This window comes from Ahaetulla prasina, chromosome 2 (genome assembly GCF_028640845.1).
Source record: "Ahaetulla prasina isolate Xishuangbanna chromosome 2, ASM2864084v1, whole genome shotgun sequence".
Taxonomy (NCBI): Eukaryota; Metazoa; Chordata; class Lepidosauria; order Squamata; family Colubridae; genus Ahaetulla; species Ahaetulla prasina.
Window position 1 is genome coordinate 170,448,375 of NC_080540.1, and position 288,358 is coordinate 170,736,732.

Genomic DNA, 288,358 nt, shown 5'->3' on the forward strand with positions numbered 1-288,358 from the left:
CTGCTATTGTATCTTTCTTTCGTGGAGAACAAATGTGGGAAGTAGACATCCACACATACATCCACAGTAAACCCATACCTGTTGTTTATATATGTTGAGCATCCTTCAATGACTGAGAATTGAATGTTATCTGAAAAAGTCCCAAAGATTCTTAATAGTCTTTTTGTGTGGCACTTTATATAAAACTGGAAGGTATTGTGCAGAAAAACTTGTTATGGCCTGTCAGCTGCTGGCCCCTCTGGCAGTCGAATCAGATGAGGTGGCAGCGTGGGAGTCAGGGCCAGCATCAAGGCAACCTGAGGGGGAAGAGGAAGCTGTCAGAGATATAGAGACAGAGGTGGAGCCTGGGCCATCCATCAGCCCTCAAATGGAGAGTCAATAGCTCACAGCTCTGGAGTTGGCTGATGAGGAAGAGGAGGAACAGCTGGGTCCAGTGCCTGATGTGCGGATGTGCAGAAGGCAGAGAAGAGGAGGGCAGCGGGAATCTATTGGCTGGTCCTTGGGACTGAAGAGCCACTGCCGCTAACAAAGCCCCACCCTAGCTCTGGGGATAAAAGGCAGGGGGCAGAGATGATTAGGTGTGGCAGACAACTATTCATCTCTCTGGCAGTCAGCCACTGATAGCCTGCTCTTCCAAATCCTCTCTTATCAAAATTCTTCTTGGAATCTGCAGCACCTTCTGAGCATATGTGTGTGTGTCTCTGTTGCTGGAAGAAAGCGAGCAGACCTTCCAGGACTTCAATTGCAAGTGTTGGGGGAGAGAGAGAGAGAGAGACTCCTGCTGTGTTGGAGCCATTTCAGGGGGAAAGGGCGCGAGCGTCACTTTCCATAGGATTTAGAGACTTTGTGAGCCTGCTGTGAGAGAACGGCTGCTGGCGCTCCTAATAAAGGGAACATTTCGTTAAATACAAAGGGCTTGTTGTGCTTGGGAGCCCGGTCAGAACAAAACTCTTGAGGTCCACCACTTCATAAGCACACCACAAGGACCCAGTTTGCTAAAATCTACATCACGGGTGTCAAACTCGCGGCGTCACGTTGCTGTCACGGTATTATATCATGATGTTCTTTCCCTTTGCAGAGCTGGGATGGGCATAGGCTGTACATGATGCAACCGGGCCATCAGTTTAACACTCCTGATCTACATGAACTTTCCCCCAGCCTAGCAGTCTTACAACATGCAGGAACAACCCCTGTTCCCAAATTGCATAGTTGGAATCCAGTTCATTTGGAATTGCATGGTTAGTGAAACCACCATTTCATCAGTGACATCCTTGATATTTAATTTCCCTTGCACTGGCATGGTCTTTATCTTTGCTGTGACCCTTCACAACTCTGTAATTTATCAAGAGGAATATTGCATAAATTTTGTGATTGCTTTCTGCTTAGTTTATACTTCAGTGCATGATAATTCAGTACCGGTCGCCAGTGAGTTCAGTGAGGCTTACCTGGTAGCAGGAATAAGATGGCAACTTCAAGATTTTTCACTCAGTTTTCCAAGAACAGATTTAGAGTTCCTAGCTTTCCTTATTTAAGCTGAAGGTTCAAGTGCTAGAATAAGCAGTTTCTCACTCAACAAATATGAGAATCTCTGGAATTTGTTCAATCACATTATATACCATATTTTTCAGAGTATAAGATGCACCTACCTTTTTTGGTGAGGAAAACAAGAAAAAGAAATCTGCCTCTGCCTCCCAGCAATTTTGCCTCATTGCAGCAAACAGCAAATAGCCTGCTTTACTTTCGTTTTCATTTTCAGTATAGCTTGATTAGCACAAGAAAAAAAAATCAGCTCCCAGCAATTTACCTCCTTGCAGCAAGTAGCAGAAGCCCACGCAGCAATAGGCAATGGCAATCCCTGCAGCCTGAAACAGCTGAGAGTTGGGAGGCCGATCCAAGGCACAATCAACTTGTGCTAATTAGGCTGTGCTGAAGCTGAAATGGGCTGTTTCTTCTGCTGCTTGCTGCAAGGAGGTAAATTGCTGGGAGGCAGAGGTCAAAGGTTTGGGGCCAGTGGGTATGCGGGGCTACATTCAGTGTATAAGACGCACCTAATTTACACCCCCTAAATTTTACTCCAAGAAATACAGTATGTTTGTTTTCTCAGGTGATGGGGAATTAACATTATTGATTCATTATTAATTTAGTTATTATTAATGTGTGTGTGTGTGTGAGAGAGAGAGAGAGAGAGAGAGAGAATATTACAGCAGCATGCATCTTGTCTCTGTATGCAAGTAGATCTCCAAAATGCTTACTGTCCTTGCTGGAAACATGAGTGAGAGATGCCTCATGCTTGTTTCATGGATTTCCCAGGATCAAGTGAGGTGCAAGAGTTGATTCAGCAGGCTCGTCTTGTGTTCTCATTCACTTATTTGCTTCTGGTGGATGGATACTGCTTCCTGCTTTGATAGTCTTAAAGCAGGGATGTCAAACTCAATTTCATTGAGGGCTGCATCAGGGTTGTGTTTGCCCTAAGGGGGCAGGGGTGGGCGTGGCTGGGGTGGGGTGGGCATGGCCAGCTCAATGTCACTTGTGTCGGGGGTGCCTTTGGTGGCCCAAGTGCTCTGCCAGTGAAAATAGGCTCCCGAACTCCCTCCTGAGCTCTGTTTTTGCTGGCAGAGGGTTGCAGGAGGCCGTCAAAGCCAAAAACGGAGATCGGGAGCCCATTTTCACTGGCAGAGGCGCCATGGGCTGGTCCTTCGCTGTTCGCAGGGTGGCCCTGTGGGCCAGATCTAAGCACTTCATGGGCCGGATCTGGCCCCTGGGCCTTAAGTTTGACACCCCTGATCTAAAGAGAGGCAGGTTTTATTTTATAATTGGTTTTTTTTTGAAAATTTTTATTTATTTTTAAACATAAGATAAAAAAACCTCATCAAATCAATTCCATTGCAACGTGCATATCTTCCTGTGCATTCACAAAATAATCATCTCTTCCATACATATATCTTATACTAATTTTTCCTAACATATTTTCCACTTAACTAATTATAGAATAAATCCCATATTTTATAATATTGTTTATCTTCTTGTTCTCTAATTTCAAATGTTAATTTACTCATCTCTGCACATTCCAACATTTTTCTAATTATTTCATCTTGCAAAGGTAACTTTTCATTTTTCCAATTTTTTGCAAATACAATCCTAGCTGCTGTAGTAATATTCACAATCAAATATTTTATATCTCTAGTATATATCTCCGGTATAATTCCCAGCAGAAAGCTTTCTGGCTTAAAATCAATATGCTTTTTAATCTTTTTTTTCCAGCCACATGTGTATTTTAGTCCAATATCTTTTAGCTTCAATGCATGTCCACCACATGTGGTAATATGATCCAGGTATCTGATGACATTTCCAACGTTTTTTAGATTTGTCCTTAGACATTCTAGCAATTCTTGTCGGGGGTAAATGCCACCTGTAAAACATCTTATACAAATTCTCTTTAAATGTTGTCGACATCGTCATTTTATAATTATACATCCACAATTTCTGCCAGTCATCTAGATCTATCCCATGACCAAAATTCCTCCCCCAATGACAAGCAATCATTGTCTCTTTAACCTGTTCTTCCTCTAACTTCACCTCTAGTAAGTATCCGTACAGTTTCTTTATCAGGTTGTCATCTGAAGCTGTTAAAATCTCATCAAAACTCTTTAGGTTATTATAAAAGCCTTCTGTTTTAACATCATTATCATATCTGGATTGTATTTGCAAGTATGCAAACCAATTCATTGTTATACCCTCTGCCTCTAATTCTAATCTGGATTTTAACTCACCCTTTTCATTCAACAATTCATTATATCTAACAATATGTTCCTTTTAAAATGTTATTGAGTAAGAGAATGCCTTAATGGGTGAAACCCACATTGGAATTTTTAAGAAGTGACTTTTCTTAATCTTTTCCCAATTTAATAACAACGTTTCTCTGACTATATGTCTTCTAAAATAGCCCTGTGATTTAGCTTGTGCATACCATAAAAAGGCATGCCATCCCAACAACAAATCATGGCCTTCCAGAATTAATATTCTATTATTTTTTAGGGTTATCCATTCTTTAATCCACATCATATTCGCTGCTTGAGAATATAGTCCCCTCTGGTGGCTCAGACTCCTAAAACAGTCTGTTATTAACACAGCTGCTTGCAATTACTGCAGGTTCAAGTCCCACCAGGCCCAAGGTTGACTCAGCCTTCCATCTTTTATAAGGTAGGTAAAATGAGGACCCAGATTGATGGGGGCAATAAATTGACTTTGTATATAATATACAAATGGATGAAGACTATTGCTTAACATAGTGTAAGCCGCCCTGAGTCTTCGGAGAAGGACGGGATATAAATGCAAATAAAATAAATAAATAAAAAAAATTGGGTAGCCCAAAACCACCTCTAACTCTCTTATCTTGTAATAATTTTATTTTTATCCTTGCTTTTTTTCTTTGCCAAATATACTTCAGCATCGCTTTATTCAGCTCCTCAAAGTACCCTCTGGTCAATTTAATAGATATAGTCTGAAACAAATACAGAATTCTAGGTAATATATTCATCTTAATTGTTGATATTCTTCCCAACAAAGACAATTGTAGATGTTCCCACTTAGTCAAATCTGCCACAATCTGCTGTTTGATTTTACCATAGTTATTTTCTTTTAAAGTGCTACACCTTGGAGTAAGATATATCCCCAAATATTTAACTTTATTTGCAATTTGCATCCCAGAATATTCTACCAACTCATTTTTTTGCTTCATCAACATATTTTTTGTCAAATTTTTTGTTTTGTCTCTATTAATTTTTAAGCCTGCCACTTTCCCATATTCATCAATTCTTTCTAACAAACAAATTATAGATTCCAAAGGATCCTCAAAAATAAAAACCAAATCATCAGCAAAAGCTTGAAGTTTGTATTCTTCCTTCTGAATTTTCATGCCTTTTATTCCGCTTTCCTCTCTAATATTTCTATTCAATACTTCCAAGGTCAACACAAACAGCAGCGGTGACAGTGGACAGCCTTGTCTTGTACCTTTTCCAATTTGAATCGCATCCATCAATTCACCATTTATCATTATCTTAGGTAAAGGTAAAGGTTCCCCTCGCACATACGTGCTAGTCGTTCCCGACTCTAGGGGTGGTGCTTATCTCTGTTTCAAAGCCGAAGAGCCAGCGCTGTCTGAAGACGTCTCCGTGGTCATGTGGCTGGCATGACTCAATGCCAAAGGCACACGGAACGCTGTTACCTTCCCACCAAGGTGGTCCCTATTTTTTCTACTTGCATTTTTACGTGCTTTTGAAACTGCTAGGTTGGCAGAAGCTGGGACAAGTAACGGGAGCTCACCCCATTACACGGCAGCACTAGGGATTCGAACTGCTGAGCTGCCGACCTTTCAATCGACAAGCTCAACGTCTTAGCCCCTGAGCCACCACGTCCCCTTATCATTATCTTAGCTGATTGTTTATAGTATATAGTTTCTATTGCGTTAATAAATCTTTCACCGAAGCCCATTTGCTTCAATTGTAGAAAGATAAAATGCCAATTAACATTGTCAAATGCTTTTTGTGCGTCTAAAAAGATCAACGCCATCTGTTTTTCGGGTTATTTTATAATTGTTGAAAACATTTCTCCAGTGTAGGCATGCTGGAGGTTCCGTCCAGAATCAGCATAATTTAATCAGAAAAAAGCACTTCCTTCTCTGTGGGTTTCCTGTGGTGTTAATAATGTAGCTGTAGTGAATTATCTATGTTAATAGTGGGGTTTTTTTGTGAAAGAAAGATTTCTTTTGTCTGCCCTGAACATTCTGTCACTTAGTTTCACTTGATTGCTCTTTGTTCTCAGTTTTTTAAGAATCAAGTGAGAAGCCAGTTGGGGAAAAGCATTTGTTTTTCCTGTTCCTTCAACTCCATTCAATTGATAATTGGGTGTGCATCTGTAATGTATCACTTTAATCAACTTTTTTGCCCAAAGGAAAATGTAGATCTAAATACCTTTAACCTTGTGATCTGGGTTCTCTCTCCCCCATCACCCACGAAAAGTGTTCTATAGTTTTAACATTTTTTGGCAGATTGATGAAACTTGTTTTCTATAACAGGGCTCTCCAATCTTGGCCATTTTAAGACTTGTGGACTTCAACTCCCAGAATTCCTCAGCCAGCAAAGCTGGCTGAGGAATTCTGGGAGTTGAAGTCCACAAGTCTTAAAGTGGCCAAGGTTGGAGAGTCCTGCCCTATCGCACAGGTTTACGTGTGTTTTCTGTGTGGGTCCCACTGCATCCAATGGCTTTCTTATTCGAAAGTATCAATGGGAGGGAACATAGTTATCATCATGATAAAAATATCTGACAAAGGACATCTTGGGTTCTTTGCCTTCAACACAAACTACAAGTAATCCCCGATTTATGACCACAATTGAGCCCAACATTTCGGTCATTAAGTGAGACATTTGTTAAGTGACCTTTGCCCCATTTTATGCCCTTTCTTGCAACAGTTGTTAAGTGAATCACTGCAGTTGCTATGTTATAGTAACCTGGGTGTTAAGTGGTCATTGACTTGGTTTGTCCGAAGATCGCAAAAGGATCACATGACCCTGGGACACAACAACCATCAAAAATATGAGTCAGTTGGCTAAGCATCTGAATTTTGATCACATGATCACGGGGATGCTACAAAGATCGAAACTGTGAAAAACGGTCATAAGTCACTTTCTTTCATGGCCGTTGTAACTTTGAACAGTCACTAAATGAACTGTTGTAAGTTGAGGACAATTTGTATCCAGACTCTGGAAGAGATAAGGGAATTCCGGTTTTATTGCCCCTTCCCACCATGCTCACACTTAAGAATCGTTCTGTAATTTTATTTGATTGATTTGCAGGATATTGGTGAGAATGTAAGTACATGCCAGGAATCTTCAAAAGTGATTTGATATATACCACACATACATTGTTTTGAACATGGAGAAACCAATTTTATATATAAATATAACTGATGTTTTATTTGTGCTTTATATATGTGTGCGGGTGTGTGTGTGTCACATTAAAATAGCTTTTAGTCTGCAAGAGTGGAATGTAATCACATAAAATATATAAATGGATTTCTATTTTTTGTAGTTGCTGTAAAAATGTATCTCGAAAGCTTGCTTGGGAGATTAAATTCCCTTCTCACATGGAATTTATTTCTCCCTGACATATACGCCCTCTTTGAACATAGAAATTCTATGCTCTGCATTGATGCAAGTGGTCTCAAGTTAATTGAGAAGTGAGCAATATCTTGCCATCCTAGATGTGGACTGCAATTCCTATCATTCTCATTTTTGCCTATGCTGGATAAGGATGTGGGGAAATGGGGCTCGTCAACATCTGAAGCCATACCTTGCTCCCCATTCATTAACTGGTCCCCTTCTTTTCTGACAGCTAGGACTGTCATGGGTCTCAGGAAACCACTGTGTCAGAGAATCAATTGATATTAGACTTCACAGTCTGAAAGCAACGAGATATGATCAGACAGACCAGCTTTACTGAAAGTCAGTTGCTGGATGTGACTGGGACAGACTTTCTTGTAAGAATTACAGGCAAAGGGGTTTCTCTCTTTGTTTATGAAGGTAAGAAGAGACCAAGCATTGCACAACTAAAGAAAGTAGATCTGGCCTTGGACCACTGGTGTTATAAATGGTAGCATAATGCTGCCATCTATCTGTGGCCAAAGTTGCTTGGTTTCCGTTTATGGATACCCTGGTATATGTGTGTGTGTGTGTGTGTGTGTGTGTGTGTGTGTGTGTGTGTGTGTGTGTGTGTGTGTGTGTGTGTGTGTGTGTTTGCTGGAATAAACAAAGCACCTCACTATTGAAAAGACAGCTCACGTCCATGGGCTATATATTGCACCTGATCAAAAATGGATATTCGGAGTGATTTTCCCTCTCTCTCGAGTTCTTAACATATGAAAGAGGAACAATATTTTGCTCTGAAGGGTCTTCAGAGATTCTCTACGTATGGCAATAGGAAAGGAGGGGGGGCTTTCAAGTGTGAAAAGTTGCCACAATATTGTGACTCAATCTCTTCCTCGGTTTTGTGTGATGAATAAAAGGGCAGAATTTGCAGCATGACATCGCAAACAATGTTTCATCCAATTGGCATCATTGTGGTCAGCAATGGACATCCAGCATTGAAGCTGTGGTCCCATTCATTAAAGTGTTTTTCTGGGTACAGGCCAAAACTTCTGTCCTTGAACTGTGTTTAAGGTATAGCCAAAATCAGAAGCATGCTAGCTGTTTAGAAACCAGAGTTTTCTGCCAAGTAGGATCTTAGAAGAATCTGAGGTCAATGCACAGCAAAGTGTTCCAAAAAAAAAAGTGAGATGAACACAGCACGTTTTGAGGTCAGCAGAACAGGAAAACAGTTGAACAACAATAACAACAAAACCCCTGTATCAGTTGCACCTCTTTTTTACACAGATTGAAAGCGCCATTTCAATGACTTCGAAAACCTTGGTTGAAAACTTTTAAAATATGGTCTTCCTGAGTCTGTCTTTGCAGCTGAGTTCTGCTCTCAAGAAGTCCCTTACTTTCATCAACCCCCTTGCTTTGATGTGCTTCCATGCACTGTCTTTGGCCACATGGAAACCTCAGCCTCTACTTTCTAACATCAGAATCCTCTGGAGCTGGGAGATGATGCAACTCCATAGAGACGGGGATCCCAACTTTTAGGGCAGTGATGACTAACCTTTTTGCCATCACATGTAAAAAATGGGGGTTGCATGGGGGGGGGGTCGGGTGTGCGCGTGCCCACACCCATAATTCTATGTGTCCCACCCCCGTACATGCATAAACGACACCACCACACCCGCTCCTCCCACTTTTGGCACGCGATGGCACAGTGGGCCCAGGAGGCCCATTTTTCGCTCTCCCCAGACTCCAGAGCCTTTCTAGGAGCCTGAGGAGAGTGAAAAAGGCCTTCCCCACCACCACCCCAGGCCCTCTGGACACAGAAAACAGCCTGTTTCCCTACTTCCAGTGGAGCCAGAAGGTCCAAAATTCAGCTGGCCGGTGCATGCATGTGTGCCGGAGGTGAGCTTGCATGCCCACCAATATGGCTCTGCATGCCACCTGTGGCATGCATGCCATAGGTTTGCCATCATGGCTATAGGGCTTCTCAAACCTGGTGAAGTATGTATCTGGATCTGCAATCCTCCAGATCAATACCAGAGTTAAAGAAGTTAATCTGCTTACTGCTGGAGGATTGGATTCCAATTGGTGTGGCCATCCTGGATCATCAATGAAGTTGGGAGTATTATTTTTTTCCCCATCATTAACTTTAACTCCATGTATCTTTTAGGACCTTAGTCTCATATTTAACATTCCATAAGGTAAAGGTAAAGGTTCCCCTCGCACATATGTGCTAGTCATTTCTGACTCTAGGGGGCAGTGCTCATCTCCGTTTCAAAGCCAAAGAGCCAGCGCTATCTGCAGATGTCTTCGTGGTCATGTGGCTGGCATGACTAAACGCCAAAGGCGCACAGAACATTGTTACCTTCCCACCAAAGGTGGCTCCTATTTGTCTACTTGCATTTTTTACGTGCTTTCGAACTGCTAGGTTGGCAGAAGCTGGGACAAGTAACGGGAGCTCACCCCATTGAGCGGCATTTGGGATTTGAACCGCTACACTGCCAACTTTTCGATTGACAAGCTCAGCATTTTAGACACTGAGCCATTGCATCCCTTAACATTCCATAGTATAACTGTTTAAGCCAATGAGATGAAGCTCCAAGTAAACTATTGTGTGTCACAACTCCCCAACCTTGACTGGGAAGACTCTTCCCAATGCTCCTTCTGTCCCACCAATATTTACCCACATACCCAGATACATCCCCACTCACCCAGCCCTCTTCTACTCGAACTACAACTACCTTGTATTAGCTCAGGGGAGATTAAATTGTTGTGTAATCAGCAAGGGTTGTTTTTTAATAGGGCACATAAAGGATTATATATGATGTCTTCAGAAGCTGTTGCATCATGAAACTATTCCTCAGTCAAAGGACTCATGAAAAGAAAGATAGAGAATATTTTCCCCACCCAAACAAGACTCCACATGTTTCCATTCCTGTCTTGTTTTCTCTGAAGTGTCCAGATCTGAGGTGGGTTTCAGCAGGTTCTGACCAGTTCTGGAGAACCGGTAGCGGAAATTTTGAGTAGTTCAGAGGACCGTAGTAAAAATTCTGATTGGCCCCGCCCTCATCTATTCTCTGCCTCCCAAGTCCCAGCTTATCGGGAAGAAATGGGGATTTTGCAGTAACCTTTCCCTGGATTTGGGGGGGGAATGGAGATTTTGCAGTATCCTTCCTCTGGTGTGGGGTGGGAATGGAGATTTTACAATATCCTTCCCCTGCCATGCCCACCAAGCCACGCCCACCAAGCCATGCCACGCCCACTAAGCCACACCCACAGAACCGGTAGTAACAAAAATTGAAACCCAGCTGCAGATGTCTAAGGAAAGCTCTCTTGCACTGGACAGGTAAAAGCCAATCTTGAATCTGTCCCAGAGTCAGCCTTGATCTGCTGAATCAAAGCACAGCCTTAGTAAATAATCAGCTGCATCCAAAATAGTTCATGCAAAGCACATCTATATGATTGAATAAGCCACAGGGCAGTGGGCATTTACTGTGCCTGCTAGCAAGCTCTACTTTGCAAAGCCATAATTAGTTTTGTACAACCCTCTTTGTTCCATTTAAAGTATCTAATATGGCTCTTCTGGAATTTCTCTGAAAAGAGAGCAGCAAAGTAATGATTTTTATTTTACGATTATTGTGCATGTGGAGTGTGCAACATGCCCAGTAATACTTTGGCATCTATTGCTTTCCTAAAGTGGATTTGGCAATTATGCTAATCTTGCGCGGGTAAACTGTGCCTTCATTCCTAATTAGCGAAGAAAGGCTGCCATTTAGATTTTCATTCCAGATGACGGATGATTCTGAAAAGAAAAATATTCCAATGGTGTCCGCAAGATGGCAGTGCAGGATCGTTGAAAGAGATGTTGCTTGCTTTCACTGTAATTCGGTTTCCCCTTTTTAGTGCTAATAGTGACTGAGAGTCTAGAGAACTCAGCTCTCTCACTGGTTCAGAATTGCTGTACAGAGAAGGCTTTTAATTTTTACAATTACCTGCTCAGGTATTTCTTTCAAAGGCCTACCTTGCATTAATTCTCTGCTCTTTTAGTAGGTCTCCTGGAAAAATAGCCCAGTATTTTGGAGTGCTTTATATTTATGTTATCACTCCCCAGCATACATATATCCTGAAATGTGATATGTCTGCTACATAGTACCTTGTGGAAACATTGAAAACCTTCAATGTTAGATCATGAAAGCAGAACGTTTTCCAAATCCGAATTAAGTGGAGGCCATCATTAAGTTGAATCATAGGCCATACAAGTGTATGCTTATTTTGCTTAACCTTCATCCAGCAGGATAAACAAATAAAATAGTAGAAGAGGAAATAAGTGGCTAATGCACTCTGAGAATGATCTTGAAGAAGAAGGAAGAAGAGCTGCAGCCAAGGAGACAGTCAGAAAAGAGAAACCGAAGTCCAAAGCAGGATTTTAATTTGAGAAAACATTCTCAGCTGGTGATTCAGGAGTTATATGGCTCCAGTACATTTGGAAGATACTACTGTGCTTGGGGAAAATTAATGCAGAACTGTTGTGTCTTGCCCGCCCTCAGAGCAGCCGGGGCCTTCTCATCTGCTCCCGAACACGGAGGAATGTATGCCTCCCGGCCCCAGTCCTGGCTCCATGCCCAGACAAACTGCAGAAGAAGGAGCACCTCCCGGCCCCAGCCCTGACTCCATGCCCAGGCAAACGGAGCAGCTAGACCCCTCCCCCTCCTCCACAGCATGTGAGCCTGAGGAGGGTTTATTACCAACAGCTGATTGGAGTGACCCTCGCATCAGAAGATTGGATAGGCGGAGGCAACAGAAGGAAGGGAGGGGCAGGCCTTAATGAGTGCTGAGTCATGGAGCCACACCCCATGGCCTATATAAAGGATCTGCTTTCTGGCAGTCTCTGAGTCAGGCAAAAGTCGAACTTATCTTGCTGAAGTCACTTACTGGTCTCCTGCCTGCTCTGAGGACTTTGCTAGGACTTTGGGCAGAGCTGCAGAGGCAAGCCTGATTCGGATTTCCCTGACCCGGCCGTCAGCGGAGGAGTGGGACACGACAAGAACATTGAACTTCAGGAACAAACCTATGTTGAGTTATGCATATCTAAAGAATTCCATTCAGTCAAGTGTGGTTTATTTACACTTGAGTACAGAAAAGAAAATCAAATAGGTCAAGGGTCCCCAGCACCCAGTCTGTGACTGGGTGCTGGTCCGCAGCCCATTTTGAACTGGGCTGCAGAAGTGGTGGGCGATAGCATGCATGCGTTCACGAAGCTGTATTTGTGAAAGTGACGCATGCGTGTGAAACCAGCCTTTCTCCCCCCACCCCTCGTGCCCACCACTGCATCTGTTGGTCCATTGAACCGGAAAGGTTGGAGACCACTGAAATAAGTGATGAAACAACAACCTTCTGACATATTGCATTCTCTTTTGCTGCTGTTCCAGATCTACTGCTACCATTTGCAGTGTCTGATGCCAGTACCAAAGACTTGGAATATTGAGATGCTCTTCGTTACTTAATAGGGGTAATTTTCAACTCCATGCAATAACACACAGAGAATCATCCCATTCAACGCTTTGATTTTTGTACGTTACTGTGTGTGATCCATGCAAAATAAGCACTTAAAAAAATCTGTCACAGATTTTGATGCAGATTTACTTGGAAGGAAATCCTAATGACACCATTGGGATAGGCCCATTTCTCTTTAAAATCAATGGAATTAAACCTCCTTTACAATCACTGACCGCAGCCAGAAATAACTAGGATGTCGCCGCAATCAAATTCATTGGAGAATTTATGTAAAATGCTGCCGTTTGCTGATAACTGAAATCTGAATTTAGTTAGCAGTGTCCTGGCTTTAAATCCTTATTCCATTAAGATACGTGTATATGTGTGAGTAGAAGTGGTTGAATCCATAGGACGAAAGGTTAAATGTCTCAAACTTCACTTCTCCAAGGTTGACCAGGCCTTCAGACTTGGGTCCATCTCCTGCTCTGAATTATAGGCAGACTTCAATTGATGACTGAAATGGAGCCTTTCCATTTTGGTTGCAAGGTTGTTAAGTGAGGCAACTATGCAATCACCTTGCTTAATGATCCCCAGCTTAAACTCCCCAGTTTAAGCAGAGCACGAGGTGCCTCAGGGTGGAGAAGGCCTTGGGAGGCCTAAGCAGAGGCCCATGTGTCGCTTTCCATTCCTAAGGATCTCTGTAGGCCACAGGTGACAAACTCAATCCCATTGTTGGCTGCATCAGTTTGTTTGCCCTTGGGTGGGGGGTGGGGGGCTTGACCTGGTCATTGTGGCTGACTGGTTGGCTGTGACCGTGCCCAGGGCAGCAGGGGTGGGTCCCTCGCCATCTCCAGGACGGCCCCACGGGCCAACTCCACAACCTCCACAATCCGGCCCGTGGGCTGCATGTTTGAAAAATCTGTTCTAGGTGTTTGGCTTGCTTTCCAACTCTACCAGATCCCAAACAGTCATCTCCTGGCACATTGCAACTGTCATAAATATGAACCAGTTTGCCAAGCATCTGAATTTTGATTGTATGACCATGGAGATGCTGCAATGTGAAAAACAGTCACAAGTCACATTTTTCAGTGCCATTGTAACACTGAATAGTCACTAAACAAATAGTTCTAAGTCAAGATTTGTAATTCAGGCTATAAAAACTATAAATAAATACAGTACGCCCCAAATATGCTATAAATTGATCAGGAAGCCATATGTTCATTTTTTTAATTGTTCGTATATAATGCTATTTTCCCCCCCGTTGTTTCTATCATATTGTACTTCTATCAAACTGTTGTTCTGGGAAGTCTTTGGTTTAACTTTATGTGGTGCAATTCTTAATACAACCACAAAAGCAGACCAAAGGAGGGAAATGAAAGGGCAGAAGTCATTCCTCAAACTGCTTCATAGACTTGTTTCAGCCCTTTTCTGATATGCAAACTGTTCTACACTGAGTTTTCCACTTAGGCCTCTGTTAATATAACAGCAAGGGACATGGTGGCTCAGGGGCTAGGACGTTGAGCTTGTCGATCGAAAGGTCGGCAGCTCAGCGGTTCGAATCCCTAGTGCTGCTGTGTAATGGGGTGAGCTCCTGTTACTTGTCCCAGCTTCTGCCAACCTAGCAGTTTCGAAAGCACGTAAAAATGCAAATAGAAAAAATAGGGACTACCTTTGGTGGGAAGGTAACAGCGTTTCGTGCGCCTTTGGTGTTGAGTTATGCCAGCCACATGACCATGGAGACGTCTTTGAACAGAACTGGCTCTTCGGCTTTGAAACGGAGATGAGCACCGCCCCCTAGAGTCGGCAACGACTAGCACGTATGTACGAGGGGAACCTTTACCTTTACTTTAATATAACAGCAGCTTTCCGGGTGTGAGACTTTGAGAGTATATCAGAGAGACATTTCCTATCACCTACTACTTGGAGCTGCCATGGATTTAATTAAGATGTGGAGGATGAAATACAAAACATGGAATGGACAGTCCTGGTTATTATAAACCTTGGGCTAATCAGCTAGACACACTCACCTCACATATCCCAAATTTTCCAGCTTCTATGAGATCAAAGAGATGTTTCAAAAGAGGTCAAAGCCATTTAAGAAGCCAATGACATAATGAGACTGGAAGAGCTGTCTTCCTTTTGGAACCAATGTAAAAGGAAGGAGCGAATGAAAACATTAGCAGATCACACAAGTGTGCATTTCAGTTTGGAATTATAGAATTAGGAATTTGAATAAGTGCAAATTAAGAAGCCCGCATCTTCCATTCATGAAATCATAAACATGGAGCTATTGGGGCCAGGGAGTTTAACCTTCTGATTTTTGCAGGAAATTGAATTACACTATACCAAGGAGATGGCTGTCAAGCTTCCATTTGGATGCATCTAATGAAAGGAAACCCACCACTTTTCTGGGTCATCAGTTCCATTGACAAACTGTTGTTTCCATAAGGTTTTTCCCCCCAAATATTCCATCAAAATAGCCTTCCATTTTTCTGCATGAAAACAGATTCCACATATATGTATGCGTATGTGCATGTGTCTGTGTGCGTATGTGTTTGTGTGTGTATATATACAGTATTTTTCGGGGTATAAGATGCACCAGAGTATAAAACACACCTTAGTTTTTGGGGAGGAAAATAAGAAAAAAGCTGATTGGCGGGTGGATTGGTCTCCTGGAATACCCCCAATCAGCTGTTCCTAGAGGTGAATTTTAGCAACAGGTTCCTTGGTTGTGAGCTCTGTGCCTTGCTTTTTTTCCTGCCTCTGAAAGCCTCCGAAACAGAGCTTCAGAAAAAATGCCTCTGAAGCTCTGTTTGGGGCTTTTTTTCTGAAGCTCCATTTCAGAGGCTTTTTTTCAGCCTCTGAAACCTCCGTTTGAGAAGCTGGGCAGGGCTACATTCGGAGTATAAGACGCATCCAGATTTTCACCCTCTTTTTTGGGGGAAAAAGGTGTGTTTTATACTCTGAAAAATACATATACACACACTGTATTTTTTAGAGTATTAGACGCATATATATATAGATGGCCAGGTGACCGGTTGGGCATTGCCAGTAATAATAAATAATGAAAATAATAAGCAAAGTACACAAAACAATAAGAGGTACCAAAAACCAACTTTCACACTTTACACATACACATACACAGCACAACACAACACAACACAACTGACTCGCACACAATCTAAAAGCGGTTGCACTTAACCCAAAATGGCCCCTGCAACAAGTAGGAACCTCACAGAGGCACAAAAAGCTCAAAAACCAACTTTCACACTTTTTCCACAGAAAATGCCACATAAAGCTTTGTGAGTTTTTGTGTATTTATGTAATTAGAGTGAAACACTACAGAAACACACCAAATCTCAGAAAGTTGCACAAATATTTTATTATTTTATTTTATTTATATTTTTAGAAAAAAGCTGCTAAATTTAAAACTTCCTTAAATTTAAATTGCTATGTCTAAAAAAAAAATAAAACTCCTTAAAAAAAACCCCAATTAACTATTTTTTAAACCCCCCCCCAACAAAAAACCCAGTTACTTACCAAATTGAAGGAACAAGGCAGGCAGGCAGGCAGATTCAGTTGCTCACTGATGAGATTGATTGCAGGCAGGCAGATTCAGTTGCTAGCTGATGCAATTGATTGCAGGGATTGCAGCAGGCGAAGCAAGGCAGGAAAAGCAAGCGAGCCGGAAAGAAGCAGCAAGCGGCCAAGCAGGCAAGTGGGGACAGGGCAATTGGGTGGGCATGGGCGGGGTGGGGGGGGGGGCAGGAATTTTTGTACCGGTTCTCTGAACCACCCGCTGCCATTGCTACCGGATTGGTCGATCCGGTCTGAACTGGTAGCCTTTCACCCCTGTATGTATATATGTGTATGTATATAGTTTAGTTCTAGTTTAGTTTAGTATAGTAGTTTAGTTTAGTTTAGTATTTCCGTCAAGAACTATATATACCGTATATACTCGAATATAAGCCGATCCGAGTATAAGCCGAGGTCCCCAATTTTACCCCAAAAAACTGGGGTAAACTGGGGACTCGAGTATAAGCCGAGGGTGGGAAATGAGGCAGCTACCGGTCGGGGAAACCCTCCCTCCCTCAGCCGAGAAGGCTGGCGGCTCCCCCGCCCCGCCCTCTCACTGCACCGGCAGGGCTTCCCCGCGCTAATGCAAAAGCCCGCCAAGTTTGCACCATCCGGTATAATGTGAAAAAAAGAAGAAAAAAAAAACCTCGAGTATAAGCCGTATATACTCGAGTATAAGCCGAGGGGACATTTTTCAGCACAAAAAAACGTGCTGAAAAACTCGGCTTATACTCGAGTATATACGGTATATAGTTCTTGATGGAAATAAGTCTACTTGGTGTTCTAAGCATGAATGTCTGTGGGGGAAGGAAATGCAAGGGATACTGTCAATATCATGATGCAAACTTCTGTACTTGAAGCAGATATTGGGTCACAGATATGTAAGAGTGGGATTTGCATCATGATGTCCCCGTGCATCATTGTGGTTTTCCGTGAGAGATGCTGGATCTCAGGTTCCTTTTCTGTTCCTTCTTTCTGCCAGCTTTGTTCTGCTCCAGGTGTGGGTGATGGGGGGGCAACACACATTTGAAGCTATCTTCCAGAAGAAACTGCCTCTGGAGTACTCTTGAATAATATAACATTCGCAGAATCTATCGCATCTGTTAAGAGCGACTGAGAAAAGTATAAACATTATACCAGGTAGCATGAATCAAATCCCTGGGCTTTTAAGTCCAGGTAGTATCAACTTACGACTACAATTGGAGCCCAAAATTTCTGTTGCTAAGTGAGAAATTTGTTAAGTGAGTTTTGCTCCGTTTTACGACTTTTCTTGCCACCTTTAAATGAATCATTGCAGTTGTTAAATTAGTAACATGGTTGTTACTAATCTGGCTTCCCCATTGGCTTTCCTTGTCAGAAGGACACAAAAGGTGATCACATCCCCCTTGACCCTGCAATCATCATAAATATGAGTCAGTTGTCACGTGACCATGGGGATTAGTGGTGGGTTTCAAAAAGTTTTACTACCGGTTCTGTGGGTGTGGCTTGGTGGGTGTGGCATGGCTTGGTGGGTGTGGCAAGGGAAGGATACCGTAAAATCCCCAGTCCCTCCCCAATCAGCTGGGACTTGGGAGGCAGAGAATAGATGGAGGTGGGGCCAGTCGGAATTTTTACTACCGGTTCTCTGAAGTACTCAAAATTTCCACTACCGGTTCTCCAGAACTGGTCAGAACCTGCTGAAACCCACCTCTGACAGGGATGCTGTAACAGTCATAAATGTGGAAAATTGTCATAGGTCACTTTTTTTCAATGCCATTGTAACTTCAAACAGTCACTAAGTGAACTGTTGTAAGTCAAGGACTACCTGTATTAGCTTTGAGAGATCCTGGAGAACTGGGATTATTAAATGATTGTAGGAAAGAAAATGTTGTCCTTCCTTTCCAAAAAAAGAAAAAGTAGAATCCAAGGAACCGTAAACCAGTCACCCTGTCATGGATATCTGGGAAGATTCTAGTAAGCTACAGGAAAGTTTCACACAATGTACCCCCATGACATTTTAATTATTAAGCTAGTTGAATGTAGGCCAAGTAGCACGACAGTTAAGTTGATTCATAGCTGGCTTGAAAATCAATGGTTTTTCAACAGACTGGAGAGAGACACTTGAGCGGGTTGCAGTTAGGTTTAGTCTGCTCTTCAGTGTTCCTATCAATGACTTGAATGAGGAGGTGGAGGAAATGGTAATCACATCTGTAGATGACACACAGTTTGATGAAGTGGCAAACACCCTAGAACAGAGGTGTCAAACTCAATTTCATTGAGGGCTGCATCAGGATTGTGTTTGACCTTGGGGGGCTGGGATGGGCGTGGACTGGTGGGCATGGCCAGCTTGACATCACTCATGTCAGGGGCACCTGTGGTGGCCCAAGCGTTCTGCCCTCGAAAACGGAGTCCCGAGCTCCATTTTCAGTTGTGATAGCCTCCTGCAACCCTCTGCCAGCGAAAACAGAACTCGGGAGGGCTGCGGGGGGCCCTCGTGAGCTCCATTTTCACTGGCAGAGGCACTGTGGGCTGGTCCTTCGCTGTTTCCACAGCGACCCTGCAGGCCAAATCTAAACACCTTCTGGGCCAGATCTGGCCACCGGGCCTTGAGTTTGACACCTTTACCCTAGAACATGGGAATAAAATTCTAAATGATTTTGATAAGTTATACTTGTTGAAGTAACAACATAAAATTTAATAAAAACAAATGCAAAGCTTTTTATTTGGGGAAAAAATATCAAAAATGCGTGTTAGTAAAGGATGAAAGATGTCAATCTTTTTAGGGTACATATAAAAAAAGATTTTGGTTTTTAGATTGGAAACAGAATATTAGTCAGTGATGCAATGTGACCGCAAAAGCATCAATGCAGTTTTGGGCAGCATCAATCCCACAATATAATTTCTAGACCATGGAACGAATCATTTCACTTTATTCTGCACTGATCTGAGCCCACTCCAAATATTCTTTCCAGTTCTAAACATAATTCTTTAAAGAGAATTCAGGGAAAGGATTCAGAGAAGGGCAGCAAGAATGTTCAGGATACTAGAATATTAGCATTATGAAGAAATATTGAAGGAGTTGTGTATGCTTGTCCTTGGAGAGGCAACTAAAGGGGGCATGTATGTTTGTGTGTGTGCTAAGATTATTTCCAGAATAAATTAGCCTTCTTAATATTTTTTTTATCAGAAGAGCCCTGAGACCTATTTGTTCTCTCTCATTCCAGAATGCGAAACATGAAATGAGGGATTTAAGTTACAAAAAGGCAGATTCCATCTGAATGTTTTTTTTAAAAATCCATTACATAAGAGCAATTGGATAAAGTCCAATTACCAAGAGAGGTGGCGAACTGCTGTTCATTGGATGTGTTCAAATGACAGCAAGAGAGTCATCTGTCCAGGATGTTCTGACTTGGATTGCTGTATCAAAGAGTGGGTTGCACAAGGTGGCCTCAGTTGCCTCTTCCAATCTTAGGAATTTTGGAGATGGAGTTACAAAACTGGGACAAATGGGGGGGGGGATTTATTCATTCCCCTAAATCCATGATGGCGAACCTATGACATGCGTGCCCGAGGTAGTATGCAGAGCCATCTTTCCGGGCACGTGAGCTGTTGCCCAACTCACCTGCAGCTGCGCATGCACACACACTCCAGGTGGTGTTCGGGTCTCTGGTGCGCATGCATGCAATTCAGGGAACCCAACTGGTCTTTGGAGCTCTCCTGCACATGCACATGCGTTGCACTGCATTGCACACACAAAAACCACATGCATGCGCAGATGGTGCAATTGCATGTGTAATTTTATGTACACTGAGAGCATATGCACCAAGACAAATTCCTTGTGTGTCCGATCACACTTGGCCAATAAAAAATTCTATTCTATTCTATTCTATTCTATTCTAGTGCACGAAGGGAGCCCCACGAAACATGCGTGCATGCGCAGATGGTGTGATTGTGTGTGCAGTGCAAGAGGGAGCTGTGCGAAAGTCGCACACATGTGCAGATGGTGTGGTTGTGCGCATAGTGCATGGGGGTGCGCAAAAGCCACGAACATGCGCGGATGTGCAGTTGCATGTGCAATGCACAGGGAGCAGCCACGCATTAGCATGGATGGCAAGCACACGTGCAAAGCGCACAAAGCACACGAAGCACATACTTGTTTGGCACTCGGTGAGTAAGAGGTTTGCCACCACTGCCCTAAATGAATGTACGATTAGGTGCAATGGAACTCGGTTGTGAAGGATCCATCATAAGTTTCTGTAATCAGACATTGGGTTTTACGATCTGCATTTTGTTTGCTTTCATCTTTGGTTTATTTAAAGGGTTAGTCTTCTCCAACTATTTCTGCCTACCTATGTGATGAGAGAAGTTGGGCATGGTCTGGGCCCTTTCAATTAAACAGCATCATCTTAAAGAGATTCAGGAGGATACTGTCTCTAATAGCACCAGATCCCTGGGATTTGGATGCCCCAACCCTTCTGGTGTTTTAAAGGACAGTGATGGCTAGGTTCTTATTGGAATCTGAAAATAACATTTAACACAGCACAGTCCTTAAGCAAAATGGTTCATTTGAGATCTGCATATGTGGGTCTGATTGGGGTAGATTGTAGGGGTGACACGGAAATATAATTTTATCATATTTTCTCTCTTAAATTATTGTATTTCATTTTAGACTGTATTTTATTCCAATTTCTTTTTAAATTGTATTTTATCCAATTCCATTTTAAATTTCTTTTATCAAATTTTAGTAATAATTTGTTTCTGGAATGCTGCACTTTGATATGGCCCAAGGGCTAATCAATCAATAAATGTAATGTAATGTTATATAGATGCAATATATTTATTTTTTTTCTTTTTGTTTTAAATGGGCATGAGCTGTCCAGAATTGTAAATGATTGAATGAATTAATGAAGAAAACAAACTACTTAAAGCAAGAGGTGGGAGGAGAAATTTTTATGAAATCAGGTCAGATTTTGTAGACAGTTTAAATGTGATGAAGGTTATGGACATAAAACATTAAATAGAGGGTCCTATTTCTACTGCTAGCCTCACTGTTGAAGAGAATAAGGACAGAAAGATAATATGTGGAGGATGAAGTCCCACTCCATTTTTAATCTTCCTCACAACATCCTGTCCCTTTCTAAAACCCAATACTTGTTCAAGCCTCTTTTATCAGAGGAAAAGAAACCAGCAATTTGCTTTCTTTAGCCTAAGTATTCGGTTGCAGGATGCTGGAGGAAAGAGAGTGCACTAAGAGACAAAATGGGGAGGATTCGAAAGATCATTTTGGAGGTAATGAAAGCAAATCACAGAGAGAAGAAAAGACATGCATTTAAATGTTGTCAATGTACACTTGCTTGATTATTGTCGCAAGCTATACAAAAGCCATTTTGCTGGTACATTCTGACCTTGACTAAAATATTCCCATCATCACTGATATTATATTAAACTTTGAAAATGTACAGGGAGAAATTCTTACTATAAAACCAACATTAAACTCCGTAAATATCAGTTCATACTAAGATTGCCACAATGCAGTTGAAGTTATAGATTATATATATATATATATATATATATATATATATATATATATATATATATATATATATATATATATATATATAGACGTAGACGTAGACGTAGACGTAGACGTAGACGTAGACGACACCATCATAATCTGGCCACATGGGAAAGAAAAAACTGACAACTTCCTCACACACCTCAATAGCCTACACCCCAAAATACAGTTCACCATGGAAACAGAAGTTAACAACCAACTTCCCTTCCTAGATGTCTTAGTCTACAGGAAACCCAATGGCTCCCTAGGACACACCATCTACCAGAAGAAAACACACACAAACCGCTATCTGCACGCACTCTCACACCACCACCCAGCACAGATCAACTCTGTAGCCAAGACACTCATCTCTAGAACAAAATGTTTAGCTGACAAACAACACCTAAAAACTGAACTACACACTCTCCCAAACGTACTAACATTCAATGGATTCCAGAGAAATAAGATTACCAAACTAATCCAAAAAGAATCCCCCACTAAAATCCAAGACAGAGAACAAGAAAACGGCACATTTTGTTGCCTCCTCTTTGGAGAAAAAAAATGGTTTAGTTATATATATAAAGAAGGATATATCAGCAAAATTAATTGAGGTGGATAAGCAAGGAAGATACATTGCTATTGAACTTTTGTTGGAGGGAAAGAAGACATTATTAATAGGAGTTTATGCTCCGAATCAACAACAAGAAAATTTTTTCAAGTTTTTACATAAAAGAATAGTATTTTGGGATTATAAATCATATATATTAATGGGTGATTGGAATGGTGTGTTGGATACTCAAAAAGACAAAAAAAGTTTAAGGAAGATATCAAGCCGGGCGAAATTACCAAAGGCTTTTTTTGAAATGATGGAGGACTTGGAATTAAGAGATATTTGGAGAGAACATAATACAGAAGAGAGGGATTTTACCTTCTTTTCTGACAGGCATCAATCATTTTCGAGGATTGATTTTATTTTGATTTCTAATGATTTGTACTCTAGAGTGAAGAAGACGAAGATTTGTTCAAGAACTCTATCTGATCATAGTCCGGTTTGGATTGAATTTGATCGGGAAAAGGAGGCTAGGAGATCATGGAGGTTGAATGAGAATTTGTTTAAATATGAACAAAATGTAAAAAGCAAATGAAAGAATTTTTTATTATATATTACAGCTTCAAATGTTAAATTATACAAAAATAATTATGAGGTATTGTGGCAGAAGTTATGGAAAGAAATGGAGAGTTGGAAGAAGTTACAACTATCCCTGTTGGGAAGAATAGCGGCTATAAAAATGAATGTTTTGCCCAGGTTTCTATTTTTGTTTCAAATGATACCGGTGCTTAAGAATGACACCAAATTACAGGAATGGCAAAAGGGGGTTAATAACTTTGTATGGATGGGCAAAAAGCCAAGAATAAAATTAAAAATAATGCAGGATATAAGGGAAAGGGGGGGTCTTAAAATGCCTAATTTAAAATTGTATTATGAAGCAGTTGTTTTATCATTAATTACTGATTGGATTAATTTGACTGAGGAAAGAGTTTTGAATATAGAAGGTTATGGTTTGTTATATGGGTGGCATGCTTATTTATTATATGATAAGAAAGTAGATAAAATATTTAAAAATAATATAATTAGAAATGCATTATTGAGGGTCTGGAGGAAATATCAATATAAATTAGATGGAAAGATTCCAATATGGGCAATCCCGAGACACATGATAGAAAATATAAATATATATCAAAAGATGGAGGTAGTTACCTATAAAGAACTTCTTTGTATGGAAAAGGGGGAATTACAATTAAAATCCAGAGAAAAGATGGGGGAAGAAGGGAAAAATTATACATGGTTCCAATATGGACAATTACAAGCTAGATGGAAACTAGATCAAAAAATAGGTGTTAAGCAAACTGAGGATAATTTGTTAAAACAAATGAGAGATCAAGGCCAACATCATATTAAGAGGTTGTATAGTGTATTAGTAGAAATAGACTCAGAGACTGAACTGGTTAAGGATTGTATGATTAAGTGGGCACAAAATTTTCAGCAACCGATAATGTTGGAAACTTGGGAAAGAATTTGGGTGAGGAATGTTAAATTTACACAAGCGCAAAATATGAGAGAAAATTTTTATAAGATGTTTTATAGATGGCATTTAGACCCCAAAAAGTTGTCATGTATGTATTCTAATGTACAGGCTAAATGTTGGAGATGCGATTGTGAAGATGCCACTTATTACCATATATGGTGGACTTGTAAAAAAGTTAAAGCATTTTGGATTAAAGTATGGTGGATTATGCAGAATATTTTGAAAAAGAAGATCAAGTTTACTCCGCAGTTTTTTTTACTAGGAATAATTATGGACTGTACAGTTATAGAGACTAAATTGATTTTGAACTTAATAACAGCCGCAAGACTTTTGATTGCTCAATATTGGAAGAAAGAAGAATTACCCACAATTGAAGAATGGACACTTAAAGTATCAAATCTGGCAGAAATGGCAAAAACCTCTGCTTATTTGAAAGACTATACACAAGAAAAATATATTTTAGAATGGAAAATGTGGATTGATTATATTCAGAATAAGTATCAGATAAAAAAATATCGAATAGGATATGAGTAAATTTAGGAAATATTTTGTATTAGATATATTTCTGAAGGAGAGGGGAATTGAGAGTGTGATTAAGTGTGGAGAGACTAGAGATTATAATTTAGGAATTATTTTAGATTATGATTGTTAGTTTTGATACCCTGCATTTTGTTCTGGGAAGTCGGGGTGGGGGGCAGGGGGTATGGGGGAGGGGATGGGGGGGGTTGAGGCTAGAGATGGAGTGATGGAGAATGTACAGGGATTAATGAAGATGTATAAATATAATTAATGTAGGGTCGGGTCTGCCCAGTTACCATTTTAGAACGGTGGGGAGGAGAAAAGAGAGTAGGAGGTAGGAAAGAGGAGAAGAGGAAGGAAGAGGGGTAGAAGAGGGAGAAGGAGTGTAGGGTGGAGGGAGGAGAGGATGTAGATAAGAGAAGGAGAGGAAGGTTTGGAAAGAAGGCAGAAGAAGGTAGAAGAGGGAAGAGTGTTAAAAAGGGGGGTGGTGACTGGGCAAACCCGACTAGTTGTATATAATTGTACATTGGATGAATTATTTGTTATGATTGTAAAAATAAAACTTTTTTATAAAAAAAAAAAAGAAGAAAACGGCACAGCCCTCCTCCCATATATAAAAGGCACCACAGACAGAATCAGCAAGATCCTCCACAAACATAACATCAAGACAGCATTCTGCACAAACCGAAAAATATCCACCATCCTAAGAAACCCCAAAGACAAAATTGAGTTAGAAAATCAAGGAGTATATGAAATCCCATGCACCGCCTGCCCCATCACATACATTGGACAAACCAACAGAAGAATAAGTGCACGCATTGAAGAACACAAGAACTCAGTCAAAAAAGAGGAACCAACTTCTTCCCTGGTCCAACACCTTAAAGCCACAGGACACGATATTGACTTTAAAAAGACCAGAACTATCGCCAAAACTGAACACTTTAACAACAGAATAATCAGAGAAGCCATTGAGATAGAAAAACACCCACACAGCATGAACAAACGAGATGATACCTCCCGCCTACCAGCCATTTGGAAACCCGCCCTTATTGACAAACGAGTCCCTAACACGAGGAATGACACCAGACCCACACTCACGAGGTCCACACAGGATGTCACCATCACACCTCCACCCAGAAGGCAGACCCAAACCCACACTGATCATGAAGCACGACCAAGGACCAGAAGCCAGACCGCAGCTGCAACATTAGCTATTTCAAACCCCTCCAATCCATACATACAGCAGACAGACACCCACTATGAAAATGTAGCACGACCACAAACACGAAGCCAAACAACAGCAATAAAGCTCACCAGCTCAAATCCCCCTGCAACTCAGACTAATCTGAGCACAACCAAGCCCCCACCCAAACAGGACACACCCCCATCCAATAAGAGCACAGCCAAGTTCCCACCCAATCAGTTCAAACCCCCACTAGCAGTTAAAAAGGAAGAAACAGCTGCAATCACACATTGCTCCCAGAAGTACGAAGCTGAAGCCTGAAGATGATGAATGAGACTTCGTCGAAACGTCGCCAAGACACTTCCAATTTTATGTGGGAGAAAACCTGAATAACCAAAGACCTACATACAAACACCCGCAAAAACCTCAGAAAACATATATGTTATATATATATATAACTAAGTTATATATATTTAGTTATAGATATAGTTATATATAGATATAGCAGATATAGTTATAGATGAAGTAGAGCTTCTACAGTATATATAGGCTGCAAAAATATTTCAGATTACTAGATGGCAGCAAGGAGTTAGAATTTTTATTATCTCTTCACTGCCATCTAAAGAACAAGTGCTTTTTTGCAGCTCTAATATACAAGTTTTATTATCTCAATTCTGGACATTCCTTTCCACAATTCATTGGTGGGTGACATTTTTGACCCTGAGAATTGTACTTGTTTCAAGAGCACATGCTTCACAGATACTCTTTTTACAGAAAACTCTTTCCCCCTCAACACCAAATATTTATTCCTAAGATCTATAAACCAATTCTCTCCAGACGTACTTGGGAGTGTATATAATTATAATGGAAAAACAACTCATAAATTAAATAAAAACCAGAAGGATATTATCATCAACAATATGACAGGCCACCAAGATATCTAGCAGGACAAGAAGGATGGTCTTCCCACCATCCCATACTGCACCTACAAGTCATTAGTGAGAGAAACCAATGCAACTTCTGTGCCATCCCATAACCTGCCTTGAATCCTGACTGCCGAATCTCCAAATAATTTGTTTGGTTCAGAGCCTTCTAATCGTTGCCCATCACTCTCGCCACAATCTTTCCTCCAAAGGGAGGTTGGATATACTGTTGGATCTATGGAAGGCCACTTGAGGACAGGGTAGGCCAGCACCTGTTCAAGACAGCTGGAACCTCCTTAACTATCAATAAGTGAGTTAAAACTACCTACTGCATCCAACTACTAGTTCCCTCCTTCTTTCTGTAATTAGCCAGGAGAGTCAGGAATCAAGTCAGTGAAAGGTAGAGCTCATATCGCTTCCTTGAGCTCTATATATCATTCATACACAGAATCAGTGGTGGGTTTCAAAATTTTTTACTACCAGTTCCGTGGGTGTGGCTTGGTGGGCGTGGCGTGGCATGGCTTGGTGGGCGTGGCTTGGTGGGCATGGCAGGGGAAGGATACTGTAAAATCTCCATTCCCTCCCCACTCCAGGGGAAGGTTATTGCAAAATCCCCATTTCTTCCCAATCAGCTGGGACTTGGGAGGCAGAGAATAGATGGGGGCGGGGCCAGTCAGAATTTTTACTACCGGTTCTCCGAACTACTCAACATTTCTGCTACCGGTTCTCCAGAACTGGTCAGAACCTGTTGAAACCCACCTCTGCACAGAATCATGATAATAAGGGAAAGGCAATAGTATTTATGAAACTGGGTCTCTTGGAAGGTTTGGTATATTAACCAGGAAACCTCTAGATCTGGCAGGAGGCTTGTAGACTTGAAGAGGGACTTCAGGTTGAACATCCCCCTCCAAGGGAGAATCTCTCTACTTCTTGAAGGGAGAAATCTATCTAAGTAATTCCTATAAAGGAGCTCAGTTTTATTCATGATGATCCATATTTTAGGTCCACATCATCACAGTCTGGACCTGTGTGGCATTTGCTAAGATCATTTGCAGTCAATAAATTCTCAAGTCAATACTCTCTCTAAAGGTTGTCTAGTTTAGGGTCCAACTGCCACTCGGGACTAGGCCATGGAAGTGGCAGTTGAGCGCACACGTGCATATGAATCCCCACTTGCGTGAGCAATGAGCAAGCACATAAGCGTGCGTTCCATTTGCTGAGAGGCAGGCGTGTATGCCCGTTGCTCATGGAAATGGAGCTGCGTGCACTTGCCCATCGCTCGCACAGAACCATCCCCTCTCCCCTCCCACACCAGGCAGCAAAGCTGGAAAGGTTGGGGAACTCTGGTCTAGTTACAATTCAGTTGAGAAAGTAATAGAAAATAGGTGTATTCTAAGTTGTCATTTATAGCTAGTTTTAATATCTTTTTAGTATCATTTTAATATCTCTTGAACATTTCAGTGTGACACTTGGGCCACTTCTTAGAGCCACTAGGAGTCAAGCAGTATATACATTTAATAAGCTATTAAGGTTTGCTCTGTAGTCAACCAAATGTTTAGACAGGATTTGGCAGTTTTGTCCACCTATTGAGTCCTTCCAAAGGACCTGGGATATCACAAGATGTAAACTGTACTAAGTAAAGCTGCCTTTTACAATTGACCAATGGTGATTTTGTCAATGCCGATGATGTTCAAGTGGTGCCACTTGGCTAGATCTAATCAACTGAAGAGCCATTTATGTCACGGTGACATTCTTCCGCAATTGCAGAATTGACAGATTGTAAGGATGAGAAGATGGAATTGAAGCAAAGATGAATCATTTACTGCAGGGGTGTCAAACTGGTGGCCCCGCGGGCCAGATGCGTCACGTGAAGGCCACGCCCATTCCAGCTCCGTGAATGGGGAAACGTTTTGAAACGTCACGTGACGGCAACATGATGCGACAAGTTTGACACCCGTGATATACTTTGTAGTTATTTCATGCTTGAATCTGATATAATTTAATTATTTTATAGTTTTTCAGTTGCTTTGAGAGGTCTGGGTGAAAAAGAGCTAAGAAATGATTTCAAGAAAATGTCAGCTCCGCCCTGATTCTACTCTTTCTCTCACTGCTCATCTCTTCCCCTAGCCCTCCCATTTCCTAGCTTCTCCATGTTAGAGAATGTGTTTGGTTTTGTGTTTAGCCTATTTCTTTTCTTTTTCTGGGAAAATGGAGAATCCTTTAAAAATATCTGTCTGCATTGAAATTGTGGTTATTCCTAAGTAAGATTATCAGTGTTGCCATCTAAAAAAGACAAGCATAGTTACGTGTAATAAGCAGTTTTGACCACTTTACCAGGAAGAATTGTACTTGGTGTGGTTGTGTTGTCATTCAGAGAAGGAGTCCTCAGTTTCCTTTTTTTGTGAAACTATAAAAGATGTAGGAGCCCCAGTTCTCAGAAGCAAACCGCAATCTGAAAAAATGGGAGGCTTCCAGCCAGTGGTGAAATTCAAATTTTTTACTACCGGTTCTGTGGGCGTGACTTGGTAGGCATGGTGTGGCTTGGTGGGTGTGGCTTAGTGGGCATGGCAGGGGAAGGATACTGCAAAATCTCCATTCCCAAACCACTCCAGGGGAAGGATACTGCAAAATCCCCATTCCCTCCCCACTCCTGAGGGAAAGATATTGCAAAATATCCATTCCCACCCCACTCTGGGGCCAGCCAGAGGTGGCATTAGCCGGTTCTCCAAACTACTCAAAATTTCCGCTACTGGTTCTCTAGAACCTGTCAGAACCTGTTGGATTTCACCCCTGCTTCTAGTTTTGTAAAAAGATTGCCAATATTTTGAGCCACCAGACTAGAGGAAGAGATTCATTACCTGTGAAATCATGCATGGAAGCCACTAGATGTCACTGTTGGTCTTGAAGTGGAAACATGATCTCTTCCCAACTTCCTCTCATTTTTTTATTTTTTTGAAAGTTTCCTCATTCATAATGCTGGGTTAGTAGTCTTGTTGCTTACTTGATACAGAATTGTGAGCAGAAGAGTTTTGGACTGCCTGACGATAGAATATCATGTAAGTTCCTCCAGAACTACCATGCAATCAGCAAAACTTCACAGTCTGTAAAGTTTGCAAGTGCTTTAGGTGATGTTTGCCATTACTGAGTAGTAGTAGTATTTTTTTGGTATATGTGTGCTTTCAAGTTAGTCTTGACTCCTGATAATTACCTGGACAAGTTCCTGCAACTACCCTTTCCTGACAAGATTTTGGAAGTGTTTTGCCCATGCCTTCTTTCGAGGTCTGAGAGAGAGGGACTGGCTCAAAGATACTCAGATGGCTTCATGCATAAGGCAGCACTACAACTCACAGTCTCCTGGTTTCTAGACTGGTGCTTTAACCACTATACCAAACCAGCTTTCACTAAAATACTACTATGGTTTTTTTTATTTTTTTTAGTTTATTTTTCTCTGTACATGAGGACTGAAGTGAAATCATGAACTCTTTTTGAAACACTGCATACATTTTCAACCATGTATGACATGACCTGAGTTTAACTCATAGAATCGTCTATTACAATGTCCTTCCTGTCGAAGACTACTTCAGCTTCAATCGCAACAATACACGAGCACACAATAGATTCAAGCTTAATGTTAACCGCTCCAATCTTGATTGCAGAAAATATGACTTCAGTAACAGAGTTGTTAATGCTTGGAATACACTACCTGACTCTGTGGTCTCTTCCCAAAATCCCAAAAGCTTCAACCAAAACTATCTACCATTGACCTCACCCGATTTCTAAGAGGTCTGTAAGGGGCGTGCATAAGAGCACCAATGTGCCTACCGTTCCTGTCCTATTGTTTTCCTTCATTATATCCAATTAATATAGTTATTACATACTCATACTCATATATAACATAACATAACATAACATAACATAACATAACATCAGAGTTGGAAGGGACCTTGGAGGCCTTCTAGTCCAACCCCCTGCCCAGGCAGGAAACCCTATACCATCTCAGTCAGATGGTTATCCAACATTTTCTTAAAAATTTCCAGTGTTGAAGCATTCACAACTTCTGAAGGCAAGTTGTTCCACTTATTAATTGTTCTAACTGTCAGGAAATTTCTCCTTAGTTCATATATGCTTATGTATTGTATAATTGTTTCATGCTTATGCTTATGTATACTGTGTGACAAAAATAAAATAAATAAATAAATAAATAACCAGGGGAGAAATCCAGCAGGTTATGACAGGTTCTGGCGAACTGGTAATGGAAATTTTTAGCAGTTTGGAGAACAGGCAAATACCACCTCTGGCTGGCCCCAGAGTGGGGTGGGGATGGAGATTTTGCAGTATCCTTCCCCCAGGAGTGGGATGGGAATGGAGATTTTGCAGTATCCTTCCCCCAGGAGTGGGGTGGGAATGGAGATGTTGCAGTATCCTTCCCCTGCCACACCCACCAAGCCACACCCACCAAGCCACACCATGCCCACCAAGCCATGCCCACAGAACCAGTAGTAAAAAAAAAATTGGATTTCACCACTGTTTTCAACCCGTAAGTTTCACCTATTCATCTTCTCAAGAACTTCCTCAGAAAAGTCCCTTCTCTTAACAAAAAAAAAAAAAACTAAGCATGAGGGGGAAAATTGCATTTTACAATTATATAATAACTACCATTCTCAGAAAGATGTTTTGTTGGCAAATGACCCCATACCTATGTCTATTTCATTTTGTATATTTCTTGACAACAGAAAGCTTCATTTCTGATACAATCTGCAATCTTTTCTACTCTTACCTTAAAATGCCCTCTGGAATAAAAATCCTTATCATATTTCAAAATTATCATGAAATGTTGAGGTCAGTTCAAGTCTTTGGAGCCTTTTTTGTTGTTGTTGTTTAATTCAGACAGAGGAAGAGCAAATGTGCAGTGGTGGTTCTATGTAATTGATGCAAAATTAATTGAAGCACATTGAAGTATTATCTCCTAGGTTTTGAACTTCATTGTACTCCAAAGCAATTCACAACAGCAAAGCAAGCATAAAGCAAAAGACAAAGGGCTAATGAGCTGATACAGCAAATTAGTTAAAATTGATCAGTAAAGACTAGTTTCTTTCATTGAATTAACCACAGAGTGATAGAATAGTAGCGTCAGCGTTCCGACCAAAGCTCTAATAAAATCAGGAGCCTCAAGCCATTGTGCAAGCAAAATTCAGTTGTTTATTAGGAGCGCCATCTCAGCATGACCTAAGTGAAGCCAGCTCTGACTTCACCCAGTTCATGCCTCTGATCCTGTTGCCCCCTCCCCCAAGGTGTGTCACCAGTCACATTCCCCAACGAAGCAATTTCGTGGGTTGTAGAAGTCACTCCCTCCAGCCTTTGCAGATCTCCGTGGAGATGGCCTTGACTTCGGCTGGGTAGGATGTTTTTTGTTTTGACTGAGATGTGAATTCCTCAGTGCAGTTGCGAGGCGTGATTTCCCATCCCCCTGCCTATGGCAAACTTGGGAACAGGTCAGGAGAGTTTCGCGAGTTGACACCTAGGGAATGCCCACCTTAGCACAGCATTGATCTGAAGATATGGCTTTTCATGTGAATTCAACCATAGCTGAATGGCAGTTGCACAAGTCTGATAATGTAACCTTTTAGTCATGCCCTTTATTTGTTTGGATTTGTACTTTTTTCACAAACTCAAGAATCAGGGTTGAATACAGCATCTCAAAAATAACAGGTAATAATAGGTAACATTGTCCCTAGGGTAGAATATGAAAATATAAGAGTCTGAAACAATAATAAAGTCAAGTTGGAGCCTGGATGGAAGAACTATCTGGAATATCTCAATTTTAGTTGGTGTAGTGCATTTCCTTCACTCATTTCCTATTCATTCTGTTAAGTGGAATTCTGGAGTCTTGACAGCAATATCATTGAGCTTAACATTTACCCAACTAGGCCCTTCTGGGAAAACGGGTATAAATAAACTCCTGGCCAGTTGGCACCCTGGTAGCTCACTGCATCTGGCTTGTCTGTATTTCAGTCAATTTATGTTTATTGCTTTTCTTAATATGCACACATGCATACACAAACACATACACTATGGCAAGGTGTAGAAAAAGGAAAACGAAATAATCTTAAACCACTTGCAATATCTGTTCTGATGTTGCATCCTCTTCTTGGACTTGGTTATAAGAATTGCTATGCCAATGCCCACATTTTGCAGTCATGGTGGCCCCACATTTAATAAATAGTCTGAAAAGCCATTAAGAAACAACTTTAGCTAGCTCTATTTCTATTCTTGGGTCCCCGTGTTGAAAAAGGTTGACTCTCAACATTCAGAAACTGGCTGATTCTATTTTCAGTTCACAGACATTGCATTGAAGCTGAGCTGTCCAAGGTGTAAAGTCCAAAAGTGTTATAGAAAATCATATAGGAAATCACACACTGTTTAGTTGAAAATAAAACTTTGACATGTTAAAAATAATATGCAAAAAAGAAAAGAAAAGAAAATCATATAGGAAATCTTACTAATATACACAGGCAAATAGGAAGAAATCGAAACATGGGAAGCAAATTCAGTGTGAGTAACTCTTGCTCAATGCTTGTAGCCTAGTGATATGATTTTCTAAATTGGTTTATTATTAAAACACCCTATCAATGTGGAAAGAAGTCATTTCTCCTCCTTCATAGGCACATACATAGGATTTATGTCACGGGGTAAACAATTTTATCTAAGGATATATATTATATAAGGTTTTATGTATCATTCTAATGGGCCAGATATACTGAATCATACTATGCATATCTACCTGGAAGTATGTTCAACTGCATATCTCAATCCAAATCTACATGGCTGAAAACTTTTGCCTAGTTTATTTTTATTTTGAAAAGGTATTTCTGATAGTGTTCCAGAAGGCGAACGTTAATGTTCACTCAGGCATTGGGTTAGGGTAAATAAAAGCCCTTGTCTGATGTATTGGACACATTTGACAGATGTTTTGGTGTCAGTTGTCTGGATTTTAATCTTTAAAATAATGAATCTTTAATTCATTAATTTTAGTATATTTTTCTGTACTTCATTGTGTTTTATCTTCTTTTCCTCCTGTTGTGAGCTGTCCAGTGTTAAGTGGTGCTGAAACTGAATTAAATCAAATAAAGCATAGACAGGACTGACAAACAAGTATCTTAGTTTGACAATTATTATTATTATTATTGGCTAATCTCACTGTCAGGAATTGGAATTCCCCAACAAAGAAACATTCTCAGAAAGTGCAAATTACCCAACTCTATATCAAATAATTCTGAATTAAAATTTGTCGGTAGATTTTTACCCCCGGCTTTGTGCAGTTTTTGCCACTTGGAAAAGGAACTGCAGGAACAAGCAGGACAACAGCTATAAGATACTGCTATTTAAATCACATCTCTACATGCTCCCCAATATATGACCATTGGTGCCTAGATAGTATGGCTGAGAAAATCATGTTCTCAAATACAAAGACAGGATACTTTTCCATTGTTAAGTGAGGAGATTCCTGGCCCGTACTTGGATTTTTTCCATTTGAGCAGAACACCAATTTTCCCTCGTGGCTGACCGGCTCAGAGCCATTGGAGGTATGCAGAGAATCCTGTATTCCAGCAAAGAACAAAATAAAGATTGTTGAGAGAATTCAGTTTATGAGTATTGAAGAGATTGAAGAGGGCCTCTGGTGGCTCAGCAGACTAAGTCTGTCTGTTATTAACACAGCTGCTTGCAATTACTGCAAGTTCAAGTCCCACCAGACCCAAGGTTGACTCAGCCTTCAATCCTATATAAGGTAGGTAAAATGAGGACCCAGATTGTTGGGGGCAATAAAAGTTGACTTTGTATACAATATACAAATGGATGAAGACTATTGCTTAACACTGTGAGCCGCCCTGAGTCTTCGGAGAAGGGCAGGATATAAATTCAATTTTTTTAAAAAAAGATACCAATATCTCTTAGATTCTGTTTCTCTGAGAAAAAGCTGCCCTTGAATCACATTAGGCCAATATAGAGGGAAATTAATGGGCTTGGCTTCCTAAACTATAACTGCCTTCTCACTTTTAAGTACTGCAAGGCAAGGCAAATGTAAGGAGTTCTGAAATAAAATGAGCCAGAGAATTGACATGACAGAACATGCGGGCTATTTGACTTGCATATAGCTTTTGTCAATATGATATATAGGATCTTCTTTCTAATAGTTCTTAATGATGTTTTTCTTGATCAGAACTGAATGGCAAGGCTTTAAAGATTTATTTATAGAGAAGAGAAGAGAAGAAGAGAGGTTTTTTTGTTAAAATATAGATGTTATTATTTCTGGTACGTGTTATATTTGTAAAGTAGTTTTGAGAGGAGACAAAGACAAAATGGTAAGAAATTAATTTGTGAGATTCTACTGGAAGGAATTGAAGGAATTTTTTTTAATATGTTGCTATTTCTGATAGATCTTAATGCAGTTTTTTAAAAACTTCCTTTGAAGAATTTTAAAGATTTGTTTATCTATAAGAGATAAAATAATGGGAGAAATGTTTTGTTGTATTTTTAGATAAAATGATGTGTTACTATGTTAAAAGGAAAGGAAAGGAATATGAAGATGATTTATTTGATTAAGGTTAAACATGTCTGTTGTTATTTGTGGTAACCTTTAATTGGTGTTTGCTCTTTAAGATTGAAAGACTAGGCTTTATAATTTAAGAGAAGAGAAGAGATAGGGAAAGAAGAGATCTTTGAAATGTTAGAGAAGGTGATAAATTATTGAAATGGTTTTTACTTGTCTTGATGAAGGGGGAAGCCACCTTTTTTCTCTTTTTTCTCACATATTTCTCCTTACCTTTCCTCCCTTTTGTCCTACACTTTTCAGTTTTCCTCTGTTCATATTTTTCCCCCCGGCCCTTTCAAATAACATGTTTACCTTCAGAAACATTTTGAACGATCTATATATTAGGTATTTACAATCCTATGTGTACTATCTTGTATGTACAGCATTAACTCAGATAAAGGAAATTGGGCCAACCATGCCTGGAACTCTTTGAATTATTATTATTATTTTTTATTTCAAATTGCTCTCTGCCTTTGTGCTCAGATTCAGAGTAACCTGGATGGAGTGCTAGGTTGAAATCTCAATCTCTATGGCTTCCAGGAATCAGTCCAAAGCCGATACCAAATGATCTCAGCTTTTCTATCTAGTATCATATGCAGAATAGAGATTACAGTGACCTGATTTCAATTGTAAAAGTGAAAGTAAAATCAGTAGGATCAAGTCAGAATGCAATTAGGCAGCGATCCATTCATATCCAGAAAAAAAAAATAGGTGGGCAAATAATAATATAATCACAGTGTTGTTGATTTCTGCCATGACATCCCCAAGTGTGGAGTGCTTTAATATAATGTGTCATTTGGAATTCATAGAATGGAGCTAATGACTGAACAGCAAATTCCATTGTGTGTTATGGGTTTAACTCTGTAAAACTCCTAGTTTTAGTTTATAAGTAAGTTTAGAATTGGGCTTATTCTTGAGTTTAGAATTGGTCTATCTGCCCAATGAATGTAGTAGGAGTTACCTCCATGTGAATATTTCCAGGATAGTGAACATGCAGCAATGTGATGGGTTCGTATTTAAATCCAATTATGCCCAGTGGAATTTGACTCTACATTATTTGCTATTAAGCAGGCCATTCCTCTATACACAAAAATTACCATAATTTGAGAAGAGTGTTGCGAACTGAAGGATTTTGCAAATGTAACTAGGAAAGGTAACCCATTAAATTCTGTAAGATTTACTGCCTGGTAAGTATCTTGAGCTACTGTATGCACTGCACATCCATGGAGCTTATGCACAAGAGTACTGATTAATTTTGAATACAGGGCTTACTGGAGCAAGAAATCTTAGTATAACCTACTCCAGAAGATATTCCAGGGGATGAACCAGGAACATCTCTAGAACAGGAGAACAGGGCAGGACAAAGAGGAATTTTCAATGGTGGTGGTGGTGGTGGTAAAGCTTGGCAAGCTGGCACTGGGGCGACATTGACACCCAGATGGGAACAGTGATTCTGGCACCGCACTGCCAAGAACATCTAAGCCATTATCTACCATCCTTTGGTTTAAAAGAAACATGAATCAATCTGCAGAGAGGCTGAGGGAGGGAGGGAGGTCTGCGGAGGGGGAAATGGAAAACTCTTGTCTAGCGCTGTAGAAATGAATGATCGGGAAGCTCACTGGGATTTGGTGCAGGAGTTTTCAGGAGAGACTGGATGAGATTTCCTGCTGCGTTTCATTGATGATGAGGAGGAGGAAGAGGAGAGTGGCAGGGAGGAAGGGAGGCCTGCAGCCGGCGGTACCTTACTCCGAGGTAGGGTAAGGAACTAAAGGCTGGCACCCTTGACTCGAGCAACCGCAGTCCGAGCTTGCCAGTCTCGTTCGCTCGCTCCTTCTGTTCTTTTCGTTTTGAGTCGGGCTTCTCCTCCCGCCCTCTCCCCACTCCGAGGCGGGCTCGGCCAGTGGCCGGTGGCATTGTGACGTCACAGAGGACGGGTCTTTTATAAGGACGGGCGCGAGAAGCTCCCGCTTCCTCGGGTCTCAGCGGTCTGGGCGGAGTGGCGTGTCCGCTGGGAAGCGGAAGCCTTCCTGATGGGCAGATGAGCCGGGAGGGGGGTTGCGTCGCGGGCTTCGCCGGAGGGCGAGGGGCATGAGGCAGGGGGCGACATGACCGTGCCGCTGCTGAAGATCGGCGCCGTGCTCAGCACCATGGCCATGGTCACCAACTGGATGTCCCAGACGCTGCCTTCTCTCGTGGGGCTGAATGGCACCATCTCTCAGGCCGGCACCTCCGAGAGAAGCGTGAGTTCTCCTTCTCTTCCCACCCACCCACTCACTCACCCACCCACCCACCCATCCCGGAGAAAACTGCCCCGCGGCTGTCCCTTCGAGGCGATGGACCTCGCTTAGCGGCTCTGGAGGGGCTTGATCGCCTGACTTTTTTGGCGGGAAGGGGACCCTGCCCTTTCCTGCCCTTCGTTTCTGGTAACAGTAACAGAGTTGGAAGGGACCTTGGAGGTCATCTAGCCCAACCCCCTGCCGACGCAGGAGACCTATGCTAGGGATTCGAACCGCCGACCTTTCTGATCGACAATCGACATGAAGTGTCTTAGCCCCTGAGCCACCTTGGTTTCTAACTCTCAGCTGCGCCGAAGGAGCGCTGCGAGCGAGCGATCCAGAAGTTGCCTCCTTTCCCAACCTCGTCCCGGAAGGGGGTTTCCCGGGTTTGCTCTCTTTGCCGTTCCGACGAGACGGCTTTATCCACCTGAGTCTGGCACTTGTTTTCTTAAGTTGCGTCGCGATGAGTCTTGTTTGGGGCTGGCTGGGGGAACGAGAGAGGCGGCTCGGTTCCGATCTAGCGTCAAAGCTTCTTTATTTCCCTTTTTTTCCCCCTGCTTAGCCCTTTCTGCTTTCTGCATAGATGTGTGCGGGTGTAAAAAAAAAAAATGTTGGAAAGACAACTTCATTTTCAGAAGGTTTTCGGTTGGAGAGCGCTGGTAGGTAACGAGGTTAAATCAAGCCCCCTTTTTATATGTCCTCCCGTAGGAATTAGGCGGCCTCGCGGCCAGACTTCACACCAACTGGGAGGGAAATAATAAGATAGTTTGCCTGCCCACGGCGGCGGAATCGAGATTTGGGAGTTTTTAAGTTGAACTTGGGGATTGCAGAGCGGGGTAACAGCTTTAGTCTTCGACGTTTGGAATGGGGATTTGTGACACATTGGGAACTAAGGCGTGCTTCCTCAACTTGGAAATCTCCTGGACTAAGTCGCTTGAAAAGATCCAAAATACTTCTGAATGGATGTGTGTGAATTGAATGTGGGGCCCCTGCTGTCTTTCTCTCTTCATTCACAACAGAACTGCAGCTGCTGTGTGAACCATCTCCTCTGCCCAGATGTCTCCCACCCAATTGGAGCTCTTATTCTCGACTTCTTTGAGGGTTGTTTGGATTCTTTCGCTCCTTCCAGCTCTTTAAAGGCTGAAGCGGGGTTGGGGAGGGAGGACTAAATGTCTTCCTTTTGGCTACTGCCCTCTTTTTACCAAAGTTTCCTCGGAAACTTCGTTAAACGATCCCTTCTACTATTCTGCTATGCAACCCTTCTGGAATGGAAAAAAAGGGATTGTCCTCCCACCCACCCCCCAACCATTCTCCTGACTGTGACTAGTCCTAGCTGCAGTGGATCACTTCCCTGGGCTCCTTCTAGGCTCTTCCAGGGAAGCACCTTGCCTTGCTCAAATATTGGTTTCTTTGGGGTCTCCACACCATTCTCCTCTTCTCAAAACCTCCCTGCCAGTCCTTTCCCAAACGCTGCGATTTATTTTTTCAGGCCCATTGAGGGGTTCATTTGGATTGATTGCTTTATTTCTTTTCAGCTGGGAGGCAGAATTAACCATTCTCTCCTTCCCATTGGTATTTTTTTTCTCCCTTTCATGCTTGTCTGAGTAGATTTTTCCACCGGTGGAAAACTTTCTCCAATTCTTAAAGGAGAAATGCTCATCGCTGTAAGTCTGGGTGTATAATGGGGAAGAAAGGTTCTGACATGTAGACTGGTTGTTGTCAGCTCTGCAGAGCATACTGGAATAGGTGAATGAGTGTGTTTGTGCTGGAGATGTTTTGATTTTTCAATGTTGCTGTATACAAGTGCAACAAAATCTATTCCTCCACGGTGTAGAATTCATTTGGTGTTTTAAACAACATCTACAGCCTTTAAACAGTGTCTCTGGGTATGTTTGTAGAATAGGAATAAGCTTCAAATAGTCGTAGCAAGTCAATAAATGTTTAGAGTAGGAAACGCCCATAAAGGTTTTTGATAAACAGATTGGATCTGATGCTCTCCCAATTTTGCTTCTGTCTCCATATACCAGTACCTGTCTGTTTGTACCTAAACCCACATGCATATGAAGCAGTTAGAAAACCCCCAGCCAATAAACTCTTGAAAAGGAATCCCCACATCCTTGGTGAGGTTGTAGCCGAGCTTCTGATTTTGAAATTGCTGGATGGACTGATGGATTGTGATGCATAGGTACCATTAATGGGTATTTCCTCAGCATTAAACAGAAAGGAAACCATAGGATTGGAATATTGTTCTCCACATAGGAATTGGAGAGGATCTTTGGAGATTGAATGGAGATGAAGTCTAATGCCAGATTATAGGCATCTCACTGTGAAGCTTAAGGGCACATTGATTTATATATCCATGTGTTGGAATTACTCTAGTGACTGTAATTTGATAGTACGGCAAGTGATGCAAATTTGTACAGGATAATATGGCTTGCTAGCTCTTTACTCTCTGTCAATTCCACAAGTAAAAAGTGTGTACATTTTCCATGTCCAGTTAATTATAGGGACATGGGAGAAACAAGCTAAGGAAGATGATGGATGTCAAATGTTCATTTCTAAGACTCTGATGTCTAGGATTTGATAGGACCAATGCTTGTTAGGGCTGGGAGAAGGAGTTTCCTGATCACAAATAGCAAATACTATAAGCAAAGAGAGGTGGGACTGGTAGATATGCAAAGCTATCAATGTCTCGGAATGGGTAAATCCTAAGATGGAAATTGTCTTTCCATTTGCCTGGAGAGAAAGTGGAGGGTAGCAGTGGTGACTGAAAAGACGCTTAGAACAAATGAATGAATGGGTCTCTGCCCAGAAGCTTCTAGATCATCCTGGAGCCCTGCTGGATGCCACCTATCCATTCCAAGGAATCCAGCTTCCTGGATGTCAGCTGCAGTAAATCTATCCACTTGAATGCTCATCTCTTATTGCTTTCTTCAGTGTGTTTATCTGATGTAGAGCAAGCTAAGTGTGTCTATTTCACAGTGGGGAAGGCTGAGGTCCCAGTGGAAAGGAAACTGAACATCACAGCTTTCACTTTGAAGTGCTAATTCCTTTCGATTTGGCACAATGATTTGGCACAATGTTGGTCTGTCCTTATCTCAGTCAAGTGCTTTTAGGGCATTTTCTCATGTGAGATTTACATTTTCCCTTGAATTTCCTACTTCATGTAATCTGGTTGTGAAGCCAAAATATTCTAGAAAGTGTATGCTTAATTAGAAGGGAAAAAAAAGGTTTCTCTCTCCATGTTAGATGTTCTGAGAGTTGTCACTCACACACGCACATATTTAAAAAGCCAAGAATGTGTGTTTAATGTTACATATGGTAATATTCATCGTGTCCTTGAGTGGCCTCTTAATAGCACTCTCGGTGGACAAAATTAGAACTGGATGAAGGGTATGCCATGTAAGAAATCACCATAGCTCTACCTTCTCTGTTGGATTTTTTTTTTTTAATCCTGTAGAGGATTTCCAAATAGCTCACTGCAAAAACCAGAAGAATCCCATGATGCTGTCCGGTTTTCACACGATACTGTGGCTTATATCTCCACTTGCAATAAATCCTTATACCCTCATATAGTTAGGAAGAGCTCTGATTTAGACCATTTCCCAACTCTCAAGAGTGGCGGCATTCAGATGTATATATATATTTTCTTCCTTGCAGTTTAGGAGTTTCATGCAATCTGTTAAGCACCAAATTCTACAACTTCCTTGTTTTCTTGAATTGGTGAAGATTTGGTGGGGGGGGGGAGTTGGAATCACGGTACAAAGCAAAAATGATGCCAGCTATTCTGGATAATTTTAAAATTAGACTATACATTTCACCTACGGTTCTTGATTTTGTGCCCATTGCTGGATATACAGTATGCTTTTATTAATTGGCAGACGTGTACTCTTCTCCCACTGGGGCTGTGGGGATGCAGATGTTTTGACATTTATCTGATGCAAGCCATCCTACTGTTGAATTGGTGATGCACTTGTGTCCACCCCCAGGCATTGGGAGATATGGTGAAATACCATTTGAAAAGCCTTAGTAGCTGAAATTTCAATTGTCCTGCCAAGTTGCATTTCTGAGATTTGCCTCCTGCTGTTGGGGGAAAGCACATGCCATTTTAAGCCCATCTTCTTTCAGAAGGTGCCAGCCAGTTATACTGGTATTGCTGGAATTGCCAGACATCTCGGCATGAATTGTCACTATTTCTTTTGGTTCTGTATGCTTTCTGTGTATTTTTTTTTTAAATAGTTCCTTTAAATGAAACTTTCTTTTCATGAACTGGAGCTGCTTTATGTATTGGCTGTATTCACACAACATGCTTACCCTAGCATTGACTGAATTAACCCACTTTCTCACTTGACACAGTACACTGAACCATAAATAATAAAGCGGTCTAGATTTGTGTAATTCACTCTGGCAAAGAAGCAGAAGCAGCAGCTAATCAAGCCTCATGATGGATGGATGGATCTGCTAAGACTTTACCCGACCTAGTTAAGCACATTGTTGTGAATACAGCCTTAAGTTTTATAATTTCCACACACACACACACACCAAATGGTTTTGCTTTTGAACAGCCCTGTCAATTGATTGAGTTTTCTTGGGAGTCAACAAGTGGAGAGCTCATATCTTAGTTCAAAAGATGCCTACTGTATTTTGAACATATGTAGCTGACTTCATAAGAAAAACTATAGCAAAAACCCCAGTGATTAGTTATAATCCAGTATCTTTTTGAGCGTTTGATTTGTTAGATTTATGCCCCTCCTTTCCTTCCAGAGCTTTGGTGGAAGTTTCCTCTTCTTTTAACCTACAGAAATCACCCAATCAGTTCCTGTGGCTAAGGGCGGATTTGAAACAAGATTTTCTTGCCCCTTCATCCTCTAATGGAGAATATAGGTCAAGGCAGTGGTGGGATTCCAGTAATTTAACAACTGGTTCTCTGCCCTAATGATTTCTTCCAACAACCAGTTTGCCAAACTGCTCAGAAAGTTAGCAACCGGTTCTCCCAAACTGGTGCGAACTGGCTGAATCCCACCACTGGGTCAAGGTGACACATATGACAGAATAGCTCAGTGCACCGAGGATGTTACCTAGTCTGGTAATGAAACGTCCACAGGAAAAGAACCCATGCTAGGAATATAACAAGAACCCAAGAGTACCTTAATCCTTACATACTGAGCTGTCTTTCCAGAAAGACTTCCTACAGTAAATCCTTTTGTTTTGTTCAATATTAGCATATTGCATAAAGGCATGATTTCTAGCAAATCTAATGTTGGCAGTAGTTATAAATTCCTTTCTGACTCTGAATAGAGGTTTAGAAAAATAAAGCTAAAATGAATTAATAGCCTAGACAATATGTTTTCAGGCAAAAGAGTAAAGGGTTTTTTCCCCCCTAATCTCAAGGGCAATATTTAGCTGAATGGCAAAAGCGTGGTATTTCTTAATATCACAGTTAGCTGTCAATGGTGATATCCCCCTTGAATAGGTTTTCATTTCTTTGGAAGATGACTATGGAGAATAGTCACGATGTTTTCGTTCAAAGGGAGCCCTGTTTTTATTTCAAGGAAATTTAATCCTAAGTGAATTGAGTACTGAGACCACAGATTTAAAAGTGGTTTTTTTTTTAAATAGTAGTTTCACTTTGAGTTTTAGGAGATTAATATGAAAGCCATTGTTTTAGAAGCTCTGGCCAGTTCTTGAGGTCACATGTGAGAAACCTTAGTGAGCTTTTGATATTTGAAAGGAGAAAGAAAATTATCTGGATGGTCATCTTCTGAAGCTTTTTCCATAAATTTCACAGCAGCGAGCAATATACAACATTGGGTGGCACTTTGTGCTGATATAAATTGTATTTTGACAACAGATGGAACTCTGAATCTTATAAACAAGACATAAGTCCAGGGGTAAAAAAAAAAAAGCTAAAAGTCTCACACTTGGTGCAAAACCCTTCATTATTTGTTGCATGACCTTTGATGCAGACCTTACCGTAATAGTTTCCATGCTTTATGGTGCGATATGAGCGTGTTGCACAGACAAAATTATACAATCAAATGGTCTTTGATGTAAGTCCCCAAAGGGAAGTCTTCTGCTGCAGCCATAAGTAATTTATGGAGTCAGTCTTTTATGTATCATCAGATGTGCCAGACGTTTATCTCACTTGCTAGAAGTCTAAGCAAAATCTCTCTGGGATCAGGTTGTACTGACTAAATGGACTCTCTCCAACTACCCCAAGCTCCCTCCCATGGCTTTATGAATTCTACTCCAGAAAGTTTTGATTTTAAATTCACGCCTGATGCAGAAAAATAGCTAAATCTCTTAATCCAAGAGAAGACATGCATCTAATAGCAACGTGCCTCACAGGAGGAATATTATTTTCTCCATCTCAATGACAGCAATATTTTATTCTATGAAATATTCTATGAAAAATAAACCCATTGTTGGGGTGGGAGAGCATAGAGGCAACATGTTGCTTTAGTCCTGATAATCAGAAGCATTCTGTCAGGGGATTCTTGGGGGCAATAAGTTGACTTTGTATATAATATACAAATGGATGAAGACTATTGCTTAACACAGTGTAAGCCGCCCTGAGTCTTCGGAGAAGGGCGGGATATAAATGCTAATAATAATAATAATAATAATAATAATCACAGTGAGGCCTCCGGTGTTGGACTCCTTTACGGAGAATAATGGGCCAGATGTTGAAGGTCTATTTTTCTCTAGCCCAAATGATGGTCAACAGTGGGAGCGAAAAGCTGCCCGAAGCCTTCCATTCCCATCCTTTAAATCACAGTGTCTCCTAAATTGCCTGCATTCAATGTTCATTCATCTAATTTAAGAACTTTGAATTGTGAGTAGAGCCCATAGAAGGCAAACCATTCACACATATCTCCCCCCAAACAGCCTGAAATTCACCTTCAGAATGATAACTTTGACTTTGAGAGTGGATGGGGTTTTCTCAAAAGTTTCTGCTCCTGATTTAGGCCCAGCAGCCCTTGAAAAATGCAGGAAACCAAATTCTGGACCTTTGTTGCTCCATTCTCGCCCGTTGCTGACTTTAAGAGTTCCAAAATATTTCTACACCTTCATTATATATTTTTTCTGCCTTTAGAACAAGCCCTCCTTATCTTCCCATAGGAACAGTTCAGCTAAGTCTTTCTCAGGGAAAGCTGTCACACTCCTTCTCTTCCCGTTTTTAGTAATTATTTGGAAACACCCCCTTTTTTTTGTTTAAAAAAGGAAATTATAAAAGATTTTGGTTTTATCCTTTAATAAAATGTAAGTGATGGGCAACTATATTAATTGAACTAATAATCACATTTGCTGTATGATTTTTAAAACTATCTTTTGTTGTTTAAGCATATTTCCTTGAATACCAATAACATTAATAAGATTTGTTATATTGCACAAAGCCCATGTAATGCAGTCTGTGTACCTACTCACAAGAAAATACAGTAGATCTTTTGTTCCAGTTAATACACATATAGGATTGCATTGTTGAAGACTTCTAAAGTTAAAACCAGAGAAATTAAAAGCAATTGAAAAGCAATTGTAAATACATAACATTTTGTGTTGTTAAAGCTTTTTGAAAAAAACCACATAGAAGTTAGGATCAAATATCAAATCAGCTAGGAAGGCACTTTAGAGAATTGGGCAGGCAATTACAGGTTGTCCTTGAGTTACAACCAACTGTTTGGTGACCACTCAGTGTTACAGTGGCACTGAAAAAAAGTGACTTATAACTAACTGGTCCTTCAACTAAAAACTGTCCTAGCATCCCCAGGGTCATCAAAATTCAGGCACTCAGCAACTGGCATGTGTTGGTGGCAGCATCCTGGGATCAGGTGATCTCCAGTTGCGACCTTTCCAGCCAGCTTCCAACAAGCAATGGGGGAAGCTGGACTCATTTAACAACCCACATGATTCACTTAACAACTGTGGCAAAAAAAGGTCATAAAAGTGGTGGTGGTGGAGGGGGACTCACTTAAAACCACATTGCTTGCTGTTCTTGATGGAAAGCTATCAGCACAAGGAAGCAATCTGATTTCATTAGCAAGCTCTTTTCTGTCCATCACGGAAATTCTGATCCCAATTGTGGCCATAAGCCAAGGACTACTCGTACAAAGAAAGATTGATCCCAAACCCATAGCAAATGTGGGCAGATATTCTGGGATAGAGATATGGGATAGAGGAAAGGGCATTCTCTGAAGTAACTTGGACAGAAGCCATATAAAGAAATAAAAATAACAGGCAGCCAGAGAGTTGCCATGAGCACAGATATTTCTCAAATTCTTCTAGAAACCACGTTGGTTGATGATTTCTGCAAACTTCAGCTTGTGGATTGGACTTGGAGCTAGTCCTATGTAGAATACCTTACAGGAGTTCTAATGGAACCCAGCACTTTCTGACTTATGCCTGATTTGGTTAACTTCTGTGGGAGATCAAGTACTACGTAGTAGTAAGAAATAGTAGTTTAGTCAAGGCTACACAGTGAACTGAATCCCACTCTGCATCAGAGTCATGATTCTTCCATTCTGTATCCAGGATCCCTGGTAGCCTTTGTTGCATTACGGTCTTCCTGGAAAGAAGATAGGGCATCTGGATTAGAATGCAACTTTATCCTATGTTCGACTCTAGTTCCTATCAACGCAAAGTGCAACAGTGAATAGACAAGGAGAATAGGAGCTAGCAACATCAGGAATCCATCTGATTTCATTGCCTGCCTATCTATCTATCTATCTATCTATCTGTCTGTCTGTCTGTCTGTCTGTCTGTCTGTCTGTCTGTCTGTCTGTCTGTCTGTCTGTCTGTCTGTCATCCATCTATCCATCTATCTGTCTATCTATCATTATCTATTTGTAACCTTGGATTTTCATTAGTTGCTTCTTGCAGTCTAAAGAATTTCAGATGTGTTAGAAACAGGGATTCTGAATTGTTAATCTTGAAATTCTGTCTTTTGTATGTTACCGCAAATGATTTTCTAGCAACTCTTATGATTAATAATGATAGATGGGGCTTCCTGGCACTGTGCATCCCTATCACTGTCTTTTCTTGCAGTGAGTTGTATGTTTTCCCAGCACACAATTTGATTAGATGGCGCCCAAAGGCTTCATTGAGTGTTCCTTGGCTCAATCTTCCACAAGCTGTACACTTCAAGATGTGGTAGATTACAAATCTCATCAACCATTATTCTACTTACTTGATATGACTTGAGTAATTTTTCTTATCCCAATGCAGCCTTCTGAGAACCAGGAATGAAATGGATTTAATCAGCGGTCTTGTATTGGGTATTTTTAGCATCAGGTTCTATATAAACAGTCCAGTGTGCTATTCCTGCACATCAAACCAGATGCCATGGGTCAGGTGAACCAACTCTGCATATCAAAATTGTCACACATGCTGAAAAGAAATCTGCGCTTTAGATTTAGGTACCCTCTTACTCCAGTAGGCATTCAGAGTCAAATCTGCCTCCTTCGGGTAGCTTCAAATTCAAATGGAGCTGGAAATGCTTTGAAAGTGAATGAATTTGAATTCAGATGAGTCGATATGAATGGTGGGAGGCTGCATTAATTTGACAGTGTAATCATTTTAGGAAATTCAACTTTCATGGACTTTTTCCTTTTTAAAAAAAAAAGAAAAAGAAAAATCACATTTGCATTAATTTTGCATTGCATGTTTATGGGTAGATAAATTGGAAATGTTCACATGGCCAAGTAACAAAAACAGAACAAGACAAAAAATGTCACTGTGTTGTATTTAGGTGTGCAGAAATGCTCTGGGGGGTAGAGCTGGATGAATTTATTCTGTTCTAGCAAAATTCCAGGCTGGAAAGGAACCTCATGATTAAAACCAAGTATGAGAAGGCCGTGGGCATTTGGCCTTCCTGTTCGTCTTCCATCTGCCTTCCTTCCGCTTATGCTTCCTAAGAAGCTGCAGAAAGGGCTTGAGGAACTTAAGATGGTGCCTCTTACGTGCCTCTTCACTTACAGATGTTGCTGGCTCTGCCACATTAGCAAAACAAAAATGCATACACACAGACAAAGGATGAAGGATTCAAATGGTCAGTCCTGTTCCAGTGAGTCTTGGCATTGAATAAGGTACTGGATAAGCTTATTCTTTAATTGTTCATGAGCTGCACAGAACTGAGGCACGCATACATTGAGTGATCCCAAGACTGAACAGCCCTGTTCTTCTCAGCCTATCTCTTCACACCACAAATAGCCTCTTTGAAAGCTTTCTCCGTTATTGGCTGATTCGGCATACATCTTATCTGTTCTGTTTATGAATGCAGAACCGTGAACAGGCGAGTGTGAAATTAAATGCAGAATGTATTAAACGGATTCATGCTAGGTGGATGAGTTTGCTTCATTGCTTTTAGACAACTAATGTGAACTGAATTTAAGTTGTACCCAAATTAATGCCAAATTAAACCTCTCAGGAGGGGGTGGGCAACGTTTCAGTCTGCTGAGGCTGTGAGAATTAGGTAGGAAGAAGGCAGACCTAAATGAAGGGGAAAGCGAGGCTGCGCTCTTTACCTAGCCCCATCCAATGCTAAATTGGAATTCTTTCCTCCTTCAGCTTTCTTTTGAACTAGCCGCAGTTTAAACAGGCGTGAAATGCTGGGAATGACATCGTGCTCCGGCTGCTTTTGTTTTAGGGTGTGCTCAGTATGAAAATGAATCCAGTTTTGGCTAGGAAAACTCAAAAGAGATGAAATGGGAGAACGTTAATAGAAAAGAAATGGCGCTGAAAGTTTCTCAACCAACCATTCTGATTGTCTTTCCTTCCCACCCCCCCTGCAAATGTCATTTTCCACCAAAAGAGTTCCAAAGTCAAAAGCTCTTTGTATCTTGGGCTGGGGTATTTTAAGGACGAGGCCTGGGAGTTCAGCCAGGGAGCTGGGATTTTGTCTTAGATCCTGTTGAAAAAATGGCGAGTGAGGGGACAGTTATGGTGTCTTATTTTATTATTATTTATTATTTAAATTTCTATACCGCCCTTCTCCCGAAGGACTCAGGGCGGTCTTGTGATGTGTGTACCGTTTTCATCTTCTTACTATTATTGTATACCTGTTGCAAGTACAGTCTTGTGTGTTTAGTGGAGGAGAAGGTAAAATGATTGGAGAGCCTTTCTTTTCGGAGACTCATAGAAGGTGAAGGGCCCTCAGGTGTTGCACAGAGACTTCTTGAAGGGAAGCAAGATGAGTCTCGAAGGCACAGGGACTGGTTCCATAACAGAGGAGACAAGGAAGGGGTCCAAAGAATAGGAGGCCACTGTAATCCACATCAGTTCTGAGATGGCATGTCAAAAGCAAATGGAAATTCTGGAAGCACAAGTACAATCCACAGGAGAAGAAAAAGAGAGAAAACATTGAGAGGCTGGTATACACAAAAAGTGAACTCTGACAAGCTGAAGAGTTGTATAAGAATTCAGCAGGAGTTGATGACTACAGGTAGTCCTCGACGTATGACCACAATTGAGCCCCAATTTTTGTTGCTAAGTGATTGCTAAGTGAATTTAGCCCCATTTTTGCGCCACACTTGTTCAGTGAATCGCCGCAGTGGTTAAGTTGGCAACTTGGTTGTTAAGTGAAACTTCCCCATTTGACTTTGCTTGACAGAAGGTCACAAAAGGGAATCCCGTGAACCCAGGACACTGCAACCGTCGTAAAGATGAGTCAGTTGCCAAGCGTCTGAATTTTGATCCTGTGACCATGGGGGTGGCTGCAATGGTCATAAGTGTGAAAAATGGTTGTAAGTCACTTTTTCCACTGCCGTTGTAAGTTTGAATGGTCACTAAATGAAATGTTGTAAGTTGAATAGTGCCTGTACAGAAGAATAGAAACTTGTCGCATGAACTGGTTGAGATGGAGTTAGGAAGGCTAAGGTTCAGAATGAGACAAGGCTAGCTAGGAATGCAAAGTATAATATGAAGGGTATGTCTACAATAAGCGGCAAGGAGACTGGTGGGAAGGTGGGAGAATAATAAAGGGGAATAGGGAGAATTTCATAATCCTCTCAATGCGCTTGAAAGTGAGAAACAGGATGCAGCATGAAAAAAATATAGTAAGAGCCCACTTTGCTACAGTAAATATATTTAGCTTTCTAAACCAGATGAATTACATTTCAAGGTAGGAAAAGAGCTGGCATGCTGTCAAAGACCTAATTGGCAAAGCCACACAGAGTCCAGACTCAAACAGAGCTTCAGACTTTAAACTGAACAGAATTAACAACGTTGCTTTCCTGCAAAGGCCCACACACCTTTGCTCCTCTTTTAAGTCTTATGGGAGGGGCCAATCATGTCCAAGCCCTACTCCCGACTCGTCCCTTTTGTTTTAACTGTTCTTGCCCTCTGGCAGCTCTGCACATGTGCACAATTGGAACAGGCTCCCCCTGTTCCTCTGCCTCGCTGAAGTCTGACTCTGGAGGCTCCAGCACGTACTTGCCAGATGGCCCTTTCTCTGCCTCCAATGCAGAGCCCTCGTCTGAGCCTTCCCCAGATTCCAGGACTGGCCCATGGTCCTGCCCAGCCTCCTCACTGTCCAACTCTGCTGCCAGCTCCGCAGGCCACAGGCGGACCACAACATTTTCTGAATCTGGGTATGAACATTCATTTGCATAACGACAGGTTTGGGATATCCTGTTTGGGGGCAATGGGTAAGAAAAAAATTACACTAGAAAAACAGTAGTGGACTCTGAACTGCATGAGCAAGCATGCATTACAGCAGGTAAAAACCCAATATAGTTTTAGAAATTAGGAAACATGTTGCTGTGTGATACAAACTGTAATGTAAATACATTGTACTCCATTAAATTAAGCATGAGTTGAATTGCACTTGGAATATTCTGTCAATTCTGGGGAACATACCTGCAAATAGACATGGAAAAATTAGGCAGATTTAGCTAAGATGCTGAGCTTGTCGATTGAAAGGTCGGCAGTTCAGTGGTTCGAATCCCTAGTGCCACGTAATGGGGTGAGCTCCCATTACATATTCCAGCTTCTGCCAACCTAGCAGTTTGAAAGCTCGTAAAAAATGCAAGTAGAAAAAATAGGGACCACCTTTGGTGGGAAGGTAACAGCATTCTGTGTGCCTTTGGTGTTTAGTCATGCCGGCCACATGACCATGGAGACATCTTCGGACAGCGCTGGCTTTTTGGCTTTGAAACAGAATTGAGCACCACCCCCTAGAGTCAGGAATAACTAGCACATATGTGTGAGGGGAACCTTTACCTTTACCAGAACAATAAGGAGTCTGAAAGCCAAGCCCTATAAGGAATGGTTAAAGGATCAGGGTATGTTTAGCTTGCAAAACAAAGAGGAAATACTTTACAAATACAGGTAGTCCTTAACTTTTGACCATAATTGCCAGAATTACCATCATAAGTCATGCTGGTCATTAAGCAGGTCAATACATGACTCCCCAATTTCACAACCTTTTTTTGAAGGCAGTTGTTAAGTGAATTTGCTTAACACAGCTGTAACCCTTTATCTACAATGGGCATTTTTTTGCCATAAACTGCAAGTGTGTGTCCAATCACACATGGCCAATATAGAATTATTCTATAAATAAAGACCAATTTCCAGGAAAAAAAATTATAAATTGTGATCACTTGATCACAGGAGACTGCAAATGGCCATAAACGTGAAAGTTACTGGTTACTGAGCACGCAAAATGCAATCATATGACTCTTGTTGGAAGAAGCCTTTGGAATTTTGAATTAGGGTCATAAGAGCCCAGGGGCCCAAAGCCCATAACTTTGAATGAACCTAAGCAACTCGTTGTAAACAATGGTGAAATGTAAAATATGTTACTACCAGTTCTATGGGCACGGCTTGGTGGTGGTGGGGTAATGTGACTAGGTGGGCATGGCCAACTTTTCTTTTTTTACTTTTAAAAGCATTTTTTCTACAACCTCTTCAACTGAAGAGGTTATAAAAATGCTTTTAAAGGGCTCTGACATTCCCAGCTTAGTTGCCTGATTGTCAGAGGCTTTTGTTTTCTTTTAAAAGCATTTTTTTTGCCTTTAAAAGAAAAAAAAACCTTGACGATCAGGCAATTAAGCTGGGATCATCACAGCCTTTTAAAAGCATTTTTTACAACCTCTTTGGCCGAAGAGGTTGTAAAAAAATGCTTTTAAAAGGCTCTGACAATCCCAGTTGAGCCGTGGGATCGTCAGAGGGTGTTTTTTTTAACTTTTAAAAGCATTTTTTTGGCCAAAGAAAAATGATTTTAAAAGTAAAAAAAAGCCCTCTGATGATCGCGTGGCTCAGCTGGGCATGGGGGGGCCCAGGGATTTTTGTTACCGGTTCTCCGAACCACCCACCGCCATCGCTACTGGATCGGGTGATCCGGTCCGAACCAGGAGCATTTCACCCCTGGTTAGAAGTCAAGGACTATCTGTATCTGAAATCTTGGCAGATGTAAGGGAGTGGAGCTGTTTCTTTTTGAAATTGAGAGCAGGATAAGGACCAATGTGTTAGGGTTTTTTTTAAAAAAAAGATTTAGATGGATATTAAGAAGACATTTTTACTAACAGTAGCAATTGTTAGGCAGTGGAATAAAGTACTAAGATCAGCAGTGGATTCCCTCTCACTGGAGATTTTTAGATGAAATCTGGAAAGCTAACTCTGAATATGGTATAGTGGATTGATTGGAGGGTTGGAATCGATGACTCAGAAGAACCCTTCCAGCTAATACACTTTGTGTGTTCCTTTCATGCTTTCAAAATCTTCAGAAGGTTATTCCAAGCTTATATGTGTGCATCCCCACATTTTGAAATGCTTAAATCCTTTTCGAGCAAGTTTCTGTCATTGTGATTTTTCGTTTCTTGTTCTGATTTTATTTGTATTAAATGAAATGTTAACTTCTTTTTTTCTGTTTGGGGGAATCATTGTGCATTGTAGGTTTAAAATAACTTAAACAAAGTTTTCCAAAAGGAATTGGTTAATATAGGTAATATTTTAAATATGTTTGTCCCAACCAGTACCTGAATGATTGCATTTCTCCTGAAAAAGACCGGCAGCTAGACATGGAACTATATTGGCTTCCTCTTTTCAGAAGCTTGAGTATTTTTCAGCTTTTGCCATATGAAAGGGGGGCTGTTTTATGAATGTTTCTCTTTTGGAAGAGTATCTAGTTCTTCAGTTTGCAAATAAAAACAACCCATTATTGATCTCTGGCAGTGACAAAATTTCCTTTCCTTTTCATTTATAGTTCTTCATCTTAGCTTCCATCCATCCGTCTCTCCCTACTGACTTCCTCCTCTTTAGCAGCTTGTTCTCTTTTCCTGCCAAATATTTTATTGGAGCATCTGCTTGCACTCAGCCCTAAATGCCCCAGCAGCAAAAATTTCATTCTGCTTTAAGAATTTACACTGCTGACCTCATGCCAGCTCTGTGATAGCAGCTACACATTAAGGCTATAAAAAGTCTTTTTGCTGTCAAGTCATTTAATGAATCTATTTGTCCCCTCCCTGGAACATTGAGCTGTATGCTGCACAAGGCATCCTGTATTTTTTTTTTTAAAAAAAAGCCAATAGTATAGCCTTTGTAATGTTAGATTGAATGTTTTAATAAGACTGGAAAGGATGATTAATGGATCACTCTTGAAGCAGCACCTTGGACAGCAACAGCAAAGACTTAATTTTCTAGGGGTTGGTTATCATGTGGATTTGATCTAAATCAGTTGATGTTGATCTTTCTGGCACATATACCTTTTTTTTTTGTAAGAACTTGCTTCTTTGAGTGGAAAGATTGCATCATCATTGCATGCAACAGAAACCCATGCTTACTCTCTTCAAAGTACTGGGTGAAGTTCAGTGTGCCATTCAGTATTTCTTTTTTTTGCTTTCTCTTAAACTTTATGAGCATAGTTATTTTCACAGGCTAGAAACTGAGGTGAGTGATTTGCTTAAAGACCTTTCTGCAGGTGTGAATGACAGATGACCTGTTGCTTTAAGTTATTAAAGAGACTCAGCTAATATCATACAATGCAGGGGTGTCAAACTTGATTTCATTGAGGGCCACATCAAGGTTGTGTTTGACCTCAGGGGCTGTGGTGGGCATGTTCCAGGGTGAGCATGGACAGCTTGTTGTCACTCATGTTGGGGGTGCCTGTGGTGGCTCGAGTGCTTTGCAAGTGAAAAAGAGCTCCTGAGCTCCGTTTTCGGCTGCAACGGCCTTCTGCAACCCTCTGCCAGTGAAAATGGAACAGCCCTCCTGAGCTCCATTTTTGCTGGCAGAGGCACCACAGGCTGGTCCTTTGCTGTTTCCATAGGCCAGATCTAAGCACCCCATGGGTCCATTAACTCAAACTACATTTCTAAACTTCTTGCTTTGTAAATCATATTGTTTCCGAAGCCACCCGAACATTGATTCAGAAAACATTCAGTGGAAATCTATTAATATCCCTGCATTGACTTATGAGAACCTTCAGTTGAAATCTATTAATATAACTATATTCACTTTGCAAATGTAAAAATTCAAGCATGTACTACATTGATCTGAAAGCTGTTTGTTTCTGCTACCTTGCCATCAGATGATACCTGCTCTTTGTAGAGAAGAAAGTCTTGGCTTGCCTGGCCCCGGTTGTGCTGAGTGAAAAGAATGAGGCAACGAAAACTGGATATTTGTTAAACCTTGGTTTAATAAGCCACAAGCCGGCCACAGACCAAACAGAGTCTGTCAAAAGTAAAGTTGGCGCTGAGAGTTTCTGCCTCTCAGTGCCTGTTATTAAGGCTTAGCCACGCCTCTCCAATCATCTGAATCCTTGACAAGTTCACCCAGCTGTTTAGCAGCATGGATCACACAAGCCACTCCTACTCCGCACCTCCTCATCATCGTCTGGCCATCATCTTCATCCCCCCATCCCAACCTGTTGTGCTACCATCACCACTTGTGTTGTTAAAGTCCAGTATCCCCCATCACCCATGACTCCCCGTCTGGTATGTCTTGTGCTAACAAAAACTTGGTAGCCTTCCAAACCCCTAGAAAACTATTCCCCAAGCAGGTATGTTGGGCACAATATTTCCAGCACAAACTTTCTCTTGGCTTGCCTGGCTCTGGTTGTGCTGAGTGAAAAGAATGAGGCAACGAAAGCTGGATATTCGTTAATCCTTGGTTTAATAAACCACAAGCTGGCCAGAGGCCAAACAGAGTCTGTCAAAAGTAAAGTTAGCGCTAAAGTGGATTGATTATATTCAAAATAAGTATCAGATTAAAAAATACCAATTAGCTTTTGAGTGAAGTTAGGATTTGTTTTGTATTAGTAAGTTTAAGAAAGAAGGGAATTGATAGTGGGAAGGTGTGAAGGGACTGAGGATTATGTCATATGTTATATTTTGATTATGTTTGTTAGATATAATACCCTGTATTTTGTTCTGGGAAGTCTGGGGGGGGGAAGGGAAAGGGGGGGAAGGAGGAAGATTATAAATTGATTGATTGCCAATGTACATGAATAATTGAAGAATTATTTAAGTTGGAATGGTGCAAAATCGGGCCTGCTCAGCAACCACTCCAGAAGGGAAAGGGTAGGGAGAGAGGAGAAGAGAGAAGGAAGAAAGTAGGTAGGTAGTAGGGGGAGAAGAAGGAGGGGAAGTGAGAGGGTCAGAAAGGGTGGAAGTGAGAAATGGGAAGGAGGAGAGGAAGTAGGAAAGTGAGGCGGAGGAAGGTGGAGAAAGTAAAAGAAGGTAGAGAAGGGTAGAAAGGTTTAAGGAAGGGAGTGGCGACTGGGCAGGCCCGAACGAGTACAATTTATGGGGAGGAATAAATGTTGGATAATTGAATGTATTGTACACTGGTTAAATTGTTGGAAATATTATGGAAAATAATTTTTTTTTTTTAAAAAAGTAAAGTTAGCGCTGAGAACTTCTGCCTCTCAGTGCCTGTTATTAAGGCTTAGCCATGCCTCTCCAAGCACCCCATGGGTCACATGTGGCCCGCAGGCCTTGAGTTTGACACCCCTGATAGAACGTCTTCAATATCACAGTTATTTTATTTAGACCACGTTCATATCTTTTCCTAATTCACACCTTAGTTACCCCATGGGACCAATAAAGTCTTTCATACTATAGGGAGTCTGGCTATCTGAGGGACCACATTTCTCCCTGTGCTTTTGCTAGTCTGATTAAGATATGATGGTGGGCATACCTCAGATCCTATCTTTATAGCAGTATCATCTGATAGGACCAAGGCTGTAGGCCTACTGTTGTCACAGTGTTTCCCTGTCGGAATAGTAGTCACTGGAGGTTTGAATTGCCTGATTTTGCTGCTGTTTAAATGGGCCTTGAAGACCTGGGTCTTTTCTTGGATGTTGGGTTAGGAAATACATGTCTTAGTGGGAATTTTGTTAATGCTGGATGTATTCGTCTAGGAGTTATTGCCATATTTTTGTTGCCCTGGATCTCATTTTAAAGTGTTTGCTACCCAGAGTTAGGTGACATATATGTTTGATTTATAAATAAATAATTACACTGTGAATAATACAGACTTGCCATTTCCTCTAGCAAATATTGTTTGAAGCAGTAACTTTTGGTCTTATCCTCCACAAGACCTAATATTTATTCTTCTGTTTATTTATAGGTCATAAATAAAATTATATGGCCTGGAGCCTGTCAGATCCTCTCCCATGCTAGTAGTACAGGCATTCCTTTACTACTTATTTTCTTCTTATCTTTACTATTTACTTTATATGCTTTTACTATGGGGGAACAATCACCCTGGAGTCAAGGATTAGTTTCTGAAACAAAATTGGCTTCCGAGATCTGCACAGGATGTTACAGTGACATGATATCATTTTAGGGAGTAAAACTAACATTTTTATCCCATAATTTTGGATTTTGAAGGTTTAGATAATTTTATTTTAAAAGGGCAATTTGTTAGGAAATTTTGACAGGTTTTTTGGGGGGCATTGTCTCTATGGTCACAGAACCGGGATTGGTGCCCCATGAAATCTGTAGTGCTACCCATACTTACCTTAAATTAAATATATTATATGTTGCATGAATTGCTAAAAATAAACAGTCTTGTAATCATTTAATTCCATTTTCACAGGGAAACCAATTTCATTGAGATTTTATACATGTTAGTGACAACCTCTCTGAAATATGTTGAGAACTCTGAAACATGTAGCTATTATTCTGCACAATGTATAGCAATTTCCATATTTCTCAAAGTTAGACGTCCTGAGCTATGAATATTCAAACACATTGACACATTTCTGTTCTACAAAGTCATCTTATCTTTTAGTTGACATTCTTTAAAATGTAACTATAACGCCCACCACCTCCATTCCTTCCTTCCATAAATCTCACAGATCTAGCAAACTGGTACTCATTTGCAAAAAGGAAAAAAAAATCTTGCCATGCTCTGTCAGATAGGCAAATTAAATTTTTATAGAAAATTACCATGTGATATATCATCTTCTTTTTCCATCAATAACTTTACTAAGACATTAAACCTGTCTTGAGTTATTGTATTTTATAGTTTTTTTAAAAAAAATCCTGTTCAGACTATTGCTACTATCACAGTTGTTACTGAAGTAATAAAGTTTTTTATATCCTTTATTGTATTCCAATGTCCTGTAAATCAGAGAATGGGAACATTTGGGGAAAGTGGGCCTAACTAGAACCTTAAAAACATACCATGGGTATTAACAGAAATGCCTGTGGACTAAACAGATTTCAGCCCCAGCACATCAAAATTAAAGGTGATTAGAAAATAAAATGGCATTAAGTAAACAAGTAACTTAGTTAATAACAAGTCAGGGAAGCACATAAAGAGAACAGGGCAGAGTGTTTGTTTAGTGAAAGAAGCTTCTAGAATTACTAGATAGACTAAGCAAATGTGATTGGCCCTCTACTCTAATTGCTAGGGAACACTTTATACTAAATTCTAAGTTGAATTCTTAGCTTGCAGACTTGGTCTGATCCCTGGCTACGGCCATTCCAAAACTTGGTGCTGTCACCAGAATGGCAGCTTGGGGGATGGGCTTCTACATTCACCAAAAGTCTGCCAAAAAAAAAAAGTCCCCCCCTCTCTTGAGAGAGAGAGAGAGAGAGAGAGTCACAAAATTCACTTTAAACAAAAGCAAACAAATAAGGTTGTGTCTGTCCTCTTTTAATTCTCCCTGCTCAGTGTATTCCCCAGTACCCAGCTTGTTTATGAAATTATTAAAAATGCAGCAAGCCCCATACAGAAAAGTTTAAAAGTTTTTCTTGGGTGACATACAACTTTTGAAAGCCTGTGCCTAAATATTTAAATGGGACTCCCACCAAAATATACATACTGTACATGTATACTGTACATGCTGTACATGCTGTACATGCATACTGTTCATACTATACATGCATTCTGTACATGCACATGCATACATCAAATTAAACAATTAAACTCTCAAGAGTGTAGACAGAAGAGACAAGTTAATTACAAGCCCATTGCATCAGGAATGAAAAATTAATATTAAAAGCCTGAAACAAGGAAAACATCTTGGCCTGGTGCAAAAACAAAAATTAGATGACCAGAGACCCTCTCTGGGGAAGATAGTTAAGATCACCACCCAGGGGCCTATCTCCAGCTCTCTGAGCAAGTTATCCAATGACAGAGATTGTAATCCCAAATCAGGAAGCTGATCTTTATCCTTTGTTCTGGACAGGTGAACTTACATTTAAACCAAGTAGTAGCTATTGTACTTCCAATTATGTTTTCTTCGAAATGAAGTAAATTGAAATAGTAGAAGGAAATGCCCTCCCACGGACTCCAGGTGGTTTTGTCTCCAAATGACTGTGAAGTGCAAATTTTGTGGCATTATAAAATCTGATATTTATATAAAAATGTCAGTTAACCAGCACATTTTTCTATGTTGCATCACAAAATGTGCGCATTGTTTAAGAGCATGATATATGTATGGTATCTTCAAACCATTTTTTTAACATATATAGAATCCATCCCTCGCTTGTCTAATATATTGTATAATCTATTAACAGGAAGCATTATTTCCTTAAAAGTTTTTTAAAAAAAATATCCATTAACTCAAACTACATTTCTAAACTTCTTGCTTTGTAAATCATATTGTTTCCAAAGCCACCTGAACATTGATTCAGAGAACATTCAGTTGAAAACTATTAATATAATTTTATTCACTTCCGAGAACATTCAGTGGAAATCTATTAATATCCCTGCATTCACTTCCGAGAACCTTCAGTTGAAATCTATGAATATAACTATATTCACTTTGCAAATGTAAAAATTCAAGCATGTACTACATTGATCTGAAAGCTGCTTCTGCTACCTTGCCATCAGATAATACCTGTCCTTTGTAGAGAAGAAGGTCTCGGCTTGCCTGGCTCCGATTGTGCTGAGTGAAAAGAATGAGGCAAACGAAAACTGGATATTCGTTAAACCTTGGTTTAATAAGCCACAAGCTGGCCACAGGTCAAACAGAGTCTGTCAAAAGTAAAGTTAGCTAATAACTAAGCCTTAGTTATTAAGGCTTAGCTACACCTCTCCAATCATCTGAATCCTTGGCGAGTTCGCTCAGCTGTTTAGCGGCATGGATCACATGAGCCGCTCCTATGCCATGCCTCCTTATCATCGGTCAACATCTGGCCATCATCTCCACCCCCCATCCCAGCCCGTTGTGCTACCATCACCACTTGTGTTGTTAAAGTCCAGTATCCCCCATCACCCGTGACTCCCCTCGTCTGGTATGTCTTGTGCCCTATTCCTAACTCTCTATTCCTTGTCGGTTCATATTTTCTTGTGTTGAGCAGCGGACGCGGTGGATGCGGCTCGACAGAAGTAATGAGTTGGAAATCCAGTTTAAAAAAGAAAAAAGATATTCTGGTTTGCATGCTCCTTTAAAACTATTACATTAGGTTGAATGGTGAGCCTAATAAGAAATAGTAACTAATACTGTTCTCATTTTCTAAAAATTTTAATGTTACAAAAAGCATCTTATTCTATTCATCAGGGTAGGGTGATTTACAGAAAGTTTTCTAAAGTACTGAAATATAAAATTTGAGAACAAAAACAATAATATAAAAATTTACAATAGCAGCAATGGTGTAGTTATAAAATCTGAAAGGACAGCACCTATTTTCTTAGAAAGACACCAGAACATCCAAGTTTTCAAAGATTCTGTAGTCCCTACAAAAGGATCAATCATACAGGGAACTGTCCATGGTGCTTTTCTTGGTTTGTTTGTTTTTTTTCCATTTTTTGTTGCCTTTTGAATGAGTGTTGACTCCTGGTGCCTGCCTCTGCACAGCGGCATTGGGGATTCATCAGAAACATGTGTCTAATCCACCATAGTTCTGTTATATAACAAATGTGGCAAACCCTTTGTACTGCTTATTCCTTTCCCTTATAGTATTAAACTATTTTTTTTAATTTTTTAGGATTAAACTAAACCGGCCACATAGTTTATGGATTGTAATTTTAGTATAGTTAGACTATGCATAATTGACAGACTGGATTTTATCATAGATTTTACTTGCTATTTATTATTTTATACTAGAATTTTTAATTGTATATTTACTGTTTTTATTTGTTCTGGTCTCTGGTCTATGACTGTAATAAACTGAATTGAATTGAACTGGTGCCTGCCTGGACTAGTTCCTGCATTTTTATCGGTAAGCTTCTTCAGAGATGGCTTGCCATCCAGCTGGTTTTGGGCCCAAGGCAGGACTAGAATTCATGGTCTCCCAGTTTCTAGCCTGGTGCCCGCTACTCCCCCAACAGGATTTGCAAGGCTATAATCTTAATATAGTGGCTTAGATTTTTCCCATTGAAATTTATTTGCAGGAGTAGAGCTTACAATGGGAACTGCATTTCTCTCCATTAATTTCCTCCTGAAAAAAAAGGCACATTTCCAGCTAGCTATCATCTGCATAATTCACTAGGTTGTTTTCTGGGATTTTTCTTCAAACTTTAAATGGCTCTGCTTTTCATAAAGACTTATGTAGTGATTTCTATTATTGTGCATCTTCAGCAATGGGGAAAGGGAAACAGGAGAGTATAAACACAGATCAACCTAAAGCAGAGGTCTTCAAACTTGGCAGCTTTAAGACTTGTGGACTTTCAACAGCATAGCATAGCTGGCTGGAGAATTCTGGGGGTTGAAGTCCACAAGTCTTAAAACTGCCATGTTTGAAGACCTCTGACCTAAAGAGTAGCCAGTATTCATCCCCCATCCCTCATCCATAACTCCCAGGAACATAAATGTAAATACTTCACCCAACATCAGAAAGAGAATAAATAAGTAGTAAATTGCCACTAGAACGTGAATTGTGGCACAGAGAATAGGAGAGAGTAATCATTACTCCATGTGGATCAACCAATCTTGGCTGTGGACAAAGATTACTCAGGAATAAACTTTCAATGCTAGTTCTGACCATGTCGTGCCTTTCTGCATCTGTATGAGCCTGCAGAAGCATGCCATCTGACCTAGAGATAGCGAGGCATCCTGGTCTCTTCGGCTGCAGTACTCTTTCTTTATGGTTTGCCTTTCCAATAGACTCTCTCTGGATTTATTCAACTGGAAAAGGACACCAACTAGCCAAACCACAAACACTTTTCCTTTTAAATGTTGCATGTAGCAGGTAAATAAGTGTTTCCATAGTGACTTTGTAGTAAAAGAGGGTCATCCCCCCGTTTCAACAACATAAAAAGTTGAGACCACTTGAGTGCAGAAGTGTCCAGTGTCTCTGATTGAATCCATACCCAAACAATTTCAATTAAAGATGTGATAGCTACTCTGTTGGAAATCCCTGCTCCAGAATAGCATTCTATCCTTCAGTGCATGGAGACTTCAACTAAAGCACCCTTAATTAGACACAGTTAATTGGGTTGTTTCCCCTTCACAGACACCCCAGTGATTATAGCAGGCAAATGATTATGCTCTTATGTACTTAACACTGATGTATTTAACTCCCTTTGCTACATTTGGTCACATGTAGTGATGACTACTCATAGCTCGGTATAATTTCAGGCTCTGAGAAAACAGGCAAACTGACAAAACTGTCTTGTTTGTGAGTGAGAAAGAGACCACGATGACGATGATGATGATGATGATAATTAACTGGATTACAAAATATTTTGAGACCTTATCCTATGGGAACACTGGAGCTTTCATTGCCAAGACTGAACACAATTCAAAATATTGAGGTAGGAAGTAGGTTAGGAAGTATTCTTGTATAAGAAAAGACATTTGTAATTTTATGGTGGCTCTGAAACAGATCATCCATTTTCCTTGATTCTGGCTCACACAAATTGGGAAGCATCTTTTGTTTGTGACTCTAGCTGAGACCAGCAGAGTCTTGAATGCCTGGGAAAGGAACAGAAGAGACTTAGTTGTGATAGGAGATTTGGACCAAGTATAAGAATTAAAGCTACCATCACTAGGGTAGGAGGAGCTTAGGTGTAAAAGCCAACCTCTGAAGAATTGTGAAATGGAAGGAACAAGGAAATATTTGGGAATATAAATTCTCCAGATACAGTATATTGCCCATTCTTTACTTTGAGCTGGTGGCCTTTGCTGCATTACATGTCAGTGAACTTACAAAGTTAACAAGGTTTGGTATGAGATCCTATATTGTTTGCACTATAAGATGCACTGGATCACAAGACGCACATTAGCTTTAGAAGAGGAAAACAAGAAAAAAAAACCTGCCTCTGCCTCCCAGCATCCATCCATTCATCTGGCTAGTATCAGCTTCAGCATATTGTTGCAGCCCCAGCATGTGGCTTGTCAGGGCTCTGTTCTGTTGCTCCCACCCCCAGTCAACTCAGCTGAGCTGCTGCTGCTGCCAGGGAATGCTGGAGCTTTCGCTGCTGAGCAGCTGATCAGCAGTTGGATCAACCTCCCAGTACTGCTGATCAGCTGTTTTAGGCAACGGAGATCATCGCCACCACCTATTGCTGCAGCTCGCTGCCGATGCCAGCATTCGCCATTCGCTACCATTCGTCACCATCAATCGCCACCACCAGCGATTGGTTGGCCACCGGTGATCAGCAGCAGCGACGGCAGTGATTCATGCCCCATAGAACAGTTGATCAGTGGTATTCTGGGAGGCCAATCCAACCGCTGATCAGCTACTTGGCAATGAAGGCTCCAACATTCCTTGGCGGCAGCGAATGGTGGCAGTGGTGACAGTGCACAACAGAACACTGCACAACAGAACAACTAGACACAAGAACAGTTTTTTCCTGAAGGCCATCACTCTGCTAAACAAATAATTCCCTCAACACTATCAAACTACTTACTAAATCTGCAGTACTATTAATCTTCTCATCGTTCCCATCACCAATCTCTTTCCACTTATGACTGTATGACTGTAACTTTGTTGCTGGCAATCCTTATGATTTATATTGATATATTGACCATCAATTGTGTTGTAAATGTTGTACCTTGATGAATGTATCTTTTCTTTTATGTACACTGAGAGTATATGCACCAAGACAAATTCCTTGTGTGTCCAATCACACTTGGTCAATAAAATTCTATTCTATTCTATTCTATCACACCAACCCCCCTCCTCCCTGCCGCAATATTCACTCTATAAAACACACAGACATTTACACCCACTTTTTTTGGGAGGGGAAGTGTTTCTTATAGTGTGAAAAATATGGTATGTTTCTTCTGTCTGCCTGTTGATACACTGGATTGCGCTGGATGGTATGACTTGATATGGATAACTTGACTGAGGCATTTATCAAAGCAAATCTATGAAATATTTTTATTTACAGTTTGGAAAAGATCTGCTTTGCTTTAGCTCCTTCTCTGCCCCTTCAGTGGTCTTCTGAATCTGTGCAGTCTCAAACATTATGTGCCTTTAAACTCTGTGAGGAAAAAATTGTCATATCTGATGTTTCACTTTGAATGCCAAGGCATAGTATCACTTCTGATATGCAAAGCAATATGCCAAGGTAGATCGCAACCTCCTTTGTACAGGCTTATTAACCTCACTGTAGTAACCTCACTGGGGAAGAATTATATGCAACTCAGTTGTTTGGTGTTGAACACAAAATCAATATTGGTTTTATGAATCCATTATTCACAAAGTATTGGATTCATATTTTGAAATGCAGCTTTTTATGATTGCATATGATCTGATATGGATTTGTTAATACTTTATATTGTTACATTTCCCCACTTATTGGCATATATTCAGATATTGCTTTGGGCATGATTTACAGTAGCAGGGTACTTTACAAATAAATCAACGTCAATAAATATACCTCTATTTGTCTTTGCAACGTGTACCCTTCCTTCCGTGATAAAACCCTTTGGATCATTTTTGGATACATTCTTATGAGCTAAACGGCAACATGACCAAGCGTATGGACCTTGGATGTCTGATTGTTTTTCAGCACAGTGTGAATTGCCATCTCTAAATTACATCTCCCAGTTTCCACTACACCACATTAACTGAGCCATCCATTAAGCCAGAACACTGCTGATGCTGCCTCTTAGAGCTGCATTAGCAATGTGCTCTCCTGTTGTGATTAATGATTTTACAGTGACTAATGATTACCCAATTATTGTAAAGTGTCGCTCGCTTTCCCCTGGGCTGTGCTAATTAGCCTGGTAGACCAAGGATCTTGCATGGAGCTTTTTTTTTTTTTTTAATTCTCTTAGTGGTTCTCCATCTCACCTTCTGGTAAGCACCACATGGATAACATGAATTTCCCATCCTGGTCTGCTAAGTAGATGAAAATGCATCTTGGAACTAGTTCAGAACATAGCTTAAATTTGATGTTAGCAAATAATATGAGGCTCTGGTTCCCACTCTCTTTAGCAGCGGAGCAAAGTCCACCATGGCTCTAGAGCCCTGAATTCTGACCTTAAGTAATTGCTGCTTTACTCCTGAAGATACAGTTTTATCTTTCTTTCTGTACTTGAATACAGGAATACATGCAGATCATCCAGTAGTGAACCTGTTAAAGAAAAAGAAAAACCAGTGATTCACTGTTCTTTAATCAGCTATCCTTTGGCCTAACCTGTCATTATTTGCACATGTGGATCAGAATGGTTGAACTGGTGCTTTGTTTATTGGAGATACAGAAAGAACTCATTTCATGCCCGGAAGGCTTCCTCACAAAGCACAGCTTTACATGGGCATGTTCCAGAGGTGGGTTTCAGCAGGTTCTGACCAGTTCTGGAGAACCGGTAGCAAAAATTTTGAGTAGTTCAGAGAACTGGTAATAAAAATTCTGACTGGCTCCATCCCCATCTATTCTCTGCCTCCCGAGTCCCAGTTGATCAGGAGGAAATGGGGATTTTGCAGTATCCTTCCCCTGCCGTGCCCACCAAGCCACTTCCACCAAGCCATACCACGCCCACCAAGCCACACCCACAGAACCAGTAGTAAAAAAATTTAAAACCCACCACTGGCATATTCCTCACCTCATACATGCAGAAAATGATCATGGAAGTCAGCAGCCAGTGATGGGGTCATGCCCTAATAGGATCACAGAGGTCTCCTAGATAGAATTAAAGGATAGCAAAGAAACTGCAAAACCAAGCTCATACCACCACAAGTTGGAAAACTACCAGCTCTGAAGCTGAGCAAGACATTGCAACTGCCTCAATGCTGGGATAGGAACAAGCTGATGCCACCGTTTGTTCAAGCCCACTTAGTGCAACTGTTGAAGTGTGCAGAAATGTCCATGTACACCAATCCCCAGAGCAGAACTAATCCCTCTGCAGCAGTGGTGGAATTCAATTTTTTTTACTACCGGTTCTGTGGGTGTGGCTTGGTGGGCGTGGCATGGCTTAGTGGGTGTGGCTTGGTGGACATGGCAGGGAAAGGATACTGCAAAATCCCCATTCCCACTCCACTCTAAGGGGAGGATACTGCAAATCCTCCATTCCCTCCCCACTCCTGGGGGAAGGATATTGCAAAATCTCCATTCCCACCTCACTCTGGGGCCAACCAGAGGTGGTATTTGCCAGTTCTCTGAACTACTCAAAATTTCCGCTACTGGTTTTCCAGAACCTGTCAGAACCTGCTGAATAGCACCCCTGCTCTGCCGCCTTTCCCTGATCTCTGAATATTTGGCAGCACTTGTAGAACGCAGCTGAGTGGGATCAGATATTCTACTGAGCTTTTCCTGATATCACTGAAGTGAGATGTTCAGGAAGATCAAGGAAATGTATAGTACAGCTTTTCTTTACTTGGCAATTTCCAGGTGTGTTGGGCCATAGCCCCCATCACCCCAACATATATAGAGGACACCTAGGTGTGGAATACTTGAAGAAAGAGAAGAATTTTTGTTTGCTGTTAGGACTCTTAAAATCTCAGGGTAAAACTTTAGAGAAGAAAAAGCTCTCTTCTACAAGAAGAGATGTGTTAGCAAATGTATTCTTTCTACCATTCTCACATGAAAAAACACATGAAGAAAATAATGGAATAAGGCTTGGATATTTACCTCTTTCTGGGAAATGAGTCATGAGGCATATAATGATGGTGGCACCATGCTTCTTGTGATAATTAAACTTTTCCTCCAGCTCTGCAGTGAATGTGAAATATTTAGCTCTGCATTATTATGTGTCCTGCAGCTTGCATGAGCTGAGCTACAGGGTTTATAGTCAATTCTCAAAGATCCTTAGTGGTTCACCTAATAGAAGAAGGTTTAACTCAATTGTGGTGTATGAGAAACTCAGACCTACATTATAGTTTCTATATAGGGATTGTTCTACACAGCTCTACGGTAGTTTGCTTTAAATTCCTAATACCTAGCATACAAAAACACTAACTTAGTCAGTAGAGTTCTTCTCTGTGTGCTCTTGATGGCATTGCATTCTTATGGTTATTATATAAGTTTGTAGAACACAAAATAAATTATTACAGTCTGTACAGTCTTGCTCAAAGCTTACACCTTACAATGGAAAAATAAATAGTCTGGTCCATTCTTCCTTAATTCCTCAACTCCCACCCCCATGTGTTAAAGTTATCTTAACACTTATTTCAAGGTAAACATTCTTCAGTATTTGCCTTAAAGATGATCAGCTGTACTACTCTTACCAAACATTCTATTTTTTAATTGTTCAGTTCAGGAAGATTATGTAATATGTTAAGCTGTATGCTCTTATAGATTATAAGTAGGTACCACTAGCAAGTGTACCCTTAGTTCTCCGTAGTAAGAGAAAAAGAGAGATTCTGTATTGTGATTGATGACTAGTCCATAAGACACACCACATAAGTAAAACTAATATTCATTCATTAATTAGAAAATTATATTCATCATACTGCTCTGCATTACATGTTATGTGACATTTGATCTTACTTAAAGAAATGTAGTCACTTGAGTCCAAAAATAAAGATTTTACATAAAGTTGATCACAATGATAGGAAATCATGTTAAATGTGATTTAACACATTTATTATTTATTTATTATTTAACGCATTTATTATTGAGTCTGTCATCTGCATCTCTATAACTGTCTGGTTTGGTTCTTCAACCCAACAACACAGAAACAGACTTCAGAGGATAATTAGAACTGCAGGGGGAAAAAAAACATTGCTACCAACCTGCCTTCCATTGAGGACCTGTATACTGCACGAGTCAAAAAGAGGGCCGTGAAAATATTTACGGATCCCTCGCATCCTGGACATAAACTGTTTCAACTCCTACACTCAAAATGACGCTATAGAGCACTACACACTAGAACAACTAGACACTAGAACAGTTTTTCTCCGAAGGCCATCACTCTGCTAAACAAATAATTCCCTCAACACTGTCAAACTATTTACTAAGTCTGCACTACTATTAATCTTCTCATCATTCCCACCACCCATCTCCTCCCACTTATGACTATGACTGTAACCTTGTTGGTATCCTTATGATTTATATTGATGGTTTCCTAGTATGATCTGATTGCCTATTTGTACCCTATGACTATCATTAAGTGTTGTACCTTATGATTCTTGATGAACCTATCTTTTCTTTTATGTACACTGAGAGCATATGCACCAAGACAAATTCCTTGTGTGCCCAATCACACTTGGCCAATAAAATTCTATTCTATTCTATTCTATTCTATTCTATTCTATTCTATTCTATTCTATTCTATGAAAGTATCAGCAAACAATGATCAGTATACTGTATTTTTCAAACTATAAGAGGCTCCGGACTATAAGAAGCACCTAGCTTTTGGGGAGGAAAACAAAAAAATAAAAATCTTCCTCTGCCTCCCAGCAATTTTCCTCCTTGCAGCAAACAGCTTGGTCAGCTTCAGCACAGCCTGATTTAGCACAAGCAGCTGATTAGCAGTTGGATCAGCCTCTCAGAATACCACCTATCTGTTGTCCATGTCCCATCACTGCCATCGCCATCCATCACCACCCTGCCTATTGTCACTTCCATGCACCCAATTTTTGGCTCTCTGTGTCCTGTTTTCGGCCTCCATGAGCCCCATTTTCAGCCTGTTGCGGGTGGTGAGGATTGCCGCCACCACCTATCTCCATCTCCTGCAATGGGCCGAAATGTGGAGGTGGCGATAGGCAGTGGTGATCCCTGAAGCCTGGAACAGTTGATAAGTGGTATTCTGAGAGGCAGATCCAACCGCCAATCAGCTGCTCATGCCAAACCAGGCTGTGCTGAAACTGACTAGGTTGTTTGCTGTTTGTTGCAAGGAGGCAAATTGCTGGGAGGCAGAAACCAAATGGTGGGGGCTGGCAGGTGGGCGGGGCTTTGACAGGATTTGCTCTGAAAGACGCACAGACATTTTCACCCACTTTGGGGGTGGGGGAGTGGAAGTGCGTCCTATACACTGAAAAATACGGTAATTTTAAAAAATGGCAGTTTCATTGGTTCCTTCTCTGGATGGGCATAGTCTGGATTTTAATGGAATACATTTGTATTTCCCCTCTTAAAGCACAAGGCAAGTGTGTTGAATCATGCAAAAATTAAGGCCCTCCTTAGTTTGGGGACAATAATTTGGTTTAGATAACTGGCAGGGCTAAAAGGATTGCATGAACTATTTACAAACATGTCTAAATACTTAGGCATATAATTTAGACATATAATAATAAAAATAGACATTTAGCTTTCACTGCTCTACAATAATTCCCCAACCTGTAGCTCTTCAGTTGTCCTCCCTGACTGCTACTTTTTAAAATTTTCTTCTTATGATAGGAATGAGTCCAAATCTGAAGACACCTGATTGATAAAGTAAAGAAGTATTTGGTAGGAAATAGTCTCCACATGGGAATTGGTTGCTGAGAGTACATTTTCTTCATACTTAAATCGACAACTATTAGAAAGAATAGACTGGGTTATTCCTTGGGCTGGAGTTTTGCTGTTAAAATGTTCCCAAGGAGGATCCAAATTTCTCTTTCATAGCCTGCTTTTCAGTCATACTCAGTGTATTCTAAATACTTTTTTCAAAGGATTTGCACAGACATACACATGAATCTGTAAAAAAAATCATCCTAAAAGCTATTTCAGTATTTTAGCTTTCCCCCATACACTAACTGACCATTGACTAACAATTGACCCATAAACTAAGTAATCATTGGTGTCAAGAGGCCAAAAATGGGGGAGAGAGAAGAAAATAAGAAAATTATGTAAGTAAAAAAGAGTGACTGTGTTGGGAGTGAAATGAAAGTTTTACCTTAAGGTCACGAAAAGCTTCAAATAGGATTTGAACAGGATATTGATATAGAGAAGGAAATGTGGATTATAGACTTATTCCTCCTCTCTTTGGGCAATATGAACGAAGGGTGCCATAAACAATGGCTGAATTGAATTAGTGCATCCTTTGTGACATGGACTATCACATTAGTATAGTGTCACTATTGTAATGGTGTGGATGGGAAAATGTCTAGGGAAGGTATGTATCTGATAATAGTGGTTCAGAGAAAAGAAAGAAAGAACAGAAAACAAAGACATTATTTTATTTTTTTATATAGATGTAACAGCACTATGGAGTTTTTCCAGGCCACTGAGTTTTCCTAAGCCAAAATTTGGTGGCAACCCCACCCCTTAAGATAACAGAAAACTTATACAAATTGCTAACTGTATAAAATTAAGTTTGTTAAAATCTACTTTGATTCCCATTCCATTCCATTGACTGCCCAGCTCATTGTCACAAGTCTGTGTGACCAACAGCTGATAAAAACACATTAAAAGCAACACAAAACAAACCACTATATAAAATCTGTAACTGATAACTTCCATCATTTGACTTGGAGATGTGGGATATGAAGAGAGTGTGATTTTATCTGTGCGTCAAGGAGAAACCAATCCAAGTTACCTTGGGATTCAGTTTGAAATGGTTTGTGTCCTCAAAATGCACAGAATGGCAGAAAGGGATGAAAGTAGCAGGGATAGTAGATCCTTTAGAGAACTTTAACCAAACTTTTTAAGAACTGCTTCTATTGCTTTGAAAACTGCTTTTCTGTTGTACCATGGTTGGCATGATACTACCCTGCCCAGATTGATGCAAGAGAGTTTTATGGTTACTGTTGTTTTGACAAAGGGTCTCATTCTTTGGGCACAGGCCTGTTATTTTATGTAGTATGCAAAGACTAGTGATGGAGAAAGAAAAATGTCCTTGCATCAATCAGTTTATCTAAGACGGAATAACAGATTTGTGTGAATCAGCTCAAATTCAAATGATCAGATTTGATTACCAAAATCTATTCATAAAATTGGGCTGATTTATTTCAGTACTTTAACCTGAAACACTGAATGAGACCAATTTGATTTTCTGAACTGATTTGAAACTAGGGCTTTTGTGCCCTTCTGCAGTTAAGTTAATTTGCCTGTCCAATTCCTAAAATCAATTCAATTTAGAATGCATTTTTCCAAAATGAATTTCTAAATTAAAGCACTACTGATTTGAACAGTAATGCTGTTTAACTCCAAAATAATCAGAGTGGGACAAATGTACATTTGTTCCATTTCTTATATGGCCTTTATCCCATTGTTACTCTAACAGAGTTCCAGATGTGTTGGATTACATGTAATTGCTAACCAGGATAGCCTTTGGGGAAATATTAATCATAAGAATTTTAGTCCAACATATCTCAACTGCATGAGTTTGAAAAAGATTGCTGTATATCCATGGACAGAATGAAGCAGAAGAAAAGTGTTTTTGTAATGTGATTTATTTTTTTCAAGTGGGGCAATTACTATTGAGATACATTAGGCCCTCATCAGGAAGGTTGTTCGGCTTGTTTGCTATCCAACAAAATGGAATTTCAGTTGCTAATTTTCTTCTTTGAGGAAGCTGACAACAGCAATCTAAAACTCAGCAAAACAGTGGGTTATGGAATCTCAGCCCAGGTTCCAGAGCCTGTAATCCATTATCTGGATGAATATCACTGTTACTTTTTATTTTGTGTCCTTGCCCCTAAGACAGGAGTTGGTGGCTCTGAGTAATAAATTGGTGATAGATGGAACTCACAGTTTAAGGGGGAAAATGACAGGATCATTTTTTTGTTGTTGTAACCACTCATTGAAACTGCCTCTCTTCCTTTTCCCCACTCAACAGTTCGATATTTCAAAGGAACCCAAAGGATGCTTCCCCTGTTGCGTGGAGACAAGAAAGTGTACAATCCAAAAAGCAGGTCTTTCAATCTTTCCTAAAGCTACAAGATAAAGCAGCTCTTATAGATGTAGCTTGGGAATTGTATACACATTGTGTATACTAGAAATCTCAGAGAGATTTCTCAGAGAGATTCAGCAGACTGGGAGCCTGCCAATTCAGACAGTCTGTTTGTCCATAAACAGTTACAGCTTAATGGGAGTTTCACTATTAAAACAAACATTGCCTGATACATTTGCTAGAAATGAATACAATAAAAGTAGTTGTGCATCAGATTATTATTATTATTTGAATAATTTTTATTTTATTTTATACACAAACAAACATTTAATACATCAGTCATTTTTTCCATGTTGCATCTCGGTGTTTTCTCCTTGACTTCACCTTTTTGTTGTTTCTTCTATCTTCATTTACATTTAATCTGTTACAATTTTTTCCACAAGTACAATATTCTAATTATACCATTTTCTTACATAACTGTTAGATGCTTATCTGTATCTTTTTTCTAGCCGATGGTAAAATTGATCCCATATCTTAAAATATTCTGAATCCTCTCTTTCTTTAATCATCAAAGTTAATCTATTCATTTCTGCACAGTCTAAAATTTTTTTAATAACTTGCATCAAATTATTTAGCATCTTAGCATCTAAAGCAACAAAACTGACCTAAGCATAGTACATAAAATCATCTACTACAATGTCCTACCAGCCAATGAATACTTCAGCTTCAACCAAAACAATAGAAGAGCATACAATAGATACAAACTCATGGTAAACAGATCCAAACTAGACTGCAGAAAATATGACTTCAGTAACAGAGTTGTCAACGCCTGGAATGCACTACCCGACTCTGTGCTTTCTTCTCCAAATCCCCAAAACTTTTATCTTAGACTGTCTACTGTAGACATCACCCCATTCCTAAGAGGTCTGTATAAGTGCACCAGTGTACCTACCGTTCCTGTCCTAATGTTTTCTTTTATTCGTATCCTTTACATGTATTTATAATTATGTTATACACTTGTATCTGTTATAAAATATATGCTTGATGAAATAAATAAATAAAATAAAAAACTGATCACTGTTTCTTTTTTCCCAAAGCCTAACTAAAGAGATTTTCCCCAGTGTTTTAAATATTCAAATGAAACTAACTTCAAGAACCTCCCTGTCTATTAGCCTCTCATCCTGAGGTTCCATTTGGTAAGCATAGTTTGAATGGAGGCAGATGGTCCATAAGATCAGTCTCTCACAGCTAGTGCTTTCCAAATATATTAAAATGAAACTGTAAATGTTCCCAGCAAGCATCATTCAAAACCGGACTAGCTGAGAAGTCAGGAAAATTTGCTACAACTAGAAGGCATCAAAAGTGGTCCAGGAACCTATCACCGAGGAAACAAAAATTACTAATGAAATGAATGTTCTCTGAAAGTGTCAGTTTGATAGCAAGAGGTATGTCTGTGAAGTAGGTGTGGAGGCAGTTTGGAAAGGGAAAATGTTGCTCAGTGGCCTAAATAAAATTTGAGGTGAAACAACAATTACATAATGTAGGCTGAAGTTTGAAGATCCTCCCCTTTCCTAGCTATTCCTGTAGTTGTTTGGAGAGTGAAGTACAGTAGCTTTTCATTTCAATCAGAGAGTTAAACTCTGGTGCATAAAGGCTCTTATTTCTTTGTTCAGCAACACAGTCTATTTTTGTGTTAAGGCTTCATTCTTGTCTGCAATAAAGTTTCTAATTTTGGTGAGTCATGTCTGAGAATCTTCTGAGTGAGAGATTAAGAATCAGGAGAGATGTGATTCACTGGTGAGTGGTGTGAAGCCTGACTACCAAAGAGAATATTTCATTCATTCATTCATTCATTCATTCATTCATTCATTCATTCATTCATTCATATATATTCACCGACAAAATATCTGTTTCTTTCATGTTTTTAGACTGCCTATCTCCCTCAAGATGCAAAGGTAATGGATGAGATTGTTCCCTACCACCCAATTTACACAAGATATTTTGTTGTTGTTGTTGTTGTTGTATGGGGCATGAGTAGATGCTCCCAAAGAAAACCGGGGCCTAAATTACCCATTATTTTTATTTTCTAAAAATTGGGGAGCCTAAGTGGGATTTCGTGACATCCTTGGAAATGAACATCAACCTTTGCAGCATTTGAGATTTCCATTTTTATTTTTATTTTTTACAGAATGTATCATTCGTCATAAGATCAGCTTGGGTTCTGCAATACCTCTGCCAAAATACAATTAATTTAAAAGGTATGCTGGTCATATAATTAGAATGATTCTTCTTTGCATTGGCTGAGTCTCCACTAGAAATCTAGTGAAGTCCCAATCCTAATGGCTATGTTCTGTTAAAAAAACATTGGTGGTGATATAATGAGGATTTTGGCATTCAATAATCTTTGTATTGCTCTCTCTCTGCTGGAATTAAGGAACTTCCACAGTGTGCGAGCAACATTCATAATAACAAAGTAGAATGACATGTTTATGGTTGTTTTGTTTCTTTTTGAGAGGAGGGATAATTTTTATTGGTTTCTTTACATGAAAGACATAAACATGAATGGATGTAAAACAAAGTTAAGAAAAAAGATGTATGAAAAAGTACAGACAAGAAAAAAAAATTAAAAAGCAGGTTCTGATCTTTTTTCAATAGTTAAACACTTACTTTCTCTTCTTTCTCTTCTCTGCCCATACTCAACACTGGTTAATTAACAAAAGCAAAAATACCTGGTTTATTTTTGAAACGTTTTTAGCGAAAAGTCCACAAAGTACCATATTGTGTTTTAGAGTACTTTTATTAAACAGGACAATTAAAAAGATAAAAAGTAAAAGATATATGCAAACTCAAAAAAACAATTAGAAAGTGCAGAAAAGGAAAAAAAATAGAACAGTGAAAATGGAAGGAAAAAATAAAAATAAAATAAAGAAAAAGGAAATATAAATATAAATATGAATGATTCCCCCCAGTGGTGGGATTCAATTTTTTTTACTACCAGTTCTGTGGGCGTGGCTTGGGCATAGTGTGGCTTGGTGGGCATGGCTTGATGGGCGTGGCAGGGGAAGGATACTGTAAAATCTCCATTCCCACCCCACTCCAGGAGAAGGATACTGTAAAATCTCCATTCCTACCCCACTCCAGGGGAAGGTTACTGCAAAATCCCCATTTCCTCCCGATCAGCTCAGACTTGGAAGGCAGAGAATAGATGGGGGTGGGGCCAGTCAGAGGTGATATTTACTGGTTCTTCGAACTATTCAAAATTTGTGCTACCAGTTCTCTAGAACTGGTCAGAACCTGCTGAATACCACCTCTGATTCCCCCCTTCATCACAGGTATAAGTATCATTCTGCAGAAGATGCTACTTATTTAGATTCTAATTTAAAATCTAAAAATTACTGGGCACCCAGGAGAAACTATCTCATTTTTTGCATGAAATGAAGACTGCAATCATACATGAAAGTAATTATTATTTACCTTGATCAAACAAATCTAATTTGTATTATTTTCCTCGTAGACAGTCTTTTGATAGATGCATCTTCAGAAAAAAATTAACTTAGTATTGAACTAGTTATATTGAATGGCTGTTTTGGTTGCATGGCCCTGGTAATTTTCTGATTATCTGGCATTTTAAACTTATGGCTGATATTGGGACTGCCACTTAAAAAAATACAAGCTAATTGGTCGCCTTTTTCATATTACTTTCTCTCAACAAGGACTCTCTTAATTTAGAATTGAGGATTAAGTGGTTTTAATTTGCAATAGCACCACTCCTGAGGGAGTGCCACCCAGTTGGCTGTATAAATGTTTCAAATAAATAAATAAATAAATAAATAAATAAATAAATAAATAAATAAATAAATAAATAAATATCACCAGATCTAAAGAATTTCCAAACATGAAGAAATGGGAAAAAAATAGGGAAAGCCTACAAAAAGATCTGTTTAAGTCTGAATTTGCTTAAGGCCCACTGAATATGGAATGGGACAATTCACCATGGACAACTTGCCAGGACAACTCGCCGCAGCCAGCTCACCACGATCAACTCACCTTGGGACAATTTAACAATTCAATTTAATTATTTAAAATAAATTAAAAATTATTTTAATGGTTATCGTTCACATGAAACGACACTATTTCTTCGATATTAGTGTAACTCTTGTCCTGTGGTGAGCTGTCCTGCAGCAAGATGCCAGAGCCAGATGGCCATGGCAAGTAATCTCACGGTGAGTTGATTTTGGCAAATTGGCTGCGGCAAATTGTCATAGACTTCATCGAATAAGTAGTAGTGAGTATTGTCTTCTACAATATTTTATTGCAGATCTCCTTATAAAATCTAAAACTCAATATCCATGACTTTTGAGTTTATGGACGTACTGGCACTATGGCATTGCAAGGAGACTTGGGGGTAAACTAGGGCATATATTTAAACCTTAGAATGTCAAGACACCTCTGAACAGTTTATTTATTTTATTTATTTATTATTTATTTATTTATTTATTTATTTAAATTTTTATACCGCCCTTCTCCCGAAGGACTCAGGGCGGTTCACAGCCTGATAAAAAATACAAAATAATACAATATAAATACGATTAAAATATAATTAAAAAACTTATTAAATTGGCCATGATTAAAATTTAGAATAAAACCCATTAAAAACCCATAAGTTTAAAAACTAACCCAGTCCAGCGCAGATGAATAGGTGAGTTTTAAGCTCGCGACGAAAGGTTCGGAGGTCCGGAAGTTGACGGAGTCCTGGGGGGAGTTCGTTCCAGAGGGCGGGAGCCCCCACAGAGAAGGCCCTTCCCCTGGGCGTCGCCAGACGACACTGTCGCGCCGACGGCACCCTGAGGAGTCCCTCTCTGTGAGAGCGCACGGGTCGGTGAGAGGTATTCGGTAGCAGCAGGCGGTCCGTAGATAGCCCGGCCCTATGCCATGGAGCGCTTTGAAGACGTTCACCAACACCTTGAAGCGCACCCGGAAGGCCACAGGTAGCCAGTGCAGCCTGCGCAGGATAGGTGTCACGTGGGAGCCACGAGGGGCTCCCTCTATCACCCGCGCAGCTGCATTCTGGACTAACTGAAGCCTCCGGATGCCCCTCAAGGGGAGCCCCATGTAGAGAGCATTGCAGTAATCCAGACGAGACGTCACAAGGGCATGAGTGACTGTGCATAAGGCATCCCGGTCTAGAAAGGGGCGCAGCTGGCCCACCAGGCGAACCTGGTGGAAAGCTCTCCTGGAGGCGGCCGTCAGGTGGTCTTCAAAGACAGCCCGTTCATCCAGGAGAACGCCCAAGTTGCGCACCCTCTCCATCGGGGCCAATGACTCGCTCCCAACAGTCAGCCGTGGACTCAGCTGACTGTGCGGGATGCCGGCATCCACAACCACTCCGTCTTGGAGGATTGAGCTTGAGCCTGTTTCTCCCCATCCAGACCCGTCGGCTTCCAGACACGGGACAGCACTTGATAGCTTCATTGGGGTGGCCCGGTGTGGAAAAGTACAGCTGGGTGTCATCAGCGTACAGCTGGTACCTCACACGAAGCCACTGATGATCTCACCCAGCGGCTTCATGTAGATGTTGAACAGAAGGCGAGAGAATCGCCCTGCGGCACCCACAAGTGAGGCGCCGAGCCGACCTCTGCCCCCGCCAACACCGTCTGCGTCCGGTCGGAGAGATAGGAGGAGAACCACCGATAAACGGTGCCTCTCACTCCCAATCCCTCCAGCCGGCGCAGCAGGATACCATGGTCGATTTATTTATAATTACATTTCTATACAGTTCTATGAAATACAGTAGTCCCCAATGTATGACTGGTTGCTTAGCAAAGCTATGACTGATTTGAAAAAGGAAACTTACAATCTGCATTTGAAGTTTATTTATTTATTTATTTTTATTTATTTATTTTGTCACAACAATATATATAAGTGTCATACAAAAAATTTATATAGTATATAAACATATATATGAGTAAATATTAGGAGGTATAAGCATATTTATATATAAGTTCCAATGTTCAGGTCATTTGAAGTTCCAATGTTCATAATGATCATCTGACTGAACTTTACAATTTCATATGTTCAAATGCAGACAATTGTTCATTCTATAAAGCATTAGATTTGCCTATCCTTGCCTTCCAGAAAGCCATTAAAACCTGGCTTTTCCCTCAGGATGGAAGATGTGTCCAGCATTTTTGTGTGTGTGTTATACCTGAGAAGTTAACGTCATGGCACTGGTAATGTGCTTGAGTTTTATTCTTGCATTTTATTATTTTATTATTTGTGTATTAGCTGCCATGTGTAGCAAACAAAATATAGGTGTTCATACATTTTTTCAAATAAATAAATAGGTTGGTTAAATAAATGGGTTGGTGAGTCTAGCTAGTATTGATGCATAATATAGACAAGACAGAAATATGTATGGTCAGTTGAAAAGATCTGCTTCTCTTGAACAATTCTGGCATTGTTGTGGTTTCAGCTGTAAAATTAAATATCCAGGATTTGGAGGTAGTCAGGGTGGCATTTGCATAGCTAATATTGGTATGCCACTACGCAGTGGTGGGATTCAGCCAGTTCGCACCACTTCGGGAGAACCGGTTGTTAACTTTCTGAGTAGTCTGGCAAACTGGTTGTTGGAAGAAATCATTAGGGCAGAGAACCGGTTGTTAAATTACTTGAATCCCACCACTGCCACTACGCCTTCTTCTGAAAATCTTAGGTTTGGCCATAATGACATCTGTTTTGGATGCATCTTATTTGGACAATCGATTGTGTACCTGTCTTTTAAAAAAATACCAAAACCCTTTGGATTAGAGTACTGCTGTCAGTCAATGGAGGTAGAGCTTGTTCTAGAACAGGAATCTCCAAGCTTGCCAGCTTTAAGACTTGTGGACTTCAACTCCACTGAATTCCTCAGTTGGCTGAGAAACTCTGAGAGTTGAAGTCCACAAGTCTTAAAGTTGCCAAGTTTGAAGGCTCCTATTTCTAGAGAGAGTGGGACTGCTGCATCACATGTGTTCATTGGAGATCAATCTGTCACCCAAAATGGTTCAGAAAGCTAGATTTTATGTGGCTAGGACTAAGCTCTCTGAAAGACCATATTCTCTCATAGGATCCCACTCTGAATTTTAATTTAGAAGAGGAGGTTTTTCTCTCTCCATGTCTCTTCATCTCTAGAAGCACAGAGAGAGCCTCCTCAATAGTTGCTCCCAAGCTCTGGCACACCCTGTCAAGAGAAGCAAAGACACCGATATAGATTTTAAGCCTTTAAACAGACTTGGAAATTGCTGAAATATATTTTAGCAGGTGGTCGCTGTTTATTTCTTGTTTGCATTGAAGGGAGTTTATAACCAATGTGCTTTTATTTGATTATGCTCCAATTTATTGGTTTGCATTTTATTTTATGGTGATGAGAAAAGTGGAAAGATGGGACAGTAACTTAAGAATGAGTAAATAATGTTCTGCTGCTCTCCTGTGACCATTCTCTGGTAACTAGTATTCATTGTCTTAGTGCTTCTGACTTGGGAGGTTTATGAGCCATAAACTATTCTGCTCCTTTTAAAATATATTCTATACAAGTAGCCATCACTGCATCACATGCCAGCTAATAAATTAATGGCTAGTGAACTTCAGGCTCCTAGACTGAAAATTGCCTCTAAGATGATCTTGTATATTTAATGCTTCAATTGATATTTGAACTAGACTCTGATCATATGCATATGTACCATATGCAGTATAGTACATATGCATACGCTAATAGTGGTGGGGAGCAAAATGCTAACTTTTTCCAAAATTTGATTTCATAATATGATTAGCTTTGTGTGTCAAAGAATTATATTTGCAAGCCTCTGGTAAATAATAATAGTAGCAATTATATCAGGACCAAACGTCTTCTTTTATGCCTTGCCCTTTAGGGCTTCCTTTCTCAATTTTCAGTTGACTTCACTTGGAAGTATTTGGCATCTCTGTCTGGGGAAGAGGGAAATTGGGCATTAAGCTGAAAGAATTGGACTGATTTTCTCCCTCACTGTTAAACAAGGAAATGTTATAGAGGAAAAGTGCCCTATTTTAAGGGAACATGGATTAAATAAACCCTGAAAGAGACAAGAAGAGAAAAGAAGAGAGCGGGGAATTGTCAAGCTTGTGATAGTGCTGCATCTATAAATGCACCGTGGAGGAAAATTTCTGTCCCAGATTGAACCACTATGATGTTGTGGAATGCTTATGAACATTACAAGTGTTGAGAGCTGTGGTGTGTGTGTGTGTGTGTGTGTGTGTGTGTACAAGTGGAATGGAATGGAATAGAACGGAATGGAACGGAATATTGTAATGGAGTGGAGTGGAGTGGAGTGGAATGGAATGGAATGGAATATATATTGGAATGGAATGGAATGGAATATAATATAATATCGGAATGGAATATTATATTGGAATAGAATATAATATTGGAGTGGAATGGAATGGAATATAATATTGCAATGGAAAATAATATTGGAGTGGAATGGAGTGGAGTAGAGTGGAGTGGAATGGAATGGAATGGAATATAATATTGCAATGGAATATAATATTGGAATGGAATGGAATGGAGTGGAATGGAATGGAATGGAATATTGGAATGGAATATAATATTGGAGTGGAATGGAATATAATATTGCAATGGAATATATTATTGGAGTGGAATGGAATGGAATGGAATATAATATTGGAATGGAATGGAGTGGAGTGGAATAGAACAGAACAGAACAGAACAGAACAGAACAGAACAGAATAGAACATCTGTGGTTCAGTGATGCCTTCAACCAAGCTTAAGAAAAACAGAAGTAGCCACATTCCACCTCAGCAATAGGTATGCAAATTACCAGTCTTCAGTGAAGTTCCAGAACCATATTTTACAATGTAATAACTCTCCAAAGTACCTGGAGACATCACTAACCTTCCAGCAATAACTGGGAAAAATAGCTGTAAAATCGAAAAGCCACAACAAGCAAAAAAAAAGCCACAACAAAAGCCACAACAGACTGGCTGGAACATCCTGGGGTGCTGATGCTAACACCCTGCGAACAACAGTCTTGGCTTTAGTTTATCTCACAGCTGAATATTGTGCCAATGTGTGGCTTAAGAGCATCCACACCCAAATGGTTGATGTTCAACTTTGCCAGACAATATGTATCACCTCTGTTATGTTGTATCCCACTCCTGTACACTAGTTACCAGTTCTTAGGAATATCATACTGCCCAGCGATATCATACTCCCCACAGACAACAAGCTCTCATTTGGCAATGGTCAAGGATGCTGAACAACAAGTCCCTCTTTAAAAGAATTCACCAAGACAATGTGCAGCCCATCACAACATTGCAATCCCATAGGCCAGCTTGGAAAAAAGCTATTCACTTAACATCTACCCAGTTTAAACCTGAGAATGCCTGGAGAGAGGAATGGTTGAAGGTACTTTCTTCTGGACCATTAGTGAGTCCTCTACTAAACCACCTGATTTTGACCTGTTTCATTTTGCTGGTCAAAATCGAACAGAATTAAGGGTGATACTGAAAGACGTGCCACTGCCCTGTCTCAGTGGGAAGGAAAGATTCCCCTTGTCGCGATTGTGGTACTGATATGCAAACTATTAAACAAATTGTGCAAGATTGCCCATGATGTGCATTCTATGGTTCCTAGAAGATCTACAAGAAGCAACGCCAGCAACGTCTGGATAGCTGAATTGGATATCCAATTATGAGGCTACTGCCATATCCCCATAGAAGTTTTACTTATAATTACGTGGACTGTTTATATATGTTTACTTCTCTTCTTTCATGTTCCCATCATGCACTAAGTAATAAATATTAATGTAGCTCCACAAGGGAAGCAAAACATGGTGATTAGACTAGGAGCAGGATGGATAGAAGTGGCAGTGTATAGTAAACCAAGGATAGAAAAATGGAGTAAAACTTACTTCTGTCAGGTTAGGGAGATGGAGAACTAACTAGGCAATATAGGATAGGAACTTAAGGAGAGGATGTGTGCTAAACAAATGCTCCTGCAGACCCCAAATCAATGTATGTATTTGTTTATTTATTGTAATGACACCCTACGTAAATCATTTTGACTCTTGGCTGTTTACACTGATAGAAAATAATTTAAAACATCCGCGAAGGATATTAAAAAAAATAACAACGATGATAAATATGGCATAAGTGGCACAGAAATTCCTGAGCCAGGGATATTGGATTCAGCCACTACTGACTGGCTATGTTTAATTGGGCCAGCCGACTACAGTTTATAGGAGCCTTAGGCCAAAATCTCTAAATTTGTGTAGGAATCCCACTGCCATTTAAGCCAACAGTGTCACCTCTGGCCACAGCTCACTGGAGATATTAATAGTGACCTTCATAATATGGTAGCTTTGTAACCCTTAGGACAAGACTTGACCTGTCATGCTGGACATGCAAAATATGTGCTCTGCCTTTGAGCCCTCCCTGCTTAAGATGCAGGCCCAGAAGAACTGGCAGTGAGTGAAGCGAGGAGGTCACAGTGTCTCCCAAGAGCCTTAAGCTGCAAATGACAAACGGGAGATCAGGCTATGCAAAATGACTGGGGATTCATTTAGTCTTTACGAAGAGAGAAGAATCCGACCTTTTGGCCTCAGCTCTTCGTTTCCTCCATTCCAACTTTTTAGATGTTAATTTTCTAAATTTTTGTGCCATCCAGAGTCACCTTACAGGGGAGATGGGTGACATAAAAATTTAACAAACCAACAAATTAATAAATCTGCTTTAGTACATTTCACCTACTGTGTACACTTGTTACCAAAACCAAGATTTTCCATGAAGAACTCTAGGCTTCCTGAGGAATGCTCAAGGATATTGACATATTCTCCACTGAATATCATGCTTTTGTTTCTTAAATTGGTACTAGGATGGTCTAGTTTTTGTTTTTTATTTATCTTTCTTATAATTAGCAGTTGCCAAGCATCTGAATTTTCATCACCTGACCATGGGGACGCTGCAATGGTCCTAAGTGTCGGTCATGGGTCACTTTGTTTAGTGCCCTTGTAGTTTCGAACGGTCACTAAATGAACTGTTGTAAGTCAAGGACTACTTGTACATGGTTAACTGGATTGTATTTGTATTGTCATTATTTTCCGGTTGTTTTCCTTCTGTTTTCTCAAGTACATGGCCTTTTTTCCCAGTAGAATAGAACGTTCAAGTTTTGTTTTACTTTTGCATTATTTATAAAAATCAATGCAATTAAAAGAGTGTGTGTGTGCACGAGAGAGAGAAAAGTGGCTAGTAGCAATATACTGTTATTAAGGGACACAGCATGGCATGAATTTGCAAGAAAATGTAGATGTTCCTGAAGCAGTGAGGAGGTAGGTGTTGCCTCTCTTGGTGATGCAACATCTTTTGTAGTACTTAGCAGCTGCACAGGGGTCTCCATTTTGTTCTGCATCTCACTCCTGAGGCACTAAGGGAGCCAGAGTGTGTTTTTTTTTATTATTATTTGATTTTGTCACAAGAGTATACATAAACATTGTCATAGTAAAAAAAGAAAAATATATGATGAAATATATATATATACATACATATATACATACATACATACATACATACATACATACATACATATATATATATATATATATTTGTTTTCTGAGGTTTTCACGGGTGTTTGTATGTAGGTCTTTGGTTGTTCGGGTTTTCTCCCGTGTAAAATTGGAAGTGTCTTGGCGACGTTTCAACAGCTATGCAGCTATGCAGCTCACCAAACAACAGCTATGCAGCTCACCAGCTCAAATCCCCCTGCAACACAGACAAAACTGAGCACAACCAAGCCCCCACCCAAACAGGACACACCCCCAGCCAATCAGAGCACAAAAAAACCCCATCCAATCAGAGCACAGCCAAGCTCCCACCCAATCAGTTCAAACCCCCACTAGCAGTTAAAAGGAAGAAACAGCTGCGATCACACATTGCTCCCAGAAGCACGAAGCTGAAGCCTGAAGATGACGAATGAGACTTCGTCGAAACGTCGCCAAGACACTTCCAATTTTACGTGGGAGAAAACCCGAATAACCAAAGACCTATATATATATATATATTTATATATATATGTTTTCTGAGGTTTTCACGGGTGTTTGTATGTAGGTCTTTGGTTGTTCGGGTTTTGTTCCGTGTAAAATTGGAAGTGTCTTGGCGACGTTCGATGAAGTCTCATTCGTCATCTTCAGGCTTCAGCTTCGTGCTTCTGGGAGCCTCATTCGTCATCTTGCAATCACACATTGCTCCCAGAAGCACGAAGCTGAAGCCTTCGTCGAAACGTCGCCAAGACACTTCCAATTTTACACAGGAGAAAACCTGAATAACCAAAGACCTACATATATATATATATATATATATATATAAGTAAAGGATATGCATAGCTATATTAATTAGAAATAATAAAGAGAACTATAGGACAGGAAGTGTAGGCACTTTTGTGCTCTTATGCACGCCCCTTATAGTCCTCTTAGGAATGGGGTGAGGTCAATAGTAGACAGTTTTTGGTTGAAGATTTTGGGATTTTTTGTAGAGACTATGGAGTTTTCCCTGAGTTTGTCGCATACAGCCTTCTTCACATGCTTAGGGCTCTAAAAGCAACCAATAACAGCAATGACTTAGCTGTCTTTGTTTTGGCTTTAGTATAGTTTTTATTAATATCTGTGTATTTTAAGGCTTTAATATCTAATTATTTATACATAGTTTATTGACTAGCCCATAGGCCATATCAAAGTGCAGAGTTCCAAACGCAAATGATGGCCAAAATCCGATAAAAACAATTTGAAATGAGATTGGAATAAAACACAATTTAAAATGAAGTTGGAATAAAATAGAAATTAAAATGAAATTAGAATAAAATATAATAATTTAATATATAGGTAAATAACATTTTCACTATTTTCCCCTTGTTTCATAACTTGTAGGCCACCCAGAGTCACCTTGTAGGGGAGACAGGCAGCATAACAATTTAATGAGAAAATAAAATAATAAAATAAAAAACAAGCAAGTGCAAGGAAGCACAAGGCATTGGTGGTTCATTTCCCTAGCAATCAGCATGTGTGTATTGTGAATGTTTTCATGCCACTTCAATAATTTTGACATTAAGCAGGTTACATGCAGCAATGTACAAATATTTATTGATACAGGAATCATAAAAAAATTCAAACAATATAAAGTCAGCATCTTGGAAGAGGACATCAGACTAGCCTCTTCTGTAATGACTTTTTGGAAATTGTGGAAGACTGGACTTGTTGGGAGAGCTTTAGAGCTGTGGCTTTCTTCTTTTTTTCTCCCTCCCTCCCTCCCTCCCTCTCTCTCCTCCCCCCTTTTTATGTTCCGAAGAACTGCTTTCAGGTTTAATCAGACTGTGGCTGTTTCAACATTTTTTATATTCTATGTAAGCCACCAAGTGTAATTTGATTGAGGTGGTATAGAAGACAGATAGACAAACAGACCGACCTAAAAGTACTTTACTCATCCAAGTAAAATCACTGCTGTATGACTGCACTGGCTTGCAGTTGCTTTCCAGGTTCGGTTCAAGATGCTAGTTTAACACTCAACATGGCACAGGGTCAGACTACTTGTGGGACCACCTCTTCTTGAGGGCATCTGCCCATCTTACTAGGTTAGACAGGATGGGTGCACTCCAAGTCCCCTCCCTTAAATGTTGCCATCTGATGGAACCTTGAAGGCATGACTTCTCTGTGGCTAACCTGGTCCTTTGGAACAGTTTCCCACCAGATATCAGAAGGTCCTCTGCCTGTTTAGCCATCTGCACAGCCATGATGACTTGCCTCTTCCCCCAAACATTGGGCTATGATGTAGGGTTGAGCTAAGAAAATTTTTGCTTTGGTGCCTGAAGGTGGGTAGGGTATGTTTTTAAAATATGTTTTATGGTTTCTGAGCTGCCTGGTGTCATTATATGAGACAGGGGGGCACATATCCAATAAATAATTAAGCAATGGTAAACATGATGTAGAAGGGAAGGATTATTCTAGGACAGGGGTGTCAAACTCAAGGCCCATGGACCATATTTGGCCCATGGGTTGCTTAGATCTGGCCCACGGGGCCACTCTGGAAACAGTGAAGGAATGACCTGCATTGCTTCTGCCAGTGAAAATGGAGCTCAGGAGGATCATATACAGCCCTCGTGAACTCAGTTTTCACTGGCAGAGGGTTGCATATGGCTGTTGCAGCCAGAAACTGAGCTCGGGAGCCCATTTTCTCTGGCAGAGTGCTTGGGCCACAACAGGCACCCATGACACGAGTGACATTGAGCTAGCCACGCCCACCCTGGACACACCCACCTCAGCCCTCCAAGGTCAAACACAACCCTGTTGTGGCCCTCAATGAAATTGAGTGTGACACTCCTGGTCTAGGATCTCCTAGTTATAACCCTGATGCACTAAATTTCAAATTCCTGTCTGCAAAACAAAAATATATTTTGTTGAACACTATCTGCACTAGATTCCTTACTATGCTCTTTATAAAGGTAGTCTTCAACTTATGAGCGCAATGGAGCCTGAAATTTATATTGCTAAGGGGGAGATTTGCCCCATTTTACGACTTTTCTTGCCACATTTGTTAAGTGAATCACTGCAGCTGTGAAATTGCTAAGATGGTTGTTAAGTGAATCTGGTTTCCCCATTGACTTTGTTTGTCAGAAAGTCACACAAGGTGATCCGATGACCCCAGGATTCTGAAACCGTCATAAATGTGAGTCAGTTGTCAACATTCGAATGTAAATCACATGACAATGGGGATGCTGCAACGGTCATAAATGTGAAAAAGGGTCATAAGTCACATTTTTCAGTGCCGTTGTAACTTCAAACGGTCACTAAGTGAACTGTTCGAGGACTACCTGTATACGTAATAGAAAGAGAATTTATGATAGCCCAATTCAGATTTTAAAAGGCAACAGATGTTCAGCTCCTATTGCTTGTAAATGAAGCCTATAGTTTGTGATGAAACCTCTCCTCCTATGGAAGGCTTAAAGTGAACTTTCCAGTGGTTGGGAATCAGATGATGAAAAATGAGAAGGTATAAATGTGTGTGCTATGCATTACTTCTGCAAATAAAACCGATAGTCTTGGTGCAGAATTTCTTTACGGGTTGTCCTCACTAGACTCCTGCCTGTTTTCTGCCATTCATCCTGCTGACTGCCACATTGTTTCTGGGGAGATAATTCGGATGGGCAATAAAGCATGGTGGTATTGTATAGCAAACTGGTTAATCTCCTTTGTGGGACCACTCAGTTTATGGGACAAAATAGAATTGGTGTCATACATTATTAGATAATAGAAAGGACAGTGTGGCGCCGTCTATGATTTAAGAGTAACAGGCATTGAACTCTCCACATGAAACCTTTCCTGACATGCATAATTGATGGCTGTACATCAAATTAATTTTCCCTGTCAGGGCAAGAAGTGAAAAATGCCAGTCAGGTCATCTAATTTGTATTGCTTAAGCAATCATTACAATGAGATATGGCTATCTCAGGTCAATGGTACAGATTAATGTCGTTAGGGTTTATGAGTTGCCATTGCAAAGATTTAGCCAAGCTGTCTTGGATGCATCTGTACACAGGCAAGGAGGTGTACATCTATAGCAACAAAATAAGTTCTCATATGGGTTTTCGTTGACTGGGGCTATCGTGACCCCACCAAGAAGAGAAATACGAGACACAATTAACTTGCCAGGGATGCTTTGGCTGTGAGATGAAGAAATTGTTGCAACGGGAATTCTTGGGTTTAGGTTTGGATGGTTCCAAAAGAAGAACATGCTATATTCACAATAGATTTTGTTTATTTGTTTGTTTGTTTTCTATTTGTTTGTTTGTTTAATTAGTTAGGTTTATAGGTTACCCCTCATCTCAGGGTAAATCTGGGCAGCTTACAATAATAAAAGATATAAACTATATAGGCATAAAAGACATAAATAAGTTAATACAAAAAGACAAACACTGCAGCCCAGTTAAAAGATGGGGAAGGCAGGAACAGGAGGGGGGGGAGGTGGCATCTGTTATTAACCTGTCAATCACCTTCACTGTGATGCTCCTCCATTGGAGCCCAAGCTAAGTGGCAGAGCCAGGTCTTTATGCTCTTATGGAAGGTCAGGAAGGTTGTAGCCGACATCATTCTGAGGGGCAAGATGTACTGGAGGGCACGTGCAACAGCAGAGAAGGCCCTTCTCCTGAACCCTGCCAGCTGGGCATAATGGGGCTAATGGGGCTCGCAACATGCTGCCTCTGCTAGCACAGGTGGGGGGGTGGTCCAATCCCAGCGGGATGATATGGTGATTTATTGATACACCTTTTCAAAACCTGGAGCAGTCCAAATTATTTTGGAGAGTTTTCCAAAACTGATTACATACAAGTAGTCATTGACTTATGATTGGACACTCAACAACCGTTCAAGTTTCCATTGTATCCCCCTCCCCCCAAAAAAGAAAGATATTTACAACCTGGATTTGAAGCTCTGATGACCCATAGTTTGGGTGCTCAGCAGTTGGCCCGCATTAATGGCCATTTGCAGCATCCATGGTTATATGACTGCAATTTATGTCATTTTGTAACATTTTGCTGAAAACTGACATTTATTTCCAATTTGCAGCAGAAAAAAAAGGCCCATAGCAAACAATGGGTTCACTGAACAACCACCGCAGAAAAGTGTCGAGCAGGAGATTTGGGCAGTTGAAATGAGTATAAAGATTTATTGCAAGCTTTAGCTCTCTACAAGAATCTGAGCTACTAAAAATCAAAGCAAATTGGTGGTAGGTAACAGCCAAAGGAATTCAAGGTGGCTGGATGTAGATCTCTTGTAGGTGCGCGGGGATTCACAGTGCATTGGACCCTCCCTCAAGCTCAGCCTAGTCATCTCCTACAAAAAGATTGTAAAATCAGTCACAGTTATAGTACGGGATGATCTGCTTAATGACTACTATGATGTACACCCATAATTGTGGGTGCAGTTGCATCGTAAGCCAAGGACTAGCTGAATCTGACTACTATGAACTTGGTTTAATACTTTACAGGAAATCATGCAGATGGAGGGGGGAGGCACCAGTGCAGGAATTCAAATTAAAATATTCTTGACAGATGGCTGTCTAGCTGATGCTTTAACAAATCCAGGGAAGGGGAGATAATCACTTGTTGCGTACATATGTGTGGTCTATTTTCCATTACATTATTTCAATTGGCAGTGGAATAGCTTCTTTTTCTGTTCATAGGCTTGTGAGTGTGTTGAATTCCTGGCTCACAGGAATTGTAGGTCCTTCACAGAAAGGCAATTTTGCATATGCAAATTAGCAACAAAACATTGGAATCTGCTTGTCTGTGGCTAATGTTCTTCCTAGAATCAGTTCAGCTGCCCTCTTAAACTAGGATGTCTGCTACAAATCCCATCTGGCCAAGAGAGCTACTTTGAATATAACAACCAAGCAGAGCTTTACTGCCTGATGTTATTGGCTGACAAGTTGTTACAGCTGCATGTAACCCTCCCAGCACCTTATGTCAGCAATGTTATGACTAAAGGTCTATATAATAAGTTATCTAGGGCTTTATTTGTTTGACCCTCAGGGTCTCTTCAGGCAGAGAAGTTAATAAGGGTTCCACTAACACTGCAATGGCCAAATCTCCTAGTATAATAAAAATCAAAGCTTGCTAGTCAATGAAATAATGTCATCAGGGCTGGATTTTAAGGGAAATCCTGGGCTTATGAAGTGAACAAGAGAACCTTCATATGAAGAAGAATTGGTTTTCAACACTGCAAATAAGTAAATGTACACTACCAGATAAGAACAGTATGCTTGGAATAAAACAAAAATAGTTACACCATGGGAATAACACAGTCCATTTACTGCTGGATTTTAGATTCCAGTTCTTGTGCCATTTAAAGGTCCTGACTTTTATAAATGGATGTGAAGGATCTTGGGTGGAAAACCTTGGGCTGTCACAAGATTTGAATTTGAGAATTGCTGTGCTCTGCTCTGCCTTGATTGTTCAAGGATAAAGGAATGAAATCCCTATTCATGAGATTATGTAGCAATTCAAACTAAGCGCATCATATTATTTGCAAAAATTAGAACCTTTTAGATCACTATGCAGGGAGTCTTCGCATTTTATTCCATCGCTACCCATCATCAGCAAACAGTAAACAGCCAGATGTTGGTGGGCAGATTAACACATCCATGCCTGTTTATAAAACTACATATTTCTGGATAAATGTGCTTTTGTACAGCTCGTAAGTGCTTCTTTCAAAAACATATTAGTATGCTGGAGATAAAAAATCCTCTCAGTTACAGCCTCATCATAGTGACAGCATTTCTAAACATGGTGTAATGACAGGTCTTTCTTCCATGGGCTGATTACATAGGCTGTGTCCAACACAGAAACTAATGGAATACATCATCCCTCCTCTGCCAGACAGCTGCCATACACACCTGTCTACAGTACTTTATCACCTGTGTTGACCAGGTGAGTACCAAAATAGAAAACTGCTATGGTATAACAAAGCTTGGGAAACACAAAGCTCCAATTACTTGCTATACAGGTAATCCTTGACTTATTACAGTTCATTTAGTGACCATTCAAAGTTACAACAGCACTGAAAAAAGTGATTTTATGTCCATTTTTCACACTTGACTGTTTGCGGCATCCCCAGAGTCACTTGGATCAAAATTCAGATGTTTGGCAATTGACTCATATTTATGACCAGTTGCAATGTCCCAAGGTCATGTGATCAACTTCTGTGACCTTCTGGCAAGCAAAGTCAATGGGGAAGCCACACTTACTTACAATCTGCAGTGATTCACTTAAGAACTGTGGAAGGAAAGCTCATGAAATGGGGCAGAACTGACTTAAAAGATGTCTCATTTAGCAACAGAAATTTTAGGCTCAGTGATGGTCTTAAGTCGAGGACTACCCGTACATCAAAGTAGTTCCCTTGGGAATTTTTCCAGTCTACTTTAGAGCTGGCAGCTATAAAGCCTAAGTAAATGAAGTGTACACAATGTCATCTAATTATACAACTGGCACAATCCGCCTTGTCAGCCTGTTCTTTCATCTGGCATGCCAGGCGAAGGGTTAATCCTCTAATGGCTCCAGGAAGGTACATAAATTAGCTACTAATCTGAACCTAGTGCAAACTATATAAAATAATCAGTGACCCAATCACTTTCTGGATGTGTGGTGGTGACATGCTGTGTGGCACTCGTAAGTGTGGGTCTTGCGTCATTCTTCATGTTAGGGACTCGTTTGAACACTTTGAAACTGAACACTTTAACAACAGAATAATCAGAGAAGCCATCGAGATAGAAAAATGCCCACACAGCATGAATAAACGAGATGATACCTCCCGCCTACCAGCCATTTGGAAACCCGCCCTTATCGACAAACGAGTCCCTAACATGAAGAATGATGCAAGATCCACACTCACGAGTACCACACAGCATGTTACCACCACACATCCACGCGGAAAGCAAACTCAAACCCACACCGATGATGAAGCACGACCACGGATCAGAAGCCAGACTGCAGCTGCATCATTAGCCATTTCAAACCCCTCCAATCCATACATGCAGCAGACTGACACCGACCATGAAGATGTAGCACGACCACGAACGCGAAGCCAAACAACAGCAATGCAGCTCACCAACTCAAATCCCCCTGCATCTCAGACCAACCTGAGCACAACCAAGCCCCCCCAAACAGAACACACCCCCATCCAATCAGAGCACAGCCAACCCCACCATCCAATCAGAGCACAGCCAAACCCCCACCCAATCAGAACACACCTCCACTCAATCAGAACACAGCCAAGCTCCCAACCAATCAGTTCAAACCCCCACTAGCAGTTAAAAGGAAGAAACAGTTGCGATCACACATTTCTCCTAGAAGCACGAAGCTGTAAACACCTAGCCTGAAGATAACGAATGGGATTTCATCAAAACGTCGCCAAGACACTTCCAATTTTACATGGGAGAAAACCCAAATAACCAAAGACCTACATACATACATACATACATACATACATACATACATACATATTTTCTGAGGTTTTCGTGGGTGTTTGTATGTAGGTCTTTGGTTATTCAGGTTTTCTCCCGCGTAAAATTGGAAGTGTCTTGGCGACGTTTCGACGAAGTCTCATTTGTCATCTTCAGGCTTCAGCTTCGTGCTTCTGGGAGCAATACACACACACACACACACACACACACACACACACACACACATTTGGAGAGAGGGAGGGAGAGAGAGGAGTTTGTTCTTAATTTGTTTTCCCACCCCCACACCACTTTTATTCAGGATGCTTGCTGATGGATTAGAAGACTTAATTATATAATGTGTACTGACACCCTGGCCCTTTCTTAATGTGCAGTTGAAATGGTTTGGCACACTCCACATCCATTCAGAAGCTCAAATGATCAAGTATGAAGGTGGGTGTGGATGGAAGGCTTTTCATGGCCAGGTGGTGTCCAGGAAAGCAGGTATACAGGTTACCTTCTCCCAAAATAGCTGATCTTATTATCTGTGATCTTTAATATCTCTTCAATCTTCAGGGTTAGAGTGTTGAGGGGAATCTTTAATTGGGGTGATCTAAATATGTTGTCTATTTCAGCAAGAGCTAAGAATCCATATCAAATATAGCCATGCCACAATTTCATAATGAAGGAAATGAAATCTGAATGAGAGGAGTTTTTTAGGAGCACTTTCCTCCTGTTTATTCCCCCCCACCCGTGCTGTTATTATCCATTGGTGTGATTCTTGAGGTAGAAGCAATCATACTACCTTGTTTCCTCAAAAATAAGACCCAACCAGAAAATAAGTCCTAGCATGATTTTTCAGGATGCTCATAATGTAAGCTCTACCCCCAAAATAAGCCCCAGTTAAGTTATCAGCCAGATGGATGAATTTAGTACTGTATTTTCCCCAAAATAAGTCCTAACCTGAAAATAAACCCTAATACGTCTTTTGGAGCAAAAATTAATAGAAGACCCGGTCTTATTTTTGGGGAAACACGTTAATAGTTGCTTTCTTGGAAAGGTAAGGTAAATAATCCATCATAAAGCATTCAAGAGGCTTAGGGCCAGGGTACTTATGGGACCGCCTGCTGTTACCGAATGCCTCCCACCGACCTGTACGCTCGCACAGAGAGGGACTCCTTAGGGTGCCGTCCGCCAAGCAATGTCGGCTGGCGGCCCCCAGGGGGAGGGCCTTCTCTGTAGGGGCTCCCACCCTTTGGAACGAACTTCCCCCTGGACTTCAGCAACTGCCGGACCTTCGGACTTTCCGCCGAGAACTGAAGACCTATTTGTTTGTTCGCGCAGGACTGGCATAGGATTTTAATAGGATTTTAATTAGTCTCAATGTTTTAACATTTTAAAATTTGGGTTTTATTTTAAATGTTTTAATTCGGCCATTTGTAAAATAAGTCTTTTAAATTATGGTTTTATGTGTATCCTGTTGTTGTTTTTATCATGGCTGTAAACCGCCCTGAGTCCTTTGGGAGAAGGGCGGTATAAAAATTTAATAAATAATAATAAATAATAATAATAATAATATTAGAATGATGGCAAAACACAACACCACAGATCCTATTTATTTATACCTTTTTTTCAGGACCCAGGGTAGCATGTTCACTGTCAGAACTAGCGGTCAAAACAATTAGAATAGGATTGCAAAGCAATCTGAATTGCTTCCCTTTAGCTTCAAAATTTAGAAATTGGTTTTGGGGTTCTCTTGCCAGTATAATATTGAGGTTTTATTCAAATCAAGCACTAATGTAAATGTTCTTCTCAATAATCTGCTCGCATATCTCACTGATCCCTTTTATATTACAAAAAAAGCTCAGAAGGACAGAAAAAACTCAGTATACATAAGAAATTAAAGCCAAGATATGAGACAAAAGAAAAGGAAATCTGGCTGAATCTACTCTTCACCAACTTCATTTATTATCTTTTTACAATGTTCTGCCCTTGCAAAACATCCATTTTTCCATCACATTCATCCATCTCTTTTATCTGTTGCATTTTGTTCTTTAAGCTATTGACCTCTCACTTTTCCAGGATCTCGACTCCTATCAACATTATTGCCCTTGAATTCCCCTTTCTCTCAGGCCATTTACTTTCCCCCCATGTATTTATGTAACAGCAAAACGTTAACAACACATATCAACCCATTTCTTTCATATTGACTACTTATTTTTGTTTTTAATCCATCCATTCCATGCCTGTCCACTTTTGATACTATCTTTCCATTTTTTTCACATATGGTTTTCAAATTTAAACCATTCCTACTTTATTCAACTTAATGTTTCTCCTGAGGTATCCATTTTTTATTTAACAAAGGATGCAGAAGCATCCTCTTACCCACAATCAGTTTTACTTCTTTTGATAAGATCTATTTCTCACAAGAGACCACACTCCACAATTTGCATGCCCTAAAACATTTCCCATCTATTTTCACATCTTTAGTAAACGTCCTACCAAGGCACTCAAATTCATTTATTTGCTTGAGGTTTTCAGCATTTATGTATAGCTTAAAACAACAAAACCCAAAAACATAGATCCAATCAGTATCCAATATACAGTACATATTCTTTAAAAACAATGAATGAATGAAAATGATGAAAAGAAAATAGAAAAAAGTATAAAGAAAGATTGTCCAATATTCTTCACAGTTATTATTACAATTATATACTCTTCTTTCTATAATCTATCCTCTCTAATCATAAAAAACATAAATCACAAGTTCATTTTTCTTTAATTTTATGTAAAAAGTCCATAAGGGATTTCCAATCATCAATGATATTTTTTTTAATTTAATCTAAGAAGTCAATTTCTTCATCTCAGCAACTTCTGTCAATTTCATCAGCCATTCCTCCATGATGGGCAGTGTTGAATCTTTCCATCTTTGTGGAAAGATTATATTACTATTAATTTTTATCATGCTATCAGGGTCCAGCAAAGGCTTCTTAAGGAGGGCACTCACCACCTTCTTCAGTGCAGTAAGCTTGGGAAAAAAACGAGTAAATTTTATTCTTGAGTGTATACCTTTATGAGCACTTGAACCAGGCCACTTGGCATTTCCTTGGAATCATTGACCCATGAGGAAGGACAAGAATCTAACATCCTTGCCTGCTTTCTCATTAATATTGAATCATTAGGGGTTCATTCAACTGATTCACATCAATGTTGACCTCTACTGAGTATGACTTCACATTCACAAGTCAACCTTCACTTCTATATTTGCGCAGATCATGCCATAACTCAAGCCTATTCATTTTATCATAAACTTGCAATCAACAAACATGGAATACATTTTCTTTTTCAGGAGTTCATTCATTTCCCAATGACTTGCTTCAGAGAAGAAGGCTAATTTGTACACTCCTGCCTAGCATAAAGTTGCCCTGCATTTCCCAAGTGTTGTTCACTATTCCCTCCTATACGTTTCCAATTCGAAATCCACCAAATATCTTCCCAGAGAACACTTAACAAACCACTTCCCAATAGTGTCTGTGCTCTTCCAATCAACAGGCATGCAATCCTTATACACATATTAAGGCACACAGCTGGTCCATAAGCAAACCATATCTTTATTTTAATATTTTCCTGTTTTCCATTTTTCAGATGATCAACAATTGCAACTGTAATTGCAATTCATATTCATATACCATATTTACATCCTTAGTGTTTTTCTTACTAATATTTGTAGCATTTGTCTCACTTCTACTTAGTGAGTATCCTTCTTAGTATCCTTCCTGTATCTTTTAAAATGTTCCCCTTGCTATTTCTGTTCATTCTGCTGAAGGCTGCTTGCTTAGCCCTTTCTATTCACTTCCAAAGTATTTCTTTAATCAGAAGGACTCTGCAGTTTCTCTTCTCTGTGTGTTCCCTGCCTCTATTAATCTTTCCTGTTCTGAGCCTTTTCTCTCTACATTTTTGCAATTACCGTATATACTCGAGTATAAGCCGATCCGAATATAAGCCGAGGTACCTAATTTTACCACAAAAACTGGGAAAAACTATTGACTCGAGTATAAGCCGAGGGTGGGAAATGAGGCAGCTACTGGTCAATGTAAAAAATAAAGATAGAGCCAAGTAAAATAACATGAATATTTATTTGAACGAAAAACAATAAAAGTGCAAAAGGGGGTCCCCAAAAAGAATATGGTATCAAAAATACAGTATCTTTAAAAGTAACAGCAACCAAGCTAACGAGAGCTAAAATCCCTCAAAACTGGAGTTCTCCTCCTCATCATCTGTTTGTCCAAACAGAGCTTCAGCTACTTCAGCTTCTGTGATGTTATCCGCATATCGTTGTCGTCATCACTGAGTTCACAGTCGTCATCATCACTGCTGTCACTCTCATACAATGCGCTGTCTTCACTGCCATCCATAGCATTACTAATGCCACATTTCTTGAAGGCACGTTGCACCATGTCCTCTGGAATATCTTCCCATGCATCACGAACCCACTGTGCTATTAGTTCTATGTCTGGCTTTCTCAGATTTCCAACTTTTGTCAGACGAGCTTGACCAGATGTCATCCATTCATGCCACATCCTTCGCACATGGTCCTTGAAAGGTTTATTTAAACTGACATCTAGGGGCTGCAATACAGATGTAAGCCCACCTGGAATAACGGCCAAAGTGACTTGAGATGACTTTGCCAATTTTTTTATGTCATCAGATGTGTGGGCTCTGAACATATCCCAAACTAACAGTGATCTTCTAGTCCAGTCCCCACTCCTCAAGCAAGAGATCCTATACTGTTTCAGACAAAGGATTGTCCAGTCTGTTCTTTAAAAACCCTCCAGGAATGAAGTGTCCAATAAGGTTCAAATTGCAAGTACCGGTAGTCCTCAATTTAAGACTGCAATTGAGCCCAAAACATTGTTTTGTTATTTTTCCCTAACCGTGTATGTATCCCCCTGCCCCCCATTTTACGTCAGGCTGCCATCAAAGCGAAGCACGGCTGAATATTATTATTATTATTATTATTATTATTATTATTATTATTATTATTATTATTATTATTATTATTATTATTATCATTATCATCATCATCATCATCATCATTATTATTATTATTATTATTATTATTATCATTATCATTATTATCATTATCATCATCATCATTATTATTATTATTATTATCATTATCATTATTATCATTATCATCATTATTATTATTATTATTATTATCATTATCATTATTATCATTATCATCATCATTATTATTATTATTATTATCATTATTATTATTATTATATGATGATGATGATTTTTTTGCATTGGACAGAGCGAGCTTCAGTTTACCAAACTTTGTATCTTTTAATGAAACGTGTTAGTCTGGAAGGGACTGTTTGAACTCACAAAACACTTGCAACTTTTAGTTCCGTGCTGAGGATTTTGGAAAGCAGCCCAGCAATATTTATTTATTGCTCGGACTGCTCTTATTTTCACTCCCCTTTTCTTTTCTTTTCCTTCCTCCTCCTCCTTCTCTGCCTCTCTTTCGTCCCCCACCTCCCGGGATCCTTGCGGGTCAAGGTTCTGCCCTGCCTTACACCAGCCGCCCACCCATGCCAAGGTCTCCTGGCTCTTTCGCCTCTGTAAGCAGCGGCTTCTCGGCAGCGTCGCCCCCTCCCTCCATGGATCGGCTCCTTCCCCAGCACTGAAGGCATCCTTAGGAATACACCTCCACCTCCAGGAAAATAAAAGAGGCAGAGAAGGTAAATCGCCCGCCTGCTCGAAAGGAAGGGAGAGGACTCCAATGGAAGAAGGGAGAGGAGAATTACCAATAACAAACACAAAGCGCTGGGTTAGAGGTGCCTTGTCATGTACAAGGAGATCAGAGAGGGCAACCACATGAAACAATAATCAGACTCAAAACGGGCTGCTTATTTGCCATTTGCTCTGGGTAGAACGGGTTTTTTTTTAAAAAATTGGTTTGGAGAAGGAAAGCTAATTTGCTGATCTGCGAGGGTCGGTTTCTTTTGCCTCCTTCTTCTTCCTCCTCCTTCTTCCCACCCTAGCTTGCAATGCCCCATCTCTCCTCCTCCTCCTCCTCCTGCCCCCCTCTCGGGGGGAGAAATTGTTTGTTCTTGCCGTATTTCTCCGCTTTCCAAGAGGCTTTTCTTTTTCACCTCTTTCTCCCCACCTCCCCAATTTCCATAGGGGGGGAAAAAAACCCTGGGGAAAACTTGGCAAAAAATAAAATAAAATAAAAAGTACTCAGTGCAAATGTTTTTTTTATACTGTAGTTGGAGTTTTCCACGCTTTCTTTCACATTCAAGGCAGCATTCTCCCCCATCCTCGCTGCTTTTCCAAAACATGCTTTGAAACCTTTGCATTTTATTGGGATGTATTCAGGACAACGCCTCCGCCTCCGAGGGCGAGAGGAGGACAGTAAGAGGAGGCGAGTGACAAACAAATAAAGAGAGTCCTTCTCGCCCCTTGGTGTTTGACACACTCGCCGTCCTCCGAAAAGCCGAAATTGAGTGCGGCGGCAGTGGGGTGGGTGGGTGGGTGGGGAGGCCGCCGTGAAGTGCCGGCTGGGGAGCCGGGATTGAAGTGCCGGCATGCTTTGCCAGCTCGGCCGGCTCGTTTTGGGCGGCGGCTGGCCTCCGGCGTTTTCTTCCGCCGCTTTTGATGGCGGCGGTGGTCGGCGGAGGCGGAGGGGCGTTCGACATTTTCGCCCCTCTCACTCGTCCTCCTCTTGCCCGCGGTGGGCGGAGGCGTTGTCACCGCCTCCTCTCCGAAAAGCCGAAATTGAGTGCGGCGGCAGTGGGGTGGGTGGGGAGGCCGCCGTGAAGTGCCGGCTGGGGAGCCGGGATTGGCTCCCGGGCTCCCCAGCCGGCACTTCACGCGGCCTCCCCACCCCACTGCCGCCGCACTCAATTTCGGCTGGAGAGGAGGCGAGGGTGACAACGCCAAGCGAAGAACTCTGTTGTTTGTCACTCTCGCCCAGCGGGCGTTGTCACCGCCTCCTCTCCAGCGAAATTGAGTGCGGCGGCAGGAGGCCGCCGTGAGTGCCGGCTGGGGAGCCGGGATTGGCTCGGGCTCCCCAGCCGGCACTTCACGGCGGCCTCCCCCCACCCCCCCACCCCCACTGCCGCTTCACACTCAATTCCGGAGAGGAGGGCGAGGGTGACAAACGCCCCCTCCGCCCCCTCCGAGGGCGAGAGGAGGACGAGTAAGAGGAGGGCGAGAGTGACAAACAAATAAAGAGAGTTCTTCTCGCCCCTTGGCGTTTGACACACTCGCCGTCCTCTCCGAAAAGCCGAAATTGAGTGCGAAGCGGCAGTGGGGGTGGGTGGGTGGGTGGGGGGAGGCCGCCGTGAAGTGCCGGCTGGGGGAGCCCGGGATTGAAGTGCCGGCATGCTTTGCCAGCCCGGCCGGCTCGTTTTGGGGCGGCGGCTGGCCTCCGGCGTTTTCTTCCGCCGCTTTTTGATGGCGGCGGCGGCGGTGGTCGGCGGAGGGGGCGGAGGGGGCGTTCGACATTTTCGCCCCCTCTCACTCGTCCTCCTCTTGCCCACGGTGGGCGGAGGCGTTGTCACCGCCTCCTCTCCAGCCGAAATTGAGTGCGGCGGCAGTGGGGTGGGTGGGGAGGCCGCCGTGAAGTGCCGGCTGGGGAGCCGGGATTGGCTCCCGGGCTCCCCAGCCGGCACTTCACGCGGCCTCCCCACCCCACTGCCGCCGCACTCAATTTCGGCTGGAGAGGAGGGCGAGGGTGACAACGCCAAGCGAGAAGAACTCTATTTGTTTGTCACTCGCCTCCTCTTGCCTGCGGTGGGCGGAGGCGTTGTCACCTCGCCCTCCTCTCCGAAAAGCCGAAATTGAGTGCGAGGGGGCGGGGGGGGGGGAGGCCGCCGTGAAGTGCCGGCTGGGGGAGCCCGGGATTGGCTCCCGGGCTCCCCCAGCCGGCACTTCACGGCGGCCTCCCCCCACCCACCCACCCCCACTGCCGCTTCGCACTCAATTTCGGCTTTTCGGAGAGGAGGGCGAGGGTGACAAACGCCCCCTCCGCCCCCACCGCGGGCAAGAGGAGGACGAGTGAGAGGGGGGCGAAAATGTCGAACGGCCCCTCCGGCCCCGCCCCTCCGCCGACCACCGCCGCCGCCGCCATCAAAAGCGGCGGAAGAAAACGCCGGAGGCCAGCCGCCGCCCAAAACGAGCCGGCCGAGCTGGCAAAGCATGCCGGCAGCATTTGCTCGCCCTGCCGCCCAGCTGTTCCCGAGGGCAAAAAACCCTCTCCCTGGGTCGGCTCTGCAAGGGTAGACTCGAGTATAAGCCGAGGGGGCGTTTTTCAGCACAAAAAACGTGCCGAAAAACTCGGCTTATACTCGAGTATATACGGTACCTTTTTATCATTACACACCTCTTACAGTATCTTTCATTATAATTTTTACAGCATTCTCTAAGTTTTTCTTCTCATCCATGTCAACCTTCTAATAAGCTTCCTTCTTGCTAGTTTCCATTAGTAAAATTGCACACATTTCTGTTGCATCCAGTAATAAAGTTATTTTCCCTTCTTCCAGTCATCTGTTACATTATATTTCCTTATGTACACTTTTAAGCATCCTGTTTAGTTATTTCTAATCTTTCTCCTTATAGGACCTGTACTTCACTTTTTTCTGTCATTCTCTTCGTTTCTTTCATTTTTTTCCATGTTCTCGACCAGATAATAATCTGTCTTACATTCAGAATTTCTTATCATCTTCTATCCTTTACTATGTTTCTCAGTCTTTCATCATGAACAAATCAATGTATCATGTTTAATTCATGAACTGTCTATGCAAGAATAGACACGTTTAAACCATATATTCAAAGTAAGACTTCTTTCTAAGGAGATACTCGTACAATAAATAATAACCATTCAGATTCATTCAGATTCAGATAGGAGCTCTGAATAGTCCAATCACATTTTCTGTATGCTGACATTTTGTTCCTTCCCATTTATTCACGTTACCTAACAAAATGCTTTTTTGCAGATTGCATTTATTTGGAATGTTGAACAAATTTTCCCATTTCTTTCATCATCTCCATTTTCCGCCGTGTGGCATACAACCATCATCAATCTATGAATTCCCATAAATGTATTGTATTTTTTTTTATTGCTGAATTACTAGCAGTTAACAGGAAGAGGAATAGCCAGTTAAAACATCAGCAGTGCATAATACAGTTTAAATGAAATGCAAATACAGGAATAAGGCATAGCATTGACATAGCATTCATATTTGCCTTCATCTTCTGAGATGTTCGGTATTGGTATGAATTCCCCCCATAAGTTGCATTGGGGAATCCTGGTGTACTACTTCCCCCACCTCCAGTATATCTGTATTTTCAGAGAGGCAGGAAATGATTTTTTTCCCCCCAAGAGCACTTCAGATAGCTCTGAGAGTATTCTAGTTTGAATTGGTGGTTTAAAAATATATACAGTATCTGTAGAGGGTTGAGTGATTTTTTGGCTTTCTCTTTTTTCAAATATTTGGACTAAACTATATGTGATCAATTGAAGTGTTTTAACTAGCCCCTGCTGCTAACTCCTCTGTCTTGGGCAGTTAACTTAATCCTAGTTAAAGGTAATTACATTATGTATGGAATATGCAGCATGTACTTTGATGATCCACCTATAGCATATTGTACAGCTTGATCTGAACTGCTTGTCCAATTTGATTGCCCATTTATCTGGTCTGGAGTGGTATTTTTGTATCAACCATTTTTCATCTTTAAACAAACTATTTCTCCCTCTCATCACCAAACAACTAGACCAGGCTAGTTTTTAAATGGAAATGAGAAAGAAAGAAGAACTGCAATATAATTGTGACAGATTTATAATGTCTTGTAGATTTCTCTTTAATGTAAGTGCCAAATAAAATTAGGGCATATACCAGTTATTGTATCTTGCAGCACTTAGCTTATGTCCAAAAGCTATCATGACTCTAATGTATTTGGATGGGAGAGCCGATTTTAAGATGACCTGTGTTTGATCCTTGATATCAAATGCTGATCTTGTGACAGAATGATCTGGGATCCAACAAAATTATTATGAACAGCTTGGTTGCAGGGTGATTGTGTTGGCAGTTGAATGAATGCTTGCTTTTTGAGGTTTGATTAAACTCTGATCTACGTGAGCTTTGGTTTTCAGTCTCCCTGAGCTACTTATTTTGAAATCTTGTTTGCTTTGGAGAATGAAGTGATAACAACCTCACTGATTACAAAATGCAAATGGCAAGATTTTTCTTTTGTTTATGTTTTGAAATGTAAATATAACCCCAAATAATACATTATTATTTTCAGGAGAGAAATTTTTCTACTGGGCCACTCTCCTCCATTACACTGTAATATATGTTTTACAGGTACTTCTTGCTTAATGACTATTTGTTCGGTGATAGTTCTAAATGGTGCAGAACAAAAGGAATTACAACCAGAAGTTATGGCCATTTCTAAGCCTCCATGGTGACATAATCAAAATTTGAGCACTTGCCAGCACACCTGCCCTTACTACTGTGTGGGTCCTGCAACTCCCTCACCTGCCTATTTCCCCCTGACCTAGGTTGCCCTGCACAATGACACTGAAGCCTTTTTATATAGGGCTTCCAGAGGCTTCTGAAGTTCTGGGAAAGAAGGCCTGGCATGACCAGGAGCTGCCTCAGATAGGCTATGTACGTGGGCTTCTCAACAGCAGGAGAAAAACACCTGAAGCTAAGCAGTGTGTGGCAAAAACTCGAGAGCAATGGGCAGCAGGCGCAGTTGCGGCATTCTCAAGGCTTGCACACTTTGGGAAATGTGGGGAGGCAGCATTTCTGAGTGGTAGCAACGGTAGCAGTGGTCCCCCAGGTTGAGGCTTGGGGTAATAGTAGCTGGCTCAGACTGTCCCAGGCCTCTACTTCAGACCCAGCCTTAGCACTGCCACTGACTGCTGCTGTGCCGTCTCACCTAGATTGGAGGTGACAGATAGGCAGGTGTGGGGAGTTTGGCTGCATCCCTTAGCAACAGCGGTTGCATTAAGGCTGACCTGGAGGCCTGGGACAATGGCAGCTGGCATCTATTTCAAGTCCAAGCCTGGTGCTGCTGCTGCACTGCAGGGCCAGGCACTGGTGGTTGTGGCTTTGCATCATGTTGCACCACCACCTCACTCGTGCATGGTCTGCACCAGACCTCCCATCCCCTGAGGCATCCGTGTGCTCCACTTAACGACTCGCACGATCACTTAATGACCACAAGTTGGAAGCCAGTATCACAGTCATTGAGCAAAGCGGTCATCTTGCTTAATGACTGTTGTAACTTTTTTAAAATTTGAATTTATATCCCGCCCTTCTCTGAAGACTCAGGCGGCTTACAATGTGTTAAGCAATAGTCTTCATCCATTTGTATATTATATACAAAGTCAACTTAATTGCCCCCAACAATCTGGGTCCTCATTTTACCTACCTTATAAAGGATGGAAGGCTGAGTCAACCTTGGGCCTGGTGGGACTTGAACGTGCAGTAATTGCAAGCAGCTGTGTTAATAATAGACAGACTTAGTCCGCTGAGCCACTAGAGGCCCCTAACTACAACCAAAAATCCAATCTCAATTGTGGTTGTAAGTTAAGGACTACCTACAGTATACCTTTTCACAGCTGACACTTTCTGGCCAACTGGATATTTTAAGATTTATTGCTGTGGCTGCATCTAGATAATATTATCTGGTAGAGTGTCTAATAAATCCTTCTCTCTCTTCCTTCTCTCTCCCCCTCCTTTGTTTGAACATTAAATTAAGTTAAATGCACTCTTTGCAAAAATAGCATCTTGTCTCAGACTTGTTACAAAGGATCAGGCCATTTATCTCTGCCTAGCTCTGTGCATAGCATATGATTCTATTCTTGATCTGCATAATTAATAATCATGAGTTACCCATTGAAATATTAAGTATCTTAGTGCAGCAGCAGCCCCATATGGTGTGAATATATCAATGGGGCCAAGTCAGGAAAAGAAAAACCAGTCCAATATAGATCACATCTTTGATTTCCAGGCTGATAGAAAGCATCCAAAGAACTAGGCAATCCAGGGAGATCTGGGTGTCATAACTGTCAGCTTCTTGATTACAAAACCTGTTATGGAAAAACAGCAAGCATTACCTGGCTGCAACAGAAGTAGAATCTATTAATCACATTTTCACACAATGGAGTAAAGATGTAGCATGCTCAAGGCTGCTGGTTCCAAGGTGAGTGCATATCAATGACCTTGATTCCAATTAGTCATGCTTTGCTCCATAAAACTGGCTGGGGATTATTGGAAACTAGATGGGCGCATTGAATTTGTTTGGGGAATGATATGTTTTTGACATGTCAGGATATTTATCAGAGAACCCTGGGAAGTAATAGTCTCCCAGTTTTTGTCACATTTAAGGAGTTGTGATCACAGAGTAAACACTTCAGTAATATTAAACCAGATGTCTTAGAAATCCTTTTTCTTTATTTCTCTGTTGCAAAAAGCCAATGTGACCATAACAGAGAACATCTTAGTGGATTTTATCACTCCAATGTTTATAATAATATTCTCAGCTCTACTCCATCCTGAAATAATCCATAGTAGAGTTCCAATTCCATGTATTAGGATAGAGGTCAGCAGCCATTTGTGTTCTCAGTTACCAGATTTCACAATGGCTGGGATGCGCTGTCCTCCCCCCCACAAATCTCACAACTTCACTAACTCTCTTGACATTCTGACAGTCTCATTCCCAAGTTGTGAGAGATCTTGTATGAGAAAGCTGAGCTCTCCAAAGTCATGTAAGAATGTATTTATGTTGTTTTTTAATTAGATTTCTATTCCTTTTTTCATGCAGGAGATCAAAGTGGCATACATACCACCCCCTCCTATTTTTTGTACAGTATTTGGATCTGATCCTCTAGCACCTGCATGGGTCCATGTTGCTAAACCCTATCCCAAACAGAAAAACCATAGCAAAGTCAACAAGTGCAGCTTATCGATGCATGCAATCCACCAGCATCTTTTTTGACTCCAAAATTAAGCAGGGTAAAAAAATACTTTTAAAAACCTTCCGGCAGGGTGTCAAACTGGCGGCTCATGGGTCAGAATCATCATGAGCAGGTCATGCCCACCCCAGCTCCACAAAGGCAAAAAAATATCACAATATATCACGTGACGTGATCGAGTTTGACACCCATGCTTTAAAGGAACAACGGGATCTTGAAAGATCTGCCTCATTAATTATAGCATTAATGTCATTCTGTAAACATCTGAAATACTCTCCCAAAGGTGCTCTTGCTCCACCAAATTCTGGAAATGAAACAATTCTACCCTAACTACAATCATGCCCTTTCTAGAAATGATGTTTTTTCTAAAGTCATATGGGCATGGCTTATTCTGGCTTTCTATCTCCATTCCCTCTTTTCAGCAAATAAGAGCAGAGAACCGGTTAAGGCATGAGACTAGAAACCAGGAGTGTAGGAGTTCCACTCCCATCTTAATTACAAAGCCAGCAGGGTGACCTTGGGCTAGCCACTCTCTCTCAATCCAAGGAAGCAAGCAATAGCAAACTACTTCTGAAATCTTGCCAAGAAAACTGCAGGGACTTGTCCAGGTAGGCATGAGGCGGCAATTCAAAGGCATAAAAAACAAAACAAAAATCAGAAAGTTGTGCAGGCAAGATAAGTGCAGGCTACCTGGAAGGAAAAATAGAGGCATAGGCATCCTACCATGATTTGGTCTTAAAGGGAAATGAATTTTGGATGCTTCCTATATTTTCATAGCCCTGCCAGGTGGGAGAAGGCCATTAACTGCCTCCCTGCTGTTTTCTATACAGTGAAGAAGAATGGTGTGAGCTCGAACAGATCAATCTGAATTATTGTAAAAAAATTCATAATAATGAGGGTTTCATTACATAGTTTGAGAGGGGCTTCATTATTTAGCTTATCCATGGCATCGTCTTTATAGCATAACCAGCTAGTGAACAGGAAAGGGATTTGGAGTAATGAGGGACAGTGATAGGACTGTGTGCCTTTGTTCAGTGTGTGTACTCTTTCCTTAATTGATGTCCGTTTAAGCAACAGAGTGCATAGCCTCTGAAGCCTCTGGTCATCTGTCTCTACTTGATGTGGCTATCTGTCCATTCTGTTTTGATGTGGCCAGTTATTGAAAAAGGGCTAACATTTGGGGGGGGGGAGAGAGAGAGAGTAGTAGTAGCAGCAGGAAAAAGTCCGTGGACAACTGGGGAATAATGAGAAAAGTACATGAGAAGGTATGCAGAGATTTTAGCAAAAGGAGCTGTAGGTTAAGGAGAAAAATAGCCAGCTGTGAAGAAGTATAGATTTTTTTTTAAAAAAATCCTGCATCTATTTTGAAGAGATTAGATTTTGGAAATGTATATATCAGTAGCATGCTGACAGCCAAACAATGACAAGTGGGTAGTACAATAATCCTCTGCGTAATTGAAAATCTCTCTCTCTCTCCCTCCCTCCCTCTCTCTCTCCCCCTCTTCGTCTCTTCCATAGTGGCCAATCTTCATTCAGAGTCCCTACCCCCACCCCATCCTTTTCTTAATAAATTCTTTCTAGCAATTAAGGAAAGCAATTAAAATGTGGATTTTTTTCCATTACACCCTTCTTCTGAGCTTCGAACCATAGGAATGGAAATTGCTGCAAGGCAGTTTTTGCATATTGTAAACTACAGTGCCAAGAAGAAGTGGGTTTGCTACTCACACATACCCCTTTGCCCCAAACAACTGGTTTCTTAACTTCCTACTGCTTTCAGCAACATTTGACAGGAATTTTAGTTAAAAATATCTGGAGTCTTGCCAGTGTGACATGCCCGCACAGGTTCTCAATGCTCCTTTTAGATTGCAAACCTTTGCGGCATGAGCAGGCAGGAATTGTGTGGGAGTAAGAAAAGGATCTTCTTAGGTCTCCTCCCCTCCCCTCCCCGTACTTCCATCTATGATTAAGGTTTCTGCCCCAACACTGGCCATCATCTTTTCTCCAGCAGGTTGCACAGATATGGCTTAAGCGGGCTCAGGTATGATAAAATCAGGGAGTTCTCTGGTCCTGTCCTGATTCTGGCTGTACAGTTGTGAAACTCTGGTTCATTCTCCTCATTCAAGTTATTCTTTGGTGGTTGTTTTTTTTTTAAGATCCCTCAAGAGTATAAAATGCAACACAACAACTTTGGGATTGGAGCGTTTCGACACATAGTAGTATAGCTCTGAGGAATGCTCTCCTGCCCCCTAACCATCCACTTGGCAGATCATATTATGGGGTGACTAACACTTGTTTATTTATTCCCTTACCAATAGTTTTAGCTCATCTTCTTACGGATGGAATGCTTTTCTTGCCCAACAGCGTGCTGTTTCGGACTGCTGTGCGTTTAATTCCCTTGTATAGATTTCCTTGTGTATACTTGGGCATTTCTAAGCCTAAATTTTGAAGCAAAGTTTTCCCAAGGCACCTTATGTTTTTATGCACCCTAAAAAGAGTGGAGCGTATAAAATTGTTCTCAATTACTTTTACAAAAGCATTGATAAAAAAAAAGTGCCTCGAGGGAAATTGAAGCTCCACATTGCTTTTGTTTTTGGAAACTGATAGTTACACTTGAAAATTGCTGGGCTGGAGGGAGAATAGGAGGGAGGGATTCACCAGCCCCTGGATTTTTCCCTTTATTTGGGTTTGACTTATCAGTGAAATGCAGACTTGCTTATTTTCCTTTGAGTCCCCCCACCCCCATGGTGTAACTTCATGTCAATTATGTTTGTAGGGCCTATCTAAGGCATTTTGCTGCCTGAGGCAAAAAATGGCATCCCTTTGCCATTTCGATGACAGAAATCATTGGGAGTGGTAGCTGAAGCTCACTTTGGGTCTGGTGTGTTAAGGCAGTGTTCTCCATTGCCTCTCTGGGCAAAAATCAGGCTAGTTTAGGGGGTCCAGAACAGGCTGTGTGGCATGTCTTCCAAGTCCTGGAAATAATAATAAGGTAATTAATGAAACCCTACAGCCTCATAGCATCTACCGCCTGAGGCAATTGTTTCACTTGACCTAATAGTACAGCTGGCCCTATTGGGTTTCCTGCAAGTTGAGGTATGTAATCTGTCTGTCTGTGTATTCTTTCTCATCTGGCAAGGCTTCTCTTTCTTTCTGCCTTTCCTCAGCCTTATCCACTTTGCTTACTCTCCCACCCCCCCACTCTCTGCTTTAATTAGCTTCCTTGCCCCCGGCCTGCTTCAGTAGCCATTAGTTTCCCTAATATTTTATATGAACAAGCAGGTTCTAATGAATTTGTCTCAGATTTTCTTTTCAGAACATTTTGAGGAGAATCTGAATGACAAGTAGATGCTTTCTTACTCCGGAAACTAGGACAAACTTGTTGAAGAGCCTTAATACCCTCAACATTCCAAATCCTACTTTGGATTTGAATCTGTTTTTATTTTGGTATCTATATCAGTAAAGAATGCTGCATGTTGGTTTTGGCAGAAAATTGGTTGGAATTCTTCATGGAAATCTTAACATATATAATCTTCAACATCTAGCCACAATTTTGACTGAAACTTCCATTGCTAAGCAGTGCAGTTGTTAAGTGAGTCAAACCAACTTTATGACCTTTTTTAATGTGGTTATTAAGTGAATCACATGATTGTTAAGCAAATTAGCTTTCCTGATTGACTTCACTTTTTGGAAGCTTCCCAAGAAGGCTTTAAGTCATGGTCACGTGACCTCAGGGACACTACAATCACCATAATACATGCCAATTGCCATATGCCCAAATTTTTATCATGTGGCTGCAGGGATACTACAGTGGTCCTAAGTGTAAGGACTGGTTGTAAGTCACTTTTTCAGCCATTGTAACTGAACGGTCATAAAATGAATAACCGTAAGTCTTGGGCTACCTGTTCCAGAACAATTTTTTATGTTTGAATGGATAATGAGGGAATAAGTGACTTATGTGACTTGCATGTGCTTCCTCTTGTCCTTTGTCCACTGCAAGATATTAAGAAGTTATTGCTAACAGCTCAGTTTAATAACAGTAGTAATTGCTGCTGTAGTTTGGTTTTTCATGTGCCCATAATTAGGAGCAATACAAATTGATAAAATCTATCGTCAAAATTAATACATCTCATATAAACCAACTGATAAGCGTAACTGAAATATAAAGTCTCAATAACCTGAACAGGCAATAAGATTTAGAACACTCATTAAAAGCTGCTCTAAAATAGCAATATCTTTCTTCATAAAGAATTAATACTGAAACCAGTTTCACAAAGGGCCATAACAAAGAAACATTTTTATCATCTGTTTATATTTTGATAGAGCAGACTGCAAGCATAATTCTGATGGAAGCTGATTGCAGAGAACAAGTGTTGGATGGGTAAAAGCTCTCGACTCTGATGTGGCTATTTTAGTACACAAGATGTCAGTCAGTCCTGGTTAGATAGACAAGTCAAGCATGCAGTCTTACGAACTACTAGCAGATAGTTAGACGTGACCGTGCAATAGGTTGACACATACAACTTAAACTGGCATCTTTCATGAAGGTAAGGATTGATTTTAGAGAGGGATAGGGATAATTGGACTCTTGAAAGTGCAGAACAGTATGAACTGTGCTATTCTAAACAAAGATTGATGGTGGAAAGAAGTAGCATTTAATCTGACCAATGATCTACTATAATATTCCAAACATAACACTATTGGAATATGAACCATCTGGTTTGCCATTGCTGTGAGGAAAAAATCAGTGGATCTTATGAACAGTTGGTAAATAAAAATTACAGACTATGGTGATTTAATCAATGAAAGGCTTTGAAGAAAGCCCCTTCAAGTTTGAACTTCAGGTTTCCAGGGGCCACAGAGGTGGCCCATAATTTACAGTCCTGAAAACAGAAAGAGGAATGGAAAGAGGAATGGATGGACAATCAGGATAGACCATTATTATTTCTCTCTTGCCCAAATTGAGTTTGAGAAAGGAGACATCCTTTCCAAAATCTCACTAAGGTATTCTAGGAAAGCATTCTCATTACTATGTTCTGAATGTCATTCCACCCTTAAAGTGTAAAATTCAAAAAGACCCTTTATCTTTCAAGGTCTGAAAAAGTCAGGCAGGAAGAAGTAAGCCTTTTAGCCTGTTGGCACATTTGGAATTTTGGAAGGCAGTTGTTCGGTCTCTCACAACCTGGCTACCATAGAAGGGACTTATCTATAGGCAAACTTTGTGAGGATGATCAATTACAACACACCCATTTATCAGAATGCAAATAGTTGAGGTTAGTCTTCTCACTTTCCCGTTTTTCCTGGGTCATTTCTCCAGATTCTTTATGCTTTGGGAGGATGGGGATTGGCAAACTGTAAAAAGTAAGACAACTTGGACAGTTACCTTTTGCCTATCTGCTGCCTAGGCAAAAGGCAATAAAGCACTTTTTAACTCTAAGATCTATTCTGGAAACTCCTCAGACAGATGCTCTTTAACTCACTATACGAAAAGAAAGAGATATTGCTTAATCAGACTTGCGAGATTGTTACTGTAGCCCAAGAGTGTCAAACTCATATCGTCATGGCAGCATCAGGTGACACATCAGGACTTTTCCCCTCTTTGCTAAACGGGGTATGGATGTGGCCAGCTCATGATAAATCTGGCCCACAGGCAGCTAGTTTGACAACCCTGCTGTAGCCAATCTCACTAAAAGTAGTTGGAGATATCCCATGAAGTTGATTTCATGGTCTGGTCTGGATGGACTAACACAAACCTCTGAGCAAATCACTGAGCTGCACCTACTCACCATGTTCACGTTTTAGGAGTGCCTAAGGAACCATTTTGCTGTCTGAAGACTTTATTATAAGATGGTAGAAACTGGCACCTCATTCTGCAGCGTGACAGCCTCCCTTTTTCCATTAAGAAATCCTTTTTAAAAAAGTTATGGAATCTGGGAGGTCTGCGGGCAAACTACTAAGACTACTTAGTATTAAGGAAAAATGTATTAAAATCTCCAAGTATTAAGAGAGAGAAAGTTCTTGCTAAGGTAGATCTTTTAGAGAAATTATTGATTTATGTTTCCTTTGGATGTGGTCTGTAGCAAGCCCTGATCCTCACTGTGACACAGTGTGACATCACAGTGCCTTCTGTGTGGAGCTGAACTTGAGTTGCACGTGGAATCTTAGCTTTATTTTTTAAAACAGATGCTTCATCCACCAAGGTTAGACATTGTATATCCTTTACATGCAGGGAAACTGGAAATCAGCATGGTCTTTCTTTTCTTTTTTTTCAGGGCAATTTTTTTTTATTTTTCCATAATAATTCCCACAATTTGACCAGTGTACAATACAATCACTTATCCAACAATCGATCCTATACTCAAATTATACTCAATCAGGGCTGCTCGACCGCCACTCCCTCCCTTAATCCTTTCTACCCTTCTCACCCTTCTTCGACTTTCCCCACCATCCTTCTCCTCGCTTTCCTACTTCCCCTCCTCTTTCCCACTTCTCACTACCATCCTTTCTAACCCTCTATCTTCTCCTCCTTCTTCTCCTCCTATCCTTTCTTCTCCTCCTTCTTTCCTACCTACCTACCTGCCTACCTACTTTCTTCCTTCTTTACTCCTCTTTACTTACCCTTTCCCTTTGGGAGTGGTTACCGAGCAGTCCCGACTTTACACCATTCCAACTTGTTTAATTATACCATTATTCCTGTACAATGGCAATCAATCAATTTATAATCTTCCCTCCCCCATTTCCTCCTCCTCCCCGAGACTTCCCAGAACAGAATACAGGGTATTGTAACTAGCAAACATAATCTAAAATATAACATAAAACATATTCCATTTCACACCATCACACCATCACACTATCAATTCCCTTCTTTCTTAAACTCTAATACATAGCAATTCCTAACTTCACTCAAAAACTAATTGATATTTTTTAATCTGATACTTATTTTGAATATAATCAATCCACTTTCTCCATTCCAAAATATATTTTGTCTTTCAAGTAGGCAGAAATTTTTGCCATTTCTGCTAAATTTGATACTTTACTAATCCATTCTCCAATTGTAGGTAAGTCTTCTTTCTTCCAATATTGTGCAATCAATAGTCTTGCAGCAGTTATTAAATTCAAACTCAGTTTTGTCTCTATAACAGTACAATCTGGAATTATTCCTAATAAAAAAACCTGTGGAACAAACTTGATCTTCTTTTTCAAAATGTTCTGCATAATCCACCATATTTTAATCCAAAAGGCTTTAACTTTTTTGCAAGTCCACCATATATGATAATAGGTAGCATCCTCACAATCACATCTCCAATATTTTGCTTTCACATTTGGATACATACATGAAAGTTTTTTAGGATCTAAATGCCATCTATAAAACATTTTATAAAAAATTTCTCTTAAATTTTGTGCTTGCGTAAATTTAACATTCCTCACTCAAATTTTTCCCATATTTCTAACATTATAGGTTGTTGAAAATTTTGTGCCCATTTTACCATACAATCTTTAACCAACTCCCTTTCTGAATCAATTTCAACCAATACATTATATAATCTCTTTATATGCTGTTGACCTTGATCTTTTATTTGTTTTACCAAATTATCATCACTTTGCCTTATACCAATTTTCTGATCTATTTTCCATCTAGATTGCAATTATCCATACTGGAACCATGTATAATTTCTCTCTTCATCCCTCAATTTCTTCCTAGATTTTAACTGTAATTCCCCTTTTTCCATAGTCAAAAGCTCTTTGTAAGTGATAACCTCCATTTTTTGTAATATATTTATATTCTCTATCATATGTCTGGGGTTGGTCCATATTGGTATCTTTCCATCTAACTTATATTGATATTTTTTCCAAACCCTCAACAGAGCAGCATGGTCTTTCTTGATGCCATTTGTGTCTTAGAACAGATTCAGAAAAATCCTGATGCTTCCATCAGGATGACAAGGTATGTGGATAAAGAGCTGTCACTGCCATCCAAACAGCTGGCAATCTATTAAAAAACCATTTCTTCTCCCCCATGGAATCTTATTGACATTTGATGTTGTTCCAGCAGAACATATGGGGATGGAAATAAGGCTAAATCCAGCCCTTGCCTGCTTCTCTCCTGGCTTCTCTTGCCAATCTCAAGCCAGCCTTTTTTCTCATTCTGATTTAGCTAGCAGTTGACGGGGCATGGGGTTTTAAAGGCTTTTCTTTCTTTGGTCTAACAAGTTATTCCTTGCACACCAAGCTGAGTGAAATAATACAAGCATGTGTTACAAAAGAAATTCAGAAAGGAGCAACTCGAAGCAGCCATATCTGTGCTGTGGCTTGCCTAGAATCCAAGATTCCAATAATATGGGGATAAATGGGAGCAGTACTAAGTTGGTAGCCATGATTTTCAAGCTGATTAAATGTGGGCAATTAAACACTTGAGACCTCAACTGAATTACAACCCTTAGCATCTCTCACCATTGCCCATGTTGACAGCAGTTTCTGGGAGCTGTAGTGTAATAGTACTGGGAAGACCACAGATTTCCCCAGTTTTAATAGACTCTTCTACTTCTGGCAAGAAGTTTAACTCTCAGGAGTTTCTGAGAGTTTCTGATTTCTGTTTTAAAGAATTGTCTTTGAATGATAGCTTTTATTTATTCTGGAATGAACTGATCTAGCATTTCTCAAAGGTCTGAAAAAGCACCTTTTATATTGGAATTCTGACTTTGGAGGCTGCTTAAATTGAATTGATCCAATTGATCAATTAACCAGCATCTTTTTTATTGCTTGACAGCATTAGTATTTGTCTGCAGCTGTACACCATAAGCAAACGTATGTTTTCTACCACATACATATTGTAATTCTGGAGGTGGTTCAAATCAAGGATGAACCATTGATAAGAACTGCAGAGTAGCTGTTTACTTCTACTGTGCCTCCAATTTGTTCCCTGAAATTATCCCCCAAATATTTGTTCTTCAACCAAGCCAAGCTTATTCTAATCTTGGGGATTTAGCTACAAGGAAATGTGTTGAGGGGGCATTGTGCAGGAAAATGTTGATGGGTCAGAGAAAAAAAACCATATTTTCCATACCTGGGCTGCTAGATGGCAGTAAAAAAATAGTAATATGCTGCTATTAGGCTTTCATGACCAGCATCAATGAATTCTCCCTCATCTAGGTAAGCCTTCTATCAGAAATCAGTTGTCTTTGATTTTTTTTCAAAATGGCCAATTGGAGGTTTACCAGCTTTCTTGGACTCACATGACATGGACCAATCAGAGATCAGCTTGCCAGATTCAAATTTAAGCCCAGTCAATCCAGTTCCGTTGTCTAGTAACTGCCAAGAGGTATATCACAAAGCAGCTCACCCTGCCTCTGAAGCTGCCAGCCATAGCTGCTAGTTGAAACATCAGCTGCAAAACTCTTCCCTGCTTCAAATTAGTGGTCTTTAATTCTTTGTTTCCTTCCTTCTAGGCCAGAATTTTGCAGCCAAGAAATGGTAATTCAAAATACAATTAAATGTGTAGAAGCTCAGATTTCATTAAAACTATCGAAGTCACCTGGTTTGATTTAGCAATCTCAAATCAGGTTCTTTCTTCAATTTTTGAATCTGCTTCAGTGGATTCAATCCAATTCAATCAAAATTAAGCAAATTCAAGCAGGTCTTTTATTTCTATCCAATGTTACATGTGTTCTGCCCTGCCAGTTTCCCACCTATTTGTGTTGGGGAGAAATTGCATTCCCTTTTCCTTATAACATTGAGTTCTGCTTTTTGCAGTTTACCACTGAAGCTTTTCAGAGTAAAACCTGCACTGCTTATTATTATTCATGTAAAATATAAAAAAGATGCTTGGAGTTGGGAACCAAGCTTTCTTTGTCTAATGATGGATTGCCCTTGGGCTTTGTGTAGTTTATGTACCAGGATGAAATTGCTACCTTCTACAAAAGCATTGAAATCAAGAGGAAGCACAATGGAAGTTGATAGGCCTCATACCTTTTGAAGGCATCTGGTTATGCACACAGAGGAATTTGCTGTGGAAGGAACTGTCTTTGCATCCTTCAGAGCCATCAGAAACATTCAACTGCTTTCTGCTTTAGAGGCAAAGATAATAGACATGGCTCTTTATTCCTTGTGACTTTTGCAGACACAGGATTCTACATGTATAGACATCTAATTTAGAAATTGCATTTCTTGGGCTGGTGGTTCTGCAAGAGAGAAAGAAAATATTTTAACTTCTCAGCACCAGCCAAAAACACCGGCAAGTTCAATAATAGCTTTCCATGCACTTAGCTGCCTTTACAATACTAATTTATGTGCATACTTCAGGTATTCTCAAATTTTGCAATAGCACGATGCCTTAAAATGATAAATGACTTTATGTGACCCCTTTATGAATAAACATGACTAATGATATAATACATGAATAACTAAACCATGAATATTGTGACTGACAAATGGCTTTGATGGATAACCAGAAGTATGGGTTTAGCCATCTCTCAAAACTCTCTCTGGAATTTGCTTCCCAGTTCATCTGATTAAGTCCACGCTAACTAAGCAAGAAGAAGTCATGTCATTGTTCTAGCATTGTATATACTAAAACTTCGAAAAATCACTAGGGTCTTTACTTCCTCCTTTGTTTGGGAAAGCCCTTCAAGCTTGTCCAGACAAAACTGGAGTAAGTTTTGCATGGTCTAACTGCCCCCAAATTTGCAATCCCACCTTTTGACCTACACTTTGAAAAACTAATTATCCAAATTTATTCTTTACTGGAAATAATCATGTATTTTGGAAGTTTTATCTCTTCTGGACTTCATTTGGTTGCACAAAATTTGGGCCCTAGCTATAATGGAACAATATAGTGAGAGAGGCTATACCACAGATCACTCTTAAAGATCTGAATAAGTTTACAGTAGGGGTACAAGCACAAATAGAGCAGGTGAGGCAAATATTTGGTCTCTCTAACATGCTAGATTTAAAGACACAAACACACACACACACACACACACACACACACAGAGAGAGAGAGAGAGAGAGAGAGAGAGAGAGAGAGAGAGAGAGAAATCCAAGTAGGGAATTATTTTTTAAAAAAATACTGTGGTTTGAAGCAATATAGTATTTTGGCTTCATTCTGCTGTGTTTCAAGAGAAATGCTTAATGTATGAACTGGTTCCATTGTGTGTCCAGGCGATAGTACACAAGTCTTTAGCAACAATGGTTTAGCAGTCCATTAACTGCATGGTTTGAATAGAGGATAGACTCCATAGTAATAACACCGAGCTAGATAGCTGTTCCTCTCCATTCACCTCCATTCAACCTGTAGAAAATCCTGTTTGCTACAAGTTTTCACAATATTCACCATTCTTTCTCTGTAGCTCTAGAATAGAATAGAATAGAATAGAATTTTTTATTGGCCAAGTGTGATTGGACACACAAGGAATTTGTCTTGGTGCATATGCTCTCAGTGTACATAAAAGAAAAGATACGTTCATCAAGGTACAACATTTACAACACAATTGATGGTCAATATATCAATATAAATCATAAGGATTGCCAGCAACAAAGTTACAGTCATACAGTCATAAATGGAAAGAAATTGGTAATGGGAACGATGAGAAGATTAATAGTAGTGCAGATTTAGTAAATGGTTTGACAGTGTTGAGAGAATTATTTGTTTAGCAGAGTGATGGCCTTCGGGAAAAAACTGTTCTTGTGTCTAGTTGTGCTGGTGTGCAGTGCTCTATAGCGTTGTTTTGAGGGTAGGAGTTGAAACAGTTTATGTCCAGGATGTGAGGGTTCTGTAAATATTTTCACGGCCCTCTTCTTGATTCGTGCAGTATACAGGTCCTCAATGGAAGGCAGGTTGGTAGCAATTATTTTTTCTGCAGTTCTAATTATCCTCTGAAGTGGGGCTGTGGGGCAGTGGTGAAATCCAATTTTTTTTACTACTGGTTCTGTGGGCATAGCTTGGTGGGCATGGCTTGGTGGGCATGGAAGGGGAAGGATACTGCAAAATCTCCATCTCTGTCCCCAGCCTTTAGAGACTCCTAGAGAGGCTCTGGAGGCTGGGGGCATCAAAAAAATGTCACTTCCTGTCCAACCAGAAGTTGGGAAATGGGCTGTTTTGGGTCTCTGGGGGCCTCCGAGGGCCTGGAGAAGACAGTTTTTTGCCCTCCCCAGATGCATAGAGAGGATCTGGAGCCAGGTGAGAAAGAAAAATAGGCCTTCCCCACCCACCACAGGCCCTCCAGAAGCAGGAAACAGCTTGTTTCCCTACTTCTGGTGGGCCCGGAAGGCCTGAATATCAGCTGGCTGGCATGCGCAGCGAAGCTGAGCTGGCATACCCACTGATATGGCTACGTATGCCACCTGTGGCATGCGTGCCAATACTTTGCCATCACGGGGCTATACAGTAATGTCATCAGGAGTCAAGTTTAATATGCAGAAATTTTACCTGGTATATAGAGGATACCTGGGATAGAATCAAGATCACGTGAAGTGTTAATACCACTTTATAATGCCTTGGTAAGGCCACATTTGGAATATTGCATTCAGTTTTGGTCGCCACGATGTAAAAAGGATGTTGAGACTCTAGAAAGAGTGCAGAGAAGAGCAACAAAGAGAATTAGGGGACTGGAGGCTAAAACATATGAAGAATGGTTGCAGGAACTCAGTATGCCTAGTTTAATGAAAAGAAGGACTAGGGGAGACATGATAGCAGTGTTCCAATATCTCAGGGGCTGCCACAAAGAAGAGGGAGTCAAACTATTCTCCAAAGCACCTGAGGGAAGAACAAGAAGCAATGGGTGGAAACTAATCAAGGAGAGAAGCAACCTAGAACTAAGGAGAAATTTCCTGACAGTTAGAACAATTAATCAGTGGAACAACTTGCCTGCAGAAGTTGTAAATGCTCCAACACTGGAAATTTTTAAGAAAATGTTGGATAGCCATTTGTCTGAAATGGTGTAGGGTTTCCTGCCTCGGCAGGGGGTTGGACTAGAAGACCTCCAAGGTCCCTTCCAACTCTGATATTATTATTATTATTATTATTATTATTATTATTATTATTATTATTAGTAGTAGTAGTAGTAGTAGTAGTAGTAGTAGTATATATCAAGTATTCAAAATTTTCCCTTAAGACACAGTTAGTTCTACTGGTATTCTGATGCTTATTTTAAAGGTTTTAATATTCAATACATAGATATGTGCTTGCTTTCCATTCATAGAAAACCTATAAGGTAGGCCCTGGATCATTTAACAAGCATCATAACTGCAGATTTAAACCTGTTTTTCCTTGTATCAATTTGAAACTCAAAACATTTTATCATCTTAACTATCTAGGGTACCAAGCAGAAAAAAGTCATATTGTTCACTTTGCAAATCGTAGTGTCTTTGAGGTGGCAAGCTCAGAATTGGTGGAGAGGGGAGGGAGAGAGATTTATAATTTATACCAAAACAATATTTCCTGTCTCTGCAAATGTGTCCAGGAGAACAGGGTGAGCATATTGCCATTTTTTTGACAAACAGCCCTTCTGCGGAGAGTCTGTGCTCTGGTAGCACAATCCACAGGTGAAATAGCATAGCTATAGGAATATATGTTCCCCCATCCACCAACATTTTTTTTATATGCCAAACTCTGCTGGCAAAACAATTTTTGCAATTGCATCAAAACTCAACATGCCAAAGAATAGCAAAGACTCTGTCTTTATAGGAATGGAGTTTCAAGTAATTAGGAAGCAATATTGAGAATGTGCAGGATTGTGTGTTAGATAATACAATTGTTCCTGCATTGCCTGGCTATGGTTCATCCTAATTGCAGATTCAACCTCTGCCAGAGATGACTACTTTTACAAAGGAGCTTGTCTAACTATTTGAGCACACAGCTACCAAACAAATGGCAAAAAGAGGAGTTGACATACTAAAGACTAAATGCAGTATGAGAATGCATGCAGTATATTAATTATGGTGGGGGAGCCATGGGTTCAAATATTAAATTGCTCATAAATCTCTAAGATGGCTTGGGCTAAACTGCTTCCAGCTCAAAGCTTCATCAGCCATAAATTGTTTGATTATGTGCCATGAAGTTGATGTTGACTTCTTGTGACTACTTAGATTTTATTCCCCCACGATGATCTGTCCCTAATGTGGTCCTTCAGGTCTTCCAGCAATGTAATCCATCTTTTTTGCTACTGGTCATTATCATCTTCCCTTTTGTTCCACTTTTTCCAGCATTAGAGTCTTCACTGGGGAACTAGGTCTTCACGTAATGTATCCAAAATAGGATAATTTGAACTTAGTCAATTGTTCCTTGAGTGAGAAATCTGGGTTGATTTGTTTAATGATCTATTTGTTTGTTTCCCTGACCGTCTATTCTTAGAAGTCTTCTCCAATACAGATATTTAAAAGCATCAATACTTTTCCTACTCAGCTTCTTCAAAGTCCAGTTTTTGCTTACATAGAGTTTCACAGATAATACTATGACTTGAACTGTTCTGATATTTGTAAATACAGACACAGCACAGCATTTAAATTTCTTTTCCAAGGCCCCAATGGTTGCTGTACCAAGCGCTAGTCTGCAGTGTACTTCTTAACTGCTTGTTCATTTAATGCTGATAGTTGATCATAAAAAGTAGATTCTATCCAGCATTTCAGGATCTTCGCTGTCAATTCTAAAGCTGGTTGTTCTCCCTGTTATTAGTTTGGTCTTCTTTATATTTAACTATAATTTCATTTTATCACTGTGTCACAAGAACAGTACAGGTTATTGATGTTTCTTCCTCCAATTTTAAAGCCACATTCATTTTCTTCTAGTGCAGTTTCTTTTAATATACAGTACATTCAATATATAGATTGAAGGGGAAAGTATACAGCCTTGTCACACTTCTTTACCAATCTGGAGCCAGGCTACTTCAACATGTTCTGTCCACACAGTGGCTCCCTGACCTGCATATAAATTTCCATTAAGACAATGAGGTGTTTCAGGATTCCACAGCATGATGTGATCAACAGAATCAAAAGCTTTTCTGTAATCAAAGCACATTCTGACTTATTTTTAGTACTCTTTGGCTTTCACAATTATCCAGCATCAGCAATAATGTCTCAGCGTTTTCTAAAGCCAGATTGAACATCTGGCATCCTGTTTTTCATGTAGAGCTCTAATCTACCCTGTTTCCTCGAAAATAAGACATCCCTTGATAATATGCCCAATCGGGCTTTTGAGCGCATGTACTAAAATAAGCCTCTCCCCAAAAATAAGCCCTCCCCAAAAATATTTAAACACAGAGCTGGAAATCAGATAAGATGGCAAAAGGAATGCCATCTTGCTCCATGCGCCCCAAAATAATAAGACCTCCCGAAAAATAAGGCCAAGCGCTTATTTCAGGGTTCAAAAAAATATAAGACAGGGTCTTATTTTCGGGGAAACATGGTATGTTGGATGATCCGAAGCATTATTTTGTTAGCATTGAAATTCAGGCTACTCTAGAGCCCTGCTATCATGCTGAGGGGATTTCTGATTAATACAGTATTTTTTTTTTAAAGTATGAGGAGAAAACATATTCAACAGAAAGATCAGAAGAAGGATTAATACATTGAAAATTACATTAAAACAGAATTATTATCTAACCATCAATTAAATTATTATATCAAATTATTTCAAATCACATGTAGACTAAGATAACATTTTTGAAACAGTTTGGATGAAAAAAAGTATCCAAAATAAACACATCTTATATTTAAACTAGCATATATTACAATAATGTAATAGATATTTTGAAACGATTTATGACTTTGAACAATCAAGGTGACTTTGAGATATTTATTAAAGACAAATATTCAAAATATAGCTTAAAGCACAAATATATAACAAGAAATAAATTAAGTAAAAGAATACTAATTAAAAAATTGTGGGCCCAATAATTTCACCATATAAGTTATTGAAGTTAAATGATAAAAGTACCACTTTAAATTTCGAATATAGAAAATTATTAAATGAATTTGATATAATAATAGTGGTTCCTAAACTCCAATTTTTTTTGGAAAAGTCTATATATTAGGAATATTAGAGAGCAACTATGGTCTAATCCTTAAAGCAACAGGATAAAAAGCAAGAAACCATGAGTTCAGGTCCCACTTTAGCCATGCAAACTGGCTGGGTGACTTTGGACCAGTCACTCTTTCTCCTCAGCCCAATTCACCTCACCTGTTATGAGGAAAATAGGAGGACGGAGATAGTTGGCTATATTAGCCATCTTGAGTTATTTGTAAGAATAACAAAGGCAGGCTATAAATTAAAAAATCTTTTGAAATGTGAATTATTTTTGCTATGGTTTCTACTAGCTAACAAATTCAATATTAGGGCTATTATAATATAATTGAAAAGAGAGTTATTAAAATTAGATAAAAAGTGGCATTCAAACACATTTTGAGGAAGAATGAGGAACCTGAGTAAAGAATGCAATGAATCGTTTCAAGGGAATTTTTGCAATTCCCCAGATAAATTATAAATTAAAAACAGTACAGCTGGTTAAATTAAACATATAAAATATAATTGAATCCCATTTAGATTTATACTATAAAATACTGCACACTGTCAGAAGCAGGACTTGGGGAAAATTACTGATGAGTTAAAACCAAAAAAGGAAATTATTTTCACGCATGGAGGGCTGGATTAAAAAATATCAATGTTCTCCTCATATTCCACAAATATCTCTGGTATACAGGAGAATTGTTCTGCTGGATTCTTCTCTTTCTTCCTCTTGCAACCACATTCCTCAGTGATGCCTCCTTAAGAAATTGAAAAGAATGCTGGGAGCCTAGAGAGAAGACGGCTAAAAAGAACGATGAAGCTTCACAATATAGGGAGAGATAATAAAAAGGTCATGTCATTACTCACCACAGGAGTCCAGAATGGCCTACAGTATGTGGGACTAAAATTAGCCATAGCAGTTCCATAGTTACAAAGGGAATTTAGCAAATGTCTGGAATTTTGTTATAGTGGTATGGTTTAGGAAAGGGGGAGATAGTTACATCAGGTTCTGTTGTTGTAGATGAGGGGTTGGATGGAAAAAATGGGATGCCATATTTCAGAGACAATAAACCCAGACCATCCTGTACCCATTCAGGATGTCAGGGGGCTTCAATGTTCAAAAACATTATTCCACTTTATGCTTTCCAAATTGGTCATCTGCTTTACAATCAAGAGCAAGGGGAGCACTGTTGTTACAAAGAACAGACTTCCTGAGCAAAAAGCTGGGGACAATGATTCTGCAAATCTGAAGTTCAGATCTGAAATGTATCAAGCTCAGAACATAGTCAATGAGGTAGAGATGGACCATTTACAGTTTGACATGATTAGCACCCAAAGCACATTATACACCTTCAGCCTGCATATGAAATTGCAGTTTATTCTTATGGGGAAAACTCATTTCCATTTTCACAAAAACCAGAATGAAGACAGCTAGTAACAAAATGACTATCAAGGAGGAGATTTAATTTATTAATCCTCTTTTGGGGCATTTGCAGATTTTTTTGAGGAGGACCATTTTCTGGCAGCATCTCTGAATGCTTTCATTTACTGTATTATTATCAACACTCTAGGTCAGGGGTCTCCAAACTTGGCAACTTTAATACTTGTGGACTCCAACTCCTGAGGAATTCTGGAAGTTGAAGTCCACAAATCTTAAAGTTGCCAAAGTTGGAGACCCCTGCTCTAGATCACCAATTGGCACATTGGAATCATCCAGATTCATTGGTGCTACAGTTTCCAGATTTTTCAGTCAGCATCTACCTCTCTGTTTGGGGAAAACTGTTCTAGAACATTGTATCATTCTAAGATATTTGGGACTGAAGGTTGGATGAGGATGTCCATTAGTGAAATCTTCCATGGTCAATGGGACAGAGTACTGAAATAAACTTTGATGCTATTGCTACATGGAATGGAATGGAGTGCAGTGCAGTGCAGTGGAATGGAATGGAATAGAATGTTGGAATGGAGTGTAGTGGGATAGGATAGGATAGGATAGGATAGGATAGGATAGGATAGGATAGGATAGGATAGGATAGGGGAATGGAACGGAATGGAATAGAATATTGGATTGCAATGCAATGCAATGCAATGAGTAGAATATTATAATGGAGTGGAGTGGGATGGAATGGAACAGGATAGCAGTAGGAATAGGATAAGAATAGAATATTGGTATGGAATGGAATAGAATGGATAGAATATTGGAATGGAATATTTGGAATGAAATGGAACAGAAAAGAACAGAATAGAATATTGGAATGGAATGGAACGGAATGGAACGGAATGCAACGGAATGCAACGGAACAATAGACTATTGGAAAAGAATGGAATGGAATGGAATGGAATAGAATAGAATAGAATAGAATAGAATAGAATAGAATAGAATAGAATAGAATAGAATAGAATAACAAAGGGGAGCTTAAAATAAGTATAACAAATTGAATGTAAATGATAAATAATAAGCACAGCTTAAATGGGTAAAAATTAAACGGGCCTTTAAGAAAGAAAGCAATTTTAAAAAGGGCATGTTTAATGAGCATGTTTAGTATAATAGTTGACAATTAACATAAACTGATAAATGCCGTTATCACATATTATCACATATTTTTAAAAAAATACAGGCTTCTCTGGATTACAGAATTTCATATGGAGGTGGAAAAGGAGCCATGCAATCTCACAGCCTGTAATTTGTCTCAGTTTCAACCCAGCTAGCAAATATTTACAAGAATGAAATGTGTGGCATTGACTGATGCAAAGCTGGGAAAGATAAGCTGAAAGAAATAACATTTCCTCTAATGGAGGAGCTCCCTGTCTTGGATGGTTTTATTATTACTATTATTGCAAGTATTTATTTTATGGATGCACAGTAAATAAAACAAATTTTAAACTTACAAATATTTTTTAAAATAATAGAAAACAAACAACCACAAATAAACTAAAAATACAAATTAAGAAAGTAAAGAAATAAAAAGAATCTATATTTATACTGATCAGTAATAACTGATTTATTAATACGCTACTATAATACATTCAGTACTAAGTATCTTAAAGTATCACAAATGGCAAATCTCTGCCGCAATAACACACATTGCTCTATCTTTTGATTAGTAGAATATATTACCTTTTTTAACACAGATAAATCACAAATTTCAGACAACTTATTCCTTGGAATGAGGTAACACCCCCACCTCCTGTTCCATACAACTATTAGGAATTCTTCCTGATAAACAATCAAATCTCAAAGCTTTGTTATATAATTCAGCATTACATTAAGATCTTTAACATTTAAAGATTTTTCCATAAATCTACTAATATACGCTATCATACTAAATGATCACATATCGCTATTGTGGGTCAGTAAACACTCAATTTTTTTACACTTCCAGCTATTTACATAGAAATATCTCTAAGAACATGTATCAAATGAGAGATTCACTTTAATAATGTTATTTTTAATCCCACAACATAAAGGACTGTTAACTCATCTATGGAAATCCGATTCAACCCTTTCTAAAAGTTTCAATATATTTAATTCTACATATTTAAACATTCTTTATATATAAAGCTCCAGTATTTAATGTATTTTAAAAAAATCACAAAACTCATTTCTCTACATATTGTATAGTAGCTATATTGATATTTAAGGGGTCAGGGGAAGTTGCAAGATTTATCCCAATTACCCTTGGAGTACAGAATACTTTCCAAAACCTTTATAAATTTAGAAAAAGAAAGAGGAATATTTCACATGCTAATGTATGGACAGGCAGACATTTAGAAATAATTGCCATAATCTAAATTAGCAACACCGTGTATAGGAAATCCTCAACTTACAACAGTTCAGTTAGTGATTGTTCAATTTTTCACACTTAACAACCATTACAGCATCTCCATGGTCATGTGATCAAAATTCATGTTTGGCAACTGACTCACATTTATGACGGTTGCAGGGTCCCAAAGTGAATGGGGAAGCCAGATTCACTTTAACAACCATGTTACTAATTTAAAAACTGCAGCGATTCACTTAACATCTGTGGCAAGAAAAGTTCTAAAATGGGGCAAAACTCATTTAACAATCATCTCACTCACTCAGCAACAGAAAAGTTGGGCTCCATTGTAGTCATGAGGGCTACCCGTATTTCACAATACTATAGAACAGGGGTCTCCAAACCTTGGCAACTTTAAGCCTGGCGGACTTCAACTCCCAGAATTCGGGGAGTTGAAGTCCGCCAGGCTTAAAGTTGTGAAGATTGGAGACCCCTGTTATAGAAGACTGGCCCTTTGACCAATGAGCCAGCTTCTAACATTTTTGTCTTGATGTAAAAGATCAATAGACATCTCCAAGGATGCTCATGGTTTCCTTTTTTATACTCTGTTTTTCGGTACAATGGACTGGGATGAGTTATCCTTCCATTACAGGATTATGCTCTGTAAAATAAGATACAACTGCACTATTACAAAGATATAGAAAGTAGTTTCCTTCATGTTGCGCATGACACCTGCTGACTTTACAGACATGTTCATGTAATTACCTGGCAGCAAAACAGAAGTGATTTGCCATTGTTTTATTTAATCCTGAGGTTCCCTGGGTGTCTCTCTGAGCCCATTTAGCTTCTGAGACCAGAGAAGTTCAACCAGATGCTGCCCCCTGATGAGAGACTATAAGCGGATTTGAAATCATGTTGTTGTTTTTTAACCTATGTATTCTCTACCTGACTTGAACAACTGACAGTCTAGACAAGGTTCACACCACAGAGATCGTTCAAGAAACCATGCTGAAGCCTGGCTTTATATACCCAGAAAGATAAATCAGTAAAGTCTGTTGAGCCATTGCAAAGAAGCGGTGACATTTATAACGTTCACCTATTTTGACAAAAATTGTGTGAGAGAGGAAGTGTACATATTCTGCATGAAAAAAACCCAGCCGATTTCCTTGAACTGCCTGTATCCTGCCTGAAGGGAATATTTTATTGTTATTTATGAAAGGAACAAAGGTTTGCCCTTTAAAGGCCAAGAAAGTAATTTCACAGGACAATTCAAAGTAATTTAACTTAGAAACGAAAAGACCTGCATTCTACAGCACTTACTCCTTAGTAAGGCAATGATGCACAGCATTGTGACAGTACTGTGATTGTTTTAGAAGAAAGAAATCTAGAAATTAGATAATCTCTTTCTTTTCAGGTAGACAGAGGGACCCTACTGAGATTCAAAGGATATAATACAATCCGCCTGCTTGCTTGCTTACTTGCTGGCTCGCTCTCTCGCTCATTCATTCATTCATTCATTCACTCACTCATTCACTCACTCACTCATTCATTCCATTGAATTCAATTCAGGCACACTTCACTTGAAACTACTCACCATATAAAACAATAACAACCTAATAGCAAACAAAACAAATTGAGTTGCTTGTTCTATACAAAAATATAAACAAAAACACATCTAACCAAGGGGCTCCATCATGTAGGTTTCATTTAATTCAAAAATTGTATTTAATCAAAATAGTCTGCTCGGTAATTTTTTAAAAAGAAATTATTCATATAAGGTTGTTATGGGATCTCTCTCTCACACACACACACTCTCTCTCTCTCACACACACACATATTCACCCACCCCTTCCTAAATTTCATGTTTTTGTGTGTACTTTTCCTTACCACGTACATTTTGAGAGCCACTTTGGAGAAGAGAAAGAGGTCGATGTGTAAGAGTAAATGCATTCTGTATTGCATATTGATTCAGGAACTGTAATGAATAGAATAGAATAGAATAGAATAGAATAGAATAGAATAGAATAGAATAGAATAGAATAGAATAGAATAGAATTTTTTTTTATTGGCCAAGTGTGATTGGACAGACAAGGAATTTTTCTTGGTGCATACACTCTCAGTGTACATAAAAGAAAAGGTACCTTCATCAAGGTACAACACTTACAACACTTAATGATAGTCATAGGGTACAAATTTAACACTTAAAAATACAATACTTAATGATAGTCATAGGGTACAACTGTAATTACGGGTAGATCTGATCAAAAAGTCAGCAAAATGAATCTGTTCTTTGATACCTACACTTTTCAGAATTCTGCAATGCAGTCTTCCAGAGGGGAAAAAAAAGTTCTTAGGCACAAGAACATGAGATATTAAAATGTATTCCTGGTCACTTCTGCTTTGATTTCAAGTAAACGGGGAGCAGGGGAGCAGAGAAGGAAAAAATACCTTGGCACCTTTTATTTGTAACGGATGATGCCACTGGATGATGCCACTGTTCAAAGAGGATACAAACACATATTGTGCTATCACAGGGGAGCACTGAATTTTGAATGCTAATACAACATGTACATTGTAGGTATCCCATACATCATCTAATCATCTTTTTTTGACACACAGCTCCAAGACATGTATACACGCAAAGAATACTATAGTGCAGTGATTCCCAAACTGTGAGCCGCGGCTCCCCAGAGCCGAATATCTGCGCCCGCTGGGTCCGCTGATGTGCCTTTTCTGGGGCGTCTGGTGCGCATGCGCAGTTGCAGGTCGGATTTCCGGGGGAGCCGCGGGCGAAAAAGATTGGGAACCTCTGCTATAGTGGGAAGCTGCTCATGGTTACAGAGAAATGTGCAGTCCACTTGATCACTTGAATGAGAAAACTTTTTTTTTTTGAAAAAGTTTTATTTTTTTTCTCATAAACATATCTTAAATGTACAGTTTCTTATCCAACATACATATTTTCTTTTAACTTTCATACTAATACAATCTTCATCCTAAACAATTTAAATATATTTGGGGTTGTTCTACCATTTCATCTTCCTTGTTTTACAACAATCCTTTTTCTCCCCCTCCCCTTTTTCCTTTTCCTCCCATTCTCCATCTACTTTTCTACTTTCCACTTTCTCCTCTCCCTCTCTACTTCCCCTTCCTTTCCCCCATACCTCCCTTCTTTCTCCCTTCTAACCTTCTCTCCTACTCTTGTTTCCCTTCTCTTTCTTCCTCTCCTTTTCCATTTCTTGTTTTTCTCTGTCTCTCCTTCCTCTCTCCTCTCCTCTATCCCTCTCCATTCTCTCTCTATTGTTGTATTCATTTTCAATTTAGTATTTTCCAAAGTGGTATTCGAGCAAAGTGGTATACTTTCTTTTCAATTACTATTTCATTTTACTAAATTCACACATATCTTAAATGTACCTTTATATAATAACATTTTCTCTCCGTCCCCTCCTTTCCCCTTTTCCATTTACACAGGTGTCTTCTGGGTTTCTATTTCTTTTTGTCTTCTCTCTCATTTACTCATATCTTATCTAATTTATTTCTCTATAATCTTTTACTCAAATTTCTTTTCTAACCATACATAAAATCGTCCCCATGTCTTGAAATACATTGATTCCTCTTTATCTTTTATTCTCAATGTTAACCTATTCATTTCTGCACATTCTAAAATCTTCTTTATTACCTCTCCTTCTGATGGGATTTTTTCTGTCTTCCACTTTTGTGCAAATACAATTCTCGCCACTGTTATTATATGAATAATCAAATATGAATCTTCTTTGCTACATCTCTCTGGTAATATACCCAATAAAAATATCTCTGGTTTTAACTCTTATATGTTGGTGCAACATTTCCTCTAACCATGCCTTTTATTCTAACCCAATAATTTTTTTGCTTCCATACATGTCCACCACATATGATAATATGATCCCGGCAATTGAAAACATTTCCAACATTTAGCTGATTTATCCTTAAACATTTTTGCTAATCTTTCTGGTGACATATGCCATCTATAAACCATTTTATAAATTTTGTTGGTTACAAAACTTTTGTGCATTTTAAGTGAATCATAGCTTGTAAATTACCTAATTTCACATTTTATCAATCTAATATATATCCAATATTTTTGTCTTTATTAATCATTTATTTAATTATAACTATTTCTTCCCTCACTTCATACAAAGTATTCTAAAATTTAGGTTGACTTATATTTTACCATTCATTTCATCATCCTGAATCAATCCAATAATAATACTTCTTTATGTTATATTTTGTATATTTCTACAATTCTTGTATTATAAAGGACTCTACCAAACTTCGTTACCATATTTTCTTATCTAACCATTGATAAAATAAGTCCCATATCTTATAATATTGTTTATCTTCCTGTTCTCTAATTTCAAATGTCAATTTGCTCATTTCAGCACATTCCATTATTTTCTTAATAACTTCGTCTTGTGTTGGTATTTTCTCATTTTTCCAATTTTTAGGAAACACAATTCTAGCCACTGTTACTACATTCAAAATCAAATATCTCAATTCTCTATTATATGTTTCAGGTATAATCCCCAATAAAAAACCCTCTGGTTTAAAGTCTATTTGCTTTTTTATCATTTTTTCCAACCATGTGTGGATTTTTGTCCAGTATCTTTTAGCTTCTACACACATCCACCACATATGGTATTATAAGCCTGGTATCTGATGGCATTTCCAACATTTTTTGGATTTATTCTTGAACATACTGGCTATTCTCGTTGGGGTAGATGCCACCTGTAAAACTTCTTATACAAATTCTCTTTATATGCAGTTGACATTGTCATTTTATAATTTTGCAACCACAATTGTTGCCATTTCTCAGTCAACCCCATTTCCAAAATTTTCCCCCAAGCAATCATTGTTTTTTTAACTTGTTCTTCTTCCAATTTAACCTCTAATAAATATCCGTATAATTTTTTAATTATGTTTTCGTCAGTACCTGTTAAGATTTTATCTAAATTAGTCAAATTATTATAAAAACCTTCTGTCTTAAAATCTTTATCATATCTAGAATGTATTTGCAAATAAGAAAACCAATTCATCTTTATACCTTGTACATCTAATTCTTGCATAGATTTAAGTTAACCCTTTTCATTCACTAATTCACCATGTCTAACAATTTGTTCCTTTCTAAATGTTATTGAATATGAGAATGCTTCAATAGTTGATAACCAGACTGCAATTTTTAGAGTTGTCTTTTAATCTTCTCCCAATTTTAATAGCAAAGCCTCTCATATAAAATGTCTTCTGAAGTACCCCTGTGTTTTTGCTTCCTTGTACCATAAGAAGGTGTGCCATCCCATCAACAAATCATGTCCTTCTAAAGTCAATATTCTAGTATTTCTTAGCATTATCCATTCCTTGATCCACATCAAATTTGTCGCTTGATAGTGTAATTCCCAATTAGGCAATCCAAAACCTCCTCGTATTCTAGCATCTTGCAACAATTTAAATTTTATCCTCGCTTTTTTGCCCTGCCAAATATATTTCGACACTATTTTATTCAATTCTTCAAAATATTCTTTCCCCAACCTAATAGGAATTGTCTGGAACAAATATAGGATTCTAGGCAATATATTCATCTTAACTGTTGATATTCTCCCTATCAATGATAATTGTAAATTTTCCCACTTTACCAAATCTGTCACTATCTGTTGTTTTAGTTTATTATAGTTATTCTCTTTACGTGTACTACATCTTGCTGTTAAATATATTCCCAAATATTTAACCTTATTTGTGACCTGCATCTTTGATACTTCCACCACTTCTTCTTTTTGTTTTATTAACATATTTTTTTTGTCAAAATCTTCGTTTTGTCTTTATTTATTTTTAAACCTGCTACTTTTCCGTATTCTCCTATCTTGTCTATCAATTTAGTTATTGATTCTAATGGATCTTCAAGAATAAAAACCAGGTCATCTGCAAACACTTGCAATTTGTATTCTTCCTTTTGAATTTTCATACCTTTTATATCTTTTTCTACTTTAATATTTCTGTTTAACACTTCTAATGTTAACACAAACAACAAGGGTGACAGTGGACAACCTTGTCTTGTTCCTTTTTTTATTTCAATAGATTCTGTCAATTCTCCATTTATTATTACTTTTGCTCTTTGTTTGTGATATAGGGCTTCTATTGCTTGAATAAACTTTCTGCCAAAGCCCATCTGTTCCAGCTGTAGTAACATAAATCACCAATTCACATTATCAAAGGCTTTATGAGTATCTAGAAATATCAAAGCCATCTGCTTTTTGGGATGTGCCTCATAATATTCCAAAATGTCCAGAATTATCCTCATGTTATCTTTAATCTGTCTTTTTGGCAGAAACCCATTTTGATCAGAGTGTATAACATTATTTAAATATCTTTTAAGTCTTTCTGCCAATATTGAAGCAAAAATTTTATAGTCTGAATCCAGCAAGGATATAGGCCTATAATTCTTGATTTGTTGTAGATTGGTATCCTCCTTTGGAACAAGTATAATATAAGCTTCTGACTTAGGTAGTTTCATCTTTAACATAACTCATTCATGACTTCTAACAATGGGAGACTCAACGACTCCTGTAGTGTCTTGTAATATTCTGCTGGTAGTCCATCTGGGTCTGGTGCCTTTCCATTCTTTTGTTTTTTAAGTGCTTCAGTTAATTCCATCATTGTTATATTTCCTTCTAACATCATTTCAGTATCTTTAGGAATCTGGGGTAAGTTCACTTTTTGCAAATATCATTTAACACTTTCCTCCTCTGTATTCTCTTGCTCATACAATTTTCTATAATAATCTTATATAATTTTTTTATTCTCTTAATTCCCATATCTAATTTGTCCTTGGTCGTCCACTAGTTGTGTTATGTTCCTTGATTCTCTTTTTTCAATTTGTATGCTAACCATCTACCTGGTTTATTAGCATCTTCAAAATAGTTCTGTTTGGCACTTCTGATTTTTTGCACTAAATCCTCTTTTTCTATTAATCCCATTTTATGTTTAATTGTGTCCATTTTTATTTTAATATCCTTTTTTGTGGAAATTTCTGTAATTCTTTCTCAAGTTTCTTATAATCATCCTCTAATGTTTTATAGGCTTCTCTTTTCTTAATATTTCTTTTCCTTGTATAGTCTATTATTAGACCTCTAGCATAGGCCTTCATTGTGTCCCAAAGATTTTGTATTGATGTGTCCTCTTTTCTATTTTCTTTAAAAAAGAAAGCCAATTCTTTCTCCATTTTCTGTACAAATTCCTTTTCTTTTAATACTATATTATTTAGGGTTCATCTAGATCTTCTCCTTTGTCCTTTCCATGTCATCGTCATTGGGTTATGATCTGCTGATGTATTATCTTCTATATCAATTTCTCCTATATTAGAAATCAGTTCCATTGTCATCCATATCATGTATATTCTAGACCATGATAAATGTCTGTTTGAATAAAAAGTATATTGTCTATTTTTTACATTTCTTTCTCTTCATGCATCTTTATTTATTTCCTCTATCATTTTAAAAAAAGATTTCGGAAGAGTCTTTGCTTTGCTTTGCTTTGTTGGCTTCTGCGTATTGTAATCTAATTTCTCATCTACTATACCATTGAAGTCTCCCATCATGCAAATATTGTCATAGTCCAAGTCAATTATTTTCATATGTAACTTTCTATAAGAATCATCTTGATTGTCATTTGGAGCGTATATTGCTATTAAAAGTATTTCCCTGTTATTATCTGTTATTTCCACCATCAAAATTCTGCCATCTTCATCTGTATAGATTTGCTCTGCTGAAATTGTATCTCTAATATATAGAATTATTCCTCTTTTCTTGCATTGTGGCAATGGTTTCCCTAACTTTGACTGTACCAAAAATTGTTCATGTTGCTTTTTGATATGTACTTCTTGTAAACAGATTATATCAAATTTTAATGTCTCTAATTTATGAAATATTTTCCTTCTTTTGGTAGATAAATTAAGTCCATTTATGTTTATTGTAATCAAAATATTTTTTCTCCAACTTTATTGGTATTGTTTGAAAAAAACACAAAATTCTTGGTAGTATATTCATTTTAATTAATGTTATTCTTCCCATTAGTGATAATTGCAGGTTTTTCCATTTCTCCAAGTCTATTTCAATTTGATTTCTCAGTTTGTAGTAATTGTCTTCCTTCACTGTTACACACCTTGAAGTTAATTGAATACCCAAGTATTTCATTTTCTTCACTATTTGAATGTCTAACTTCTCCATTAATTGCTTTTTTTTTTGTTTTTCTCTCATATTTTTAACTATGATTTTTGTCTTTATTTATTTTCAATCCTGCTACTTCTCCATGTTTCTCTATTTGCTCAATTAACTTTGGACCTGTTTTTGTTGGTTCTTCCATAATAAATATTAAATCATCTGCAAATGCTTGTAGTTTATATTCTTCTTTTTTGATTTTCATTCCTTTCATTCCTTTTATTTCTTTATGTTGTCTTATCTTTCTGTTTAAAATTTCTAATGTCAACATAATAACAATGGAGATAATGGACATCCTTGTCTAGTTTATTTTCTAATATCTACTTTTTCTGTCATTTCACCATTCACCGATTGATTCGGTGAATGGCGAAAGTGATTTGCCATTCACTTTTGCCGATTGGTCTTTATATATAGTTTTAACCATATTTATAAATCTATCCCCAAAGTCCATCATTTTCAATTGTGTATTCATAAATTGCCAATTCACATTATCAAACGCTTTCTGCGCATCCAAAAATAACAACACCATTTGCTTTTCTGGATGTGCTTCATAGTATTCCAATGTATTCAATATAATTCGCATATTATCTCTAATCTGTCTTTTAGGTAGAAAGCCATTCTGATCCGGATGTATAAATTCATTTAATAATCTCTTCAATCTTTCAGCCATGATTGATGCAAAAATTTTGTAATCCGCATTTAATAATGGAATTGGTCTATAATTCTTTATTTGTTGTAGATCCAATTCTTCTTTTGGTATAAGGGTTATATATGCTTCTGTCCACGAATTCGGAATTTTGGCTTTTAATAATAAGTCGTTAAATACTTGTAAGATTACATTGCTTAATACACCTTGCAACATTTTTTATAGTTCCATCTGGTCCTGGTATTTTACCATTCTTTTGTTTCTTAATTCCCTCCATCAATTCCATCATTGATACTCTTTCTTCTAGTGTAATAATTTCTATCAGTGAAAGCAGAGATCCAGTCCAAGTTACTTGGTATATGTAGGAATCCTGAATCTGAGGATGAAAGTTTTAACTTCTCTGTTAAGCTAATTGGCATTATTTTTCTGGTCTTCCTATCCAGGACTTTTAGTTCTGCTTGAGTCCAGTTATGTCTCTAATGACTAGAATTGTCCAGGTGTTAATTGCCTTGATAATATTTTCTCTGCTGAGTTTGGACTTTAAATTTTTTTCACTCTCATGATGTATTCACTTCTAACCTTCTTGACATCAAGGGTGCTTGATGTTGTCATCTTGAAGGGTGCCCAGGTATTTGTAGTAATCTTCATCCAGATTCTTGATGTTTTTTTTCCCTTAGGGCATCTTGATTTCTTCAGGTTTTTTAAAATTTATTTATTAAACTTCTATGCTGTCCATCTCACTGAGGTGACTCTAGATGGCTTGCAGTCATACAATTAAAATGCCATATAAAACATTAAAACAATAAATAAGAATCATGCATATAATTTTCACTCTTTTTCCTCTGCTGCTGATAAGGCTGGCACATTTGTCCGATTATTATTTATTTGTTACAATATTTTATGAATATTTTATTTACCATATTTTTCGCACTATAAGATGCACCTGACCATAAGACACACCTAGGTTTAGAGGAGGAAAACAAGAAAAAAAAATATGAATATGGAGCGCCGCCTCACTGTGAATATGGAGCACCTAATGTGGAGCAGCAGTGTAGTGAGGGCAGGAGGCAGAGCCTGAGAGGACCACAGATAGGTGTCCTCTCATGTGCCAGCTCTGCCTATTGACTCCTGCACTCCGGCGGGGTTCAGCTCTGTAAAAGGACCTCACCACCATAGCCTGGCTGCAATATTCGCTCCATAAGACTCACAGACATTTCCACCCACATTTGGGGGAGGGGGAAGTGTGTCTTATGGAGCAAAAATATGGTACATTAGTATTGAATGGTTTTATTATTGTTATTTGTGCATGATTCAATAAATAAATATTTATGAATGCTTTATAATTAATTATAAAAAGTATTTTATTTTGAGCAATATAATCCATACAAACAAAATCTCTTTTGGGGTCCTCTAGGATTTTTAAAAATGGGAAGAAATCCTGAGAACCAACAGTTTAAGAAACGCTGCTCTAGATTAATTCAGAATCTTCCAGGATGTGCTGGGTCAACTATGGTTACTTACCAGTTTACTTCATGATACATGATCACAAGATCCTTTGTGAGGATCTTTTTGTCTTTTACCCGTTGGTGAGAATAGTTATAGTAGCAGAAGTAATATTTGCAGGGAGCCCTATACCTGATTCCAGGTACTTTGACCTTGAATTGTTCAATGTTTATTGTCCCATGAACAACTGTGACATTGCCAAAATGCCAATTTAAAGCCTCTTGAACTTCCTATTTAGAAGTCACAATGCTACAACTAGTTTAGCAGTCTAATATCAACACAAAGGGCCACCCTTTCGGATTGCAAGCTCCGCAACCTTTATATTCAATGTTATCTGCTTTCTTTCTCTCCACAGACTCTCTTCCAAAGCCCAGATGAAGGTTGGCAGGTCTATACGTCAGCTCAGGCTCCCGATGGCAAATGTCTGTGCACAGCAGTCATCCCTGTTCAGGGCACCTGCTCACGAGACTTGCGCAGCCGGCAACTACGGCAGCTCATGGAGAAAGTAAGCAAAGTGTTTCCTATCTGTGGGAGAAGGTGGCTTAAGCAGTGGGAGCCTTTAGATTTGTTAGGGGTACCAGCATGCCCCACTCTTTTCCTGTTCTCCTTTTTCTCCACTTCATTCACAACTGCTGGGGATTTATTCCTGATTTTTATAAGATTGGGGATTAAGATCTGGTGAAATCCAACTGAGGCCTGATGAACAGAAGTTATTATCCCCCAAACCTGGGGAGTGGTAGTTACGATCCAATCTAAACAGAGCAAAACTTCTGATCTGTGTGGCCTGTAGGCCTGATCTACCCTAAAATCTTGGTGTCATTTATAGAAGACATTTCTTAAACTGAGTTTGAAGTGCCCTCCCGACATTATATCCTCAAAATCATTCACTCATGGTCATTAAAAAATATTCTTCAGTACCTGATTATGAAGGAGAAAGGATCTTGCCATCAAACTAAGACTTCCTTTATTGGGCAGAAACCCTCTACCCAAAACACTAGTTCAGGACCAGGATTTGACTAATGTTTTAGCCATCTATTAAAATTTTCCTTTTTTGATAACAACACCAGGGAAATTCACATATCTCTTTCCTTCACTTGTGCCACATTAAATTTGAGTTAAGTGCTAATTGCTGACTTTGTTGCTAAATTAAAATACTAGTAATGAAGAAAGTGCAAAATATGCTGGTATACTTGAATCGTAGCTCACAGATTAAATGAAAGCACATTCATGTGGTTGTGAAGAGCACCCCATCATCTAGGAAAGATTTTTCGTTGTGATGAAAACTTCAACCGCTCCTTATTACGTACCCTAATCGTTACACAACACTGGGTATGACTGGCTTCATGCTGTTGCTGGCATTCCTAGAGCCACCTGTTCTGGCTGTATCAACTGTGCATATATTCCCATTTGACAATCTCTTGGACTTTGCAAATTCTAGCTCACAATGGTTTCGCTAAGTGACAATAGTGATGATAATGATAATGATGACACAGTGATAATCATAATTTTGATTGTATTGTTGAATAGATAGGGAGATGGTGTTTCAAAATGCCACTGGAGAAAAGGCTCTGCCAATGGCCAACGTTCTTTAGCTAATGGTACCCAGAGCAGGTCCCTCCTGCTGTATCAGATAGGACAATTGGGGAGCAGTGATGTCACATGCACTGAATAACCAGCACCAGTGCCTATGCTTTCTGCACCAGTTGAAACTTCCAAATGAAGAGTAATAGTCCAGTCTGGAGGTCACATGGCCATAAGTAACTGTGAGTGGGTTCAGGAATGGGCATAATTGACACACCATTGTGTAAAGGCTGCCCCAGCCATGGCTGCCACCTGCTCATTCAACAGGAGCTGTAAGTCCGGAAGAATTTCTGGATGGCACCCTGGGTCTGTCTTGAGCTGTGCCAGTCCATTCAGAACCAAAGATGGAAGGTCCCTGGAACCAGGAGATCCAAAACCCTAGAGCTACTCTGCCTTGCTTGGGGTTGAACTTAAGCCTGTTGCTCCCCATCCAGCCTCACCACCCCCCACAGCCTCAAGGGACTGAGATACAACCTCTATGGCATCACTCAGGCAATCTAAGGTATAATTATAAAGCTTAGTATCTTCAGCATATTAATGATACCTCACCCCAAAATGTTGAATGACCTCACCCAGCAACTTCATGTAGATGTTAAACAATGCTAATGACATGACTCTATCTGCAGTTGCCTTTCTGGATAAAACGCAAGGCACCCCTCCCCATTTTTATTCTCCCCAAAAGGGAGAAAAGTAGTTTAGGCTATAGAGATTATACATAGCTCCAAGTCACCCAATGAGCTTCAGGGCTAAGCTGAACTTTGAATCTGGGTTTCTTTGGTCCTAATTTAACTTTCAGACCACAGCACTACCATGACTGCAGTACTGCAGGCTAATTCTGCTGACTGCCGGCTGTCTGCAGTTTGGCAGTTCGAATCTCACCAGGCTCAAGGTTGACTCAGCCTTCCATCCAGAGATGGGTTTCAGCAGGTTCTGACCTGTTCTAGAGAACCAGTAGCAGAAATTTTGAGTAGTTCAGAGAACCGGTAGTAAAAATTCTGACTGGCCCTGCTCCCATGTATTTTCTGCCTCCTGAGTCCCAGCTGATCGGGAGGAAATGGGGATTTTGCAGTAACCTTCCCCTGGAGTGAGGAGGAAATGGAGATTTTACAGTATCCTTCCCCTGGAATGGGGAGGGAATGGAGATTTTACAGTATCCTTCCTGTAATGCCCACCAAGCCACACCCACAGAACCGGTAGAAAAATAATTTGAAACCCACCACTGCTTCCATCCTTCCGAGGTGGGTAAAATGAGGACCCAGATTGTTGGGGCCAATATGCTGATGCTGTAAACTGCTCAGACAGGGCTGCAAAGCACTGTGGAGCGGTATATATAAGTCTAAGTGCTATTGCCAGACAGAGTTTGGAATAAGGTATTTGCAAATGGACCATCAACATATTGAAGAACAGATTTAGCGTCACGAGTACCAGTTAGAGAACTAAAACATATCAAAGAACTTGAAAAATGACTCTCTTCTGCCTTTTTTTCATCACTGAATTCCACCCCTGCCCCTTTATTCATATTAGACGGGCTGGAAGCTGAAGTCTTTGATCCCTCCTGTGAGTGGTGCTACATTTTTTTTTCTTCCTTCCTCAAAAGGCAGCTTTGGCTCTTAGGATGCAAGGGAGAAGTCAGGGAGCTTCTTTTGTCTCACCTTCTTCTCTTTAATGAGATGCAAATGGGGCCTTTATGGTTCCTGGCGGAGCAGCGGCAGCCGGCCGCACGGCAGGATGAGCAGTAAATTCCCTTTCCTCAAGATTAATTGCCTTAAAAATCTCATTACCAAGGGGAGACTGCTTCCCATTGACTTTGCACGTGCAAATAAAGTATTTATTAGCCAAATAAGGATCATGCCAATTTACTGTTGCAATTACTATGGGTCTTTTCACCAGGGAATCGTGTTGAACTTCGCCTCAGCTTTCGCCTAGCTTCGAAAGCTTCAGCATTGGGCCAGAATAGGGCCACTTGGTGAAGGGATGCACGCCTGCCTTGGCCTATATAAGAACAAGAGGAAGGGAAAGAAATTAAATTTCTAGACGTTTCAGTCTTTAATAGTGGAGTCCTTGAGGTAGCAGCAATGAGGATTAATTGGTTGACCCTCTTATGACATAGAGAAAGTGAGTGTTTGAGGAGAAGAAATTAAGCATGTCGACAAGAGGTTATAAAGATTAAAACAGGTGGAACAGAGAGAGGAAAAATAAAGGAGGCTTGATCTTTTTTAGTCTTCTGGTCATGGACTGGAATTAAGTAAATAATAATTGCAGCAGGAAGGGAAACTGTTATTCCTATCAAGCAGAGAAAGGGGAGCCTCTTTTGATGGGTAAAGAATTGCCGACCTACCTAATTAATTGCAAGCAGAATATACAGTACGTGCTGTGTCCCATCCAACACAATACAACCAGAGGTGGGTTTCAGCAGCTTCTGACCAGTTCTGGAAAACCGGTAGCGGAAATTTTGAGTAGTTCGGAGAACCGGTAATAAAAATTCTAACTGGCCCCGCCCCCATTTATCCTCTGCCTCCCAAGTCCCAGCTGATTGGGAGGAAATGGGGATTTTTGCAGTAACCTTCCGCTGGAGTGTGGTGGAAATGGAGATTTTACAGTATCCTTCCCCTGCCACGTTCAACAAGCCATGCCCACCAAGCCATGCCACGCCCAACCAAGCCACACCCACAGAACCAGTAGTAAAAAAAAAATTCAAACCCACCACTGTACCCAACCAATGGACAGACCTTAGCCCCCTCCAAGAAGAAGAGAACCAAGCTACACAGAAAGAAAAAAGACCCCTCATGTTGTGTATCTTTGGGGTTTCATCCTTTCCTTTTCTTTTCCGAATAAAAGTTCAAGCAGAAATCTAGCGGTAGTTGAAAACTGCGGCTGCAGTGAGCGAGATTCTATTTTCTCATAAAACGCAATAGAGAGGAAAAATGAAGGGTGATACCTTTATTTATTCAGCCAGACTGACAATTTTCAATCTTTCCAAGAATTATTCATCAGGGAAGATCATAAAAAAACAGGGGAAAGAAAAGGCATGGGGAGGAGGAAAATGTGGGTGACCTTTTAACCGTGGACCAGTTTACTTTGATGATGATGGTGATGGTGATGGTGATGGTGATGATTTATTAGATTTTTATACCTCCCTTCTCCCGAAGGATTCAGGGCGGTGCACAGCCAAGTAAAAACAACATACACATAGACAAAATTAAAAAGCATATTAAAAAACTGATTATAAAATGGCCAATTAAGATTAAAACTAAAATAAAACAATCCTAAAACCCCACTTAAAATTTCATCAAGCTAGCCCCGCACAGTGGAATAAGAAAGTCTTGAGCTCGCGTTTAAAGGACCGGAGGTCGGGGAGTTGACGCAACCCCGGAGGCAACTCATTCCATAGGGCTGGAGCCCCCACAGAGAAGGCCCTCCCCCTGGGGGCCGCCAGTCGGCATTGTTTGACTGACGGCACCCTGAGGAGGGTGAAGTGAAAGAGAACCTCTGGATCGAAGTTGGGATCTGATCGGGTACAGTTTTAGATTGCATTGTGTCAAGCCCATTAAAAAAAAAAATCTAACAGTTAAAGTCAAAATACAGGTAGTCCTCGACTTACAACAGTTCATTTAGTGACCATTTCAAGTTACAACAGTACTGAAAAAAATGACTTAGGATCATTTTTTTACACTTATGACCACTGCAACTTCCCCATGGTTACATCATTTATATTTGGATGCTTCAAAACTGATTCACATTTATGACGGTTGCAGGGTCCCAGGGTCATGTGATCACCTTTTGCAATTTTCTGACAAGCAAAGTCAATAGGGAAACCAGATTCACTTAACAACCGTGTTACTAATTTAACAATTGCATTGATTCAGTTAACAAATGTGCCAAGAAAAATCATAAAATGGGGCAAAACTCACTTAACAAGTTTCTCACTTAGCAACATAAATTTTGGGCTCATTGTGTTCATAAGTTGAGGATTTCCTGCAGTTTCTTTCATTTGTGTGAGATAAACATTAGAAAACAGAGAAATTGACAAATAGATTTAATATTAACAAAGTATAAGCGGGTTTTTTCCCCCATGTAATGAAAGTTTTCATTTTCTTTATAGCAACTTGTGGTATCCAGCTCTTTATAGACTGGATTCATTTACCCAAAACACTTAATCTAGTTAAAAATTAACCCATTGATGGATAGATATAATACAAGGAATCATAATACACTGATGTGATGTACAATAATAAAATAACAGCATCATATTTCAATGCATCTGCTAAACCTATGTGTAATCTGATGAAGCATAGCGTATGAAGACAACTAAAATATCTTCTCACAATAACTACACTAAAACCAAAGTCTAACTCCCAGTCAGGCCAACTGTGCAATTCCCTGCTAGTTACATGATGTCTCTTGAAAGAACAAATGGTTGTCATGTCATTCATAACCTATTTGGGGGAAATGGCTTGGAATGCAGTGAATAGAAAATTCAGATTTTGGTTCCAAGGTTTTTAAATGAGAGAAGTTGGGAGGAATTCCAGTTTGAGATTCCGAGGGGCCAGTCGAGTAGACAATCTGGGCCATGTAGGCAAACAAACAGACTGAATACAATGCAGATATAATCATTCATAATTTGGGCTGGTACGGAGATGGAAATATCTATACAGGTACTCATCACTTAACAATGGTAACGTCACATGATCGCATCGACTTATGACAGCAGTTGCAGCACTTCTGGTTGCTGTCATTAAGCGAATCCTGCAAGGTTGTTAGGAATGATGTCGCATGATTGCCATTTGTGCCCTCCTGCTAGCTTCCCCATTGATTTTGTTTGTCAGATGCTAACAATGAAAGTTGCAAAGGGTAATCAGGTGACAGGGGGATTGTGTCTCTCCCATAAAGCCAGTTGCCAAGCACTTGAATTGCGATCATGTGACTGTGGGGACATGTCATGAATGGCATGAAAGACCAGGACAACATGAAAGTTCCAAGTAAACTGCTTTATTGCTCATGCCTACGCACACAATTATATTCAACTAATCATTAGCACTATTTTGGTGCTGGGTAAGAGTTAATGAGATTCAGGAGAGGTTGGACTTAGTCTATTTGTAGCTATATGTAGACTGCCCAGACTTTCAAATTCAAATCTTGATGTCTCTATTAGTGTCTTCTCTTCTTCCTAATCCAGCAGCCATTGTCTTGACTATAGAGCAGCTCAACTGCAATTTCATTCAGAGATCTTAGGGGGTCTGGAGTCTAATATATATATATTATATTATATATATACAGTATATATTTCTCGAGATGTTTGACTCAAAAATCTCAAGAAATAAATAATGCAGGTTAATAAAATGTCACACAATCCCTATTTCTGACTTTACTTGGGAGGAAAGGGAAGAGAAGGGAGCGATATATTTCTGATCTTTTTGCATTCTGCCTTACGTGAAAGCATTGAAAAATATGTCTGAATGGTAAAAGCGATAAAATATGTTGCCAAGCGTAACATAAAGCCCAAGAGTGTTTCTCCATTCAAAGCCAAGACAAATTACTGCCCTGTAATCATCATATAAAAGAGCTGAGGGGTTATTCAAGAATAATATTTCAATAAATAAAGTAAAATATGAATGAGCTAATAAAATATTAAATACTTGTTACAACTTGATATTACATCTGGTCTTAGCCTTTGCACAAGAAATCAACAGAGCAGTTTGGGAGAGCCATAAGAGGTTCACAGAGAAGAAAGCAGAAATGCTGAGGATGATGGGAGTTGGACTCTCCCCATTCTGGAGGGTTGGGGGAGGCCTTGTTGTAGATTTGTTTTAGATGCATAGAAGGTTTCCAGATAATAAACCCCTGTTAGAAATGCATGCACAATATGAAATATGTCTGCCTGCATGCACACACAGGCACATTGCCACGATCGATAAATCATACCATCCTGGTTTGCATACTTAGCTTCCTTTCTACATATCTTTTTATCACTTTTAGTTTATGTTAACCTTTGTAAATACAGGTAGTTCTCGACTTACAACAGTTCATTTAGTGACTGTTCAAAGTTACAACATCACTGAAAAAAAAGTGATTTATGACCTTTTTCAGACTTTATTTATTTATTTATTTAATTTTGTCATAACAATATACACAAGCATAACACAAAAGATTATATAATATATAAACATATATATGAGGAGAAACAAGGTAGTATAAGCATATATATATATATATAGGGGAAGAAACAATAGGACAGGAACGGTAGGCACATTTGTGCTCTTATGCACGCCCCTTAGAGTCCTCTTAGGAAAGTGGTGAGGTCAACAGTGGATAGATTTTTAATAAAGCTTTTGGGGTTATGAGAAGAGACCACAAAGTCAGGTAATGCATTCCAAGCATAGATCATTTTGTTACAGAAATCGTGTTTTCTGCAATCTAAACTGGTGCGGTTGACGTTAAGTTTAAATCTGTTGGTAGCTCTTGTGTTATTGTAGTTGAAACTGAAGTAGTCATTGGCAGGAAGGACATTACAACGGATGATTCTATGAGCTAAACCCAGGTCCTGTTGAAGGCGACCAAGTTCCAAGTTTTCTAGACCCAGGATATCAAGTCTGGTGGAATAAGACTTAAGACCGTTGTAGCATCCCCACGGTCCCATGATCAAAATTCAGACCGTTGGCGACAAACTCACATTTATGATGGTTCCAGTGTCCCGGGATCATGTGATCCCCTTTTGTGACTTCCTAACAAGCAAGGTCAATGGGGAAACCGGTTTCACTTAGCAACTGTGTCACAAACTTTACAACTGCAGCTTTACAAGAACTGTGGCAAGAAATTTCATAAAATGAAATTTAACTCACTTAACAAACGTCTCTCTTAGCAACATAAATTTTGGGCTCAATTGGGGTTGTAAGTGAAGGACTACCTGTACATTTAAAAAAAAATCTTTCTCTTCTTTGACTTCTGCTCTGCATGATTAGTACTTTCCTACCATTACTATAGTCATTGCCTTTCTCTGCCATTGTGGCTTGCTTCCTTGGGCTTATTTCAAGCTGCAGAAGGAGATTCTCAAAGCGTGGAGGTGACCACAGCATATGGTCCCTGTCTGGCAGTTCAGGCTCAATTAATGTGGCTGAAAACGCCGGATAGGGAGAAGCTGCCCAACAGAGTGTGCTGAATCTTCTGCTGCTGGAACAGTCACGACTACACACCATCAATACCGAAGTAGTCAGCCATTGACAGCACCTCTCTCGCACACTCTGAGTCTCCCTAATAGGGACAGGAGGGAAAAGCAGCTAATGTTCTCAACAGACAAGGGAGCTTTAAAGGCTGCCTTTCCAGTTTAGACTAGGAGAGCAATTTCAGCTCTACTGATCACTTAAACCCAAAGCTTAGCAGCTGAGATATTGTAGGAAGGTCTTTGTCAATGGATAGGAGAAGCTTAAGGAATGTTTAAGCAGGAAAAACAGAGTGGAAGGCAAATGCCGTATTTTTCGGACTATAAGAAGCACTGGTGTATAAGACGCACCAAGATTTCAAAGAAGTAAATAAGAAAAAAAAGTGTTTATTTTATTTATTTATTTATTTGTCAAACACAACAGTATATATAAGTATAAGCATGAAATAACCATACGAATTGGTTACAATCAAAGGGAACATTAGGACAGGAAGGGTAGGCACGCTGGTGCCCTTATGCACGCCCCTTACAGACCTCTTAGGAATGGGGTGAGGTCAATAGTAGATAGTTTCTGGTTAAAGCTTTGGGGATTTTGGAAAGAGACCACAGAGTCTGGTAGTGCATTCCAAGTATTAACAACTCTGTTACTGAAGTCATATTTTCTACAATCAAGACTGGAGTGGTTCACATTAAGTTTAAATCTATTGTGTGCTCGTGTATTGTTGCGATTGAAGCTGAAGTAGTCTTTTTTTTTTTTAACTTTTAAAACTACTTTTTGCCCTCCCCAGCCTCCAGGAGTATCTCCAGGCCTCCCAAACCCTCTGTGCAGGGGTGAAATGCTCCCGGTTCGGACCGGATCGACTGATCTGGTAGCGATGGAGAACGGGTAGCAAAAATCCCTCCCCCCCTGCCCATGCCCAGCTGAGCCACGCGATCATCAGACCCTTTTTTTTTTTTACTTTTAAAAGCATTTTTCACAATCTATTTGGCCGAATAGATTGTAAAAAATGCTTTTAAAAGGTAAAAAAAGGCTCTGATGATCACAGCTAAGCCATGCAATCGTCAGAACCTTTTTTTTTACTTTTCAAAGCATTTTTTCAGCCAAAGAGGTTGTAAAAAAATGCTTTTAAAAAGCTCTGATGATCCCAGCTGAGTTGCCTGATTGTCAGAGGCTCTTTTTTTAACTTTTAAAAGCATTTTAAAAGTACAATTTTTAAAAAGTATATGTACACTCTACAGGTAGTCCTTGACTTATAACCCTTAATTTATTTTTATTTTATTTTTATTTAGAAAAGTTATATTGCTGCCTGCTCACACATGGTGACTTGGCAGATTACAAAGACATAAAAACACAATATAAATAAAAATAATAACTCCCAACACCTCACCCCGGTGACAACACACATTCATACTAGCCATTTAATGGGCTCCATCCCACTCTGGGTTCCCCAGGCTTGCTAGTAGAATCACGGCCTCAGGGCTTTGCAAAAGAGTGTTAGAGTGATGGCCAGTCTAATCTCGGGGGGGGGGAGATGATGTTCCAGAGAGAGGGAGCCACCATGGTGAAGGTCCTTCTTCTTGGTCCCTCCAGATGTATCTCCTTAGGAGACGGTAGATGTGACTAGCAAGAGATGGTCCCTCAGATGATCTGGTCCCAAGCCATTTAGTGACCATTCAAAGTTAACAATGGCACTGAAAGAAGTGACTTATGGCCATTTTTCACACATGACTATTGCAGCATCCCCCATGGTCATGTGATTTACATTTGGATGCTTGACAACTGACTCACATTTATGACAGTTGTAGTGTCCCGGAGCTACGTGATCCTCTTTTGCACCCTTCTGACAAGCAAAGTCAATGGGGAAGCCAGATTCACTTAACAACCGTGTTACTAATTTAAGAACTTCAGTGATTCACTTAACAATTGTGGTGAGAAAAGTTATAAAACAGGGCAAAACTCACTTAACAAATTTCTCACTTAGCAATATAAATTTTGGGTTCAGTTGTGTTGTAAATTGAGGACTACACCAGTGGTGGGTTTCAAATTTTTTTACTATCAGTTCTGTGAGTATGGTGAGTATGGCATGGCTTGGTGGGTGTGGCTTGGTGGGCGTGGCAGGGGGAGGATACTGTAAAATCCCCATTTCCTCCCGATCAGCTGGGACTTGTGAGGCAGAGAATAGATGGGGGCAGGGCCAGTCAGAATTTTTACTACCGGTTCTCCGAACTACTCAAAATTTCTGCTACCGGTTCCCCAGAACTGGTCAGAACCTGCTTAAACAAACCTTTGGACTACATCTACCTCTTCCTGAAACTATTGTATGCGACTTATCCCTTAACACCACACTTCGATTCTTACTGTGCTACAGAGCCCCTGACTCGTGCAAATATGTTAACCTCACTGCTAACATCGGCTACCTCTTGCCCATATCCTCTCATCTTCCTGGGTGACCTAAATCTACCTCTTATTAACTGGATAACTAATGAATGTACAACTGATCCAATCCATACTACACTATACAAAACTGTTACAAACCTAGGTCTTGAACAACTTGTAACTAACAATACAAGACTCAACAATTACCTTGACCTCATCTTCTGCAACAACACAAACTCAATCTATGAACTATAAATTAAAGAACCTTTTCCAACAGCGACCACTGCACAATTGACTTTCGTCTCAATATACGCCCTTACATAAATCGTCATAACAATAGCATTCCTAACTACAACTTCAAAAAAGCCAACTACGACCTTATAAACAATGATCTCTCATCTCTGGACTGGCAAAATCTGTTCTCAACCTGTATAACTGCTGAAGACCACTATAGAGTTTTCCTACTTGAAATAAATAGAGTCATTAAACTTTACGTACCACAAACGACCACCATGATCAGGAAAAGCAAACTACCCATATCAATAAAAAAGCTTCAATCAAAAAAAAATCCCTCTGGAGAAGAAACAAAAAAGGCTATGTAGCAAATTTCAAAAACCGCTACAGAAATATAAGCAACCAAATAAAAACTGAATGCATAAATTACCACACGAAGCAAGAAGAGGACCTTCTGCGCACAAATTCCAATCGTGCCTTTTATAATTTTGTGAACAATAAACTTAAAGACTCAAGATCCATCCCACCACTAAAAGATTCTAATGGCAAAGAATGCAATGACGAAACAGTTAAAGTAAACTTCTTCAACATATTCTTTGGCTCAGTTTTTGTTAACAGTGATGACACATATCCAACATTCCAAAATCATACCAGCAATGAGTATGACGACTTAACACATATAGATTTCACAGAAGATAATGTTGGAAAAGCTCTTCATAACTTGAAACCATCGCTATCTATTGGACCCGATGGACTATGTGCATACTTCTTAAAAAAACTTTCCACTAATATAGCAGAACCCCTAAGCATAATCTTTGATAAAGCTTTCACGACCAGTTCCCTTCCCAAACTTTAGTCACTAGCCACAGTCATCCTAATCTTCAGAAAAAGGAGATCCCAGCTTAGTTGAAAATTACAGACCAATCTCTCTGTGCTGCGTCACCTGCAAAGTTATGGAATCAATCATGAACCAATCCATTACCTTCCACTTAGAAACAAACAAACTACTCTCTAATAAACAATTTGGTTTCAGGAAAAAATTATCATGTAACTTACAACTTCTCCACTGCAAAAACATATAGACTTCAAATCTCGATCAAGGCAAATCAATAGATGCAATCTACATAGACTTCTGCAAAGCTTTTGACTCAGTAGTACATGATAAACTTCTCCTAAAACTAACATCCTATGGCAGCTCAGGACCCCTCCACAAATGGATATCTGCTTTTCTGTCTAACAGACAACAAGTGGTCAAAATTGGCAATGCTTTATCAAATCCTGTTCCTGTCAAGAGTGGCGTTGCTCTAGGCAGCGTCCTTGGACCAACACTCTTTATACTATACATTAATGATCTTTGTGACCACATCTCAAGTAATTGTGTTCTCTTTGCTAATGATGTCAAACTATTTAACACCACAGACAATACTTCTATCATTCAAAACGACCTTGATCATCTAACCGCTTGGTCTAAAAATTGGCAGCTCCAAATTTCAACCAGCAAATGCTCAGTCTTACATATAGGAAAAAAGAACCCAAACACTAAGTACATACTAGATGGACATTACCTTACAGATGACCCCCATCCCGTTAAAGACCTTGGAGTTTTCATGTCAAATGATCTAAGTGCCAAAGCCCACTGCAACTACATAGCAAAAAAAGCTCTAAGAGTTGTAAACCTAATTTTGCGTAGCTTCTTTTCCAAAAACACCACACTACTAACCAGAGCATATAAAACATTTGCTAGACCAATTCTAGAATACAGCTCACCTGTTTGGAACCCTCACCACATCTCTGACATCAATACAATTGAACGTGTCCAGAAATATTTTACAAGAAGAGTTCTCCATTCCTCTGAAAACAATAAAATACCCTATCCCACCAGACTTGAAATCCTAGGCTTAGAAAACTTGGAACTCTGTCGCCTTCGACAAGACCTAAGCTTAACTCACAGAATCATCTATTGTAATGTCCTTCCTGTTAAAGACTACTTCAGCTTTAATTGCAATAATACAAGAGCAACCAATAGATTTAAACTTAATGTTAATCGCTTTAATCTAGATTGCAGAAAATATGACTTTTGTAACAGAATCATCAGTGCTTGGAACACTTTACCTGATTCTGTGGTCTCTTCCCATAATCCCAAAAGCTTTAACCAAAAATTTTCTACTATTGACCTCACCCCATTCCTAAGAGGACCATAAGGGGCGTGCATAAGAGCACAAATGTGCCTACCATTCCTGTCCTATTGTTTTTCTTTTTTCTTCTTCTTATATATATATATATATATGCTTATTCCTCCTTATATTTCTTCACATATATGTTTATATACTATATAATCTTTTTGTGTGATGCTTATGTATATTGTTGTGATAAAATAAATAAATAAAACATCTGTACTAATTCTTAGTGATCTCACAAAAAGCCTTTTCTTTCCACTTGTTGGGAGTACTGGAACTTAGGCCTACTTGTTTGCAAGGTTGGAGTTCTTTCATGGTGAGATTTTCGATTAACCATATATTTCAGTAAATACGCCTTTAGTTTTTAAGTGATCCAAATTAGTTATTTAACAAAAATCTTTATTAAATACTATGCTAATACACATTAGTTAAGTGACAAACCTGGTGGCTGAATGTATCAGGCTGTGAAATTTGATTCTTTTTAACTTTGGTTAAGTTTTTTGGGGAAGCTGCCTTGATGGGGTTCAAGTGAAGCCAACCCATTTGATTAATTTCCATTCCAGCATTCTCTGAAAATCCAGAAGATAAGCAAATTATTTAGGCCAGGGGTCTCCAACTTTGGCAACTTTAAGACTTGTGGACTTCAACTCCCATAATCCCAGCTTCGCTGGCTGAGGAACTCTGGGAGTTGAAGTCCACAAGTCTTAAAGTTGCCAAGGTTGGAGACCCCTGATCTAGGCTATGTGTGAAACTTAAAGACAACCACGTTCATGATGCCCACCAACTGAAATGTCATGAAGTCCACGCTGTCCATACCTTGAACTTACTCATGTCGTACTTCATGATATAGTCTTCAGGATTCCATCCTGAAGCGTGAGGTTTGTGATTCAGTCTTAGGGGAGAAATTTAATTCAGTTGCTGTTTTCTGGTCTGGCACACTTAACAGGCTCAGTGGTAGTGTAGAAACTAGCCGGCCTACATGGACACAAGGTAGCTATTGTTCAAGCGACTAGGAAATGCTGCAGCCTAATTTTAGCAATCATGCATAGGAACAGCGGTATATTCAGTCATGTTATTCAGCAAATTAGAAGAGTCAAAAAAGCATGACATGGAAAGTGCTTTAATGAAGCGGTCCCCAACCTTTCCAGCTTTGCAGACTGGCAGCAGCGGTGAGAGGTGGGAGAGGAGATGGTTCCACGCAAGCAGCAGGTGAGCATGCTTGCATATTCAGCTCCATTTGTGCAAGCGGTGGGCTCGCATGCTCACCTGCTGCTTATGCGGCTTGGTTTCAAATGGGCCTTACAGCCTGGTATCGGGCCATAGCCTGGATGTTGGGGACCCTGCTTTAAGGTATATCTGGTTCATATGCACATATGGTTGGTTGATTAATTGGTTGACTATGATTGGTATGCCAGTTTAATCCAAATATTAGAAAAAGAGTAACAAGGATAAACAATACCAACACAGCACAGGTTTGTAAAGAACGGTTCACAGCTTCCAAACCCATAGCAAGATGGTTTCTCTTACCACATATCTAACGTTAATGGTACTATTTAACATGTTGATGTTTTTAGTTTTATATTTTCAATATAGAATAGAATAGAATTTTTTATTGGCCAAGTGTGATTGGACACACAAGGAATTTGTCTTGATACATATGTTCTCAATGTACATAAAAGAAAAGATACCTTCATCAAGAATTCTAAGGTACAACACTTAATGATAGTCATAGGGTACAAATAAGCAATCAGGAAACAATCAATATCAATATAAATCATAAGGATAAAAGCAACAAGGTTACAGTCATAAGTGGGAGGAGATGGGTAGTGGGAATGATGAGAAGATTAATAGTAGTGCAGACTTAGTAACTCGTTTGACAGTGTTGAATGAATTATTTGTTTAGCAGAGTGATGGTGTTCGGGAAAAAACTGTTCTTGTGTCTAGTTGTTCTGGTGTGCAGTGCTCTATAGCGTCCATTTTGAGGGTAGGAGTTGAAACAGTTTATGTCCAGGATGTGAGGGATCTGTAAATATTTTATATTATCTTAACTTTTAATTGGGAGCTGTTCCAGATTTGCTTAGAAGATGGGCAGCTATATAAATGTTTAAAATAAAAGAAATAAATAACTTCAAGGCTTATTTTCTTTCACCAAAAAACAAACAAACCCAAAAATCTTAAAAGGATAAGCTTCATGTTTTTTGTTTCATTTGTAAAAGAAGAGGAAAAAAAGACAATCAGTACTCAAATGTATATATGAGAGACAATAGACTTTCTGAAGGGTTCGGGCTACATGTTTATTGCTGATTCATGACCTTTGCCCAAGCTATAAATCAGATTTTTTTACTTTTAAATTGGCATTCCTATGATAACAGGATTCCAAGTCCCTAGACCTATCTTCCTTGGGATCAGGGAGAGACTGAAAGAAATGAAAGATCATCAGTCTTTGAGGTGATAAGGATAAAAACACGAAGCAAGACACGCTCATATCTTGTTCAGCAGACCTGCATATTCCCAAGTACATTGAAACAGCCAAATAAATCTTTTTCTTTCGAACAAAAGAAGATGCTTCTGCAAAAAGTATTTGCAAAAGAAATCTCAGAGCTGCTCCTTCAGTGGACATCCATTGATCCTGAGGCTTCTATTAATGGTTGCAAAAAACAATCTCTGTGGGTTTTGTTTTTCCTTTTACCAGCTCAGGTGAAAGAGAATTTGATGGATGTCTTTCAAAAGACAAGACAATTTCAGTGTGATTCTCTTGGAGACTGGCATTCTTGCCCTTGAGTGCATGTGTATGATAATCTGCCTTTCACTGTACAATCCCCTCTCTGATAATCTGCAGCCTCCCTGACTTCTAATTAAACCCTGAGAGAAGACATCATGATGGTGTTCTTCCTAACATGGCATTTTCGAATTAGATAGCTAGGTAAATTGCAGAGTGATACATAGTTATGGAAGAAGGAGGAAGAAGAGGAGGAAACCCGCAAGCAATAGCCTCTCTGTACTTCCAATAGCAAAGCTACCTCTGAAACATTAGTAAGAGATTTTTAAAAAAAACAATTGAAGAATTGCACTGGAGATTTGAGTCCAGTTTTAGTACCTTGCTCTTGAACGTTTATTGCCTGCTTGAATAAGCATTTTTGGATAGCAAGGTAATGCTCTCTGGGGTATTGAAGAGGTGGAATTCCATCCTGGAGAATATTGGGTTGGGAAGGCTGCTTTATAGGATCCTGTTTCTGCTTCAATTGAATGGCTAATGACATCCTTCCCTCTCTTGACCCATCCTCCTTATCTACCAGATGATACTTTGAGCCATTTTTCTTTTTTTCTAAGCAATGGAATGCTGGAAAGAAAGTAAGTAAAGGTCCCAGAACTCTGTGTTCATATGCTTTTTCAATACAATACAATACAATACAATACTTTATTGGCCAAGTGTGATTGGACACACAAGGAATTTGTCTTTGATGCATACGCTTTCAGTGTACATAAAAAGAAAAGATACATTCATTAAGAACCATAAGGTACAACACAATGATAGTCATAGGGTACAAATAAGCAATCAAATCATACTAGGAAACAATCAATATAAATTGTAAGGATACAGCAACAAGTTACAGTCATACAGTCATAAGTGGAAGGAGATGGGTAACAGGAATGATGAGAAAATTAATAGTAATCGTAATCCAGCCTTAGTGAATAGTTTGACAGTGCGGAGGGAATTACTTGTTTAGCAGAGTGATGGCATTCGGGAAAAAGCTGTTCTTGTGTCTAGTTTTTCTGGTGTGCAGTGTTTTGAGGTAGGAGTTGAAACAGTTTATGTCCAGGAAGTGAGGGGGTCTGTAAATATTTTCACAGCCCTCTTTTTGACTCGTGCAGTATGCAGGTCCTCAATGGAAGGCAGATTGGTAGTAATTGTTTTTTCTGTAATTCTAATTATCCTCTGAAGTCTATGTCTGTCTTGTTTTGTCTATCCAAAAACAGAATAGTAAAGGACCAAATTTGGTGTAGTGAAAGTAGCTAGCAAAACAAAGGTTTCAAAAGTGGCTTGTACCAGACCAGGGGATCCTAAGGTAGGGAAAGAGAATTTGGAAGTGACTTGGAATGTGGGTGACTGTTCCATTCTATGTTCTCCTTTCTGATCACATAACCCAGAGAGAAGCATGTATATGTATATGCACATGCACAAACACATACCAATACAACATGAAAGAGCACAAACAATATGTTACTTGGGTTATACAGGAAGATGATAGATAGATAGATAGATAGATAGATAGATAGATAGATAGATAGATAGATAGATAGATAGATAGATAGATAGATAGATAGATAGATAGAGATGGAGATGATAGATACAGTCTAGAGCCCTAGTCAGTAAAGAATTGGAAAGAATTCTGGAAGTTTTGCATGCTTTTTCTACTTGGTTTATATATCTGTGGAAGACAGCTCTCTTGAGGGATATTCCTCTTGAAGATTCAGTATTACCTCTGGGCTATTACCACCAATACCAGCTGCAGTGGGTAAGCAGAGGGATAGTATTTTATTTCCACCTCCTATTTAATAGCATCCCAGAGACATCTGGCAAGCCACCATGAGACAAAAAATGCTGGACTAAGATGATCTTTGGCTTGACTCATCAGGACTGTTCTTATGGTCTCATGCCCTCTGCTCGGATGGAGCATCAGTTTCATTCTGGGTCACAAATAAATGGATAAAAGTCCAAGACTGCACAAACTCTACAATCACTTTTTTTTTTTTTGCACCTGCCATTTAGAAGCATTTGACATTTAATTACTGGTAACTGCTGTGCTGATGAGGGAGTTGTTGATGGCAGGAAACAAAGCAGTGGGCACCCAGGAAGACATAAGTGAATTCTGTGGACACTGTGGCTTGTGAAAGAGAAACAATTGCTCTCTGAAGAGCAAACCATTAATAGTTTCTGGTGAAGTAAATGTGGACTTCCCAACCATGAGCTACCTTGCCTGCTCTTGCTGCTAAATTACCAGTTGGCCAAATAGGTTTTTTTGAATGAAGGTGAATATACATGTCCCAGAATAATGTTAAAGGATCCAATCTGGATCAGTCACTGGGACCACAGGTTTGTCTTCTGAGCTTTCAGATTCATGCTGGAGCCCATCCTCAGGGAACATCTCTGTGTTCCCTGAGGACGGGCTCCAACATGAATCTGAAAGCTCAGAAGACAAAACCTCTGATCCCAGTGACCAACCCAGACTGGATCCTGCAAGTAGATTTTGGACTATTTGGACTATTAAAAATGACATTTCCTCACAGGAAGAGAGTTTAATTTCAGCAAGCAGCACTTCTGCAGCGCTAGGAATTTCTTTGGTGTGAACTGCACCTTTTTATTTTTTTAAATAGAAAAAGAGAAGAGAAGCAGCAAAATCAAGGACAGAAAGGGAGAATAACATTTCCAAAACCTGAGATAACCTCACTTGTGTTCTACAGTCTTAATTTCTTCTTCTAAGGTGAATGTCATATTTCTTTCCACAGTTTTGGGCAAAAAAAGGGGGGGGGACTTTTCAGTCAGATTTTATGCTTATCTGTTCTTTCACATCTTCCAACAACCCTTTTCTCATCACAATTTTTCTTAGGCAGATAGAAAGCTTCCCTCTTTTTAAAGTTTACTAGGATCCTTTCTTCTTCAAGAGAAGTACTATCAAACCACAAAGAAATAGGAGCACAAAAGCAGAGGCATGGCAGTGAAACTCAGTCTAAAGTTGTTTGTCTTGTGTGCACAAAAGAAGTGGGTGGAGAGCCTCAATTGTATTGTCACAACCACCATTTTTATTTTATTTTTCTTTCTCCCATCCCAGATCCTGCATATCGCAACTGTATTCTGTGTTGAATATGAATTATTGAACCAAAAATTGGTTGGGTTCTCAAAATCTGGACAACTCCCTCCACCCAAAGGTTTCTTCAGGTGGATTTTCCTTGACGCCCACAAGAGATCTAAGTCTAGCCCACCTTGAATTCCATTGATTCTTATTTCTTGCCTATTTGCTTTGATTTTTAGTAGTTCAGATTCTTGTAGAGAGCTTAAGCTTGCAATAAACCTTTATATTCATTTCAATTACCTGGATTTCCTGATTTCTCATGCCTGAAGGTAGCTCTATGTCACTTCCTTACTACACTGCTTTTCCAGGAAGGGCCCTGGGGTCTAAGGAACCCATGGCTTTGTCTTTTTAAAGCCTTGGATTAGTGGTGACTGTGCCGACTTTCTTTTGCTGCTACTTCATATTTTAGAGCACTTGTGAGCTCTCCGGGATTCTGCAAGGTGTAGGCAACATCTAACCATTTAAAATAAATAATTAAGTAGCTGCTCTGAGAGCTTAAGAGGGTTAAGTGCTGCTGAGGTTGAAAGCATGAGCAGACAGCAGAAGGTGGATGCATGTGTATAACAATAAACATCTTGCAGAGGTAGTATGTGGATGTTTTTATTTGAGCCATGATTGAGTTGCTAGCTTCTATTATCATACTGTAACTGCAGACATGTAGAAGAAATCTGTATTCCAGCTCCTGGGACCTACATGCATCAGTGAAGCTGGGTTGAGGTGAGTTCAAAGAGGAGAAATGATCACATAGCTTCATTCAAATCATATTTATCTGGTAAATGTATATATCTGTTCATATGATATAAGTAACTCTGAGTGGCTTACAGTGTTAAAACACAAATCAATGCAACAAAATAACCGTAACAACTGAAATCATTTAAAAACAATAAAAAACATTTTTTAAAAAACCACAATCTGCCATCTGCACAATTTCCCTAGCAATACAGCTATTTTGCAAACTCCAGACCCAGATTACCAGATTCCCCAACTCAGATGGCAAAGCCATGTCTTCAAATTCTTCCAGAAAGCCAGAAAGGTTGGGGGCCAATCTGACCTCAGGGGGAATGATGTTCCAGAGGGCAGGTGCCTTGGCAGAAAAGGCCTTCTTCCTAGCTCTGATTAGATGACTTGTTTTGTAAACAGAACCCACAACATGCCCATCAGCTGGACCTGATGGATAGATGTGAACTGGGAGAGACAATCCCCCAAATTCAGGGACTCATTGCTCCAAAACATAATGATAGTTGCAGTCACTTAAGACAGACTTTCTCAACCCAGCATTTGCCATTTTACTATATATTTCAATCAGGGGTGGGTTTCAATTTTTTTTACTACCAGTTCTGTGGGTGTGGCTTGGTGGGCATGGCATGGCTTGGTGGGCAGGGGAAGGATACTGTTAAATCAATGGGGCCGGGATAGCTCAGGCAGTAGAGAAGCCTGTTATTAGAACACAGAGCCTGCAATTACTGCAGGTTCGAGCCCAGCCCAAGGTTGACTCAGCCTTCCACCCTTTATAAGGTAGGTAAAATGAGGACCCAGATTGTTGGGGGGGCAATAAGTTGACTTTGTAAAAAAATATACAAATAGAATGAGACTATTGCCTTATACATTGTAAGCCGCCCTGAGTCTTCGGAGAAGGGCAGGGTATAAATGTAAACAAAACAAAAAAAAACTCCATTCCCTCACCACTCCAGGGGAAGGTTACTGCAAAATCCCCATTTCCTCCCAATCAGCTAGGACTTGCGAGGCAGAGAACAGATGGGGGTGGGACCAGTCAGAGGTGGTATTTACCAGTTCTCTGAACTACTCAAAATTTCCACTACTGGTTCTCCAGAACTGGTCAGAACCTGCTGAAACCCAGCTCTGATTTCAATCCATCCAATTATTTCTAGATATAATCAGCAGAATTTATTCTTTTAAGAGAAATAATCCTTTGGTTTATGACAAACAAAGATTTAGGATTTTAACAACTGGACTTGGGTTTGTAAAAAAAATGACCTTAATAAGGAAATAAAACTCATTTAAAGCATTTATAAACAAGGAGAGGATGATTCTTAAATCCCACCCAATTTCACTTCAGCAATTTTTCAGATTTTCTGATGAACTTGAGTTTTTTTGAAGTTCATCAGATATTTTATATTACCACCATCTTCAATCAAACCAGGAACAGGGAAACTGTCTACTCCAGATGTTTTCAGGAATTTGTCTCTCATTTGATATAATCAGAATGGCCAGTCATCAGGGATGACGGGTTCTATATTCCAACAACATGCCTTGAGACATAGGTTGCCCTCTCAACTTTAAACGATATACTTCATTAGAGTTTATGGAATTGTGGGGTAAGCATTTAATACTTAATTAATATTAATTAATTAAAATTAATAGAACAATTAACCAGTGGTACAGTTTGCCTTCAGAAGTTGTGGCTACTCCATAACTGGAGGCTTTTAAAATGTGACTGGACAGCCACTTGTCTGGAATGGTATATGGTCTCCTGCTTGAGCAGAGGATTGGACTAGAAGACCTTCTAGGTCCCTTCTAACTGTTATTCTTTTATTCTGTTAAATTAATTAACCACCACTCAGTTCTGTACAAGCAAAAAACTTGTAGCAGCAAAATATGTGGTAATGAAGCAATAACAATAACATAATATGAATAGAGTTGTAATCTTCAGGAGATCTAACAACCATCTAAAAGTATCTGCTGAATTTCCTTCATTTCAGTCAAAAACTAATTTAAGTGAACTATCTTGTTTAGCGATATATCTAGAAATAATTGTGCAGGTTCAGGAAAATGCAGGGTTTACTCATTTAAGTAGGGCCTAGCAAGCCAACATGTAACTTCTCTTTCAGAAGATAGGAGATTATTAAAACCAGGATGGTTCAGGCCAAGATTTTGCTCACGAAGGATTTCCAAGGACCTCAATGGATTGGGACATCAAACTGAAGCCTACTTTCAACTTTTCATTTGATGTAGGATCTTTCCAGGACCTGAAGATAGCCAGGAGGTATTGGACATCAGAATTCAGTACCAATACCAGAGTGTAACTGGAGAAAATGGGAGGGGGGAGTGTCCCCCCCCATGTGTGTGTGTGATATCTTACACAATTTTATTTAGTCTGGTTCTGTTTTCACATGTTCTACTCTCTCTTATATTTTTGAGGCTCATTAAAGAATTGAGCCCAGCATGGAGAAATGGAAAGAAATACCAAATGTATCCTGACTAATTTTATGAGAACACAGGATTTACCTTTAGTATACTTATTTTCTCTCTCTCCTCAAAATTGCCTTTTAAAATGTTCTAAGCCTCACAAAGCTGTGGTCACAGCACATTGATTTTATCCTGGCTTTTATTGTTGGCTTTAATATTGTTGGCTTGTAATCTTAGCCTGATTTTTAATGCTTTAAACCAGTATATCACCGTATATCAAGAGGCTGAGGCACACACTGTTAAAAGGTCATTAGTTAGAGCAGTCTTATTCAATCTGGAGCCCTCTGGATATGCTGGGCTACAACTCCTAGGATGTTTACCTACATTGGTCAACCGATGAGAATTATAGGGCACTTTGACATTACCATTTTGCAGCTCTTTGGGGGAAGTAAAGAAAATATCAACTTGACCATGGTTTTGATGACATCAATTGTGTATTGATTTAGAGTTCTGCTCTGGATTACTGAAAACTACAGCAGTTTTCAGGTTGCAATTATGCAACCTAATGAGGAGTATGTATGCATTATTATGTATGCAGTTCTTATTGCCATTTGCACCCGTGTCACCAGTATTGGGGAAAGCATCTTATTATAAAATTGCTGTCAGTTCATTTTCAGAAGTTACAAGGCTCTTTAATGCAACAGAGAAATGGTGGCTTGCAGCCAAAACATCTTTGGAGGAATGTTAATATTTTGTTTAGTTTCTTATTATATATGTCCCTCATATAAATCTACTTTTTTTACTGCGGATCATCCTCTTATAGCAACCTTTGAGATTATATTTATTTCTAAACCACCAAGTGTGATGGAAGTGTGCTGGTAGACACACAGACAGACAGACAGACAGAATTGCAAATCACAAGACAAATACTTGGAAAAACAAGGAGGGAGTAGAGGGCTGTTAGCAATTTATTTCATTTTTGCGTAGGTGATATGAGAGTTATTTGTCATGCAGCCAGGGAAAATGACAAGATAGCAAATCAGACACAAACACAAACGACATTTGAGCCAGCCAACCCAAATAGGTTGGAAGGAAGAAAAACAAAATATAAAATGATGCCCGTGTGTGTGTGTGTATGTGTGTGTGTGTGTGTATGTGTGTGTTTGGTTTTTCATTTCCTCCCTACATTATATTTTATTTTAGACAGTTACAAAAAAATAGAGTATCAGAATATGTAACCATAAACTTGTTGGGTTTTTTTCCAACAAAAATATTTATTAGAATTTCTTGGATTTCTTGTGAGGTTGACTAACAGTTCATTCCTACCTGTGGGATGCAACCTGATAGATTAGGACAAACAGTTAAACAGTGTGGGGGACCTCACAGTGCCTTTAGTGCCAAACAGAAACATGTACCATAGGCAGACTCAATCACTAAATACCACTGTCTGAAAATATCCCTGAATGCAGAAATAATACCTGTGTAATGTAGTACCCTAGTACCTAGTACATGTATAGTCAGTGGTGGAATGCTGACGGTTTAACAACCGGTTCGGTGAGCATGCGCTTCGTACTGAAAATGGAGCATTTAAAAGCTCAACTGCTTATCTTCCAAGTCAGCAACAATAAGTAGAACAGCAAGGGGAGGAATCAGCTGTGCTGCATGATTGAGATAAGCTAGAAAGCAGGAAATAAAGGACAGATAGGGCGGGGATGGTGGGCAGGGCCAGCTGATCGTTGAAGCTACCGGTTCAGCTGAACCGGTCTGAACCGGCTGAATACCATCTCTGCGTATAGTACATAGTACATAATAGTCATGGAGATGATTCTAGTGGAGATCATGGTCACCACTGCTGAAAACTGCTGAGGCAAAAGTAGGTTCAGCAGATGCACAGTCACTCTGTCTCTTCCCCCCAGGAAGTCATCTATCATGGCATCTATTGCTGATAATTTGGAGTATTAAAGTTCTAGAGGGATATCTTAGGTCAGAAGTCAAGAGATGATTATAGGGAAACTCCAATATGGTTTTTGTCTGACCCTCCAAATACACTGTATAGCAGCTTTCTCCAATTCATACCCCACTACATGTTTCAGTTTTACTACAAATCTCATGTCCACTTTTCAGGGGACAATAGAATTTATAGGTAAACCAATCTGGATAGCTTCTTCGGTTTAGGGGAGGCAGCTCAGAAACCAGTTTGCACTTTTGAAAATGTCTTCAAAATACAGGGGTGGAGTAATTAGTGTTGTTGTTGCTCTGTAGAACAAAACATCTAATTAAAATCTTATTTCTATAATTCTAGTCTTGCTTTTTCTAATGCTATGGATGCGCCTGCCTCAGTGTGCAAGAAGCTATTTGGCAATACCTGTCAGCTTCAGGATTTCAGATAAAGTCACAATTCCTTCCGTTGCCATATTTAGATTTGAAAATCCCATCCTACCATAGGTACAATCAACAGTGCAAAGGACCATGAATCTCATCCTTGAGCTGAAACATTTTAGAGTTGTAGTTTATATAGATATGTGAGGTCATCAGTTAGAGAACACCTGCATGGATCTGATGGACCTGTACAGTTTGAATACCATTTCCTTGATCTCTTGACTGACCTCAAATGAGGGAAAACAAGACTCCAGCCATCTGTTCTGCATACCTAGCTAGCTTGTCTCCACCTTTGCATTGTTGATGGTAGTCATGATTTCCTCAAGGAGCCTAATAATTCTAGTTCTTAAAAGTGCCAAGAATTCCTTGTATCTTTCTAAAATTGCCAAGGTCCTCAGTGCTGACAGACAGACGCAGCCCTTCAATAGAAGGAACAAGTACAGCAAGAGCTATTGAAACTCGAATTACAGGGTATAATAACAAATCCTGACAGAGTTTCTCTGTTATACCAAAGTGAATCAAGGCAGAATTACCTTGAGTTTCTTTATCCACCTCTCCTCTCTTTCAGGAGAAGTGGATATTTGTGTGAGCACTCTTGAATTCCTTCTTCAAGGTTGTTTCCACACACATTCACACACACACACACACACACACACACACAATTTTACTTCAACTTTAAGTTTCATAGAGATATGTAATCATACGTGAGAATGACCTTGGGAGACCAGAGGAAAAGTTGCAGGTGATATAATAATCAGACAATATTTCATCAGCCCGTTTAAATGGTGGGAAATTCAAAACTGACCAGAGGACACTTTTTCCACAAATTACAGATAGTCCTTGCTTAACAACAGTAGTTGAGACCAGAATGCTAAGCAACGTAGTCATAAAGCATGATATCCTGTGATCACACTGCTCAGCAACAGCAATTCCAGTGCTTCATGTCACTAATGTGTCACAAATATCACACCATTGTTAAGTGCAACATCACGTGGTTCTCATTTATGACCTCCTGCCAGTTTTTCCACTGACTTGTTTGTTGGAAGCCTGCAACGAAGGTCACAGGTGGTGATCACATGACTGCAAAATACTACAACTGTCATTGGAAGCCAATCACTGCTATAGTTGTTATTTTGAGGATAGCTGTAGCTACCACTCACTGAGCATCATCATAACTTCAAACGGTCACTGAATGAGTGGTCATTCAACAAGGACCACCTGTACATGGTTAAACTGTAGAGCCCATTGTTGCAAGACATGATCACTGTCAACATAGGCACATTTGGCAGCATATTAGACAATCATAGATAACAAATTTACTAATGGCTTGCAATCATGATAGCAATGTATTATCTCCAGCGCACAAATACTTTGCCTCTGAATACCAGCTCATGGGGAACAGCACTAGCTAGGCTGACTGTGACTTGTTTTGTGTGAAATTGGATGCTGCTTCAGAGATACACTTCCCTGTGCTTAACACAGCTCTCCATATGTTCTCATGTAATACACAAAGTGGCCTGTATCTACAGATGCTTAGGACTACTGGTTTTTAATGTGCCACATGAGTCTGTTGTGAAAAACTTTGAGTACATCTCTGTCAGAAGTTAACCTGATATGCTCAATGGAATTTCCTTCTGTGGCTAAGCTAAATATAATTATTGGTATAATGGCTCTGCATGAGAGAGAGAGAGAAATAGAGAGAGAGAGAGAGAGAGAGAGAGAGAGATTTCCTTCAATTATGAAAGTATTACCAGTCAAGAATTTCTCCCTATGCGTATTCTAATATGCATATGTGCATATATACAATGCAACAAACCTCTTTTTAAAGCCATTTAACTTTTACCCCTTCAACAGCATTTGGCACTGCAATATCTATTTATATATTTAACAGGAAGACCAAAGGGAGAGATATTGACATAGATTTGCAGAGGACAATTACCACTAAAGGAGTCCTATCCCTAAATAGTACCTCTTCTGACCTTACAATAGAAGTAGAGCCTTTAACAAAGATCTGGGTATATAGAATAGGTTCCAAAGAGGCATTAAATATCTTTTGGTCTAATATCAGCTGGAAACCTTTGAGGTTCTTTCAAAAGAGTTACTGTATATATAGTTCTTGGTGCATAACAACAAGTCCTGTGAGCTATATTTTACTCAATGCTTCTTATGGGCAGCCTGGATGTTACTTGAAACATCTTTGGAAGTTATTAGCTAGACCAGATAATTCAAAGTTTCCCTTCTCCAGAAGAGGGTGTAGCTGTCACATCAAATAATTCATTTGATTAATGTGGAGGAGACGCTTCAACTGGGTCATATTGCAATGCAAACTTTCCAGCCCCCATTTCCTGGTCCTATACGAAAATCTACACTTTTCTGCATTTTGCAATGCGGGTGGCAATTCTTAGTTCTTAGTATGTTTTAGCCTCCAGTCCCTTAATCATCTTTGTTGTGCTTCTCTGCACTCTTTCCAAGTGCAGATGAGACCTTATTTAAAAAAAAATATTCAAATTTTAAATTAGTGAAAATTTCTTAGAAAAATAGGTTTTAGTGAAAATGTGTATAGGAATGTATATTGTAGGAGAAATGCATGTGAAGATGCATGAACATACCTGAAGGGACTGTTTGTTTGTTGGTTGCTTGAATTCACAGACTTAAACAGAAAGATGAGAGAATGAACTTACTAAGGATGGACAGATGAGGCATGAGAGAGCTCCAGCTCACTCACCCCCATTGAGTTACTTGTTGATTTTATATGTTAGAAAAGCAACAATAAGCCCTAATATTTCGAGATTCACAAAGTCATAAAATAACATGGCATCAGACGAAATGCTCTGTTTGTTGCTTAGGAACTCTTTGAGTAACAAACCAATACAATATAAACACATTCTTCATTTTCTTTAAGTTTCCCAGTCTGCAAGTATTAGCTTCTTCATTTGAAAAAGGTTGGGAGAGGAACTTTTCTCTACTTTTTGCAGTTAAGGTGTTCTGAATGATGCGGTTTTCTGCACTTTCTTTGTGCTGAATGACACTACCAGAGACCTTCTGTTTTTCTCATTTTGCTTCCTTCTCTTTGTTCTCTCTCTGTGCAGTGATGTACTTTCCTTTGATTTGTTTGCTCCTGATCTATCCCCAGCTTTCTTGTCAGCTTTCTCTCCCCTCCTGAAAACCTACAGTACAGTGTAATAATGGCAACTTATTATTTTTCGCTGTCTTAACAGACACAGAAATGTGTTTCCTTTTAAACACATTGCTTGCAGAAAAGAGGCGAAAGCCATCAGTATCTGAATAGAGTGGAGATTGGGGGTGGGGGGGTGGGGGCAAGGAGGAGATATTTTTGTAGAGAAATTCTTCATTTTGTTTCCATCTGTAGAAAATAGGAGGGTTATATCTTTTCATGAAAGCCTTTCAAGCTTATCCTATGTACTAGAACTTTCTATCTTGTAATTTGCAAACGCTGAATTTTGAACCTTTTCACATTTCTAGAACTGTGGAAAATGGGCTAAAAAAATAACCACTTGTTTAACGACTTCAGGAAGATAAAGATGGGATAGCAGTTATACCTTTTAGCAGAATTTACGAAAGAATAGGTTTTGGCAGCTGAGCTGTATGATGTTTACTGCTCTCCATTAAGAATAATCAGATCAAAAAATTGAGACTAATTTTGAGATTAAGGTACCCAGTAACTCTGGGTACCTTCTATCTCTAAAGATAGAAAGCAGTAAAAGGAAAGAAAAAGACATGTACATCCAGAATAAACAACCCAGTACATTAAAATAAAACTAACGTTAGCACAACAACCATCTTAAACGCTAGCCTGGAGTATAGCCAGATTTTTAAAGATTCGCCAAAAAGTTTCAGGTTCAGTGTTGAACAGATACTGATATGTGCAGGTTAGGCATGGGATGCTATTCCAGAGGTCAAGTACCATGCTTCCTGAGTCCCAGTAGATAAATTAAAGGGACCTCAAAATTTCCACAATAGCTGGGGTTACCATGTGGGGAAAAATTACTGGAGATAGGTATTCCCACAGAGGACCAGGCCCTAAGCAAAGAAGGTCTTTAACCGGTACCTTGAATTACACCAGATAGCCAACTGGCAACCAGTGCAGCTTGCAAAAAGAACCATGACACATGGGTATATTGTGGCATGTCCATCAGGATCTGCACCATTGCATTCTGAACTAGCTGTAGTTTCTGAGTAGTCTTTAAGAGCAGCCTCATGTAGAATACGCGGTAGTATTCCATTAATGAGGGTAACAATGACATTGATTATCTGAAGGCCATCCTACTCCAGCAGTGGGCAGAAGTGGTGTAACAGATGGATCTGTAAAATTTGTACTTATCCCTTTGTTTTTTTTCCTGCCCAGGTGTAAAACCTTGCTTTTCTCCACATTAAATTTCATTTTGTTGGATAGGGCCCATTGTTCAAGTCTGTCAAGATCTTCTTGGATCTTTTTGGATCCTGAGCTTGTCTTCAGGGTGTTGGCTATTGCTGCCAGTTTATTTGGGTTATCTGGATCTACTTCTTCTTAAGCTAGAAAAATGTGGGATAGACAGCATCACCACCAGATGAATTCATAACTGGCTGACAAACCATACTCAATGAATAGTCCTTATTGGTACTACATCTACATGAAGGGAAGTAAGCAGTGGGTACCACAAGGTTCAGTCTTAGGCCCAGTACTCCTCATCTAAGTCATTTATGAAGATATTGAAGAATATTGAGAACTTTTTTGTAAAAAAGTTAAAGCATTTTGGATTAAAGTATGGTGGATCATGCAGAATATTTTGAAAAAGAAGATTAAGTTTACTCCACAGCTCTCTCTACTAGGAATAATTATGGATTGTACAACTATAGAGACTAAATTGATTTTGAACTTAATAACAGCCACGAGACTTTTGATTGCTCAATATTGGAAGAAAGAAGAATTACGTACAATTGAAGAATGGACACTCAAAGTATCAAATGTGGCAGAAATGGCAAAAATTTCTGCTTATTTGAAAGACTGTACACAAGAAAAATATATTTTAGAATGGAAAATGTGGATTGATTATATTCAAAATAAGTATCAGATAAAAAAATATCGAATAGCATATGAGTAAATTTAGGAAATATTTTGTATAATATATAGATATATTTCTGAAGGAGAGGGGAATTGAGAGTGTGATTATGTGTGGAGTGACTAGAGGTTATAATTTAGGAATTACTTTGGATTATGATTGTTAGTTTTGATACTCTGCATTTTGTTCTGGGAAGTCGGGGTGGGGGTAAGGGGGAGGGGAATGGGGGTTGAGGGTAGAGGATGGAGTGATGGTTAATGTACAGGGATTATTGAAGATGTGTAAATATAATTAATGTAGGGTCGGGTCTGCCCAGTTACCATTTTAGAATGGTGGGGAGGGAGAAAAGAGGAGAGAGTAGGAGGTAGGAAAGAGGAGAAGAGGAAGGAAGAGGGGCAGAAGGGGGAGAAGGAAGGTGTAGGGTGGAGGGAGGAGAGGATGTAGATAAGAGAAGGAGAGGAAGGTCTGGAAAGTAGAAGAAGGTAGAAGAGGGAAGAGTGTTAAAAAGGGGGGTGGTGACTGGGCAAACCTGACTAATTGTATATAACTGTACATTGGATGAGATGTTTGATATGATTGTAAAAATAAAACTTTTTTATGGAAAAAAAAGAAGTGATTGGACAGCCATTTGTCTGAAATGGTGTAGGGTCTCCTGATTATACAGGGAGGTGGACTAGAAGACCTCCAAAGTCCCTTCAGACTCTGTAATACTATTACTGTTACTGCTTTTCTTTTTTATGCCTTCCTGTTTTCATGGGCTAAATTCTTATTTTCCCAATCATTTCTGCTTATTTTTATTGAAGGTCATCTCTATTTTCCTCTACACCAGCCTGCTCACTATGTTTTGCAAGGTACTCTAGAAGACATCTGGGAAAGTGTATGAAACTGAGGGAGAATGAAGGGAGAAGAGTCACTGTGAGAATGTGACTCAGATTCTGTCCTGTGTCATCAAACTTTGGGGTGAATGGTTCTCAAGCTTGTGAACAGAAGCCTAACTGGCTAAACTCTAAGCTTCAGGTCTAATTCTATCCTATCAAATCCTTGCTGTCCACTCTCCAGCTTAGTCAAAGCACTAATTCCTTTACCAAGCCTTCATGCACCAGACCAGCACTATTTTATACCATGGGCCTGACATGTGGCTCACTGGCAAAAACATTGGCTATACTTTTACTTTTACTATACACAATACCAATGAAGAAGAAAAATAATAGATCTCAAAAGAAACCCGCATGGATGCATAAAGAATTATCTGACAAATTGAAAGACAAAAAGGACAAATATAAAAAGTGGAAAGAGGGGCAAATAACTAAGGCAGAATATCAGCAAATAGCCCGAGCCTGTAAAGATGAAGTGAGGAAAGCTAAGGCTCACAATGAACAAAGGCTAGCGACAAAAGTAAAAAATAACAAAAAAAGCTTCTTCCAACATGTTAAAAACAAGAAAAAAGTCAAGGAAACAATTGGCCCACTCCTGGGAGAAAGTGGCAAGAAGATGACAAGCAACAGGGAGAAAGCAGATCTACTTAACTCATTTTTTGCATCTGTTTTTACACAAAAGGAAAAAACAATCCAACCTATCAAAAACAGCACCACAAAAAACAGATTAGAAACACAAGTTAAAATAGGGAAGAAAATGGTAAGTGAACACCTGTCTACCCTAGACGAGTTCAAATCACCAGGACTGGATGGATTACACCCCAAGGTTCTGAAGGAACTGGCAGACGTGATCTCAGAACCACTGAACTATATCTTTCAAAGATCCTGGAGCACAGGGGAGCTGCCAGAGGACTGGAAAAGAACTGATGTAGTTCCCATCTTCAAAAAAGGAAAAAAAAACAGATCCAGGAAACTACAGACCTATCAGCCTGACCTCAATACTGGGGAAGATTCTGGAAAAGATAATCAAGCTATGAATCACCAAACACCTAGAAGCAAACAAAGTAATAACCAAAAGCCAACATGGGTTTGTCAAAAACAGATCATGCCAGACTAATCTTATTGCATTCTTTGACAAAATGACAAAATTAGTAGACCAGAGGAATGCTGTCAATATAATTTACTTGGACTTCAGTAAAGCATTTGATAAAGTAGACCATAACCTACTACTAGATAAAGTAGAAAAATGTGGGTTAGACAGCACCACCACCAGATGGATTCGTAACTGGCTGACCAACCGCACTCAACGTGTAGTCCTCAACGGAACTACATCCACATGGAGGGAAGTATGCAGTGGAGTACCCCAAGGCTCTGTTTTAGGCCCAGTACTCTTCAACATCTTCATCAATGACTTGGACAAGGGGATAGATGGGGAACTCATCAAATTTGCAGATGACACCAAGCTGGCAGGAATTACCAATACTCCAGAAGATAGGCTCAAGTTACAGAAAGATCTTGACAGACTTGAACATTGGGCGCTATCTAACAAAATGAAATTCAACAGTGAAAAAAGTAAGGTTCTACATTTAGGCAAAAAAAACCCAAAATGCACAGGTACCATATATGTGGTACCTTGCTCAATAATAGTACCTGTGAGAGGGGGTCCTAGTGGATAACAATTTAGATATGAGCCAGCAGTGTGCAGCAGCTGCTAAAAAAGCCAACACAGTTCTGGGCTGCATAAACAGAGGGATAGAATCAAGATCATGTGAAGTGTTAGTGCCACTTTATAATGCCTTGGTAAGGCCACACTTGGAATATTGCATCCAGCTTCGGTCGCCACGATGTAAAAAAGATGTTGAGACTCTAGAACAGTGGTTCCCAACCGGTGTGCCGCGGCACTAAGGGGTGCCGTGAGATCTTTTGAGGGTGCCGCCAAAATTTCGGGGAAATTTCTCGTTCTCGGTCCCCTCCTTTTCACAAAAGGGTGGCTCCACCTGTTGAAAAGCCTCGAAAGCCCTCCCGGGATTGCTGATTTGCTGATCCGCCGAGCAAACAAAACAACCCAGCCTCTCTCGGAAGCTCTCTCGCTCGCCGCTTTTCCATTCCCGAGGACGCCTTCAGTCGCCGGCCTGCGCTCGTCTACTTCGCTGGGAGGAGCTTCGGAGCTTCGGGACCGCTGGGAGGCAGGCAGGCAGGAAGGGTAAAGAGGACTCGGTTCTGCAGTGTGGACGCGATTTCCCCCTTTCGCGCTTGTCGCCGTTAAATCCTTAGGAGAGAGGAAGGGGCTGGGGTTGGAGGGATTATTGGGGGATCGGGGATGGCAAGAAGTTTTTTTCGGTTCCTTTTCAGAACTGTGGAAGAAAGGGTGTTTTTTTCCCCTTTCCTAGAGTTTGTGTCTGTGATTACTTTCGGAATACCAAGCTGATTTTATCATGCCTTTGCGATCCGCCCGAGTTATAGAATTAAAACAAACCCTTTCACTCGGCTCCCATTCATTCCTGCTGGTGGGGAGTCATTGGTTTGAGCAGCATTCAGCCCACTTGGACTTGAGATCTCTGTTTTGACGCACTCTTGAGATTGAAGGCAGATTGGGGGGGGTTGCGTTGGGGGGGGGGCTGGGGAAAGAAAGGCAAAAGGTTTAAAACTAATGAGTTTATGCTGTAATGTGAAAGCATCTACGTGAAGCCAGTTTGGTATGATTATTAAGTCATCAACTAGAAACCAAGAGACGTTTAATTCTAGTCCTGCCTTGGGCACAAAGCCAAATTGGTGACCTTGGCCAGTCACTTCTCTTGTCCCTAGAAGAGGTAGAATTAGAATTAGAAAAGAAGTAGAATTGCCAAGTTACTTCTGAAAACAGCTGCCAAGAAAAGTTCAGTAGTCCAAAATGATTTGAATGTGCAATTGTTTAAATGCAGTTTATTTGTCTACTGATGGCTGATTTGTTTGAATGCAAAGCTTCCAAGAATTCCCTAGTTTTCGGATTTAGCTTGGTGTAGGATGGCCACACATTTACATGCAAAAGAGACAATTAAAAAAACTAAGGAAACAAAAAGATCACATCTTCTCTAGCTGTCAGCACACAGATAAGCAGGGATTAACACCAAACAACCAAGCAGAAAACAATAGAAATATTAAGGAGAAATATTCAAAGAAATATTAAGGAGAAAACCACATATCCACCAACATTGGTAGGGCAAGTTATTGTATATAAAAAGGCATCAAAGCCACCATGACTAGCATAGATATGTTACCTAGCCAGGTAATGAAATTTCTTCAAGCAAATAATCAAGCTTAGAGAGTGCCAAGGAAAGTTATCCTAATTTACAGATATTGTTTTTTATTCTGTATTCTCTTTAATTCTTACTTGTTTTAATGTATTTACGCATAAATGTATGTATAAGGAGCTCTGTAATGACAGGTTTACAGAACAATGTATGAAATAGTATGATTGAAGTGGAAACAAGGCAGGGGTTGAATGAATAAAAAGTTACTATAAGGTTAGTGAACAGTGTTCGTGTAGACTAGATTTAGTGAGACTTCTTTTTCTTTTCACTTAACTCTCCTTTGCTTATCATATTCTATTATATTTTCTATGCTTTACTTACCATTGCTTATACAAAAGAAAGCAGTGCGGTTTGATTGATCCATCAGCATTCTCATTCATACTTCTCACCAGTGTAATTCCACATGGCACTTTAAAAACAAAAACAAATTGAAGCAGCCAACTTCACTATTCCAAAATAAGAGGGTAACAGCAGCTTAATGGCTACAAGCTTACAGAAAGGAATTTGAAGAAAACTGATTAATTAAGGATTTTTAAATGCTGAAGTTTATCTCTCAAAGTTTTAAAACGTGCAGGTATTTTAAAACGTGCAGGTACACGAGCACACAATAGATTTAAGCTTAATGTGAACCGCTACTAGCTCATAAAGCGCTTCTCTTATTTTGCTGAAGGGAACTGGGCTCTGCACTTGGTTTGTGACTCACTCTCACTCGGTTTATTTGCTTTGGAACAGGGTAGTTTTGTCTTTGGGGGTTTTGCTCAGCAGTTATCCACTGAAACTATTGTTTCAGCGTGCAGGACTAGCCTAAGATAAAAGGTTTTAACATATTTTAATGGGGTTTTTATAGGTTTTTTATTTTATTTTTTTATTTTTTAGAAGGATGGATAAGTTCGTAGTGAGGAAGCGAAAAGTACAGGCAGATGAATCTCCAGACCAAATGGTGGCTTCCAGTATTGGTACTGCTTCGAAGTCAAACACTGAAGGTGTTCCTGCTCCATCTGAATCAAATTGCGAAAAGGGGAAACACGCATCTCTCTCGAAGAAAAGGACATATATTGATGCCTATTTAGCATATGGTTTTACTTCAACCAATGATGAAGATAATCCGTGTCCTGTGTGTTTAGTTTGTGGAGCTACACTCAGCAATGAGGCCATGGTACCTAGTAAGCTCAAGCGGCACCTCAATAGCAAACACCCTTTTGTGTCACAGAAGGACATGGCATATTTTTTTCGTATGTTAGAAGGGCAAAGTAAGGCGGCTACTAAAATGGTCAAGAAGGTAACAGTAGCTGACACTGCTCTTGAAACTTCCTTCAGAGTAGCAGAGCTGATAGCAAAGAAAATGAAGCCTCATACAACTGGTGAAGAAATCATTGGCCCTGCATGCAACATAATTGTAGAAACAATGCTTGGCAAAGAAGCCCAGGAACAGATTTCGAAGTACCTCTTTCCAACAACACAATCAGCCGTAGGATATCTGAAATGTCAACAGATATTAATGAAGAAGTTGTGAAGCAGATAAAATCGAAAAGAAAATTCGCATTGCAGGTAGATGAGAGTACTGACATAGCTGGAAAATGCCAACTGCTTGGGTTTTGCAAATTCATTGACAAGGATATTGTGGAACAGTTTATGTTTTGCAAAGAGTTACAGACTACAACTACTGGAGAGGATATCTTTGCATCTGTAAATTGTACCTCACTGAACATGGTCTTTCATGGAATTACTGTTGTGGCATATGTACTGATGGTGCACCGTCGATGATAGGGAAGTACAAAGGCTTCATCACCAGGGCATTGAAAGAAAATCCATCTATAACTACAACTCACTGCTTCCTACACAGAGAGGCTTTAGTAGCCAAGACGTGTGGAGAAGAGTTAACTGAGGTTTTAAACCAGGCTGTCAAGATGGTTAATTTAATCAAATCCAGGCCACTGCAAAATAGAGTTTTTCAAAAGATGTGTCAAGAAATGGGTGCGAATCATATTTCACTGATTTTGCATACTGACATAAGGTGGTTATCAAGAGGTCGTGTACTGAACCGCGTTCTTGAACTCAAAGAAGAATTAGAAGCGTTTTTCCGAGAGGAGAGACATGATATATTCAGAAAGCTGCTTGAAAATCATACTTGGTGTTTGAAGCTGTCATATTTGGCAGACATTTTCATGAAGCTGAATGAACTAAATCTCTCAATGCAAGGAAGACTTGAGGGAATTGTAACATCAGTTAACAAGATGAAAGGTTTCCAGAGAAAGCTGAAATCATGGAAGTCGGCTGTTCAGAGAGACGATGTGTCAAACTTCCCTTCTCTTCAACAAGCAGGATATAACGGCTTTGGAACTGTAAAAAATCTGATTCTTAATCACTTGGAACAGCTGAGAGAAGCAGTTGATAAGTATTTTCCATCGCTGTCTACAGAAAAACTAGAATGGATTGTATCACCCTTCGAACTGGCTGACATGGCTGAAGAGCTGGACTTCACGGCAATAGAACGTGACGAATTTCTTGATATGTCTGCTGATTCAACACTGAAAGTCAAATTTGAGAAGAGTGACGAGACACTGGCAGCTTTTTGGCATGCAACATTGGGGGAATACCCTAATTTGGGTCAGAAAGCTATTTCTCTACTTTTGCCCTTCTCCACATCGTATCTGTGCGAGCAGGCATTTTCTGCCATGGCTACAATAAAATCGAAACAAAGAAATAGGCTTCTTTCACTTGAGGACGATATGCGGGTGGCATTGTCAACAATAAGACCTGATATCAAGAGTTTGTGTTCCAAGCATCAATCACAAGTTTCACACTGAGTATACATGCATGGTGCACTGTGGTCTATTTGTGTGTTTGTCTTGTATCATAGTGTACTTGAATACATTGTGCAACTACAGTAAAACTTGTCACAATTACATATTTGTATCGTAATACTATTTTTTTTATTAAGGCAGAATCAGTTAAACAGTATTCTCATATCATCTAGGAGTATAAGGTGTTGTTGCATGCAAACTCTCGAAATGAAACAAATAAATAAATAATAATAAAAAAGCTACGGAGATTTTAAATATCTATTTCCTTATAAGGGTGCCGGGAACTTTTGAAAGGCTTTCCAAGGGTGCCTCAAACAAGAAAAGGTTGGGAACCACTGCTCTAGAAAGAGTGCAGAGAAGAGCAACAAAGATGATTAGGGGACTGGAGGATAAAACATATGAAGAACGGTTGCAGGAACTCGGTATGTCTAGTTTAATAAAAAGAAGGGGAGACATGATAGCAGTGTTCCAATATCTCAGGGGTTGCCACAAAGAAGAGGGAGTCGAGCTGTTCTCCAAAGCACCTGAGGGTAGAACAAGAAGCAATGGGTGGAAACTGATCAAGGAAAGAAGCAACTTAGAACTAAGGAGAAATTTCCTGACAGTTAAAACAATTAATAAGTGGAATGACTTGCCTGCAGAAGTTGTGAATGCTCCAACACTGGAAATTTTTAAGAAAATGTTGGATAACCATCTGACTGAGATGGTGTAGGGTTTCCTGCCTGGGCAGGGTTGGACTAGAAGGCCTCCAAGGTCCCTTCCAACTCTGTTGTTATATTATATTATATTAAGTAATGTAGAAGGCAACTCTGTACATTTCAGCCATGGATCAGACAAGTAAAACTCCATAAGAGAAGAAGACTCCAGAGGCAACCCTGCCTGAAACTTTTGATGCAATTTACATACCTTTTGCTGTTTGTGTTGATGGTTGCCTTTCACCATTCTTGGGGTTTTTTTTGAGGGGGGGAGGGAAGAAAGATGGGAAATGAGCTGAATGAGAGAAAAAAACCCACATCCATTGGGCTGCATTTATTTAGTCATTAAATATATTGCACTGCCAATTGCTGAGATCTCAGTAATTTGTGAATATAGTCCTGCGATATACGTATTTATATCCCACAGTCTGCTGTCCAACCATAAGGGTCTCCATCATGGCCTATAGAAAATTAAAATATTCAAAATGGCCACCAGGATTGAGAAGCACAATAAAATAACACAGATTGGGACTGATAAATCCCCCTTGCAAAAACTCTTTTAAAATGGTGCTTGACAATGATTACAGCTCTGTGAATTTTCCAGCCATTGTGGCCAAAGGGTGGAGAGATTGTAGGGCTCTTCCCATCGGTGTTTTATAACATCAAGGTCAGCTCCAGGCCTGAATCCTCTCATGTTTTTCTGGCTCTAATGATTTTCACATTGTAAAAGATAAACATAAAATTATATAGAGTGAAATGGAAGAGTGAAGAGAAATAAAAGAAGAAATAGAAATGACAGTGCAGGCAGAAAAAGAAAATATATGAGACAACTTCTGATCTTCTTTAGAACAGTTACAATGAATTCATTACTTCTCACTCTTTAAAGTGAAAACATAGTTTTCTTCTTCCCATATTCAATACTTTTTAGATCAGCAAATTTGTCATCACCAATTCATTTTTTTCCTTTTTGGCAAAAAGGGGTTTCCAGTCTTTTATAAAAGTATTTGTTGTCTTATCCCTGATCACACAGGTCAATTTTGCCATTTTGCAAGTTCTCCCATTCATTCATGATCCACTCCTCCATTCTGTTGTCCTTTGGGGGGGAACTGTGTTTATTTATTCTTAACTCTGATGTTGAAAGTCACAGCAAAACCACTAATTCTCCTTGAGTCATTGCTATTCTACAGTCCTCGTAGAAGTCCTCTCCCAAGTCAAATCAACAATCATATTTTTGCATTTCTCCCATCCAGATATAAGACTTAGGTCTTATTCTTAGACCTTCCATTTTTCTGCGTTCATGGTTTAGAATATTATACACCACTCTCTATCTCCTATGGTAGTCCAGCTCGAGGACTACCTATGCATCCTTTTTCTTCTATTTCAAAGAGCAATAAAAGTTTATACATTTTAGCAATTATATGTTCATCATTTGTACCAATTCTATTTCAAATCTAGTTTTAGAATGTCCAAAACCATAAATTCTTTGTCTACTTTAAATCTCTCTAATAATTGGCAGAGAACCATTGACAACTGTATCCCTCTGCCACCAGTTCTTCTCTTGATAGAATTTTACATTCCCCTTGACAAAATTCTAGTTTCTCGAATCGGCTAACCAATTTCCTGATATTTAGGCCAGCATTTTAACTACTAAATCAAGCTCTCTTGAACTGAATTTATTTTCTGTTTCCATTTATTAAACAGTTCTAAATTGTCCTTCAAATCAAATATTTTTTTAGTAATTTGCTTTGAGTAATTTTAATATTTTTCTCACAAGTTCTAATCAATTGTGGGAAACCATTCTAATCTCTTACCAAACATCAATTTTCATAAGAAAAATCTATTAATTTCTGGAATTGTTTTTATATCTGTATTTTTCATTATCTTGTAAGCGACTCAGAATTGCCTTGAACCACAAGATGAGCAGCATATAAATTTAACGAATAAAATGAATAAATTTCTACCCCAACAAATCTACCATGCTCACCAGTCAGTATATATTCTAGTTTTACCTGGGTATTCATATACAGAATAAGTCCATCTGCCACAGAAGTACATTTTTCACCCAAATTTTTATCAATCAAATATTTTATGTCTGTAGGAGATGACCAGGCTGAGTGGGAGGCAGGGGTCAAACACACCATAAGTTATGAGTCCCTGGGTGCCCACAAGAGATCTAAGTCCAGCCCACCTTGAATGCCTTCTTAATTCCTGCTCATTTTCCTTGACCGTTAGCAGCTCAGCTTTTTGTAAAGAATTTAAGCTTGCAAATAACTATTTATACTCATTTGAACTGCCTAAATCTCCTGATTTCCCTGGGGCTTGACAATGTCATTAAAAAAAACCCCATGTGTCTCATATAGGCAAATTATATCTTGTTTTCATTTTATCAAATGATTTTTCTCTCTTTTTTTTAGGAGCATTTACTTCATTTATATTCCGTTAATCATTTGTAATAGATAATCAAGCTAAAAATTTAGAAAAATCAATACCTGTAGTGCCTAGTTCAGTATCCTCCCAATCAGTTTCCTCTTGGACCTGCTGGAGTTTTTATGTATGGCACTTCCATTTGACTCTCCTAATTCCATTTTTAAAAAAAAATAATTTTTATTAAGCTTTTCACCCTTAAAAACAAAATGAGGAAAACACACACACACACACACACACACAACACACACACAGAATTAAAAACACACAGCTGGATACCTGTGCTCCACTACGAAATTATGTGATCGGGCTTGATAAATCGACACTTGTAGGTTGAAAATTAATGAGTAGTTATGATTGGCCTCTGTCAGGGTATGTAGATTTAATAGCTGTAAGCTGATGGAAGGTTGTAAGTGGAATCAACTGAAAGCTGATGCAATGGGAATGAGGCAGCAGGGTTACTGCCACTTTAAGAAGCTGGGTAAGCAAAGTATTGGACATAAATAAAGGTATTCAGAACTATTAGACGAACTTGGAAATTTAAAATCAGAAAAGGATTTGAGAAACCAGGGGATAAAAATTGATTGGTGGCCATACCTGCAAATTAGAACAAAATATTAAAAAGACCGGGAATAACATGGTGTTTATACAGAACAATTGGAACGTGATAAGATACTATTAGGAACGGGGGGTGGGGGAATGATTACAAAAATGTATAATTTTTTGTTAAAATTTAAAATGGAAGAAGAAACTGTGAAAGAGACAATGATTAGTTGGGCGAGAAATTTTGAACACAATATTTAATTAGATCAATGGGATAAATTATGGGAGAGAAACTACAAGCTAATGATGTCAGCTGCTTATAAGGAGAACCCTTACAAAATGTTTTATCAATGGCATCTGCCCCTAGTGGCCAAGATGTTCTTAAACAGGTCCCTGGAATGTTGGAGGTGTGGGCATAAACAAGGAACGTTCTACCATATGTGATGGACCTGCCCTAAGATCAGATAATATTGGTGTAAGATAAGAATGTGGTTGGAAGGGATAACGGAACAAAGGATAGAGATGAAGCCGGAACTTTTCCTTTTGGGCATTTTTGAAGGGAAGATGGAGAAAAAAATACAACATATAACACTACATATATTAACCATAAGTATTATGACTGTACAGAATGGATAGACTGTCTATGGAAATGAAGGGGAGGGAAGAAACTGAGTACTATCAAATTTGGAACAGATGGTATTCCTGGCTTGAAGTAAACGCAAAACCTAAGGGATAATCTATTAAATATAATATGCAGAAGGTAAAATTGTTGAAGAAATATAGGATATGAAATTGAATTATGAATAGATGTTACTATAATTCAAATAAAGATGTAATTTAAGATAGAGATATATAGAATTAGAATTTTTGTAAATATGTTTGTTATGATAGAGATGCTAATATGGAAAAGCTATCAGTGTTAAATTTTTGTTATGTTTTTCTTCTTTCTTTGTTTTTCTTTTTGTTGTGTTTTTTGTATTGTGTGTTTTATATGTTGGAAATTCAATAAATATTATTTTTAAAAAAAAAAAGAAGCTGGGTAAAAAGCTGCCTATATAAAGGAAGCCATTAGAGGGTGTCTCCCTTCTCCTCATGTTCTCTCTCGTGTATCTCATTGCTCTCCTTGTGTCAGTAGCTGTATGAGAAGGTATTTACCACATATAAGTCTGTATATATTTAGCTGTAGATCAAACCACTGTTAATTATCTAAAGGCTCTGTGTGCTGTGTGCTGTGATTTGCTCCTGTGTTTATCTCATAATACTAGTCATGCAACCCTTTCAGGTGGGGAGGGGGAGTAGAATGTTTAACTCCTTAGCATCAGAGCATTTTTCAGGTGGGGAGGGGGAGTAGAATGTCTAAGCTCCCAGCCTGCAGGCTGGATGAGTCATGCACTGGCCATGCCCATGCCCAAGTGGCAGTTGGAACAGAGTTCTTTTCAGGTGGGGATGGGAATAGAACATCTAACTCCTTAGCATCAGAGTGTGTTAATAATAATATAAGAAATACTAATGATCTGATGGTCATTTTGAAAAATCCTTTCTTAGCAAGCACTTAGAAGCCAAGAGGAACATATGTGCCAAATTTCAAGTTTGTAGGCTTTACAGTTGTGGAGATTTCATGATGATGCGTGAGTGGTATTTTGCTTTTATAGATAGATAGATAGATAGATAGATAGATAGATAGATAGATAGATAGATAGATAGATAGATAGATAGATAGATAGATAGATAGATAGATACATTCCCTACCTGAACAGAATTAATTTGAAATGCCTGCTGTTTAACAATAAAAAAAAATCACACCTTCAAATATGATCTATTGAAATGGAATTGTTTTCTGAGTTAAACTCTCAGTCAAAACCCCTCCCCCCTTTTCTCTTATGTAAAATTCTATTAGGAATTTCTTTAAAAACAATTACGTCTGTATTATCATTTTTCAGTCTTGTATTAAAATGCTGCTGGCAAGATTTGATATTATGTCTTCTTCCTGAGAAAGTGCACCAAAACATTCCTTGGAACATTATTCTTAAAAATCTAACATTTATTCTATATTTCAATTATATTTCTGCCTTTGTATAATCCTCATGTTAATAAAAGGACTAAAATTTTAATATTTTTCTTGTAATAAAATTTTATGACATTGCCATAATCTTAAAGATGGACAACTCAATTCCAGTAGAGCCAGATTATCTTTTCTTTTCAATTCTCTGTCTATAACTTCTGTGTTACTCTGAAAATTTCCAGTTGATTTGTTTTACATCCCCAGACTCTTCTTACCATATTTTTCCATATTCTTATCTTTTTCTTTTATCTCCTCTTTCATTTTGACAAGTCTCTTATCCATTTTTTTCAATCACTTTCAATTTAGAATCAAGTGATTCTGTTAATTTATTGCCCAGTTACTCAGATACTTTCAGGAAAAAAAATTCAAAATAACTATCCCCTTCATCTGTTTTAAACTTTTTACATTGACTCCTGTTAAGCTTTTTGCCAAGTTTTAATTTTTTTTAAAAAAAAAGTTCTTTATTCTGTTATAAGCCAGAAAAAATAACTCACCAAGTAAAAATTTTATCCTGCTACTCAGAAAATCTCTCTTTAATCATAAATCAGTTATATCTGAAAGTGTTTAATAAATAAGGCTCATAAACACACTTATGTTCATATTAACTGGATTATGGCTGTGAGCTTGATTGAAATTTCTTAATTCCCAGCTGCTCAACTCATGCGCAGACCACAAAAATCTCAATTCCTTCAGATGACTCATGAGAAGCAACTATTTGGAGTACAAGTGGGCAAGCTCACTATTTCTTCTTTTTCTGGAGAGATTTCATTGGCCAGATTTCACTCCTGATCTCTGCCACAATGTTATTCCCACTCCTTTAGGGACATCTAGTTTGTCATGAAACATCATTGGAAACTCCTCATAAAGCAACTTCTAAGGGTTTTTTAAATAATTGCTGTTGCAAACTGCCAAATAGAAACAGACTGTTTTCCTGAAAAATATATGGAAGGAGGCTAGAAGTGCTACCAACTCGTTTTCTTTATTCTTAAAAAATGATGGGACTAAGGAGATTGAATAATTATAATTTAGGAGATAGAGGACCAATTGAATGAAATTCTTTCAATTCCCCTATAAGTCTGCTGAAAAGAGAGAAGGGAAGTATAGATTGGCTCTTGCATTTCAAGGATGGCAAAGATCTATTTATTTATTTTATTTATGTATGTATTGTATTGTATTGTATTGTATTTATTTATTTATTTATTTATTTATTTATTTATTTATTGTATTAGTTGAAGCTAAAGTATTCATTGGCTGGTAGGACATTGTAGCAGATGATTTTATGTACTATGCTTAGGTCAGACCGAAGACAGCGAAATTCTAAGTTGTCTAAGCCCAAATTTTCAAGTGTGGTGGCATAAGGTATTTTGTTGCAAACAGAGGACTGGAGAACTCTTCTTGTGAAATATCTCTGGACTCGTTCAATTGTATTAATGTCTGATATGCAGTGTGGGTTCCAGACAGATGATCTGCATTCAAGAATTTGTCTGGCAAAAGTTTTGTATGCCCTAGTTTGTAGTTCAATATTACTGGAGAAGAAGCTACACAAGATTAGATTAGCAACTCTTAATGCTTTTTTAGCAATGCTGTTACAGTGAGTTCTGGCACTTAGATCATTTGAGATGAGTACTCCAAGGTCTTTGACAGAGTGAGGGTCATCTGTTAGGTCGTATCCGCCCAGCTTGTATTTTGTGTTCTAATTTTTTTTGCCAATGTGTAAGACAAAGCGTTTGTTGGTTGAGATTTGGAGTTGCCAATTGTTTGACCGTTCTTACACATAGTCAAGGTCTTTTTGTAGAGTAGCAGCATTGTCAGTGGTGTTGAATAGTTTTACATCATCCGCAAAAATAACGCAGTTGCTTATAATATGATCGCAAAGGTCATTTATATAAAGTATAAAGATTGTGGGTCCTAAAATGCTGCCTTGGGGGACACCACTGTTAACAGGTGCAGGGTTAGATAAGACATTCCCTATTTTGACTACTTGCTGCCTGTTTGATAGGAACACAGCTATCCACTTATGAAGGAATCTGGAAATGCCATAAGATTTTAGTTTTAGAAGTAGCTTGTCGTGTACCACTGAATCGAAGAGTTTACAGAAGTCTATATGAATAGCATCTATAGATTTACCCTGGTCGAGTTTTGAAGTCCATATGTTTTTGCAGTGTAATAGTTGCAGATTGCAGGACAATTTTTTTCTAAAGCAAAATTGCTTGTTAGAGAGTAGGTTGTTAGTCTCTAAGTAGAGGGTAATGGATTGGTTTATGATTGATTCCATGACTTTGCAGGTGACACAACATAATGAGATTGGTCTGTAATTAACAACTAAGCTGGGGTCACCCTTTTTGAAGATAGGGATGACTGTGGCTAATGACCATAAATTAGGTAAGGAGCTGGTTCTGAAAGATATTTCATAGATTATGCTAAGTGGTTCTGCTATGGTGGTTGAGAGCTTTTTTAGGAAGTAGGCACATAATCCAACAGGGTCAATCGATAGAGATGGTTTTAAGTTGCGTAGAGCCTTTTCAACGGCATCTTCTGTGAAATCAACATGTAGTAGATCGTTGTGAGTAGTTGTGGTATGGTTGAGAAATGAGGGGCATGAACCATTGCTGTTTACAGAGACTGAACTGAAGAATATGTTGAAGAGATTGGCCTTCACCGTTTCATCATTACAGTCTTTCCCATTTGGTCCTTTTAGTGGTGGGATGGATCTTGAGTCTTTAAGTTGTTGTTTACAAAATTGTAGAAGGCCCAGGTCTGGAGTAGTGGGTAATAGGCTAGAAACCAGGAGATTATGAGTTCTAGTCTTACCTTATTCACAAAGCCAGGAGGTGACTTTGGGCCAGTCCTTCTTTCCCAACTCTAAGAAGGAGGCAAAGGCAAACCAATTTTAAAAAAATGTTGCCAGGAAAACTGCAGGAACTAGTCCAGGGAGTCACCAGGGGTCAAACATTCTTGGAGGCACACACACACAGAGAGAGCTATACATATTGAAAACTATAATAGTTTGGCTTCTTTATGGAAGATTAGGAAATCAAAATAATGGTAGTATGGAGGTCCCACTGATTTCTTGGTCATATAATAGCCAAACAGAAATGTTTGGTGACTTCACAAGCTTGGACAGAAGAACAGTAGCCTCTATATTTGTCTCCCTGGTAATTGAAGTGTAAGATTTGCTACCCGTGTTTCTTTAGATAGTCATAACCATCAAAGCTAGTAATCAATGATAGTCAATGCTCCACTGATTGCTGTAGTTCCTTTAAAAATCCACCTTAGTTGATTAGTCACCATCACATCTGATAGCAAATTCTAGTTTACCTATACCTTGAATTATTGTAATCTAAAATCCAGAAAGCTATTAAAGCTACCAAATCCAACCCATTATCCAGGACATTAATATAACTTAAAGCATCTTGATATGTGGCCGTCTGACATCTGCTTTAAAACCTCTGTAGTGAGTCAGGGAGATGACCTTGACAGAAATATGCAGAAACCTTTGTCTAGGCAAAAAGAGCTAAAGCATTTTTAAGTTCAGAACATCAGATAAAGTTTAGAAGCAGACATCTCCATAATTCATTGAACTATGAGGAGTAGGTGGTATAGCACAATCAGGGTTGCAAAGTTCTGTTATTATAACCTGTCTCTGTTAAATATAGTTGTAGTTATTGTTTTGGTCTGCTCTAACTAGTGGGACTTACAACAACTTTAAAAAATGGTATGAGTTGACCCATCTCTTGGGAGGGAGTTTCAAATATAGGATGTCATTGATTCTTGTGACAGTAGGGGTACAGAAAGGGCCACTGCTGATTTTACTATCTGGGAAGCTATAGGTTTTAAGAAGGCAGCTGTTGTTCCTTCCCTCATCTATTACATGGCCAGGCAATTTAAGGGAGTAATCCATCGAGTGACCTTTACATCTCAGATATATAGAGGCTTCACTTTGGGAGGAAGCGTTTATCAACTCCAAGGAAAAGAATTGTCTTCTAGTATTGTCTTGCTCAGGATAAATCTTTTCCAATGTCAGAGATCTCTACTCATAGAACACCACAAAGGCAGTTTGTGTCGGGGACCAGTGAGAAAAGCTTTCCATGTGATGATGCAGAACAACATAGCTATAAATTTCCCCTAGAGCCCAGGAGGCTCAGGTTGCAGAGTGACTCTCTGACCTTGACTGAGATTGAAATACTTGGAAGGAAGATGGATAAGGAATGAAACTGCCCTTTTCATAGATAAACCAACAAGCTTGGCTCAGACCACTGATCCTTAAAAGAAAAGCTCAAGTGGAGAATGCAAGGCTTGTTTACATCATCCAGAAGGATTCATAGTTGAGGCCCTCAATTCTTCCTTGCATGCGCCAATATTCTCTCCAGAACTTGTCTGGGATATTTGGAAATCGCAAATTGTATTGATTTCCTACTTATGTGTGCAAACACACATTTTTTTTGTGTATTATGTGTCCTAAGCTTTCTCTGGAGACTTGAGCCTCATTTTCCAGTCAACACTTTGGAGAGGTAAGGTCAGTATGAAGAGGGAGGAATAAAACATGGAGATGCAACATCATGAAAAATATGCCCATGTTCATTTATATGTAGCAATAGAAATGTAAAAATCATTACCCTTATTTGAATAGAACTGAAATATATCTCAACAGAGTGGTAAAAAATATGAGCGCTGTTTGTTTAAACTGCAGTTCCATGACTATCTTTATCCAGCAGTTTTAGACCTACCTCTATTCTCCTTTCATTGCATCTATATCTTTGAACTCAGCTTGGAACACACAACTCCAGAGATAGAAGTCTTAATTTAAACTTAAGCTGTCATCTACAAATCAGGGTACAGTGTTACCCTCCTGATAACCCAAAGTTTTTTGAGGATGTCCAGCTGTTACAGAGAATGAGAGCAGGATGTGTGAAAGGCTGAGTCAAGGATAAATCATAGCATATGAGATATTGTTTTGTTTTTTTTAAAAATAGACTAAGCTACAAGAATTCAAGGAGACCTATGTGTCTTCCAGAAGGTTATGCTAGGTCTTGATGGGCAGCCTTGCTATCAGATGCTCAGCCAGAGAGTGATGATCTTGAACTTTGCTCTTTGACTCTTTAAGTCCTGCCCTTAAATCTTAAAACGTAAAGAAGAGCAATAAGAATAAACTCTGCTCTGGCTTCTTGTAATGGTTTCCCTAAGAATAGAGTACAGGCATTCTGCAGATGATGCCAAATTACCTCAACCAGCTTGCCAATGGAAGGAATGTTGGGAGTGTTATTCAGCAATCACTGGATTGACCAAGGTTGCCCATTTCTTTAGTTGGGATTAATTTGAATAATTAATTGTACTTAAGAAAGAAGTGGAGACAGAGAGTAGCCCTCCCTCCCTTGTCACTAATACTGATTTCAATGTCATTTTCAAGCTGTGAATGCCACTACTTAATGCATAGATGTGTGTGTATGTGTTCAAATGACTCTCCACGGTCCTGTGTGCAAGCTGTGCTTCGTGTCTTTTTTCCTTGCTTTATCATGCACCCTTGCTCCTCCTCCACCCCTACATACATAAAGAAATTGGGGGTTGGTAGCTGATTAAACTTTTATTATAACATGCTGCAAAATGCCTCTTAAACAGCTCCCTTCAGAGGCCACAGCCATGGCTGTAAAGTACCAGCTAGGGCAACGTTAATAAATAAACATCCATTTAAAGAACACGAATTGCAATCGAGTCTCTTTAAGGCTCCTGAAATAAAAGAGCTTTATAGCTTGTGCTGTGCTAAATTGAAGAGGGAAAACGTCTGGTTCGTGTTAAAAAAAAAAAAAGTATACTTCAGTGATGGGTGGGAAGGAGGAAGAAAGCAAGTAACAGCTGAAGGGAATTGGGCAGAAAGTTGCAATGCTGAGTCTTAAAAATGTGCTGAGGGAAGCCTGTTCTCAGAAACGTTTACATAATGGTGCTAAAAAGTGCACAATGTCCCAGGAGGTAGCAGAAGAGGTTCACTTAAGACTCAAACTGAAATAGAGCAATTGACACTGATGCTGAATTGATGCTGCAGAAGAGCCCAAATCCAAAATGGAAGCCTGCTGGACTGGGAAACAAAATGGCGAGGAAAAAAGGTCTAGGTGGGGCAGTCCGTTAGAGCAAGGGTCTCCAACCTTGGCAACTTTAAGCCTGGTGGGCTTCAACTCCCAGAATTCCCCAGCCAGCAAAGCTTAAAGTTGCCAAGGTTGGAGACCCCTGCATTAGAGGTTGAGATGGTGGGATATGTGAGCCTTGTACAATCAAGGGAAACTTTTCAAAGATTTTTTTCCCCAGTCACACTGCATCCAGTTTACTTCTATGCCCTTCATTTCTTTTAATAAAGGTAGATGAACTTGGACTTTTTCTGAATAAACACTGAGACTGACCCCTGTTTATCTTCATCAAGGTTTCTGAGGAGGTATTTCCTGTGATAAAAAGATAAACCTTTCAGTCACTCAAGTGGTCACCTTACTCCTTCTTTCCCCATCTTGGCACTTTGTGGAGAAATTGAAGCTGGAAGTGTGACGCCAAAGACCAGAAAACACCTTCAATACTTGTCCCCACCCCACCCCCCAGCTTTTATGCACTGATTCAGCAGCGTTGAAACAAATGCAGGTTTACCACTTTCACTGTTTAATCTATATTCTACTAAAACACTGATTCCTATAACCTTTAACTGGGCAAAAGAATGCACCATGGGGCAAAACCTTTGAACCAAGATATTTCAAATGGTTAACTCAGAGAATGCATCCAAAATGCAAGATTCCCATGGAATTGAAATTTGGCAAATTTTATAAAGCATTTTATGATATGAACATCACGGCGAAACAATGTATTACGTAATACAAAATGAACATTTCCTGTGCTGATGTTTGACTGTGGTATACAGTTCGTGGGCTATTTTCAAGGCAGATATACTGTAGTTCTGAATTTATTTCAACTTTTCCAGTAAAGACAGTACATTGAAACTCTGTCACTGTAGAAGTCACTGAGGAATCTGGTAAGAAAAATATCTCTGAAATGATGATCCAATGGGGCACAGATTGTCTAGTTTAAAAATTAAAAACTACATCCATTCACATATTGGAATATCCCTGACCAACTCAAGTGCACAGTAGCTGCCCAGACTAGATTTGAGTGTCTGAAGAAATGAGGTGGGATATCCATTGTTTATAGTATCACATTTGTTGTGATGACTACAGGTTTATTTATTTATTTATTTATTTATTAAATTTATTGCTTCCCATATCTTAACAAAATTGACTCTGGGTGGCTTACAGCATAAAACATTAAAATCATAACATATCTTTAAAATAATTAAGAGAGAAGTCCCAATCCATTTTCCATATATTTTTACAATTCCAACAAGGCTTGATTGATCCATTAAAGTTTGGCCAATTCCATCTTATATTTTTCCATCAAAATGCCATTTTTTCCCTTGGTTTGGTCTGCTTTTGAGTACAGTGGCACCTTTGTGCTCAACTGCTTTGAAACTCATTGAATTTGATAACGCATTGTCACAAACATTTTGTCCCGGTACTCATTATTTGTTTGGTACTCAATGCACAAACTAGAATTTGTCAGTATCAGATGCCTTGTGACTTACTACATTATGCCTTATGGGAAAAAATTGTTTGCGATTCATCATTTTTAGTAGTCATTGCACCTCCCAGAACCAATTAACAATGAGTACCGAGGTACCACTGTAGATCTCAAATACTCCATCTTTTTTCCATTCAAACAAACACATGGCATGAAGCCATTCATTGTCACTATGTCATGACATTGCACAAATATTGGTGGTCTTATACTAATAACAATGTATTGCCTTTAATATATGTGACTTGTTAATGAAGGTAGCAATATATTGTACAAAAATAATCATTGTCTTACAGTTCAGTCAGTATCTGCCTGTCTACAATGTTCAGAATCACACAATACACACACCCAATTCCATTTGGCTGACTTCATAGAGTTTCTACTTATCTTTCCATGATCAAATAGATGGCATTTATTCAAATATGATAAATATTATATACATTTACATTTGGAAAAAGGGAGGAATTCGTACACCATTCTCAAAAGGAATGGAATGTTTCTATAAAAAAACCTATGTAGGGCAATTACAATGCAGGTTAATTTCTAGTATCATACAGTTCATGTTGTAGTAATTTCAATTTCTCACAAAGCAGACTACCTTTTTATTGGTTATTTACAGTAATTGTGAAGTAGGAGTGGCTTCCGTTCTATTGAGATTACATAGTGACTGTGGCTGGGACATTCCTGGCAAAACTAGTATTTGACGGAATTTCAATCAATATGGAAAAGGCCTATCTCATGAGAAAAAGCAATCTTCATGGCTCAAATAAATCAGAAGCCAGAGGCATTTCCAAGATTCAGTGCTTCCATCAAAATGACAATATAAGTATAGGAATGCAAACCGCATCCTTTTTTGTATGTGACACATATTCAGAAGGGGTGGCGCTCGCATCATGATGTCATAACTCTCACCATTTGCCTCTCTCCTGCAAATGCCTTTGAAATTGCATATCCTGCACCATCCATCCTTTGTCAACTTTCTGATTGACTATTGTCAATTTATCACCTCTCCATTTTTCACTATATCTCTGTGACTTTCCTGTCTTAGTGAAGCCCATCGTATTCCTTTCAGTTTTGACAGCATATCTATCTGATTCTTGTGCTGACACAAAATTGGGTTGGATACCCCTTCAGGCTTCAGAGGATCTACTGCCGGCATGTTCCTGAAACCTTTCAGTGGTCCATTCCTACTTTGTTGTAGTTACCAAAACTCATTGAAGTTTGTAGGGAAACTAATGTCTATTGCAAAAAAGAGAGAGAGAGAGAGAACCTAGCAGTGGTTCTGCTTTAGGGCTTTCTGGAACCAGGTCATTCACTCAACTGGATGGCTTCCAAAAGACATTTGGGGATTGATTAATTGATGTTAGGATCCACTATATAGCTCTGCAACTTCACAGGCACTTTCATCAGTCTCATCTCTGCCTGCAAAGCAGCAGTAATACACTGTACAGTAATATCTTAAATATTACATTTCTTTCAAAAGAAGAAGCTACTTTTAGAAGCATTTGCTTCCCAGAAACAGCCCATTACACCTATGCATTTACTGAATTATCTTAGTGAATGCCTTGCAAACCCATAAACAAATGAACACAGTTATAAGGGTACAAATTCATGGATTGCATTGGACTAAGACACTTCTTTTGTATTTCTTTAATTTTTTTAAAGAATTGCCATTTATAAACTGATTGAGTTTATAAAAGGCAATTTAAAAGAAAAAAAAACTGATGGGTGGGGTGGCCTAGAGGTGGAGCTCTCCGCCTCACAATCAGGAGGCTGTGAGTTCGATCCTAGGTAGAGGCAGATATTTCTCTCTCTGGGCACCCTGAGTATATATCTGCTGAAAAAAAACCTTCCTGGTGACAGGAAGGGCGTCCGGCCAGTAAACACTCAGCTCCATTCAAACACTCAGCTCCATTCATAATCCACAAGGGATTATGGGGTTGTTAAAAGAGGATGATTTATAAACTCATTGAATGCTGGACGTGTAGCAAGAAGGAAGCTGCTCACTTGGAGAGCTGCCTGTATGAGTGTGGAGTGTGAGTGTTAATTGGCTGCCCTTTTCTGATAGCCTAGGCTGGGATTCTCTAGGCTTAGTCACTAGCTGGCTTGGGCTGAACTGAAAAGCCTTGGACTTGAAAGAATGTGAAAAAGATCTGGAAGTTAAACCAAACGAGACTACAAAAGGAAAGTGTGTTAACAATAAAATAGGCTGGGGATGCAACACAAAATAGATTGAGGTATGGCAGGGCTTCAAAATTGTGTACCAATCTGCAGCTTATTTTCTTGAATCCCAACAAGGCAAGTCTAGGAGAAGCCCTATTAAACACAGAGGTACTCGGTAGAATTCCTATTTTCTAGCTGATCTGTAAATACCTATTTTATTTCAATCACTTTGCATGCTTCAGAAGGCAAAGACTAAGGAGATTTCCCTTCCCTTCCTTTCCAAACAACTAGAATGGAAAGGAATACATTTACTGCTGCTCAGAGAATTGATGCTGAAAGAATGTAAGACTTTCCCTGACAAACTCAATTAAGAGCGGTCCAATTCTTGTTGTTTGTCAATAAGTCAAAACGCATTCTATCTTGCTTTATTATATAAATGGATCCCGCGAAAGATCCAGTTACAGCCAAAACAAGCAAGAAGACAGAAATAGTTAGTTTTTAATGAGCTATGCCACTTTCAAGTGTCCAGGGAGGTATATATGTCTGAATCAGTGGTGAAATCCATTTTTTTTTACTACTGGTTCTGTGGGCATGGCTTGGTGGGCATGGCAGGGGAAGGATACTGCAAAATCCCCATTCCCTCCCCACTCCTGGGGGAAAGATATTGCAAAATCTCCATTCCCACCCTACTCTGCGACCAACCAGAGGTGGTATTTGCTGGTTCTCCGAACTACTCAAAATTTCCCCTACTGGTTCTCCAGAACCTGTCAGAACCTGTTGGATTTCACCCCTTGTCTGAATGCTCCTTCATATGTCAGTTTCTTATATAGAGAAGCAGAACCTGAAATATTGAGGTAGTGGAAGTGGTCAATAATCACAGAGACCACAGTTAGTTTCCCTCTTTTCATTTCCTGCTACCAACTGTTTCACAATGGCTGCCATGATTCTTCTTCCTCTGTCAGCAATTCTGATTCCATGAAACTCCCTCTGAACAGCCCAACCAACCAAGGTTAGACTCTGCAAAATCAATAAGAAGGCTGCTTCCTAGTCTCTTCCTGCACCATGACATCATTTTGTTTACATGGAAACAAAGTGAGGAAATTAAAATTATGACCACCAACCAGGCAGCTTAGTAGATGAAAGGGTAGCTTTTGCCATTGCTGCAGCTGAAACCTTTGAACCATGTGATGGGAAAATCTGGGCTCAGCTTTAGAAAGCTAGCATGCCTTACAAGAAGGCCCTTAATTCTATTTTTTCCTTGCATAGCTAGTGTGGATTTGGGCTGCGTAGAACTTTAGATTCAAGGCAAAAAAAGAACTTCAGAATGCAAGGGGATAGATAAGCAGTACGTGTCTGTAACTCCTCAAACAAATTGTGGAATTTATTTATCTTATCTATCAGATTTGTGCCCGCCATAATCAAATCTGACTCTCAGCCATTAATAATAATAGTATTTGACAACAGAAACCCAACCCAACCTAAAGAAATCCTCCCCAATAAAACACAAAATTAAGAACTAAGCCCGTAACATATAAATCATTGAAGATATCAAACAAGGCAATACAATATCGATACCCACAGTAGTGCATAGATCACAATCTTTCAGGCCTTTGGAAGAGCTCCATTTTTAATAATGTCTGAATAGGCAGCAATGTGCGGGCAAGTCTGATTTGTTGTAACAAATGGATACTCCCACTGAAAAATAACAACTACAAAACTAAGTCTCTCTCACCTTGTGGAATAAAGAACCAACTAAGTGCCTCCTGGGATATATGGATCAGATGGATTCATTCTAGTTGGAGGTGGTAGATCTGAAGATACTAGGCCAGATACGGCTTTATAGATTAAAAACAGCACTTGGAATTGCACTTGGAAACCCACCAGAAGCCCCGCAGAGCCTACAACATTGGGTTCATATGTTAATAACAAACACTGCTAGTTTTAACAAATGGATTATTGCATTCAACAGCAGCTGGACCTTCTGGATAGTCTTCAAAGGCAGATTCCTGTGGTGCACAATATAATAGTCCAAACAAATAGATATAAAGACTGAAATTAGTGTTGTGAGATCCTTTCATCCCAGCTGGGCCTCAACTGGCACATTAGCCAATGTTGGGCAAAATCCCTATGCTGCCATAGCCTCCACCAGTCTGTCCAACAGTAGCCACAAGTCCAGGAGCTTCCCACCCCCCAAAACATAGCCCTACCCTTCAATTATCAAAAGATCGTACTGAGGTAAGAGAGCACCTGGATCCATGATGGTGAACCTATGACACGCATGCCACAGGTGGCACGCAGCACCATCTCTGTGGGCATGCGAGCCATCACCCTAGTTCAGCCCCACGCACACCTCCTGCAGGCCAGCTGGTTGTCAGGTCTCTGCTGTGCATGTGCGGGGGCGGGAGGTCTGGGGAGGCACGTGTGCATGCCTGGGAGCTGGGCCGTTTGCGGGTGGGGCCACGCACATATGGGTGGGGCACATGAGGGGGTCACGTGTGCATGGGTGAGGCACATGCATGGGCTTTGTGTGTGCATTGCATTTTGGAGGTTTGGGCACGCACATTTGTGCACATTCACATGTGCACTTTGGGCACTCGGTCCGGAAAAGGTTAGCCATCACTGATGTAGATGTACAAACAGCAACAAATCTTGCTTCAGTTCAACTTCAACATGTTTCATTCCATCTACATCCTAATTGCCTCCAGAGAGTGGAACAAAGACATAGATGGCCTTTCCTGCACTGATGATATACAAGCATCAGTGTATTGATGATACTATATAGATTGCTTCCCCCAGAACTAAACCCGGGGCACCCCACAAAGGAGCATTCACCAGGGCAATCTCTCTTTCCCCACAACCACTGAGAGCCCCTTAAGATGGGCATAAAACCAGCATCAAGTAGTGATTCCAGTCCTAGCCCTCTCTGGAGTCTGAGAGAATACCATGGTCGATTATATCAAAGGCTACTAAGAGATATAAAAAGAATAAGAGGAGCAGACTTTCCCCATTTAATTCACCAAAGAGCAAACAATGCCATCTCCCTCACATATCTAGGTTTGAACCCTGGCCGAAAGTTCCCAGATTAATTGTTTCTTTTGGGACACTCTATAGTTGCCCCCAACCTTACCAATAAAGGGAATGTTAGAAACTGTGTGATAGCTGTCAAAAACAGGGAAACTAAACACTGCTCTTGAAGTCATTGGCAAAACCCCCAAATCTATCCAGAATCCATCGAAATCAATGAGACCTCTAGGGCACATCATCTAATGGTCCCCTTTACTGCACAGAAGTAAGAAGTGACAGTTAATTTCATACGAACCAGAAAATGATCCAGCTATGGCAAAGATCTAAGAGAAATATCTTCCATATTGAGATCACCACATACTACTTCAGAGTATAAAATAAGGTCCAAGAGGTCACCATCTCAGAGTATTAAACCAGACTAAATCAATGATCATTATAGAGGTCAATAACTGTACCCACTCATCCCCAGGGCCTAGAGGTTGAAATCATCCAATACCAAAAGGCCAAGGTATTCAAGAGATAAGTCATTGCTAGGAGAAGGATCTTCCTGGACAGCAGTATCCTTTATCTTGTCCTTATAGCCCAACTTAACAGATAGGTATTCATAACCTGCCATTCAGGAGTGGAGTCCATAAGAATAGGCAAAGAGAAGAAAGAGCTAAACATCGTTGTACTTTTAAGAACAGGCGGTATTATTGCAAACGTTCATAGATAAATGAAGAAAATGGCGGTGAAGGCATTTTATAAATAAGTACTGTTGTAGGGAGGTGGGAGAAAGAAAAAAAATAGGAAGGATTATTTGATGGAGGGGGGGGGTAATAAAACAGTGTTCAGGTACATAAAGTGCTGTATGGATCAGCTCTGTGCAACCAAAACAACCGAGACCTTGTGGTCTAGCAACCAGCAACAGCAATGTTATATCATGAAATACTGGCTGAATTCCTGCAAAGCTTTTAACCAGGTCAAGCAATGTATTTAGCAGGTACATTTGCACAACATGCCAACTTTGGTTGATATTTACCTTGATTAGAATATTGTGGCTCAGTAGACTGAAGGCTACCTCTTAGCTTGAAAAATGTTTAGATTTATTCATGATTGTAGTTTGGATAGAAAGAAAACTAAAATTAGTCATAATAGATGACATGAAAAATGTATATTACAGTATTAATTAGAAAAGAAAAACATATGCACTGCATATATTTATTACTTTAATATAAACTCCATAGAAGGGACCACAAATACAACTTCTAGAAGTCATCTGTATCAGCCATTCAGTCATGTCCGACCCTTGACCACTCTATGGATCAGCAGCAATCTTCATCCCTATTCTCTTCTGTCCTGTCCTGTCCTGTCCTGTCCTGTTCTCCAATTCTAGAGGTATAAAAATATTTACAGCTCCTTGGAGATATAGTATGCCCAAATCTGAGTATGGTGTTCCTTCTTGGTCCTTAGATTTTGTCAGGTGCAAAAGACCAGGTACAAGACCTCCATACATGAAGGTCCAATTAAACTGATTTATTGCTAAAAGGCCTAAGCACAGGAATCTATGTAGCTAATAGTCAGCACCTGCTTGAAGTCAGATAAGGGTTAATAATTCGGGGGGGGTAATTATTATTAAATAATTATTATTATTAAATAATTAGTCTAATTATGGCTATAAAGGAATTCTAGGCTGCTGCCGTTTTTTTAACTCTGCCCCCAGGTTCTATCACTCCTCCTCCTATAGATTTAACATATTGCGGTCATATTGTCATGCCCAAAACCAAGAATGACACATGGTGATTCTTCCAAGCTGAGTTCTTTATTGATTCACACCTATAGACAAAAACTTGCCAGACTGAAGACTCTATTATCTGCCTCTACAATATACTTTGTGAATTATTAGGAAGAGGCTATCTTCACCCTCTTTCTTCCACACATAAAATCTGGACTGAGTTGCCTCTTACTTTTCTGGAATTCACCCCCTCCTTACATTCCATTACAATAGTTAATCCCAAAAGGATATAGAAAACACATAAAGCTACGAGCCTAGCATAGGCGTCCAAACAGAAAGCATGACTGGACTAAATTGCCCTTATGGGTTACCATATTGTAAAGGTTACATAAGCAAAATCTTGCAAATTTAAAAGAATATTTCTCCCCTATTCCTTTTGCAACCCAAGAGGCTAAGTTTCGATCCCTTCTGAGATACAGTATATGCCATGCCTGCATTCCTTCTGTGGGGTAAGCTACCTCTTAAATGACCATTCCCCTGGTTGTAGCTCTTCCCCCTTTCTTCCAAGGTCATTTCCGCATATCATTACAAAAATGGAAACCATGATAAATAATGCTGTATATATCCTTCTATAAAAAGGCAACGATGATAAGGAATTGGGGTGTGCACGAAATGAAAAAAAAAATGTTTTACTTCAAGTTTGGAACAAAGATTCACCCAGAACATTACAATTTGTCTATGTTCCAGTGCCTACATTTTTTTTGACCCAAATCTAGATCATATTTTGCCCTCTATGATGGAAGGGAGGACTCCTTCCTAGACATGTCTCCTTCCTTCAAAGACAAATGTTTTAAAGGAGTATTGTCTTTCCCCTTCTCCACTTTTCATCAGTATGCGGCTCCACCTGGTTCCATTATCATCCATATTTCATGGGTGCAAAGCAGGCAAAAGGAGCTGGAATTCCAGCTGGTGCTGCAGACGGCAGGTTTCGACTCGGGTCCCCGAGGAGGATGCTTCATTGTGAGCTTATTGAACCAGGAATATGAAACAATCTGGTCTGTAAAACTAGTGGGGGCTGGTCTGAGAAAAAAAAAAAGTAGTGGAAGGATGCTGCTTGCCTCACTCTTCATTCATCCTATTACAGATTCTGCCTGTTTGTCGGCTGTGGATTGGTCCCAAGTGGGACATCTGTCATTAAGTTAAGGGGAAATCATTAGTACATTTGCTTCAAAATTATTGGGTTCAAAAATGCCCCTTCATCCATTACCATGCAAAATTCCTTTGAGGTAGAGGGTTGTCTGAGTTCTTGGGTTACTACTGGCTTTCTTTGAGCCCATAAAATGATCCAAACAATGATCTGAAGGATCTTGCCAATCTAACGTCAGTATTCTTTCTCCATTGAGCAGGTACAGAACATCTCCCAATCCATGGAAGTGCTGGATCTTCGGACCTACCGGGACTTGCAATATGTCCGTAATACAGAATCATTGATGAAAGGACTGGATTCTAGGTTGAAAGTGGCCACTGAGGGTCAAAAAAATCTGAATGTCAAAAGTTTCCAGGTAACTCTTTGCATTCCCGTCTCCACACCTATTGCAAATGGAGGGGAAAAGTTTGTGCAGGATCTGTGCAAATCTGTCCGCTGTTTTCATAACTCTTCATTTCGTGTCACAGGTTTGATTCGACTCCAGTTTCACATGCATTGTTCTATTCATTTCTTTTATTAAAATTACTTTTTTTTGGTTTCACTCTGGACTCTGCACTCTTTTGCAAACATTGTTTCCTTAATATTATTTATCCTTGTGTCAGTGGTGGGATTCAATTTTTTTTACTACCGGTTCTGTGGGTGTGGCTTGGTGGGCGTGGCAGGGGAAGGATAGTGTAAAATTTATTTATTTATTTATTTATTTATTTATTTAGTCACAACAATATATGTAGGTATCATACAAAAAGATTATATAGTAAATAAACATATATATATATATAAATAATAGGACAGGAACGGTAGGCACGTTTGTGCGCTTATGCATGCCCCTTAAAAAAAAATCTCCATTCCCACCCCACTCCAGAGGAAGGTTACTGCAAAATCCCCATTTCTTCCCAATCAGCTGGGACTCAGGAGGCAGAGAATAGATGGGTGGTATTTACCGGTTCTCTGAACTACTCAAAATTTCTGGTTATCCAGAACTGGTCAGAACCTGCTGAATACCTCCTCTGCCTTGTGTGCAGTTTGCTGTGACTGCATGCATTTCTAAGATTAATTTTTTGAGATGCAAAATATGGGGCAATATTCTAGAAAGTATATATTTTGGTATTGACTGCACCCTGGTTCTTAGTGTGGTTGGTAATATTTATACTATAATATGACATAGTATAAATATTTTGATGCATTTGAAGTATCCTTACTGAGGAATTTAATTATGATGGTTAATAATATTGTTTAGATGTCAATCTCCATAGCATTCAGTTTTAGGCCAACCTTTCTCTTCAAAATAAACTTGTGATACCTGGGATTAGATACCTGGCAAGAAAGAATTTGCTTGGATTTTGCCATTTATTTTTTTTTTTGCATTAAGATGAAGGTGCTCTCAAGAATAGTTTTCAATTACGAGTTTGCATATAGTTAAATGTAATTCATAAGGATTGATGGGGAAAAAGCTGTCTTGTACTTATTAACTGTCCTTGATCACATCCATCTTCATGATCAAGTGATTATTCAGGGGAAAAAAATCATTTGGGGCATGGAGCAGATGGGAAGGAGAAATGAAATGCTAATCAGTGTGCAGCTAATATCAGTTAGGAGTGCCAATAGCTTCATAGAACGGACTCATTTGCATAACCTTTGCAAACTTGACAGTGTTACTTGCGTCCCTAAGAAGCCACGATAGATAAAGAAGTAACATTAGGCCAGACAAGAGGAAGGATTTTGCTAATTATACGAGAGCTGTTTGAGACTAGAATGGGTTGATCTTAACAAGGAAGGAAATTGGTTTTGCTTCAGATAACTTAGGTAAATGCTGAAGATGCTTTGAGGCTGATGTTTAAAGTGTAGCTACTTTATCTTATTCCTAAAATTTTAAAGTAATCTCGATAATATCTCCCGTTTCTAACCTCCTGTGTCTTCCTGTTGCTTCTTCCATTTTTCCCCCTCTTCCCCCCAAAATAAAAATGGCTAAAGGAAATAAAAGAGAGATTAGGCCCACAATGCTCTTTGATTGGTGGTATGTAGAGAACGAAGTCTGAAAGAACCCCTAGGGAACGTTAGGCAGGATTATTGATTGTAGATTACAGCATTTATAACTCATTTTTGTACTATTTTTATACCAATTGAAAACAAGAGTGCTTGCTCTGCAGACTATGGGTATTCTTATAACATATTGGGAAAGTGGATTTGTTATACAGACACTCCTCAACCAGTGAGGGGTTTCAAATTTTTTTACTACCGGTTCTGTGGGTGTGGCTTGGTGGACGTGGCATGGCTTGGTAAGCATGGCAGGGGAAGGAAACTGTAAAATCTCTATTCCCACTCCACTTCAAGGGAAGGTTACTGAAAAATCTCCATTTCCTCCCGATCAGCTGGGACTCGGGAGGCAGAGAATAGATGGGGGCAGGGTCAGTCAGAGGTGGTATTTACTGGTTCTCCGAACTACTCAAAATTTCCGCTACTGGTTCTCCAGAACTGGTCAGAACCTGATGAAACCCACCTCTGTCCTCAATGTATGACCGCAATTGAGCCCAGAATTTCTGCTGTTAAGTAAGACATTTGTTAAGTGAGTTTCACCCCATTTTACAATTTTTCTTCCCACCGTTGTTAAGTGAATCACTGAAGTTGATAAGTTAGTAATTTGATTGTTCAGTGAATCCGGCTTCCCCATTGACTTGGCTTTTCAGAAGGTTGCAAGAGGTGATCACATGACCTTGGGACACCACAACGGTCTTAAGTATGCACCAGCTGCCAAGTATCTGAATTCTGATCACATGGTAATGGGGACGCTGCAAAGGTGGTAAAGTTGAAAAACAGTCATAAGTCACTTTTTTCAGTGCTGTTGTAACTTTGACTGGTAACTAAATGAACTGTTGTAAGTGGAGGACTATATAGGGCAGCTTCTTGGCATATCAAGGTTGTGAATTAATTAGGATCATATCTCTCTTTTTTTTTAATGGGGTGTGTTACCTAGAGCAGGGGTCTCCAACCTTGGCAACTTTGAGCCTGGTGGACATCAACTCCCAGAATTCCCCAGCCAGCAAAGCTGGCTGGGGGATTCTGGGAGTTGATGTCCACCAGGCTCAAAGTTGCCAGGGTTGGAGACCTCTGACCTAGAATGAGCAGAATCATTTGCCCTGGAAGTGGTAGAGAAAGTCCCTTTTGGAATGCTTCTGTTATGTTTCTGAAAATTGATTTTGGAGAGAATAAGATTGGGTTCTGAGGAAACTATATTTAGCCTATGAGCATAAATCTATTGAAGCAGATGAAGCTTGTTTTACAGCTATGCAGCCTGAGTTCCTAGGGCTGGATTGGGCCTCTGAAGAATATGAGCGCGGTCTCTGAAAGAACTACAAAAGTTAGTCGTCAAAGTTTAATTTTTAATATGCCCAAAGAGAAGAGATGAATTACATGAATAGGAAATCAAATATCATCTATACTTAATTTTAACTAATTGGAAATTTAATTCATGTCTTTTTTTTCCCCCGGTGATCCTCCCCTACTTGTGGGTGTATGTCTTGCCCCACCCCCAGTAGCACACCTCTGGAAAGCCAAATGCATCCTTTGGCACAGAAAACAGTCTATATCCCAGCTATATTCAGGGACTGCCAGATGTTGTGGTAATGTGTTAAATGGTTTAACAGAGTTTCTGTGTGGCAGAATTCCACATGCAGAAATTGTCTTATTTATGTACACAGTAGACATCTGTTAATAACCTTTCCTTCCCCCACCCCCAACAAGGTCGATGAATTCTTTAAAGAATACATTTGTACTTGCTCTCAAATATCTGATTGGTCATAATGGGACAAGGCAATCACATCTACATATTGCCCAATTAGTACTCCTTTTCAGCAGCCCAGAAAATGGAGTCTATATGCTTAAACCCATATTGCACGTGCACAGGCTAGAAATGAGTCCTGAAGGAGGAGAGATTGGAAGAAAGAACTTTCTGCTCATCATATATATGGAACATCAGAAATTCACACATAGACACGCTGAATTTCAGCTTACAGGGAAGAACCAAACCTACTGATTTATTAGCTTGATTTTCTCAGGCACAGCCAAATGATGCAAGAGCCTGAAGTCCATTGCCCAGATCTTCATTCTTTATTTAAACATGCCCAGTGTTTTCATCTCAGAAATGATCTACAACCATACAAGGGAGGACTTCAGGAACTGAAACCAAATGCCAATCCTATTAATGCTCTATTTACTTTCCAGGGACAGCGTTACTGTTGTCTGCTCTAACATCCTTTTACTGATTTTTTTCCTGCAGCCATGAAGGGCCAGTTCAAAGAAGGATACATACATTTCTATACACAAAACTAGCTTTTGTTTAATTTTCAGGAGGATCTTAATGGTATGAACCTTATAAAAGCAAATGAGTAGAAATTGGAGTTGGAGGCAGTCCCTCTCTCCGTACATTGCAAACACATACTTTGCTGAACTGTCATCTTCGATCACTTGAGTAACATTGGAGGAAATAACAGGGAGGGGAGACTTTCCCTCTCCTTTCTATGGGTGCCCCACTGCCCATTGCTTGGGCCAGGGAGATGGATGGGGATTGAAGAGTCAGGTGGAGATTTCCTGTAGGCTGAATCTAGTCCTTAGGCTGAAAGTCCACCACTTCTAAAGCCAGAAATTAGGAATCATATCTGGAAAACAATGCAAATAAGAAAGGAATTAGCCAGATTCATGAGCAGGAAAATAATTTCTTTCCAGATGAGGTTTTTTAGGATACTCTCTTATCCCTACAGCTGAGCTGTTGATATGCAAGACATTTGGAGAGGTTCAAACCAGGGGTGAAATGCTCCCGGTTTGGACCGGATCGCTTGATCCGGTGGTTCAGAGAACCAGTAGCAAAAATTCCTGCCCCACCCCCATGCCCAGCTGAGCCACGTGAACATCAGTGGGTTGTTTTTTTTTTACTTTTTTACTTTTAAAAGCATTTTTTCCTCGGCCAAAGAGGTTGTAAAAAAATGCTTTTAAAAGGCTGAGTTGCCTGATCATCAGAGCCTTCGGTAGAAAAAATGCTTTTAAAAGTAAAAAAAAAAAGTTGGCCACACCCACACAATCACATTGCCACCACCACCCCACTAGGCCATATCCACAGAACCGGTAGTAACAAATTTTACATTTCTCCACTGGGTCAAACCCTGCTGATTTATTCCCCAGAGAGACAGAAATCTTATGGCCATGTTGATGCCTTTTCTTGCTGTGAAATACAACCAAAGGAGATGTAGGCTTGAGCTGCATGGCCTTGGATTTGACAGCTGCAGAAGACAAAACATTGATTAAATGTTGGAGCTCTAGCAGACAGTTGGGCTAGTTTTAATGTCATCACGCAGGAGATGAGTCTCAGACACCAGTAGGCAATGCAGCAAAGGAGTATGTCTGAGAAATAGGAAACTTTGAGACAATTTGTGACAACAAGTGGAGGGACTAAGCATGCTTTGTCCTACCAAACAGCTGCTCAAGGGTAATTTGAAAGATTCCAAGGGAGGCAATTGCTGAAGCTTCAAATAAAACTGTTTATTAAGGAGATGGAGCAGTGATGTCAGTATCTCTCTGGGAACTAAAGGCAGGGAGACAAAATTAGAGCAGCACAATGGCCATTTCAAGGAACACTTAAATAATTCAAGTGCTAATGATTGTGCAACATCACTTTGGCATTCTCTTGAACATCTAAAAAAACTGGTGATTTGCAGACAAGGGGCGTTAAATGAGAGGGCATATACGCTATAAGTTGAATCACCTCCTTTTTAAATAGCAGAGTGGCCCTATCAGCGATCCCAATGGAGAGTGATTTAACACATTTAACACATCTGACTCTTTGAGCATGCCCCTTGAGCACTATGGACAGCAGAATTTGGGAGGACCTGGCGGGATTAAGCTTCACATTCATCAGTGAGATCAGCAGAAAAGAAAAGGAAGTTTATTGAAAAATGGTGAGAAGCACCTTCACCTGTAGAGTATCAGGTTCATTCTCTAGAATCACCTGATAAGGCTGAAAATCTCCTCTGCTCAAGATTTTGGCACTAATCAGTTGTAATCAGTTGTAGGCAGTCCTGGCTAGATGGACCATAACTCTAGTTTAGTTTAGGATAAAGCAGCATGCATATATTGGAGTAATTAACAGTGGATTGAGGAACAGAAAATGATTCCAGATTCTCGTTAAACACCTCCCCAGTTTTGATCTGGCTGTGTTTCAGAGTTAGAAGCAACACATTAGGAACCTTCCATTGTTCCAGGGTTGTTATTTTTCTTATTGCTAAATTCTGTTTCAATGCGTATTATATGTGCTCAGTTTGCAACACTTTCTATCCCTCCATCTCTTTTCCATTAGCACTTCAACATTACCAAACTGATGTGAAGAAGGCAATGCTACGGTAATTATCAGCTGATAATTACCAATTGTAAATAAAACAAGGGTGAGAAAGTTGTGATTCTCCAAATATTGTTAAGCTATAGCTTCAAGTATCCCTCCCTATTGATGATGCTGATTTGAACTTCTGACAGCCTCAGTTAAGCAGTTTGTGATAACCACAGTCTATCATCGAAAGGCATTTCTGTATGTGTCCATTATTGTGCCCAAAGTTGTGGGATATGTGGATAAGTCACATGTATCCGGGGGTGGGATGGGGGAATGGACAGGCTATATTGCTGTTGGGTGCACTTCAACTCTGGGAATTCTTAGCAATGGCCATGCTGGTTGAGAACTCGGGGAATTGAAATCCATATGTCAGCAGGTTATTGAAGCTGAGAAAGGCTAGCAGAGTTTGTGGGAGATGAAATTGAGATGGTTTGCTTACCAGTGTGGTTCCCTGGCAAAAAAAATGATACACGATCCTTATTGTATTCAGATCTTACTGTTGCTTAATGAATTTTAGAACTTCTTTGTGCATCATATGAACGGCAAACACAGAAGCTTGACAATGCAATATTGTTATCTCTGGTAACCCTTAATGCCTTTTTGTGGATACCAGGACTGAATTGTTGATGTTTTATGGATTTATTATCCATAATAATAATTATGGGGAGATATGGGAAAAATAAAGGCAGGAAAGATTTTTCTACTTTTCTGCACCTTCTATTTTCTCTTTCTTTTTAAATTTGTATTACTTTTTGCTGTTTATGATTACTGTACTCTAATTATAATCCTTAATAAAATCACTATTTAAAAAGGGGAGAATTGCTGGGTTTTGGTAAATGTAACTGCTATTTACAATGTGCATTTTCTAGAGTACTGCCATCTTGCCAAAGCCAAACTCTCACTTATCAAAAGGATGGGGAGGAGGGGGGGCTGTAGGAGCTATGGCGCCATGTAGCTTTATTCTATTTGGAAATGATGTCATCCAGCTTTTCAAAAGGATCAAAGGAATTCTTGGCCAATTCATATGACTTACATACATAGAGTATCATCTGAATCATTGAAGTGACTCTTGACTTGTAGACATATGTGAGTACTGACTTTTCTGCATTGGAAGATCTTTTTACAGCAAGTGGGATCTGGAGTGGCTAGAGTGCTTTCAGGATGGCCTTCCCCTAGAGTGGGAGAATATGCTGAGGAAGGTGAGCTGGTAAATTGCTTGCTTTGCTTTAAAAATGGTTAATATGCTGAAGAAGGTGAACTGGTAAATTGATTGCTTTGCCTTCGAAAGGGTTGCTCTTGATAATCTCCGTTTGCAGAGCTGACTCATGAATCAGCCAAGGGAATATCATCCCTGCAATTAAAACCCAAGCAAATCAACACAGTCCTTTCCCCCTCCCTCCAGGCACCTGCCAGGAGAGGTTGGCACTGCTGATAAATGAGCACAGACCATCCATATTCTGGGCCTTTTGCCATTCAATTACCTTTCCTGGTAATTTTTCAAGTCTAGCCAGGGTGATTACAGCCATTTGCTGAGAATAATGGGCATCTGGTTTATGCTTGGTTGAGAGGGGAGTAGCGAGCTAGAGTGTCCTAATGACAGCTGGGAGAGAGCTGGCTGCTCAGAAAGTCTCTCTCGATTAAACCCCAGGCTGCCAGAACCTATATTCCCCTCCATTTATGTCTGCCATTCTGTGTTACATTTGATTGCATGCAAGGCTATGATCAGGTAAGGTCAGCCCTTAAAGTAGGCTATTGGGAAGAGAGAAGGAAGGGCAAGTTTCCTGTGTCCCTAGATCAGGGCTCTCCAACCTTGGCAACTTTAAGACTTGTGGACTTCAACTCCCAGAACTCAAGTCTTAAAGTTGCTAAGGTTGGAGACCCCTGCCCTAGAAGATAGTTAAGGTAGCAGTCTCAGGATATCCAACCATCTGAAGATTTGAGCAGCATGGTTAACATTTAACCATTCTTCTGTTTCTTGATCAGCTTTTCTTTACACAGTTGACTTCCAGCTTTCACTCTCCATTCGAGGTAATCCATAGGCCACATACTTTCACCATCTTAATTGTGGCTCCTGGAGTGGGCAGGACCTTTTTACGTTAGGGAACCGGGGGCGGGATTTTATTAATTAATCAAATTTATATGGCTGCCCATCACACAGAAAAGGAGTCTGGGTAGTATAACACCATCCAATATATAAAAATATACAAAAACAATCATTCTAAAAATATTTTAAAAATCATTTTTAGGAATTAAAATATTATTAAAACATTTAAAAGTACAAACCACAAGGCATGGGGAAAGTGAATACATGAAACACAGTGGAGCCATCTAAGGATGTCTCTGGTTCCCTAGGATCCTAGGCTTGTGACATGAGGTCAGATTGATTCTTCCCAAATGATCAATGAGTGTTCCAACTAATATACTCCAGTGATATTTTAGTATTACAAGCCATGCATCTAGTCAGATAGGGCATTAAGGCAAAGTAGTCTCTTCTACTTTGGAAGAGGTTGGAAACAATGGGTTATACTCATTCTATATAAACTCCTTGAGGCACTTTAGACACCAGCAGACAAATAGATCTCTTGAGATCATTCATACCTATAGGTCTCATATCTCCATCATCAGTGGTTCCTCTTTTAACCCATATTGATAAGTTGCTATCATGACTAAATTAAAATTTAAGTCTGGCTCAATCTCTAGAATATAAACATATCTACACCATTTTTTAATTATTACTGAAGGAGTAACAGCTAACAATCCACTCCTATAGGCTTGCTCAGAATATTCACTATTTCTGTCAGACTTCCAGATCAATTCTAAAGAAATTAAAATACCAAAAAAGTTTTCTACATTGAGAAGTCATTCCAACAGTGTCCTTTCATTCATAGAAAGTTCTCTGAACAAGAAGCTCTAGGAATGTAACATGTTGCCTCTGAAGTCCAAATATTTGACCATCCTTTGGCAATCTTTAACAAGTACACTTACACAAGGATATGATGTGGCATTGTGAGTCACAAAAGATCAAGCAGCTTGCTCACATTGCCAGATTGACAAAACCAAAAAGTATCCAATCCCAAATGACAGGAGAAAGCCAGTTAACTCAAACTGACCTGTGATAACCGATAGCAACAGATATTTAACTTAGTGTGATTAAAAATGATTTTTTGCTGCCAAAAGTGATGTACACAGGTCAATTCAGTTTTCTCTAATGCAAGTTGCAGGCGGCTTATCTAGCATATGTGTGGCCACTTGAAAGTACTTATCTAGAGAGCATCCTTGCCGCTCTCAATGCTACAGACCATCCAAAAAAAAATAACCTGTATTGGGTCAAGCTCAGAGCACAATTTTACTACTTCTTTGCCTTCTTTTCCTGAAAAAGAACTTCATCTTACAAGCTGCGATACGTGGGGACATCGATGATGTGATACAGCTCTTTGAAGTAAACCTGGTCAGGAAACAGATACCACAAGAGCTAATGGAACTCTCCTTTGTTGTTATAAAGTATGATAACAGAATGTTGAAAGACTGACAGAGATACCCCCTCCCCCCTCCCATACTAAAAAGAATCAAGGTGGGACGATCTTGAGATTATTTTTTCCTCCCGGCTTCCTGTCTGTCCAGACTAAACTGATGTTTACTTGGTTGAATTCCTCCTTCAAAACTATCCCTGTAGTCCTCTCCAGAACCGAGAACATTACTCTGCTGTCATAGTGGGAACCTCTTCCAAAATTTGATGAACCACAACCACTCAAGATGGTTGCTTGGAATTTTACTTCAGCAACGTCTGGAAGTATATAAATTCTTCACTTTTCCTTATACCATTCTATGCATTTCCCCAGGGAACTATTATTCCCTGTAAGCCTAAGAATTAACCGTTTTTTTCAAACACTTTCTTTCAACTGGCACATTTTAATTGCTTAGCTTTTCTCTATACAATTTGTGGCTGTGTACGTGGTTTCCCTGCTCCTAATTTCATCCTAAAACTTCCTTATTTGGACATACTTGTCTCTCTGTGCTGCTATAAAATATTGATTTCCTTCTGCTAGATGTTCCTGAAATGGTAAGCCACTGTGTGCCTGTCTCCCCAAATAATCATTCTGCCCCATTATTGCCAAGCTCATTAGAATAGATGGAACTTTTCCAACTTACCAACTCTTGGATTGCTGTTTTTAATTTGCTAGCAAGACTGCAGATATAACCTCCATCCCAGACTAGAGAAAACAGTGTAATCCTGGCAGTGGTAAAGTAGTAGCCATTGGATGTTCCTCAGTATCATGCTATCAAGCTGTTAATTATCTCACATGTATAAACATTTAGCAGGACACCAGAGGAATAGAATAGAATAACAGAATTGGAAGGGATCTTGGAGGTCTTCTAGTCCAACCCCCTGCTTAGGCAGGAAACCCTACACCACTTCAGACAAATGGTTATCCAACATCTTCTTAAAAACTTCCAGTGTTGGAGCATTCACAACTTCTGGCGGCAAGTTCCACTGCCCATTCCACTGGGCATTCTATGGGCATGCCCATTCCACTGATTAATACCATTTCAGACAAATAGTTGTCCAATCTCTTCTTAAAAACTTCCAGTGTTGGAGAATTCACAAGTTCTGTTCTAACTGTCAGGAAATTTCTCCTTAGTTCTAGATTGCTTCTCTCCTTGATTAGTTTCCACCCATTGCTTCTTGTCCTACCCTCAGGTGCTTTGGAGAACAGCCTGACTCCCTCTTCTTTGTGGCAGCCCCTGAGATATTGGAACACTGCTATCATGTCACCCCTAGTTCTTCTTTTCATTAAACTAGACATACCCAATTCCAGCAACCATTCTTCATATGTTTTAGCCTCCAGTTTCCTAATCATCTTTGTTGCTCTTCTCTGCACTCTTTCCAGAGTCTCAACATCTTTTTACATCATGGTGACCAAAACTGGATGCAGTATTCCAAGTGTGGCCTTACCAAGGCAATATAAAGTGGTATTAACACTTCACGTGATCTTAATTCTATCAGGAAAGAGAGACAGATTCATGACCCTGATTTTCAGATAGCAATCGACTTATATTCAAGGTTTCAGTTATCCCAGGCTGGCTGGTATGCATGTGCACAAGCCAGACACATACATCCAGGTTTGTTCCTTCTCATTACAACAAGTAGTTGCACTCCACAGAAAGACAACAAAGGTGCAAGTACCTATGGTTGCCTTCCCTGATTTAGTACCTTCCAGGAATGAAGCTGTAGCTTTGCAGCCCCAACACATCAGGTGGCACCATGTTGGAGAAGACTTGGCCTCAGTGTCTATCTTAAGGTGTATTAATTAAATCATCTCTGAAAAAGCCACATCTACTGTCCAAAAATCCTGGGAAGTGAAGATGCTTCCTGATTCCTGGAGAACATCCCAAAACGTATTGTAAAGAAGCATGGCATATTGTTTGAGAGACAGAGTGCCAAATTATTTTCTAATGGAAACGATAGTCCTCCAAATTCAAAATAGGTCCTAGCTAATAGTACAAATGGCATTTCACCAAACTCCAAAAATTACATACACATACACACTTTATGATTAGGTCAAATATCAGGAATGGACAGCAAATGGCCCCAGCAGCAATTTTGTGGTTCCCCAGAGTACTCGAGTTAGCATGATCAAAATTCAAAGGCAAAAATGGCTGATTTCAACTATATTATGTTTTTCTGGTGTATATGTTGGAATCTAACAAGGGATAAAATTCAAATTTTTTTGTTTAAGTGCAATGGTCTCCCTCACAATTAAAAAAGCCAACCAGCCATTTTCCATACAGTTTCCCAGAGACTCAAACCAATAAATAACAATGGTACTATATCTTACAACTCCAAGTATGGTTGCACACTCCAGCCTTAAACAATGTTGAAGGGCAGTGGAATTTTCACTGTCAAGACGGCATCTTTTAGCAGTTGGTATTTTCGCTTACCTGCAGAATTGGCGCATTTGGTTCCAGCATAATAAGCATAGGAGGGTCAGTAGGTGTTCTGGTATCAAAATGTTACATTTTGCATTGTTTGATCCTCACCTGAGTGCCTACAAAACTGGAATAGTATTATTCCCCAAAATGCATAGAACTTCACTCTTGAGCTGCAATTATATTCATTCCTTCTCAGGAATTTACTTAGAAGTCACAGAACCTGAATTCACAAAATTCAGCGGAATTCACTTCTACAATTTCTTGGAGATAAATTTGTTTTATGCTTACTGTGAATGACTTGTAGATCTTACATTCATAGAAGCCTGAATATAAGATATATAGAGTAATTACAAGAACTATACAACCACAAATTGGTCTCCCCGTCCATCCATCATCTCTCTCTCTCTCTCTCTCTCTCTCTCTCTCTCTCCCTCCCTCCCTCCCTCCCTCCCTCCCTTCCTCTCCCCTAATCCATCCATCTACATAGTAGTACTGGTAAGAAAATGGTCATATAACACATAAGTAATTTTCCAGTGCAAATTCTTCTCAGATATTAGATACTTATTTGACTTTCTAACTGTAGATTTTCTTATGTTCTCCCATTTAAGTACTAATCTCAACCAGCAAATGCTCAGTCTTACATATAGGAAAAAAGAACCCAAACACTAAGTACTCGCTTGATGGACATTACCTTACAGATGACCCCCATCCCGTTAAAGACCTTGGAGTTTTCATGTCAAATGATCTAAGTGCCAAAGCCCACTGCAAATACATAGCAAAAAAGGCTCTAAGAGTTGTAAACCTAATCTTGCGTAGCTTCTTTTCCAAAAACACTACACTACTAACCAGAGCATATAAAACATTTGCTAGACCAATTCTAGAATACAGCTCACCTGTTTGGAACCCTCACCACATCTCTGACATCAATACAATTGAACGTGTCCAGAAATATTTTACAAGAAGAGTTCTCCATTCCTCTGAAAACAACAAAATACCTTATCCCACCAGACTTGAAATCCTAGGCTTAGAAAACTTGGAACTCCGTCGCCTTCGACAAGACCTAAGTTTAACTCATAGAATCATCTATTGTAATGTCCTTCCTGTCAAAGACTACTTCAGCTTTAATTGCAATAATACAAGAGCAACCAATAGATTTAAACTTAATGTCAACCACTTTAATCTAGATTGCAGAAAATATGACTTCTGTAACAGAATCATCAGTGCTTGGAATACTTTACCTGACTCTGTGGTCTCTTCTCATAATCCTAAAAGCTTTAACCAAAAACTCTCTACTATTGACCTCACCCCATTCCTAAGAGGACCATAAGGGGCGTGCATAAGCGCACAAACGTGCCTACTGTTCCTGTCCTATTGTTTTCCTTTTCTTCTTCCTATATATATATATATATGCTTATACCTTTATATACTATATAACCTTTCTGTATGATACTTACATATATTGTTGTGACAAAAATAAAATTAAAAAAAATTAGTTTTTTCAAGATCAACCATAGTTGACTTCTGTAAAGCAAAATAGGAGACAGATTTATGCATGTAACTATAGCCTTTTCTCATTACTAAATAAAAGGGCTACCAGTTTATTTTTCAGTCAGCAGAAACCTGAATCAGTCTAAAAGTTATGATCCCCATTACTGATTTCCTATCTGTTGTTCTACAGGTTGCAAAGCAATTTGAAAAGGACTGTCATGAACAATGTCAATGAACTGTATTATCATTCATAGTTCGTTCTCCCTCCCTCTCTCTCTCTCTCTCTCTCTGTATTGGAGAGCAAACTAGTTATAAAAATCATTATGAAACCAATTACATTAATAGTTAATATTAAGGCACCTTATTCCCTTTCCTAGTTTCTTGGGCTTTAAAAGAAAAGGGGGGAGGATTGTACTTACAAGACTGATGTTAGCTTTGCTGGATAAACCAGATAGGAAACCCAAACAAATAAGCTAATTTTATGTTATTTTAAAGCTACATTGACAGAATCTTGCAAGTCTGAAAGTACAGTACAATCCTACCATACACACCCCACTTCTACAGCCCAAGAAACTAGGGAAGATTCTTCTGAGTTTCTTTCTCTGTCCACCATCCAGTTGTGGGCTATGCTATAGCTGGCCTTTGAAAACAGCATCTCTTGGTCCAGTCTCCCAAGATCTTTCCCACATGCCTGTGGAATACCTGTGGAATTGATTTCTTTGTCTGGTCTGGTTTATCTGGTCTAGTCTGGCCTATATAGTGGGACTGATCAAACAAACATTTCATTCTGGAACTGAACCACCCGAAATTATCAGTTCCATGGAAAAGTTCCTTGGAAAAGTTCATGCCCAGAATGTTTTGGACATTTCTATTTCTGAAAATTGCTACACATCTTCATGTCTAAACAGTTTTGATAGGTAGGGCTCTACAATTAATATCTAGTAAGTTATTTCTCTCCACCAGCCCTAATTTTAATTAATTTGTAGCTCCCTATAGGAAAGACAAGTTCAGTGATAAGCCATTTTATTCTGTTCTTGATACTAATATTCCACTTACAAAAGCTGGCGTTGTTTCAGGGACGGGAAGTAAGATGAACTGTATTCAGAAGAAAATAGAGAATTGACTTTTAGGCTAGAGCTGGAAGCTGTGCTTAGGTTGACCCCTTAACACAGGCTTCTCAATATCAGAAGAAAATAGCAGGTACCATAGCATTTCCAAATAGCTGCCTTTCAATTTCACATCTTTATTGCCTCTCGGGGGAGCTGATGCTTGCTAGTATTATGAGCAGGATGCCAAATAATCTATAATGTGGTTTCTGAGGCTCCTCTCCATTACACAAAAAAAGAAAGAGCTTGATAAAGACTTATAACCTATAATGGACTGACTGGTATCTTTACTTTGAACCAGTGGAGGGGGCCTATCTTTGCTTAAGTCTCACTTACCATCCTGAACAAATGAGGACTATGATTCAAAGTTTTAGACTATGCTCTTGAGCTGCTTGTAAAAATGAAGTTAGCGGAGCACCATAATAGTTATTAACTTTGAATTGGGAAGCAAATAATGCTTTCTGCATGTTTATGAAGCCATCTGTATTCTAGAAGCTTGGTGGCCATAGTAAACAATGTATAATAAACCCATTGATCTCCATTAGGGGATGGAGGGAAGGGAAAAAAAATAACATTTATGTGTTTGGGTGAGAAGAAAGCTGAAATAAGTTTTGTTATTAACCTAATTTCACACACGCGCACACATACTGAAGCTTAAAAAATCAAATTCTAATTGCCAAAATCCTACTGGGGAGCCATTCCAGTCACACAGGCGCCAATCTTTTTTCTTCCTGGCAATAATTCAGTTACTGTACAGAAATAGTATAGGAGGAAATTAACACAATCTATATGCTCAGCAAGCCTATGGGTAAGTTAAAATGGCTTATGAACCTCATAGAACCTCATGGCTTAGATAGAGCAGAGAAGCCAAGTTACTCCATTTAAGGATAAGCTTTAAGAGGTAGGTTTTCATCATTATCAGATGATGAAGGAGACATTCCGGGTATCTTTTTATATTGTCAGCAGAATAACTAACATGCTGTCAACATGCCAGGCATAGGGTCATTCCATATCTAAATTAACATTTGTCCGTTCTTTCTATATATATTTTTTTCCTTTGAAATCTGCCTTGCTAATATTATTATACTGGAAACATCTACATCAATTAATCTGCAGATGAAATAATTGAGGGGTCCTTGGTGGTTTCTGGGCTTGGTTGTTTTCTTGCAGACATTTCATTACCCAAACTAGGTAACATCATCAGTGCTACTAAGGAGTGGGGTTTGCTCTCAGTTTATATTCTAATGGCTTGCCTTGTCAGTGTTAGTGGGAGTGGTCTTAGAAGTTCTTTGGTTGGACTGTTTACTGTTAGCTTGTCTGTCAGTTCCTTGATTGGGATATTGTTTACACCACGATTGTTGGTCTGATGTTAATCTTGGAGCTAATCTTATGCTCAATTTGGGTGCTAATTGCTGGCGGGGAGATGGTTTGGTCTTTTTGTTTGCTTTTTGGCTTGTTGATTGATTCTTTCGCATAGTCTGAAGATATTGTTTATGTCTATATTTCTATTGATAGCTAATTGTCAGAGTACCAGACTTTATTTTATTTATTTGTTTGTTTGTTTGTTTTTTGTTTTGTCACACAGTATATATAAGCATAAGCATGAAATAATTATACAATATATAAGCATATATATAAGCATGAAATAATTATACAATATATAAGCATATAAGTATGAGTATGTAATAACTATATTAATTGGATATAACGAAAGGAAACAATAGGACAGGAACAATAGGCACGCTTATGCTCTTATGCATACCCCTTACAACCTCTTAGAAATGGGGTGAGGTCAATAGTAGACAGTTTTTGGTTGAAGCTTTTGGGATTTTGGGAAGAGACCACAGAGTCAGGTAGTGTATTCCAAGCATTAACAACTCTGTTACTGAAGTCATATTTTCTGCAATCAAGATTGGAGTGGTTAACATTAAGCTTAAATCTATTGTGTGCTCGTGTATTGTGCGAATTGAAGCTGAAGTAGTCTTTGACAGGAAGGACATTGTAATAGATGATTCTATGAGTTAAACTCAGGTCATGTTGAAGGTGGCGTAGTTCTAAATTTTCTAAACCCAGGATTTCAAGTCTGGTGGCATAAGGTATTTTGTTGTATTCAGAGGAGTGGAGAACTCTTCTTGTAAAATATTTCTGGACACGTTCAATTGTATTGATGTCAGAAATGTGGTATGGGTTCCAGACAGTCAAGCTGTATTCAAGAATTGGTCTAGCAAATGTTGTATATGCTCTGGTTAGTAGTGTAGTGTTTTTGGAGAAGAAGCTACACAAGATTAGGTTTACAACTCTTAAAGCCTTTTTTGCGATGTAGTTGCAGTGGGCTTTGGCACTTAGATCATTTAATATGAAAACTCCAAGGTCTTTATCAGGGTGGGGGTCATCTGTAAGATAATGTCCATCAAGCTTGTACTTAGTGTTTAGGTTCTTTTTCCAATATGTAAGACTGAGCATTTGCAGGACTTCCGGGTGGCACCACCTTTCTCGCTGGGTGCTAATTTATGGCACTCCGCACTGAATATGGTAAAAGCCGGTGAAAACAGCAACGAACAGCTGTTCCCGGCTTCAATTTCCCTCTCTGGTTGAAAGAGAGAGAAAGAGCAAGGGGGGGATAGTGGTAGATTCCCCTAGGGGCTTTGTTTTTGTTATGCAAAGTCCCGAAAGGTCGAATCCCTTTTAATCCTCTCTTAATCTCCAGTATTCACTGCGCTCCTGCAAAAGCAGGAAAAGAGGAAGGTGTCCACTTCTGCTAACAACTGATTTCTTTTTGTGGATTTCTAAAAGCAGACGGAAGAAGCATGAGTGAACAATTAATGGTTTGCAAGTATTTTTGATTTCCTGACTTCCACCTAAAAAGAGAATTTCCCCCCTCTCTTTTTTTTAATTGTTTAAAATGGCATTTGAGAGCAACTGAAAGCAGAGCGATACATCAAAGGGAGACTTGCTGTGGAATCGAAACTGAATGGAGATTTTATCTTATTGTGTTGGACTGTGGATTGTTGGATTATATTACATTGTTTAAGTATTTTACAAGGGGATTCTCAGCAGGAACTTTGTCATGAAGGTTCTTTCAGAAGAATGGATTTGTGACTTTATACAGAAAGTATGTATTTAATTATTCAAAAATATGAATTGATAAAAAATGGGGACGTTTTGGATGAGAGCTTGGAAGAAATTAACCAGTGTAATCAGGACTTGGAAAATGGAATGGAGGAGATACAAACAAAAGTGGATAAATATGAAGATAGATCGTGAATAAACAAGATGATGTAAAGAAGTTTTCTTTAAATAGTTTGGATGAAATGCCTGAATTTGTGCTACAGGAGGCTGTCTCCCGAACCGAAAAAACTCACAGGGTTAATGTTTTCCAAGAGTTCTCTTTTTGGACTGATGGAATATACGGCAGTAATTTGTGGATTCCTGGACATAAGGAACTACTAGGAAATATTGTGACTGACTTTTCAAAAGGAGTAATGAAGGAAAGACAGAGATTAATGCATCAAAAAAAATGGCAAGAGACAAAAGTATTATCCTTGAAACAAGGTTTTTTTGAAATATTAATAGACAAAAATATTAGTGTCCCGGAAAGACAATTTGTGAGGAAGATCTGGAAGAAATGGGTTGATTATATGTTTTATATCTATCATAAAAGACTAGATATTTGGATCTATACTGGATTTTGATGAGGAAGGACTAAAGTTGAATAGATATTGTAATTTTCTGTATTGAAATTTTATAATGTGTTGCACTGAATTTTAAATAGAATATTCTCAAAAGATCTTATGTAAGAAAGACCCGGGGGGGAAATTATATGGTTATAGAAGCTATAAGGGAGATATTTTTTGAATTGGATTGGATTTTTATGCTTTAGTTGGTTTTAAATACTTTAGGATTAATTTGTTCTATTGATTTATATATTTTATTACTGTTAATTGTTAAAAAAATTTTAAAATTTTTTTTTTATTTTCTGAAGGATTTTGGTTATGTTAGGAGGAAGTCAGAGCTAGAGGGGAAAATTGGTATAATAGTTTTGGGGAAAAATTTTCTTAGCATGTTTGTTTTATTTTTAACTATACCTTGTGCTTGTTCCAGGAAGTCAGGGGGGAGGGGGGAGGGTATTAGTGAAGGGAGGGGGGTTGGGGGGAAAGGGGGGGGATTTTTTTTTTGTAAAACTTTTTGAATAAAAAAAAAAGACTGAGCATTTGCTGGTTGAGATTTGGAGTTGCCAAGTTTTAGACCATTCAGATACAAAGTCAAGGTCTTTTTGAAGGGTAGTTGTATTGTTGGTGGTGTTAAATAGTTTGACATCGTCAGCAAAGAGAACACAATTACTTGTAATATGATCACAGAGATCATTAATGTATAATATGAAGAGTGTTGGTCCAAGAACGCTGCCTTGGGGAACGCCACTTTTGACAGGAACAGGATTTGTTCGAGCATTGCCAATTTTGACTACTTCTTGTCTGTTTGACAGGAAAGCTGTTATCCAATTGTGGAGGGGTCCTGAAATGCCGTAGGATTTTAGTTTTAGAAGAAGTCAAAACCTTTACAGAAGTCTATGTAGATTGCATCTATTGCTTTGCCCTGATCAAGATTTGTAGTCCATATGTTTTTGCAGTGAAGAAGTTGTAAGTTACATGATAATTTTTTTCTGAAACCAAATTGTTTATTAGAGAGTAGGTTGTTTGTTTCTAAGTGGAGGGTAATGGATTGGTTGATGATAGATTCCAGTACTTTGCAGGTGACACAGCATAGAGAGATTGGTCTGTAATTTTCAACTAGGCTGGGGTCTCCTTTTTTGAAGACAGGGATGACCGTGGCTAGTGACCAAAGTTTGGGAAGGGAACTGGTCATGAAAGCTTTTTCGAAGATTATGCTTAGGGGTTCTGCTATATTACTGGAAAGTTTTTTTTAAGAAGTATGCACATAGTCCATCAGGTCCAATAGATAGGGATGGTTTCAGTTTGCGAAGAGCTTTTCAACATTATCTTTTGTGAAGTCTGTATGTGTTAGGTTGTTGCGGTCTATAAATTAAAATATTATTATTATTATTATTGTACTCATTGTTGGTACGATTGGGGAATGTCGGGTATGAGCCATTACTGTTAACAAAGACTTCAAGAAATTCCCTAGCATTTTTGGACTTGATTTGGCCTAGGATGGTCACAGGGTGCATTGGAGGAGAGGATCATTGGGTACAGAGGGCAATCATATATTGACTTGCTTGGAATTATCTGCAACAAAAAATGATTCATGTTCTCCGCGAGCTTAACACTTGCATAGACATTGCAGACATCTCCACTCATATAAATTAGGGAGTGACCCTAATGGTTTGAGATCATGTATTTTCATAACAGGGATGTCATTATTCAGGATTAATGTCAGTATTATTTTTAATTTATTGTATGTCTGTTGCTGGTCGATGACCATAATGAAGTTTATAGTCTATTCTATTCTATATTTGACACTGCAGTGGTATGAAAATCAGCATAGATTAGGCCTTTTCATCCCAGCTACGAAACTCCAGGTAATCAGGTTGGAACAAAGAGTTTATATTTTCTACTAGTGGCCAATCTGAGTTTTAAAGCCCTGATATGGTAGCCTGAGCATAGATTTTAAAAGGTAAATATTGCTGGGTGTATTTAGAATAGATTTAAAATACACTGTAAAGGTTTGAAAAATGATGGACTGGCAGTCTGGAAAGCCTCATAGAAGTTGCATCTTATTGCCATGTTTTCAGCAGATGCTATATGTCACTATACTCCTTCCCAGTTGCAGCAGTTTGCTAAATTTCTATTTATAATATCTGTCTGTTGGGAGTTAGATGATGCACAATAATGTAATACACGAGTGTGATTGCTTTGAAACAGATGGGCATAAATAAAATGTGTTTTATTGTACATGATATTTTTCCCTTGATTTCTTCCAGGAAGTAGTTCTAATTAAACCAGTAGAATACACATTCAAAGCTTTTGGAGGTAGTATTAAAATATGCTATATATATTTTCTTCTTTCTGTAAAATGGGTATAAGGATAGTAAATTTATATAGTCACATTTCCTTTCAGGTCTTCTGCTGCTAATTGAAAGTTCTCATTACAGCAAGTCTCTGTTCCTCCTGTTTAGATATTCAGGGTCTTTTTTTAGAATTTTTCATATTTTCCAGCTTCTTAATAATTATTTAATGATGAATTATCAGTGTGTTTGTATTGTGGTTTGATCTTGTTTATTGCTTGTTTTAATTGTATTATTGCTGTTTATTGGTGCTCCCTGGGTTGGCTTGTGGTTTAAGTTGATCATGTCATCCAGTTTAGAGCTTTCTCTATTACAGGGAAATAATGAAGTATGCATAGACTTTCAGTACATTGGTTCAAATCAATAATCTTGCTGTAAAATAAGAATACTAATTTTCACATGGTATTCCTTCGCTAAACATTAGCTACATTAGATAGGATTGTAACTTAAATTTATCAGTAAGTTTTCATTCTAACATGTTTCGATATGATATATCAGGTCTTCCTCTCTCCCACCTTCCCTTCCTTCCTTCCTTCTTTCTTTCTTTGTCTCTCTTTCTCTCTCTCTCTCTCTCTCACACACACACACACAAACACACACACTCACTCCCTTCCTCCCCCCTTTCCTCTTTCACTTTCACAACTTTTCTGGAAACTTTAGAACATGAACCAAGCTGACCTTTGCATGAACATAGGACTACTTCTGAAAATTCATAGTAAATGTCATGCTATTATTGTAGGTTTCAAAGGAGAAGTCGTATTGTAAACAAAGTAATGTTGAAGGAAGCAAATAGTCAATTTATACCAATCATAAGAGTGTCTCCAAGAATCGGTGCTGACAGATGGCTCAGCTTTCAAACTTTGTCTATTGGAGATAGTCCTGCATTGTTTTATTGGCTATCCAGTCTAATTCTGATTTAAAAGTGATTGTAAAATGGGAGAGCTGTCCATACGGTTAGCAGACAAAGAGCAGTTTGAAGAGCAGGGACGTACAATACTTGATTCCATCTATTGCATTTCCACTGAGTCTGAAATACTGCTTTTCAGATTTGGTTTTTTATATGTACATCAGCACATATTAATGTTCTTCAAATCTGCATTCTCTAATTTTCTATTTATTGGCCATGCATAAATGGTCATTATGCTTATATATTTATAAATGAAGCTTAAGGGTAAGGATTTCTTTTGTGTGTGCGTACGTGTGTGTGTACATATGTATATGTACATAGGTGCGTACATGCAAATTTGACTGAAAAAAACCAGGAAGGTTGATATCGGTTCCATGAGCAGAATGAACCTTAAAATGAGCTATAAAAAGCAAAGATAGCCAATAATTTTCTTTGGCAGCTTTCTCTGCCACTGCTCCCACATTGTGAAGTATTCTGCCCCCAGACATGAGGAAAGCCCCCAATCTCTTGGCCTTCCATAAAGTGGTCAAATCTTGGCTCTGTGGCCTTGCATAGAGGGCATAGAGGTCCTCTCAACTGTGGGACTGACTAGTCTCATGAGACACCCTCCCCCTGCCTTGTAATGACCAAAATTGAATAGCTGTCTTCATATTTTTACCCTTTTGATGTTTAATTTCCAGTAGTCTCTCATTGTAATTTTTTAAATCCTAATTTAATTTTAATGTTAATTTTTATACATTGTTTTATTTATCTATTATATTGCATTGTACACCATTTAGAGCTTCTCTTTTAGAGAGATGAGCAGTTGGAAGGAAGGAAGGAAGGAAGGAAGGAAGGAAGGAAGGAAGGAAGGAAGGAAGGAAGGAAGGAAGGAAGGAATTCATCTAAAAGAATATTGAGGGGGAAAAATATCTTATTAAGATAATATTTATAAAACAAACCCAAGATTTAGTAAACATTGCATTGCAAACTTTGAAGGTTTTAAGAACTCTTCACTAATTATGGTAATATATCTATCTCTATCTCTGTCTCTATCTCTATCTATCTCTATCTCTATCTCTCTATATCTATATCTATCTATCTATCTATCTATCTATCTATCTATCTATCTATCATCTATCTATATGAAGGGATGCGGTGGCTCAGTGGCTATGATGCTGAGCTTGTCAATCGAAAAGCAGTTCAGCGGTTCGAATCCCTAGTGCCGCATAATGGGGTGAGCTCCCGTTACTTGTCCCAGCTTCTGCCAACCTAGCAGTTCGAAAGCATGTAAAAAATGCAAGTAGAAAAAATAGGGACCACCTTTGGTGGGAAGGTAACAGCATTCCGTGAGTCTTTGGTGTTGAGTCATGCTGGCCACATGACCATGGAGACGTATTCGGACAGTGCTGGCTCTTCGGCTTTGAAATGGAGATGAGCATCGCCCCCTGGAGTCAGAAATGACTAGCATATATATGCGAGGGGAACCTTTACCTTTATATATATTTTCAATTGGCCTACGCCTGCCAGAAAGGGAAGGAATTATGCATTGTTTCATTGCTTATTTTGTCCTGTTTATTTTCAGTTCACATAGGGTGTATGTTGTGCATTTGAAACTCCAATCTAGTAGAGGCAGTGCAAATTCCCATGGTAAAATAGTTGTAGCAAAGTCAAAGATTAAAATGTGACCATGTCTCCTTTTGCTCCCCTTCACTGGATTTTTCTTATCTCCACCGGCAGGAGCTCAAGGACAAAATGACGGAACTGATGCCTCTTATTCCTGTATTGGATCAATATAAGTCTGACACTCGCACCATCGTGCAGCTCAAAGAGGAAGTGAGAAACCTTTCAGGCAGTTTGCTTCAGATCCAGGAAGAGATGGGTGCCTATGACTACGAGGAACTCCAACAGCGAGTGCTGATTTTGGAAGCTCGTTTGCATGCTTGCATGCAGAAGTTAGGTAAGACATCCGGAGGTTTCTTTTCTCTCCTCTACGATGAACTGAGCCACCCATTGGAATGCGGCATGCATACAAGCCTTTCGGGAATTTCTTTATACCCGAAAGAGAGTCCAGTTCTCTTGCACAAGTTCAGTTGGGCACAGATCATGGTTGGTAAATGAAAGCCTGTTCACCTCATGTAGGTCTTTGTTGCAAGGAATATAGTCAAGATTTGCAGGTGGCTTACTCCACTTTCCTGCCTGCCAAGTATAATCAGCTGGTGTGAAGTTCCAGTTTCAAACAGGACTGCCATCTTTTTCCTCCCATCAGCTGACCATGGAAATCAACTTTAAGGAGACTTACTTTACTGCCTCTGGAGTGGGAGTTAACAACTGTCCAGAACATTAGCACAATGCTTTAAGCATGATCTAAATAACAACAACAACAAAACAACAGCAACAAGATTCCTGCAAAACAATAATGCAGGCTATCCCAGGGGATTTGAAAATTTTGTCTGTTCAGGGTGATTCAGGTTATTGGTCAGATTTTCAGCTGTATTGATCGTATTTTCCCTTGGAGCAGAATACCGAAAAAGCAGAATGGAGCTTGAAATTGGGTTAGTAGGATCTGAAGAGGTGGCTGCTCTTTCACTACTGAAATTTTTGTAACAGCTTCCCATCTTTCATGAGCCAATTATCTTGTTTAGAAATTAACCAGGGATCTCCAACCTGAGAGTAGGTGGTATTTTTCTCATTTTGCCTGTAGCAGAGTTGAGATAGGAAGTCCTTGTACTATTATTGTCACTATTTTTATAACTGCCAGTGTGCATGATGTTTTGCCAGATAAAATAAAAGAGTGTTTTATTATAAGCTCTGAAGATTTTACACATTGGGGGTCTTGCTCTTTTTTACCCACAAAAATTGTTGCTTACCCAGGGTTGTGATTGATGGTTGCCAGTTGCGAATAACTGTGCCAACACCATTATCACAAGAAGGATATTTTTCAAATGCTTTCCACATGATATATCTAGGCAATACTCATGTAACTGAGTTGTTATTAATAAAAACCTGCCAAACCTGCTTGCACAGATTTATCTGCCATTGGACAAAAATGTTTTGGACGTAATTTTTATCACTAGTGGCAGGCAAAAAGGAACAAAAGCTAACCTGGAAATGGGATTTTGGTCTATGTAATTTCTTCCAGAGCAGTAGTTCAGTCCTAGAGCACATCTTTTATGTACAAAAATTTGGTGGCTCAAGAAGACCTGGAAGTACTCCTGTCATTTCTGCCTAATGCCCTCCCAATAGGCTAAGGTACACCTCCCATCATTCCCAGCCAAAAAGGTCAGCAGTCAAGGATCTCAAAAGATGAAATTCAAAGTAACTGTGGAAGACTGAGCCAGTGGAAATTGGTATAAATAATAATGAGCTAATGAACTGGTTCAAATTCACTATAAAGTCTTGCATTCTAGTTGCGTGCAACAGGAAGTTGTTATTCTTACTTCCTTTTAAGATTGCTTCTTGAAGCTTGGACACTCACAGATAGGAGTTGTTCATATCTCCATATGTATGTTTTTAAAAGCAAAGGAACCATGCTTCTTGCCTGGTTATACCCAGTTCAGCATGTTGTTTTTCCTTTTAATCTGCTTGCTGTTTGCCATATCCCTTAAAAACAAAAGGGTGTGTGTGTGACAAAAAAAACCACATAGAATTTGACCATTGAACTTTCATTTGATATTCCATGAAGTAGGAACTCTCCAAGCATAATGATTCTCAAAAAAACCCAGGCAGCTAAGCTTCTGCTAAACATTTATATATGTCTCTGCGGTTCCCTTCATCCTATGTAGCTGGGCACGCAAACCACAAGCAAGGGAGCAAAATGTACCTTGATTTGCAGGGATGCCATAGGCCAAAAGGAGTGTGAAGTAACCGCCTGAGGCAGCAGCTGAGGGTGGCAATTTGGCGGGGAGGGCCTTCTAAGCTAGACTGTTCTCCAGAGCTGCAGTGCCCTCATTTCCAGAACTGAACAAACATTCATCTGCCAATCTGATTAGCTTTGTACATATGGAATAAGGAGAGGCTATTGCCTAGACTTTCTCTGCTGTCAGCAACATGTATTGAAAAAACTTTGGTGGCATTTTGAAAATCTTGTAGTTTGTTGAAAGTTTTCCTAATTTAGTCAGTAGATCAAGACTTGTAGCTCACTCTGTTCACTAAAGCCTTTTGGAGAAGTTGCTGACATTCTCGTCATGGTGAGCAATAGGATAAAAAAGGAAAACAAAAAAGATATTCAAATATATTCCACAGCACAAATGTTTTTAAGAATAACCAAAGGTAAAAATATAATTAAAAGGAGCTTGGTTTGGGAATGTGGCAGTCTTAGTCACCTGTCTTGAAGACCACCAAGTTCTCTTTCTTACCTGATACTTATGGGAAGCTGACATACTTCAGAACCAAGACCGCAGCCAGTCTTATCTTGAATTTTTAGAATTCCTTTGAACCTGAATTCCTTCAGACATTTTTGAAAAATGAAACAGATGAATGACCATAGCCCAGTGCCATTATTTTAGAATTCTACTGACATGTCCAGAAAAGAGGCCAATTGGAGTCAAAACCAATATCCTGACTTTATAAGATAAGGCAAGAAGCAACATAAGATGTTGGTTTTGTGGTAAATGGGTCTTTGGGAACAGACCATGCACTTCATGGCAATCCATGATGAAGAGCTTCCATAGCATGCTCTTAAAATGTCACCCCTCAAAAACTTTGCCTCCTTGTAGTTTCATCATCCTTGTAGTTTCAACTTCCATCTACTTCCAAAGTTTAAGAATCTTTGCTTGCCTACTGCCAGCAGATTGCATCCTTAGATGGCAGCAAGGAGAACTTTGTTGCCAGGTGACAGATATATAGGGTTTTGCAGTCCAGATCTGGTGAGCCTACGTTTGCCTAATTGAGAAGGATCAAAGGCCCACCTTTGTATAATAACTTAAAATGTTTCATAATAGAGTCTGTTCAGTCATGGACCAATATATGACTTCCCACCCAGAAGCACACTACATCTGAGGAAAAGTAGGGTTATATGTCACATAAATACATTCTCAAATTCTGGAAAGTTAGCATGCCACAGACAAAAATGAGGTAAAATCTTCACTTTCCTCTTCAGAAGTCCTTCACATAATTAAATCCAAATCTGTGTTTTTTTTGATGGCAGATTGACATGTATAATCTAGCAGTATCCACAAGGAAATTAAAATCTGCAAGATGGCAGGCGTAACATTGCAATCCAAGTCTTACCCCTTTTGCGCATATGTCAGTATCAGAAGGGCTGAATCATGTGCCTGTTTAATTCAACTATCATGACAGACTTGATACAATTCTTTCATAGAAATAAAATGGGTATGCAGCGTCTATCAGTTCAAGAGTCCCACCAGAGTTTGGTATTCAAAGATTTCGGATGGACAAGGCTAAAGTCTATTTTGAGATGGGATTCCAATGTTTGAAGGATTGAAAAACTGCCTTCGGCCACTGTGAAACTGAAGGCTTTTCTTTTTCCCCCGTTAATCCTTCCCAACCTTCCAGTGCATCTCACGCTTTTGTCCTCATCCATTCTGGGAAACTTCAGAGGATCAGAAGAGGGATGCTGATTCATTGCATTTAGCCCCCCAGCCTCCATGCTTGTATCCTAATCTAGAATAATATGGTGTGGGCATGTTTAATGGGGCATTTATAAAGGCAATTGTGTACTCAGAAATGGTGTAAAAAATTTTTTTTTTTGTTTCTGTAAGCTGCCACACTGTAAGTCTTTCTTCCCCTTTTCAGGCAGCAGCTGTTGTTAGTTCTCCTGAGCTCTTGAGCTCCATTTGGTTTGCTGCCCTGCTGGTACCTTGTGAATAATAATCTGGTCATCATGTGCACTTCCTGACTAGACTAAGCAAAAATAACAGTGCAGAACAGTGTATGGTGGCATGTCCTGATCAGAGGCCAAGTTCAGAAGTCTCATTCTTTATCTAGCTTAACCTTTGACCCATATGCGTTGTACCTAGCTTAACCTTTGACCCATACATATTGTATTGTTTCAAATCCATTGAAAGTGGATGGAGGAGAATCCATAGGATGAAGAGATTAGGAGGTAGAATTATGCAGCCCTTTGAATTTGATTCTCTAAAGATACTTCAGAATACATGGGAGACCAAGCCTAATAAATATTTGCAACTCTTTAAAGCAGTCACATCTTTTTCCCAAGATCATGCAAATTGTTTTCCACAGTTTCTTGTGATCTGGGGGAAAATGTCTTCGATTTAAAAAGTTGCAGGCAATGCTGTCTTGCAGGCATTGAAGCATTTTTGGGGAACCGTATAGCAAATGCTGCACAATGTTAACTTTTAATAACTTGGGATCCAAACACCTTTAGAGTTCATTTTCAGAATTCACTTCATATATCCTGTAACAATAATGTTAAATGTCAGTAGTGTTAAAAGTCTTCTTCACATGGCCTTAATATTGACGCAAGTTAAGGATGATTTAAATCTGTCTCATTGTGGGCTGGCAACTTAATGAAAACTTAAAGAGATGCTACCAGGACATTTTTGTTCTGTGGTTAGATGCAAGCAGGGAATGTCCTACTGATATCATATATCACATGGGGGATATAATTCCTTGTTTATATTTTTTTAAACCTCATAAATTTGAATTATTCGTAGCAGAGAGTGAGTAAAAAGCGCTTGTCTTCCAAGTAACAATAAGACAAGAACAGGACAGAAATTATCTATTGAGAAAACAAAGGACAATAGAATGATTGGGTACAAATTAATCTTTAAACTATTAAAATTTAAGAATTTTAACAGTTCAGCACTTACATATTTTCCTGGGATTATGGATTGTGTTATTGCAGTTTCCTTGTTATTATTATTTGGCCCTATTGTAAAATAAAAGTCCACCGTTTTTCTGTTCTTAATGAGGACACAGTGTCTCTAGCTAATAAAGGATAAAAGATTGATTAGAAAACAAAATCTAGCTTCTAGGCCGCAGTAGGACATTCCCTGCTTGCATCTAACCACAGAACAAACATGTCCTGGTAGCATCTCTTTAAGTTTTCATTAAGTTGCCAGCCCACAATGAGACAGATTTAAATCATCCTTAACTTGCGTCAATATTAAGGCAGCATTTTTCCATTCTGGCACTTTCTAAGGCAGCTTATAGCTGCGTGAAACCTTTTTGGCATTGTCAGTAGGAGGGAATTCATGTCAGTGTCAGTGACTTGAGAAAAAAGCAACAGAATGCCACATTTCATGCTGGTATATTTTTCCATTGACTCAGGAATGGGCGGTCAGAGGAGAAGAAAGGTTTAATTCAGAAGTGGAGAAAGATTTCTCATTCTCTATATCTCCTTCTCTATTTTGCATTTCAGGTTGTGGAAAACTCACTGGAATAAGCAACCCCATTACTATCCGAGCATCTGGATCCAGATTTGGCTCTTGGATGACGGACACCATGGCTCCAAGTTCTGACAGCCGGGTGAGTGCGTGAGAAGAAAGTGTTATCTTCACCTCGTGTTTAAGTAGTCTCAAATTTGGGTTATTTCTAGGGAATCAGGAGCTGGATTAAATGGTTCCTTGCTTAGTGCCAGCAGTAAGCTGACGTTCTCTGGTTCATTTTTTTTCCCAAATCCAACACAGATGGAATAAAATAGACCAACAACAACAAATCCTCCCTACTTATTTGATTTTGTTAGTGAAATATGACATAATAAGCACAATATGCTCAGCAGCAGTGGAAAGCGTAAGCTGTAGACAACACCTGCTGCTCAGCATGTTGTTGTCTCTCTCAGTTGCAAATGGCAGCATTAGTGCAAAGGAGAGAAAAACAGCAAAAAAGAAATATTGGAAGGCCATCTCTGGGGGAACTAGGAACTAGGGAGGGTAGCCTCGCTCCGTTACTTGTGAGGAGGGAAACCTACGATTAGCAGATTTAGTGCATGACCATGTAGATCAGAGGTGTCAAACTTGATTTCATTGAGTTCTGCATCAGGACTGTGTGTGACTCTGGGGTGGGGGGGAGCCATGGCCAGGGTAGGCATGGCCAGCTTGACGTCACTTGGTTCAGGGGCGCCTGTGGTGACCTGAGCGCTCTGCCAGCGAAAACAGGTTCTCAGGCTTGGTTTTTGCCAGCAGAAACACCATGGGCCAGTCCTTCACTGTTTCCAGGATCTAAGTACCCTGCAGGCCAGATCCGCTCTGGGTGTTGTGCCTCGCTCGCCCCCCCCTCTCCCCCGCAGCCGGGCCCCTCTCATCTCCTGCTATCTCAGCCAGAGACTGATAGTACAGAAGAATGTCCTGGCATGCCTCGAGCCCCCAGCCCTGGCACCATGCCTGGACAAACCGAGCAAACAAACCTCCCTCCGATAGCATGTGCGCCTGAAGCCAGCCACAAGCTGGGATTACCGGCAGCTGGAGACGAAACGATGCAATGGATAAATCCACGCTTCTGGAGAATGGAGAGGCGACGTCAGCAAAAGGAAGGGAGGGGCAGGCCTGGATAAGTGCTGAGTCATGGTGCCACACCCCATGGCCTATATAAAAGATCTGCTTTCTGGCATTCTCTGAGTCAGGCAAAGTCTAACTTGGATTGCTGAAGTCACATCCTGGTCTCCTGCCTGCCCTGAGAACTCTGACAGAACTTTGGCAAAGCTGCAGAGGCTTTGCAGCCACGCTTGATACGGACTTTCCCGACCCGGCTGTCAGAGGAGGAGTGGCACACGACACTGGGCCTTGAGTTGAACACCCATATCTCCTTCTTTCCATTTCTCCCTGTAGTTGCTAGTGCAGTTTTGCACTACTAAAGCATGATTCAAGCACTGAACCTTTTTTACTCTTTGAAGAGACATAACAATGCTGAGTTTCAGCACTGTAGGCTATGGCATAATTTTGCCTGACACCGTCTTTTCTCTTCCTCCACCATCCAGTTGTTATGGCAGTGGGCTTGGATTGTTGCCCTGAATATCTCTGGAAGACAAGAAAACAATAGCCAGTGGGGAATTTAATTTGGAACAAGTTTTTTGTTGTGAGGAAAGAAAAGGATATTTTTCTACCTGCTTGCCTAGATGCAGAGTGACTTCTGTTATCAGGTTCATAAAAAAGAGGGTTCAGGATCATATCTGTATCATGTATGTATGTATGTATGAATAAAACTTTTCTATAAGAGTCGGCCAAATGTGGATGAGGCTTCAGAAGTGATAAAGAAAAAAAAACCTTTTGCTACTGGGGGAGCCGCCGTGTGGCTCAGGCTGTAAGATAGCCTGTTATTAAACACGGCTGCTTGCAATTACTGCAGGCTCGAGTCCCACCAGGCCCAAGGTTGACTCAGCCTTCCATCCTTTATAAGGTAGGTAAAATGAGGACCCAGATTGTTGGGGGGGCAATAAATATACAAATAGGATGAAGACTATTGCCTTACACAATGTAAGCCGCCCTGAGTCTTGGGAGAAGGGCGGGATATAAATGTAAAAAAAAAAAATGGCAAGAGAAATTGGAGGATGGAGAAAGCACTGCTGAAACTACCACCCACAGAAATCCTCCATTCGAAAGGGTCACAGCATTGGAAGAAACCTCTAGGGCAATGACAGCAAACCTACAGCATGAGTGCCAGAAGTGGCACACAGAGGCATCTCTCTGGGCACATGAGCCATCACCTGTTGCCCTTCTGGCTGCTGGCATGTCAGCCAGCTGGTCTTCAGGTGCGTGGGAGTGCCAGAAAAGCAACCACCCTTGCTGGGAAGCCATGAGCAGCCATGCGTGTGCCGGGAAGATGATCTTCCGGTTTTTGGCACACGCATGGGCACCGGCCACCTCGTCTTCTGGTTTCTGGCGTGCATGCGCACATGAAGACCAGCTAGCCAGTGCGCATGCACATGCCAGAAACCCGAAGATCATCTTCCCGACACATGCATGCGCACTGGGTGGCTGCTGTTCTGGTTTCTGGCGCGTGCACCTGTGCACTCCTGTTTTGGCACTTGGTGCCAAAATGTTTCACCAACACTGCACTAGGGTACCATGTACCAGAGTATATTTCAACCTCATGGCCATTGCTGAATCTTGGCCATGAGGTTGAAATATACTCTGGATTATCGTTCTGACAATATGACAGGAAAAATTAGAATAGCAATACTGAATTTAAACATATTTCTTACCATTTTGGATGTTTCTCCTACTAATCTGAACACTTCTTATTTCCATTCATGCATGTGTGTGTGCGCGCGCACGCACGTGTATGTCAGGGATGGGTTCTACTCACCTTTACTACTGGTTTGCATCGTGCCCATGCGCACATGCGCAGAAGAGTTTTGATGATGTTTGGGTCAGTGGGCGGAGCCTCCTGCCAGTTTTACTACCGGTTACCGGGGGCAACCCACCACTGGTGTATGTGTATATACACAGAAAAATACAGAAATTCTTTTTTTTCCAGTGGGAGTACACAATTCCTGTGGTCAGCATCTTTCACAGTTTAATTTATATTGGTTTTGCAGTTTGCCTTAATTGATGTGCTATGAGAAACCTCTAGCTTTGAAAGTGGCTACTCTGGTCCCAGGAAAGTTAAAAAAAACCCTTATTGTAGGCAATATTTGGAGAAGAAAGGGATAACAAAAAAAAATGGATTGGAAAGTCATCTTTGTAATGATAAGACTGAATAAAAGGAAAGAGGTGCCTTGTTTTCAAGTCTTGCCCATCAGCAGTTGATTTGTTGCTTAACCGTTTTGTAATGAGAAGGCCCTTTTTATTTATTTATTATTTAATTTGTATACCGCCTTCTCCCGAAGGACTCAGGGCGGTTCACAGCCAAGTAAAAATACAATACTATAAATACAAATTAAAATACAATTAAAAAACTTATTAAAATTGGCCAGAATTAAAATTTAGAGCTAAAACCCATTAAAACCCATTAAAACACTAACCCAGTCCAGCGCAGATGAATAAGTAGGTTTTAAGCTCATGCGAAAGGTTCGGAGGTCCGGAAGTTGATGAAGTCCTGGGGGGAGTTCGTTCCAGAGGGCGGGAGCCCCCACAGAGAAGGCCCTTCCCCTGGGTGTCGCCAGACGACACTGTCGCGCCGATGGCACCCTGAGGAGCCCCTCTCTGTGAGAGCGCACGGGTCGGTGAGAGGTATTCGGTAGCAGCAGGCGGTCCCGTAAGTATCCCGGCCCTATGCCATGGAGCGCTTTAAAGACATTCACCAACACCTTGAAGCGCACCCGGAAGGCCACAGGTAGCCAGTGCAGCCGGCGCAGGATAGGTGTCACTCGGGAGCCACGAGGGGCTCCCTCAATCACCCGCGCAGCTGCATTCTGGACTAACTGTAGCCTCCGGATGCCCCTCAAGGGGAGCCCCATGTAGAGAGCATTGCAGTAGTCCAGACGAGACGTCACAAGGGCGTGAGTGACTGTGCACAAGGCATCCCGGTCTAGAAAGGGGCGCAATTGGCGCACCAGGCGGACCTGGTGGAAAGCTCTCCTGGAGACGGCCGTCAAATGGTCTTCAAAAGACAGCCGTTCATCCAGGAGAACGCCCAAATTGCGCACCCTCTCCATCGGGGCCAATGACTCGCTCCCGACAGTCAGCCGCGGACTCAGCTGACTGTACCGGGATGCCGGCATCCACAGCCACTCCGTCTTGGAGGGATTGAGCTTGAGCCTGTTCCTCCCCATCCAGACCCGTACGGCTTCCAGACACCGGGACAGCACTTCGATGGCTTCATTGGGGTGGCCCGGTGTGGAAAAGTACAGCTGGGTGTCATCAGCGTACAGCTGGTCCCCCACACCGAACCCACTGATGACCCCCCCCAGCGGCTTCATATAGATGTTGAACAGAAGGGGCGAGAGAACCGCCCCCTGCGGCCCCCCACAAGTGAGGCGCCGCGGGGTCGACCTCTGCCCCCCCGTCAACACCGTCTGCGACCGGTCGGAGAGATAGGAGGAGAACCACCGATAAACGGTGCCTCCCACTCCCAATCCCCCCAACCGGCGCAGCAGGATACCATGGTCGATGGTATCAAAAGCCGCTGAGAGGTCTAATAGGACCAGGGCAGAGGAATAACCCTATCCCTGGCCCTCCAGAGATCATCCACCAACGCGACCAAAGCCGCCTCAGTGCTGTAACCGGCCGGAAGCCGGACTGAACGGGTCCAGATAGACAGTTTCCTCCAGGTGAAGGGGAACTGATATGCCACCATATTTCTACAACCTTCGCCGCGAAGGTTGGAGACTGGACGATAATTACCTAAAACAGCCGGGTCCAGGAAGGCTTCTTGAGGAGGGCCTCACCACCGCCTCTTTCAAGGCGGCCGGAAAGACTCCTCCAACAAGGAAGCACTCAGAATCCCCTGAGCCAGCCTCGTGTCACCTCCTGAGTGGCCAGCACCAGCCAGGAGGGGCACGGGTCCAGTAAACATGTGGTGGCATTCAATCTACCCAGCAACCTGTCCATGTCCTCGGAGTCACAGGGTCAAACTCATCCCACACAACATCACCAAGACCGCCTCAGACGCCCCGTCCGAATCGCTGCAATCTTGGTCCAGACCGTCCTTCAGCTGAACGATTTTATCGATAGATAACCGTTAAACTCCTCAGCACGCCCTGCATCGGGTCATCCCGCTCCCCTGGTGAAGGAGGGAGCGGGTCACCAAACAGGGCAGCTGGGCGGTTATCTGCCGACGCAATGAGGGAGGAGGCGAGCAACGCCGCTTCCTCAGTGCCACTAGGTAGGTCCTAGTATAGGATCTAACTAGTGTCCGATCAGCCTCTGAACGGCTGGACCTCCAGGAACTCTCTAGGCGCCTTCTCCGCGTTTCATCCCCTCAGCTCCTCGGAGAACCAAGGAGCCGGTTGGGATCTACGCCGGGTCAGAGGTCGCAAAGGCACGACACGGTCTAAAGCCCCAGCCGCAGCCCGCTCCCAGGCTGCAGCCAGTTCCTCTGCCGTGCCGTGAGCCAGACCTCAGGAAATGGCCCAAGCTCCGTCCGGAACCTCTCTGGGTCCATCAGGCGCCTGGGACGGTACCAACGTAATGGTTCCGTCTCCCTGCGGTGTTGGGTAGCGGTCAGAAAGTCCAGGCGAAGGAGAGAGTGATCTGACCATGACAAAGGTTCAATGACTATTTCCTTTAAGTCCAGATCTCTCAACCACTGACCAGAGACAAAAATCAGGTCCAGTGTGCCACCCCCGATGTGAGTGGGGCCATCCACTACTTGAGTCAGGTCCAAGGCCGTCATGGAAGCCAAGAACTCCCGAGCTACCGTCGATGACGAGCCGGCAGATGGCAGGTTAAAGTCCCCCATGACTAAAAGTCTGGGGGTCTCCACCGCCACCCCGGCAAGCACCTCTAGGAGCTCGGGCAGGGCAGCTGTCACGCAGCAAGGAGCCAGGTACGTCACCAGCAAGGCCATCTGACATCTATGACCCCACCTCACAAAGAGGGATTCACACCGGCTATCTGAGGTACAGTGGTCTCCTCGGCTCTAGACTCTCTTTAATCACAACCGCCACCCTCCACCCCTACCCTGGGCCTCGGCTGATGGAATGCACGGAAACCCGTGGGCACATCTCAACCAGGGCACACCCTTCATTGCCCAACCAGGTCTCCGTAACGCCTATAATATCCGCTGCACCCCTGAATTAGATCATGTATTAGGGGCCTTATTGGCCACGGACCGTGCGTTGCATAACATCAGACGAAGGCCCAGGCTCTGAGGGTCCTGACCATCCGGGAACGGGTAAAGTTAGGGGATCGGGCACGCGATCGCCTGCATACATCGAACGCGTGACCCCTATGTCGACACGATCCCCTTCCGCCATATCTGCCCCTCCCACTTACCGTGCCAATAGACTCACCTCACACAAAGGAACACCTCCCCCATAACCTCCGAACCCATTTGATAATCGCCACGAGCATGCGCTGGAACTGGTTTCCTCCCGACGGGCTACCCCATCACCCGCCCTACCCTCCCACCCCTTAAAATGCCCTGTCTAAAACCCCAAAGGCTCTTTCTTCTCGCATGCCACCTCTGTGGGTCCCAAGACCCGTCATTGAGGCCGGCCCTTGGTAGCGATATGGGCCATTCCTGCGAGGCGGGGCACTGCAGGCGCAAGAGTTCACGTGCAGTGTAGCGCATAGGAAAGTGCGAATCGGCGAGGGATGCTAAGGTGGTAAAATCCCAAAGTAATAGAAATGGTGAGTCTTCTAGCGGGAGTCCAGTTGGTCAAAGGACAGATGGAGCAGGAACCGGATAGCGATGACAGAACAGGAACAGACAGACCGACAGTCTCCATGGCGTGCCTATGGGAAGCAGTTCTACAATAGATCTTAATCAGGTAGACGTGGCTAGCGGTCTGCCCAAGTCCCTAGACCAGTCCGGGCTAGTCCAATCCAGTCCAGTCAACTCCATCCCGCAGATAGAAATGCATGACCACCCAGTTTAGATGACCCATGGTCCGGGATAGAGATAGGGGGGAGCGGAAATAAAATGGACCAAGCCAGGCCATAAGGCCACAAAGGAAAATACGATGGAGCAAGCCAGGCCACCAAGGGCCATTCGATGACACGTGATGGAAAGCTGCGACTAAACAGGCCACAAGAGGGCCTGTTGTGTCCCATTTTTGTACTTATCCTTTTTGTCTTTCAGTTTATCAGAAAGATCTTTGTGCAACCATGCTGGTTTCTTCTTGGATTTCTTTTTTTTTCTTTTTCAGTGATATTGTGCTGGAGTGGACTTTTATGATAATATTTTTCAGAGTTTCCCAAGCTTCTTGGGTTGTTTTCCCCTTTAGGATTTTCATCCAAGGAACCTTTTCCAAGCTCTCTCCGAGTTTGTTAAAATCAGCTCTTAAAATCTAAGAGTCTGATATGATTATGTTCTATTGCTTATATATGCATTATGTTGAATTCCAGTATGACATGGTCACTCTCACCCAAGATTCCTGTAATTTCAACTCCTATCGCTTCTTCTCTGTTAGTAAGAATTAAGTCCAGTTTTGGACGTTTCTTCTACGTTTTGGACGACAAAGTTGTCAGCTAGGTTTGTCAGGAACCTATTCGATCTCTCACTTGATGCAGGATTAGTCTGCCAGTTGATGTCAGGGTATTTAAAGTCCCCCATTACTATTGTAGTGTGTTTCCTACATATATTTGTTAGTTGGTTAGCAACAAGTACATCTATTTTTTTCTGCTTAGTTGGGTGGCCTGTAAGGGAGTGATGTAAAAGAACTGCATTCACATCTGCCAGTTGTTTAAGGTACCCTTAGGATTCTCTAAAGTCATGGGGTGCAGCCTGGCAACCTTGGTCCATCTAGTTTGGCAACATCTGCACTATTAGCCATGATGGTCTAGATTTTCTAAAGAGCCAGGGCATGTGCTTGACTAATTTGGGTTTCCTGTCCCCCATGTAACATGGAGTTTTCTCCTACAAGGGATAATGGAAGCAATTGATGCCAGGAGGAAGCAATGCACAGAATTCCAGAATTAGAATCTGGGCAGCGTAATCAACATTAGCCATGCAATAGAAATAGCACTTAGAGTTATATACCCTCTCTAAGCGGCACTGAAGTTGCAGTGAAGAAGCAATGATGAAGCTGCAAATAATAATAATTTTTTTTTAAAAAAATCTAGGGGTTTCCTTGGAAGGACTCAACCCATTTGCTTTCCTTTTCCTGCCATCTGATTGATAATCACCAGTGAGGAGGGAGTTGGACTAGAAAACCTCCAAAGTCCCTTCCAATTCTCTTTTCTGTTATTCTGTTAATAGCTTTCCCTGCTGTGGTTAAAGAGAAAGCCATTACATTCAGTAGGCAGAAGTAGCCAAGATACTCTCCCCAACCCTGCTCAGTGCCACTCTACTCGACCTACTCAACCTCTCCACTCATGTGGCTCCATTGAGGCCAAGAGGAGCAGAGGAACTGGAAAGGTGTCAGGGCAACAAGTCCTCATCTTGCAGTTCTATATCATTCCTCAATTTCAAGTGGAGGATCCATAGGCTGAATTTGATGCATGCATTTCAACGCACAATTTTCTTTGCAGGTTGACTTTGACCTTGTCAGGGGTTTTCAAGATGTTGTCTTATTTTATCTATCCTTTAACTGCCACAATCTTTCCATGGTGGTTTACTGCATAAAAGCAATGCAATTCATAGCCAATGATATTCATAAAATCATGCATTAATATGCATAGCAATTTTAACTGAACCAATTACAATAACAAACAATCTTGAAATGCCCCTCAGCCAAAAAAAAAATCAATAAAAATTCAGACAATAGATGATTTTTGGCTTTTGTTTCTGTTTTTTACAAAACCTTTTAAAAGCAACTCAAGCTTGGGCCTGGTTTATATATATCTTGAGAGAAATCTCAGAACCATGACTGTGATGGGCCTGAGCTGAATTAATGGTATAAATAAAACACCATCAAATTTAAGGGACACCCATAGATAATGCCTTTGTAGGTCTCCCCCTCCCTCTTGGTTAAACTTTCCCCTTGTTATTTCTCCAGTTTTCTTTAATGTAGTACAGTCGGTAAACTGGCAGGATATAAATCAAACAAGCCAAAAGACAGATAAATAACAGACCTTCCTTGTTGGGTGAAAAGAAATGTTTGGTGGTTGGAGATTTTTATTTCAGAATCCAGTGTGGAGGGGAGGGGGGTCATCTGCCTTAAAGTCAGTGTTGACTCTTCCCACTTTCCAGTCAAGTCCTTGCAGTTTTCATGGCAAGGTGGTTATTTTTTTTCCAGAAGTGGTTTTCCCTTGGCTCCTTTTGAGAGAGAGTGAATGATCCACAGGCACCCAGCTGGCTTTGTGCCTAAGGCATCACTAAACTTCAGGGTCTCCAGGTTTCTAGCCTGATGCCTTAACCATTATACCAAACTGATGTCCCCCCCCCTCAGGAAAAATAGGGTATTAAAAAATGAAAATACATTTAGAAGGGACTCCTTGCTTGTTCCTGTTATACATTATAGAATCCACAGTGTTACTGTATGTTTACTTAGGAATCTCAAAGGTGTTTTTTTTCAGGAGACAACTGGACTTCCTTGGTTTTTCTTTGAAGATATTTCACTTCTCACCCAAGAACAGTGGTTCCCAACCTTTTCTTGTTTGACTTGTTTGAGGTTTTATAAGGAAATAGATATTTAAAATCTCCGTAGCTCAAAAGTTCCCGGCACCCTCAAAAGATCTCACGGCACCCCTTAGTGCCGCGGCACACTGGTTGGGAACCACTGCCCAAGAAGCTTCTTCAGCTGATAGGATAGTGGGGAATGGAAGGATTTATACTCCTTGCAGACAGTTGGTAACCTGCGTTCCTTTTAGAGGGTCCTTGAAGGAGGTTTATCTGTGTCCTTTTTTTCTCTGGAAACCCATTCCTACTCCCACACCATTCAAAGGGTGTTCTTCCCAAATTGTATGGCTAAAAGTCTGTAGAGATTCTATAGATGATGAACACCCTTTGAATGGTGTGGGAGTACGAATGGATTTCCAGAGAGAAAAATAGCAGACTACAGGAACCAGGAGCACTACTCAAGTGACCCTGAGGACACAGATAAACCTCCAAGTGCTTCAAGACCCTCTAAAAAGATGCAGATTATCAGCTGTCTGCAAGGAGTATAAATCCTTCCATTCCCTATCCTGTCAGAGCTGAAGAAGCTTCTTGGATGAGAAGTGAAACGTCTTTAAAGAAAAAAACAAGAAAGTCCAGTTGTCTTTTGAAAAAAGCACCTTTGGGACAACTATGACCTGGATGACTGAGAATTTCTACAGACATTGGGAAGGTTCTTATTACCTAGAGCAAGTTGGCAAACTGTGATCTCTCCCCACCCCCATGAAGTTGGTGAGCCACAGCTCTGAGCATCTCTTGTCATTGATCAGCCTAGTTATGGCTGCTGTTATTCAGCATTATCCAAAGAGCTGGATTCTCCACCTCTGATATAGAGATTGCACTGCCATCTGTCAGAAATGGTGTAGGGTCTCCTGCTTGACTAGACTAGTTGGACTAGATGACATATAAGGTCCCTTCCAACTCTGTTAATCTGTTAATGAGATTTATTTATGGACTTCCCTGTGAACTGATGTTGAAATGAATAAGCTTGAAAGCCATGCTATATTTTGTAGAACCACTGTTTCCCAGTTTTCAAGGACTTGGCAAAGTGTTTTCAATTTATGATGAATGATTTATGGAGAAGAAAACCTAACATCACCCATCTTGCATCCGCACACAATGATGCATATCCAACTGAGCTTCCCAAAAGAGAACAAGGAGCACTTGGTCTCATCTGATCATCTTCCAAGCATGAAACCAATCTTGCCTGCTTCTTTGCTATCACAACATTTTTTCAGTTATTAAAAACTACTCAGGCATTTAATCAGGAGAAAAGAGTGAAAATGTGCTTTAACTCAGTAAATTAAAGGGAGATAAAACTTTTATTAAAACACGCATAAATCATCTGTTAAGACTGAGATATGTTTACTCAGCCTCTGCAGCTGAGCTTCTGAGCAACATGAAGCTGATTGGGAGGAGAAAATGGGATGGCAAGATGCCCACGCTGGTGTATTTGGAGAGCCTTTAGAAGTTGATATTTGCAGATCCATTTTTCTCCAATTATGGAATCATGGATAATGAAATTAATTAGCCAAGTATGAACTATTGGCCATGGTGGCTGAGAACTATGGGCAATGTAATCCAGTGCGTCTATAGCATACGGACATATGGACAACTGAGTTACACTGCCAATGCTTTTCATGAGTACAAACAGCATTGTATGTTTTATACTGCCTATATATGAAAAGGTGTGTAGTTCAAATCCTAGTAGTAATTATGTAAAATATAGTGGGTTGCTTTTTGGGGATGAGCTTTTCAAGTGGTCTTTCCCAATTCTGGAATGTCTTCCTTCACGAGGAACAATTTGACTCTAATTTTGGCATCGTGCAAAAACATTTTTATCTTCCTAGGCCTTTTAACAGTATACTTTAATATTTTATCAACTCTGCAGAGTTAATTCGTTTTACTTCAGTTGCTTTACTTTTTGCTGCTTAGAAATTGTAGCTGTTTGCATTATTAGCTGCTGCTGTTGGTTTACATTTTTAATTTATGTTTTTAGGTAGTGATTTGAATGTATTTGTGTACATCCCCTGGGGAATAACTTCATTTTAAGTAGGCAAAACATAGGAAAGTGTTAAATAAGTAAAGACCAGCCAGCATGTGTTGTATACAGATTCAGGTCTAACTTTCTGCCTGAAAGTTGTTTATATGCAATGTATTAATTACAGTTTGCTAGTTGTTTATGAAAAGAATTATCATACAGTTCTGTCACCTGTATTTTAGATTGCCACAATCCAAGGAAGGCTGAATTACATTCAAACAATCATATTATTCATTTTAAAAGGATAAGTAGTGTTGTGCAAAGTACAGGAAAGGGACACAAAATGTTACGCCAAAAATGTTTAAAGGTATGATAGAATAGAATAGAATAGAATAGAATAGAGTAGAGTAGAGTAGAGTAGAGTAGAGTAGAGTAGAGTAGAGTAGAGTAGAGTAGAGTAGAGTAGAGTAGAGTAGAGTAGAGTAGAGTAGAGTAGAATATAATTTTTTATTGGCCAAGTGTGATTGGACACACAAGGAATTTGTCTTGGTGCATATGCTCTCATGTACATAAAAGAAAAGATACCTTCATCAAGGTTCAATACTTACAACACTTAATGATAGTCATAGGGTACAAATTTAACACTTAATGATACAATACTTAATGATAGTCATAGGCTACAAATAAGCAATCAGGAAACAATCAATATCAGTATAAATTGTAAGGATACAAGCAACAAAGTTACAGTCATAAGTGGAAGGAGATGGGTGATGGGAACAATGAGAAGATTAATAGTAGTGCAGATTTAGTTTGACAGTGTTGAGGGAATTATTTGTTTAGCAGAGTGATGGCGTTTGGGAAAAAACTGTTCTTGTGTCTAGTTGTTCTGGTGTGCAGTGCTCTATAGCGTCGTTTTGAGGGTAGGAGTTGAAACAGTTTATGTCCAGGATGTGAGGGGTCTGTAAATATTTTCGCAGCCCTCTTTTTGATAAGAACAGGAAGAAGAAGCAGAGACAAAACCTATTCATACCAAAACCCATTCATTGTATCTCACCATCCTTTTTTTCCTTGCTGGCCTTCCATTCCAAGCCCATACATTGACTCATCCATTACCTTTTGTTCTTTTTGAGGAGCTCATTGACTCCATCCATCCATGACATTTTAGCCGTTTCCCTTGGCTGTCAGAATACCGCATATATTTCCTAGTTGGTGGCATGCAGGTAACAATAGCTTGACCTGTGGGTTAATCTATATGAGAAATCCTAGCTTGCACTGAAGAATGTGTATATGTCGGGGTATATATGAAACCCATTTTTTATGCTCATATAATATTGCATTTTATTGAACTTTCTGAAAGCATTGATCGAATCTTAGTATAAGAACCATTACAAGGAATTTGTTTCCAGAGCTGGCCATGCAAAGCTATGAAGATGCCTCCTATCTAAGAATCTAGCATTTTCATCAGAATGATGCCATGTGTGTGTGTGTGTGTGTGTGCGCGCGCGCGCATACACACGCACACACGCACACACACACTGTTATGGTGAGGCCGTAGCAAATGTTCCTGGTTTATATGAAACACTAGCCATGGCTTAAGAGAGGGGTAAAATGTAGTGGTATAGTTTAGAATAGAATAGAATAGAATAGAATTTTTATTGGCCAAGTGTGGTTGGACACACAAGGAATTTGTCTTGGTGCATATGCTCTCAGTGTACATAAAAGAAAAGATACCTCCATCAAGGTACAACATTTACAACACAAATGATGGTCATAGGGTACAATTTAACACTTAATGATACAACCCTTAATGATAAGCATAGGGTACAAATAAGCAATCAGGAACTGTAAAATGTTAGATCAGACTTGGAGAGTTCCAGATTCAAGCCATGGAAGATTTAAGTCTGCCATGGAAATCTATCTGGATGACTTTGAACTAGTCAGTCTGTAAACTCGTCCTATCTCACTGGATTGTTATTTTGAGGATAAAAAGAAGGGAGATTCCCCTGTGAGTGGGGTAGGATTTTAAGAACTAAAATGCATAAAAATGGAAGACTGGGCATCAGCTTCCTCGCCTTTCAAAGTTTTATCTCTTTGAAGCCAATTGGGGAATAATGTTTATTTGCATCTTCACTCAGTTTCCATCCTACAGGACCTATACAGTGATCAAGCAAATGTTTGCAATTATCTTTTTTTCTAGCTGACATTTCCCTCTGGGGCCTCAAAAAGCACTTAAGTCTCCTTTGAGATATTTTGCAGGTTTCCCCCTCTCCCTTTCTTTGGAGAGAATACAAGGAAAGAGATTTTTGAACTTCAAAAGACATCCTCACTTGAGCTTTCACGAGAGAAAAGCTACAGATTAGATGCTGTGCAGAACCAGACTGAAGCGGGGAGATGAAGGCAGCTTAATGTTTTAAAGAGGAATGAAAGGAAAACAGATCACTGGAGATGTGGGCACTACTCCCTTTGTGTCCCGGATCAGGCTACAGACAGAGAAACCTACAGCGAAATGTCTAACCTTGGCTTCTCTATTTCACAAACTTTGGAATCAACAACAAAATTTGTAGTTTTGGCATTTGCTCAGGGCTGAGGAAAGAGCCAACGGTGTCCCGAGGACCCGTAGCAACCGAGATGGAACAAACATCTCTCCATTTTTACATGCCAAGTTGCCCTTTTTTCCATCTCTGACTTTCCTCTGCAACCCTGACTTTCGGGTTACTTGTCATATCGCCAGGATTTATTTCCTGCCTCAGCACCATCCGAAAGAAAAATTGGAAACAGAGAGCAGAGAAAAAGGAACAACAAGTGAAAATAAACTTGGCAGGCAAGAAAAAGGTTAAGCGCTGCAAATGTGCCCTCATGCCTTAGGATTATGGGCATTAGCCTAAACTATTGGAAATCCCCTAAGAAATTACTCTGGGCGAATTGTTTTTGCTGATTGCACTTCAGCTTCTTTAAATCAGAGGTTGCCCTTATTTATAAGGCATCAAATTAAAACTGGGTATACGTGGCTTTATAACTTGTGGTCACCAAATGTCTCCAGGGGTAGAAAAAAATTGCTTTTAGCGGTACCAGTAGCAATTCTTTTAAAGGAATTAGAGAAGATCAGAGAAGATTTAACTGAAGCATGAGAAGCCACAAATATTGCAAACGGCTTAATAGATGATTCAACGAAGAAGGATAAGACCCCCACCCGACATTTTCTCCTTAAGAATACCCATAAAGTTTCACCTGGCTTTGAAATAATGTCTCAAGTAGGTTCTGATTCATCGAACTAAATGACAGATGCTTTTTTTTAAAAAAAAAGAAGGATCCTTGATCTGCTCAGCAAGACACCAAGCCTGGTTGGATCATAAGGATACAGCATGACCTGCCTTGGATGTTTTTTATCCAAGTGAAAAGTCATGGCATACATTTAATAAAATAAAATATTAAAACAAAACAAAAGTTTAATGTGGGCCTTCAAGTAGTTCCATATATTCTTGAATGCATCAAGGGGAGGTAAGAGTCTTGTGGAACCTTTCCCCAGGCAGTGATCAAGTGTGAAGTCATTAAGTAAACAGTTCAGTTAAAGTGATCCAACAGGGAGACAGATTAGAGGTAGCAAGAAGTGTTTCGCAGAGTCACCGGCTATACCGTCCAAAAATAGAACAAAATGACGGAGTTGCAAATAATTTGCATACAGTAAAAGATAATTTAAGGAAAAAAAACTATTAAAATTAATCTTGTTTTGACTCCTGTATCTGATTTGGCCAAATATGATATTTGACCTGGAGATATTGGTACTTGTAATGGATCGCTTTATTCTCAGAGTCAATCACAACAAACCATTGTGATGCCAAAACAATGACCCATATACAATGCAAATGCCGCTATGACATTCTTTCGAGGAATAAATTGCAGCATTTGTAAGATGTCACCTTTATGTCTCCATTGCACTTCCCTGAACTCCCTTACACCGTGTTTATTTCTTCATAATGAAAGTTATCTTTACGGGAAAATGGCCTGATCATGGTCATCACATCTAGTATGTTGTTACTGATTGGGTTTCTACATGGTACTAAACAGTAATGTAGATTGACTGATTTGGGCAAGTGTAATGTTTGAACCTTGCTTTTCTAAAATATGTGCTATGGCTTGGTACTGTGTGTTAACTTGGCCACTGTGACTAATTCAGTAAGTCAGGCATTAACATCAGGTGTTAAGTTTGGTCACTGACCATAATACAATTTCTGTTCTCTTTTGCACTGTTTGTTCTACTAAGTGTGAACCCAACCTCTTTCCAGCTTTTTATACACGGTGTGGGCCCATTCTATCACCAGGCATTATTCTCAGCAGCAGCAGAAACCCACTCCACTTTTGACCCCTCTGCATGTCTCTTTATCCCCATCTTCTAGCATCCTAGACAAATAAAACTGCCCCAGTGTCTTTGCTGAACTTTTAACTCTTTATATGTTGCCTGTGGGATTGTTGTTCTTTTTGTGCTTATTTCAAACAATTGCATCATTAGATCCTATGCCCTTGAATCAGGGAGTACTGGCTTTTTTTATTATTATTACTTTAACTCCTGGGCAATTGGCTACATGCCTCCAAATGATCTCTGCTACACAACTGCTGAAGGTCTCTTCCTCCCAACCCCCCATTTATATTTTCCCTTTGCTTCTGGCAGCATCCTCTGCACCAAAATCATTGTATACCTATTTTTCCCAGTCAGCAAATACATAAGGGTGAGAGCTACAATCTTTTCAGATCTCCTGCTTGCCATCATTAAATTACAGTCAATGATTTATGAATAGCTGGCTCATTTCCTTGAGAGGTTCTTGAAGATTCCTGTTTGTCAAGATGACCCCCACCTGCCAATCACTGTCCTGCCATAACTCTTTAAGTAAGATGTTGCCATGCGGATCCACACAGGGCAGCTTTATCCAGACTGAGCTTTTCTGATATAGTAGGAGGATTCCGCTCCCCAGGCCTTGTGCCAGGCCCAGCTATGGCAAGCTCTAGAATGAATGGAGAAGTTGCCATTCATTCAATCTCATTATGGGCTGTGCCAAATTTATTTCTTCTTGTTCTTTTCCTCTTGCTTGACTGCAGCCAGATAGCTCGCAAAGGGAAAGTAACACTGTGAGCAATATGAGTTCATGGATCATATTTTGAACACAAACTTCCAAATACAGAATGAGCAGGAAAGATCGATGGCTGTATGAGAGTGCTGTCAAGGACTCCCAACAGCAGCAGGAAATCTGCACGTCTTCAGTGTGGCCCATAGCTGCATGGATGCAGGCAGGATTTATTTCTAATTTGCAGGTGATTAAATAAGCTCAAAAAGGGACACGGTGGCTCAGGGGCTAGGATGTTGAGCTTGTCAATCGAAAGGTCGGCAGCTCAGCGGTTCGAATCCCTAGTGCTGCCGTGTAATGGGGTGAGCTCCCGTTACTTGTCCCAGCTTCTGCCAACCTAGCAGTTTCGAAAGCACATAAAAATGCAAATAGAAAAAATAGGGACCACCTTGGGTGGGAAGGTAACAGTGTTCCTTGCGCCTTTGGCATTGAGCCATGCTGGCCACATGACCACGGAGACGTCTTCGGACAACGCTGGCTCTTCGGCTTTGAAACAGAGATGAGCACCGCCCCCTAGAGTCGGCAACGACTAGCACATATCTGCGAGGGGAACCTTTACCTTTACCTTTTAAATAAGCTCATCTTCCCAAACAAGATTTTCATACCTGGACTCAGATGCTGAATGCTAGCTAAATCACCACTTCTTACTGGTACTAAAATTCATTCCTTTTTGTATGGACACCCTATAAAATAAAAATTGTTGCCTTATTTGACTCATCCTTGCAAAATGCTGGTAGCTCACCGTGAATGTCTTTCCCTCAAAACAGACAGCCACATGGGCTGGAAATAAATTTTTCTTTCTAGAATTGGTTTTTTGATTTTGGTTTTGTTCTTGTTATTATAGTCCAAAGCATATGATCTGTTTACTCAACAATTGCAAAAAAATCCCCTGACATCAGAAAATTAGTGACAGAGCCCCTTCTACTCAGCTGATTAGAAATGTAGGAGACATAAAGTAAAATAGACGGATGAACAGACCCCCAGAATTTGGAAGGGCTCTGGAACTGAGGAACTAGAAAACTTATCAGCAGAAATATTTCTTTGCAAAAAAAAAATACTTCCCCTTGCTAACGCTGGGAAATGAATACCCCATTCTTACACCAAGAAGCACAATCAATAAACAAGATAAATTCTGCAGCGTTGGGGTGGGGGGAGGTCAGAAAGTGTCAGATTCACTCCTCCTCGTCTTCTAGATTGTGCTTGCACCACAAACAATATTGGCAAACCACGAAAGCACCTTGGCAACCTTAACAATATTTTTAAACCCCTTCAGCTGTCAGCCTTAGCTGTTAGTCAGGCTAATAAAGGATGTTGTAGCTCAAATAAACTGCAGGGCACCATGTTAGAGATGTTGGGGGAAGATAGACATTCTGACTCTGTGGAAGGTGGATATTAAAAATTTTGGCCTTTTCATCCTGGCAATAAAGATGGTGGTGGTGAGGATGATGGTCATCACCACAATGATTGTGATTTTAGTGCTGCCAAAGGATACTTCTGCATAGCTGCGCATTCTCAAGGAACTCTTAAGGCAATAAGAAGAGTCAAGGTTTAAAACATCCAACGCAGCTATTAGAATGGATGCTAAAAACAATGTAAAGTTTGTAAGTTTGAACACTTCCGTACAGCCACAGGCTTCCCTCGCCTTTCTTGCCCTCTACAGCAGTTTCGCAATGCTTGAGTGTCCTCATCGCTACTACAGCTAAGCTTGGCACAGCTTAGAAACTGTGAATTCTTTGCTGCTTTTCTTTTGGTTTCAAAGAAAAACCAGTAACTGCTCTGTTGGCAAAGCTGTCCTCTAGTCCCACCTGAAGTATGGAGGGAGATGCTTTGACGGCACTGGCTTCAACAAGAAGGGAGAAAATTCCAGGAGATGGGTTGTGGAGGGAACTCCTGCCCCTGAGAAGACCCCTGCCCCACAGCTCTAGAGGACAGATCCGCCAAACTGGTTTCACGGCATTTCCTTGAGACCAGGAATTGGATTGACTGTGCTGCTGGAAATCTTGCCATGACCATAGGGGCACATGAGGGCACAGGGGCACAGTGTTTTGGTGTCAAAGTGTTGTTGTTTTCAGGTGGAATGAATCTGGATGATTTTGGCATCAGAGCCAGAGGAGCTGCAGTAATCCAGATTAGAGCCGCAGTAATCCAGATTAGGAAGAGAAAAGGTGATCAGAGCACACATGACGGGGCATGTAGCCTACGATGTAATTCCTTAAATCAAATGCATCTTTTCCTGGCGGGGGTGGGGGGGGTCACACAACGGAACAAGCCCAAGTAAAGGTGCATCTCCTTGAAGGAGGTGTCCAAGCACTTTTTTGCCTTGGAATTCAAATCTCAGCACACACCTTAAGAGAATTTGAAATTTGAGAAAATGTACCATCATAAGAAAAGCTCATACCAACGATTAGTCATTCCATCATGGTACTGAGAAACGTTCCTCTATGATACTATTTCTATCCATTGTTCAATTCATTGTCTTTCCCTCCTTTGAGCAAATGTCCACTGCCTTGATTTCAACCACTTATAGTAAATAGTATGAAATGATTTGCATCATGTCCTCTTACAAAAAAAGAGTTGATCTCTTAATGTGTCAGGAAAGGAAGTGTGTGTGTGTGTGAACACAAGGGAGGGGGCACGTGGGAATGCAGTAGGAGAATATTCTTGCTTCCCAAAGAATCCATATTAAATAAAAAAAAACTTCAGAGTTTTCTGAGTGTTTAAAGCCTAATTAATATTTGATAAATAATCTTGAATAACTTTATAGGGAAAAAAACCCATCCTTTTTTTTGAGATATACATCGTATCAACCATAAATATTCGTTCATTCATTTTGTTAGGCTTACATCCCACTCTAATCGTTAATCAACTCTGGGCAGCTTACATTCCTACCCTAAATCAACAAGGGGTCAAAATAATAGAAATAATCAATGCTCAAAATAATAATAACATTTTCCAATGCTGAGAAACCCTATATTAATGTAGATTTTTACACAAGAGGAATCCCTTTCATATCATCTCCCCCTCAAAACCTATGTTTCTGGTATAGTAATGGCTGCCTTCTGAAAGCAATGTTCCAGTCAGGAACACTGACTGAGCGCATTATCAACTGGTCAGCTGCTGCCAAATTCAAGTGGCCAAGCTGGGTCTGATTAGGATATATGATCCTGTGGGATGGTATTGAAGCAGCTGCTGTAAATCTTAAGAGACCAGAATGTCTCAATCAGGAGAGTTCTCTTTATATTATTTCCTTATGATTCAATTTGTATTTAGCAATATTCCCATTTTCTAACTGTAAAAATCACAGATCAATAGTAGTTTTGGGGAGGAAGAAGTAGAAGTGACCCAAGACTTGGGAACTGAATGCATCCTGCACCGAAAGGATAGCTTCTTATCTAATGGGAGACCTGAAAAGCTATAATATCTGTGTGGCACATGTAAGTGGCTGTAGGTTCCTATTGTGCGTCTTGCTTTCTATAAAAGAAATCATAGGGAAGTTTCCTACAGGGAAATTCTAAAATATCTAAGAATTAGACTGTCTACTGTTGACATCACCTCATCCTAAGAGTTCTGTAAGGGGCGTGCATAAGCGCACCAACATGCCTACTGTCCCTGTCCTACTGTCCCCATTTATTCATATCTATTTCCTGTATTCATAATCATTTTTATACTTATATCTGTTATCTTATACATGCTTGACGAATAAATAAATAATTTAATTTTAAAAAATAAATAATATTTCAAAGCAGGGATGATCATCCCAGAGGCGATATATACAATAACCCTCTGAGCTGCAAAACATTGGACAACCACATGATGGCAATAGGTGGTTAGCTCTAATGGTCATCTGCATCTTCAGATGTAACTAGGTAGCCCTTGGGACTTGAACCCAAAATGAGAAAAAAATTCAGGCTTAGGTTACAATCCTGTTTTTGAGAGCAACTCAAAAATCAGCCACCTGGAATTCAACAGACCCAAGTTAGTATCCATAGAATTGTAACTTTATTGGTATCTTTGCACAACACACAAACCACAAAGAATCCAACCACATTCAAGCTGAACATGTTTTGGGAGGGCAGGTAGTGTTATTTGCTTATAGTTCCTGTGAAACCTTCCCCCTCAAAAAAGGGTTTTGGTGAAAAAATCCATGCTTTAGGGCACTTTTACTATTGGAAAGTTGCCATTTTGGTTTTTAGTTTGGGCCTCAAAGTATCTTTGGCTTGCTCTGCTTTTTCTCTCTCCACTAAGGCCATTGGGAAATTAAAAGTGTTGTCTCATTAAATTCATTGTGTTTTTCCTCAGGTGTGGTATATGGATGGCTATTACAAAGGCCGTCGTGTCCTTGAGTATCGTACCCTGAATGACTTCATCACAGGGCAAAATTTTGTCCAGCACTTGCTGCCTCACCCTTGGGCAGGCACCGGCCATGTGGTTTACAACGGATCCCTCTACTACAACAAGTATCAGAGCAACATTGTGGTGAAGTACCATTTCCGTTCACGGAGCATTGTTGTACAACGCAGCCTTAACACGGCTGGCTACAACAACACATTCCCATATTCCTGGGGTGGTTTCTCTGACATCGACTTCATGGTGGACGAGAATGGACTCTGGGCAGTTTACACCACCAACCAAAATGCTGGCAACATTGTGGTGAGCAGGATGGACCCCATGACCCTGGAGATACTACGCAGCTGGGACACTGGCTACCCCAAGCGGAGCGCAGGAGAATCCTTCATGATTTGCGGGACCCTCTATGTGACAAATTCCCACCTGGCTGGGGCAAAAATCTATTTTGCCTACTACACAAACACTTCTAGCTATGAGTACACAGATATTCCCTTCCACAATCAATATTCCCACATATCCATGTTGGACTACAATCCCCGGGAGAGGGTTCTCTACACCTGGAACAATGGCCACCAGGTCATATACAATGTGACTCTCTTCCATGTTATCAAGACTTCAGGGGAATTATAATACTGTGATCGAAGAGACCTGAACAAGCTTGGTGGTCATTTTGTTCATTTTCTCTGTTATCTTAGGGAGGTTGGGGGGTACTGCCACCAAATTTTGGTCTAGGAAAACTCGGTGGCCTGGGAAAACTCCATAATGCCATTATTTCTATATAATAAATGAAACAAATTTCATCTTTCTTTCTTTCTTTCTTTCTTTCTTTCTTTCTTTCTTTCTTTCTTTCTTCCTTCCTTCCTTCCTTCCTTCCTTCCTTTCTTCCTTCCTTCCTACCTTCCTTCCTTCCTTCCTTCTTTCCTTCCTACCTTCCTTCCTTTTCTTTTTCTTTTTTTTTCTTCTTTTCACTTTTTCTCTCTCCTGTGGTTGATGGTGCATGGATCTGATTTGGGGCTTCTTTGGGTGGGGAGGGCTTTTTTATTTTATTTTTGGATTGATTTTATTTTACTTATTTACCAATGGCAAATAAAGACAGTCTCATTGAGATTGGAAGAGTTTGGGCCTTTCTTGGTTCAAATGAGTGTACTTGCCTCAGGGAAATGTCTTGAAGCTTATATCTGGAATATGATGGTTGGCTTTTCATCAAGAAACCCTGCATCTTCACCAAGCAACAGCAGAATCAATTTTGTCTTTGAAGCAGGTTCTTCCTCTAAAACATTTCCCTATACTGCTGAAGCTGATGTTATTATCTACCAATTCTCATAGCAAATTGCTTGTCTTTCTCCAAAGAGAACATTTCAGTAAAATTCTTCAGAGTGAGGCTCCTTCGCTTATCTTAGTTATGAGGAGACTGAAGGGTAGACACAAATATCCTTCTTTCATCATAGCAGTCTGCAGCCTCCTGACATTTCACCCTTCAATTAAAATCTGTCATGGAGAAACTTTTCCTATTGAGGCTTTTTACATCAAGAAGTAGGGGGCCAGCAGGAAGCTTTAGAGCAAGGGAGAGAGATGCCTTGGGGAAAAAGCAACATCCGCTTTCTCCATCGTCTCATGGAAATAGAATTCCCAACTCACATTTCTTATCAAAATACATTGAAATATGAATGTTATGCATGAGCAACGTTCAGAAATGCCTGATTCAGGGAGGAAACAGCATTGAGGTTGGGGGGGGGGAATAGGTATTCAAATTTGGATGCAACAAAGCACTAGTGAAACAGGACATGAATGCATTCATTTCCTCTTGTCACTGTTCAACAGTCCAAAAAGTATGCTATACCATGGCTTGTTTGATGACAAGCATATCAATCAACTGCAGGTGGGGAAGGAGAAAGGAACGGCTCAGAGAACAGGGCAGAAAGCAAGATGTTGAAAAACAACGTATGTGGGAAGGGAATATAATGCCTGCTTTGCCAGCAAAGAGTCCCAGGTTTAATCCCCGGCCTCTCCTATTAATTAAATAACATTGAAGTACCACCTCAATAGTTGTCAGTCAGAATAGGGCTCACCAAGGAGAGATAAGAAATGCAGATTCGCCCTCCCTTTCTTCTCTCCCGTTCTTTTCCCCCCGTGCTGTCATGTGTCAGCTGAAACAAAACAACCAGGTGAACTACGGACCAGCTTCAGAAGGAGAAGGATGTTTCTGCCTGCTCAGCTGATTCAAGAATAGCCAGTGCTTTTTTTTAAACTTAGCAAGGCTTAAAGGGAAAAAAAAGTCCTTATTAGTTGGGAGGCAGCTGTTGTTTTTTTTTTTAAGAGGTGTAGTAGAGTCCCTGAAGATGACATTCCTTCGGCGTGCCTTCTTCCTTGAACTCACCAGATAAACAAAGTTCAGAAAAAGCCTAACCTGGGCTATCCATCGTTACTTGGGTTACTACATGTTGCACAAGCCTTCCAGATGGATCACTCCCTCCAGTGTGAGTTGCAATCCACGTAGTTCAGGAACATGTGGCCGTCTACAGATTCCCCGCTGCTTTTGGAAAAGGCTTCTCTTAATACAACAGAGCCCGGGAGTAAGTCAACGTGTCTGATCTACTATAAATGTAAATCAGAGGTGCCTTCTCAGGAAACAGGTTGGCTTACGGCAAATTATTTCTACAATGTTATGCAGAGACAAAGTCTGATGGGCAAAAAAAAAGTCTTAAAAGAAATTCAGAATTGTAGGCAAACAAGCTCTGCCTGGCCACAAAACAAAGGGAAGGGAAACTAACTCAGAAAGGTCAGATAGATCTTATGGATATAGTGTCCCTTTCAAGTTGCATGGAACTCCACTCAAGGACACATCCCTCAAACCTTCCACTTTGTCCCAGCTAACAGTGAGATGGCTCCTGATGATACAGGGGGGAAAGTCCACCTATGGTGAAGCTTGCTATTTATTCAATAAATAAATAACTTTACACCTCGTAAGAAGAAAACTTTCCAGTGCATATTAATTTTGGTCAAGACAATTAATGATTACTTTGCTTAGTTGCAAGCTATGTTTTATCATACTTCCCTGTAAGGCTTCTCTTTATCTAACTCAGAGGAGCTATTTCTAACTAAATTATAGAAGTAAAGGTGTGTTATATTTACATGAAACTCCTACAATTACCTAATTATATACCTTTCAGTTGAGTACCTGGTACCAGATGACTTATGTAAATTCTTCTGTCTAGTAAACATTGAAATTAACCACAGGAAGAGTACCTGCTGCCAGCTGAAGCATAGAAATATATATATATATATATATATATATATATATATATATATATATATATATATATATATATATATAGCTCGCTCTGCCATCTTATTGAGCCTTTTACTCTATAGCAGGGGTCTCCAACCTTGGCAATTTTAAGCCTGGAGGACTTCAACTCCCAGAATTCTGTTGAAGTCCTCAGGCTTAAAGTTGCCAAGGTTGGAGACCCCTGCTCTACAGGGTTACCAATCTTTTCTGATTTCCACCCACAAATATATTCTTTCTTGTTTAAGGTACGTGGCTCAGTTATTCTAATTCTGCCTTATCTCATCAACTGAATTAGAAATTGAACAGATTTATTTGCAGTCAGCAGAGACACAGAACAGCCAGAGAAATGACTGATGCAGGGAAACAACAAGTATATTCTTTCAGAGATGAGAGCTGTAGATGCAGGAGACTTATCAGTTTGATTAATTTTGCTGACAGACTAGCAGTCTCACTAGCAATGCTGTCGCACATACCTCAAAAAGTGAATACTGTTGCAGTCCAGGTAAACCAAGTTCAGCCATATTTCCCTCTTTTTCTTGGCAGGTTACTCAAATAGCTCATCCATTGTTGTTCAGATGAATGGTAACCAACGCTGTGGATTTCTCTTTGAAAGGAAACGGCATAGCTGAGTTGCTACAAAAATGCTGTGCAAATAATTCCACTTTACCCATTCCCGAAGAAGTTTGCAGGTTGGAATTAGGAATTGGAGATGTTCTTATAGGGAAAAAATGTTTTTATCACGAGAGTGAAAAATGCAGTGCCATATTTGGACCAAACGTATTTCTAGGGTTGAAGGACTGAAGAACTTGCCATTCAGAAGAGATTGCTGAGTGATGCCTCCCACCACTCCTCATTTACCTGCACTAGAAACTGAAGTTTACTTACTGAAGTGGCTCTTTTCAATAATGTGATATTAATGATAGCTTTTAAGATACATCCAAAGGCAAAGAGAATCACATAATTAGTAGAGCCACTGCGGAAGCATATTCCAACATGCATACAGCCTCCTTCAAAAAAATCAAATCAAAAGCAAATCGGTGTCTAATAGAGTGGAAATAGATTTTTTTTTTACTTTAGATAATTTTTATCCTGCCGTTATTATTTTTATAAATAACTCAAGGTTGTGAACATACCTAATAGTCCTTCAACCTCCTCAGTATATTCCCCACAACAACAACAACCACCTGTATATTGGGCTGGGAGAGACTGACTGTCCCAAAGAAACCCAGCTGGCTTTTATATCCAAGGTCCACGGTCCAAGGGACTAGAGCTCATAGTCTCCTGATTTCTAGCCTGGTACTTTAACTACTAAGCTAAACTGCCTTTGATTTATATTATATGCACTGATTACTCCTTGTGTTCATCACAAAGCAGCTTCCCTCCAGTCTTCCAGGACCAGGCTATGCACAACTCTGATTGGCTGGCTCTTGTATTGATCATAAAGGCATGCTTTCCCTTTCAGGCCAATGGTCGTACATGTACCAACTGAGGGAATAAATGGGAAACACAAGTTTCCTTGAAACTGTGGAAGGTGAAAGTAACCTTCATCTCCTCTCCTTATATTATTATTGAATAGGCAAAGTGGTGTAAATGTAGGAGATCTGCCTCTAGCTAATCTTAGATGGACTAAAAACCAGATTTCAAGCCTCAGCAGGTTGGCACAGGTGCTGCTCATGACTTTGGTAAGACTTTTTTTTCCCTTTGAAAAACTCAGGAAGGAAATTATAGGACAGAGTGGAACAAATTAGTTTTCATGATGAATCTCCTCCTCCGTGTCAGCTAGTGCTAATTCTTTGAAATCTACAACCAGATTTGCCAGCTTGCAGTTAGTCTGCTGATAAGGCCCTTGGCTTAACCAAGGGAACATTTGTTTACAATAAGATAGTATCGCTTATCTCAGAAACACTTAGATACTGATTCCTCCATTACTCAGGCCACACCAAGCTCAGTTAACCTTGTATCACTTTCATATCTTCCAAGGTTTGATATAAAAAATCAGTTTCCTATAATCCTGAATCTCTCTCTCTCTGTCTTTCTCTCTGTCTCTCTCTGTGTGTCTGTCTTTCTCTCTGTCTCTGTCTCTCTCTGTCTCTGTCTCTCTCTCTCTCTCTCTCCACACACACACACACACACACACACACACACACACACACATATACACACACAGAGACAGAGACAGAGATATTCAGGATTGGGGAAAACTGATTTCTTATACACACACACACACACACAAACATACACACACAAATGAATTCTTTTCTGTACGCTTCCATTATCTTCTCATTCATTTCCAAATCCAAAGGAAGAGAAGCTACAAAAACCAATGAACCATTCAAAACAAACCATGTGAAATCTTCTGTCCAAAGAAGCCACTGTATTATTATGTTTTGAGTATCACACCTCCATCTGAAGCAATCGACATCGTACAAAGATACAAAATAATTTTGTGGAATTAATTGTAATGTTAATTTAATTTATTTAATTATCCTACTTTGGACACATTATGCGATGACCCAGCTGCCTGGAAGAGGCACTGATGCTTGAGAAAGTTGGAAGGAAAGAGGAGGACAATCATCAGCAAAGTAGACAGATTATGATAGTGTTAGTAAGAGCACTATTGGAGGACTTGAATGAACAGATTAGGGATTGTATCAGCGGTGAAATCCTCTGAAGTCTGCTACCGGTTCTGTGAGTCTGCTACCGAGTGCGCGCTTTGCGCACGCATGCGCACCTGAGTGCCTGAGGCACGGCCAGACAGCGCTAAAAAAGGAACATTTTGAAGCCTTCTGAGTGTGCAAAGGTAAGTAGAACAGCAAAGGGGTGAGAAATCTGCTGTGTCACGCAATTTAGATTAGCTAGAAAGCAGGAAATCCGATGATTCTAGCTAACATAAATCACACGTCACAGCTGATCGTCGGAAATACCGGTTCTCCCGAACCGGTAGCATTTTTTACTACCTGTTTGGGAGAACCGGTCCAAACCGGTAGCATTTCACCCATGGATCTCAGTTTAGGGATTATCTCAGATTAGGGATAGATGGAGAAAATCCATCACTGTGGTTGCTTGGTTTTGAAAACAACCTGATGGCATAATTAATCAATCAGTTGTAATATTAGAACTAAAAAAATGTGACATATTGGTTTTAGAACTAGGCATATTTCCCCCTTTACTTTTGAATATCAAATTTATTCATTTATTTAGTGTATGGCATATAATATGTGGACCAGTAATGTAAATTAATGTTTCAACTAGATTAGTAGTACCCAATAAAAGATAAATGTCAAAATGATATATGATCAAATATCAATGTCTAGGCCATCTAACCGTTAAAGCGCAGCATTTTAGATTTTAAAAAAATCAGTATATGCCCTCAGTATTTGCCCTCAGTTTACAGCCGCTCACAATGTGATCTCCAGTTTTACCTTGGACCCCACAGTCAGACTGAGGGGTGGATACGATGCCCCATTTATACACAGAGTCCCCGCAGACTCCATGTGAGGGGTGAATCCTATTCAGGATTGTCCATTGCTGACGTGATAGTTCAAAATCTGGCACCTTTTGTGGGGTCATTTATATGTCTTCCTATAACTGTACATTCAGTGACCCATTTATCTTTCATTTAGCTTTCTAATATAATGGTATTATAACAACCATATATAAATAGTAACTATCGGTTTATTATTTTGTAAAGAGCATATTCATTTTTTAATTCTTCTTTTAAAGTCCTCAATGGAACTGCATCCACATGGAGGGAAGTATGCAGTGGAGTACCCCAAGGCTCTGTTTTAGACCCTTCAACATCTTCATCAATGATTTGGATGAGGGGATAGATGGGGAACTTATTAAATTTGCAGACAACACCAAACTGGCAGGAATAGCCAGCACTCCAGAAGATAGGTTTAAAATACAGAAGGATCTTGACAGACTTGAACATTGGGCGCTATCTAACACAATGAAATTCAATGGTGAAAAAAGTAAAGTCCTACATTTAGGCAAGAAAAATCAAATGCACAGGTACAGTATAGGTGGTACCTCACTCAATAATAGTAACTGTGAGAGGGATCTTGGAGTCCTGGTGGACAATCATTTAAATATGAGCCAGCAGTGTGCTGCAGCTGCCAAAAAAGCCAACATAGTTCTGGGCTGCATTAACAGAGGGGAGGAATCAAGATCACGTGAAGTGTTAATACCACTTTATAATGCCTTGGTAAGCCACACTTGGAATACTACATCCAGTTTTGGTCACCATGATGTAAAAAATATGTTGAGACTCTAGAAAGAGTGCAGAGAAGAGCAACAAAGATGATTAGGGGACTGGAAGCTGAAACATACAAAGAACAGTTGCTGGAATTGGGTATGTCTAGTTTAATGAAAGGGAGGACTAGGGGTGACATGATAGCAGTGTAGAAAAAATGCTTTTAAAAGCATCCAACGATCCCAGCTGAGTTGCCTGATCATCAGAGACTTTTTTTTCTTTTAAAGGCAAAAAAATGCCTTTAAAAGGAAAGAAAAGCCTCTGACAATCAGGCAACTCAGCTGGGATCATCAGAGGAGCCTTTTAAAAGCATTTTAAAAGAGGTTGTAGAAAAAATGCTTTTAAAAATTAAAAAAAAAAGTTGGCCATGCCCACCCAGTCACATTACCTCCCCCCACACCAAGCCATGCCCACAGAACCGGTAGTAACAAATTTTACATTTCACCAATGGATTGGACAACCATTTGTCTGAAATGATATAGGCTTTCCTGCCTGAGCAAGGGATTGGACCAGGAGACCTCCAAGGTCCCTTCTAACTCTCTATTCTATTCTATTCTATTCTATTCTATTCTATTCTATTCTATTCTATTCTATTCTAATCTAATATCAGAGGGTGGTTATGAAGGACCTACGGGTGCTAATTCTTATTTAGCCACCAAAAAAATTACAAATAGAAGTATGGTAAACAATGTGGGTTCTCAAATTTCACATCAGGAAATGAGGAGCGATTCTACTTTGAAGTGAATAAGCTGCAAGATGGAAGCCAGATAGAGGCAGAAGTTTCTATTCCATTAAAGAACTTGATTTTGGACAATTGCAGAAACTTTATCCCTCTTCAAATGCTGGAAATTCAGAAGCAGATTAAGTTTATTGTGTGAAAATGTCATTTGAACCTCACCCTCATCATCTGATGGTTAGGACAAGATTTTATCAATGGTATCTAAGATGCGAGACGGAAAAAGAAATCCCTAGCCAGATCAAACAGGAAAAGAAAGCTACCAGGAGAAATCTCAAGGAGCTGGAAGCCTTCAAGAAAAAAAAAGAAACACCTGTATTGTGCAGAGGGTCATCACTCATGCAATTATAACTGTAGCAGTGGAAACCATAAAACATTTGAATCTCACCTTGCAAAACCAGGTTGGTCTTTTCTTTCTTAAGTTAGTTAAAGAAAGTTAAGTTTCGTAACTGGGCAAAACCTGTTCTACATGGTGACAAAACTACATCTTACATTTTTATTTAAGTTAAATTACATGTTACATTCATTTGAAAGGTCAACTGATTATTTGCCATTATTTTCAGACTCAGCGTGCTTGAAGACCCCTATGATATCTCAAGTTAGCACCTTAGCAGCAGCTCCTATTAGCATGCCAATGGTGAGACATGACAGAAGTTGTAATGCTTTATTGCAGGGATGTCAAACTCAGTTGATGGCCACATCAGGGTTGTGTTTGACCTCAGGAGAGCCAGGGTGGCATGGCCAGGGTGTGGGCATGGCCAGCTCGATGTCACTCATGTTGGGGGCACCTGTGGTGGCCCGAGCACTTCCCAGCGAAACCAGGCTCCCAAGCTGTTTTCGGCTGGCACAGCCTCCTGCAACCAGGGGTGACATCCAGCAGGTTCTGACAGGTTCTGGAGAACCGGCAGTAAAAATTTTGACTAGTTCAGCAAATACCACCTCTGGCTGGCCCCAGAGTGGGGTGGGAATGGAGATTTTGCAATATCCTTCCCCCAGGAGTGGGGAGGGAATGGGGATTTTACAGTATCCTTCCCCTGCCATGCCCACCAAGCCACACCACACCATGTGCACCAAGCCATACCTACAGAACCGGTAGTAAAAAAAAAATTGGATTTTACCACTGCCTGCAACCCTCTGTCAGTGAAAATGGAGCTTGAGTGGGCGCTGGCAGAGGCATCGCGGGCCAGTCCTTCACTATTTCCAGGGCAGCCCCATGGTCCAGATCTGAGCACCCTATAGGCCGAATTCAGCTCCCAGGCCTTAGGTTTGGGATCATTTTGTTCAAGCTCCAAACCCTACTCTTCTTCAGTCACATGCATCTGGCTGCCTAACACAGAGGCTGTGTTTCTGGATGAATTACAACAGAAGAGTAATAAAAGCTATCAAAAGCAAACTAAGCAATACCAATTATAAACAATTAATTGACAGTTGGAGATTTAAATTTATTTCACGGTGCCAGATAGGAGATTTAATTATCTTGGTCCAAAAACACAAAGAAAGAGCCAGGTTTTCATTGGCTTGCTGAAGGCTTGTCATATGTGTTCAACTACTCCGTAGCTCTCCTATGTTGTCTAATAGTACAAATAGTACAATCTAATGTTAAAATTACAAATTTGTCTTTATTTTTCTTCAAGCCAATTAGATCTACAGCGAACCTAATGTCATCTGCTGTTTGCCTAGTTTTTATCATTCCTGCTTGATCATTCTTAATAAGAAACAATATCACTCACTATAATCCCTGAGCTAACACTGAGGTTAAGAACTTTCTATCAAGATTAATCGACAAAATTGGACAATCGGTGAGCATGAGAAAGGGTGACATATAAATTTAATAAATAATTCAGATTCAAGAATGCAATATTGATGTTTGTTACGTATCTGGCCATAGTGCAATCTCTTTGAAATGTCTATTCTAAAACTGGCTCAGGTATTGAAAAATGGGTAATTCGGTGTTTCAGTACTGAATGATGAGGAATTTGTATAACAAATGCAGGTATAACAAATGCAGGTAACAAACGTATAACAAATCCAATTCAGAAACATCAAGCACCTTCATTTTTGAATGGGAAGCATACAAAGTATGGTATTTCAGGTAGGATCATTGTATATGCATCATATAAAAATAAGATTAACAATAAAAGAGAAAGTAATTTGAAAGATGAACAGAAACATCTATAGGCACAGATGGTTAGATAAATTCCTATCTCCAGGTTTGTACAGAGAAATACAGAAAAAGAAACCTGAATTAACAATATAACATCTCAGGAGACAGAATTTATGTTAACATGCTGAGAGCTGAGATACTGAGAGAATGGCGAAAGACCTGGTAAAATCTTGGCTAATTACTTAAAACAATAAAAAGATACGACAATGCTTCCAATTGATAGAGGTAAAAGAGATGAAATGTATAAAACTTCAACAGCTATAAGTTGTCGTTTTTATAAATTCTATTCTGAATTATATATTAAACCAGAAAATGTACTGAGGCCTTTTTAAATAAAATTGATTTACCACATTTAGCTGATAAACAAAAATAACTTTTATTTGCTCCACTATGCGAGGTAGAGATTAAACGAGTAATTTTAAAAATGGCAAGTGGTAAAACACCAGGATGAGATGGGCTCCCTGTCGAGTGGTATAAAACATTTATGGATCTTTTGGTGCCAAAACTTTGTCAAGTATACGAAGAAATATCTGACAAGGGAATTTTATCAGTTGCATTTAATCAGGTTTACATTACAGTTTTACCCCAAAGAGGTGAAGATCATGCTCAGTGTGCTAATTATCATCCTATCTTCCTGATTAATGTTGATACGAAGATTTTAACAGGAGTTGGCAAACTAAGCTTTAAATATCACGTTACAATGTAGTCCTACTTCTCGTCGCAACTATACAGTTCGCACCACATGCAACTTCAGACTGACTGACATGCAATTTACCATAACATGCAAGCTGGTTCCACAACATAAAACCACTGATCAGGCTTGAGATGTTGTGGCAGTGTCTAATTCCATGGTGGGTTTCAAAAATTTATACTACCGGTTCTGTGGGTGTGGCTTGGTGGGCGTGGCATGGCTTGGTGGGCGTGACAGGGGAAAGATACTGCAAAATCTCCATTTCCTCTCGATCAGCTGGGACTTGGAGGCACAGAATTGATGAGGGCGGGTCCAGTCAGAATTTTTACTACCGGTTCTTCGAACTAATCAACATTTCTGCTTCTGGTTTTCCAGAACTGGTCAGAACCTGCTGAAACCCACCTCTGGTCTAATTGCTGTAAATGTTTCTAAATATTTACTCTGGAATTCTGTACTTACCTTGTCATGGACCAGTACAAACAAGTTTGTGAACAGGCAGCAGTCTATCTGAGTAACAATGATAATTTTTAAAGCATGCTGTAAATTTTATATCAATGACCTTTGCAACAACCTTGTAAGGCAGGCCAGTGGCACTTTCTCCATATGGCAGAAAAGGAAGCGAAAACACTGAATTGTCAAAGTTGGTCAGCCAAGTTCATAGTCGGTGAAGCTCCTGGGTCAAAACTTACTCTCTCAACCAATATGCAACATTGGCTTTATTAATTCAACTGGAGGGGGGAGAAACCCCTTGGAGAGAAATAAAAGAGAATAACCAGCAGGACACAGCCAAATGTGTGCTTTTTAAAATCCCATTTATATCAATGGAAGAGTTTTAAGTATGTGTTTAATTTTCACCCTGTAATCCTGGGCATTTTAAAAGTGGTTAATTTGAGATCAAGAAGGGCCATGAAAATTAAATAACCCCATGCCTGCTTTAAAAGAGCTTGGCGAAATAATTCACTCTGAACGAATTCTAGCAAGATGCACAACATAATCTCCTTATCAAATAATTTAAGTTAAAGTACATCATTCGCAAACCCCCAAATCTCATGGTTTCTGGATTGCTTTTTAGGAGATCATAGCCTCTATATTCTTCAGAGCAGGGAATGTCAGAGACTGTGCTGGCAAATCTTTTGTGCAACAGGTGATATACACATATCCATATCAGTGTAAATAAACACAACCTGGATCATCAGTTTGATGAGACTAGCAACATTTTCCTTTAATGTTGACTTCAGAGTCCATGGGATCTTAAGTGAGACAATATCCAAAAATTGCCACATGTCCTGTTTTACCAGCTAGCATCCTTAATCGGAAAAACTGCCAGAAGACAGTTTTGTTTGAAGGCAACCTCTAAGAAGCTGCCTAGCCCAGGTTTAAGGGAAATGTATGATCATAATCAACTCTCAGGCTGAGTAGGCAAAGATTACATGATCTTTCTGTGCTACATGCCTGCAAAAAAAGTATTTTCCCAATAAAGTTTGATTTATGGCTATTATGGAAATGGTTTATCATTGCCCTCTGTGAGGTTTCATAACCGAAAGCCTAATATTTCCTAGTCATCTTTCATCCAAGCATCAATTAGAATCTTTTGAAGATCCTGCCACCAAGCTAGGCATTCCATTGCATCCATCCATCCATCCATCCATCCATCCATCCATCCATCCATTATTTATTTATTTATTTTCATTCATTCATTCATCAAATTTGTATGTTCCGCCTCCCCACATCTTACCAAAGGTGACTCTAGGTGGCTGACAACACTGTAAATATGCATAGCTGTGAATGGAATGGAATGGAATAGAATAGAATAGAATAGAATAGAATAGAATAGAATAGAATAGAATAGAATAGAATAGAATAGAATAGAATAGAATTCTTTATTGGCCAAGTGTGATTGGACACACAAGGAATTTGTCTTGGTGCATATGCTTTCACTGTACATAAAAGCTATAAATGATAAACCATGATCATAAAAATACATTAATCATAAATTATAAAATACAACACTTTAGTGATAGTAATAGAATACTAAATAAGCAATCAACATACTAGGAAACTAAATAAAACAATGTAAATCGTAAAGATACAGCAACAAAGTTATAGTCATAAGTAGAAAAGAAGATGGGTAATAGGAAAGATGAGAAGAAGAATAGCAATACAGCCTTACTAAATAGTTTGACAGTATTGTGGGAATTAGTTGTTTAGCAGAGCGATGGCATGGTGGGGGGAAACTGTCTTTGTGTCTAGTTGTTCTGGTGTGCAATGTCCTGTGGCGTCATTTTGAGGGTAAGAGTTGAGACAGTTTATGTCCAGGATGTGAGGGGTCTGAAGATATTTTCACAGCCCTCTTTTTGACTCGTACAGTATACATGTCCTCAATGGAAGGCAGGTTGGTAGCAATTATTTTTTCTGCAGTTCTAATTATACTCTGAAGTCTGTGTCTGTCTTGTTGGGTTGCAGAGCCAAACCAGACAGTTATAGAGGTGCAGGTGACAGACTCAATAATATCTCTGTAGAACTGGATCAGCAGTATCTAGAATATGCATAACAAAAACTCTTGGATGATGGTTGGGGCTCCACTTAAGCATGATATTACTTTCTTTTTCTCTCTCTTTCCAATACTTGCTGTTGTTCTTCCAGTTACTCCCAGATACAAAATTGCGACTGCTTTCTATTTCTCCTCCATTTTAGCTCCTATCATTCAGTTGTTATTACCAGATAAAAGGGTTTCCATACTGGCTCGGAAAAGCCAATCCCTTTAAAACAAACAAACAAACAAACAAACAAAAACTGCTAAATAAACTTCCCTGCACTTTGCAAAGCCTAAGGTTGGACCGAAAGACCTCCAGACTGCAGCTCCTTTTGCACAGCCCTCGCTTCTCTTCATCTTGATCAGCTTCTTCTCTGTCTGCAGCCCGAGGCCTGCTGATCTGAGCTCTTATTATCCCTTCTCTATTATTACAGTCCTTGAAATCACTTTTTTTTTGCTCCACCATACCCAACAGAGGATCTCCTATGCCTTTACCAGCCTTTGCTGCGAGAAGAATTATACTCTGGGAATTTGGGATTACCTGAACTTGTTTAAACTCAGCAACCCAAAAAAGCTCCCTCCTCAGCCAACCCTGCCACCCTTCCTGGTGTGGACCTTGAATAATTTTCTTCCTTTGAGTGACAACTCTTTCCTGACAAGGGATGCTCTCCAATGGTGGGCTTCAACATTTTTTACTACCAGTTCTGTGGGTGTGGCTTGGTGGGTGTGGCATGGCTTGGTGGGCGTGGCATGGCTTGGTGGGCATGGCAGGGGAAGGATACTGTAAAATCCCCATTCCCACCCTACTCCAGGGGAATGTTACTGCAAAATCCCCATTTCCTCCTGATCAGCTGGGACTCGGGAGGCAGAGAATAGATAAGGGTGGGGCCAGTCAAAATTTTTACTACCGGTTCTCCAAACTACTCAAAATTTCCACTACCGGTTCTCCAGAACTGGTCAGAACCTGCTGAAACCCACCTCTGGTGGGCTGCAACAGGTTTAACAACCGGTTCTGTTGCACAGCGTTCAAAATACAGCAATTTGAAGCTCAGCTTATTTTCTAAGGCAGCCCCAGTAAGTAGAACAGTAAAGGCATGGAAATCAGCTGTGTCAAATGAATCAGCTGAGCCAGAAAGAAGGAAATATAGGACAGGATAGGGCAGGGGAGGGAGGCGGGTCCACCTGATTGTCAGAACTACCAGTTCGCCTGAACCAATCCAAATTGGAAGCAGCCCACCACTAATGATCTCCCTGCTTGCCCAGAAGCAGCTTGCATTAGGCGAATGGACCAAATCCATTCTGCTATGATGCCAGTCTGCAACCATTGCTTTGTTTCTAAAAAGATGGGATTAACAGGTGAGGGGAAATGGTGAACTAGATTTCTCTAAATGAGTGCCAATAATTGATGGGCCTGCACTTAGCTCGGTCCAGCAGAAGTCCTCTGGTTAAGGAGAAAAAGAGAGATTGCCCACTGGTGTTCTGGATGGCTGTTCTTCATGCAGAGACCACAAAATAGCAGTCATCCTGCAAGTCTGAGTGTATTGTGGCTTGCCAGCAGCCTGCGGAGCTGGCAATGGAGTCGGATAGTGATGAGGCTGAGGTGGAACCAGGGCCATTGAGGAGTGAGGTACAGACTTCAGAACGTCCAGAGCCTGATAGTAGTGAGACAGAGGAACAGGAGGACCCTGTTCCTAATGCATGCATGAGAAGAGCTGCCAGAAAGCAAGAGCAGCTCAAGCAAAGAGGACAACTTGGGAGTAAGGCCAACAGATGATTGGCCCCTCCCATAAGGCTTAAAACAGACCAGCAATGGCATTTGGGCTTTGACGGAAAACAACATTGGTAGCTTCGTCTTCTTCGTCTTGCATTTATTTTTGTATCTGTGATTTCTGAACTTTTGCCAAGAAAGGCCTTTGGCAGTTTGCCTAATTGGACCAAGGTTTGTGATAGGACTGAGGAATTTATGTTGGGAGGAATTTGCTTTAATTTAGTTGAACTATGCTGGGAATGAAGTAATTCTCAGCTGTTTGGATAAAGTTTGTTTGTCTGACTGAATTTCCTACTACCTACTTGGGCCTGGGTCACAACAGAGTGCTGGAGATTAGGATAGTCATCAAGCTTTCGAACATGGTGGAATCTTCAAGGAAAGTGGCTTTGACCGCCTCATTTTCTAATTATCATTGAATTTGTAATTGTTTTACCATTAAAATAGTTTTTCCAAATAACAAGTTTGAAAGAGTGCCTGGTAAATCAAATTTCATCCCAAAATAAAAGAAAACTTAACTAGCAGTTTAAAGAACAAATAGTGAAAAAAAAACCTAAATAAGAATATAATCTAAGATTATATTTTATATTTAGATTATAATAATATAATCTAAAAAAACCTCAAATGTCTCAAACAACATACCTTTATTTGTCATGCTGTAAATTTCACTTTTCTTTTTCCTGACTGGAATTTTAGTCCCCTCTAGTGGTTCATTCTGTGCTGACGAACGAGCCACTAGAGAGGACTAAAGTTCAGTCAAAAAAAAAAGAAAAATGAAATTTACAATATGACAGATAAAGACATGTTGCTTGAGACATTTGAAAGGATTTTTGAAGAACCGGGAGAGCAATGTGTAACTTATCTGACAACAATAACCTCTGGATCTGTAAATATAGTTTTTGATGAAAATTATAAAGTGAAAGATGTGACAGAAAAATTTATGGAAAATTTTATGGACAGAGAGCATGAAGAGGGGAATGCAAATCCTAGTTGACAGAGAAATATTGAAAAATAAAGAAATTGAGGATTTTAAGACAACGATGACTGTCAGTCAAAACACAAATGATAAATCAAGAGATGAAAAATGAATAGTCAAGGACTAATTTTTGAATTCTTTCTCAGATAAGTGGATATATATGATGGCTGTACTTCTTTGAAGATACAGCTGAGGAATAAGGTTGTGTTATAATGCACAGAGGTGCACAGTTGTGTACCACAAGGAATTAGGCATATGTATACAGATCCTTAATCCTGAAGTAGGTTCAGGATAATTTTGTTCATGTATCTAAAGTGAAAGAGGTTCCACAATCTGTCTTGATATGAATCAAGCTCTTCTACAATACCCCAGTCCCAATCTCTACAATACCCCAGTCCCAATCTATCATTCATACAGATTACTGTATGATTTACAGTATTCTCAGTATTGTGGTAAAATGAGTGGTAAGATCATGGCCAGTTTTGCAAGGTGGTATGGTTTGATCACAGGAACTCTCTCTAGCTGTTAAAGCCTACCCTGTTTCCCAGAAAATAAGACATTCCCTGATAATAAGCCCTGCCCGAAAATATTTAAATGCAGACCTGGAAATCAGGTAAGACAGCAAGAGAAACCCAATCTTGCTCCACGTGCCCCAAAATAATAAGATCTCCCCAAAAATAAGGCCAAGTGCTTATTTCACGGTTCAAAAAAATATAAGACACGGTCTTATTTTTGGAGAAACACGGTTGAGGGAAAAAATTCACAACCTTGAGGAAACTGACAATTTTAACCTTGCAGGTACAATCTTTCCAGTGAGAATGGAGCACCATTTTTTTAAAAAAAAAATCACTTTCTAGATTTGGGAACAGACCAAAACAGTTCATTTCCAGATTGATCTAGGATGGGCCTCTTGGCTTCAACCTCTGAAACTGATTTGTCCTTGGGGAAAAAAAAACTTTCTAATTCCAATTCTATTTTACCATTTCCATCTATTCAGTTTTATTCTCCCTCATTTGAGTATATCTGCACTTCAAAGAAAACACACAGAGAGAGACAAATTTGAAGTCTGACAGGTGCCAAAAAGATTATAACACTTGCTTCCCCTTGGGGCCATTTTATTTCCTAAAATATTATCTTAAATTCTTTTTTTGTTACCATTATTCCTGGTACTCCATGTTTTGCAGGAATTGTTTCTCTCCAGTGTTCTCTTCCCACTAACTGTCTTTCTCCAAAAATAAGACCGGGTCTTATATTAATTTTTGCTCCAAATTTTTGCTCCAAAAGACACATTAGGTCTTATTTTTGGGGAAATATGGGAAATGCATCCATGTGGCTGATGATCTTAACTGGGGCTTATTTTTGGAGTAGGGCTTATATTATGAGCATCCTGAAAAATTATGCTAAGGCTTATTTTCCAGTTGGGTCTTATTTTCGGGGAAACAGGAGTATATTTTTTGCCCTTACTAGCCTTGCAAAGAATCCATAATTGCTGTCATTGCATTCTCCGTACTTAACATGTACTATGTTTGCAAGTTCAATTACTACCCCGTTTACAAAATGTCTCTTTTATTGATATGTATGAATGACAATGGAGGGGTACAGCTCTGCTTCTTTAATAACTTATTCCAGAATGTACTAACCTAGAGGTACTCTTCCCAGCTGATGCCCTGATGAAGCTGTATGGAGGGGACAGGAGTGAAGAACAGGAAAAAGTAGATATGTTGTTGAGAAATGGAAATTTATTTTCCTTATGACCAGCTTTTATATCTAGAGACTCATAGCTGGGGATATGTTAGAAGAAGAAAAAATTAAAAATGCTATAAATAATCAAAGAAGCTAAAATAGAATTTAGAAGAGGAGATGGATTTACAGTGCAGCTCTTTAATGAAATCTACGCAGCCATTTGGAGACACCTGCTTGTCACTTCTCAGGTAAAACATACACACACAAATGCTTCCTACAAGGCTACTTTTTCCTGCCAATAATAACCCAGGAAAAATAACAGAGAACAAATTGACTTTCATGTTCTGAAACTGACAGGATAGCAATTTGCAAATGGGAAAGAAGGCAATGCATTTTTGCCCTGAAGGATACTTTGATTTGACCATAATAGGATGGAAATGTTGGGCTTGACATATTGATGTTGAGACTGACCTGCTCTCTTTTAGTTAAAGAGACACTCTCGAAGAAGAGTAAGTGTAAAAGAGAAGGGAAGGGTCGGTTTATTATAGGTGCATATGAAACAATTCCAATAGATGAAAGGGGTTTCATTCACATGGCTGCCAGGCTGTCACCACCTTGCTACCCCATCATCTGACCCCACTTATGGCTTTCAGGGTAGCCTCCTGCTATAACAGCCCTTTGCAAAATAATTCAAATCAGTTCCAAAATTCTCCACGAAAGACAGAAATACACAGTTCAGCATATAATGTGTGGGTGTTGGAGTTCCTGGATATCTGGAGACAAATGGGCTACAGGACTCAAGACTGTTGACTGAGCAACCAGGGACAGCAATGTTGACAGACTCTACTTATTGAGAAGCATAGATGGCCATGGAATGTTGACAGACAGTATGTAAGCAGCACATTTCCTATCTCCGTTACTTATATATTTTAGGTGAACAGGAAATTAACAGGCACAGGGAGGATTTTGGTGATTGATGACGGACGGACGGAAGGAAGGAAGGAAGGAAGGAAGGAAGGAAGGAAGGAAGGAAGGAAGGAAGGAAGGAAGGAAGGAAAGAAACAAAGAAAGAAGGAGAGGGAGGGAGGGAGGGAGGGAGGGAGGGAGGGAGGGAGGAAGGAAGGAAGGAAGGAAGGAAGGAAGGAAGGAAGGAAGGAAGGCGATGTCAAGATAGAGTGGGACTTCTATCTTCAGTTTCAAGCAATTTTGATCTGAAATTGGTTTGAAACAGTTTTGAGAATGCACAAAAGGAAATCAAGTCCAAAAAGTTGGCCTTAAATTGCAGAGGTTATTTCTGTTTAAAAGCTTAAAGCCAGTTTTTATAAGGTCTTTTATTTGAGAGAGGCCACTTTTCATTTTGCAAATGTTTACCAGATTCCAACGGATTCCAAACTAGGTTTTTGTTACGTTTTGTTTTGCCAACTACACCTGTGCTACTTCATATGCCACATAATCTCTCAGAATAAAGGAGTCAATTAATGCTTTAATATTTATTTTTTTCCTCAACTTGATGGTTATTTAAGATTGAACAGAAAATAGACTGGGCCTTTCTGTCAAAACTCTGGGTAAATTAGAAGAGATCAGCAAGTATCTCTGGTTCCCAAATGTTCTACACTTGTACTAACAAAATGACTCTTCCCCCCTTATTTTAAAAAAAAAAGTGTAAAAATTTTATCCCTCTTAATTGTTCTTAAATGCCTGTCAGTAACAGGAGTTCCCTGGGTGGTATAAATTCCATCAGACAAGTTATTTTAAAAAAAAACTATATTAAATTGTAAAACATGAAATCGAAAAAGAACATTAAAACAATTAAAACTCCACAGTATAAAATCCTACATGGGGAACATCCTAACTGATGAGATAAAAATAAGGAGCAGCAATAATAATGGCAATAAATGTGTCCTAAAAAGAATAGCAGCAAACAGGGAAAGCTGTAAAACCTCAAAGTGCTTCTGGAAATACCTGGGAGAATAAAAAAAATTCTTCACCTAGAACTCAACAGGCTGTAAGGTAAGAAAGTTTGCAGAAGTATAATTTTGCAGGGAAGGACTAAGCTTTGATTCCCTGGTGTCAGTGATAGTAATCATTAGCAGCAGAGCATTGTTGGTCTGAAGTTGGATAGTATCTAAATCAGTGGTCACCAACTGGTGGTCCGTGGGCCACTGGTGGTCTGTGAGAAAATTTTGGAAGTCCACAGAAAAATTATTTGCATTTTTTTATATTGCACTAAATTGGGAGTCCTCAAACTATGGTCCCTGGGCCAGATACATGAAATGAATGTTTGTGTTGCTGCAGAGAGTCCCCCTTCGGAGTCTTTTTGTGTGGGTTGGTGGGGGACAGAAATTCTGACTTGGGGTCTTCTTCAGCCTCTTGGTGCGGGGCTTTGGGCAAAGGTTGGAGGGAAGTTGTGCTGGTGGCGAAGATCCGGAGGGCCTTCTTCCAGTGGGACTGCATCAAGGCCTGGAACTGACTGACCATCTCAGCCAGCTGAGCTTCCAGGTGCCAGTACCTGACCTTGCATCCCGCAGGTCTTCCCTTTGCTTGGAAAGCCTATGCTCCTAGTCCTCAGTGAGGTGCTTCTGCTGAGCCTCCTTCTCAGTCAGATCCAATTTGAACTAAGCTAGCTCTTTTGCCAACTCTTCTTGTGTGGCTGTTTAGCTCCAACAACTGCTTCCTGTTGGGGCCCTAAGGAGTCCGGGCATTGAGGCAAGGACTGACTGGCAGGGGAGGGGCGAGTAAAGGCCAACGAGGCACCCCTGGATGTGAGTGACATCGAGTTGGCCCAGCCATGCCCACCCAGTCACATGACCACCTAGCCACGCCCACGCAGCTGGTCATTAGGCAGATCATATTAGTGGTCCATGGGATTTAAAATTATGAATTTAGTGGTCCCTGAGGTCGGAAAGGTTGGTGACCCCTGATCTAAATCAAATCAAATCAACTCAGAACTCAGATTCTATATCCCTCATTTTTGTCCAACCCTCCCACCCTTACTTTTACAAGTTGGTTCAGTTCTGGAGGTCACTTATTAGACCTCCTTTTTCATCCTGTTAGATGAAAAAATTGCTGCTTCAGTCACACACACACACACACACACACACACAAGATCAGAATATCAGACAAAGCTTATTCTTCCAGACTTTTACAAGAAAATGGGGATTTGCTGTTTCTAGTTATGGTTCCCCCACAGCATCTGGATGGATGGTCCTTCTGTGTTTTAAAGGGTACGATTAGAAAGTCTAAAAAGAAAACTCTGAAAATCCAAGATTGTTACATTGTGAAACACAAACAAAAAAGAACTTTCTTTCTTTTCTTTTCTTTTTTCTTTTCTTTCTTTCTTTTTCTTTCTTCCCCCCTCTCTCTTTGTTTCTTTCTCTCTCTCTCTCTCTTTCCTGTCTCACTGCACCACAGTATAGAAATAAATAAAGGAATAAAATGACATTCTGTTCAATGTCTTTGTCCAAATTTGGCCCCTGAGAGGGAATCTCAAATTTTGCTGATGCTATATGTCTGGAAGCCTATGTTATTCCTTCCCTATTGAGTGATTGTATGTCTACTTCCATCCTTGCCAATTTTATAGGCTTTTATTTTAATGTTTGTTTTGCCTCCAAGGGTAAAAGGGGCCCTTGATGATGTGATATCAGGCCAGTGGGGAAATCCAATTTTTTTTACTACTGGTTCTGTGGACGTGGCTTGATGGGCATGGCAGGGGAAGGAAACTGCAAAATCTCCATTCCCACCCCACTCCAGGGTAAGGATACTATAAAATCTCCATTCCCACCCCAATCCAGGGGAAGATTACTGCAAAATCCCCATTTCTTCCCAATCAGCTGGGACTTGGGAGGCAAAGAATAGATGGGGGCGGGGCCAGTCAGAGGTGGTATTTGCCAGTTCTCCAAACTACTCAAAATTTCCGCTACCAATTCTCCAGAACCTGTCAGAACCTGCTGGATTTCACCCCTGTATCAGGCCAAAAGGGTAAGGCCAATGTTCATAAAATTGGCACATTAAGTCCACTGCAGATTTTACACGGGTATGTGTGTAAGTTTGCGCTGGTGTGTGTTTGCACTGAGTAATGAAACATCTGCAAGAAAACAACCAAGCTCAGAGAGCACCAAGGGCCCCTCATTCCAACCCTGAACTACAAATATTCTCCTTTATTGGTTACACAGGTATTCCTGGTCTCGTATTTAACCAAAAATATAAAAGCAGAAGAAATCACATACCTCAACCTCAGTACATTATGGGAACTTCCCAAAAGAAGCCAGGGGGGGCATATACAGTACGCTAAGGACTGTAGGTTGCCTTCCCCTGCAAGAACCTCAGTAGCTCTAATTTTAGGAATTGAAGATCTTGGCGTCTCTGTTCATTTGGGATCAGAAGGATGGATCATGGCAGGATCAGCAGGTTTTACGAACCACACAGCAACCTTAGGTCTGAATAATAATAGCCGTCTAATAGGGTTTGTCTCTCTGAAATCCTCTGGAATGTTTTTTTTTTCTCCTGAGAGCAGATGCTTAGGTTCTCTGGTTACTCTCACCCAACTCTCCAAGATAATTTAAGAACAAAACTATTAAGAGGAGGGTGATTTAGATATACTGGAATCTTTATTGCCCAAGAATTAATCCCCAAGGCTGTCCCATTGAGCCAGGCTTTTACTGTAGTAGATCAAGCTGATCAACAGCCCACGGGAGGGAGAGGGTGGCTGAGGTACTTTCTCCTTGGCTTTTCAAAAAGTGATAACATTTTACCAAGGAGACACCCATTTAATCTGGAAAGATTGTTAAAGCTTTTTTTAAGTAGAAGTAGGCGACTGTTTTCACACATCACAACCTTTTAGTGCCCCTCAGCAAAACTCCCCTGTGATCCTTTATTGCCAGTGTCCTGCACAATAGTAAAGATCCTTCTATTACGCCCACTGAAAAATAAATTCAATCCAGAAAAGTTGCTTGAAGCCATCTGCCTGGTGGGGTCCTTTCCTTACCCTTTTCATTTGTTGGCTTTACATAACTACTACCTGTAATCTCAACGGTGATTTTTCAAAAAGCAACTCGACTTTGTTTTTCCTTGAAGACATTTCGCTTCTCATCCAAGAAGCTTCTTCGGTTCTGATTTTTTGGTTGAGAAGTGAAATGTCTTCAAGGAAAAGCAAAGTCCAGGTGCCTTTTGAAAAAGCACCTTTGGGACAACCACGACCTGGATGACTGAGAATTTCCATAGATACTATCAGAGGTGGGTTTCAGCAGGTTCCGACCAGTTCTGGAGAACTGGTAGCGGAAATTTTGAGTAGTTCAGAGAATCGTAAATACCACCTCTGATTGGCCCTGTCCCCATCTATTCTCTGCCTCCCGAGTCCCAGCTGATCGGGAAGAAATGGGGATTTTGCAGTATCCTTACCCTGGAGTGGGGTGGGAATGGAGATTTTACAGTATCCTTCCCCTGCCACGCCCACCAAGCCACACCCACAGAACCGGTAGTAAAAAAATTTGAAACCCACCACTGGATACTATCTGCAATGCACTTTGATGTAGTGAGTAACACTAAGTTATTATAGTTTGTTCATGAAACAAGAGTTTATAATATAATACCTTGTATGAAACCAATTTTGTCAAAATACTGGTAAGCTACCACCGGTAAGCAAACTATGGCTGAGAGCAACATTTGAGTATGAGTATTGTTTCTTAACTGTAAAAGTACTTTGCTTTTCTTTGTGTGCATATTAATTCCAGTTTTCCCTTTATTATTTTCCCCTTTGCTCCCTTTCCTTGTGAGAACTGTTTCAAAATGTATAATATAAAAAATAAAACAAATGACAGGAAACCGGTAATTAACTCAACCTGTCTTCAGCCCCAGTAAACAGAAGCTATGAAAGAAAGAATTATTTCCTATAATTCCTATTACTATTAGTTCCTGTGAGACTCTGAACAGAAACAATAACTGTCAGAAGCATCCTTTTAAAATCCTCGAGTGTTTGACTATCTCTAGTTGCTAGGTTAATAATAGCAATTGGGCTAGCATATGTCACACACAGAGAGAAACATACATTCTAATACAGGGGTCTCCAACCTTGGTCCCTTTAAGACTTGTGGACTTCAACTCCCAGAGTCCCTCAGCCAGCAAAGCTGGCTGAGGAACTCTGGGAGTTGAAGTCCACAAGTCTTAAAGGGACAAAGTTGGAGACCCCTTGCTCTAACACACATTCTGTCTCGACTTCCCACTGGAAAAGCATTGGGAGGCAGCACAGAAAATCCTGAGCTGTAGTAATGAAGCAAGTAATAAAGTTCTCAATTAAGAGCGAGTAAATAAAATATGGCAATGAGCGGAAAAGGGCACCAGAAGATAGCTTTGGGTGTGGTAGTTGATATAATTAGGAATCCATAGTTTATTTAAATGGTAGTTTTTAGTCCTTGTGATTGCAAGGATATAATTATCGGTAGACATGTGGCGCCTTGGGAAATCTCCGAAGCTGGAGAGTTTCGCATATAAAAATCCCAAGGGCCGGGAGAAGCATGAGCACACTTTTATTCAGATAATTAATAGAGAATCCAAATCAATCCAAATCTTACGTGTGGCCATATATAGACCAAAACTCAATATAAAATATGAAACAACCAAACAGACAACAAAATAAACAGATTAAAAGGTAAAATAATATGGAAACAATCCATCAGATCTTAATTCTACCCAAAGCTTATGGAACGCATTTTGTCTTGGCCTAGAATGATGTCTTGGCACATCATTCTGAATATATGTCATTATCAAAATCCCAGGAATAATTTCTAATTAGTTTGATAAGAAACACCCTTAGCTGCAGATGTCCATCTCACTACCCACTCCCCTACCCCCATCCCTGTTACAGTATGTATACCTTGGATCTATTGTGGGGAAAATGCCCACTTGAAATAAGGTACTAAATCATTTGATGGTAGATGCAATAAAGTCTCTTTTACTGTCACATGTACAGTGATCGCTGGGCTCCTGGCCAAAGCAATGCTGAAGAGCCCCACATTAACCAAGGCTATGAGTTATATATTCCAAGAATTATTACACAGGATTGGTTTAAAAAGCAATGTAAATCATAATGTGACCTTCACAGCCAGACTGTAACTGTAATAGTATGGGATGAGGACCTTGGGGGGACAGGAGGAAGAGCCACAGTCTAGACAACTGTCATGGAAAAGGTTTCTTGGCCCACAGAAGGAATGAGAGTAGAGAAAGTGTCTCAGAAGGGACCCTCCCTAGTTTCCTGGAAAGGAAAAGGAAAGTTGGGGAGAAATGCTTTCAGACGTGCAAGGTATGTTACTGTAACCTTACAATAAAAGTAGTGTCAGTACGCAGGGTTCGTGCTTCTTGTCTGAATTACCACAAAGGGCTGATAGTCACATCTGATAATATTATGGCATACCCTTATTTTGGTCTGCCCAATGCCTCTAAATTCCATATTACTGAAAGGACTCCAAATCTGTCCCTTTCTACCAGTGGTGGGTTTCAAATTTTTTTACTACCGGTCTGTGGGTGTGGCTTGGTGGGCATGGCAAGGGAAGGATACTGTAAAATCCCCATTTCTTCCCGATCAACTGGGACTCAGGAGGCAGAGAATAGATGGGGACGGGGCCAGTCAGAATTTTTACTACCAGTTTCCAAACTACTCAAAATTTCTGCTACTGTTTCTCCAGAACTGGTCAGAACCTGCTGAAACCCACCTCTGCTTTCTACTGATGCTACCACCTTCTAATGCCTTGAAATGGACATTAGGCAGTGTCTCCTTTAACACCAGGGGGAAAAGCAACAATTTGGTTTCCGTTATCTGTCTTTTCCTTTCAAAGCTAGGTTGTCACAATTCATCAGCTCCGCCTAATATACATTTCAGAATCATGAGGAAAAAGTATATTACAGGTAGTCCTCAACTTATGACCATCCTTGAGTCCAAAATTTATGCTGCTAAGTGAGAAACTTCTTAAGTTAGTTTTGTCCCTTGTTACGACCTTCCTTGCCACATTTGCTAAGTGAATCACTGCAGTTGTTAAATTAGCAACATGGCTGTTAAGTGAATCTGGTTTCCCCATTGACTTTTCCTGTCAGAAGATCGCAAAAGAGGATCACGTGACTCTGGGACACTGCAACAGTCATTAATGTGAGGCAGATGTCAAGCAGCCGAATGTAAATCATGTGATCATGGGGATGTTGCAATTGTCATAACTATGAAAAAATGGTCATAAGTCACTTTTTTCAGTGCCATTGTAACTTCAAAGGGTCACTAAGCAAACTGTTGTAAGTTGAGGACTATCTGTATTTGTCCCCTCAAAGATACTACCTCTCCTTCTGAGATAGTAACTCTCAAAATATAGGCCAATCCCATGCTTAGGGGACATATTTCAATTTCAAATCTTTATTGTCAGTGCACAACAGTATGTACAATGAGTTTGGCTGAGCTTTCTCACTGCACTCCCCAGCACAATACAATTCACAGTGAAGACAGAAAATCCTTAACCCAATAAATCATATTAACAAACCCCCAGTCCTATTGCACCAGTGTGAACATGTTACACAGTGCGCCGGCCCTGCGAGTCCATTGTACTACATAGTTACGATGTTATTTCACATTCAGGGTTCTGACAGCCTACGGATAAAAATTGTTCTTCAGCCTGTTTGTGTGGCTGGCTATGCTTCTGTATCTCCTTCCCAATGGAAGGAGGGTAAAGAAGTGCTGACCAGGGTGTGAATCGTCCCAAATATCCAAGTGGGCAAAGACTTAACTAAATCAAAGTTCCTCTGTTCCCAAACACTTGTCTGAAGTGAAAGCTCCCCTCTCCTCCCCTCACAATAACACTCAACTACCACCCATCCGGGGTGAAATCTACTTACCTTCCTTACTGGTTCGGAAGTGCATGCGCCATGCGAGCGTGCTCACTTCACATGTGCACGTCACATGCGCACGCAGACCTTCTGCCGGGTGGGCAGAGTTTTGCTCTGCCATCGGTACCGGATCGCCGAACCACTGGCCATGATCACTACCAGATCACACAATCCAGTCCAATCCGGGAGCATTTCACCTCTGCACCCATCCACACACCCACACGCAATTTTCTTTGTGTATGCTTCAGTGTTACCTTTGTCAATTAAACTCTAGGGGAGATTGGTTTTTCCGCTTCTGATATGTTTGGATAAATGTTTCCAATTTCAGAAAACTTGCCATCAGAGGGACATTTTCTTCCTTTTTTTCCCCCCAGGATGACTTTCTGCTTTAAAATACCATTTTTAAAAATGAGGGACATAGAAATACAAGAAACCAATGTACTGTCCTTTGAGGAAATTATTCTTATCTACTTATTCAGCCAGATTTCTTTCTGGTGGATGCCGCCAGGTTCCAATTTTAATTGTAAAACTATCTGCTTGGGTTAACTCAAAGCTGGAAAAGTCTAACCCAGAGGTGTGGCTATTGAGAGTAAACTACATGATAGATACATTAAAGATGTTGGCTGGCAGCTGCTCTCACTATTTTACTTTTTACTACTAGGGGAAGTGAATGATGGTCTGGCCAGAATGAGGACTAATGTAAGCTGGGGAAAGAGTACTGTGCTTTTTCTCAACCCATCTGCAAAATGCATGCTCTCAGAAACATTAAATAATTACTTATTAATCTCTACATACGCTAGGGAGGAGGGATACCTTTAGTGAAACAAATTGCCTGGAGGCAATCAAGCAGGCAGTGATCTTAATCTACAATGGGCTCTTTGTGTTTAAAGGTAAAGTTTCCTTCCAATCATGGTCAGCTTGAGAGCCAATTTGGTGTAGCGTTTAAGGCATTTCTGGTTTAGAAACCAGAAGAATGTGAATTCTAGTCCTCCCTTGTGCATGAAAGCTAGCTGGGTGACCTTGACCCAATCATTTAGCCCCATGGGTCATACAGATAAAGGTGGGATCTAAATCTAATAATAAAAAACTCAGGTGAAGACATGCTGCATCTATGTTGTTTTCTAGAAGTGGGTTTGCTGCTGCTTTCATCATGCCTGCACAGGAATTTGCTAGCATCTCCCATCCAAGCATCTATCAGAATTGAGCCTGAACTCTCTGGGAAAGTACAGAGTCAGGAAGCGTTCAGCTCTGGAAATGAGTAGTGGGACATCATACAGAGGAGGAAAACTTCATCCTGATCAGATACATTAATTGATCAATCAGAAATTCATCATATTCATTAATGATCAATCAGAAATTATTATCTAGATCCAGCTTTGGTGTTTCATTTCATCCAAACCTTCATCTAGATCCAGGAGCATGAGAAGGGACATATCCACCAAGATGACCCATATCATCTCCATGTTCTTACAGTAGGTTCTTCTCGTTATAAATTCATTGTGCTTGTATGAATAATCCATTGCCTTAATATGTTCCATGTTCTGGCATGATCTACAAAGTTCTTCCCAGAAACCACAAAGGAAAGTTTTTCTTCTCATACTTTTCTATTATTTCTATTCTCCATCAGTTAATAGATCTACCTTCTTTTGAAATTTGCTGTTCGTTTAGCATTTCTCTCTCCGTGTATGGCTCGTTTTTTCTTTGCAAGATTTTAAGCAAAACTTAAGGAAAGAAAATTTAGTGCCACGGTTGGGCAATTTGCTTAGTCTTTTGCTTCTTCGTTATAAATATATGCATTTTTTTTTCAATCTCAATCTTTTTATCTTGTTCCATATTTGTTTGGCACACTGCTCTAAACACTTTAGCAGCTTCTTCCTGGAGATTTAAATAATAAATATGTCATCTGTGCTGGGTCCTTTCCAATTTGACAGCTAGCCTATTGCCTGTCATATCTCATGTCTAGCGGAGTGGAGTTTTGACTATACTGTCTCCCTACAAATGTTTTTATCTTTCTATAATTCCATTTGTCAAAAAATTTCAGTTTATTCTTCCCATCTTCCCTTAAGCTCATTTGGCTCTGTCAAAACTCTTCTGTGATTACTCTTTAGTATTCCTGCCTAAGCTGTACATTTTTTCAAGTGGTTTCTCCAACTTCCTTTTAAAAATCTCTCATTTTCCTTTTCTTTCTTATTCCTTTATTTGCTGATATCTTGACTCCCTCTCCTTTCTTAGCACTAGACATTTCTTTGTTTATATGTCCTACTTGTTCAAGACTTCCATTTTTCGTCTTTCCCAGGCTATCCCAATAGCTTGTTCTGAAAACCATTTGATTGCAATTAAATATGAGTCAGCGGTGTGACATGGTTACCAACAATTTTGGAAAGCAATTTTAGGCTGTCTCAAGAGAAATATACTTTCTAAATCAAAGAAGTAATTTTTTATTTTATTTTATTTGTGCCTTTAGGTCTATTTTAAATGTACTGTCTGCCTAGACCAGTCCCTGCTGTTTTGTGGCAAGATTTTGTAAGTGTTTTTTCTTTGTCTTCCTCCTAGGGCTGAGAGAAAATGACTGGCCCAAGGACGCCAATCTGGCTTTGTGCCCTGAGGCAGGGAGGGGGGGAGGATTAGAATTTATGGTTTCCTGGTTTGTAGCTTGATACTTTATCCACTACATCAAATGGCCTCTCACAGAAGAAATAATTCAATGTTAATCTGAGTTGGTCAGATCCTATTTTGAATATTTGCCCAGGTCAGCTGTGAGTTGCCCCCTGTTCGGACCGGTTCTATTGAACCGGTAGTAAAACCGGCAGGAGGCTCAGCCCACTGACCCAAACGTCATCAAAATCCTTCTGTGCATGCGCAGAAACTTGATGTGCATGCACCGGCACGATGCGAACCAGTAGTAAAGTTAAGTAGAACCCACCCCTGGCCCAGGTGGCACATTTTTGAAAGGTTGAGATCAGATGGAAGAGGTCCAGCAAGGAGCAGTAAGGATTACCATTAGACTAGGAATCAAGGGCTGGGTGGAAAGATTGAGACCTGGGTAAAACAATAAGAAAAATGGAGGGAATTGGCTGGAGCACCACATACAGAGAATCCTACCCTAATAGTTATTTTATTTTATCTATTGTTAGAATCATAATGCACATGTTATGCAGGAGCTCAAGGCAATACAAAACTCTCTTTCTGTGAAAGTGTGGGCTGGGATGAATATTTTAAATAATAGAATAGAATAGAATAGAATTTTATTGGCCAAGTGTGATTGGACACACAAGAAATTTGGTGCATATGCTCTCACTGTACATAAAAGAAAAGATACGTTCATCAAATGTGTACATCAAATGTGTACATATTTTTTTCATTATAGCACCAAAATTAGATAATTAAAATACAATGTCAGGACTTGTTTCAGAGCTTCAGGCTAATGAGTTCAGTGTATTTTTAAAAATGCAGAACAAAATAAGACACTGTGAAAAGAAAATGGCGGAGGATGGACTGAACTACTTGGGATCATTAAAAGGCTGTAAGAGGTGAGGCACAGGGCATGTTTAGCCTTGAGATGTGATGATTGACAGAATGAAGAGAACTTTAGTCTTCAGAGACCTGAAAGGGTGACCTATCGAAGACACACAAAACGTCTGCTCTATCATTCTAAGCTGCAAAGCATGGAATGTTGAGTTCAAGTTACATGGAGACAGATTCTAATTGAATATTAGATTTATCTTCCAAATAGTTAGAACAATGTGACAGTGGAACCAATTATATAGAAAAAAGGTGACTCCCCTTCATTAAATCTGTTCAAACAGGGACTGGAGAGCTATTTGAGGGTAACGGCTTAATTTGAAGCTACAGGTTGGACTTGATGACCTACACGACTTTTTCCAGCTTTATAATTCTATCATTATGGTTATGCCTCTAAGGCATCCATTTTGTGACTGGGCTACCCTCAGCAGCCATTTTGCAAGAGTCGCCCAGCCTGTCTTTTATATTCCAAATGTGTGGCTAAGAGTCCCGAAGGTTAACATTATCCTATTTTCTTTTTCTTTTCTTGTTTTCTGCACCATAATAAGTAGAAAGCTGTCATATACTAGAGGAAGTCAGCAGGACTGAGCTCATACAAAAAGTCTATTCATGGAACCATGTGGCTTCAAAGGTCCCTTTCATGGAAAGGTAAGTAACTGGGGCTTGATTTTCTGGCACAAGTAAAACGTGTAAAGAGGCTTAGAAATCCACCAGATTTGGGGCATTGCTAACTGCTATCTGGACAAAACACCTGCCCACCAACATTGCCAAGATGAATCAAAATTCCATCTGAATTGCATAGCATCTTCTGCTTCTTAAGCTATTGAAACCTCCACCGGTGGAGTAGAATCTTCTTTGCCAGCCCTAGACAATTGTTTGGAATCTCCTAACTCAAAGCCTCCCAATTCTTCTATACAAAAAAAAGATAGGGAGAGCTTGTACTTTAGGTTGTCTAGTGAAAGCAAATCAGCACTTTCTGCTTGGTCCATCACTGATAACCGTTTTCTGAATGCAGAAACTGATGATGATGTTTCCTCCTCCTTCCCCCACTCCCCTCCTCCTTCCATCTTAATTCAGAATTTCTGTTTTTTGACTCAAGATGGCTCCAAAGAGGATGGCCCTAGTCCTTTGCTTCATTCTAGTAGCAACTCAGTTCTGATTGTCCATAGTACTTGGTAGTTCCTCTCCTCCAATAGCTGGTTGTTGTCTTATGTACCATTTCATGATCTCTGCTCATGTGATTACGAATCTCCAGGTTGACCCAACAATGGCTCATTCAGTCAATGAACTATCCTCAGTCATAAAAATTCAAGCTCCATTCAACTTTTTCAAGTCACAATAGGCAATCCTTGTTTATGCTCCAGTTTGGTGAAGCCTATTAGCTTTCTTTTTCCATCCACTGACCACAATATTGCTGAGCTTTTCTTCCTTTATTTTCCTCTAAGTTGCAATGTGCGAATATTGCTGCTTGTTTTTTATCCATTCCCCTCCCCCCAGCCACACAGTTCCCATGGTCCCTTCAGAAGAATGCAGGAAGAGAAGAACCACCTGTTTCTTGTTGCCTTAATTATTGTGGCTTAACAGCAACTGTAATATGGTAAGGATATCCATAACAAAAACTTAGCAAATTTAAGCAAAAATGACTTACAACACATCATGCAGCAAGACAAAGACAAATATTTGCAGCATGAATTTTAAAACAGTTTAAATGTAAGTGTACTGCTGTATGCATTTGGTCTGCTAATGTCCCCCTTCTCTGTATTCGGACTGAATTGCAGTATTTATAAACGCTGCAAATCAGTTCAAATACAGAGAAGGGGGATGTTAGCAGACCAAATGCCTACAGCAATACAAATTAAAGGCAAATATACGTGACCCAGGATAATGTTGCAGGATCCAATTTGGGTCGGTCCCTGGGATCAGAGGTTTAGTCTTTCAAGCTTTCAGACTTGTGCTGGAGCCCATCCCATCTTGGTGAGAGAGAAGTTCTCTGAGAATGGGCTCCAGCACAAGTCCGAAAGCTTGGAAGACTAAACCTCTGGTCCAGAGGTGGGTTTCAGCAGGTTCTGACCAGTTCTGGAGAGCCGGTAGTGGAAATTTGAGTAGTTTGGAGAACTGGTAGTAAAAATTATGACTGGCCCTGCCCCCATCTATTCTCTGCCTCCCAAGTCCCAGCTGATCGGGAGGAAATGGGGATTTTGCGGTATCCTTCCCCCAGGAGTGGGGTAGGAATGGAGTTTTTACAGTAACCTTCCTCTGCCACGCCCACCAAGCCACACCTACCAAGCCATGCCACATCCACCAAGCCATGCCACACCCACCAAGCCACACCCACAAAACCGGTAGTAAAAAAAATCTGAAACCCACCACTGCTCTGGTCCCAGTGATCAAGCCAGATTGGATCCTGCCCACAGCAGTGTTTCCAAAGTTGCCAAAGTTGAAAAACACTTGCCTATGACATATACTTTTTCCAAATAGCTCTCTTTTTTTCTCCCCCTCCCCCTCTTTTTAAAATTTTCATAAATAACAATAAATGGCTATGCAGTGGAAATTCTATCTAGTTAGTACCAAGCTCAATGACCTAAACTTTTTTTTTCATATTACAAAATAATTCAATGTACTTTGCAACATCTTATCAACATTATAGTCATCATCATCTACACAATTTAATAATTCAATGTTTTTGGCAATTCTTCATCAAGGTTGTATTTAGCTATATAATTTAAGTAGCTCTCTGACCATTTACATTTCGGGAATTATATTTGATATAAATTTTCTATTTTGAAAGGTTTAATTTACCTTAATCATTACAGTGTTAATAGCTTCCAGTTTCTTGCACTTAGCTATTATTTATATTCTATAACATAATAAAATATTTTTAAAATTAATACCGTAAAGAGCAGGGGGCTGGGGAGTCAGCATCCTTGTGGCACAGGCACTAGTAAGGAGGTAACAGTCCCTAAAAGGAAAGACAGGTCGAGCATATAGGATTCAGCCAGGGATGTTTGCCTTCCTGCTTTCTGGATGGAAGAGGACAGAAATAGGGAAAGGACCAATCAATTCTTATGAGGCCATATAGTTCTGACTGAGCACCAGACCAGCCACGTTGCCAACTTAATGAAATTGAGATTCGAATGTCTGAAGTTGGCCTAAGAACAGCCAAGAGCAGTATGGGAGACAATCAACTTCGTCCATAGGGCAGAATTGCCCTGCATGGCTGAAAGTAAGCACTAAGCTCTCGCCAGTTAGAAAGCTAAGCATGAAAATTACAAACATTGTTCTATTTCTCTTATCAAAACCTCTGAATCAAAAAAAAAAATAGATGCTGTCAAAGAAATCAAGGAATAGATCTTTATTGTACAAATTAATTATTGATGGTGATATATCATATTGTATCATATCATATTGTATAATATCATATATCATATCAAGAGTCAGTTTAGTGCACTGGTTAAGGCACCAGGCTAGACACCAGGAGACTGTGAGTTCAAGTCCCACTTTAGGCACAAAGCCAGCTAGGTGACCTCGGTCATTGTCTCTCAGCTCTAGGAAGTTGGCAATGGCAAGCCACTCCTGAAATCTTGCCAAGAAAACTGCAGGGATTTGTTCAGGCAGGAATCAACATTGACTTGAAGGTTCAAATATAATAATAATCAACATTTTTTTGCAAATAATATAATATAAATATCAAGAAGAATAAAACACCCAATAAATCTAGTGGTATCACATAATGTAATATGATATGAGTAACACACACACATACCCATAAAATGTTTTAAATATTATTTGTACATTATCAGGTTCACCTTGTGTGCACAGAACAGTGTAAGCAAAATGGAGAGTGAGGGCACTACCTCTCTGAGCATTCTTGTGAAAAATAAAAGGTGGTATAGCACAGGGTCTCCAACTTCGGCAACTTTAAGACCTGTAGAGTTTTGGCAAGAACTCTGGGAGTTGAAGTCCACAAGTCTTAAAGTTGCCAAGGTTGGAGAGCCCTGGTGTAGCATGTAATATGTGGCTAATGACTATATCTGGGATGGATATTGGCATCATTTTCCAAGTGGTCATCAGTCATTCAATCATGTCTGACCCTCAGCCTCTCTATGGATCAGCACTCTCCATACCCCTTTGTTTTGCACCACCTCCTTCAGATTCTCCATGTTCATCTCAGTTTTATCCTTTATAGTGTCCTGCCAGTAGGTACTAGGTACTTTTCCACAGATCATTCCCAGTGTGATTGACTTTTTGAGTGAGTGAGTGAGTCAGCTCTCATGACATGACCAAAATATGACAGCCTCTATTTGTGATCTTGGCTTCAAGTGATATTTTTGGTGAGGTTTGGACTAGGACGTCTTTGTTATTTTTGTAGTCCACGGGACACATAATTGTAGATGTGCCCTATCTGAACTGCAGAAAACCAGATGATTCCTAGCAGTAGTGAGTTTCAAATCCCGGGGCTACCAGTTTGCTATCGGTAGCGTGCGGGTGTGCTCGCTCACTTTACAGAGCTTCTGTGCATGCACAGAGTGTTTTTGATGATGTCTGGGTGGGTGGGTGGAGCCTCCCGTCACTGCCCCTACTAGTTCACCCGAACCAGAACGAACTGGGAGCAACCCATCACTGATCTCTAGATGACGCCAAAATCAGAATTTTCTGTATCCCTTTGCTGTTTTCTTAGTGGATCTCCAAATTTTCTTCAACCCAAATATGACTACATAGTGGTGCATAATGGCATGCATCCAATAGGCATATAGGTATTTAACATATTTGTGCGTTCTCATACAAAGTAAAAGCAGAACAAACTCCAGAGAGCAAAAGTAAAAGACAACACTCTCAAATCATGAAAGACTCCTTGGAAAAGCTCAGTATTTAAAGGCTCCTGTTCAACGTTTATTTACCTTTTGCTTACAGAATTTCAACCTTTCAAAACATTTCTTCAGAACTTAAGTGATGTTTTCCTTGGCATCTGAATTACCCAGATCCGGACTCCTATATCTTATTTCATTTAGAGGCTGATATTTAAGGTCCCACAGAGGTCCTAGACCAGGCAAATATCCCAAAAGTTTGTCTCTTGTTTAAAGATCAGAAAATATTCCAGAAGAATTTTTCCATGCCATGCAGTGGCAAGTGGAACAGGATCTTTGGCAATTACAGAAAATGCAGCTGGGCATATTTGGCTCTCAGAAATTGAAATGATGACTTGATCAGCAAGCAATTGGCTTTTGCTGACAATGAACCAGCCTTCTTCTCTGTGTGAGTTCTCTCCCCCTTTCTCTTTCTTCACCAACCTTAGGGACAGGGAAAGAAATAGTTCTATTCACATTGCGAAGCATTAAATGGAAACAAGTTGGATGCTTCATTGTCTCACATTTATCCTCCCCACTCTTGAGGAGCCAGGATAAGAATGGGGACATAATCCTCCTTAATCCCATTATCTGCTCATAAGCAAGAGGAGAAGCTAAAATGGTACCAAAGACTCTGTATTTTTGGTTCTACATTTTATTTAAAGATGTCTGTCATCATGCTGGAAATTAGATTGTGTTCATTGAATATTGGGGGGGGGGAGAGAGAAAATGCAATTTTGTAGTTATCCTTCCCAACCACATACAATGTTGTTTTGTTATTTTATTATCACTTGTTTCAGGAAACAGATAGAGAAAGCTTTTCCTGCGGTGCTGGAGATGAAGGCTAGTTCATTCCTTTTTTTGAGAATATCTCATTCCCCAAAACAGCATTCAGTTCACATAAATGTATTTATTTATTTGATTTATATAGCCACCCATCTCACATATGTGACTCTGGGCAGCTCACAACCACTAAAAAGACATATCAAAACAATAAATAAAATACAAATGAAAATAACAAACATGCAAAACCTTTATTACATAACCGTATTAAAACTATAAAACATAATCAGCCACAGAATATAATCCATTGTTTGTTTAGAGGATTTATATTACCTCCCATCACACACATCTTGACTATGGGCAGCTTACAATATTAAAAACAATAAAAATAGATACAATAATATGAAATCCAAAGCAGCTGGGGGAAAAAATCAGAAAGCCACACTTCAACATTCCACATAGTCTGGCAACAGTCTTAGAGCCCCAGGCTTGGGCTTATAGCTATGTCTTCAGGGTGATATGAAAATTGAACAAGGATGGGGCTAATCTGATCTCTGAAGGGATGGCATTCCAAGGAGTGGACGCCACAACAACAAAAAAAAGGGGCTCTCCTGCTGTCAGCCTAGTATAATAATTCAGATAGGAAGCATGACCAGTGGACTAATACTGCTTTATTACAAGGTTAGATTAAAGGAATCTTGCAAGTCTGAAATGTACATCATATGAACCAGGAAGGGTTCCTTCTGAGATGTTTCCCACATTCACATTCCTTTTTTGCAGGCTAAACTGCCCTTTGTCTAATTGTTCCCCTGGCTGTGGCTCTTCCCTCTGTCTCCCAAGATCTTTCCCACATACCCATTATACCTGCTGTGCTCTGCTAAGTGAAACTCCTTAACTAAAGAGATCCAGAGCATGCCCCTCCTGTCAGAACAAATTGGGCAATTGGAGAGATACGGTCCAGTTTTATAATCCAGCCCTTGAATGAACAGGTTCTACGCCCACTGCCAGATCAGTGGTGAAATCCTCTGTGGTTTGCCACTGATTCGCTGCCTGAAACACATGCTGCATGTGGGAAAAGGAGGCTGTTTCTCAGTCCATATCAGAGACATCAGCAATGGTGAGAAATACCATCATTACTGCTGTCTAGCAATGATATCCATCCATTGTTAAGAGATGAATGGGTAGAGTAGAGGAGGTAGCCCTGGCAAGATGGTTCATCTGAGGACCTCTAGACCAGGGGTGGGTTTCAAAACCTGTTGCTACCTGTTTGCTCGTGGGCAGGTGGGTGCTTGCGCATGCGCACAATGCTTCTGCACATGCGCAGAAGTGGGCAGGTGGGTGGGCGGAGCCTCCTGCCACTGCTACTGGTTCACCTGATCCGGGGCAAACCGGTAGCAACCCACCACTGCTCTAGACATAATGCTTCAGCTCTGTCTTTCTTCCCATCTCGCTATCTTCCATGCTCTCTCTTTCCATTCTTTCCCCCTGTCCATTACTTACTTCTTCATTATCTTTTGAAACTGTTTGAGGGCAATGCATGGCATACTGTAGCCATGGTCATACTTGGCAACTCCCTCTAAGGATGCAAAAGAGAATACAGAACCAAGATGTCTGTTTCTTTTCTCTCTCTTAAATATGACCATTTACATATTCAACAAACTAGATGTCCTGCGTGAGATTGTCCCATAACTGAAAATGAAATACAGTCTGTACTAGATCATTGGAATATAGTTACAGGATTTGTATCTGGCTTTATTATTTTTATAAATAAATCAAGGCTAAAAACCTATCTAATACTCCTTTTTTCTACTACGGTATATTCCCTACAACAATTCTGTGTGGAGGGTTGGGCTGAGAGAGAGTGACTGGCCCAGCCTGGTCCAGTTGCCCAGCCTGTTTTCATGCTTAAATCAGGACTACAACTCCCAGTCTCCAGGTTTCTAGGCCAGCACCTTAGCCACTATACTAAACTAATAATTTTATTAAAGAGTTCTAAAAAGGAAAATAAAGCCAAACTAATATAAGAGGTCAACAGGAAAGCTAGAAGTGCAAGAAAGTGGGGGGAGGGGGATGTAAAAGAAAAATAGAAAAGAAAGAAAAAAGATACAAAGAAGTGACTTCCAAATTTCTTTGCAGCAATTATAAATATAAATGTACCTTTTTATTCTATGATTAGAACACAACTTTCTTTGTATAATTTTTCCTGTCTAATCACCAAAAACATAAACCATAAGTATATTTCTTCTGTTTCACACAAAAAGCCTATAAAGAGTTTCCAGTCAGATATTGTCTTTTCTCTGATCAAAGAAATCAATTTAGCCATCTCAGCAAGTTTCATCATATTCCCCAGCCATTCCTCCATGGTGGGTAGTATCGAATCTTTCCATATTTGTACATACAACAATCTTGCTGCTGTTATCATGTACAAAAACAAAGTTCCATGACTTTTTCCCAACTGTTTTATTTATCCATCCCAAAACAAAAACCTCTTGTTTCAATGGCATATTAATTTTAAAATCCTCTAAATTAGTAATTATGTTTATATCCAAAATATATTTGGCTTTTTTTACTGTCCACCAAAGAAGGAATAAAATGTCCCTTCTAGTTCACATTTCCAGAACAAATTTGTATTCTCATACTAGACAATTCTCTGGTGGCCTATACTAATGGTAAATCATTTTATAAAAATTCTCTGTAAGGTTAGAACATAATGTAAATTTCAATCCTTGTATAGATATATATGGCTATACAAGGATTGAAATTTACGCTACATTTTAATGATAGATAGATAGATAGATAGATAGATAGATAGATAGATAGATAGATAGATAGATAGATAGAGTAGATATTTATGTGTGTGTATATTCCTAGTTCCATCTATATCATAATCAACATTTTAGCCCACTTTCTCATACTTCTTTCATTTGTTCTTCTGTTTTAAATGTCAATAAAAGTTTATACATTTTAGCAATTACATGTTCATTATTTATACATAATTCCATTTCAAGCCCAATCTTACAATGTTTAAGACCATAAATTCTTCTGCCTGCTTTAGAACTTTCTAACAATTGTAAATAAGAGAATAACTGCTATCAGTACTTCTCTTGATTTTATTTCACACTCTCCTTGAAAAAATTCTAGTATCGCATGATAAGTTAAATACTTGTGTTTGCTTTTTATTTCTCAGCTATAAAATGATTGTTGTGCTGAGATTCACAAAGGTATTTCGGGGCACAACCTGGGTTTGTATCTATTCAATATTCTCAATATGACACATCTAACACAATGATTTTTAAAATCCACATTAACCTCAACTCGATCGTGCTACCAATATCGATGCCATTCAAACCCAAAGGTCCAATCCTTCTAACTCTAGCAACACACATTCTTTCATCCGAACCAAGCAGCTAGCTGCAAAATGTAATTTCAAATCAGGTAACCCAATCCTCCTGTTTTCTTTACATCTTGTAACACCTTATATTTAACTTGTGCTGCTTCTTCTTTTTTTTTTTTTTTACTTTGCCACACAAATTTAGATGTATTCTCCTGCCACTGATTAAATGCTGCATCAGTGGTCAAAACATGTATTGTCTGAAACACAAACATCATTCTAGGCAAGGCATTTATTTTTATCATAGAAATTCTCCCCAGCAATGACAGTTGTAATTTCTTCTGTCTTAACATATCTTTTTAAAAACATCATTCTATTTCTTAACAGTTGTTTTAAAATAACATGCTATAAATATTTGCCATAGTGATGGCCAGGTATTTTATCTTCTTCGCCGTCTTAAAACTTACTGTATTCATCCATTCTGTTTGCGTTCCTATTTTTACATTTTTTTTCTTAGCATCTTCAGCTTCTGTTTATTATTCTTGAAACCTGCTCATGCACCAAATCCTTTTAATTTACCCATTAATATTTCAATTCCCTATAAAGGATCTTCCAGAACCAAATACCAAGTCATCTGCAAAAACCCTTGACTTACAGGTTTCTTCTTTAATCTTTATTCCCACAATCCTCTCATCTTGTCTCTATTCAGTGTTTCAAGAACCAAAATAAATAAGAGAGGAGACAGTGAGCCTTTTGGTCTTGTTCTTTTTGTATCTCGCAGGGTTTTGTTACATCTCCATTAACAATTTTTCTTACTTTCTGTGAAGTATAGATCAATCTTACTCATTTTATGGTGACCGGATACACTCAACGATGGCAGGAGAATCCTATGTTGGTGCCAAGCGAGAACAAATTCAGACATAAAACACAAATGAAAACAATATTTGGAAAGGTTTTAGCCTTCATAGAAGGGGGATGCTCCAGCATTCTTAGTACAAAAACGTTAAAAATATGAAAGATCACTGTGTTCCTTTTGGTCGATTTATATATCTTACAGTCCCCCTTTCCCACTAGCATGTAAGATGAGGGTAAGTCAACATTTCTCTACCCACTGCTCTCCAAATAGAGGTAGTCCTCAACTTACGGCCACAATTAAGCCCAAAATTTCTATTGCTAAGTGAAACAGTTCTTTAAGTGAATTTTGACCCATTTTACAATCTTTCTTGCTACAGTTGTTAAGTGAATCATATTGCAATTGTTAAGTTAGTAGCACAGTTAAGTGATTCTGGCTTCCCCATTGGTTGTCAGTAGGTCTCCAAAGTGGACTACTTGGGACACTGCAACCGTCATAAATAACATGCCAGTCGCCAGGCTCTGAATTTTGATCATGTGACCACAGGGATACTGCACTGGTCTTAAGCGTGGAAAAACAGTCATACACCACTTTTTTCACTGACTTTGTACCTTCAGTCATTAAATGAACTGTTGTAAGTCAAGGACCACCTGTATGTTGGACTACTCCAAGGCTCCAGAGGTAGATCATCTAAAGGACCCTGCTTGGAGGAGGCTGGCTTTAGTCTTTGCAAAATGGATCTCTTAGGCAACAAGGAAGGGACAGTCCAAGTAGACTGTGCCCTGCAGTAAGAGATCAGTTGCTGACTCCACTACAAACATGCTGTATCCCCTCTGATCTTGCCTGTCTCTGCCTGCATCTGGTCCAGTCATCTGTGCTGAGGATACTTCTGAGGGTCAGTTGGGAGAGTGGAGATCTAAGCCCCAATTCAGCATCCTACCTGAGTTGCCACATAGATGGACTTTCTCTATCTTTGCCTAACGGTGAAGGTTCATCAGAGACACAGTATGAATATGGAGGAACTACCATTGTTTTGCGTCTGACTGGAGACTGTGCTAAATACTGATTGAAGGATCAATCCCTTTTGTACCACTTTCTCCACAATGGTTTTCCCCAAGAAATCCTGGAAAATATCATCGGCTGAAATAATGCTGACAATTCTCTTTTGAGATGCTTTAGTTTTCGTTGTTTGTTCTCACCCTGAAAAATAACTAAGGAAGCAACTCAAGGCTGCAGGGTACGCCTGGCCAGAATTTTTAACAAGGCAAGAAACAGTTTATTGTGGAGCTGGCTGGGGGTGGGGGGAGGTAAGATTTGCTGGGAAGCTAGATTTATTAATTCTTTAGTTATGGAATATATGTTCCCGGATTCATAATTTTGTAAAGATTTACAGCCTTGTGTGTAGGGTGGCCAGATGCAAAAGAGCACGTGTCTTGTGCCAGTTTGAAAGCTGAGCAGAAGAGGGGATTTTTAGCAGAAACCATTTGCATAAGAGAGCTGCCCTTGCTAGCTTCCTGTTCCGTGGTACTGGGGATGGGGAGAATGAGGCAGGAGCCCCATCCTTTTTTGCAGCCATCATTTTCTCCGTGCATAAACATTGATTGCCATTAGAAACTCCGCGTGGGACAGAGGAACTAGTAGTTGGACTGAGAGCAAATAAGATAGATTTAAGCTTAATGTGAACCTCTCCAATCTTGACTGCAGAAAATATGACTTCAGTAACAGAGTTGTTAATGACTGGAATGCACTACCAGACTCTGTGGTCTCTTCCCAAAATCCCCAAAGCTTTAACCAAAGACTATCTACTTTTGACCTCACCCATTCCTAAGAGGTCTGTAAGGGTCGTGCATAAGAGCACCAGTGTGCCTACCATTCCTGTCCTAATGTTCCCTTTGATTGTATCCAATTCTGGACATCCTGGACATAAACTGTTTCAACTCCTACCCTCAAAACAACGCTATAGAGCACTGCACACCAGAACAATTAGACACAAGAACAGTTTTTCCCCGAAGGCCATCACTCTGCTAAACAAATAATTCCCTCAACACTGTCAGATTATTTACTGAATCTGCACTACTATTAATCGTTTCATAGTTCCCATCACCCATCTCCTTCCACTTACGACTGTAACTTTGTTGCTTGTATCCTTATGATTTATATTGATATAATGATCATCAATTGTGTTGTAAATGTTGTACCTTGATGAACGTATCTTTTCTTTTATGTACGCTGAGAGCATATGCACCAAGACAAATTCCTTGTGTGTCCAATCACACTTGGCCAATAAAAAAATTCTATTCTATTCTATTTTATTCTATTCTAATTCATATAGTTATTACATACTCATGCTCATATATATGCTTATATATTGTATAATTATTTCATGCTTATGCTTATATATACTGTGTGACAAAAAATAAAATTAAAAAAAAGATAAAAATACCAAATCATCATCCTCACCATCTTCATCTCTTTCTAAAATAGATAAATCAAACTCTTTCATTGCTTGCTAAGTTATAGGAGTACCTCCTGGTGCATTCATACCACAGAATAGCAATATGAATTAAAAATGGCAGTAGCTGACTATAAAGGGGGATAGAGCCAAGCACGCAAAAAAAATAAAATTAAAAAAAAGATAAAAATACCAAATCATCATCCTCACCATCTTCATCTCTTTCTAAAATAGATAAATCAAACTCTTTCATTGCTTGCTAAGTTATAGGAGTACCTCCTGGTGTATTCATACCACAGAATAGCAATATGAATTAAAAATGGCAGTAGCTGACTATAAAGGGGGATAGAGCCAAGCACGCAAAAAAACAAATAAAACTATAATAAATAAAGCCTAGAGATAAAAGCGGTTTCTCTGGGAATGAAAGAAATTGCCCAAGCCATTCTGAACAGAAAAAAGCAGGAGAAGGATCAGCAATGTAAACCAGGTTCCTTGACATGGCACTTTCCAGAACATTCTATTTCTACCACAAGAATTGCCTGGACAGGCTGGCTGCCTGATTTTCTGGGAAGAGAATGCTAACATATCAAGAAAGGATTAGGTTAGGAAAAAAAACTGAATACCAATTTTTCAGAAGGAAAACATGACTGTTATCGGACTTACTTAAAGGTATACGGGTGTTGTGACCAAGGCCCAAGTAGTGATTACTAAACACAGTTCAGTCCTCAACAAACTTATTTTATTAAAACAGCTGAGAATTAATTTATTCTCAGCTCTCTTCAAGAGACGCTGACAAGAAGCACGGAAATGTCTATTGAAATGTTATGAGATGATTGATGCTGATGCTATAGAGATTGAAAAGAAAGGAATTAGTAAATGGAAACAAAGGTGTTTAACGTAAATGGGAAAAGATAAAGGGGGGAAAGAAAGGAATAGACTTGATTAAAGATTAAAATTCAGGACGGATGGTTAGATTAGAAATTTTTTAAGAGAAATGCAAATAGGAGAATTTTTAAAAAAGGGGGGGAGGAAAATATATTGAGAAAAATATATAAGTGGGGGGGGATAAATTGAATTGGATGTGATTATATACCCGGCTGATATTTTGTTCAAAAAAGATACATTGTATGTGGTGTTGTGACTCGTCCTCCTCCTCTCCTCAGCTGGGCCCCTCCCGTCTCCAAACGGGCCTTTTATCAGACTCCGAGTCTGATAATGAAGATGAACGGCCTGTCATGACTCCAGCCCCCAGCCCTGGCCCCATGCCGGGAGAGGATTCAAGGAGTGAAAGGACAAGCCCAATAAACTTCATTCATACAGTGTGTGTTCCTTTGGCTCAGCCTTCAGAGCAGAAAGCCAGCCAAGTGGTGGAATTACCTGGGCCTACTCCCTCTGACCCCTCCCTTTCCCAGATGCTGACAGCAGATCCAGCTGAAGACAATTCAGAGTGGGTGGACCCTCGCTTCCGGAGATCTGAGTGGCGACGCCAGCAGAAGGAAGGATGGGGCAGGCCTGGATAAATGCTGAGTCATGGAGCCACACCCCATAGCCTATATAAAGGACCTGCTTTTGGCATTCCAACCTTGAGTCAAGCAAAGTCTTATCTAGTTTGCTGATATCTGACCCTATCGCTGAAGTCACAACTTGGACTCCTGCCTGCCCTGATAAACCTCGAAGGAACTTGGCAAGCTGCAGAGACTTCATTGCCAAGTTTGTTACGGACTTCCTTGACTCGTTCGTCAGAGTGGGGGTGGGACACAACATGTGGTTGTTTAAAATTAAAAATAAAAATTCAAAAAAAAAAAGAAGCATGGAAATCAACATTGCTTTCCTACAAAGAACCCAACAACTTGTTGCTGCTCTTTTAAGTCTTATGGGAGTGGCCAATCATCTTCTGGCGTTACTCCCGAGTTGTCCTTTTTTCTTCAGCTGCTCTTGCCTTCTTGCAGCTCTTTGTATGCATGCACTAGGAACAGGCTCCTCCTGTTCCTCTGCCTCTCTGCTGTACGCCTCTGGAGGCTCCAGAGTCCATGCATCGCTCCCAGATGGCCCTGGCCCCATCTCTGCCTCCAATGCAGAGCCCTCGTCCGGGCTTTCCCCTGACTCCAGGACTGGCCCATTATCTTCCCCAGCCTCCTCACTGTACAACTCCGCTGCCAGGTCCGCAGGCTGCTGGCAGACCACAACAACGGGTATAGAAGTGCTTTGTTAAATGATCTGAAAGCTATTGATCAGTGGCAGAATTTTCACTCAGTGAAGGTCTTTACATAGGATTAGTCTCCAGCCAGATAGCCAGTTTTTAATGAAAAGTGGAAGTGACCATCAGATTGCATTGGCACCGAGGTCTCTGGAGGCATCAATTTTCCAAATTAATTCACAGGGAATTCCTGTGAACTAAGAAGATTATCTGCTGAGACTCCAACAGTTCTCTCTGTTTAATACTCACAACCAGTGGAAACAGGGTGAAGCTACTTGGGAAATTTTGAATGGGGGTATTTTAGGAATTAGAACTCTATGCAATTTCACCTCAGCATGTTCCTACGACATTTAGAGTTTTCTTACTGGCATAAGAATAAGGAACTGGGCATGGTGACCAAGGGCAGAGATTTAGATATCTCACTTCAGGCAAGCTGCCAATAGCTTTCCACTCAGCTGTGTTTTTCTAATTCTGGCCTGGTTCCCAAATTGCACATATGGCTCTTTCTCTCTTCTATCATCCAGCAGGAAAAGGTGCTGGTATGCTCTAAGACCTAAACAGAACGTCCTGTAGATTGGTTTGTTCTTTTGCACAGCGAATGTATTGATTGAAGTGAACATAGAAGTCAGGTTAAAATAGCTTCATCCCTTTGTATAATAGGATTGAGACCAGTGGAAACATTTCATTTCTGTTGTGATAGCCCATGGCATTGACTTATCCCTCTGCTTCATTGAAGAGTGAAGGG

At 39.8% G+C, this 288,358-nt stretch overlaps 1 protein-coding gene across 4 annotated transcripts; it reads left to right on the forward strand.

The window, feature by feature from the left end:
- The first annotated feature begins 37,145 nt into the window (after nt 1-37,145).
- Nucleotides 37,146-243,313, forward strand: OLFM2 (olfactomedin 2). Of its 4 annotated transcripts, none has more exons than XM_058171562.1 (7): nt 37,146-37,280; nt 84,511-84,530; nt 134,375-134,510; nt 192,571-192,726; nt 215,915-216,134; nt 221,520-221,626; nt 242,636-243,313. In XM_058171562.1, the coding sequence occupies exons 1-7, from the start codon at nt 37,146-37,148 to the stop codon at nt 243,311-243,313; spliced, it is 1,452 nt and encodes a 483-aa protein (XP_058027545.1). The 4 variants fall into 4 exon arrangements, with proteins under 4 accessions (XP_058027545.1, XP_058027546.1, XP_058027544.1 ...); XM_058171563.1 differs by lacking the exon at nt 84,511-84,530 and adding an exon at nt 39,953-39,974 and having other exon boundaries at nt 37,146-37,263; XM_058171561.1 differs by lacking the exon at nt 84,511-84,530 and having other exon boundaries at nt 134,361-134,510; nt 192,568-192,726.
- Nucleotides 243,314-288,358: the final 45,045 nt, after the last annotated feature.

Bases quoted from the DNA above. Each gene is read 5' to 3' on its own strand.
- OLFM2 (XM_058171562.1), top strand. From the start codon at position 37,146: ATGACCGTGCCGCTGCTGAAGATCGGCGCCGTGCTCAGCACCATGGCC. The intron at 134,511-192,570 runs GTAAGCAAAGTG...TCCATTGAGCAG, and splicing joins TACGGCAGCTCATGGAGAAA to GTACAGAACATCTCCCAATC. The intron at 221,627-242,635 runs GTGAGTGCGTGA...GTTTTTCCTCAG, and splicing joins CTCCAAGTTCTGACAGCCGG to GTGTGGTATATGGATGGCTA.